This window comes from Falco cherrug, chromosome 7, assembly GCF_023634085.1.
Source record: "Falco cherrug isolate bFalChe1 chromosome 7, bFalChe1.pri, whole genome shotgun sequence".
NCBI classification, from domain to species: Eukaryota; Metazoa; Chordata; class Aves; order Falconiformes; family Falconidae; genus Falco; species Falco cherrug.
The window spans coordinates 57290316-57578673 of NC_073703.1; the positions used below are offsets into that span (position 1 = coordinate 57290316).

The window sequence follows — 288358 nt, forward strand, 5'->3', positions numbered from 1 at the left end:
CTGCATTAATAAGCTTAAGAGGAACTTGAATTACAATAGAAGAAGATGAGTTACAGTAAAATATTCTGCACTGTACCTTGAGTTTTGTTTTGAGATCCCTGCCTGCAGCCAACTCAGATGATGTGGTTTAGAAGACTCCCTTTTGTCATTAAAACTAATTAGGCAATTCTCTATTTAGACAAATTTAATACTGTTACTAATGAATGAAGATCATAGTATCTGGCATGCAGCTGCTGCTAAGAATATCTTATTCAGTCAGCATTTATACTCTCCTTAAGTTCTACTGCTATCCAGTGTTGTGTATGAATGTATTTTCCCAAAAGTAACTATTAATAGTGATTTAGATATAGGGCAAGGAAATAGTACTCAGTATGGAGATCTGCTTTGCAATGGCTGTAGAAAGTCACTGAGTTATTCACGTGCGGAGCTTTGCAGTTAGTATTTGTCTGACGCATGTCTCCCAAGAAGGACATGTAAGCATTAATGACTTTCCATAGCTTCTTCCTGGTGAATGACAGTTCAGAACTGATATATATCCAGCCCGCATGGATGAGTGGAGAAGGGTTTTTGTGAATAAACAGATGTACTGTCTTCTGTGGGATTTTAAGTTTGATCATTCTAGGGAAATGGACAAGAAATATTAATTCGTCAGATAAGCAGTTGCCCACCATAGGCAAAAAATAGTGGAACCAACCTCTGAATTTCTTATTTTCACTTAATCAGAAGAGTCTCAAGAAAACAAATGTTATTTAGACTATTTTGAAACAGCTTACCTGAAAAAACAGTGGAAGTGCCATCTCTTATTCACAACACTTTGAAATTTGCCAAACACCGTAACTGGATATCTGAGAAGAGAAAAAAATCTCAGATCCCCCTAACACGTTAGCAGAGACATTCTCTTTCACAAAAATGTGGCAGAGATAAAATGACTTGCCTAGTTCTTAAGAATTTGCCACTTGAGTATTTGGATAAAGAAATACTTAAAAAACATTTCAGTAGGCTACAAATAGGTGTTAAAATATCACCACTTTAATGAATAATAAATATTAATACTTTACCAATGATTTAAAGATCATATCACAGTCATTACAGGGCAAGTCTTTGATCTGTAAGGCATTACTGCATATAATATGTGAATAAAAGCATTGTATTTTAGATACTTTCATTCAGGCTTATACTGGCTTCTCTAGGTATCAATATATTGCATCTCATGGATGTATTGTATACCTCAAAATTATAGATGGATGAACTAAGGGCAGGGGAGAAGAGGGTAACATTTTCAAAAGTAGTGGCCAAATGTGATCTTCTATAACAATAATTATTCTCCTAACCAAAAATGTATTTGGTGTTTAGATTTTATTTTATATTAAAAGTAAAATTTTCAAAATAATGTACTTGGCTCAAGACACCATATTTGATTTTTAGATACAATTAACTAAAGATCATATGTGTTTTTGAACTGCAATGAAATTTTAACTTCCATGTAATTTTTCAAATGTAAATTAAATTTTAAAAAAGCATAAAGTATTTTTGAAATTTTAACCATAGGTGCACTAATTTGAAAATATCACCCCAAGTGATTTTTCAGGACTCATAGCACCACTATAACAGAATTTAACTATCAGCTATTTTCATTTTCAGTAACATGTTCCTAGCTTTATATGAAAAGTCACAGCGCAGAGGATATAGGTGACTATTATTGTCTTTTATCAGGTAGCACATACTCTAACTTCTCCCTCTTCATAGAATCAATAATTGTAAAATTCTTACCAGCAGTTTGAACAGCAATGAACTCTTAAGTGACTGCAGCAAACAACTGAATAAATCTTGCTAACTCATACTCTAAAAGCCATTAATAGCTAGAATACTAAAGAATGCACTAGTACCGTTAGTATAGTCATTAGAACTGAAGTGTCCAAACCTCTCAAATTTTTATGTTTGTTTAGATAGTAATGAACAGATGAACCTCACAGATGGAATTAGATTGGTTGTCACATCACGTAGAATGTTGCTGCAGCCCATTTTAAAAGGAAAAAGAAAAAAAAAATCCAGTCCCTCCTATTGCTTAGATTTATCAACTCTTCATTTAATGAACAAAGATACCTATGCATTAGGCCCGAATTGGGTGACTTATAGTTATTCCTTGTGTTGTAGGAGAAAAAAATGTCTGTCAGCATCGTTAGGCATGAAATTTTGTCTCAAGACTGTGAATCATTCAGGGCTTTGTTGCTTGACCTTGCTTTTCTGCCTGTTTGCATGTCTGAAACTGTGCATTGATCTTAGGGAGGTTATTTCAGCTGAAGTGAGCTTGCTAGGCTCCTCATTGAGCAAGGCTGTTAGGCAAGACAGCCGCATGACATTTGGTTTAATTTGTTGACACTAAAAATCCCTGAGTTCAGCTCTGATGGAAGACAGATCGTGTAATGCCCCGGTGAAGGACTTGCATTCTTCGTGTAGAGGCTTCAGACAGTGAACAGTGGGCTCATATTAAATTAGCAAGAAGTCAGAGGGCTTTGTTAGTCCTTGTGTTAATGGAAATCTGAATTTTAAGTTGTGGGTTAATATTTTTTTACATGCGCTGTAAGTAGCTGAAAAAATACTTAAATTTTAAGGTTTTATTTCATTATTCAAAACAGAGATTGCAGTCAGTTGCACATCTGAAAAAAGTGTTTATCACGCTTGTCTGCCCAAAAGGCATTGAACAATCTTTGGATTTATTTTTGCATTCCTAGCAGTTATAGAAGCAATAAAGAAATTAGAGCAGTACTTACTAGACATGAATGCAATATTTCTGTCAGCTTTTCTTATTTAGGAAAGAGTAAATAAGGCTTACAGTTTCTGATTATTTTTTTCATTATTAGAGTTCCTAAAAATCATCCTCTTCTTTCAATTAAAGGATGAATTCCTCCATCTCTGTTACAAGAAGGGTATATTTCCAACAAAAAATAAGGCTTGTTGTTGTATTCAGTATGCTGCTTATGTATCAGTTGCATGAAAATATAGAAATACATTCCAGAAAAAATCCCTCCTACTATAGAATTTTTTTCTTCTTAACTTTATCTGTACACATTTTTACTGAAATTTGGGAATTTCATCCACAGTCTGAGAGTTCCTCTATTTCTTTTTACATGTTTAAAAAAACTAATGCTGTTCAATGTGACAGAAGTCCAACACTATGAGATCTGGTTTATACACTTACTGAGACTTACATATTAATTAACAAGTAATAAATTGATTTCTGAGGAACTTCTGGAGCACACTCACCTAGTGCCCATGGAAAAATCTAATAGAATGCCAATGGGATTACAAATCTTAAAAAGATGGCTGCAGCAAACAAGCAGGTCAGAGAAGTAAATGAAGGAGATAAATTAGTCATGAAAGTACTAGAATTGTGAATTCCTGGTCAAGTAAGAGCAGTAACAGCAGATCTCTGCCTTTTTAGGCTCCATTGTCTGGTTTTCTGCTGAGTGTCCTGTAGCAGAAGGGAATTTGAGGAGTTAAGAGGAATTAAAAAATTACACTTTAACAGTGTGAATTTGAAACATGCGTGTTAACCTGTAGACACTTGCTAAGAATGAGAACATCAGTGCATTATTTCATGACTTTTACAGTTAGTGTTGTCTTAACTATACTGTGTTAAGGGTTTATTTATATTTTTTTTTGAGTTACATAATTTTTCATCAGTATCTTGCTGGTCCATACTAAAAAAAAAAAACAACATAAAAATATTGTGTGTCAAAGATCCACCAATCCTTTGGGTGATTGTACTCTTGCAGCCATATTTGTGTAGAGGAGAGATCCCTGAAAACCACCCACCTTCTGCCTGTGCTCTGACAGCCACCCTAATGCAATCAGCCAAGACAGAGCTCATGCGTGCAGGAAAGAGCTGCAGGCTCTGCCCCAGTGTTGGCTGAGGCTGGCTCCTTGGAGGCCAGTATGTGCCCTTACCTCAAGTGGCTGAGTGTAAAAGAGAGAAGCTTGAAAATACAAAGAAAGAGGTGTGAAAAGACTAAACAATCCTTCCTTTCACACCCCACCCCCAAAGAAAAGAAAGCAATGATGAAAATTAATTAAAATAATAAAGAAAAAGGAAAGACTTGAAGGGAGAAAGGGTTTAGTCTGTTCTGCATGGCTTAACGTCAAGAGCCTGGAGAAAACATGGTGCAGGAGTGGAAGCCCAATTCCATGGTCAGAATTCAGGTCAAACTGCCAGTGTTCCTAAATGTTTTCCTGAGGAATCACAGGGTCTGAATTAATCTGCACTGGGCTTCTACATGTGGAATATTGGCCGATTGCCATTGAAAATCCTGTCTGGTTTGTTAGCTGACTGGGAGGTGCTCAGAGGTTATAAATAGACCATCACTGCAACTTGCTAAGATAGCTTCTGAAGGAAATGAGAAGGATGACTTAGTGTTCAGTGTCCCATATTTCTTCTGTTATTTTGCACGTATGTCTTTTTAATCCAGGTAAATAAACCCATGAGGCAACTCAGAGTTACTCATAGCTACTCACTTTACAAAGAAGTACTGTCTTTGCTGTGAATCTGTCACCCGCTTGTTTCACTCATTTCTCCTTAATATTTTTAGAGTGATATGCTTATTAAAATGAAATCCACTGAATATATGGAAATACTTCATGACAAGCTTAAATAACATAGATTTCGTGAACTTTACCTGCCTTTGCAGTACATAGAGTCTAGAGGAGCAGAACATGCTTTGTTGTAGGGCAGCAGCTGAAGGAGAAACAGAAATAGGACTGAATGATTCAAGCCACAGCTGAAAGAGTTTCCATTAACACCACTGTGTTGATTTGACAGCTATGGTCTGAAAACAAATAGCAAGTGATAACTTCGGTGATGCTCAAAACTGATAACTTTTTCCATAAAATATAATTGTTGTCTTTGATCCTAAAATATTGCACAAGCAGGATGATCTGCTAATACCCTCTGCAGAATATGTTGCCTGTAGGATTTTGTCACACAGACACTTAAATTTTAAACAATTTAAGACTGAGAAATGTGTTTTGTTAATGAACAAAAATGACTTTGCCTGTCATTGTGCAGATAGTTACGTGACATGGCGCTATGGTGGGAAAAAGCGGGTTATATCTGTGATCGAAAAGCTACACAGAGTTTTGGATTTGTGGTTTCATTAGGCATGTGGTCGAAAAGGCTCGTTAGAAAATGTACTTTACCCACTGCCTTGTCACAGCCTTCCTCTGATCTCCAGGTTTGAAATCATCTCCTGGAGTGAAGTTTGTAATTCACTGGGCTTAAGTTACACACTTTGACATGAATTACACTGTTCACTGAACTGGAGTAACTTCATAAATAATCCTCATTCCCTGGGGAGTCCAGTCTATTCATCACTCCCCTCGATGTTCTCTCCCATGCAGATTAGCACACACAGGGTAGAAAAGGAGCTGCAACCAGTAAACGACGTTAGCTCTTTGTAAAAGGTGGTAACAGTGCCATTTTTTATAATACAGACTGTAGAAGTCAAGCTAAATTATACATTACAGACATTTTACCCGTTCTGCAGTGTCTGTGTTGAAGGCCATTATCTTCTGTCCTTTGGGAACTGCAAGGAACTAGAGACATGGAAGTTTAGAAGAAAGAAGAAGAAAAAAGAACTAAACTTTTTTTGCCTAGAAGCAAATTGTAGTTTATTATTCAGCTCAGCTCCGCTGTGTTCCACTTTCAAAGTTTCACTAGTTGTTTCGCTAAAAAAGCAAATGATAGCATGAAAAAGAAAGATTCCTTTAAAGTAGTATTTCTTCTGGGGGACAGGTAAGGTCTCTGGAATTTTGACTAGCATTAAAGAAGATGAATTTGCCAAAATAGGTTAGGCAACTTTTGCTCAGCTTTTCTTTCATTTTTAACTACAAATTAACTTCGTTCACCAAAGCTTCTAGACATTTATGTTGACAAACACTAGTTATGTCTAAACCAGGAGGCAACTTATTTTGGACGTATATTTCAACACGAGCTAAGTTAAGATCACTCTCTATAAGAGCCTACATGTATGGTTTTTTTTCCATATATAGAGAGTTTGGGGACATTGACGTCCTCCCCTAGACACTTCAGGTAGATGTCTTAGCTTTTTTCCCTCCTTCCAAGGGTCATTCATGACGTTTCATTGACAAATAACACTCTCTCCCCATAACGCTGGCTCTCATATGACTTGAACCAGACTTTTAGCAGTCTGAACCATCAGCTCATGTACAATGAACACCCACTTGCTGAAATGCCATCTGTGTGCTGGACCTTACTGTGACTGCACACACTTTAGCAGGATAAGCACTAGGAAAAAACCAAGCTTTGTTGCGTCTGATACAATTAGTGTATAAAGGCAAAGAAACAGCTGAATATTAAGCGTAAGAATTCCAGGCAGCTGAGAGAAGCAGAAAATATGATTATCCTCTTGTAATTAAGAATTTTTTTAAAAAGTGTTATAGAGGAGTTTTCTGTCCATTCATAACACCATTTTTCCAGTCTCAGATCAGGGAATTTCAGAAGATAACTGTGTCAGGTGAAAAGGCTGTATTTTTTTGTTTCAGTGAGTAAAGTCACATACTACTGTGTGTGAATAGTTATTACTGGCTTTTCTTGACTGCACTGTAATTGAAAAGGAAACATACAAGTAAACCAAGCCACTGTATTTTTTGGTATGGACTAGAAGAAGAGTTTGCATGTTTGAGAGGCTTTCTTCTGATCCTTTCACACCTGTATTTCTTTACGTTCAAAGAGCAACATCTCAACTGAAGAAATTGCTTCTTGCTTAGAACTTCTTTTTGTCTAGCAAGTAATAGAGATACTTCTGGTGTTAAAAAAAAAACAAACAAACAAAAAACCAAACCACAACAACAACAAAAACCCACAAAGAAATGTTCTGCAATAAACATCCAGTAAACCACATCTTTCCTGAAAATGCAGTCCCTTCTTTAGTAGGCAGTTTGCATGTAGGACTTTTTGGAAGAATATCTCAGAATTTCAAATATGGATCATTCCGTTAAACCAAGCTTCTTCCATGAAGACAAGTTTTTTGTAACTTTGTAGGGAATCACAGAATGGTTGGGGTTAGAAGGGGTGTCCCGAGTTCATCTAGTCCAACCCCCTGCTAAAGCAGGTTCACCGAGAGCAGGTTGCAGAGTCACATTCAGGTGGGTTTTGAATGTCCCCAGAGCAGGAGACCCCACAGCCTCTCTGGGCAGCCTGTCCCAGGGCTCTGTCACCCTCATAGTAAAGAAGTTTTTCCTCACATTCAGATGCAAGTTCCTATGTTGCAGTTTGTGCCTGTTGCCCCTTGTCTTGTCGCTGGGCACCACTGAAAAAAGTCTGGTCCCATCTTCTTGACACCCACCCCTAAGATATTTATGTGCATTGATAAGATCCCCTCTCAGTCTTCTCTTCTCCAGGCTGTACAGGCCCAGCTCTCCCAGCCTTTCCTCATCAGGGAGATGCTCCTGTCCTCTCATAATTTTTGCAGCCTCCACTGGACCCTCCCCAGCAGTTCCCTGTCCCTCTTGAACTGGGAGCCCAGCACTGGGCCCAGCACTCCAGATGCACCTCCCCAGGGCAGAGCAGAGGGGCAGGATCACCTCCCTCGACCTGCTGGCCACACTGCCCCTAATGCCCCCCAGGGTCCCACTGGCCTTCTTGGCCACCAGGCCACACTGCTGGGTCGTGGGCAACTTGCTGCCCACCAGAACTCCCAGGTCCTTCCCCGCAGAGCTGCCCCCCAGCAGGTCCCCCCCAGCCTGTACTGGTGCACGGGGCTGTCCCTCCCCAGGGGCAGGACCCTGCACTGGCCTTTGTTGAACTCCATCAGGTTCCCCTCTGCCCAACTCTCCAGCCTGTCCCGGTCTCACTGAATGGCAGTGCAGCCTGCTGGGGTATCAGCCACTCTGTCCCTTCATCCAGTCCACTGGTGAATAAGTTGAACAGGACTGGACCCAGCACTGACCCCTGGGGCACACTGCTGGCTACAGGCCTCCAGCTGGACTCTGTGCTGCTGATCACAACCCTCTGAGCTCTGCCATCAGCCAGCTCTCAATCCAACTCACTGCCAACTCACCTAACCCACACTTCCTGAGCTTATGTATGCAGATGTATGAAGGCAGTGTCAAGAGGCTTCCTGAAGTCAAGGTAGACAACACCCACTGCTCTTCCCTTGTCTACCCAGCCAGTCATGCCATCACAGAAGGCTATCAGGTTGGTCAGGTATGATTTTCCCTTGGTGAACCCATGTTGACTACTCCTGATAACCTTCTTTTCCTTCACATGCTTAGAGATCACATCCAGGATGAGCTGTTCCATCACCTTTCTGGGGGTGGAGGTGAGGCTGACTGACCTGTAGTTTCCTGGGTTCTCCTTCTTGACCTTTTTGAAGACTGGAGTGACATTGGCTTTCCTCTAAATTTTTTACAAATTGTAAAAATTCTGTGATGTAAATGTTAGATATTTTAACTTGTAATTATGCGTAAAATAAAACAACGACAATAAAAGCCTAAGCATAACTAACATTTACAACTGAACAGAATCTATGAGGGTAACTTTTGCCACTTCACACTCCAGTGAAATAATACCTTGATAAAATGGTTCACTGGAAACAGATGCTAGCTGTTGGGATAAAATGCCTGTAGCAAGTTTAAGCAACTTCAAATCTATCTCATCTATGCCCATGCCTGACAGCAGAAGTAGAAAGGCCTTCATAGTCTCTCTGTTGCTTACAATAACACAGGTAACATACGTTTTCTGATTAACTTTTGGTGTGGTAGAAGCTGCTGCAAACTGATAATCTGCTATGTATTGCAGACAAGGGAAGGGGCATTTGAGAAAAAAACCCTAGTGAAATATGGCAAATTTATTGTCTCTGGCAGAACTTACTATAGGGTCTGTCTGAACAACAAATTGAAGAAAAACACATATTGGCATTTCCATTTCTTAAGACCTGTGTTCAGATCTTAAATTTCTGTCAGAAGTTATAAGGATTAAGTATCATCAGAAAAAAGGAGTTAACCTGGCAACATAATCAGTGGCTTACATAGGAAAACAAGAGATGAAAATCAGATCTGTGTCAGATTCCTCAAGGTAACAAAGCTTCTGCTTGACTAAAAACAATGTCTTACTTGCCCTTCTCTCTTTTTATGGAATATAAAATTTTAAGAAAAAACAATACCAGTACGTGCATTCTAAAAGCAGAACAGAGAAACACCTTAGCACTGGAAATTAAAACCTGTCTTCCTTTCACCTGTACCCTAAATGTTTTTGAAAGTTAGCAGAGATTAATAAAAAAAATCATGAACAAATCTGAAACAGGCTTAGTCTTCTATCAAGTAAAAATTTCATGTATATTGTCAGTTATTCAACCTTCTCAATTCACTTGGATTCACCTCTGTTTTGCTGCAGCAGCTGTAAATAAGATGGGTCCAGCTCAATTGGAGGCTGGCTCTTTGAATCTTAGTTTTTGCTGGTGTCTTCAAAACACCAGCTGTTATATATTTCTTTAAAGAATTAATACATTTTGAATGTGCCAAGAAAGACATTATATAATGTCTTGCCAGAGACCTTGACTGTGACTCTAGTCTAGGAAGTCATCCCTAAGCACAGCCCACTTCTCAGGAGGCCAAATATTTTACTCTGGTACCTCTAGCAAGAAACCCACTGAGAATTGTATTTCAATTAAATGTAACTGCACAAAAAGCTTAATGTATTTTGAACTGATCTAAACCACACCATGAATTTTCCCTCTGTATGAGTCTAGCAAAACTACGCCTAGAATTGTGTTCAGCCCTGAGCCTTATCAGTATTCCACAATATCCTACAATACGAAAGGACAAACTTCCTTTGATGCAAACTTTGCCACCTATTAAATACACCCAGAGTGTACGCATCTAGGCAAACTCCTGACCTCTTGAAATTAAATTGTCCTCTTCCAGTGCATCAGATTTAAAATGATTTTACAAATTGGGATAAGCTCAATTTATCCTAGTTTTTCAGATTAAATATTATTAAAATCCTCCCTTTTTTGAGTCACCTTTCCAAAGCTTTTCTGTCTCAATGTCCTTGAGAGTATTATCAACATTTGTTTAGCTTTGAGACATTAGGAAACATTAGGAAACATTGAAGAATCACTATTTTTTTTTTTTTTTTAAATGAGCCCTGTCATACTTTGATGTTTCCTGATTTATTTCTTTATTATTTGTTTTTAGTGCCATATATTGTGTTGGTACACCTTTGAATGGATTATTATGGAATAAATTCCTCACCCAGAGATAACTTTTAATCATATATCTGCTTTACATTAAATTCATTGGTTTGGATTTAAATTCACAAATTTGTAAAATTTATAATGCTTAATCTAATTCAAAATACAGTTTCATTTGCAAATATTGTTTACTTTTCCATTATTTTGACAATACTGAAATGAGTTCTGTTTTCTCACTGACACAAAAAAGAATGCTGGGATTGCTCTCCACATCCTATTTGCAAACTATTTTTCAGTGCAAGTATCTTGTCATTTCAGGACTGGCAAAGGAATACTGAAGCTGTTTGCAAAATTTCAGGAAAAAACTGAAACAACTAGACAAAAGCCAGTTTAGGGAACTATATATTATGTGCATGTATAGATGCAGCCATCTTTTCTTACTACTTTTAAGCTCAGAATTTTATTATAAAAAGTGAGATTTTGAAACAGTTACCTAAGAGAAATGAACATCACTTCAAAATGGTAGTCTAAATCATTCAGATTATCTAAAAGCAAATAAACCATTTCATTACAGTGAAAGCTGATCGCCCTATCTAAGAGTGAATGGAAAAATTTTGGGATAGAATACAGAAAATGTACAGGTTTGGGGGTTTTATTTTTCTTTTGCCTGGTTTTGTTTGTTTATATAAAGTGCCACATAGAATTTATTGCACCACCAACAAACAATTTTTTGGAAAAGAATGTTGCACTGATATTTCTTAAACCCTGATGTACCTTAAATTACTCCATACAGGAGCTTTTAAAGAAACAACTTCAGTCTGCATGATATTTTCCCAAAGAAGGCTGAAATGAAATAAGTAGTATAACAGAAATCTTATCAGTTACAGAACATTATATAGAAGTCTTAATTTCCTGCTGTCAGATGTATTTTACCTCTAAGGGCAGGTGAAAGACCTGTAAGAAAGATGGTACATGTACCATATGTGAATTTATGGAAGGACTCTTCTCCTCTCCCTGGTATTTGATTTCTATTTTCTGTATTTGCTGATGATATAGGATATCTTTTCTTGAATGCTCATCAACATGCATGAGAGAACCTCTTGAACCATAAAAATATTTCACACTACATTCCAAAAGTTTATATGATTCAAAAGCTTAAGTAATTACCTGGAAGTCAAGTCCTTGAAATTAATTGTTTTTTATTTGCCATGCTTTAAGTTTTTATATGAAAATAATAATTCCTGAACATAAACCCTTTTTTTTTTAATAAGAGTTTTATAACAAAAGTTATATTCGCTGTCAAAGAATGTTATCAGATAATTTTTAACAATAGCTAGACTAAAAATTTCACATAAGTTAGAAATCACATGTTAAAGTCCAGCCCTATGAAAATCTAAATTGTTTTAATGTAACCACAGACTAACCATTTATTTCTGAGGTCATTATTCTTTCTTAGCTGTTTCTAAACTCTTTTTCAAGCCAGGGCCATCACAGGTACCTTTAGTTACACTATATGATCCATAAAAATCTTTGGAAAGGCTTTGCAGCACCACACAGATGACAGACATCTGAAGTCTTTCAGTAAACACTAAGGTTAAATGTTTTTATAAATTAATTATTATGTTCAAGCTAACAAGTAATTTGTTTTCTGTTTTGCATAATTCAAAGCTTTTGTATGTTGGTGAACTCAGAGGGTCAGAGAGACACATGATTTAAAAAGCTTACTTAAACTGGAAAAAAATCTAGTAAATGTTAGAAAAGGACATGTTTAATCGCTGTATGATTTCCTCTGTATGTATGTGCATGTGCATATGCACAGGCACCCAAGCATATATGTCATGTTAACATGGACTCTAGTAGGTCTTACTTGCCAGTTTCTTCAGTTAACTTCTGAAATTAAGCTTCAGAAAAAGACTTTGCTCAGACAAATTTTTTTCCCACACATCAGACAATCCTCAGAAAATCTTAACATTTTTTCTGAGATTGAAATGTTTTACATTTTTACAAAATAATGTCAGAATAAGTAATCGATAATTTCAGAAAGATGACCAAATCAATATACCAACTCTCTTTTATGCTGGAGTCATTATGGGCTCACAGATATGTTCTGAATGACTCTTAGTAAAATAGTCTTAGAATGCTGCATTGTACAACGGACACCTGAAACAATGAAGTATTTTTTTACTAGCAGAGCTATCTACAGTTGGAAAGCAAACACTTGCCATTTAGAATATGTTTTCCAGTCTTCTTTGGAGAATGTTTGAGGCTGATATACTGAAAGGATTTTTTTGATTTATTCAGAAATTCAGTTTTCCGTATAGTTATGGCTTAGTCTCTTTCCTATTGAACAGGTTAGGTTTGACTCCTGTCAAAGGAGGTTTGGTCAAAATCTCCACCAGTTGGTACGACCAGGGTTTCTTTTCCTTCCAACTCAAAATCAGTCATTTTTTCTCTTTTATCATTATACTGAAAAGCAAAACAAGTGAAAGAATGTATAGCTATTTTGTTTAGAAGTGTGTTCCACAAATTTGTGAGTTGGTGCCATTGTGTTAATGCAGATAAGAGCAATACAGTAATAGAGAGACATGCAGAGAGATTACATTTGTTCAATCTCACATTAAGTTTTGCCTTTCAAGAAAGGACAAGTATGTTCTCTTTGATGAACAAATAGGCTAAAAATAAATCAAGAGATATGTAATTGATTTTGTTCATTTACTTAACGTATTTTTTTTTATCCTTAATTATTTCTGATAATTTTGCAATTTAATCTAGGAAATGGTCTCTAATAAGATTGAAATCTTTGCACAAGAGCAGTCTGTTCAGTTTTTACTGAGAGGTGAGATAGTACCTTCTGTGTCTAAAACTGATCAAATGTCCATAACAGCAATATTACCTGCATAAATGAATGCCAGTGAAGCATAGGTTAGGCCGTTCCAGAAACAGAATTACTTTTGCCTTCTCCTGTTGTGTCAATGAAAATGACATCACCAATGTTGTTAACTAGTTTTCTGCATAAGATGTCTCAAACTTTTCAGTTCAGTCAATGAGTTCAACCAAACAGACTGCTTATACCTCTAAAGTCTTCACACTGTCTCTGCCGGGATTCTTCCTGTGTCTCATGCTTCCCTTTTTCACCATATTCTTTCTCTCTCTGTCCTTTAGATTCCTGTTCTTGGCTCCTTTGATATCCTTTTCTGCTACATCTGAGCCCCAGTTTCCAAGTTTTCACTTTTGGCTAGATCTGTTTTCTTAATGTAATGTTTTACCCTCTTATATAACCTTCCTTGAAGTGAAAAAATGATATAGTAATTGCCTTTTAAACATGAATGAAGCAGTATCAACCACCGTGCTGTCCAAAGCAGAGAAATGAATTGATCTCGGGAAATTAAATATTGATATTATTCTCTCAGGGCCAGCACAAAATTAGACAATTTTGCAAACTTTGCATAGCACTCTGAGAGCTGGTATGAAAAGATATTAAAGTGTAAGTGGGACAAGTGGCTAAAACCCAGGAGTCTGTAGCTGCCATGCCAGTATTATAAGCTATGAATTCTTGTGAATGTTCCTGCAAATGTGCTTGCACAACTCCACAGAATGTAAAATGGTAAAGAGCAGAGGGTCTTCTGCACTGTCTTTACTCAGTCAGATATACATACAACTTGATTCCATTTGAGTATGTGTAATTGTACCTGCATGAAGCAAATGTAGAACTGCATGGGAACATTGAAGTTGGTCCTTGACTTGGGTCAAACCAAAGGAGGTCCCTTCATCAGCTGCATAAATAGCTAAAGGCTACGAAATTCTGAGTCAGTCATCAGTCAGAGAAAGTACTTCTATGAACTGTTTTGTTTTCTTATACACTATATGGCTGAATATTAATTTTAATACCAGAAATATTTCTGTACTTGTGAGTTCTGAAGTAATAAAAAGCTAGAAAATCCCCAAAATTATTTTAAAGGTACTCTTCCATTTATTGGCTATGATTTAAGGTAGGCACTAGATTTATTTCAAAAAATGAAAAGCCTCTTACTTTAGTGGCTTTTTAGGTGAAAAATCTGTGGCCATATTGCCTATTATGAATTTGAAGAATACTTAAATATACATCTCTACAGAAAGTAAAATTTCATCCGTTCTGTGTGTGCGTGTGTGGGCACAGGCACACACAGAAAAGGACAGGTCATCAAGCTCTTACAGTCTAGACACTCTTATTTGTATTAGGAAGGGACACGTTGAAAAGTAGGCCATAAGCTGATCATTCAAGGTCATAGATTTGAAACAGCCTTTGCAGTGGTGCGTGACGCTCAGCAAGACTGCTTTCCCTAACCTTTGCCTTGTATAAAATTCAGAAGCATGCTTTATACTCACACTAGTGAAAATATCTTGTCCTTATTTCCAAAACAGGGCTGATGTAGAGAACAGCACTGCAATTTATGTCTACCTAAGAAAGATTCTTTGCTTTCTTAAGATAGTATGAACCCATTTAATCAGCTCACTAATTTAGCATCAATGTTCACAATATGAGAACAGAAAAGTTCTCTCCTGTTCTTCTATAATCTTACTTTCTTACACTTCTCTGTGAGCAAAAACTCGTTTGCATACTAGTATGAAAAAGAAAATAGAAGAGAATGTAAGTTCATGTAACTCTAAATTTAGTTCTATAATCATAAAGAAATGCACTCTGATGTAAAAGCATCATCTTTTATACACATTTTTTATTTTGTTTAAATTGTATTTTTATGAAGTTTAAATTGCTGCATTAAAAATTGCTCAACATCAAGTAATCTAAAAGAGAAAAAAACCCCAAACAAACCAGAAACTAAAGCTGTAAATATATTTTAGACCTCATTTTCCTCCACTTAAATCTGTGAAACATTAACCTTCTGAACTTTACTTTAACCTCATATAACTCTTTTTCAACAGTATTTTTGTATTATCAATTCTGTATTACCTTTCTGTGTTAACTTTTTGTATTCTGTTCAAGCTGATCTCTGACATTTCATTACTAACTATACTGATTCTTTGAAATATAAAAAAGACTTCAGCAAATCATCATTTTATGAAATGCTGTATTTATTGGTCCTACTACTAGTCAGCTACTAGTTCTTGAGCCTTTTATTGTTATTTATTTTAAAAGGGATATTCTGATAACTTACGCATATGTACTGAAGCATTATGTGCAACTTAAATTGCAATACAGCTTTTTGTTCTCTGTACTTTTCAGTTCTTAAATCTTTCTCCTTCCCAGACTCTCAATATTTTTTTCATTTTTAAAAGCCTTCTGTTTATTGCTTTCACTAATCTTTAGATCTCTGCTTAACCTCGTTGCCCGCTATTGCCCTTTTCTACATTTAGATTTAACCAGCATGTCAGTTACAGTCTCTCCAGAAGGTTTCTTGTAAAGAAAAAAATAAAAGGGGGGGGGGGGGGGGAAGAAAAGATAGACATTTTTATGGTACTCGTGGTATCACAGCTTTCCTAAAGTTCTGTGTCCTGAAAAATCTATACTCTTCCAGTTTCTATAGGAAATGTCAATAGAAGTAGAAAAAAAATCAGGAAATGAAGACATTTTTACTTCTGAAAAATATCCTTCCCTTTGAAATAAACTCCTTACGCCTACATGCTTATCACTTCTGATACAGTTTGGAGAGCAAGGCAAGTCACACTGGCAAATGGGTCTAAGCCTGACACACAAAGACTGAGGTACCTGAAAGAATTCTGAGGGTATAGAAGAAAATATAAATGAATCTTTAAGTTTTAGACTGGAACTTATTATGCCTATTTTCTGAGTGTCACTCATTGCTAGAGTTACATTTTTTTGGTAATTCTAAAGTGTTATACTCTCAGCAGTCTTCCATGCTTTCAGTATGCTCATCTTTGCTGTTATTACACACTTAGGTCCAGGGTTTCATTTTTGGTATTAACTAAAACCAAGCAGAAAGTCATTGCGGGGGTTTTGTTCACTTATTAAACTTTGAGTCTATAACAAATACGGAAATCAGCATTCTAGGGTGTCTCTTGGATATCATCCATATAAACATTAACTTGTATGGCACATTTTCCAGACACAGCCAAGCCTTTTTGAATTTGTCTGGACATTTTTCTAAGATATCACTGCTGGATCTTCTAGTGGTGGCTCAAACTTATCCACCTTCAGTTCTGCAAAAGTGAACTTTAAAGCCTGGAGTTGTAAACTCTTTCTGTCCTAGTTCAATCATTTCTGCCACTTGGAGCACAATGCATAATCTTAAAATTGTGACTTCCTTTCTTTAGCCACCTCCTTTACCTTGCTAGTAGGTATGACATGCCCACATCCTTAATTAACTATCAATAATTTACTCATTTTTGGTAGCCTGAATGTTTTTTAACTACCACAAAGGAACAACATTTTGTATTGATGATGCTGGAAGAGGTGCTGGAGTTTATTAGTCAATAGTACTAGTTTTGTATGCAAGAAGGAATATGATTCTCAGCTGTCTGACTGTGGAAACTTCTCAAACAGCCAAATCAGTGTAGCTCAATGGAAAAAAGAAGTGGAAATTTACATTTGGAAGAGGAGGACATGGGCCAGTTCACTGGGAGCCAGAGGTAGTCTTCTTCCAAATGCAGAAAGAGTACTATGAGCAGATGGTGCTATAGCTGCATTTGAGTAATAAAACATGGCGTTGCATAACCCATCTTTAGTCTTATGCTTTAAACAACCATTTCCACTACCCTTGTGAATCATCCCACTTGAAAGTCTCTTGAGCCCCTATATTTCATCAGTGTTTTTCTGGCCTGCTTCCCTCAGCCTGCCTCATCTTTTAATTTGCTCGGTGCACTTACTGGAGTTCTTTTGTCAGACAAAGAAAAAATCCTTCAGAGGGATTAGTAATAAGTCTTAAGGTTGTGTCAAGCAAGCTTATGGTAAAAGGATTTCTTAAACATACCATGTGTTAGTGAAAGTGATTGGCTAAAAAGGTGTGCACTTTCTACCTGCTGCCTGTTTCTCTGCTTCCTGCAAGTCCCCAGCCAGTAAGCAGAGTTGCTGGTCTGGCGTCCACAAAGCCAGCAGGCAAAGTTTTCAGAAGCACAAATTCTTAGTGATAGGTTCTAATACATTGCAAGGTACAAAAATATTAGAAATATGAGAAAGAGTTTCCCCTCCCATCTTTCCCTGCCACGGTGTGTACTCTTAAAAATGTGAAAGCTGCAGCTAAGGAAGGTGAGTGCTATTTTGGGATGCTGCTCTTGAGCAGCTTTATCCCACTTGAAGTACCGTGGTCCTGCAGGTGCCATTGTGGCAGTCCTTGTTCGCATCACCTGCACACTTGTTTATTTCTAATCTGTGCTTATAACTCTAAGGCACACTAAAGCTAGTTTATGTACCACAGAAACAATCACATATTCATTTACAAATGCATTATATTTGCAACTGACTCCCCAGATTTTTGAAAACACTGAATAATAATGAAAAAGGGGTTTCAATGAAACAGCAAAAATCCAAAGACTGAAAATTAAGATTCAGTTTTTGACGCATAATGGGTCTCCCAGAACACAGTTACTCTGCTTTTTGGCTTGAGAGTGTTCACATGTTTAGCACAAAGTACACATCATGGTAAATATCATATCCTTGGATAATTCCTATGTGTCAGCAAGCCATTCTAGGCAGGGTGCCCATATCTGACTTCTGAAAGGGAAGAATATGTGTTTACAACTGCCAGTCACTCTGACTGAAGGAAGGGACAGGCTGAATGCAGCAGGGTTGTGATTGCTAGCAGCTTGAATAAACAAACTGATGTTTCTCCTCTCCTCCTCTCTCTTTACACTGCTAAGGAAAAGCCATGAACATTTTCCAGCTGTGACAATTTACTATTTTAAGACACAATGTCTGTTTTGCCCTCTTTATTCAACCAAGATGACTTTCTGGACAATGAGAAGTTTAGAAGATTTAGAACACCTCACCTAGTAAGTCAGATAAATACAAGCAATAAACAGAGCAAGGGGGAGAAAAAAAAGGTTTTATTTCTTACATCAAACTGTTGTATTTTCCTCTATTTAAATAACTGCAATTCAGTTGTCCAGCAAGGATTTTATCATTAGAAAAAAAATATGCTTTTAAAATATAGGGTCATAATTAAAGGAGAGGCACATCCTCAACACAAATATAGATGTTCCTTCCCAGTGCTGCCATACGTGGTTATCAGGTAAGACTGGGCCCCAGTTCTGCTTATCCATGTGTAACCAGGGCCTTAAGCTTCCAAGTCCCCTTTAAAACATTTAAACTACTTAAACCAGAACTTCAAGGGAGACACAGAGCAACAGTCAGCAGAGAACTGTGTAAAACTTGTCAGAGATAAAAGTAACTTCTACAGATGCCTGAAAAATGATAAAGTTGTGAACAAAGCTGGCCACAGAGATGGGAAGAGGATGGAAGAGGGAGAAGAACAAGGTTGAAGTTTTGAAACACAAACCAGAGAGGTAAGAAAAACCATCACAAGAGAGCAGCAAACCTGTGCCAGTCCATCCAGACCTATTCTGTTTGGAAATAATAACTAAGAATTCTGAAATGGAGAGGAAGAAAGCAAGCTATGACCTCTTGGTTTGGGTATCTGCTGGGCATATGGTGGACTTAGATTAATTTCACAGTTTAGATCAAGCAGTGTCCTAATGCCTTGACTTTTTAAGGTATCTCTTGGGTTTGTTTGATCATTTTACATCTGAGAAGGTCCCCATTGAGCCTTTCAGTTTTCTATAATGCAACTTTTATTTCCTATGATTTTTTTTTTTGTTGTACAATTCATCATCTGGAGTAGATATAAACCTAGATGAAGAGGAGATGTGTAAGTAAAAAACACAGTCCTGGAAAGGACCTTTATTCAGCTTTAAAGGGACCACAACAAACCTTGTACTATTATTTTTGCAGTTGCTAAAAGAATTGGTCCAAATGGCTGGAGATGAACTGTGGCAGCAACTGTGGCAGAAACGTAAGCAGGTTCCTGTTGTTATTCACAGGTCTGAATTGCATTTAACCGAAGTTTAATTTCATTGTCTGTGAAGGACTCCTTGCTTTCAGAAGAGTTGTTTCGCAAAAAGGCAGAATTCTGAAAAAGATGATTGATACTAGTTATATTCACTGTCATGATACTATGGTTGATTCTGGCAGAGGAATCCCATTCTAAGTCCCAAAATAAACATGAATTTGGATCTAGAGCCAGTTTAAAGTCACAGCCTCAGCTATGCCTAGTGAGAACAGCTGAACCATAGGAGATGCCAATTAGGGTAAACATTTTTCTCTCTTGTGAGACTAAAAATAAAAATTTGAACGTGTCCTTGTGGTCAAATGATTTATATATATTGAGAAATGCGTTACTTTAATTGTTGAGAAATGGAAGGATTTTGTGAGGGGATAGAAAGCACTATCTAAAAGTCCTTAATGTACAGGCTGATAAGGATTGCTTCCTAGGTAGAAATAGTAGCTTTCATTCACGACAGTAAATGCTGCCACTGCAGTATCTCAGGTGAAAATTTTTCTAGAATGCTTCAGTTCTGGTGAAAAGCCAGGAGTTTCTTGGCTTTTTGCTTTGAGTGCAGAAATGCTTCCACAGTTCTCTTACCCTGCAAGAGGCTTCACTCAGATGAAATAACAGAAAATGTTAACTTACAAATCAGACTGTCACAGCTGCAGTTGTTTTTTAAAAACATGTCAGAGATGAACAACTTGATCTAATTCAGAAAGAGTCAAAGACTGCAGAAACATTTGGCTGCTACTAGTTTAAAATAGCACCACCATAAAATGTCATGTACATGTTAGTCTTCTAAGTATATATTTCTTGTTGTTGACTTAATTGCACTGAAAATGAGCTTGAATTCTTTCTACCCATATCTAAATAAATGACAAATCTCCCTATGTTACTTTATAATTTTTTTTAAGTATACACCTGTAAATCTTAAATAGATATATTAGATCCAGGTAATGGCTATTTCAACTGGTTTTCTATTTTTAGTGAGCTTCATAGAGTATGCCTAACTATGCAGAAGCTAGCTGCATTGACTCCTGTGATACAGAACAGGCAAAAAGCAGCTAGGAGGTACTTAAGGATCTATCCCTGTAAATCTAGTTGCTTACTTGCCTGACTAGTTTTCTATGATTGTCTCTCTTAAACACAGAAAAATGTTGAAGACTTTTTATTTGCACCTATATGATACTATTTGCTACTTGTGCATGAAATTTCCGTAATAAACTTACAGTCCCCACACTTAGTGCTGCTGTTCTGAGCCTCATGAAAATAAGAACTTAGTTTAGAGAGAGGGATGTAGCTGAAGGCAGAAATAATCAGAAATGCAGTGCTTTGATTTGATGGCAAACTGCACACAGTCTTGCTTTGAGAACTGGGTTATTCTGAACACCCCAAGATAAAATAAAGGAATTATGAAAAGTTGGACAAGCAGGTAAAGTGAAGTGAAAAAATGACATATCCCCTACTTTACCTTCAACACACTTATAACTCCCAGCATGCTAAGAGAAACAGGAATAAGTACATCCATGCCAAATAAACAATCCCAGGTGTCAGCACTAATGATCTTCTCTAGTTACTTCAAGGCATCCCAGTTATTCACAGTAACAGAGGCAATGGGAGATGTCCAAAGCATCTCTGAGTACTGCCATGTCACAACTCTCCCGAGAACTTCAATTCCCTCATTAAGGCAATGTCATTACCATGACCTGCTCACAGGCTTGATTGAAATTTCTCTAACAATGCATAGTGCTGCAGACAGGATCATGTTATCCAGGCCCACCACAGTTTTTTTCCAGGGCTTTAGCTGAGAAAGTAGATTTGAAGGCAAGCAGGAATCTGAAAGAATGCCTAAAGAAAATTAAAGTCTATGAACTATACCATGATTATTGTTATACAAAATTAACTTTATGAGATAACATAAAGAAGAGCAGCAACAGAAGCTGCTGAAGGTGCAGTGCATCTCATCATTCGCTGGATTTGTACGGAACCAGTGCTGCTGGGCTTTCTCATGCATATAGATAGCTTCTGGAACTAATACGAGGCCATCCATGGTTTTTCACTTATTATTAAAGGGCATGAATTCTTCCGTAGGGCAAAGCTAGTGCATTACTCCGACTCCTACACAAATTGTCCCAGGATCCTAATTTGATGTACTACGGTGGAAAGTGATTAGGGTCAGAGGACTTAAGCTGTATTCTAACACATATTAGATTTAAATAATCCATTCTCATCTCTTCTGGCTCCTATCCAGTTTATTTTAACATGTTTTGCTGAGTGAGTTGGTTTGTAAGGTTTAACCAAGTTTTAACAGTATCTAGTGACATTTACTAGCAAGTAGACAAATCCAGGCTCCAAAGTGCATCAGTGTGCAATTTTTGGAAGATTTCACAGGAGACTGAATTTCTTATAGGAAACTAAGGAACAGCCCAGGTACCTCAGGCTTTCAAACTACACTTGTGGGCCATTGTAGCTCCCTGTAGAAGCTAGAAAAGTATCTTGAATTCACTGTGCACCAGCTATCAATGACAACCAGTGCTAAGTGAGAAATGTGCAAAAGACTTATTAAACCTCCCCACCCACCCAACATGAGTAGTGCAGTTTGTGGTTTTCTTTGGATTTTTAACAGTAATCTGACAAGATTTTTCAGGGCCTCTTGCAGCCTCCCCGGAAAATATGAGGGGACAATTTTGCTTCTCTTTCTCTCTCCCTCCTTTTTCTATCCATACACTGTCCAGCTATTTGAAAACAGTGTATAAATCTAATCTGAGGGAAAATTTTCCATATGTTAATAAGATTAGTAGAAAATAATCTAGGAAATGTATGGACAGACCACATGGACATAATATGTTTTAAATTATCATCTTAATGAATTAAACTTCAAGCACGTGTGAAAATACTGTCACCATATATTTAAATTTGAACTCTGGAAATAATAGATTCTATTTTCCGCCTTTATTTTTCAGAATTCTTCATTCCTGTGACAACAGCCAGTTATAATGCAAATTCCCCACTCCACCCCACCCCCATATCCTAGGCCATTTCACTCAAATGAGCCTTCAAACCACTGAAAATCCTTGCTCAGAGCTTAAGACAATGAAACAGAAACTTGAGCGTCATTTCATGGGTTTGGTCCTTGACACAGAAGATGGCCTCTGGGTTGGACACTGTATCACCTCCACCTACAACAAATAGTTTTACTGAATGTCACTCCAGAGTCCATGGAGAACATGTGCACACATTTTTTCTTAACTAGGTAGAATTAATAACCTTGGAAGAAGGTGAAAGTTTTCTTTATCCTAATGGAAAATGAAATGTACATGTACAAAATGCAATAGAATTTGTGTATCAGCAGAGAAGCTCCAGACCAGATAACAGCTTGAAGAAGTGACTGGGCACATACTGGTGAAAGGCAAATCAGACTGGAGTAATGCATTTTCAGGGAGCTGAGTTGGCTGCTAAGGTCAGCATCATAAAAAGAGGCCAGGGAAAGGCGTATTTTGTGTTGTTTTAAATACCTCTTCTACTAGTTGTGGCATTAGGTAAGAAACTAGCAAAATGCAAGCTTTTTTACTGTAAGCATTGAAAACTTAAACAAAGGAGTTCTAGACTCAGGTGTTCTGAATAACTCTTTATTTGTTCCACATAGCATGCAATAAATCAAGTTTAAAGATATTCAGATCCATGTACATGTTAACCCAAATGACTAGGAATCAACACCCTTCTTAAACTATTAACTTCTCAGAAACATCTAGGTTCACCACTGTTCTCAGTACATAAGCTATTATCTTGAAAGATCAAGATAAGAAATGCAAGACTTTTCCTGTAATACTAAGAAGGCCATTTGGGGAGGGGTGGGGGTGGGTGGGTGGAAAGGGAGATAAGTTATCTTAAGAAGGGAAACCAGTGAGTACAGACCTCTCAAGCAATGAGTTGATCCTTTAGGCTGGGATATAATATCAAACTGCACTGGGACAACAGGGGATTCATGAGATTATGCCTCTCTGCATCTGTAAATGAATAGATATTAAAAAAATATGGTTACTGCTTTTAAAATATGATTCAGCAAAGAAAAAGAGCAGTGTGGTGAGATAAAAAGATGATTTATCCCATGGCCAGTGTGCTTGAAAGTGACCAGAGAAAGTAATCTAATCAGACTTTATTAAACTGATTCTGCAGTACATCCTCGATGCCTGGAAGCATTGTCTGAGCTGGTCTGCAGTCTAATCCTACTTTAGGAGGCTTGCCAACTATTTAGCCTTTTTGAAGTAGAAACACAGACACATACAGTTTAATTATTGCAAACTGTTTTAATTAGAAAAATGTGAACTTTTGATGGTGCCTGACTTCTGAGAGAGGCTACATACATGACAGCAGTATTTAAAGAACTCTGAATAAGCACATCCGTTTTATTCAGAGCAAGCTATAGCAGATAGTGTAGGCTCACAAACCAGCCTAAAGAGCTGCTGCCAGCTTATATAATCTCTGAGCACTCATCCAAGGCAGCCCTGAAGGCAAGCACAGAGGGGAGAATTGCTAAGGGGTTGGCTTTGCCTCAGCCATTTCCCCCATTGCGTGACAGCCACTGCCCCGTAAGTTGGCAGTATTAACGGTGGCAGTTTCAGACCCATACTAAAAAGGAAGTTACATTTGTAGGGACTGAGAGCTCCCCATAAATGGCCAAAAAACCCACAAAAAATAAGGGCAGACTTTTCAGTCCTTGCTTGTACATGCAGATGTTTAAGTTTGCTCTCCTCATCCTTTGTTAGCCTGGTTGAATCTCAGTAAGTTCCCACATCTTGTGGTAAAAAGGTAACATAGACTCCTTTCTTTTCCCCACACAGCTGAGGGAGTGCAAAAAAAAGAGCTTATCATGTTAAATGAAGACCTGAAGTCATTACCTTTCATGCACATTAATTAATTCCAGGAAGTACTGCATTCCCTTAGTGTACTGATTTTTGCTGGGATAGAGTTGATTTTCTTTGTAGCAGCTGGTATGGTGCTATGGTTTCAATCTGTGATGAAAACAGTGTTGATAACACCACAGTGGTTTAGCTATTGCTGAACAGTGCTTGCACAGTGTCAAGGTCGCCTGTTTCTCATGCTCACCCTGCCAGCAATTAGGCTGGGGGTGCACGAGAAGGTGGAAGGGGACAGCCAGGACAGCTGAACCCAACTGACCAAAGGAGTATTCCATGCCATACGACACTGTGCTCGGTAGTAAAAAGCTGGGAAAGGAGAAAGGGAGGGACATTCAAAGTCATGGCATTTGTCTTCCCAAGTAACTGTCAGGCATGATGAAGCCTTGCTTTCTTGGACATGGCTACACAACTGCCTACCGGTGGAATGTAGTGAATGAATTCCTTACTTTGCCTTGTCTGTGTGCACAACTTTTGCTTTCTTTATTAAATGTCTTTATCTAAACAGGCAAGTTTTTTCATGTTTACCCTTCCAATTCCCACCCCCATCCCACTGGGGTGAGTGAGCAAGTGGCTGTGTGGGGCTGGGCTGCCTACCAGGGTTAAGCCACAACACCTGGGATTAGTATCTTTCACTATTCTACTGAGGATGGTGCAGCTGTGCCCTGTGCTGTCTTCCCTGACACAAGAACAATATAGCACTTTTAAAGTTAAAAATCTGAGAAAATTCCAACTTCCCAATCACACTCTTCAAAAAATTGCTCTCTGGTTTGTATTTTGCCTGCAGCAATGCCATTGTGCAATATTGTAAGTTCTATTTCATTAATAATTTCTGTACTCTTTAATCTACTACCATCAGACATTATCCCTCCTGCTGCCTCCCTCAGGAGCATGTTTTCTCACCCTGCACTCTGCAAGACCATCTTCTCTCTCCTTTTGTATTTCCATCTTGATGAATGCTTCTTCAGAAAATCTCAAATCTACCTATATATCTTCCTTTCACTCCTGGTGAAGCTTGCGATTTTCCTTTGATGTGTGTCCGTGTCTTAAATTGCTGACTTTGTTTTCTATCCATCTACATCCATCTTCTGTTTGTTCATGACCTTTTGCCCTTCAAGAAACAAGTTGGTCATTCTTGTAGTACTGCAAATTCTATCAGGATGCAGATATTGGATTCTCATTGCCTTTCTTTCTTGTCTCAGTCAGACAGGCCTTGTTAGATATGTGTTTGTGGAAACACGCAAGTCTTGAGTTTTCAGGGCACATAAAGTGTAGAGTTCTATGGAAGGAAGGAGAGTAACAAGTCTCTTTCATCAAATGCATAACACTTTACACAAGAGATACTACCAGATCTTCTGCATGTTGCTTATGAGTTTACCATGAGGTTTCTAGTAAGGCTGTACAGCAGTGCAAAAGAGCCAGTGCATAAATACAAAAATTGACAATATTCAGTATAACTGGAGGGATTGGGATCAGCAGCAAAATGTGTGTTCATTGTTTCCCCATGCCAGATTGAAGTGCTGTGTACCAGAAAGGTTCTACATGATAAGAGGTGAAAATCAGAGAAAGATGTAAATGTAGGATTAACTCCATAGCATTAGCATCGGTAACTCAGGTGCCTCAAACAATAATAAAGACTTTCTATAAATATTTAGCTTTCCTGGCTTTTCATTCCCAATTCCACTTGTCATTGTTTCTCTGTTATTTCTCTTCATACCTATCAGAAAGAGTTTCCAGAATTTTCCCTCTCCTTTTGTGATGGTGTCTTAAATGCTGACATTCCCCTTACTCTGACCTTCTAAGACACACACCAATCTCTCCACTTCTTGTCGTACATATCCAAATCAACCACTTTTCTAGTACTATTAGTATTCCACTTCCCATTCTAGCTTACTCCCCTAGTTTATCATTGTCCACTGCTCACCTATCTCTTCGTGTTGGAGGCTTCTTCTATATTCAAGTTGTGCTTACAAAAACCCTCTTTTATCTAACTGGTTCTTTCTACTACTCCAGGGGAAAAAAGTGCCTTTTGTTAGTGAAAATCCTGTTTTTAATCACAGTGGTTTAGCTTAAGGATAAATGGGGATGGGATACTTCCACATGAACCTTGTGGGGCATGTGAAAAGAGCACATGCCTGTGCTCAGAGAATGGGAATCCTACATTGAATCAGCTGGTCTTAATAATGCCCATCTGTCTTAGTAGTGGCAATACTTGTCATGTTCACAGAACAGTGCAGCACTATAGTTCCTCTCAGCCCTCTTGCTCAGGCATGAAATGGGTTGGAAACATTGTTCACTGGAGTTCTAGAAGTTGCAGTGTCCTAGAAGAGTCATTGACAAAAACTAATGAGGATGAGAACATGATGCATACTTCCCAGTAAATCTGTGCTTGAAGAAATGCTGGTCTGGGCCTCTACAATTCTTCCTTGGATCTAATTCTGTTAAAAATAATCTGGCCAATACTAATGGGCTTCCACCACGGTCCATGATGTTTATCATTTCATTTATGTCTATTTGGTTGTGGAGAGCTTTGTGGAACTGTTTCACTCCATGTGCCAGCAAAACATATGGATTAGACTAGCTTGATCATGAATGAAAGATCACTAAAGAAAAAAGGAAAATAAGCAAATAATTTCAAGTTCCCAAAATTTATAGTAATTATTGGTTATATTATATGCCTTTAAAAAGTAAAGTATTAAAAGGCAGGTTTAGAACAGTGATCACTGGAGATTACATGTCAGGTGTTATCTGCTCTCTGACCTTTCAAACTGCAAGCCACACAAACCTCCTACTTCTAACCTGTTCCTTTAAAATCCTTAGGTTTTGTATGTGGCCTTGCATTTGGAAGGCTGCCTAAGGAGAGATGCCTAAAGGAAAAGAGAGAACCCAGACAGCTACAAAAGTATCTTGCATTCTTTTCACAGCATAAAATGTATGGCCTTGATGGCAAACCTCCTGCTTTGAACACTGGAGCTGTATGTAGTAGAGGAGACCACATCTCGATTGCCCTGGTGTGATCTTTTGTAAGATGCAGACAATGCCATGCTGTGATATTTACAGCATTGTGCCCTGTGCTTAGTGGCAGATCTGCTAGCAACAGCAAATCTATTCCTGGCCTTAGTGAGTGGAATTCTGCCCACTCACTCTTTCCTCTCTGCATTGTCTTCCTCTTGTCATGTATGTTACATTTAGACCTTTGATGTTAAGTAGAGCCCAGCAAAAAACCAACTTTGAATCTGAGTGCTTTCAGATTTCCGAGTATGGTGTGGATTTGAATTCCCAGATTAGAAGTAACCCTTTTGATTTTAGTATTGAGTTGTGTCCAGAACCATATGGGACCTAATTTCTAGCTGTATTCACATGCAGCCAGGAACTCACAGCCAATCTGGAGAAACCTGGGACAAGCTGACAGAAATAATAGTATTACAGGCAGAATAATTTACACCAAAGAGGATAGAAACCTCATAACTTTGATCATGTTGGTCCTACAAGTTTTTATAAAGTTGCAGAAAAACTGACACTAATTCTACTTTTTTCTATAGTAACCAATTTAATCTGCTAAAAATTAAGTGTACTTACTAAACCAGTCACTTATGCTCCCTCTGATGAAGAGAAATGGGAGGACAATTCTGCTAGTCTCGAGCAACTAATTTTTTGAAGGGGAATGAATGACTCACTGGAGGCTCCTTTCTCTCTCCATGAACTGCAGACAATTACTTTAGCCTAGACATACGATATTTATATGTCTCAATGTTTTTATAGAACACAAAGTTCTCAGTCTTTATGTAATTTTTATATGCAAAACCCATGGAGTAGGGTACAGTTACGAACCCCACTTTACAACAATCCCAAGTGCCATGTTTTTTGCTTGATTTTTCCCTACCAGGAGAAGTTAAGGCAAAGATCAAGTTTAGATGGTTTTTTTCATTGTTTCTTTAAAAGGCATTAAAAAAAATGTATCTGCAAAATCTGTGACTAGATGACTGAACAGTCCTAATTCATAATGAAAAGAACTTGTTAAGCTATTTTCATAGCACTGTTTATACAAAGACAAAAATGCTGTCTTTTAAAAAAACCAGTGCTTTAAGTCGGGATGTATGTAAATTAAAACTACCACTTTCTTTGTACAAGTGGAAGAGAGTAATTTAAACTAATTTGAAGAGGTAAAAATAGAACCCATTATTCTCACTCCTATAGCCAGGATTTTATCATATTATCATTCTTCTCCCTCTCCAAATCAGTAAATTAACTAACACTAATCATCACCAAAGCAGCAATGCCTTTACTTCATGTGTAGCACTTGCTAAAGGTGAATTTGGGCTTCCCCTGTCGAGAAGAAAGACTGATCCGACACAGCACGTTAATTGTTGGGAGGAGCTGGGCACCTTCTTTCCCAGCAGCTTCCCCAAAACACCAGCATAAAAAACACCTCTAAAATGTCTGTAGCAGCAATCGGTATCCCCACTAGGACTTCAGCGCATCTGAAGAAACTGAAGTGCATAACCAGTAGTCTGCTCGGCAGTCAGCTTTTAGCTATGGGGCTCTTCAGTTACCACATTCCCCCCTTCCACAAGGCATGAGGATACAACACATTTGTGGCAGAGTAATGTGAGAGCTCTCTCCCTCTGCAGCACATGGATGGCTGAGCCCATCATCACTCACACAGGAGCATACACAGCTGGGGAAAACCAAGCCTGGACATTTCAGTCCTTGGATGCATCATGGAATAAGAAATTCTTAAGTTATACAGTTCTTTTGAGGACCAGGAAACTTTTTTACTTGGGACATTTAAATCCTAGGATGTGCGGTCTATGAACTGCTGTCAGAAGGCTGGCTAGTCAATGCTTGTGTCCAGTTTCTGATGTAGAAGTGGGAAGCAAACATATGTATTTGTCAAAATCCTAGAAATGTCAATAACATCCATGTAATATCAAACATTTGTATAGGTGTTTCTGCAGTTGGACCCAGGGTAGAGATGCAGTTTGTTTTTGCGTATTGGTTGAATGCATCAAAACCCCAAATCCTCTGGACTAATATGAAAACTTAGAAACCATTGCTTCCTTCTTTGCTTTCACTGACCACAGACTGAACTTTAACTTTTTATAGTGTTCTGCTTTGTGCTTCAGTTTATAGTGTCCTAGTCTCCCTGCCACACCGCGATGCTTGTCAAGATACACTCAGCACAGTCTACCTCACTATGCCAGTCTTTACACAACTGTTAGCCTTCATCTAAAACATGTGCCCCAAAACACCAGAGATCCCTCCTCCTTAACACACATTTCTTTCAGGATGACAAGGTTTTTGAATGATCTGCTCTCCAAAATGTTCGTACCATACATCTTTTTACAGCATTTAATCTAGAAGTGCAGCAGGCTTGGTATGGTACTTTTCTAGAAAGTACACAAGAACAGAGCATTTAATGAAACACTTTGAATAACCTTCAAGTGATCTTATCCAGGAATTAATGACTGTATCCACATGGAGTTCTGATGGTTTTGAAAACACAGGTTGCCAGTGTTGTGTTTTATGCTTTCAAATGCCAAGACTGAATCTCAGCTTATTGGAGAATCTTGACAGATCAGAGAAAGCACAGTGAAAATTGTGTGTTATGTTTCAAGTGTCCATTGGATTTTGTGGTTATTAATGAGTATTTATCAGTCACGAACTGCAGACAGTGAAGCGGATTATACTCTACATTCTGTTTACCACTTCATACTTGTGTTTCAAAACAGCTGAAACAGATTCCACCTATACAGAACTTTCTGCCTTGCACATTTTGTGTATGTGCATGCATTGGATACCATCTTGCTTCCTGGTATCAGCAGCTGCTATCATATTTTTTTATGAGCTGTCAGAAAAAATAATTTTTTAGAAGCACTGATAATTTAAATATCAGTATCTGAAGGTGTTAATTCTTCTGTTCTCACACCTGCTACATATGTGAGTGTCAAATTAACTTTCATTAAGTTATTTCAAAATTTCTGTTAAAAATAATGCTGGTACAAATCTGGCAAGGTGAAACAAGCAAGGCACAAAGGTTATGAAAATTATTATTTTCTTATGCAAAAACTAGCGACCTTTTGACTGGAAAAGTACATATGATATATGTATGTATGTATACAATTTGCCTGTCTTCTCAACATTATGATATGCCAGAAGGTGTTTATAATTCAAATCAATAACATACCCCTCTCCTCTGACTAATCGTGTCACGTAAGATTGCACACCGTTATGTACACAACAGTGCAGTGCACGGAGAGTCCCGTGTCGCCGTTTGGCTGCACTTCCGTGGCCGGGTGACCGGCTGCTTCTGCAGCTCCAGTCCCCTGCCATCCAGACTGTGGAAAACATCGGACTACACTGCAGCTCTTTTCCTCCCTGAACATTTACATTTCATTTCAAAGGGAAGAAGGGTGTGTGAGGGCATGGTGCACATATGGGTACCATTCTGTTATGGAGTCATATAGCTGAGATGCAAGCAGTGATCTGTTTGTGAACACAGTGAAGAATACAACTTATCTGAAGAATTCTTAAGAATGAGCTCAAGTCAGACCTTTCTAAACACTCTTGAGCCACCATCAGGCATCTTAATAGTGTGTGATGGCCTGGTCTTACCTACAGACTTGCAGACTTGACTGACTAATGAACGATCCCTTAGATAACAAGAATTTACCTACAGGCTTCGTAGGATTCCTATATTTAGCCATAAACAACAGCAGTAAAGGAACATACTGTATTTTCCTTCTGCTCCAGTTAGTGTTAAGTGTTATAAAAATTAACAGATACAGACTGTTATATTCCTTTCACCAAAATCTTTGTGGAATGTGACATCGCCATGTGCCTTGTAACTGGTGAGACATTTTTTTCCCCATGTACTTTGTTTCTAAATAAAGCAACAACAATTTTGCCCTCCTTTTGTCTCTAGTTTCTAATGCTGTGATATTAATAAGGAGTGACATGTCTAAAGCCTTTATTTATACTGGTGGAGAATATTTTTGCAAGATATATAGTGTAGTGTTCCAAGATGAGGACATTTTTAAGGTGATTTTATGGTGTAAGGCAGGAGAAGATTTTCCTTACAAAAAGTCTTTAGTCAAACCAGTAGATCATTATAGTGAATTAAGAGAGATAAATTATTTTTCTGGACATATCAAGCAATTTAATTCACACAACTGCCCTCTACTAAAAGTGTTATGGTGAAATCTGCCTGATCTATGCACTATTTACTTTGGCCAGCCCATAGGATTAGGTTCAGGCTCAAAGCAGGAATAAGAGGAACGGAAATGTTTTCGGTCTGATAGCAACAGCTGTTACAGCGTAATAGAGTTCAGTGCTACTGACCCACCTTCTTCATCTTGCCCTTCCTCGGGATTCTTTTCAATCTGAAGGTCAGTAAATTCCTTAAGTATTTAGTAAAGATTTTCTGAGGCCTCTCATGCACATTAGGGGCTGCTGTTTGTTCCTGGGGGTGACACAAGACCATCGTGAGCTTTAGACTCTTCCTCCACCCACAGTTTGTGACAGATTCCTATTTCTTTTCTCTGTAAAACAGGTTACTTTTTAGCACCTCCCTCACTAGCTTTGACACCAAGTGATTTCTAGCAGCAGATTTCCAGTGTTGCTTTCCTCCAATCTTATCAAGTGACAAGATGCACAGCCAGTGTGGTGCAAGAAAAGGAACAGTTAGGTAAAGTTAGTGGACAGCAAATCCACTAACTATCTACACAGTTGATGAGTCTGGTTTGATTTTCTGTCCTCTATGCTAGAAGAAGCAAAACAAATACATTTTGGAGTGAAAAAAGAAAACAGAGTTACATCCCTTTCGAAAACCTGCTGTAAGTTAATACAGTCTTAAGAATTAGGCTATGTACTTAGTAATTAACAAACACTGTTGTCCAAAAGAATAGTGAAAATAAGACAGGCCCTGCACATAGGGGATCTTCTACTTTACACTTTCCAGAGGCATTCCTCAAGGACACAACTTGCACCCTCAGTAACTACCCTTTGGATTTAAAAATGGAGGCATGTAATCTCCATCTCATTTCTAATCATAAGCTTTTAGACCATGTCAAAAAGCGTATCATTGTCCACTGCAGAATGGAGACCAGCATTACAAATACTGACACGGGTGACTTCCCTTTCCATATTCAGTTTTCTTTTATTCTTTTCAGCTTTCCAAATTTTTTTTGAAAAATTGAACTCATGCTCATTTTTCCAGATAAGATGGTTAAGAAGATATATTACTAATGGCACAATAGCTTCATGCATTTACTCCTAAGATCTATGCTTGTTAATAATCAGAAAGTTCTTTATTAGGTCCACTTTGGAAAATGCATCAGTGTCTTACTATATTATGTCCTTCAGAAGTTTACATACTTAAACGATTAGGCTTAATATTACATATGGCTTGTTGCTGACCAGAAACACTTGTAAGCTGCTGACTTGCTATCCTGGATTGTTATTTTTCCTTATAAATGTGAGATTGTCAGTGCTGTTTAAAAACATGTGGTCTTACAAAGAGGTTAAAGGCTATGGAGCAATGGGGACTTTCCCCACAACAGCTGAACAACAGAGTGTGAAACGTACCTAATGTGCTATTCTGCTTTTCACATTTCCTAGTCTGGGTCTGTAGGACAAGTGGGAGTGTTCTACTGCATGATCTCATACGTGAATCCATCCCTAATTCTTTAATATAACAAATTCTCTTTCCTGAAATTAAAATTTCTTCTGTAAGTTGAAAGTGCCTTCTCTGTATGAAATAGCCTGTGCGTTTATTACAAGTTTTTCTTTCCTAGCTGGAATATTGAATTGGCACAGAAAAATTTGGCATTAGAGCACGTGCAGATCTTGGCGCTTTTGTTGTTTTTTTTCTAAAAGCACTTTTCCTGCCTAGTAAACATCTGAATTCTAATGTTTAGAAGTACACAGAGCATTTTTTTTTTAGCCACATTACACAGAAGGATCATTTGGCATGTGTTGTCTGTTAGATTGGCTTGGAAGAAATGAGTGACAAATGATTCCATGTTTGCTTGTGCTGAAGTCACCACATTTTCCAAAATACTCTTTGCAAATATTTCATGGCATGCATAGCAAATGCAGCACTGTTCCTGAAAAAAAAATAAATCAGATTTTCACAGAATCACAGAAAAAAATATTTTTCAGGGGTTTTTGAGAGTGGAAATCAGACATACAGTTATGACTGAGCAGCCTTGAGCTGATTTTTTTCATCCATTTGTTTACTTCAGCTATTCAGGATTTTCTACAGTGCCATATTGACACAGAAGGAAAGGATATACATTGTCAAACCTCTTGACTCAAAATAAGTGAAAGAATCATGCCTCTTTCCACAAGTTGAATTCATGAAGATGGTGGTATAGAGCCTTTTCCAAAATATGAAACCCCACAATGTATTTTCAATTAATTCTGTGGCACAAGAAGTATAATGTCTGACCGGGGAACCTGGCAAATGTTCCTCACAGGACAAGTTCTGTAGGGCAAAGGCAATATAATCATAAGACAACACTCACCTCCTTTATAATTGCCTAACAGCTCACTCCTTGTCCTAAATAATAAGCTAAAACTTTCCAAAGATGTTAAGTATGTTCCTTCAGACACATTTAGATATTGATTTTTAAGATATGGCTCTACCCACTGTCTGACACATGAAGAGGTTTCATTTGGGCAACAGAATTGTTAGTCACTTCTGAAAATCCTGGCCCTCCCCATGGTCAGACAGCTGCACAAGATGCTGGGATGCCATTTCCAGCAGAGCTAGTTGGCATCTTCTAATGCTGTAGCAGGAAGATTTATCTGGGATTTTAAGGTGTCAGGAATGAATCCAGATCTAGGTTTACCATCATGTAGTATATAATAAGAAACAAAGGGGTAGAAAATAAGTATAAATGTTTACTGTATTTCTTATTTATAAAAAAAAAAATAAAAAAAAAATCTGAAAACAAAAAGCCAGGACTCATGGGATGCTCTTTTTTGTCTATTATTAGGGTATATAAAGAAACTTGGATATTTTTTTTTTCCTCAGAGGATTTTCTCATTATAAACTTTAGGAATGAGGAGTCTTTTACTCCCCCTTTTTATAGACAGTTGAATGATATAACATTGTATACAGGGAAAATTCTGAGCATCAAATGAAGTTTTCAGTTACTAACAAACGTCTAATACATATTTTAGAATAGCTTTTTAGCAACAATCAAACCAATACTTGAAGCAGCTTTACTAAATATAACTTTTCTCAGCTTTGTCTCTCTTTTTTCTTTTACTACTCTTCCTATTAGCCCTGATTTTTTCTGGTATTGGAAGGACCTGAATTTGTAACATACATTTCTATAATACCAGAACCATGCATTATTTTCAAATTTGAAAATACAAGAGTGTAATGATGATGTTACCTCCTGATAGTAAATATTTTTTAAAATATTTGTATAGGGTCATTATTCTACATGAAAAGGTTTAGAGAATATTAGTGATAGGAAACAAAATGAAATTTCAGTGCAGCAAGAGGAACTCAGAAAAGCAATAAAGCTGGCGAAGGGTCTAGAAAACAAGTCTTATGAGAAGCTGCTGAGGGAACTAGGGTTCTTTAGCCTGGAGAAAAGAAGGCTCAGGGGGGACCTTAGTGCTGTCTACAACTACCTGAAGGGAGGTTGTAGGCAGGTGGGTGTCAATGTCTTCTTCCAAGTAACAAGCAATAGATAGGATAAGAGGAAAAAGCCTCAGGTTGCTCCAAGGGAGGTTTAGTTTGGATATTAGGAAAAACTTTTTCACCCAAAGGGTTGTCAAGCATTGGAACAGGCTGCCCAGGGAAATGGATGAGTAGCCATCCCTGGAGGTATTTAAAATAAGTGTTTATGTGTTGATTAGGGACATGGTTTAGTGGTGGACTTGATTGTGCTAGATTAACAGTTGGACTTGATGATCTTAATGATCTTTTCCAACCTAAATGATTCTAGGATTCTACAGTATTTTTGTTCTCAAAATAGTAATTACTCTCTTTGCAAATGTGGTCACCCAAAACTTAGGCAGATTATTTTTTGCTAGGAAACAATTTGTTGGATACATTTTCTGGTAGTTTTTATCTAATTCCTGTTTTGTATGGCAAATCAACTCTAATTTATCTGATTACCTTCTAATTTAATTTTCTGCATCCATCAGTTTACATGATAAAGGAAAAAACCACCCATTACAGCACCTTAGCATTTATATTAATTGATACCATTAATTAATTGATACCAACTCCTGCAGATGTTAACCCCACAACTGAAAAATCTCAGGGGAGAATCTTTGACGCTTTTCACTGACTTTAAGAACAGCTCAAACATTATTTTTCTCTGCAAGCACCCTGTACACTGAAAATAAAATGGCACATGGGAGATGAATTTTAATTGAAATTGCACAGTTTTATGTGTGATGTTCAGATATCTGAAAGCTGATGGAAGAATCCTTAAATGGCAGATTGAAACAGAATAATAAGTATAATGTGGTAAGGCAGAGGGCAAAGGGTCAAGTCAGGACTCTATCTTTGTTGAAACCTTTTGGCTTTACTGCAGAGCTGGAAAACAGTCTAGAATACAGACCCTGAATTTCAATTACTGATGCTATGTCAGGGCAGCAAAAGAATGTACTTGTGTTGTTTGGGATTTAGATCAAAATAATGCAGTTCAGCCCTTTGTGCATTTGATGACATTTCTGTTTAATCAACTTCAGCGTTTTCCCACAAGTAATATGGAAGTATTTTTGCAGCAAAATGCAAAAGTAAAAACATTTTAAAAATTTGCTGTGGACTCCATTAGCTAAATTTTTTTGACCAATTGCAACTCAAGATTACAGTGCTTCTATATGCAATTATCTTCTCCCATAAAGCAAAGACATCATTTATCACACGAGATGTGAAACTTATTACTATAACCTTGGGTTTTGACAGCAATGTCTGAGTGACGTTCAAGATAGCTTTGCCTGGGCAAATATTAAAAGAATAGAATAATCAAAAGAAGGATATCTGTTTCATTTGTTTAATCTCTCAGGACAAATTCTCAAAACCCAAATATTTAATCTGTAGCTTGATCTGTGTATTGACATTCTAACACCATAGTCAACTCTTTAATATGCACCAATACATGCATTAATTTAGTCAACTAGACTGCTCAGTTAGCCCACCATTCACGTTGCAGGTACACACACTTGAAGATAGCTTAGCACAGCCTGATTTGGTCTGGCAAGGTTGCTGAAAAGAAAGACAGTGTGAATGCAGTGATTTTGTTTCAATAACTAGAAGTAGCCACGTTCTTATCACACAGATCTCCATACTAGGTGTGACTGAATACAAGTTGACTTTATGTAGACACAGCCAAGAAAGTGTACATCACAGCACTTCAGGTTCTGGTTGAATTGTTGTGTGACGTGCAGCACAGTAAGCAGATGGCCATATCACTACTAGAATCTTGCTTCCATGAGCTCCTATTCTTCTGCCTCCAAGACAATAAACCTCCTTGGAAAGGGGTATAACGCAGCATTGACCATAGACACTGAGCTGTACACCAGGGAGCAGTAGCTGAGATCTTTCCTTAACCCATGTTTTTCATTTTCTTCTTATTCTATTCCTGCCAAACAGGGAACAGACTGCAGGGCTGTCCTCTTGTGATAGTGATGCTGGAGACTTACTACATCAGCCTAGCTGGCAACACATGGAAGATCCATTCCTTCTCCATCCCTTCTCCTACACACTGAGTGCTCTGCCCTTTCCTAGGGCACAGGCCAGCAGCACAGTGGCTAGTTCCTTAATTCCAACAGAGAGAAATCCACGTGGTGGAAACATGCAGCTGCCCTTCCAGAGCCTCTCCCATCTTCTACCACATTTGTTTTGGTGATGGCCAACCATTTAATAGCTTTGTCTGCTAAGTTCTATCCTTGCTAAACCCAGTTTCATGACATTTTCCATGCCTTCAGACTTTCCTTCAAAAATCTGCCTAGAACAGAAGCCTTGAACATGATGGAGGATGGGCCTGTAGCTGCCTAAATTTCCTTATGCTTGGCAGCATTTATCAGTGTTGTGGTCATTCCCCTCATCTCCTCCCAACCTTTATATTTTATATTCTTTTTTTGGTAATATTCAGAATGTCAGTACAGACACTTTGTATTTTCAAGTTTCCACATCATACCTGGCCCTGTGGCTGGTATTCACTAATCTGCAAAAGCTCTAGTTCCAAAACACATGCCGGATCTTAGGCTCTGGGCTACTGAAGCCCAAACCTGTCATGAACATGACGTATATAGCTACCAGAGGCAGCAGGTTCTGAATATTCAGTAACGCTAGAGCAGTATGTTACATGGGCTCGTGCTGCAAACATTATTTATAGTTCACTTGTGAGTCAATTGTTTGCAGCATTTGCTGGAGGTAAGTAAGGTTTTCAACCTTTAAAAATAGATGTTAACGATAGACATAAATATTATCTTACATGTGTATGTGTGAGTACCTACTACAGAGCTACAGCTAGCCACCCCAAGAGAAGCAAACAGCTGCATCAGCATGGTACTGATGAGCTGAGCCCGTTTCAAACGTAGGGTTGTACATGGAGCTGTATTTCTTTTCAAAGTTCTGCACCATTTCACCACTGAACACAGGTGGGCCAGGCTATGGGGGACTGGCTTGCAGTTACTTACCGTCATGCAGCGCTCTCCAGCCATCCAGCCATATACTGACCATGGCACCAAAGTCAGGTATCTCACAGGGGTTAAGACACAGTGGGAAGGAAAGCTCATCTTTGCCTGCACAGCCCTCTGCACTTGTGTTTGGGAAGCCATGCCAGAGGCTGGAAGGAAGCAAGAAGATGTTTTTCCTCCTTGTCTCACCTGGGCTTCTGAAATGTGTGCAGTAAGTACTCTTCATATATCAAGTAATTTCTGTAGGCCACAGATTTTTTTTGCTGCAAAGATGAGGGTTTGACAGTCTTACCAAAGATAGCAAAAATAATACCAAGTTGACTAAGTGGTTTGAAAATGGATTCATAAAGAATAATGCACAAAGATATCTTTATATGTATGTCTGTGTAATGCTTGAAAACATTTTTTTCCAATATTCTGTGAAGCAGTTTAAAGAAAATTTCTTGAAATGCTTCCATGCTTTGTGGAGATGTGTAACTTCCAGGCCTCAGAGCATCACCAGGATTTCATTCGCAGCAAGCCCTGCCAACCCTGAAGCAAGTGGGGCACGTCACCACTTTGTTCTTGTTTTTCAGCTCTGGCCAGGTAATGAAAAAAATTTCTTTCATCATTTGATTTAACATAAGGCATAAAAATATATTTTAATAATGTATGAGGTTTACATTACAAAAAAGCTATCACAAAGGAATCCTAAGGTGTCCTAAATTAGATCTGACCTCTAGAAATTCTTTCTAGACACCTAACTCACCCCAGTGTGCTTATTCATTTCTGTGGGTATTTCATGTTACTAAGACATTTTTAAGGGTTATTTCTACATGAGGACACATTTTTGGATGAAGATAGAAATGTCTAAACTGGTTCTTTTTGTCACACTAGGTTATCATCACAAAAGCACTTGAGGGAGAATAAATTCTAAATAACACAGTCTAGGTTTGGGCTAAAATCAACATGCTCCTAATCAAAATCTCCAAACTGAGACTAATTATACATGAATGGGATCATCCCTGATTTGCAGAACCAAAATCTGACCCAGATTGTGAAAAAACAACACTAGTTTTACTCAGCTGGACATTAGATGGATTAAAAACCTGAAAATATTCTCAGATTTCGGGGGGGGGGCTGTGTGTGGAATTTGGAGTTATCTTAATTTTTGCTTTCTAATTGTTGCAACAGAAACTGAAATGATTTGCTTCAGCAACCACTCTCTCCCCAAGTCCGTTTACTTTGGGAGAACACTGGAATGCTGTAAGTGTCAGTATGGATAACACCTTCACATGTATGCTGCTCGCTGACCTCAAACTACATGAATAAAAGGCCAAGAGAAACCATGGTGGAATAAGATGCAGTGTTTTAGTAAGGAATACATGTTTTATATTTTTTGGCATTGTGCCACTCTGTTCAGAATTAAGGGATGGATTATTGTGGATTTGTTTTCTTTCAGGAATTAGGGCTGGCCCTGGCTTAGCTTCAGTACTGCAGAGGTATTAACTGCAATGCATTTCTGTCTTACAGCTTCATCCCATTTAGCCATTGTGACTTTGGAGTGACTTCCAAAACAATCCAATCAGAATGAGTTGGCAGATTAATGTTAACTTTCATGTCAGGACTGAAGGCAATGCAAAATGAAAATGCTAAAAGAAGAGGCATTGCACCAGCCATACTGTAGCTAAAAATAAAACTGAACTGTCTCATGTGAGCTAATGAGCCTTTGTTTAATCTACAAATGGGTAAAGCATTAGTAAACTGCCTTTCTGTATATTAAATACTCTAAAAATTTAAATAAATTTGATGCTATAGCCTCTGGCAAGTGTACTAGATCATATCCAAGGGCTGCCCTTTATTCATCTAAAATTTTGGATTACCACAAAAGTTTCCATCTTCCTTAGACTTGGCAGCCACTGAGTTTGTGATAGATTTTATACTGCAGTTCCTCAGGAATAGTACTGGCAAGATTAGAAGAAAATTCACTGTTTCACCTTTTGTTTTGGCAAAGATTCAAATTGTGTCTTTCTCCTTGCAACAAATCAGTATGGAGTAAGCTGATGCATTTTAGGGATCAGAGGACAAAGGGGGAGTTTGGAACAGTATAAATGAACCACACACCCCCACACATCCCACCCCAATTTGAATATTTATTCTAATCCTAACATCAAAGATAAATGACAGTGCAGGTCTTTGACAGGACTGTATTACAACTAAGAACCTGTGTTGCCATGTGTGACTCAAGCTTCTACTCTAACACATTCCCTTCCATCTGATGACAATTTTCATTCAGTCTAAAAATACTTCTCACCTGCATGGTTCTTGTTGTGGGGATGAATACATACATGACATTTGAATGCTGTGTATGATTAGGCCTACTTTTGGATTTCCAGTTTAGTAATTTCTGTTCTCCAGGAATGCAAAAGATGCAACATGTGGTACTCTTGGATTTCTGGTTGAACACCTTTTACTGACTCTCATTTGTCACTGGCTTAAATGATACATGGCAAACAGAAAGTCTGAAACATGTTTTTCAGCCATAGTCTGTGCCTTTGGAGAACCATTTCTTCAGTAAAACTTGTAAATCTTAGACAAAAATAGTCAGATCTCAGTGATACAGTTGTACCCACAAAACATTATCTATCTACACTGCTTAGTCAGGATGTCCTTAACATCAACACAACACAGTAACATTACAGTACCAGTCAGCACTATCCCAGTTTTTAGCTTCTCAGATCAGTAAGCAAAGCTGGTGAGGTCCTGGTCATAATCAAACAAAGCTAAGTTTGCTGTTCTTCTTTCAACATAGAAGATATTTTGTTTTCACCAGGATATTTTTCATGTTTTATTGTTACCCATTTTCTTACATATTACAACACAATTTAAAAAACCGACAGTTTTCCTGTCTTTCTCTGTACAGATCTAATAACCCCTTGCTTTAATATGTAAATACACTTCTCTCAGTACTGTATTTGTTCCAAGATGCAAATATCTTCTGTTATTCACAATAGAATAGAAGGCTTGATATATAACTTTCTATGCCCACTCATTTTGCCTCATAATTTGGGACGTGCATACCGGGAAAAAAACTAACAATAAAAATAGCAGGCAATGGTTCTTTGGACAAATTATTGCTCTGATAATTTCTCATACTCACATAAGCTGACACAGATGCTTTCTTAAAAATATACTGATACATTAGTTAGCAAACAGTAAAACAACAGTTAGTAAATAAACTAATATTATTTCTCAAGGATCTAACAGCTGTATTAAACATAGAACAACCCTATAACAGGGACACTAGAAAACAGAAAGAGACCTCCCTATACTTACCATATGCAATTATTCTAATGAAAACATTTTAGGCTAATAATACTGTCAACAAAATATCTTCTGCAAAGTTACTGACATTTTCTAGAAGGTCAAAACCTGAGAAGAATTAAATACAGAAGTGATAGAACTCAGACCAGCTAAATTTTAAGGAAAAAAGTCACTACATGCAGTTCATTAAAAATAAACTATCAAATGCCTTTGCCCCACTTCCACTCTTGGCTGCTTTGCTTCTTTCTTTTTTGCAGAGTGGACCTGTTTACTCTGGAGGTGGTTGCTATTAGCTATGGATTCACATGGGATGTCAAGGTGGTAGATAGCTCCTCCTGCAGCATTGAGGTTGATGCCAGCAGAGCTCAGGCAGGCACAGCGATGCAGCTCTTATATAACAACCCGGGGTTAAAAGCTGGGTTCCCTCCTATTTCCAGCAGCATACAGCTTGCATTTCTTGTTCTGAAGTGTCATATAGTACTAGATATCAAACTTGACACTGCTGAAGGACTGAATAATAGCCACTTATTTACCGAGGAACCTCAAACCTACTTAATCTTTAGATAATTTAAACTGGACAAAGCAATTCCATCTTTGGAACATTTCTCTGGCATTTTTTTAAAATGCTTTTTCTTTTTCTCTGAATTTCACAGGCTATGTACAATGGTGATATTTGTAGTGAAAAGTTACCTTCTTCAAATGCCATGCTTCATAGTATGTGTTCACAACTCAGATATCAGAATTATCGCCAGCAGTCACTGAAGTTTTACTTGTCTAACGGAAACCACTTACTGAAAGACTTTTGTTTCCTCACCATAAAATACAGAACAATGTACAGGACATTCCCCAGAAGTCTAATACAATTTTGTAATGAGGAGTAGCAAATTCCCTACAGAAATCATTTGCTTGCCTTCAAGGTTTTTAATAGAGCATTGCTGCTTATACTAATCTCTTTCTCATCCTTTTGAATTTAATAACATCTTATTATTAAACTGAACTAGAACAAGAATGAACCCTGAATGAAACTGTAAACACATTCATAACCTACAGTATATTATTTCTGTGAACATTATGTTTTGTTCAAATTAAATTACCTTTTGCTAAAAATGATTCTATTGTTTGGCAGATCAGTTTATGCTGTAAACAAAGAGCTTGTAGCATGTTGCTAAAATTATGTAAGGAAAATACAGAAAATAAAAACATCAATTTTGCTAGTGGTAGTAATGTATGTTACAGGTTCTTCCTATAGCTATAATTTCTTCAAGAAAATTAAAGTGTTTCACAAGATTAACTCCCACATGCTCACAAAACCCTGTTGTATTCTGACCAGGACTAAACAGAGTAATGTATGGTTTCATCCTGAAGACATCCGAGCTAGCTCCAGGTTTTCTGATGTATGGTCTTTCAGCACAATGCACAGCTATAGCTAACACAGAGCTGTTAATTAACATTTGAAAATAATACAGCTGTGGCACTTCAGTTCTGCATCCAGGCTAATAGGTCTAGTTAAGCTATAAACCAGCTTGCTTAACTCAGTTACTGCATGGCACTAAAGGCAGCTACATTACTTGCCGATTTGGAGTTGAGTTGCAAATCTCTCCCATGACACAGTATGGAAATGTTTAAATCATTCTGTCTTCTTCAGGATGAAATCAACAAGAAAATGACCTGTCAAATCATAGATGAAAACAAACCTGTCAAATTCTGCAGCAAGAGCATTAAAACATCTCTCGTAAGATCTTTCTATTAATTATTTTATCTCGAATTATGTTTTGTCTATTCTATCTCACTGGAAACTGCAAAGCAATATGAAAGCGCTAGTTCAGTTTATGTATACCGAAAGGTTGGTAGACCTATTTAAAAAGAAAAAAAAACCCAAACTCCAGTTTAATTTCTGGTCTAAAAGTAAGCATATAAATTCTGAAAAATAATACACATAAGAAATTATAGAGTGATTAAAACATTAAAGATATAATGAAAAAGTTTAGCTATTCTTTTTATTATGAGAACATATTAGAGTTTTAAAAAATAAGAGTACGGCATTTTTTAAACATTACAAACTTCTAAATCAAAGAGTTATTCTAAAATGACATTTTCCTCCCCCCCCCCCCCCCCCCCCCCCCCAATATTGGTCGGCTAAATCGGCTTGTAATAATTACACTTGAAAATGCATTCATCATTTGCTGTTATGGCCCAGTGTTAGTCAAATATTTTATCTGGCTTTCATTTGTTAGTGATCCAATTCATGTTCACCCACTTTAAGTGCACAACTTGAGAATCTGCAACAGGAATGATTATTTTTCTTAACTGTTTGTCCTTGCAGCTACAGAAATAAACTATACATTTTCCCCTGAAATACATTTAAAACTAGAAAATATGCAGATTCCCATTAGAACTCTAAGGTTAATAGATAGAGCTGTCTTTATTTTCTATTTTCAGGTGCTATTGTGTATAAAATTCTGTGAAGTAACTTTTTTAGATCATTAGCATGTTGGAATCTCAGATAAGGTTAATCCTTGATTTGATATTTTTACGGAGATTGTATAGTAAGTGGAGTTCACTTTTTAACTGGATGCCAATTGTCCTGACAATCCTGACAAAAGCTGATTTTCCAGACTAGAACCATTTTCTGTATGGCATGTTAAGTCCAGCAGAATATTTTTTTAATTCACTATTTATGGTGACTTGTAACAAACTCCTTTCATCTTCTATTAGCTTTCTCCATCCTCTTACAACTATAATTTTTTGAGTGCTGCCAGGTGTGCTTGGGATGTTGAAAGCAAATGAAAGACAATACTTGTCTGAAGGAGCTTACAGCTGAGGCTATGGGTTTAGCTGTTCTGCACCTGCTCAGTTTCTCTTTGTGACAAGTCCAAAGAACTGTGATCCTGAACCCCATCTGATTCTTTATAATTTACAGCAGCAAGAATTTTGTATTGAATTGAAACTGTAAAGGAGCAAACCTCATATCTGTTGCAGGGACTGGAGTTACTGGAGTGAGACAGCAATATAAGACTGAGAGTAGGCAGTACTGAGAGTTCAGACACATGGCACACGAAGCAGCCAGAACTTAAATTTCCAAGTGGGATTAGCTTTAGTAATGCTGATTGGTAGGTACTTGTTCTGTAGTGAACTTGTCAGCCCAGATTTAGGAATTCCTTGCACATGGAAAGCACCAGGTTCCTAAGAATATGACCCATAGCAGGCTCTAGGAGAGTAAAAAGTCACCCAAGCCAGTCTGTAAGAAAGACCACTGAGGAAAAAGAAAAAGCTGCTGAACAGCAATGTTGCTAAGGTAGTCAGAAGATTTAGGATTTACGTTATTAATCCTAGCTTCTGATGGCCTTTCTCTGAGAAAACAGGCAGAAATTATGTTTCTTTTTTATACCACATCCCAGTGAAAAGATTCAGGTTCTTACCTACTTTGTGTGTCTGATTTGAAGAGGCATTTGAAACCAGATATCCCACCTCCCCCAAAAATGAACTAGAAGTGAATTATTCAGAAATAACCTAACAACCCTTCCTCTGGCAATAGGACATCTGAAATCTGATTTGATTGTTGGCATATAAGGGTGTCTGTGAGATCAGTCAAGCCAAGCAGCAGAATGCCTAATTTGAGAATCTGCCATGCTCACATTCACAGCTGCTCGGCATCTTCAGGATATGCACAGGATATCGTTATCCAGCATCAGAAATCTGGGCACCTAGAAGAATTCATTGGTGGAGTATTTCAGTGCTGAGATAATTTCAGTGCCTTTCAGGTTAAGTAGCAGCTAAGCAGGGCTTTCTGAGGGTCTCACAGCTGGATTTAGAGAACTAAAGTGGCAGTCTAAATTTAGAGAGCTAAAGTGCTATCTAAATTCCTTTGCAAAGCTATGTGGGAGAGGTAGGGAGCTAATCTATTGGGGGTGGATAGCTATTTCCAAAGGCTTGGACCTAAGGAAAGCATGCAACTACTACAACACTGAGATTTCGGTAGTTGCTTATGTTCCTTGCTGGCTTGGGACTATGATGAGCTAATCATGTGAAACGATTATGGTTTTTGTACAGAAATACAGGGAAGCATTCACCGCCAGTCCAAGGTCTCTGCTTAGCTGCTCTGAAACTCCTCCACACTTAACGGGGTGCTCGGAACTAAAGGTATTTGAACTTAGATACCTTAAGTAGGTGTTGCCTATGTAGCCTGAAATAGATCACAAATGGGAGATCTGGTTACAGTCAGTTTAGTTTCTATACATCAACTTCTGCTTCCCAGTGTCTCCTTCCTGTCCTTTAAAGGTATGTAGTAAACTAATATGTAATCTGCTACCTATATAAAATATAGTACCTTTCTTTTTGTGCTTTCTCTTAAGTACTGCCTGCACACAAGTTGACATTAGCTCTGTATTTATCTGCTAAAATCTGCTTCAGAATTATTCTGCAAAGAAAACAAAAATGACAATTATTATTATCCAAAAGTATCCCATTTTTTCTGTGACTAAAATATTTTCCTTTTGAGAACTTGTGTTTTAATTATGTTTTAATCCTGAGAGAATAGTCATCAATACATTACAGTTAGCTAGTAATTATGCAAATTACTTATAATGGAAATATTCCCAGAAGTTCAGGTACAATATAATCTATCAAAAAAAATCTAATATTACTAGGTAGATAGCAATACAGCTACCAAAGCCAAAAAGGACTGTCATGGTTTAACCCCAGAGGGCAACTAAGTATCATGCAGCTGCTTGCTCACCTCCCTCTCAACCCCCACCCCCTGGTGGGTTGGGGAGGAGAATCAGAAACAGGTAAAACTCATAGACTGAGTTAAGAACAATTTAATAATTGAAATAAAGTAAATAATAATAATAACAACAAGAATAACAATTGTAATGAAAAGGAGGGAGACACAGAGAGGAATAAAACCCAAGGGGAAAAACCACAAGTGATGCACAAAGCAATTGCTCACCACATGCTGATGGATGCCCAGCCAGTCTCCAAGCAACAATTTGTGGCCTATTACTAGGTAGATAGTAATATATTATTAATAAATAGTAATATATTTTTGATGAAGAGATAAACAGGATAAAATAGCTACTATTTTTGACAATATATACTGATTTGTAGAAACTTATACTATTTCTGTTAGGACTAGGACTTCAAGTTAATGGTACTATTTTGCTGCATTTTCTACTAATCTGATGTGGCGATATAGTTATTGTCAACTCTTTGAACACTTGGTTTGCAAAGAGGAGGGACTTCTTGTAAAAGGAAATTATAATCTTTTACACAGCAGACATGGATAGCTAGGAGATGACTGTGTGGGTACATGTATGGTATGTAGAGCTCACCTCAAAGGCCTCTTCAGACAAGGAGAGACATCTGTGGATTCTTTGCATACAGGCAGAATTGCTCAGAAGAGGTGGAGGCTGCCATCCAGCTTGCTGGTTTCTATTTTCCCCCTCCAGATATAGTATAAATGTGATTACCTTTTAACAACTTCTTATATGCGCATATGCTTATGGTATGTAATTGAAAAACAGCTTTGCAGAAAAGGACCTGGGGGTTCTGGTGAATACCAAGTTGAACATGGGCCAGCAATGTGCCCTTGCAGCAAAGAAAGCCAATGGTGTCCTGGGTAGGAGAGGTGTTGCCAGCAGGTTGAAGGAGGTGATCCCCTCTACTCAGCACTGGTGAGCCCACTTCTGGAGAACTGTGTCCTGTGCTGGGCCCCCCAGTACAAGAGAGAGATGGACATACTGGAGAAGGTCCAATGAAAGGCTACTAAGATGGCCAAGGGACAGGAGTACTTCTCCTATGAGGAGAGTCTAAGTCAGTTGGGACAGTTCACCCCGGAGAAGAGAAGGTGCAGGGAAATCTTATCGATATATATAAATACTTGAAAGAAGGGTATAAACAAGAGGGAACCAGGCTCATTTCAGTGGTGCCCAGTGACAGGACAAGAGGCAATAGGCACAAACTGAAACACAGGAGGGTCTACCTGAGCACAGGTTCCACAGGGAAGCTGTGGTATCTCCAATCTTGGAGTAATTCAAAAACTGTCTGAACATGGTCCTGAGCAACCAGCCCTAGGTGGTCCTGCTTGAGCCATTTTTAAATTTTGTAATACCATTTTTTTGTGAACTCACAACACAACTGGAAACTTAATTTTCATGAAGTATAACGTAAGTTGTACTGCACTTACTCTGCACAGATAGTTCTTGTAGGTACTTGGGTTTAATAAACTGAATTTCTTTATCACAAGATTCTGTATGAACATCTGAAACACAGTACAGAGGGCCATTTTTATGAAGGCTAAAAAGAAATGTGCTTCTAGTGTTTTATCAGGATTTCAAAATATTCTGAAAAATTGATTGCGTGTTTAATTCCTATTTTTGTTGCAGTTACACTATAATTTAACCTTCTAAAAACTGTTTTGACCTCCATATATTTGATATAAGCCTAACCTAACCCTTTGTCTTTTGAGATACATACCAAGGGTATTGCTAAATGTGTCAAAAAAGAATAGTAATTAGTGAGAACTGTAATAAAGTTTGTGATGAGAACATCCATCCTTTAGGTCTGATCCAAATCTACTTACAAAATAACACTTAGATTAGAATGAGGGGTTTTCAAAGTTCTTCTGTGTAAATGGCATAGAAATACATCATGTTGTACTTCGTCATGTAAATGTTAGCAAAGTAGTGTTCTTCTATATACTGCTGGATCAAATGATCAATGTTATAAGATGAAAGGCTAAGAATGGATATGGACTATTGTCTTGAAAATTCATATAATGACTAGCCAGCCACATGAAGAATTATTCTTAACAGTCAGATAATTTTTCTTCTCTAAATGAGAATTGTTTTCTCCCTTCCCCCGCCCCCCCCCCCCCCCCCTCAATTTGGTAGCAATATAGGTGCTACAACTCCCTTGCAGGAAAAGGTACAGAAATATCAGAAACAGTATTTCTCCCCTTCACGCATACTTGCAGTATCTAATAGTACTGTGGTAGTAATTTCCTCAAAAGTGGTTCATTACCAGCAGTTAACAACCCCTTCTGGCAATTAACTAATTACCTTGCCTTTGACTATGGTGAAAGGAAATGGCTATCAAGGGCATTGTTTGCTCAATTAACCAAAAGCAATAGACACATGCTTAGTAATAATTGCAGAAGGAAATCCCTCCAAAATGCACTGATCTCATTCAATTTTTCACAGGAGCTGTGCAGTCTGAAACAACAAATATAAGAAATTCAGAAGAATTAACGTGCAATTTTATTTTTTTTTCCCAAGCAAGTATCAGAAATAGAGTATTCTTCTGTAAAATGCAAGTTCCTTTGCTCAGCCAAGGTTCATGGTATTCTCAGAGCACAAACTAAAGCCGCCATGAGCAGCTCTGGCCAGGAAGGTCTCTAGTATCCTGCAAGCTGGATGTAGCCCAGGGGATGATTCTGCTTGGCCAGCTGCCTTTTCCTCAGAAGAGCTGCCACAGCTTCCTCCACGTGGGCGGGGAGATGGATGGATGGGGATGTATGCCTCCTACAGAGGGCCCAGCAACACCTCCATATGGCCCATGCAGAAAAGTCAAGGCAAAGCTGCTATCTTTCCTCAGTGGAAAGATTGGGCTGTATCCCTGTCAACAGTCCCTTTAGGCTTCAGCTACTCTAATCTGCACAAGATTTGTAACAAAAAAACATCAATTTACCAATTTATAAACAGTTGCTGAGTAAAAGTTCTTCAGTGAAAAATGGCATATTATGAAATAATTTTTTAAATAAAAAAAATTACTTTTATTGAAAAAACATCTGACAATACATTTTAGAATGTTGAACCAGTTAAGTAATAGGAATCATGAGTGATACAAAATTAATGACAAGCCTTACCTTTTTCCCCACCTTCTTAATGCTTCCTGGTTCTTTCTGTTGTACCACCAGGACCTGAGCTGACTTCTCATTTTTGTCTTATGATCAAAATACAACTGCAAAGTGGGGTGCTTTTTTTCCCCATTTCATTTCCCTACAGATAATAATAATTGATTCACTTGTAAATGATTCGCAACTCTGCAATAACATCGCCACTGGGTTTTCATTCCCCTCTGTTAGCAGGAATGGAAAAAAGCAACAGCTCCATCTTCCCTGACCACTCCCACTCCCACTCCCAGCCATGAACTACTGATATTTTCTGGCTAGGAACAAAAGCACATTTTAGAAACCTGGAGATATGATAACTGCCAAGATTTCTTTTCATATTAGAAATAATAAAACCATAAATATATTAGAAATTCAGAATTCTGGGACCTTGCATTATAATAACAATTATAAAGCATCTGAGAAAAAAAGCCAAATTTATTTTCTTCCTCAGACAGTAACATTTGTGGCCATTCCATATAAAACACATTTTCCTCAGTAATCTGTCCCTAAACTCTGCTACAGCACTTCTTTTCCTTACCATTCATGTAAACAAATCAATCCAGCAGTCCCCTACCTGCAGTTTCTAAACTCTTTTGTGTTTCCATTGTTTTCTCTGATCCCTCTTAGCCCTGGATGAAGAGGATTTACTTTTCCTTATCAGCGTGTAAGGCTATTTTGAGATCTTTGTTGAAGGAAATACAAGGCATAAAACGCATGAAGGTGAAGATATCTTACACAATTAATTTGACTAAAGCCTTTTGACTAAAAAGTAAGATCTTTACCTGTATCTAATGATGCAATGACACTTTGATTTCATAGAAAACTTTCACTTAATTTTAATCATAGAATCATTTAGGTTAGAAAAGATCTTTAAGATCATCAAGTCCAACCGTTATCCTAGCACTGCCAAGTCCACCACTAAACCATGTCCGTAAGTGCCACAACAAAATGCCTTTTAAATCTCTCAAAGGATGGTGACTCAACCACTTTCTTGGGCAGCCTGTTCCAATGCTTGACAACCCTTTTGGTGAAGAAATTTTTCCTAACAACCAGCCTAAACCTCCCCTGCACAACATGATGCTGTTTCCTCTTGTCCTATCACTTGTTACCTGGGAGAAGAGACTGACACCCACCACGCTACAACCCCCTTTCAGGCAATTGTAGAGAGCAATAAGGTCCCCCCTGAGCCTCCTCTTCTCCAGGCTAAAAAACCCCAGTTCCCTCGGTTGCTCCTCATAAGCCTTGTGTTCGAGAACCTTCACCAGTTTTACTGGTGCTCCAGCACCTCAATGTCTTTCTTGTAGTGAGGGGCCCAACACTGAACACAGGATTCAAGGCGCAGCCTCGCCAGTGACAAGAACAGGGTGGGCAATCACTTCTCTAGTCCTGCTGGCCATGCTATTTCTGATACAAGCCAGGATGTTGTTGGCCTTCTTGGCCACCTGGGCACACTGCTGGCTCATGTTCAGCTGGCCATCAGCCAGCACCCCCAGGGCCTTTTCTGCTGGGGAAGGTTTCCAGCCACTGTTCCCAAGCCTGTAGCGTTGTTTAGGGTTGTTGTGACCAAGTCCTTGTTGAACCTCACACAATCGGCCTTGGCCCATTGACGCAGCCTGCCCAGATCCCTCTGCAGAGCCTTCCTGCCCTCAAGCAGATCAACACTCCTGCCCAGCTTGGTGTTGTCTTCAAACATAGTGAGGGTGCACTCGATCCCCTCATCCAGATAGTTGATGAAGACATTAAGCAGAATTGGCCCAATTATCAAGTGATCAAGTCTTAAATAAGGTTTATAGTAATGTTATCTTCTACACAGAACTGCCTATTCTAATGTGCTTAAATCTGTGGTCAATGGTTATGTCGCTGAGTGACTCAATTTACTTAAATAAGTTTCATATTTATTAAGTACATGCAGCCAAGGTACTTTTGTAAAAAGTATAATGTGAACCTGAACATAATTTCTCCTACCTACATAAGGACAGGCAAATACTGCACACTACTAAGATAACCATGAAGACTGTACAACATCCCTGTTCTCTCATTCCTCTTTTCAGATGTCCTGATTTAATATGGAACTACAGACAATATGCTTAGCATAGCAATTGATACATTAGATGTTATCAGTAGAACTACGAACCTGTCACTGTAATAATTCATATGTTGCTTCTGACATAACAGTAAATTTAGCATATTTTATAACCAGTCTTCATGAATTGCTAACCTATTAAACAGGTTAATGTTGACCCAAACAGCTCCAATAAATAACACAGTAAAGAACCATTTAATTACTTTGTACAATATTTCAGAATAAGCAAATCCCATGCCTGAAAGACCACTCTTGCTCCTTGGTTTAATTCTAGGTGATTAAAAGCAGATGGAAATGAGTGCACATATGTCTTAATATCCTGTGGCCTCACCATCCTGTGGCTTTTTTTTTTCTCTCTTTATTCTTTGATAACATCTATCACTTATTGTAACCTTATTGTATTAAAACAAGTTTAAGTGACCAGAAAGTTTCTAGATTCCATGATTAATTAATAACAAATTGAAAAATACAGTTTTCTATTTTATTGATAGAGTGCCCCAGACTTCTGCAGGAAATGAAAATGTTTATGTGTTATCCAAAGGAGGGGACAATTGCCCAGATAATTAGAAATGACAACAATGAAAACCTGTTTTTATGAATTAGATTATATTTGTGGATAAAACAGAAAATGTTTGTGGTAAAGTTTACCATCTAGATGCTGTTGCCTGTCCTGTCTTAAAGGTGTTTTTTTTTTTTAAATTCATTTCAAATTAACAGATGATGAAATCACAATAAAATAGTGTTCAGTGCTGTACGGTGTCTATGGGCTAACGTGAATGAAGGACAGGACAAATTGATACATTCCTTGCAAAATTCTCAAACTACATATACAAGTATTAAACTTAGATATTTCTACTGAAAATTGTATACATATGAAAACCAAAGTTCAAAATAATGAAAAAAAATCACATCACAATGAAAACATTTTAAAATAAATTATTTAGCTAAATGAATGTAGTTATAGATTCAGTGGAGCAAAGATGTACATAATTTGCATAAAATAAGCCCTCTTCAGAGAATCCAAACAGCTGATTATTGACTGAATCGAATTCTTGTATAATTGACAACAACAAAGAAAGAAATTCTCTGTCTATACCCTTCTCTGTAATGCTTTGTTGTCGGGAAAGACTTTTTATCTGCACTCTCCCCATACTCTGAATGGAGGATCACCAGTTTAGCGTAAAGACAGATGCAGTACCACATCATGCCTAAAGTAATATGTCACTTACACAGCAGATGGAGCCCAGTAACTCAGACTAGTTTGGGAAAATGAATACAAAAGAAGTATTTTAGCATGAAAGGAGAACAACTCAGCACAACAGCAGGCATTTTTATTGTTCCCAGTATATTCTCAGCAAGCTTACTTCTTATTGAAGAAAAAAGCCCACTATGATAACAGTTTCTCGCTGGCCCGCTGCAGTGAAGCAGACATGCACCACTTAAAGATGTTCAGCAATATCACTGCAACTACCCTTAGAAAGGGAACATTGATGATTAATGTTTTAAAAATAGCTTTTTCCATTTTAAGGCAAATAATTTATTTGCTCATTCACCTGCAGAGTGCTGTTAGGTTTACCTTCCTTGTAGGTTTCCCTGAAACATGTGATGGAGATTTTCAAAAGCATTTTGTTGGTGGCCTACCTGCCTTTCTGCTGCAGTGAAGGGTAAAAGTCCCCTTGATTTTCTGTGGAAGCAAAGAACTGTAAAGTCTAGTTGTAGTTTCTTCTTACCATAGGTTTTCTGGCATCACTGTAACATTTTTAATGTTTTTAAAATAGCTACTTTTTTACCAGTAGTAAACACATATTCAAACAAAATGGTCTGTATATCATTCTTATTGCTATCTCCATGTACAGAAGCTATAACCTTAAACATAACAGAACAAGTTATTAATTATAATTCATTTAAAAAAATCAGCATCATTAACTAGGATAAACCCTTCTTTTTGAGTTTCTATAAAGCTGGATTAGTAAGGTTGTTAGAACGAACAGAGGAAACATCTATGCCATTTTGCAGGACACTTCAGAATGGTAACATCCAGGCTGCACAGAAAATGGCTGATTTCCACTATAAACAGAGAAGGCATCAGCATTGCATAATAGCTCCAGGGCTGGTTTCAGCTGCATTATGTCACATAGGGATGAATGTGAGAATTGCAAGGTGATCTGGGGTGAAAAGCACAGTATGTTTCCTAAACTAGAAACAGACAAAACCTATTAATGCATCCTAATAACACTTACTTTCAAAAGAATTTGGAAAATCAACTTATCTCCTTAGAAGCCTTCATAAATCTTTTAACACCTCCGCACAAGAATATCTATGTCCTTAGCACAGAAGATTTTGTCTGGATTACAAATTACTACTCAAGATACATATTTTTCAGTCTAAATCTGCAGCAGCCTTGGTGCTCGCCCCTGTACATAGACGAAAGGCATCCTTTGACACTCAGCGCTAGCAATGTTTGTCAGTTCCATGGCTCTGGCTTGAGGCTCTCAGATAGTCATGAGACAATCTGAGGGAGTAGCCAGAGGTTTGAAGTTAACAAAAAGTGACTGAATTTATATCTAGGACCATGTTAAATAAGGTTAGGTCAACTGGTTTAAGTAAGCACACTACAGAGTGTGCTTGGTTTTAGGTAAGTATTTTTCATAGAAAAGCTTTGATTAATGGCTCATTGTATCGCTCATTTTGCCCCTTAAAGAGAAGTGTTTGTAAGAAGTCATTCAGAGTTACCATTTGATATAAATTTTTATGTATTTACCTTGTCCTAGAAGAGTTATTTTGTAGATGGAGGAGGAAGCTTAATGTGCACACTGGCACACTCTACAGTGTTATTTAACCACAGAGAGAAAAAATACAGAAGCGCGAAATAACTGGCAAATTATTTGAATAATTGTGTTTGAGAAGCCATAGTCTGTGTACAGAGGCTTACAGATAGAAAGCTGAAATTATTTAAATATTTTTTTTAACAGATTGTACCAGTGAACATTAGATTGGGAAAAAGGCAGGGCCTCTAATGCAGGAATACTGTATTACTTTTAAGTGGCCTAACAAAAGAGTTTGCAAGAAAATGTCATTTTCTTTTATTGTCAAGCTACTAGAAAAGATCTGTCTTCTCAGAGGCGGATAATATCAACTGTGTGACAGACTGGGATATTATTTGTGAAAAAGAACTTTGAATGATAGCTGCTTGATACTGAATGGAAGACTGGAAAAGAAAGAACAGGTGTTGTCTCAAGATCAGTGTAGCTGGATTCCAGGTACAAGTACCGAAGTGCCAATTCTGTCTGTTTTGTGCTTGGGCTTCTTTTGATGAATATGTAGAAAGTATTTCATATGAATGTTTTTGAATGCAGATTGCAGTGTGAATGTTTTGTATGCAGCATCGCATACCATGACCCTTCTCAGTAACGATTAGCTGTAAGTAAACATTTCTGGAGCAGCTAATTCTGACAAGAATCACCATATCTTCATGCTCCTGCAACAAAGAATCACATAGACAGAAGAAAACCTAGGTGCGAGCTGTCAGTCAAGTATCATAGGCTGCTACACCATGTGGTCAGTCATGCAATGAATGGGAGACTCAAGAACAACCCTGTCCACTGTGCCCTTTATAGTTTTATGAATGCATAGGATGGATGTTCATCTTGTGCTACTTTATCAGCAGGACTTCTTAATTTTACCACACAGTTAACACAAAAAATGTGCCTACACAGGATCTTTTTGATATTTCTTTTTTTTTTTTTTTCCTTTATGCTTGACATTTTTTCTGCCTTGATCATCTGCACATTCATTACATGAACAAGTCAGTGTAGGAAGGCAGATTTTTTCCTACATTGCCTAAAGTTTTCTTAAAATAATCTGTTTTTAACTTTTCTATACTGAAACATTTCTGTACTTTTTCCAAACTAAAGTACATTACAGCACCTAAACTTTTCCTCTGCTTCATTTTCTTCTACCTCTTGGGTTTTTTTTCTCAAATGGTGCTGTGTAAATCATTAACAGACAATTTCTGACATAATCAGAATTCTAAATGAGCATCATCTACTTAACATTTTGCTATGGCATAATATATGACTAAATGTGTTAGCGTCTGATACTGAAAAAACATGGCCTAAATATAGCTGTAAGTTAATGAGAAGAAAAAAAATCAGGGGAGAAAAAAAATTGAGCCTTCCAGTTTAATGCAAAAAATATTTATAGGTTCTTGAAGTAAACTGGTATGAGAAAAGTAATTTATTATGAGACATTACTGAGCTAAAAATATGCTTAATGTTTAACGCTAAAGTATCAGAGAAATAAAACTGACACTGGATGAAACTATCTCTGAGATTTCTTCCCATGAACTTCCCATTAAATTGCTAAACCTCATACGTTAGAATTTATTCTCTTGTATATGAGAGATAGCAAACACTCTTGTGACCAGTGATACATTTTTGCATATTTGTCTGCTCAACACAGACATGACTGGTAAAAAATGCTTGCCAAGCTTTGAACATGGTACATACGATTCACTAATCTTTTATTTTTACACATCAGTTATTTAACAATAGCAGCTGGTGATACTAAAGAGAATAACATTCCATTATAGTAGGTACTGTGACTGTTAGGAGGTGTCCAAATATCTTACCTTCAAAATAGGTGATGGATTAGTGCAACACACTTAACACAAACTATATTCAGGACAATACTCGGAAGATGTATGTAAGTGGACAATTTCTAGTGCAAAATGAGAGAAGCATGAATGAAAAGCCTTGTGGAAATCCTAAATGCTTCTGCTGAAAAAATTACATGCACTGAAAAGTGAAACAACACATGGGCCTTTGAATAGATGTTACTTTACTTATCGTCCTTCACCAATGAGGTATAAATGATTTTCAAATTTGATAATATAACTGCTAAAGTAAAATGGACGGGAAATTATAAAAGACACAGCATCTCATTCATGAAGGAAAACCCTGTACAAGGAGTAATAGTCTAGTATGGAGATTAATTGATTGTTTATTGCTTTGGAAATATTATTTGTTCTACACGCATTTATCATATGGGGCTATAAACTCTTCAGAAGGGATAGGCAAGGAAGGAGAGGTGGTGGGGTATCCCTGTATGTCAGGGAGAGTTTTGATTGACTAGAGCTGAATGATGGTGATGACAGGGTTGAGTGTTTATGGGTGAGGATCAGGGGGAAAGGCCAGCATGGCAGATATCATGGTGGGAGCCTCTTATAGACCACCCAACTGAGATGAAGAGGCAGAAGAAATATTCTATCAGCAGCTGGAAGAAGTCTCACAATTGCTAGCCCTTGTTCTCATAGAGGACTTAGCAGATGCCTGCTGGAAATACAACACAGCAGAGAGGAAACAGTCTAGGAGGTTCCTGGAGCACACGGAAGATAACTCACTGACACAGCTGGTTGGTGAGCCAGCCAGGAAAGGTGCTCTGCTGGACCGTGTCTTTTGTGAAAAGAGAAGGACTTGTGGGTGGTGTGATGGTTGGAGGCCGTCTGGGGCATACAAATCATGAAACGATAGTTTTCCATTCCCAGAGAAGTAAGGAGGGGGGTTGGCAGAACTGCTACCTTGGATTTCTGGAGGGCAGACTATGTCCTGTTTAGCAGCCTGGTTGATAACATCCCTCGGTAGGCAGTCCTGAAGGGCCAGGGGCTCCAGGAAGGCTGGGCATTCCTCAGGAAGGAAATTCTAAAGGTGCAGGAGCAGACTGTCCCCGTGTGCCAGAAGACGAGTTGGTGGGGAAGAAGGCTGGGCTGGCTGAACAGAGCTTCAGCTGGGACTCCGGGGAAAAAAGGAGAGTTTATGACTTTTGGAAGAATGGGAAGGCAACTCAGGAGGACTACAAGGATGGCATGAGGTTATGCAAGGAGAGAGTTGGAAGGGCCAACACCCAACTAGAACTTCATCTGGCTACTGCCGTAAGAGACAATGAAAGATGTTTCTATAAATACCTTGTAACAAAGGAGGGCTAAGGAGAATCTCCATCCTTTGTTGGATGCCGGGGGAAACATACTGATGAAGGCTGAGGAAAAGGCTCAGGTACTTAATGCTTCTTTGCCTCAGTCTTTAATAGTAAGACGGTAAAAAGTAAGACCAGTTATTCTGGGGGTACCCAGCCCCTTGAGCTGAAAGACAGCGGCAGGGAGCAGAATGAAGACCCCATAACACAATGGGAAATGGTCAGTGACGTGCTGCACCACCAAGACACACACAGGACCATGGAGCCAGGAGGGATGCACCCAGGGGTACTGAGGGAGCTGGCAAAGTCCTCACTGAGCTGTTCTCAATCATGTATCAGCAGTCCTGGCTCAGCAGGGAGGTCCTGACTGACTGGAGGTCAGCAAATGTGACAGCAGATGACAAGGGGGGCGGGGAGGATCTGGGGAGCTTCAGGCCTGTCAGCCTGACCTCGGTGCCGGGGAAGGTTACGGGGCAGATCAGCCTGAGTGTGTAGGACAACCCAGGGATCAGGCCCAGACAGCATGGGTTTATGAAAGGCAGGCATTGCTTGCCTAACCTGATCTCCTGTGACAAGATGACCTGCATAGTGGATGAGGGAAAGATGTTAGTAAATCCTTTCACACCCATTTCCCACAGCATTCTCCTGGAAACACTGGCTGCTCGTGGCTTGGACGTGTGTAATCTGTGCTGGGTAAAAAGCTGGCTGGATGGTGGATGGAGTTACACCCAGCTGGTGGCCGGTCACAAGTGGTGTTCCCCAGGGCTCAGTATTGGGGCCAGTTCTGTTTAATACATTTACCAGCGATCTGGATGAGGGGATCAAGTGCACCCTCAGTAAGTTTGGAGATGACACTAAGCTGGTGGGGAATGTTGATCTGCTTGAGGGCAGGAAGGCTCTGCAGAGGGATCTGGGCAGGCAGCATCAGTAGGCCAAGGCTGATTGTATGAGACTTAGGAAGGCTAAGCACTGGGTCCTGCACTTGGGTCACAACAGCCCCACACAGCGCTGCAGGCTGGGGGGAGCAGTGGCTGGAAACCTGCCTGGCTGAAAAGAACCTGGGGATATTGGTCCACAGTTGGCTGAACATGAGCCAACAGTGTGCCCAGGTGGCCAAGAAGGCCAACAGCACCCTGGCTTGTATCAGAAATAGCATGGCCAGCAGGACTAGGGAAGTGATTATCCCCCTGTTCTTTTCACTGGTGAGGCTGAGCCTTGAATCTTGTGTTCAGTGTTGGGCCCCTCACTACAAGAAAGACATTGAGGTGCTGGAGCGTGTCCAGAGACGGGCAACGAAGCCGGTGAAGGGTCTAGAGCGCAAGCCTTATGACGAGCAGCTGAGGGAACTGAGGTTGTTAAGCCTGGAGAAGAGGAGGCTCAGGGGGGACCTTATTGCTCTCTGCAACTACCTGAGAGGGGGTTGTAGCAAGAGGGGTGTCAGTCTCTTCTTCCAAATAGCAAGTGATAGGACAAGAGGCAACAGCATCAAATTGTGCCAGGGGAGGTTCAGGCTGGTTGTTAGGAAAAATTTCTTCACCAAAAGGGTTGTCAAGCATTGGAACAGGCTGCCCAAGAAAGTGGTTGAGTCACCATCCTTTGAGGTATTTAAAAGTCATGCAGATGTGGCAGTCTAGGGACATGGTTTAGTGGTGGACTTAGCAGTGCTAGGTTGATGGTTGGGCTCATTGATCTTAATGATCTTTTCCCATTGAAATAATTCTGTGATTCTATGATTAAAAGGTATGAAGAAAATCCTCAACAAAATCCATGAATTTCATTTATACTGAAGGTAAACTATTTTATGGTAATTGTTTTTCAATTAAATATTCCACACTGAGCCTGCAAAAAGTGATGTGTAATGAAACTCTCATTTTTAATAAGAAATTTATAATTGATCAAGGGTTACTAAAAAATGTTATACAAAATGCTGCTATAAAATTTGTAATACTGTAACCAGATTGTGGAGCATGGTGCAGGGAATCCAATGCAATGATCAAACAGAAGAACAAAATAAACTGATGGGGATTTTCAAAAGGAAAAAAAAAAAAGTACCTTTTTTGACTACTTTCCTAAAGAAATAGATGCACCACGTCCAACAGGTTTATGGATTTATGGAATTTACACCATACAGTTGTGAGCAGTTAAGCATCTAACAGTTTGGAGCACTATTAAAAATATAAATAGTATCTCAGAAATTATATAGTACAGTTACGTATGAGGAAGTGTTCAGATGTACAAAATATCAGCCACAACCACGGTATGATGAAATATCCTCTTTTTCAATGATACACACTGTTGTCAGAAAACAAGGCTGGAAGGAATATTTTTCAGAAAAGCTGTGTCTTGGTTTAACCCCAGCTGCCAACCAAACACCACACAGCTGCTCACTCCTCCCACATTGGGATGGGGGAGAGAATCAGAAGAGTAAAAACCAGAAATCTCGTGGGTTGAGATAAAGACAGCTTAACAAGTAAAGCAAAAGCCGCGCACACAAGCAAAGCAGAGGAAAATTCATTCACCACTTCCCATCACAGGCAGGTGCTCAGCCATCCCCAGGAAAGCTGGGCTCCAGCACACAAAACAGTTACTTGGGCAGACAAACACCAAAACTCCAAATGTCTCACTTTCCTCCTTCTTCCTCCAGCTTTATATGCCGGGCATGACATCACGTGGCCTGGGATACCCCTCTGGTCAGTTGGGGCCAGCTGTCCCGGCTGTGCCCCCTCCCAGCTCCTTGTGCCCTCCAGCCCCTCGCTGGTGCGGTGGGGTGAGGAGCAGAAAAGACCTTGGCTCTGTGTGAGCCCTGCTATTATCAACACTGGTTCCAGCACCAGTCCAAACCATAGCCCCATACTAGCTACCATGCAGAAAATTAACTCCACACCAGCGAAAACCAGCACAAGGTGATATCCAGGTTAGACTAACAGGGTAGAGAAAGGATCATATGCATGGGAAAGCCAGGGCTGAGATACTGAACAACAGGCAGAAGATAAAAGAAACAAAGCAGATATTAAGCAGTAACATTCCTTACCATAGACCCATTTCTGCATCATCTGTGAAATTGTTACCAGATGCCCTGTAGCAATTTGTCCTTGCCAAAGGATTATGGTGCCTGTGAGACTGTCAGGACACTGGGGCTTGCAACATCAAGTATGGAATACATTACACCTAGCCATAGCTTTCTGAAATTAGTTAGTTTAAACCAATCAACAGAATACCCATTGGATCATAAATATCTCAGGAGGCTAAAAGCAGCAGTCTTTCTCTGACTATAAAGCAAGATAGGCAACAGCTTGTCTACTGTACTCTGTTGAAAGTGAATGCATTTAATCCCCCCAGATAAATGTTGTCATTCACATGTGGAGGATAAGTTATGGGAATCAGTCTTGAAAAATCTAAAATCCTTATGCATGACTACCTTATGGCCAATCTGAACCTACCAAAGTAGCCGAGACGGCCACAAGAACACTCAATAGCAAATCACAATTGAAAAAGTTGCTTTGTAGATGTAGAAAAGGAACCCAGAAGAGAAAGTAATACCAGCTGTGACTAGGTACAGAAAATGAGGTCTGTCAATACCTTCTGCGCACTTTTAGAGCTTATCCAGCAAGATCTTCGTATGGAGAATCCTGCTAAAATATGTGCTATGCCTATGGTTGGGACAATACAGAAGCCAACTTTTGCTAAACAAAAAATAATGCGATTCGCCAATCTGAAGGGTGAATTGCTTCTTTAATGAAACAAAGGTAAGTAAAGCATTGAGAAATGTCCCAGAGAGTGGGAATGACCCAGCAAAGCAGAGCAGTTTTATAATTTAAACCACTTATAATGATCCTTCCTTGGTGAGAAGAGAAGGCTTTGCTTTCTGTAGTAATTTCCTATTGATGCATAACAAATAGCATAAAGGCAGAGTTCTGCATGGGGTGGGTCCCTCCTAGAACCTTGAGTGTTCTCTGCAGGCTAAGGGAAATGCTTAGGGGATAATATGGAAAGACAGGGATATGTCTTGAACCCACATATCTTAGTTTATCCAAATGCAGCAAAGGGATCAAGCTTGCATCTGTTCAAGTTAGATGATATACTAACACTTCATGGAAACGTAGGAAAAAAGTGCTGGGAAGAACTCACAGCTAGTCTCTGTCTCTACCATGGGCCAGCCATGCCAGACCCTATTAAAAGGCAATCTCAATACACCAAGAGAAAAAGCCGTAAGTCTCACAAATCACCTGGAATGCTAGTTTATATCTGCTGTAGTTACCAGGCAACCACCACACTCTTCCAGTTACTAAACATTTTCTGACTGGAGTTGACCTTACTTTTATGCTATGGTTACCCCTACAGCCTTCCCCAAAATAACAAAGTTCTGTCAATCTGCCAGAAACAAAATGCTGTCATTACACTGAAATTTTGCAGCCCATTAGTCCATAATATGAACTACTGCCTTTAGGTAACCCAAAGGGATGAGCTGGTAAAGCAACAGATTTATTTCAGTTAGAAGCAGGGTTTTTGTTTTTCAGCACATGTGCATTTCTTTTTTTTTTCATTTTTTTAAGACAAATATTCATACCAATTCTAAGCATGTAGACCTGGGGACCTATTCTGCCCTGCAGCCTTAGCCAGAATCTCAGTTAAACTGAATAGGAACGCAGCCTACTTTTAAGAATGCAGTATGTGGCTTATGTGGCTTTACAGCAACAAAACGTGTGTCTGTAATTACTGTTTGTCAGTGTCAATATACAGATCAGTAAGAGTGCAGAATTGATGGTCAAGGAATTCCATGTCAGTTTAATCATGTTAGCTTTTAATTTTTTTAGAGTTTTTTGTTTATATTGCAAAAAAAGGCATGAAAAAAACTTTTACAAAAGTAGGCGGGTATCATTCCTACTTTGCAACCAGGAGAGATAAAAAAGAGAGATGTTAAAGGTTCCTAAAGACTAAGTATTCAACCTAAATTCCTGTGCTACTTCATGCTCCTAATTCAATGGCATCTGAAATTCTTAGAGGAACCATCCGGAAAGAAACTGTATAGTAATCAGGGAGCTACTAGTGTACCCTTTAGCTCACCTAACTTTACCTAGCTTAAATGGATGCATCCAGTTCAAGGCGCATTCTTTCTACTGACAATGAAAAGAGCTCCCAGGGAATGTTCATCCCATTTGAATGATGTATTTATGTCTGTATTGACAAGAGTTAGATGCAATCCAGATGAGTACGTTAAAACAGATACCTAACTCCCTGACAGCTGAGGTTCAGTGAGATGATTTATTCAGTTATAGGTAATCAAAGTGCCATGCAGATGGACTTTAAGGTCACATTACAATTACGTGCAACAAAGGCAGAACTCCTCTGGTCTCAAATTATCCAGCTTTGTGATTTATCCACTGAAAAATACCCTTTCTGTAGATGCTTTTAATGTGTTGGAGAGAGATATTTTTTTCTAGCACTTAAACAAAGATATTTGTTAGATAAGTAACTCACTGTTTCTTTCCAGCTAGATTTCATTTATGTTCTGCAAGCTCAACATCTTAACCTGGAAAGTGCTACAATTGTGTTATAACAATATGACTCATACTTAACCTACTTAAAAAAAAAAATAGCACAAGGCTTGCCAAAAAAATTTATAATATAACAGTGCTAAATATACAAAAGTTATAAGGACCTCCAAGAAAGAACACAGTGATTCAGGATCCCTCTTGGCAAAATTCCGATTTACTTTATATACTACTCAAAAAGAAACAAGCCTTAAGGGAGATATAAGCATAATTTTCTCCTACTTTACAGCCTATTTGGGCTTTATACAAGTAATATTTTATATTGAATGTAATGTAACAACACATACATTTCTTTTTCCAAGATAGTGATGTTCACACTACTGCCAGTGAAGTCGATAACAAAATTATTTCAGTGATGTATTATACTAACTTTATTTGCTCATCAATTGTTAAAAAATCAATGTGAAATAGTATCTTGAAAGTGATTTGTATATGCTTTATAAAAAATTCCTGCTGCATATCTCCTTTTCCTATATCAAAAGGAATTATTTCCTGTTGAAGTTTTCAGGGAATCAAGTTTATTATGTCGTACAGTCTGCATGTAGAAAATGCTGATTCATGTGGTAACTTGGTAAGAAGATGTCTAATACTTCAGCTGCATTGTTCCTAAACCCTAAGCTGAGGCCGCACCTGGAAATGATGTCTAAGGTAGCACAAAACAAGGAGTTTAACAAATGCCTTGACCCTGAACAGTTGCCCAAAGGAGACACTGGCTGCTCTTCATACTTGTTTTCATCTCTATGCTACTATTATTCCTAAATACCAGAATAATTGTTTGTGGAACTGCATAGTGAATGTACAGAGCAACTACAGACTGCAATAACCATACAATTATCTATGTATTGTGCTGAACTAGTTTTAACCCAGGTCAGTTCCCCCTTCCCAGTTTTAAAGCCATAGTCTTATTAATGTGGCATAGGACATAAGGGTGGGGAAGGGAGATAAAATGGGATGGAGAGGCACAGAAACAGGAATGAACAGCTGGGACCGCTCCCATATTTAACTATGCTGTTTTATGTGGATTTAATCTGTGTGAAAAGATCATCTCAGGCACCTGAACTGTAGAATTGTAAAACGGTTAATACGGGTATGTTTAGTGCTGTTGGTTAATTTTCCTTCAAGCTAACTGATATTTAAATAGTTTTACAATAATCTGGTAAAAGCAATATGAACAGCCAGTAAGTAAACAATCTTATGCAAATCTTATGCATATGTTTAAGATTAGCAGCTCTAGAAAAGACCTGCAGGGTTTTAACTGACCAAATCACATGGATATTTTGTTTAAATGGCACCTGCTGTTTTGAGTATCTGAATGTTTTCAATGAAGATACCAGCAGAGCAAGCAATGATGCATCTAGCGAGACTGTGCACTCGAAGATGAATGGTATCTGGAAGTAGGACAACAGTAGAATGTAAGCAGATATGCTGGAGGATGTAATGCCAGTGGCTGGAAGCTATTAGGATAGCAATGCTGCAGGTTTTATGAATGACTGTCAGGAGCCAATTGTATAAAATAAACCTTACATAAGCCACATAGAAGCTTGGGAATAGACTTGTAAAATGTTTTATGCTCCCTCCTTTAGGATCATATGGCAGATCTAGGTCTAGATCTGAATCTAGATAGGATTGAACTTGATAGAACAGTACAGAATCTCCCTGAATTAATTTCTAACCTTAGAAGAGCATATTTTTCAGAGATAAAAAGAAATATATTTATTAATATAATTATGGAGAATTCATCTTGACATGTCATTTCTGTAGCTAGTTATTCACACTTCTAAAAATGCAAATAAACCTACTGTGAAATTACACACTTTTTAGGCTAGTCTGAGAACACTTTCTGTACCATCTAGCTGTTTAGACACTATGATCAGATCATTCCCTAACGTTTTTTGGAGTGAAGAGATATTTCCTATAACTTTTTCCTAATAGGAATGTTTTTCTACTCTTTTTATTCCATAGTTATGGTGAATGCCAGCTTTAGGCATCAGGAAAGTAGGTATGGCAGACATCTGATGTCAGCAAAACGCCTCCAAGATGGACACTTGAGGCTTTGGCTGCTTACTTTGCTTCTGCAGGAAGAAACAAGAGACAAATTTCTTGAATAGTGAAACTTTAAGAGTCGAAATCTCCATTTTCCATCCAAAATCTCTATCCTAAATGCAACAGAAATCTGCCTAAGCAAAAATTTCAATGACCATAGATGTCAAAATATTTTCCTAATAATATTAACACTAATAAAAAGCATTCCATCCAAGAATTATAAATCGCGTTACTAGCAATCACACCCAATTTTCAGCCATACAGGAACTAAGTAGTCATTTGCCTAAAATCAAAGTACTATTCGGAAACAGATCTGGAAGTAGAAACAAACCTTCTCTTTGAATGTTCATCAGAGAAGGCATCAAGTGTGTTCTGTGGTTTAATATATCTGTTTAAAGCACAAGTGAAGTTTTAAAAGGTTGATCTGTCATTTAAATATTAAAATCACGATTCAGTATGAGTTCACACAAATGATGGCAACTAAAACCTGAGATGCCTCAGATAAAAAAATGCATGAAGGTTTAAAATGAACTGTTTAACCATCATCTAAATGGCAAGCATTTTTTAAATTATTTTTTAATCAAGATCTTCACTCATGCAAGCTGCTGCACTGACATCAGCTATCAAAATATCGGTAAATTAGAAGGTTGACGCTGCTTTATGATGGTTGTATGACATTGCTGGGAGTGTGTGCATATGACTGAATTGATTCAGCACCCAGCAATTGCCTTCCAAGGCCCATTCAAACTGTAGATGTTCCTCACTTTGAGACGGTGCTACTCTTACTCTGTTTTGAGCAGTCTATCATCTCAGCTATTGATTTAATTTACTCCAGTGGTTTTATCCTGCTTAACTACAGTAATTCCAAACCTGCTTACTCCCACATATCTTTCTCCCATCCCTAATAAATTTTGCTGAATGCATGTGCTGAATATTTGTGCTGCTTTTTGTTTTTCATCAAAATCCTAAAACTGCTACTCACACATCTATAATATCAGCAGTAAAGAAGGACTCAGTGAACACCCCATAAATTCTAGACTTACCCCCAGGATACCAATGGTAAGAGGCAACATATCTGCTCTTGCACCAACTCCCACTGCTCGGCTGCTGAGCTACTAACTGCTGGTGTCAGATTTTGCTTCCTGGATCTTCCTGTGTCATCTCCTCTGTCCCAACCACGGCTGGGAATGGGGGGATGCATAGAACTAGGATGGCTGTCCCATATAACTAGATTAGAGTTTGTAGGCTTTTATATTTTTAAGTTTTCTTCAAGCACCTATGGCAGCTATTTTGCATATACTTCTCATTAGTAAGAACTGAGGAGAGAACTTTTTTGTTTTGATAATAAAGTCACAATCACAAGACAAATGAAATTTTCAGGTTAGAGAAGGCTGTGGTGTATATAAGAGATCATACATGAGTGATGTTGGAAAGAAACGACTAGGAAGGTGTTCTGCATTGGAAAGGGTAATTAGGGAGAGTTCAAAATGAGCTTGCTCATCAAGACCATTTGCATACCGTTATATAATCAGTGTTATGAGGTCTTGGACATCAAAACAATCTGTTTACTCTTATCAGAATTTTAGCTAAACCATAGTATCAAGATGCAGAAATCCTTTTGCATCATTCATTACAGAGTTAATAGGTGGTAATCTGGGAAGCAGTAATTTTAAATTGGTTTCAGTTCTGGAAACTATCTAGAAATAAAAAAGAGATGATTTTTGGTCTAGCTGATTGTGTGATAATGATCAGGAAGAGAATGCACATATGGACAGATACTTGACAAATTATCCATAATAATCTAAGAGTTGAATAGTTTTATATGATAGCAAAGAAAAAATGCATATTTTTCTTCTCAGCTGATGAAGAACACCTAAGACCAGATGTAGGACAGACAGCTCAGAGAGGGGAGTAACAAGTGTGAAGATAGCAGCCTGAGACATGCTTTCCTTACTCTTTAAATTTTCTAATGATTTTCAGTAAGATGCCATAAAGCAAGGGCTTTGGAGGGGCCAAAGGCCACTCAGGCATTTTTAACACTTGAGATAAACAAGACTACATTATGCCCTCAGGAGAAAGCAACGATTCTAGAATTGTTATCAGGCTAATCAAAATAACATATTTGTCCTAAACATAGCTGGCACATTATTGCCAGCAGGATGAAAATTTATGAAACATGCTTGTATCCTCTGGAAAAGAAAAAAAAAAAAAGAAAGAAAAAAAATCACAGATATGACTGGTGGTACAAGTAGAAGAGCAAGCTGGATGTTTTGTTTGGGTAAGAGGTTTTGTTTGTGCAGACCTTTTTAAGTATGTCACACATGGCTGAATCTTGGTAGCCCTATCCAGGCTTAGAATTTTAACCCTCGCTCAGAGGTCACCTCCCATGGGACAGTATCCTGCAGCTATCAGCCACTTTGTAATGAGAATACTGGTAGCAAATCCAAGTATTCCAAACATTTCAGTAGGCTGGGAGTTTAATGTGGACCTTCACTTTCTGGATTCATCGTTTTTGAATTTAAGAGCTGTTTTTATCATCATCATAACCTCTGGTGAAGTGAAAATCTGTTCAGCTAAATTTTCTGTCTCTCTTGGTGGTTGACTTTCTAAAAAGGCAGTGATTTGTAAAAGAACCCCACTTTGTGAGACCACAAGCAGAAAACCCTGAGAAAATGGGGAACTTTATAGTTTCTGGCAAAGAGAGCTGGCTCAGGCTTCGGCCATAGGATGTTCATCTTGGACGTTGGCCTAATGCTAAAATACCAGTATATATATTAAGCTACTGTATATTCTAAAGCTAGAGAGAAAATCAGCTTTCAGTCCCTACATGCAAAATACCACAGGAAATCTTCAGACACCCTAAAATCACTTTGAAAAAGTTTGACTCCTAAAAATATATGTGGTCTGCCAATATTAAAATACGGCTGCTGCAGGGGCTCTCTCCCACACGCTACTCATCAGGTCTTACTTACAGCTCCTGTTGTGTGCATGGACTCTAAATAGCCACCGGCAGGCAAACAGGTAGCCGATACCCGTTGGGATGCACAGCTGCATCAGAAGCTGCAGTCAAGAAAAGTCTGGCCAAAATACAAGCATTTCCCTGGAAACTTTTCTACTTATCTGAAGTTATACCTCTGATCAAACCAAGGGGATTTCAGTGGATCACTTTGCTGATTTCTGTTGAACGCGAGTCAGCAGTGCGCTCTTGTGGCAACACGGCTAACTGTGTGCCAGACACAGAGAGGGACCACAACCAAGGGGACCAGGGAAGTGGCTGCTCCCTGATGCTTGCCTGGTACCCAGGAGGCCACTTCTGTTGTACCCAGTCCAGGCTGAGACCTCAGAAGAAAAGATATAAGCAAAGGGCAAAAAGATACTTGGAGGGCCACTGAGATGATAAGAGATGCTGCAATGCATGCTTTTTGACAGGAGCTGAAGGAACTGGATTTTCTTCAGGGAAATGGCTGAGAGGAGCAGCTGCAGTCTTCCTAAAGGGGGGTTGTAGATATTCTGCTACCGAAACCAAACCTGGTTTTTGGGTTATTAGGAAAAGAATTGGTACTTCCTTTCTGTGTTTCCCCAAATTTTGGAAGTATAAACAAATACAAACATTTTGCGCATATATATATATATATAATAATAATAATAGAGGATTGCCTTCTTCATACTCTTCAGACTTAGTAAGTAGCACTGCTAATGAATCAACAGCAGTCAGGCACCAAAGGTGGAAGGCCCTTTCTAAATGGCTGACACTTGCCCATTTATCTTACATTCCTGATCAGATGTGACAGATTCGGAATGTTTGGACAAACCTATTTGCATCAGTAGTCACCTCAAAGTCTGGGGAGTATGACCAGTGCTGCACTGCCATTAATGACAGATCTGGAGTTAAGGAACAGGAATAGCTCTGTCTGATGACTTAAATGTCTATACATTGGTTTTATGTCTGCTCATACAGTTTTATTGTTCTGGCCCTCTAGCTGCTGTGTGTAGGACCATTTCAGTTTTGCCTTTCGTTACTAACAGTCTCTGAATTACTGTTGATACAATTCTTCACAGTTTTCAGCTGACAACTTTTTCTCTGCTTAGGCAAATACATCTTCTTTGTCTATACGTTTAAACTCCAACTTATTATCACCTACATTTAATGAAAATGCCAAGCCATACATTTATAAAGCAGAGAATTGAAATTCTGGTCTCCTGGTGTGACTTACATGTCTACAGCACTATAATTCAATGGCAAAGGTGCAGCTTCCATATATTTCATCTAGATGAGGGCTATGAGTGCATTTATCTCCTGCAAATGTCCTCTCACTTCATTTTTTCACTATGCTTTCTCATCCCTAAGACACAATATCTAAATTTGAACCTAGCTATATCTGCTAGGAAAATATCATCCAGTGGTGTGGCTTATTTTCCACAGTAAAACTCTACTGTTCCTGATGGAAGGAGTTGACTGTCTTGTCTTAAATTAGACAGCAAGGCCTTCCAGCTAAGGACTGTCTTGTGCTACCTATTTGTACATCACTAAGTGAAATACAGTTATGTTCCATGACTTCAATATGCCTAATTGATTCCATATACAAACTACATGATGCAGTTGCTTAAGTTGGGGATTGCTGAGATATTGTGAGGAAATGCACCTGGCTTTAATCCTCAGTCAATATAATCCACCAAAAAAGCACTTCTTATGGCAACATCATGTAAATGTATTGGGGTGAGGCTACAAATAATGGTACTAGGTGAACCACTTCATCACTTTCCTATAGCACAGAGAAGGTCTTCCGTTAAACGTCAACCTTGATTGAGTCTGATGGAGAGCAGCAAGCAAACAGCCTGATCTTATGAAGTCTTTTAGAACACAATAAATTTGTTATTTTATTACCTTCTCTACCACATTTGTCATGAAAAAATAATCAAGTTCTAGTTGATCTTTGTCTCCAACAAATCTTGATCAAAAGCTGAACCTGCAGGACTTTTAATGTCTCATGTACTCTATGAATTATAGTGCTACACTTTATTACTTTGGCCTTTTCAATATTCAGCAATTTACCTGACGGATCACTTTTTCTTTCCTTTGTTTATAGCTTCACTGACTTCCCTGGTCATCATCCAAAGTAACCATATAAAAATAGAATTTGCATAGGAAAAAATAAACAAAACTTTCAAAATGAAAAGTAAATCAGAAATGTAAGTGTATAATTTCTTCTCAGGTAGTCTCCAGCAAATTCTGGATGTCATGTGTTAGAAGGTCTCGTGGACCCTAACAATAAGCAGTGAAATGTAAACTTCAAAAATTAATTAAACAGCTAGAAATTTATCTTCAACTGAATATTGCCACCACACGCAAATCTCATCTCTGTCTTAATAGATGATGACAATGAACTGTGGGCCGTCTTGAGCACTATGCACAAGTGTAACCCCTTTCTTTAAATGTAATCATGATCTGAGTTAAAACTGATCGATGTGAAAAGAACACATATGACAATAAAACTCACCACTTTGTAGTATGATTGCTGCATCATATGAGCACGTAAAGTGTCATTCAAATGTCTAGCTCTTCTGTACTTGCACACAATTGCCTACAAGGGCAGGAAAAAGTCCACTGGGGTTATTTTCTCAAAAACACTCACTACAAAACTCATAGAATAGTTCAGCTTAGACCGGTGCAAAACCCAAGAGAATCAGGCCCCCAGGAGACTTGCTGCCTTACACAATTCAGTGCTGTGCAGGAGCCAGCGCCGGCTGACTTGATCGGGGAAAATTCAATTCTAGGTAAGCCACACTAACTATGCAGTAATGATATATATTAAGCAATTTTACAAACTTGGTTCCTTTATCAAAATATATGAAGATATTAAAGAAATTAGCTCTCAGAAATTTACAATGAGAAATAGAAGGCTATTGATCTGATATGCTAAACTGAACTGGCATTGTGATGACCGAGCCGTCTGAAGTGTGTACTCTTATGCAGCACACAGAAGAAAGAACAGTACAGTTCGAGTTAGTAGAGTGAAAGGCCATATGGAGAAGATGCAAAATAATACTTTAAAACATCCTTGCTATCTCCTGAAGCAGTATTGTTTGTTTGGTGGTTTCCCCCCAGATCTTTGTTTTCTGAGGCATATAACAATACATGTGGCACCATCTAGTGGACTCATAAAACTTTACTCAGATTGCGAGACCATCTTTACATATAATCACAGTTTTTAGGGATGTCTGAGTTAGGTATGGAATTCCTAAGTAGTGAAACTTTGATTTTTTTTAGTCAAATCTGGCACGAAGGTATCATCACTGATGAAAAGTCAGAGCAATCTTTCAGAAGCTTTTAAATAAGACCATAATATAAGAATCTATCATGATTTCAAATTCTGATACTCTAGTCTCGATATCTGAACAAAGGTGAATTCGACCAAAATGCAACGTTTGTCTTTGAAGCGAAATCCCAAATCCAAATAAATGGCAAAGCCAAAAAAATTACTTTCCAGATTCTTATTTGATGTTGAACTCTTTGATTTCTGCTGCAGTGTACGCTGACTGTCTAACAAAATGTATTACAGAGGACATTTTATGTGCTATTGGTTTCTGGGTTATAGCTCTTCCCCTACTTCTCTTCAGACCTCCCACCTTTGGAAATGAGATTAATAATTTAGGGTGGGACTAGCTTTCTTTAAAAAAGGAAGTGGTCTTTTGAGATCTTCCCCAAACAGATAGATCTGTAGATCTGTCCTCAGTCACTCAGTTCTTCGCGTACTTCTAAAAATCATTAAGTTATATTGCTGCATTTCCTATGTCAGCCTTTCCACAGTCTCACCTCTCTTCTCAGGTAGGAAGTGCAGTACTATACAATAATGCTGTGGTTTACTATCTTCATACAAATATATATTTAACACAAGCTAGATTACTGTTTTTCCTACAAAACACTGCACTTTTTTAGGACTGATAAGATTGCCTTTCTGTATTATGCAGAACAAGATGCACAAAAGCAAGAATGCGTTTGTACAGTAGGTGAGGTTACAATAAATTCTTCAAGCTATGTAATGAAGATCTGCCATAGATCATTGTCATTGCAAAATCCCCCCTTTTAACTGGCTTCATGGATGAAACATTGTTTTCTGCTGTAGGTTGCATTAAGTCTGTGAACCTTTTCAAAATCTTTAGAAAGAAAATGTGCTATTGCTCACTATTCTATCACTTTTCTGGTCCATTTGTGGCGTTTAAGAGAAGGTACTTAAAAGAATGAGGTTATGCCTAATCCTAAACAATTATCAACCCCTCCAAAGTCTTCAAATCTATGAAAAGTCTGCAAGCAGAATTTTTTAAAAGCTGTATAGCGACTATATAACTCCCAGAAACTCTACTAGAATGGTGAAAAGCAACCTGCATAAGAAGGAACCTTATAGAAGCTTGGTTTTGGAAGGGTAGTTCATGCTAACCGACACAGTGATAGATTAAGATTAAAATTCCTTTCAGTAACAAAAATATCGATTGCTTATACCTGTGAGGAGTTAAGCAAAGTTCCCTCTGTGTTTCTGCTGCATGTGTACATGGCCTTGTGCAGACAGTCCCAGTCTCACGCGCTGCCTGTACTTTGGAGCAAGTTACCTTCAGGTTAGAAATGGTTAATCTCTCAGAAAAGCCAATCAAGTTTGTGTGATGTGCCACACTCACATTGCTGTACTGCTGCTGGCTGGCTTGGAGATTGCTAATTTGGAGATATCTTTACTTTGTCCCATGCTGTGGAGATGATACATCTCCTTAACTGAGTGGAGTGCAGTATGTGGATTCAACAGTCACACTTGAAATAGCAGGGTTTTACAATCTTTGTTTTTTTGATAAAAAAGGAGTAATTTCTTTCTGCCTTCTCTCAGGTTTACAGTCTGTTATAATTTACAGTTGTCTCCAAATGGAATCACCCTACAATTATTTTTCTTTAGAATTCCTATGTTATGAAGATATTATGAAACGGCACTCTGGCCAGATAACTCCTTTCTTATTGATTTATAAATATTTCTAAATTTGATCTCTTATTAAGATAACTTTCTCATCACTAAATAGCAATATGATGTTTCCATGGCACAGTAATAAATAAAAAGAAAAATAATTGTATGGAAAATCTTTCTCAAAAATTAGCCACCTAGTAGTGAGTCAATCCTTATTTAAAGCACCTTGAACCTAAAAATCTGATGCTGGGATTGTTTCTACATCAGATTCAACTTAGGAAAGGCCATAGTAATGAAAGTTGACACACAGCAACGATCTGATTCAGAAACATCTAGAAATTCCCTGGATAGGAGCAGATAAATTTCAGTGGTCTGCGAACACCACAGATGGTCATGCAGATGGGTTGGAAACAGGCATCTCTCTGCCAGCAACAAATACTCATGACTTTACCAAAGAGCCAATTGCAAAGAAAGTTGAAACAAATCCAGATGTGGCAAAACGTATGAAGCACAGGTCTTGGAAGTCTTTATGAAAAAACAGTTTTAGAAGGATATGAACATAAAATCTCCCCATGTGAAACAACAGGAGTGAAAATCAGACCACAGCGCAAAGACTGTTAAGCAATTGAACTTTCCGAATGAAAGCCAGTGTAATTCTTGCACGTATTCAGTCCTACTAGAATTCTCCTTACTCCTCTGGAGAAAGTGCCAAGAATCCTTACTAGAAACTGTTTACTAAGCTACTCGATATGATACTTACAAATCCTGATAACAATTCATGATGGTTCCCTACATGAATTCTGCTTAAGCATTTAAAAATCAGCTGTGAAAACATCATGTAAAGATAGTGGTCAATGAATTTACAGAAACACGTAGTTTTCTCAGTTGTTAGACTGTGAGTCTGGGGGCTGCATGCACAAGGCTCATATGAGTACCGGATGGTGACCACTGCAGTGCTTAGCTTCTTTTTGTCTGTCCTGCTGCTTAGTGCAATTCACAATGATCTTATGATTGAGAGAGAAGGGTGGGGAGAGAGATAGAAGGAGACTACTAGGGACTAGCCAGTGTGAAATGCCAAAAGGAAAAAAAGTAGGCCATGTTCTCTAAAGTTAGTTATTTCTCCAATTCAATATTCACAGCCATGAACCCCCTTTATGGATGTCATTGCCATAGCAACATATCCTTTCATCCTCGCCAAAAATGGATGAAAAGGAAAAAAAAAAAAAAGGAAATTGTTCTTCTGCCTTTTTTTTCCTGAAGAGTCAGTAGTTAAAATAGTTAGAATATAGGTCATCAGCATGAAAATATCTCTAAAAGCAGCCAGTGCAATCTGGGCGTTCAGACCAGGCAACTATTAGCAACTCCTTTCAGCTATCAGTTATGCTGACACTACAGGCAGGGCAAGCAGGAGAAAGTCAATTTAGACAGCAGCTGAGCAGGTCCCTGCTGGATGCAAACTGCAATTGAATACTGGACTTTGACAACCAAGGGGCATGCAGTTATCTAATGCCACCATCTCTTAATGCTAAACAGTAGAGTCTTCTCCCACCAAATGGGAACAGTGGAATTTACCAACATGAGTGGGATTAAATCCAAGAAGCATGACTTTGTGTGCAAAAACTTCAGTAAAGACCAGAAAAAGTTGATTTGTTACCATAGCTGTCATCCTCCAGTGACTCTCCCTTACAAACAGAACATCCACTGAATTCTCCGTGGTATCAAGACTTTCTGTGGCAGGTAAATGTTTGCTTTTCCTACCTTTTCATTACAAAAGCAACATTTCATATTGTGTTCTCAGTGAAAAATGTACGTTGTCGCCAATAGAAAGATTGATATTTATTAACTCATAAACATATTGCATTTTCCCATCTACTGAAAAGAGGAAATAACTACTGTTAACAGAAGTTAGCTGTCTTTATACAGGTATAAACTAATGTACAAATGAAAGCTCCTACATTTACCACTTATTTTGCATGTGTTGGTGTGATACTCCTTAAAAAAATAACACCAATATTCTGACGTTGGACATTTAGCCTGGTGGGAGCATTGATTCCAGTCTTAGCTAATCTTACAGTCATTCAGTTGAGGTCTAATAGATACCCCCCCTTACCTAGAATTCAGGTTGCTTCTGTATGTCTCTGGACTCAAAATAGAAGATGTCTACTCTATGGTAAGTAGGAGTTTGGGCACCTGAAGGGTGAGAACTTGTTATGAGAGACAGCATACTGTCAGCTTCCCTGTGCATGAGCAGTATCAGTTTTATGAGCCATCAACAGATGCAGTAGTGAGCTCTAGGACAGAGCAGAAGAAAGTTAGGCAGGTGTAGGTCATATATGGCTCATATAAACTAGGAAAGAGGAGAAACTGGCTTCTCATAGCTGACACCGTCTTCATTAAGAAGGTAACACCAAACAGCTCAGCCTCCTTGGACAGGGTGCACCCTGCCTATGAATGCATTTGTTCTTCGCTCAGTTTTACCAAGGGGTAGAAGCTTACTTGCTACAAGAGAAGCCAGACTGAGAAAGTGCCTGCAGAGGCAGACAGGCATCCCAGCAGAGAGAGGGAGCTTTTTTTCCTTTGTCCTCTATGCCAAGCAGATGGCTGACCTCTTTGACTTTGAAAGGGAAAGGAACATGAGAACTTCATGCTTCTGTAGTTAGCATCAGTCTCACTCAGGACTGTAAATATCTAACGAGAGACAAGGCTGTCTCCTAGCTGTAAGCTCTGCTGCCTGTGTCCAGACATGAATTTTTCCAAGCTAGATTCTGAAAGACCCAAATAATGTACTGTAGACAGTGTATATTTTTAGCAAAGAAGAAAAAGAACAAGAACTGTCATTAATTTATGTCTTTAAGGTATGTATAACAGAGCTTTGAAAATGCCCAAGAATATTCAGAGGCCTTTCTAACATCATTTCTAGATTAAAAAAAAGGGAAAAAAACCCTATATTTAACAGCTAGTTCCTGTTTTTATCAGCAAGAGACAGTATTTACAACCTAGTTATACAAAACATTTTCAGAAATTATCTTCTGTTTAATTAATACTCAGAACTGTGTTCAATCATTTTCATTTTCACATGTAGGCTACATATGCAGCTGGATTATGCTTGCAAAAAAGTAACTTCCCTCCTGAAGACTTGAACATAAAAGTTCAAAATTAGGACTTTAAAAATCATACTCTCCTTTCTCAAAAATACCAATTTAGTATTATTTTTAGTTACCTCTAAGTACATCACATTTTTTTCTTTTGTGATGTGGTATACCAAATTCTTCATTCCTTCAATACTTACCAGAAATACCAGGACAGCAGGTATAATGAAAATCCAACCAGTAAGAAGTAGCTAAACGTGACTATTGTAAAAGAGTAGGAAACAGAAATTATTTCTCAGCTCACATTAAAGTTTTTAATTAACAAATGGCAAAATATAAGCAAACCGATGCCTTGAGATAATGCTTCTGAGAAAAGCTTTGTCTTACAAAACATTTCTTTGCTCCAAATGTATTTTCATCTAAAGCAGACATGTAAAAGCCTTTCACCAACTAATAGGAAAAAAGCCTAGTTTCTTTGCACAGATATATATTAATGTATCTTCACCTCCATTATCTGATAACTGGTCATTTAAATTGTGAGGGTTGTGGTAGAAGCTAAGATATAAATGGTACTACAAAAGCTGTTGCAAAACTGCAAAAGAAATTCTAATTGCACTAACAATGAGACATCAGCATTTTCTCAAGACAAGGTTTTGTTTAATTAGATTTTTTTCTTTTTGTTGCTGAAGTGAAACATATGAGTCCCTGCTTAGATTTTTTTAAAAAAGTTTTTTCTCGTTCGCAAGTTCTCTCTGCATCTACCATCCCCATACACACTTATAGCACAGGCTAAGTATTGATCTTTGCCCATTTGCCCATCCTGAAGAGACAGCTGAAGTTGCTACAAGTAACTGCCAGTTCAGTCCAGTTTCAACCAGTATGGCCAAAGCGCTCTTTTCTTCTGGGATTGACTCTAAGTTAGCAAAGTTTAGTTGTTGTTATTCTTACCTGAAATAGCTGTCAACTTCTTCTCATTCATTTGTCTACATTATACAGGTTACGTTTGAGTCAATATAAGGTTAACCAACTATTCCCTTACATTCCTGTCTATTCAAACACTGTTTTGTCTTGTCATAGTAATTAGATCTTAAATTTCTTCAAAGAGGCTCAGCTTTAACCTAGCTTTCAAAAAACAACCAGATACTCTCTGTCATTTCCTTGCAATTTCAATGCTTTACCCAGCTTCAATGGAATTTGACATATAAAATCACAGAGTGGTTTGGGTTGAAAGAGACCTTTAAAGATCATCTAGTCCAACCTCCCTGCCATGCGAAGGGACACATTCCACTACATGAGTTTGGTCAAAGCAACCACAAGTCACACACAGGTGAGTGATCTAGTGACTGCTGGGTTTTTTAGTAAAGATTTTAATGGATGGCAAAGCTTTGCAATCTTGATGTCATTTTGGGGAAGTAATCTAAATTTTTTGAGAACATTAACAGTCTTGTGAAAATAGACTAGACTGTTTACTACCTTTCATCTCTTTCATGTGCATCCAGGTGAAAGTTCTCTTTCATCTTCTCCATCTCCTCCTGTCTGTACACTTCACATCTTAAAAAGGAGCTTTCATATTCTCTAGGGAAAAAAAAACCAACAGCTCTTGCAGCAGAACATGACAGACTGTATCTACTATATCCATTCAGTATTAAGCATAAAAGCCTCAACCCAGTAGCTAGATCCCATCAAGTGCTAATTAAATATAAACATTAAATAAACAGATAATGAATTGATGGATGATATCAGGAAACCCTGTCGATGGTGTTGAGAACATCTATTAACAACTAGGAACTCAATTCAGTTTTTTTAGTATGGCATATGTGCTGCAATTTACAGACTATTCTACTTTCAGTGCTTAAACAGTCAGCTAAACTTTCACACATAAGTAATGCTATTTCTGGGATTAGCAACTTTACAATAAAATTGAAAAATGGCTGTCTTAGAGGGGGAATTGTTGTGAGTGAAGGTCTATTTGCACATGCATGTCGTGCTGATACCTGAGACATATTGGATTAAAATCTGTCAAACTGATTTGAAGCCGTGTTTATATCAGTAAAAGTGGGAAGGTATGAGGATCACTAGCAATAAGCAAATGAAGGGGCAGAATGACCAAACCCACCGCTGTTCAGGAGTTATGGTCCTAAATGCTGTGTGATTGCTGTGGGTTCATCCCAGCAGGCAGCTCAGCCCCACACAGCTGCTTGCTCACTCCTTCCCAGGGGGAGGGGGAGAAAATCGCAAGGGTGAAAGTGGGAAAACTTGTTCATTGCGATCAAGACAGTTTAAGAGGGAAAGCAAAAGTTGGGCATGCAAGCAGAGCAAAATAAGAGTTCATTCACCACTTCCCATCGGCAGGCTGGTGCTCAGCCATCTCCAGGAAAGCTGGGCACCATCGTGTGTAACAGTTACTTGGGAAGACAAACGCCATCACTCTGAACATCCCCTGCTTACTCCTCCTTTCCCCCATGTTTTATTGTTGAGCATGATGTTGTGTGATGTGGAATGTCCCTCTGGTCAGTTGGGGCCAGCTGTCCCAGCTGTGTCCCCTCCCCACTTCTCGTGCCCCCCCAGCCCCTTGCTGGTGGGATGGGGTGAGGAGCAGAAGAGATCCTGATGCTGTGCAAGTGCTGCTCAGCAATAGCTAAAGCATCCCTGCGTTATCAACACTATTTTCATCACAAACCAGAAACTCAGTTCCATCCTATGAAGAATATTAACTCTCCTAGTCAAAACCACTACAGCGGTACAGAAATCAATATAATGAATTTGTCGTGGGCAGATTCCAGGTTTCAGAGCAGTCAGTCAAAATTAATGAGGATAAAACAACAAACACCTGCTTGGACTTTCTGACCCAACATAGCATGACTGCCTGAGAGAAGGGAGGTGAAAGGAGGAGTGGTCCTTCTCTAGCTCCATGCTGGTATGTTTCCAGACCTCCTTTGTCAACCACCAGGAGGATGAGGGAAAACCAGGGCCAGGGAGCGGGATAAGTTCTCTCGTTGTTGAGACTGAGAAGATAGTTTATCTCAGCACACCAGGCAGTGCCGGCGGGAGCTGGTCTGCTACTACTGTGATTTTCATGTCTCTGCTGCTGCCTCAGGCAACTGCCTATTTGGTCTAGAACTATGGCTGCCCCCTGCCTCGGCAGATATGCTCCGTACAGGTCATATGCCAGGTTTAGAAATATAATTTAGGAGCTGTCTCATTCTTAATAATATTTTGGAGTTATAATACAAGTTTGAAAACATGAATTATTTCAAATGATTATCAAACTAAAAAAGTTAGTGTGTTTACAGAATATAGAATACAACTAACAGTGGATACCACAAAAAGAAGAGTGCTCGTAGGGGGTGATTTTCTGTTAAGGGGCACTGAGGTGCCCATCTGCCATAATACTAAATACAAATACTGTCGTAGTGGGTTGTAGACCTCTTATACCCAGGAATTCTTCATGTTATTAGCTCTCTGAGCTTCACTGCTGCTTCTTTTTGTACATCTGGACCAAGGCAACAGGTCATTGATTTAATGATCTGTAAACACCCAACGTAACGTGGCAGCTAGAGTAGGCTTTAATAAAAGCTACTTTTTTGGAACCTAGCATAACTGAAATGTGCACCTACCACAACATTACTAATAGAATAAGTAGCTTAGAAAGCAGGCAGTAAATAGACTCTGTAATTGGAAACACCATATGTGCTGTGGGAAGAAAATGTGATTTTAACAACTACTTCAGTCTTATTGAATAGATATCACTCCACAGGCCAGATACTATCTTTGCAGATCAAATGCAGTCATAGATCAGTAGATGATGCCAAGTTTTACCCAGAAAAGTTTCATGAGAGCGCCAAATTCTAATGTTTGCAACGGCTCTGATTCTCAAGAATAGTCAGTATGATTTACACACAAGAGAAGGTTTAACACTGCCATATTTTCTTTTGCAGAGCTGAGCCAAATGTTGTACATAAAGACAATATTTGTGTAATAATGTAACTTACTAAAAATAGCTACAATAGTGTCAGCTTTGGTTTCACTATTTTATAGTAGCATAACGGAGCTGCTGATTAATTCAAGCAAATACACAAGTTTTGAGGGTTTTGGTTGCTTTTTTTTTTTTTTTAATGAAGATACTAGAGCATCTTTTATTATATTCAGTATTTCATCCCCAGTGGTTTCCAGCTCTACTGGAGATATATCAACTTCGATGTCAGAATTTGACACTAACTTCAGAGATTTATATTATTACCCCTGGGCTTACGATCTTTATTTTGTTTCACATTGGCTCTCCCCCAAGCACAGCTTGAAATGGATTAAAATTAAATAGCATTACTTGTGACAAATCTCCTGCTAAACATGTAAAAGAGCAGTACCCTGGAGATGTCTGAGTTTATTTCTAATAACAAAATCATGGCTAAAGTGGCTTTGGAAAATAACATTCACTGATTTAAATCTTTTGGACAGAATTGTATTAATGGACTTAATTTACCACCAATCCCTCTTGATGAATGCTAATGATATTACATTGGAATAAACCAGGGGCTGGGGGATGTTGCATGAACTTTCACAGTTCATTTTGCTAAGACACTGGTGAAGTTCAACTTGTAAAATATTAGGTACCTAAAAAAGATCTTTACATTAGAAAGCTGTTGTCTCGCTCGGGTTCTTTTAAAGACAGTAGAAACCAAGACTTCTGCTCTGAATTATCTTCTGGAGGATCCAGAGCCTTTTTTTTGCTACAGGCACACTGTGGGACAGGTGGAGGCCAGTCCCTTAGCTTTTAGATTCCCTCTCCACGGATTCCAGACATGGCTCTGTCACACATTTTAACCTGAGCTAGAGAATCCTCCCGCTGGTTTCACATAACCTCTGGTTCCTGTTCAGGGATGGTGATCTCACAAGCACCCTGACAAACACCTGTTTTCCACCTTTTTTAATACATTTCTTTTGTACTTGGCAGGTTCATGAAATGGATGCAGCCCCTTGCAGCCAAAAAAGCTTCTCCACCAGTTGAATTTGCTCTAAAGTGTGATGGCATTGGCTAGCAAAGATGGTAAACGTTTGGAAGACCACCGTTGTCAGTGGTATGCACTGTTGCCTTAATGACATTTTTCCCAAGAGGTGGAAAGGAAGGAATGAATTGTATGTTAATTTCACAGGACTTGTGCTGTTATAGATGCAGAATATTAGCGTAACAGTGAAATCATCCAGAGCTATTAAATCACTTATAAGGCTGTAAAAACAGAGCCCCTTGTTAATTGTCATTGCTAAGTTTCTGATGACTATTTATAGTATGTACTACATAGTATACAATGTGTAGGAGAAAGTTTTCCTCTGTGTATTCTGAACAATTACTGTTTATATAGGAATTTTTTTCTTTCCCCTCCAAATCACCATTTATTCTATTGGCAAGGAAGATTTTCTTTAAAGTAGAATTATTATTATTATGTAAGAAATCTATACTGTCATGTTTCTGAAAGCTCCGATACATTACCTAGTACTTTCATAGGGATGTGGTACATGACTGATGGTAGAATACCTGTATTACTGTTTTTTCCATTCTCATAAAGGTAAAAGGGCCAAACATTGCTAGAAGGGAACTATGATTTATTTTTAAATTCCCACATAGTTTTCTAATTTAAATCCAAAGGAAGTGTAACATTTCTTTCAGAAGCACTAAAGCCCCAGTGTCCTTTCCAGAAGTTACTGTTACAGTGGGGATATAACAATAAAAAAGATGTAGGTATCTAAGATGGCTGCCTAAATGCTTACTGCCAAACCTGACATACTAAATGGAGATGCAGAAATTTTCACGTCCTCTTATTTCTGCCACAGGGCTTGTCTCAGTTATAGTAATCCTTGCCAAACATTAATAACTGCAGCTATAACTCTCATTTAATGTATTATGGCATTCACTAGTGAGATGTATAGTTCATTTCATTTGTGGTACTTGAAGTAGTTCGCATTCCTGAGAATCATCTGTCCAATAAATGTGAAAGAAAAGGACACTCTCTTACCCAGAGCTTAATGGTCAGCTAATGCGCTGGGATGTGAAAATTCCAGCTTATTTTTTTTTTTTTCTTTTGCTTGGGGACACTTGATTCCACATTTACTTACAAGTAGAAAAGTGACTTTTCTGCCCAGCTAAAAAAAAAACCAAACCAAACATCTAAATGAATACAGTCTCTCTTGGTTGAAGAATTTCCATTTTTTTACAAAAACGAATATCACTGACACAGAATTGAAACCCAGCTATGAAACTGATACCAGTCTGCTGGAGCTCTAAGGTTACTAGAGCCTCATTCTAGCTCTTTCTCCACAGATAACGAAAAGGGATCAAAAATGCAAAATTTTCATGCTATCATAGAACATAAATTAGAGGTTTTGACAATTTAAACAGAGAAATGCAAGATGACTAGGAGAGCAATTTAAAAAACATCCAGACTTGATCCCAGACAGCTCACTGGTTTGCCAGGTGCCAGGAAACTCCATACGGTCCTTGCCAGTCCCAGAGGGAGTTCCTCCTGCCTCAGCTCTGTCCAGTCTGCTCCCTGCTCCTTCCAGTAGCAGTAAGACCTCTTGGCCTTTACTTCTCAAGGTTGGAAAAACCTAGTTCCTGTCACCTGCCCATCACATGCTCCAGCTCCCACCACCTTGGTACCAACCTGCTGTACCGGCTCCAGCATATCTGTATCTGTATTTGTCCTGGGAAGCCCCAAACTGGACACAGCACTTCTGCTGCAATCTCATCGTGTCAAACGGAAGCAAAGGAACACTTCCCCAGACCTGCTGGCTACACTCATGCCTGATAGGCAAGGTGTTTCTGCAGTGTTAGATTGTTGACTGGTGTTCACCTTGCCATCTTTCAGGACCCCAGGTTCTTCTCTGCAAAGCTGCGTACCAGCTGGCCGTCCTTCAGCCACCACTGCTGCATGGCTGATTCACTCCCCACAGGAGTTTGCATTTGTCTGCTGAACTTCATGAGTTTTCTGCCAGCTCATTTCTTCATTCTCTCGATAGACCTCTGAATGGCCCTACCCACCATTCTATCACAGCTGTCCATTGGTTTGGTATTACCTACAAAGAAGACTGTATTATTTTATGTCTTCATTTTAGGAGGAATTTTAGGAAGAAATTCATTCTGGATAAAAATAGGAAATATCAAAAGCGATCAAGAGGCATTCTAAGAACTTGTGTTTATTACATATTCGTTCTGTCCCTCATGCTCTGGGGAATGTATTGGTACCAACATCAGACCTGCGTTTGGGAGACTGTAAATGGGCTTCTCGCTTTGAGATTATAACAAAGCTACTGATGCACAAGAGGGCAGTGTGCCACAGGAAAATACAGCCTTGCCGTTATAACCTACACTGCTGCTGTTGCTGGCATGAAAATCATTTGGGGCTGATACATCAGCTCAGTTATTTTAAATCTAGTCATTGAGCCAATTTAATGAGCCCAGGGAACTGAGCAAATTAAACATGTTTTCCCACGTTTTTCCAGCCTTTACATTCTTATTGACTATACAGGCTTTGTATATACTATTTCATACTAATGCATATAGGGCATTCTGCCAGGATTGACAGTATTACAACATTGCTGCAAGCTGCAACCAGAGTGTGATAATGGCAGCAACTGACTCGGCAGCGAGGGCTGGCTCCGGTACTTCAAGGTCACCTTCCAGTAGCAGCAGACAACTTCCAAAAGCTGGTGTTTCACCACCCTAAGGAATCAGGAATTAAGTTTTTTCTCCTGTGTAATTTCAGAAGACGTAAGAAAGATTTGTGATGAATATTCAGATAGAGTATTTTAACTTACCTGACCATGACATAAATTTGCATTGTGCCTGCAATGCAATACGACAACTTAATTTAGGCTTTGCTACATTTTTAAGCCTCCTAAGACACCAAACCATGCAATTATCACCATGTAGTCTATGCAGTGTTCTGGTTTACATACTGTGAACACCTCTGTGGTATGGCAACGACATTTTAATAAGTCTACTTTTATGATATAAAAGAGATAAGACTCACAATGAGCGTGTTTGTGTTGCAGGTCTGGAGAGCGATATTCAAATGCTGTCAGGGTTCATTATTTTAAAGCCCCTTGTAAACAGTTTTGCCGCAGCATAAACCAGCGAAGTACATCACCGTTCCCCATCACTCTGGAAGTCTATTCTACTGAGGCCAGTGGCTGGGATATTACAGGTCAACATACAGGTGCATTAAAACAAGAGTGAGAGAAAGCCTGTATAGTATCTTCCCCAAATGTCTGGCTCACACCAGTATATGCAGTGTACACAGAACTTACACCTGACTTAAAAATAACGGAATATGTGTACAAAGTGAATGAGCAGCCAGTGCTTTATATTAGAAAACTTTTAAAGGAACCAATACTATAGAAGTGCAGAGTATTGACATCCTGGGGAAAAAATCACAAAGAATACCCTATGGAATGTCACAAATTTACTTGTAAAGTACCTTTTTCCCCAAGCTTCTCACTTCATTGCATGTGGAATCCTGAGAAAAATAATGCTTTTACTGTTGTGCAAGCCATTTGTTATTTTGTACTCTTCTGTTCAAGGTTTCTCTTGGCAAGAGAATATTGTCCCCAGACTTTCAGTAGAGAGAAGTGCAAGAAGGAAAGGCAAGGAAAAGCAAAGTTCATATGTGTTCTGCTGTGTCTCAGCCATTTGAGACTATAATCCCTCTTTCAAAAACAGACTGGAGGCAGTACAGCCACCAGACATCCTCAGTAACCTCGGTAAAGGTATCTTGTGGAACACCAATTTGAAAATATGTTAGAAAACATATTTGAAAATATGTTCTTCAGCAGGAACAATCATTAGCATTACAATCTTCCTTGACATACAGTCCTTTCCAGAGGCTAAATCCTTCACACTGGTAATTTTGTTACATGCAGTCGCTCAAATATTGTTCATTTGATATCACAGCATCCTGCAAAACAAAGAATAAACCATCCACCAAACGGACATGCTTAAAATGAGAATTAGCTTGCATTCTTAGGTACCAAGAACCTGAAAAGCTATGCTCTTAAATTTCCTACTTCATTCCCAGGGGTGGGAAATTTCTAACCTGGGCTGAAAAAACATTTAAGCTATATGAATGGAATCAGTCTCTGAATGCTTAGAAATATAGCTCAACCATTAGATGAAACACAACCCAAGTAATGCTGAGGCATTTTAAATTAAACATAATATTTTCATTCCTATGTGCTTCTAATTAATTAATTGCATGCTGTTGATTTGCAAACATTTCCAAACTTGGTTATATTAATTAATTTTTTTCTAGGATATTAATTTGACCAAGAGGTAGTTAGAACTCTTACTCTAATCACATTATCTACCATACAATACATACAGTTTTGTCAAAAATGAAAAAATCATATGTCAATGTACAATTAATTCCATCTAGCCCCTAAAGTATATTCTGTTATTCCCATTGCCCTGCACAGGTGAAAGGAATAATTGCTTTTTCTGATTTTGTCTCCTAACAATGCGAATAGCATAGGCTTTGCATAGGATAAAAAGCATTTTGGTGGCATCCACAAAATGTCCATGTAAAACTCAGTCTTGTGGTTAGAAGGGTCCAATAAATTATCTGGGTGATTATTGCTGTCCATACATCCTTCTCCTGAGTCCAGGAAAACTTTCCAGTTTGAAAACTAGATGGGATATATCAGAAGAGATGCTCAGACACTAGGAATGGGACTAAACAAAAATGTACACCTTTATTCAACATCATATATTCATAATTAGGTGCGATTCCTGCGCCTAGCATATGAGCACAGACAAATACTTTGTCACAGGAACTTATCACTGAGAAGGATAATTTGCTATAAAAAAAAAATAATCAGGTAACTGAAAGCTGATTAAATGAATGGAAATTGTGTATGCCCCATGATTTCAGCCAGGAACACATTGAATGAAGAAAGAATTGTGGCTAAGGAGGAAGACCATAATTCATGTATGTTTTGTTTTACCTTGTATTTATATACATATTTTATTTTTATTGTTGGCTTTATTTTAAAAGATGCAGTAATGTGCTTTCAGGAGAAGAAAAAGACAATTAAATCTTCTGAATATTCATACTGAAAACAAAATGAAAAACTGGGCAGAGGATGGCTCATGAATTTCAAAAAGAGCTCATGAATTTGCAAATGTGCCTGCTTAGTGCAGATAGTAGCGACACCTCCTCAGACATCACGCTCTATAATGCACTTTGACATGGTTGCTTGAGAGGTAGTAAATGAACTGCAGTCCTTGTCCGGTATGTTTGATCAAAAGGGAACAGTCACAATTGTGCCAGGCTTAATTCACAAAAAAAGGCATGGAGGAAATTAATGCAAGTGTATCCAGTCTCTAAAAGGATTCCATGAACCCATCTAGGACAGCAGCCTTTGCACAGCAAATAACCCAGAGGCTGGAAACCAATTTAAGAGAATAGGAAGCATCTATCGTTTGCACCAGCTGGGCTGCAGTGTGCTAGTGCAAGAAAATCTTCAATTTGAACAGCTATTAGCAGGATGTCAAAGTAGACTTTATTTCAGAATTTTCAGGACTTATGACTGTATTTTATAATAAAAAGTACAGTTAGAAGTTGACTCTTTCTTCATACAGAAAAAAGATTAATAGCCCTATTCAGCTAGCCTTTTGCTTTACTCATTATATTTGGATTAAGTATTAAAAAGACAGAGCAGTATCTCAAGAGTTTCTGAGCTATAGCTCCAAAGCAGAACAGAAAAATCTCTGATGTGTCTCCCACCAACTTCAGCGAGAGGCAAAATCTGCCTTTCCTATTATAATGTTGGACTTCTAAGGTCACCACTTTTTCTTTTTTATTTCTGAGCTCTGATTTCTTTTAAAACACACTTTTATTTCTTTTTAAAACAGGTTATCAAGACTGAAAACCAAGTTATTAAATGTTTTCAGAATGCTGAGACCAAAACAATATAGTTACATGTAAACATAAATAAATCTAAAAGAATTAGAATTATTCTGAATATTCTTTTATTTAACTTTGGCTACTGTGAGAACTTCTGGAATTACTTATAAAAGCAAAATTAACACAAAACATACCATTTTTAATGCTTATTGTCACAGACCTATCTTAGTCGGTCTGCTAACTAATAAAACAATAACGATACAAGTATTAGCTTGTACACAGAAATGCTTTGTAGGTCCTACAAGCTGATCTACACAAAAGTCACAGAAGTTGCACATGTATACATGTGTTTTTCAGAATCCAGCTGTGTGGTCCAGGTCTGACAACACCAATTTCCCTTACAACACGTAATAGAATTCTATTAATTTGAAGAAGAAAATAGCGTTGTGAATTCTTGCAATAACACTATTGGTTTCAAGATATTTCATGCATGTCTTCAAATTCCGGTTGCCGGAGACCTGTGATTATGAAAGGCTTTGGGCTTTCTTTGAGAAACATGCTTATCTTAACACCACCCATGGTTGAAGAAAAGCTTGTATCTATGGTCTGATTGTATGCTGACAGCTCACAACCAGCGAAAAAAAAGAAATCAAATATTTTTAACACCTTGACAATTTTAAGCTAAACTTTCAAATTATTGTCTTTAATTTAATTTCAGACACTTGGTATCATTAAGCAGTGTGGTAACCAGAAACCCTTAATCTTATTAATAGTACAATGAAAAAAATAGAGATAATATTTTAACTCCTCTTTTCCCACAATACTCTGTTATTCTTAAATGGAGTGATAGTTCGGTTACCTGTCTTATGGGCTGGTACTGGGGGTTCATCATATCCATCTTCAGCAGCTCAGTCACTTATTCTGCCCTGCCACATGGGATATTCAGTACCTTCTAGAAATCTAAACAACAAAATGAAACAAAAAAAGAGTAAGAAGGAAAAAAAAAAAAAAAAAAGGAAGAAAAGAAGAATGTATCTCCTGAGAAGAACTAACTTCTTGTCACTCATGGGGATGAAGATTAAAATTCTTTATACTTTTTGCTATGCGTCCTGTTTTTGGCTGGGATAGTGTTATTTTTCCTCTCAGTAGCTGGTACAGTGCTGTGTATTGGATTTGGTGTGAGAATAATGTTGATAGCGCACTGGTGTTTTAGTTGTTGCTAAGTAATGCCTACCCTAAAATTAAGGACTTTTCAGTTCCCCGTGCCCTGCCAGTGAGCCGGTGCACCAGAAGCCGGGAGGGAGCAGACCCAGGGCAGGTGACCCAAACCAGCCGAAGGGATATTCCATACCATGGAGTATCATGCTTAGTATATAAACTGGGGGAAGAAGAAGGAAGAGGGGTGATCAGAGTTACGGCATTTGTCTTCCCAAGTAACCGTTACGTGTGCTGGAGCCCGGCTCTCCTGGGGATGGCTGAGCACCTGCCTGCGATGGGAAGTGGTGAATGAATTCCTTCGTTTGTTTTGCTTGTGTGCACGGCTTTTGCGTTCCCAACTAAATTGTCATCTCAACCTAATAGTTTGCTCACTTTTACCATTCTGATTCTCTCCCCATCACACTGGTGGGGAGTGAGTGAACAGCCGTGTGGAGCTTAGTTGCCAGCCGGGGTTAAATCACAACACTATGAAACTGTCAGAACCCACATATTACCGCAAGAAGGATTTCCTTGCAGATCATTGGTATTCTGTACTTTTCATAATGCACTTTTACTATTTGGCATTTAATTTCAGGTAAGGAAGCAATAACGCAGCAATTTTATTTTTGTTTTCAACTCAGTGTTTAGGCTGCCAGTCCGTACGTTGTATGTGATCCATCATACAAACAGTACTCTGAGCAGTGACTGATGAGCTTAGCTACAAGTTCTCTGCAGTGTTTATCCATGTATGAAGTTCAAGTCCTTCACAAACAGTTAGTATTGATTTTCACAATACTTACTATGGTGTAAAATATTTTTTCCCACTTTAGAGGTAGACTAAAAAAAAAATAAAATTAGTAGTTTTATGTTCACAAATTGGAACATTTGTTGGAGCTGGACTTCTGAGCAGCCAAACGTTTTCTAACACCTGCTGTTGTTGAAGCACAGCTGTATCTGTACGTACTTGGAAAAATGCTACTCAGGGCATCAGAAAGGAAAACATCAGATGAAATACAGACAGAATCCCACTCCACAAGGAAACATTTACCTGCCTGAGGCTAACAGCCATCTCCTCTCATTCTCTAGCCACTATATCTAAAAGGCCAAAAAGATGAAAGTAAGTTTCACAGAGCTCTTATCTCTGCAATTAATCTATGGAACTAAGCCAGAACTCTGTGAAAAAAAAAAAAGATATAATGGCAAATTACTGAACCATAAACCTAAGAAAGTCAGTTTCAAGTTGATAGTACACAAACAGACTAGCCCTTCCTAACTCTCAAATGTCTGATCTTGCATATGTACCTATGTTTGCTATATGCATTATCTACATATTTACATCAAACTGGCAGATCCATGAAAGTATCTCAAACTTAAAAATACAGACACAAAGTTTTTAACATAATTACCATTCTTTTACTGGTATAAACATCTTTTATATAGTTCAAGGTAGATTATGAAGAATATCAAATCCAATTAAAATTGCAAAGAGAATTTCAACAAAAAGATATGACCGTGGATTACGATCAAGCCTGTTGAAGATGACAGTCTTGCTTTTACAAAATGCACTCTGGGATCCCAAATGAACAAAAGTGGTCAGAATCTAGCTTGACCCTCCTTACTAAATGCTACATATCTCACCATTGATATATAGGATTACAGTGAATTTATAAATTAATTATTATTAATTAATTATTAGTTAATAAGAATTAAATAATTTAATGGGAAAATCATAACAGAAACTGAGCAAGATAAATTGTCATATTGATTATGCACAACATTTTAACTGTATCTTAAGGGGATGTATTCCTTCGTTTCTGTCAGAATTTGCTTCCTGGTATATGACATATGAATTGTAATGTTATATAATATACAACTATAGAGTTTTCTTCTGGTTCTGCACACTCAGACAGTCGACTAGGAGGATGAAGTTTGGTTAATCAAGGTATCTTAAGCCAGATGCTCCCTTCATGTACATTAGTGCAAACAAAGTCACTCCATCACTAAAGATGATATGGAAGTGCTTTTAATGCTGAACATATTTAAATAAAAAACGTGCACTTAGTCTTATAAATACAGAGGTGATCTATGCCTTCCCATTTGAATTAGCACCTTCTCCTGAAAAGCAGGATCTGCTTTCTGAAAACAGCAGGTTACCACTGATAAGTAAAAATCCAGAATCCATGAACTCACTAAGTACTATTTGACAAAAATCACCCAGCATCAGCTACCGAGCTGTATCAGGTAGAAATGTAACCCCTTAAGCATATATCCAAAAATAGCTTTAAAGTGTTACCCTGTTAAATTTGAACCCCATTGGTAGAAGGAACATTTTTTTACTCTTGTTTCTCTCTGATACATTCTAAGGGAAAGAGGAAAAACAGATTTCAGCAAATGTACCCACTGTTCCAATCACTTGCAAAACAGCAGGAGTTATTTTAATGGATGTGATTTAAAGTAGACCTTTACCAAGCATGACCTTCTATTTAAAACTGTAAAATATAATGAGGTTAAAATACATCTAAGTAAAATGCAGAAAATAAAACCACAGAGTTCAAACATTTCACCTTAAGAATAATTGTTTAGTGCAATGTTTTATCAGGCAACTAATAAAGTTTCACTGGGTAAGTGAAAAAAAAAAATCACAATCAATAAATCACGCATTTCTGAACACTTTTTTTTTTTTTTTAAATAAAGCTAACAGCAATTGGATAAATGTTTTGAGTTTAATCTTTTAACATTCACTAACACCTCCTTACTTCCAATCATGGGAGTTAAAGAAATGGTGTATTTGATCACTGGTTAGAGCCACATGTGTCATTGCAGTATTGATTTGTTTTAAACAGAAATATAACTGGAGGTATACATTGGATCATCAACTAGATTTAAAACTTGATGGAAAACACTGTAGGAAGTAAATGTACAAGATTTAGATTGATGGCTGTAGGAGTAAATTAAAATAATCAACAATTAGTAAAAATTATATATGTGAATTAAGAGGTCTGAACAATATTTTAAAAAAGGAAATACTCCTGGTATTGATTAGAATGTAAATAAGTAATTTTAAATTACCATTTCACACACTTCACAGAAACTACGGTATAAATGCCTCAAATGCCTGTAAAACTTGCAGTTTCTTTTGTATATTTACTTTAAAAAGTGACTAGGGATGATTGTAGGGTATCAGACGTTTAGAAAGAAGTTAGCTGCTTTGGCTAAAGAGCAGATACAGGATAAGCAATAGTGCTGGAAGATTTTCTGATCTGTCCTGTGCTTCAGCTCCTGAAGGTCTGTCAAGGATATCAAGATCCTCACCTTACCTGAGTTAGTTGAAACAATGTGATCTCATACTGACAGGATAACATATGACTGGGAGTGGGACTGCTCCTGGACAAGGTGCTGAGATATTCCTTACCATCGCTGGCTTCTGAAAAACTTGGTATCAGAAAAAGCGATGGGCCAAACCGGCTAGCTCACCGCTTTCAGCCAACTAGGCAACACTGGGCACTGATTCACACAAATCACATGTGAAACTTCTAATTCAAAGCAGAGTCCTAGAGCTATGGGATGTATTCCATTGCACATAAAGGTACTTAATATAAATGTATAAGCTTCAGTCTTATCTCTGTTGCTGTTGGTATTTGGAGGTAGAATCCAAAATACTAATTTATCAAAACCTTCTCTATGCGGTGTAGAACAAAACAGTCAAATATTTCCTTTCTGGGAATTTTTACATTTGACATTTTTACATACATACACATCACGTGTGGACAAAATAAGAATGGAAACCAGAGAAAAATAACATAGTAACGCTGCTGGCCATGAAGTCATATCCATGGAATTTTTGGTTTCTGTGTAGCTATGTGATGCTACTGGTCTTGTACTTTTGTGACATGGCTGTTCAGTTACACTTGCAAAGATCTTCACAAGTTAATTTTTGATTAGAAGCAACTGTGAACTTCAGACCCTATTTACAATGTTCAGTGACATAGTCCAAGATTTTTCAGAAGTGTGACAAGCCAGTCAGTTTTACTTTTTTTTCCTCATCTTTGATCTTTATACTTTTCATTCCTCCCAATTTCCAAGGACTCTTAGAATTTCTCCACAGAGAGAGAGATGTGTTTCAGAGTAACCTCAATAGATTTTTCTACTGTGCCATGTACTGAACTGACACTTTAAAGCAGTCCTCAAGGAAAGGTCACTTGCAATCTAATTCCTGATGTAATGAGTACATTTGGGGAGCTAGTACAAGGATAATGATGATGTGAAATCCAGTTTGATTGAGTCTATTTAAGTGAACAGCTAATAGAAAAGAGATCAGAAGTCACAGTATCATTAATGATATGGATGAAAAGGATATTGAGGTTACCTGCCCCAAGAGAAGTTAAATCATAGATCAATCATTTCTGGTTTTCAGAACTCTCAGCGATGCCCATTCAACCATACTTACACCATTAAGAAATATTTTCTATTGTCTAACTTAATTCTGCTTTCCTGCAATTGTAATACCATTGCTTCTTAAGCTATCTATTATGAAACACTTTAATCCTCTTTAATCCTTTGCTCTTCATATTATCTTTTCATATATTTGAAAGTCATCATCATGTACTCTCTGTTTCTCTTTGCTACATTAGACAACTTGAATGTGTTCAGACTTTCCCCATTACTTAAACTTCGCAAATCTTTTTGTTACCTTGCAGTTTCAGGCTACTCTCACGCCAGACCTCTCTCTGTGGAAGAGTCAACACTGAAATTTGTTACTTGCCCATAAGAGAAGTAGTAAAACCGATTTGGGACTTTGTGTATAACATTTTCTTGTCTGGAAAGGCAAAACATAGAAAAAAGCAATCATAGGAACTTTACAGTTTGCTTTGAAGTGAAAGGGAAATGATGGATAGGAGAGTGCTGGGGAAAGAAGGATGTCAAAACTGTATTAATCAAAAGAGATGGGAACAAGGATAAGGTAGCAGCACACTTTCATTGATGGTTTGAATGTTGCATACATTTGGGTGTAAGAAACTGACCCAGAAATACTGAATTGTTGGCAGAGAGGAAGTTGGTCAACTAAGATATTAGAAAATGGAACAAGTCAAGCAGGTCAAAAAGTAGCCATAAGAACTAGTTTGAGAGAAAAAGGTATCTATCTGAACAAATTTGTCACTTTGTGCAGGAAAAGTCTATTTTTGTTCAAATGCAAGAAATACTCCAAATGTTTTTTATTTCGGATTTGTTGTCATGGTGAGGCTTTAGCTACGGTGCTTTCCAAAAAGGTTTTCTTCTGCTGGTCAAATATTTATGGCAGTTTTTTTAAAGCATAAAGCTCAGCTTTGCTTCATTAAAAAAACATTCATGGCAAGCTCAAGAAAAAAACATTTGGTGAAGAAATGGTGGCTGTTTGGATGAGCATTAGAAAGGTGTTATTTTGAAGAGTTGGTATGCTTCCAGTATCTTGAGCAAAATTTACTGTTCAGTGTCCCAGGTTCTTCCATAGGGCTACTATCAAAAATGGAAAAATACAAACAACCTCAACTAGCCACTCTGTTCTTTTTGGCTTCCTGGAAAACCTGCACACATATGACCACTTCTTGGACCAAGACAATAGTTACCGCAGCACTATTCCTGCCTCCTCCGTACATTCACCAAGCTGCTGTGCTTTGTGTTTGCTGACATAGAAGAATAACCTTACCCAACAGTACATCTCCAGGCAGTAATTGGCTTCTAAAAACAGAACAAATTACAGAGGTTTCCTGCTGCTTTGCTGTGCTTTAACAGGTGACAGCACAAAGTTAGCCTCCTGAAAAGCACTGTAAAAGGGGTAAGAGTTTTAAAAAAATAGCGCAGGCCATGAGTGTGATTGTCTACACTAACATAGTGCTGGGGTTTCTGCAATCACACTATGAAGATGATGCCAAGGGATAAATAGCGCTGCAATGAGCCCATGCAGCATTTTCCAGTTTGCAGCTTGGTTACTTTACTCAGATGTGTTTTCTGCAGCATACAACTTAGATTCATTTCTAAAAAGCCAGTGAAACAATGTAAAGATTTATGTGAAGGACTTCAGTTCCAGTACACACATTTCCTGGAATCACAACTGAAATACAAAGATCTCTAAACATGAGGCATGTATCAGCTAGTGTAGAACACGCTTCAAGACATCAGAGAAGTAAGGAGACTTTATTTTATTTTTTGCTTATCAACAAAGAAGGGTCCCCACTTTTACTTTCCTACATTGTTACCTGTAGTCTTTTCTAGTTGTCTCTTCCCAACTGAACAGCATCCTCCAAGCTTCACTTTTGAGCCTGTGTGATGTAGATACCCATCTGAGGATACCTACATTTCTCTTGTAGACACCAATGCTAAAGCTATCCAGTATTTACTAGTCACATGCAGTAAAAGGACCACAAGTAGTTCTTTCCTGGCATCACCAAGAGTTCTTTAATGAATTCTTTCAGCTTTAAAATGATGCCAGATGTCCTCAAGGAGGAGAAGCACTAGAATAGAAGAAAGATAACATTCTTACCTGCAGATCTTTCTTTCTCTTGTGACTAGTGTAGTGATCTAGCATAGAAAAATTATCCGAATATTCTTACAGGTCTATATGGACAGCACAGGACAGGAAAAAATACCAAACAACAAAACAACAGACAACATCTTTTCTTCCCTTAAAGCAAGTTGGGGAGCTATAGTTGAGAATGAGACCTAAGCTGGAGTCACTTTTGGCTCAGAGTCATGATGTGCTGCTGAGTGTTAGACACTGCTCCCTTGCAAAGGACAGGAAGAAAACCTATGGTAGGTTTCTCCTCATAACACCATGTATTCTGTAGTCCACAACATCAAAAGCAACAATAATTAGCACTGATGTAAAACCAGCATCTAATATTGCCACCTAAATAGATTTAAGTGACCGGCATGCTTAAATTTATATATAACAAGAAGAGCCATCACAACCTAAGGACACAGTAAGCCGATGTTGAGGTCTTGCTTGCCAATATCCTGTCTTTTGCTCACAACTAGGTCTCAGTAATCACAGAAACAGTGCCTGAATTTTTTTCTATTGTTTGCTATGTTAGCATTTGCTGGAAGTTAAACACTACTACCATATCAAAATGATAAAAAAAATCTCAGAACCTCTCTGAACTTCCAATGTCAAAATAGAAATTCTGAGCATACCAGCCCCAACATTTTGAAACCTTTAGATGTCTAAGATACAATCAAATCATATTGTAAGCACAAAAATAGCTCAAGGAATTCCGGCTAAATTCTTGTGTTTGTCCTTCTCTATGAATCTTGCATTATTTCAAGAATAGCAAGTCTAGCAAAACATACAATAAATGGATAGAAATGGTAATAAATTTATCTTGGTCTGGTTTTGACTAGAGCAGAGTTCTTACTTTTTATTTTTCCTTTCTTATATCTCTTGGTAGGGTGCTATAAGCACCTGTTATCTTCGAAGTTACAGACCCAGATTAGAACATACCACCATATCTGAGAGGAGTTCGCTTTTTTTTTTCTTTTTTCTTTTTTCTTCCATATAGAAGCCTCAGGTGTCCAACCATTACCATGGTCTGTTGTCTCGTGATGCATGTAACAACACTTATACCATGATGCTTTCTAAAGGACAGTGCAGACAATCCTCTTCAAGGTTTTCTTCCTTAGTCTAACGTACAGAACCAAGATACTTCGAAGATATTTTCAGGATGCAGGTAACTAAACCACTTCCAATCACTTATTATTGCTCTTTCTCAACAACCACATTGTCATGGCACATAAAGGTTGGCTGATAACTGTGAAGTTAAGTATCTCTGTATATATTCTAGTTTTCTTTTGTGAGATATTCAGGTGATCATTGAGCTCAATAAATGCTACACACTTGCCTTGAGTGTTTTTTCTGTTACGTTATTCAAGTTCTGCCTTTATATTAACAACACCTTCTAAATAACATCTTTGTGTTGTTGGTGGTTTTTTAACCAATTTCACTCCCAAATACAATCTTGAAATTTGTGGTTTTGAATCCAAGAGTTTTTTTTTTTATTTTGAGATTTGTTATAGTGAACATTCTTCCAAGAGACAATATTCTCCTCTTTGCCACTTTGAGTAGGTCAGGTGCCTGGTTCACCAGAAGTGCAATACTGTCAAATCAAGTTCATTATAACTTTGTTGATCCTTTGCTTTGTATTCCTATATTATTTCTAGCAACATATTCCTACATTATTTCTAGGATTTCTCAGAAAAAGTTAAAATTCAAAGTTTTAAAACTCAGTTGGTTTTTTTCCCTCTTTTCTTTTTCTCTTTTTTTTTTTTTTTTTTTTTCTTATGGCCAGGCATAATGAACACTCCTTTGTGTAACTTTGCTTAGCATGTATCTATAGAAACTTAGGTATTCCTAAAGCTAGAGAAAATATCAATGCAATAACTTGGCTAATTAAAGAACATACTTCACATAGCAGCTCGGACTGGCTTCTCAGCTGAAGGTCAGAGCTATCCGCTCCTTAAACTGCATTCGGCACATCCTGATCAATCTGTCAGAGCTCCTGTGTGCGCCCTTCAGTGCTGAACAGAAGCAGAATTTAACAGAGAGCAGGCAATCGATAGTAGTTGTGTACTGTAGCAAGGTGAGAAGACACATCATTTGTGAAGGATGTTTAGGGAAAAACAGTAAATTATCTCCTATATAGCCTGACCAGCTACCTCAGTATAAAGAACAATTAATACAACATTGCAGTTCAGGAATATATCTGAAAGAGGAAATTAAATTCTCATGAAGAAACTATTTTATTTTAACTACCCTTTTTTTATTATTATTAGCAATGCATTAACTGTATTGTAGTTAAACTGTAAGATGATTTATTCAAAAGCATTTAAGGATTTTAGAGCTTTTTTCAATTAATCTTTATATCACTATGATAGGAAAAAAAATTACTAGAGTACATCAATAGCACAGCTCACTGTTTGAGATCTAATCAAGAAAAGCTGCACATACCTCATGTTTCTTGATAAAAAACAGAAACCATTGTAATAGAGAAAAAAACCCACCAAGAACAGTCCTAGTATAACCTGGAGAATGTTATCAGAACTGTGGAAAACAATCCCTGTTAGACGGAGGAGATGGCAGAACATAAGCTAAAACATAAGTGATAATATAAAGAATTTTATTTGAAGCAGAACAACCATGAAATAAAAGGTGATAAGTTACAATAACAAAATTAGCTGGTAGGGCCATTAAAATTGAATCCTGTTTTAATTTTCCTCCTTTTTTACTACAAGTGACTTTCCTAATAGTTTGCACATTAAATATGGGACTCAGGAGAGAAACTGTTTTTTCAGAAATGTATAATGGGTAATACAACTGTTTAATATAGTTTTTGTGATTTTTAAAAGGCCCAGATAATTATCACTGCTAGCACAGTGTAGCTGTTTATCAGTTTTAATTGCTTCAAGCGACAACTGTAATGCTCTAAGAACTATATGTCCAAATTCACCTATATACTGATAAAGAAAAAATAAAAAAGGATACTTAATCTGTATTACTTTTGCTTTTTGACCCGGATGATTGATGAGGACACTGGTTTCCTTCCGAGCAAACAGTTGTGCTTGAATTCATGACAGAAAAGCTCTATGAAGAAAAATGCAATGACACTTTTTTTCCTTTTCTGCAAATTCAGTATAATTACAATACTACTAAAAATATATTTCAAAGACTATAGTATCACGACCTCTACCCCACAGCACCAGATATAATTGGTGCTGTGCAGGAACAAGAATTTTTTGACAAAGTCCTCTTTGCTCTTCTTCAAGTCACCATTTCTCAGACTAACTTAACTACTTAATTACTGATATTTACAGCTAAAAACGTCTAGAAACTCTTTCCCCTGATAAATTAAAAAAAACAAACAAACAAAAAAACCCACAACAAAGCTAGACTAATATGGTTGGAAAACTACAGAAGGAAAAAATGCACCCATTCAAACTGACATCATCACTCTCTTCTAAGTAGGGGAAAAAAATACATTTTCTACCACCAGTTGTGGTAGCGTGTTCTTTACGTCTTGAGTCAGGGAACTGTGAAACCTGAACGAATGGTTCAGTGCATTATAGTTAAGGATTTATTATCAAGTAGACAAATACCCTACTGTTTCAGAAATAAGGTTCTAAGAAAATTTTACAATTTTACAATTTTCTTTTTATAGTTGTCTAGTTCAGGTAGCCTCATCTTTCATCTTACTGAGATACAAATAAAAAACTGGGGTATGGGATACAAAACTGGTCAGAAAATGGAGGATTTTTATTTGAGAAACAAGTCACATTGTAAAGCCATATTATAAATTAAAAATATGATGTATTGGGGTAGGTTTTGGGTGTTGCATGTGTAAATGCAATAGAATTTCTACATATTCATTTTGTGCACCTGTGAATTGTTTTCATTTCCATACAAAGCCATGAACAGGTACTAGCTGGGTGTGAATAGGACTTGAACAAGTTCGTAGCCAATTCCAAACTCCAGGGACAGTGCTTGAGAGATAAATGTTTACATAAACCCCAGTTATTTTCATAGAAAACTGTGAATACACGACCAAGGAGATGGGGATAAAAACCTTTCTAAACCAAAACTAACTCCCACTACAAAGGCTCCCTCTTGCCAATATCATTGCAGCATTGTTTTGTTTGCAAATCAACAAAGATGTAATTAATTGTAAACTGAAACTTCCTCCAGTGACTGCAGGGATTAATGATCATGAAAAACTGACCCAGTGCATTGCGGCCCAAAGCTACATTGGTGAACAAATTGAATTTTTAATTCCCCTGGTTTTAAGTTGATATTAGAATTTTGGTTTTAAGAACCATTACAGTTAGGAAAGTATGTTTCTTCATGTGTCTTCCTCAGATGCTCCAGAAAGCCTGGGAAGTCCCCTTTTTTCCTCTTACAACAAATACACTGAGGTAATCCCTCATCTTTCAAATCTTAATTCTAGATGCAGAAAGACCTATTATTTTATTCCTTCTTCCATTCCTTGCCCACAACTGGTAAACCATTCTATGGTGCTCACAGAAGTAACCTATTTCTCAGCTCCTACTTCCTGTAATTCACACTTTGAGACATAAAGAATATTAGCTTTTCAACCTTTTCAAAGGAGCTCTAAATGACTCAATTTATCATGTTGGGCAGGGGAGTCGATCTCTTTGGTCTGTCAAAACTAAAGGAAAATGTGCCGTGCCACACATCCCACCTTCTATTTTTTCCCCAGTCATCACAAAAGGGTTTCAAAGTGTGTGGCTCACTTCCATCCTACATGGCCAGGTTTTGTTCTTTCAAAGGGAAACAAAGGGAAAGCAAAAGAGGAGAATGGAAACTTGTTAATCTAACACAAGGCATATATTCAAGCTAATGTTTCACTCTAGAAACTGAAATCTTAGAACCAGAGATGGCCAAGGTATCCTTGACCATAAGTAAATTTTTACTATCAGTCTAAAAACACCTACAACAATAATAAACTTCACCAGGGAATCTGTACTGTATTTGTAATTTACATTTAAGAGGTCAAATTTATAAATTGAAAGTTAGTTTCTATATCGTTGAATGTAACGTGCAGCATTACGTAAAGGACGACCACAAAATTCTACGTGCTTTGGCAAAACAGTTCTTCAAAGCAGACTTAGTGTGGAATTCACCACTTATGTCTTAATGATTAAGACATGCACAGAAGATTGACAATATATGCCTAATACACAGAGGACAGCAGCAAAAAAGCAATTAAGCACATACTGTAATAAATGAAAATATTTCTTTCAAAAACAGTGTAACTGCTGAACGTGCATCTCTGCAGCAGAAGTGGCAATGAGATTAGAATACTCTTTTCAAAGAGTTTGAAAATACTTGAAAAATTGTAAATGTTTGTTGACAAGGAAGACAACTTATACTAATTTTGACACATGTATGCTTGATGGCGTATGTTGTTACACAATAACAAATATTGGGATGATAAGTTAGTACCATGCAAAAGAGTAAGACTCTTATCTTAATGCAAGTAAAAAACCATAGAAAACTACACACACAATTTGTTAATACTGCAAAGTTTTTCCCTTTCCCTGATACTTCATAAAGGAAATAATCAGTTTCTTTAGCAATTCTCACATGAAAGAATTTTATCCTAGCATGCAGCTGGCTAAAAAAAACTTTCAACCTCTGATAAATTATAAACTTCTAAAACATCTCTCCCACGCTTCTTTCAATACCAGTAAGTGAAGGATTAATTTTTTTTATGTACACAACAGTTCATACAGCACATTAAAAGACACTGTGGCAGCATGCTCTACCTTTTCAAGAGATACAAAATCTGTTCTGAATCTCCTCTAGGATCCCATTGCCTACACAATAGACTCAAGGTGCATCATCCTTATCATTCAAATTATTCACCATGACAGAATTAATAAGAATTGTAAGAAATTGTATTTTCCTCTTAACTTTTATAAATAGACTAATTAAGTCAGTAAGTGCCATTTGACAGTAGAAATGGTTTCTCCTTGCATTATTATTTTTTCTTTTTCAGTTCATCAAAATTCCTGCACAGAGTGTTGTTCACGTTATGCTTCAAAACCTTCCCAAGAGGGTCTTGAAAATTCTACAGAAATACTGGGCTTACATGGACAAATGGAGTCTACTGCAGCAAAAACAGCTAAGTATTTATTTTGATTATATTTTGTATGTTAGCGTCTAGAAAGAATACACATAACTCAGGAGATCCGTTATCTGCACTTACAGAGAAGAGAAATGATGTATTGTGAGGAAATTCAGAAAAGGGAGACAAAGAATGATAATAAAAACTACTTAAATTGCAATAACTAAAATAACAAGCATTAAGTTATGGCTATGTGACTTCTGCCGTGCAGTGTCAAGCAAGCTTAACTCACTAGTCAAGCTATAAAAACTGGTCATGCGGATTCCTGTAGGCTTTCCATTTGCAAAATAAACCATGCTTGCTTAAAACACAAAGGTTGGGTATCCACAAAAGTAGTTTAAACAAGTTTAATTGGCTAACCCTGAACCCAGTTAGCTGTCAGAATGTGACTGAGGAACTCATTAAACCCTGTATCGGAATTGCTTCTGATAGTGTGCCTGTAACAGTTTTCCAGGGACCAGCTACAGCTGGTAGGATGAAATCTATTGGACTTGCATCTTCCTACTGCAAGATGTTCTTCTGTTTCATTTGAACATACGATTACGTTATTGAGTAGTTATGCCCTGGGTATGCCTGGCAGATAAGTATTTTCATATACTAATGTGATTTTGCTAACTTGCTCCATTATGTGCTTTTAATAATTCACATATGTTCTGTTCTTCATGAAAAGACAGTGTACTTGCATGTGGGTTTTTTTTTTTTTTGTTTTGTTTTAGACATATTATTTCAAATCTTTGAAGGTTTTCCTGGACACTGTTCTGGTTTTTATACGTCCCATTCAGAAATGCCTTAATGCACTGTACTGAAACTCATGAAAACCTCAGAGATGAAGGAGTCTATGGTTATACAAATAAGCCCACATGTTGGTTTAAACAAAACCACCCTTTACTATCACCACTTCCTAGAAACCCTCTAGCTCTGTGTTCTCTAGGGATTCCAGCCAGCCCTTCTCTTCATTCCCTGCAATTAAAAAAAATAAGATCCCTTATTACTACCATTCCCTCAGCCTTTCCATCATGGTTTTACATTGACTTTATTAGCAAGAAAAATTCTGAAGCTATTTTATTTGGAGAGATCTCTAGATTCCCCTGACACAAGTAGCTGCACTTGCAGTCTGACTTGGGGATTCAGTGTGTCTGGCAAAATGATACTCCGTTGCATTCCAATCCTTGGAATGTCAACAGTATGACAGATTTTAATACAATTTCTAGTAAGATAGGTATTAATATTTACAGAGATAAAGAATTTGATTGGAACTTGGTACAGCTAGAATGGTTTGACAAGTCATTGTAGTTCATAGCGTGTGCTGTCAGCCACTAATCCTGCTATGATCCATTTCAGATAGAAACTATGCTGTAAAATAAAAAAAAAAGAAATAAAAGCTTCGTGTCATTTTAATAGTCATATTTATATATGCAATATAGAAATATCATATTTAATAGAAGCAAATCTCTGAACTGAAAAATTCCTGATTTGAAGACAGCAGATACTGAAATATCTCGCTACAGGACAAGGAATATTAGCAGAGCTGGTGAAATATTAATTACCAACACTGCAAAGATTTTTTTTTTTTTTTTTTTTTTTATGGAAGGGATGGCCAAAGAATCATAGAACGATTTAGGTTCGAACGGAACTTAAAGATCATCCAGTTCCAGCCCCTTGCCATGGGCAGGGACACCTTCCACCAGACCAGGTTGCTCAGAGCCCCATCCAGCCTGGCCTGGAACACTGCCAGGGATGGGGCATCCACAGCTGCTCTGGGCAACCTGTGCCATAGCCTCATCATGCTCACAGAAAACAATTTTTCCTAATATCTAATCTAAATCTACCCTCTTTCAGTTTAAAGCCATTACCCCTTGACCTGTCACTACATGCCCTTGTAAAAAGTCCCTCTCCAGCTTTCTTGTAGGCCCCCTTTAGGTACTGGGAGGCTGCTCCAAGGTCTCCCTGGAGCCTTCTCTTCTTCAGGATGAACCACCCCAGCTCTCTCAGCCTGTCTTCATAAGAGGTGCTCAAGCTTTATGCTCATCTTCATGGCCCTCCTCCGGACTCACTCCAACAGGTCCATGTCCTTCTTATGTTGGGGGTCCCAGGGCTGAACGCAGTACTACAGGTGGGGTCTTATGAGAGCAGAGGGGGAGAATCACCTTCCTCAACCTGCTGGTCACAAAGAACAGTTTCTTTTATTTTTTGACCAATTAGAATGAAAATTAGGACATCTGTTTACCTTTCATTTGGCTTAAACTTAAGCCTTCTGACATTACATTAGCATGATTAGGAATGGAAAAGTTGCTTACAGCATAGGGCATGAAACTTTAAAATGGTTGAGTTAAAGTTGTTACAAGCATACTTTAAAATAAAACCCTATGCTGTTCATTAGAGACAGCTGAAATATTTGATGTTAAAACCGAAGTCCATTTACCTTGCTATTTATAAATTATTCTCTATTCATAATCTTGTGAAATTTCACACGACCTGAATGCCTTGCTTATTTCTTGCATAATAACCACAAATCACATGCTTTTCACAGGCTATCACTTCTCCCCTGAAGCGCCAGGTTCTCTTGCCCTTTGAGGGTCAGAGTGGTCTGACCTATCCTCATTTCTTCACTGTGACTCCTTGGTCTCTCCGTGCCTCCTGGGCTCACTGCATGACTTCTCTACTGGGTGTCACCCATGAGTAGTGGTTAAGCCTTATTTCTAAAACATACTCCTCATCCTATTCCGTGTTGTTCTTTTCAATTCAAATGACAATCCCAATGCTTGATTCCTGAATTCCAAAAGCAGGGACAGGAAAGGCTCTGAACAGCTCTTTAATTTCATTCAGCTGAGTTAAGAAAACAGCTCAGCTTAGGCTGCCTGAAATGCTGTTTGCAGTATGAATTCCTATAGCCAATACCATTGCAGAATACAAGCATTTCTGATGCTTTATTAGGATTTATCTTCTTTTCCTTGAATTACTTATTCCATGCTTTTAGGAGGGAGGGTTTGTGTGTTTCAAAACGACAGTTTAATGAAAGCTGACACCAAGGCACCCTGTGTGGCTCTGACACAGAGATGCTTTGTTCCTTACACTAAACCAAAGAATGTCAGAAAACTGAGCAAAAGGCAACAGACTTTTTCCTCACAGTTGCTGAAGCCTGTGACAAAAGCCATGCATACACAGCATTCTCCCAAATACCTTAAACTGCATCCTTTCATTGCATTGATACAAATGCATTCAGCCTGAAAGCTGACAGCTTCTTGCACAGTGCTTGTAAAATCCAAGTAGAAAAGCAATGAGATTTTATTGCTGCCTTTGCCCAGCTTTCTCTGGTGTCCCTCTTCTCTAGAAGCATTTTGCAAGAACAGATTAGGCTTCGCAGGCAGTGTACACCATGAAAGATATTATATTGCTAGAGCAGGAAGGAAAAAAAGAGTCTTTGACAGAAGCCTACTTTTGTTTCTGATGCTTTTAACAAAACAAGAAATTAAAAATATTTCCATTGCAATCCTGACATTTTCTACTAGGAATAGAGAGATCGGGGTTTTATATTCTTAGATCTCTGTTCTATTCCTGCCCATTAATTTACTGTAAATGACTTCTGTGCCTTAGTTTATAGCTGTATGAAAGAAATTTGGTACTTAATTTTGAAATCCTGTTACAGAAGGGTGAAAAATACTACATTCAAGATAAATACCTTGTATTATTACAGCTTCAGCAGAGACTTTGGAGAAAAACCTTTAGCAAGATTAAGGAAGAAACACCCAGGTTGGTGATCTAGCACTCTGAATTTCTGACTATGAAATCTTGTTCTAAATCTTTTCAGATATGCTCAACACCTTCACCAGAACTTTGCCCTTGCGATGTGAAGTATCCTTATTTTACATGCAGTGCATGTCTACATCTTCATCTACAAACAGTAACAAACTGCAGTCAATAAATAACAGAACAGAACACGAGCTGTTCAAACCCCAAATGGCAAGGGCTAAACATCGTAGTTCATGTCAGCCTTAAAAATGCCAAGAGTTTAGCTGTGGAGACATCTTTTAGGATGAGGGACTTGTGAGTAGTAAGAGAAAAACATAATGCTGAATATGGAAAGACTGTGCAAAAGGGGGAATTCGTAAAGACAGTCAGGGCAGTAAGGGAAGCCATAAATAACCTTGCACATTAACTGCGCCCAGCACCGCGGGATGGGTTCTGTGAAGCATACCCAGCCAATGAATATGAACACATAACCTCTTCCTTCCCACTACTTTTCCTCTTTCAATGCCATTGCAGAGATTGCCATACAGAATAAAGAAAAAAGTAGGTGTTAGATTAAAATCCTAAGTTCAGGTAATTAGCAATAGGTAATGATGCTTTCCTCATGAGCGGATGCCAAGAGTTATGAAACCTTGCCTGGCAGACAAATGGTACCTTTCCCAGCTGTCTGTCTTACAAATGATCCGATACGTACTGCTATTATTTCGGTCAGACACTGGCACCTCTGCAATTGTTCACGGCCTCAGTGAAGAATACCGCCTGTCCTGCAGTTGGAGTGCTCAGACTGTTAACAGACCTGTGTTCGGCTTGTCTGAAACGCTGAACTACTGCACATGGGGAAGCACCAGAAAAGCACAGGTAAAGAAAAAACCCAAGGGTACTCACGTTTCTCTAAAAGCAGGTTTTAAAGCCCTCGGGACTGTCCTGAATAAATTTTGCTAGAACTTACTGCTAAAATAGCAGATTATTCTCTACCCACTTGTGAGAAAACACACTAGTGGTGCTTTGATAGTTTCTTGTCTTAGTAGCTAGTATGGGGCTGTGTTTTGGATTTGTGCTGGAAACAGTGTTGATAACACAGGGATGTTTTTGATATTGCTGAGCAGCGCTCACACAGAGCCAGGGGCTCTTCTGCTCCTCACCCCACCGCACCAGCGAGGGGCTGGGGGGGCACAAGGAGCTGGGAGGGGGCACAGCCAGGACAGCTGGCCCCAACTGACCAGAGGGGTATCCCAGGCCACGTGATGTCATGCCCGGCATATAAAGCTGGGAGGAGAAAGAAGGGGGGTGGGCGTTTGGAGTGATGGCATTTTTCTTCCCATGTACCATTATGTTTGATGGAGCCCGGCTCTCCTGGGGATGGCTGAGCACCTGCCTGCCGGTGGGAAGTGGTGAGTGAATTCCTGTTTTGCTTTGCTTACATGCACAGCTTTTGCTTTCCCTATTAAACTATCTTTATCTCAACCCACGAGTTGTCTCATCTTTTCGGATTCCCTGCCCGTACTACCTGGGGGGAGCAAGCGAGCAGCCATGTGGAGCTTCGCTGCCGGCCAGTGTTAAACCTTAACAACTGGGAAGCCCTCCGCCACTGCTGTCCTCTGCCCTGGGAGCTGCACCATCACAGGGCTGTCTTGCTGGTTATTTCATCCTCATCTGACTTGCTTACGGGGCGACCCAGACATCTCTAACCCTTCCCTCACCTTGCACATCCTCACCCTCAGGATTTATATAGCTGCTGTTGATTTGCAGCGTGAACAGTGCTTATGCTTCCCTATACCTAAAGACCAATACTGGGATGCTTCCGACTGAGCTAAACTCTTTTGCAAGCCTCAAAGGAACGTAGCAATCTATTACTACAGCTAAATGCCACTTATCAGATTGCCAACTCTATCTGCAATACTAAGGATCTCACAGCTGTCACAAATGTTTCCAGATATTGTATTTAATAAATCTGGTAAAGGTTTTGGAAAGAAGGATTCTCATTAAAATCTTTATACTTCCCACAAGGAAATGTACTTTTTGTAGAAATCCTTATTTTTTTGATTATGCTAGTCCAAAGAAAGCTTTACTGTAGCTTTTCTTTCTGGAATGGGAGAAACCCCCAACTCACCCATTTGGCTGCAAACCAGCATGTTGATTCATGTTGCATATGTTGAAGACTTCCTTTTTGATGTGAAACACTATCAACATTTTCTGGTACATTTTTGCCACATTTCCTTTCCGTTTCATCCAGAAGAGAATACTTAAGACAGAGTAAAACTCTTTGTCCTCCCACCTTTAGCAGCAACAGAATTTCAACACAATACAGGCTCGAACTTTAGCTCCTCAGCAAAAGTTATCACCATTGTAGCTACCAGAGACCCGTGAAACTGTTTAAAGTAAGTCAGAATTTTATTAGATGCCTATTTTCTACACTTTCAAATCCATCAGACTTCGCTAGCTAACAAGCTTTTATACCCTTTCACACCCTGAATACCTGGCCTTAACACTGCAGATCTGCCATACTAGTATGCCTCCATGTAACATTGTCCTTACAGAGTTGCTCAGTCATTGTGAAAATAAACAGTAAATTACTTTTTGTGCCTGTAATCCCCAGTCAATCCCTGTCAAGTCTAGCTGCCATCATATTAATTATCTATTAAAAAAATTTACCACAATTTGCATTGCATGTGGTGACAGTAGACAGAAAGGTAACAACAAGTCAAATAATAAATAAAAATGTGTAATTGAAACATATACATACCATACAGTGCTTCCAGACGATGTATAAAACAAGTTGAAATGATGTGTCTTGAAGTAGATAGAGATTTCAGAATCACTAGAAAAATTAGTGTTTACGTAAGTTCATGTCCTTACCCCACTTGCAGCTGGCCACTTCCATGAGAAACTAATTTTGAAAAAAAAAAATAAAGCAAATTTTAATCTGAGACATTGCAATCCTCAGCAAGTACTGGACAGGTCTAACGATCTGCTCACCACATGAAGCAGTGCATATCTTCATTGAAATTGTGACTTGCAGCTAAGGGTGACAGGCGTCTTAGTTTTTCTCAGTCAAATATTATGCCTTCAGGAGTATGGCAGCAACAATATTCTCCAACACACTCAACGTATTAGCATATCTTTTACTTAGAAACCCTAACGTATTGCATCAGTAAACATTCATACTTGAGCCTCTTCTATGACTCAAAGATAACAAACAAAACCCCATCATCTTTATCATAAATTATACACAGCAGCAGATTATGCTGATGATTTATGACAATCGTAAGATCAAGCAAAAAATGCTACCATGGGGAAACTGATCTAAGAACATGAACAAAACATTTTCTTTTTCCTGTTTTTACAGGATAAATGTACAATAAGTTTGGTAGTTTTTTCTGTGGTTATGAGTAAACTACAGCAAAATGCTGCTCTGATCAAGTTTGTTGCTGATCCACCAAAAATCTGTTTCTTTTACTAAAAGTTTGGGCATTGGGCACGTATAGGATACAGCATTGGACGGATGACATGCATTCTAGCAAAATTCACCTTGTGACTAAAGGAATTTAACTAGTTGACAGCGTTTGTCAACAGGACATTTTTGAGATTAGGATCTTAGGGACCATGTTTAAGCCTGAAAAAGAGATGGTGGCAGTCAGTGCATATTTGCTAAGATTTTTCTGCAAGCAGCCCTCATGCAAATGTATGGGACTGCTTCCCTGTGTGTAGAAGAATTTTACCTTTATAGTTTTGCTACCACAGGGAATTAAAATTGCTTTTGTTTTGATAAAAATTATCAATAAAATTAGACTGTCAAAAGAAAACAGTAACAATTTCAGAATAAGCATTTCATAGCAAATTGAAAACAAATTAACAGTTTTTTAACCTGTACAACCTTTAGGTAGGATGCTAACTTGAATCTGTGTTACCCGTTGTCTGGAATCTGCTTTGACATGAAATCCTTCAACCGAGTTCCCATTACTTTAATTACAGTATTCCACCTAGAGAAAGTTTTCATCAGTAGAGTGGAAATGAATTTTTATTCAGTTTTGCTAGAGTGAAGCACAATTCTGCTAGAGTTAAATATAAAAATGTTATTTGAAAATAATTTGCATTTTGAACAGACGAATAATCAAAAGACAGTTTTCTTTTCATCACAGTTAAAGTATTTAATGACAAAATCAGGGTTTCCAGTAATGACTCAATAGAGCAGGTCCCACTTTTTTTTTCCCCAGCATGGCATGAAATAATTTCTACATCTTTGAGAACTTCCAAGGAATTGATTACAAGAGATACCAGCAAGTATTACAATTCTGACGTATCATAGCAAAACCTATCTACCTTTTAGATCACTTTTTAGAGAGCACATTTTTGTTAATATTTCACATAATGCACAACTTTTGCTAGACACAAAAGTAGCCTTTTAAGACAGAGTTTGCAGTACAGTAAAGTCTAACAATACATTGTTATTCTTTGCAGAACTTTAAAAAGATAAAGAAACTATTGATGTTGTTACAATTTACAAATACATTCTTTCATAGGAAACATTAACCTGAATTATAGTGTATGTTATGTACATAACTATCTAATACCACTAGGTTGTATACGCTACAAGCGAAGTTCCAGAAGGAAATTGCAATGCTGTAAGATTTACCTTTGGATAGACATTTATACACCTCTGGGTTGTTTTTTTTTTCCTAAAAACTACCAAATCTTGTAGTTTAATGCACAGCAAGAACAAAGTAAACACACAGACAAATCGCTTTTCCTTCATTTAATAACACTAGGCTACTTAGGATTCCCATAGTAAATGGCTTTTGATGGTTGGATAAAAGTCCTGAGTTATGATACATAAGACAAAACAATTAACTGGAGGATATATAAAAAAATATGCCGAAAACCTGTCAGTGGGACTAAAGTAATGTTTTATAACAGTTCAGCTCACAAAAGGTCTGGAACTTAGCAGTGCAACTGTGACCTTGTCCTGCCCAGCTGATATTCCTGTAAACACTTGAAAACCTATGCCTTTTTATGTGAATTTAGACAACTAATTCTTTTCAGGTTTATCTGATCTGGGTCTTACACATTTATTCTACATTACTGACAAGCTTAGAAGACCAACTAGATGGCAGCAGTTCAAAACCTATGCCTTCTTTCTCTCAAGAGAAAGGCTTGTGAGGTTAGCAGCAGAATATATAGTTAAAAAACTAAGGGTGGAAAAGATGATGACAAAAAAGAGCTAAGTGCTCAAAAATGTACTCCCTGACCGATTTCTAATGCAGCCGATTTTAAAAAGATAGCGTAGCGTTTTTTCTCTAGCAGAAGTTTAATTTCTAATGAGGGGCTGTTTTTGTGGTTAATTTTCAGAAATACCCATAGTTATAATGATAGCACTCAAAGCTACTGACATTTCCAGGGCAAGCATTAATTGTCTGTAGTGCAAGAGTGCTGAGAACTCATGTTGTTAATGAGCCTGTTCTGATTTATAACACATGTGGCCAAATTCCTTTTCAATTGATGGTGCTGGGTGTAGTCACTGTTACAAGTTGATGCTAAATAAATCTAAATGATAGTAGGGTACTACACAGATGACATATTTACCCCTTCTTGCAATTCCCAGTGTGAAATTAAATAAAAAGCTTCATACAAAACAGTTCAAATGACAGGAAAAAAAGATTTAAAGTTTGAATGCAATCAGTTAACTAGTCGGTGTCTTTAGTTCTGTGAGAATGTTTTCCTAAAGCCAAGCATCTTTGTACAAAATGGGTATTTTCAAGAGATTTTCAGTTACTCCAGCTTGCAGTAACAAAAATATTCTCAATTACTACAGAAGATTTTATCTCTCTTACAAGCAGTGCTCTGAGAATTTTAAAGTGTCTTTAATAATGCAAAAATCTTATTCTACATTGAAAATGAAAACTACAGTACATTCATATAATGCCAGCTTCCTGACCGTCTGTTAAGATGAGGACAAAAATGAAGAGCAGGCATCATCAGAGGATGAAGGTTGAAACTTCTGCTAGGATTTCTGTTTCTAGCTTACCATTAAAAAAAAAAACAAAACAGTGCAGCATCTTTTTTCTTTTTTTCTTCATTCTAGAAGCATATCAGAACATCTTAAAAAATGTTAAGAGAACAGTTGTGAAGGAAAAGGGTAACCTACTTTAGCAAAAGAATACAATGCATATATTGCATATAGTGAATACAGAATGAAGTAGGGAGTCACCCTTCCAGTGATAATATATATTGAAAACTGAGACCCAAACTAGAACTTAAAATTCTAATGTACCAAGACATGCTTTTTGAAAGCCACTATACTAAAAATCAGACAACTAGCTAACACAAAAGTCATTCCAATCAGGCAAATATTTGAAGTGTTCCCAAAAATTCTTACTGTAGAATTTATGAAAACCAAATGCCTTGGAAAACAGTGCATTCTCATTTTCCCAGGCCTCTGCATTCTCATTCATATAGGCCTTTCACCACGCAATCACAGGTTAAAAAGAAAATGAAATGTTATTTCATACCAGATTGCCAAATTCTAGATTGTATTTGAGGCATAGCTATGGGTTTGTAGATGTAAACATTACTTTTTTTCCTCAATTTTGAAACCTCAAGCATACATTCTGTAGGTTTCATTATACTATTCAAATAATCAGTCCAGAGGGGAAAACAGAATATGCAAAATGCAAATATGAATGCAATTCAGATATGTGCTTCTGAATGCTGGTGATGGCATATGAAAACTTCCTACACTGGGTAGAAGAAACAAGTTTTTCTGTTTCCCAGGACAAATCAGTCTATTCTCCCCTATAGATACAACCCCAGGTGTTTAATTCCAACATTCACATTCCGCTGATGCTACATAAAATGAAGAAAAGTGTACCCTTTCTTTGGATGTTATTTCCACACATACGTCCACAACCAGTTAAATATTTTTCTGTACAACTGGGGAAGAATACTACTATTTTAATCCTGATCAGCTTGTCATTTGGTCCAGTTCCCCTGCTTGCTTTCACTCCTGTAACAACTGAAGTACAGGTAGAAAGTACTGCAGGACTGTGTAGCAGTATTACAAAAGAGGAACAAAAGTAAGTCAAAAAGGTAGAAATGCAACACTTTTTCCTGCACAGAAACTGAAATAATGCATCTCCACTGAACTTGAAGGAAAAAGCACACAGAAGTCTGGATCTCCTGTAAAAGTTGCTGAATGTAGCCTTTTCAGTTTCTCTTGGGAAGATTTCAACTTTGAGCAGTATCTCAGCATTTGTGCTTCATGGCAAGCTGAAAAAGAAAGAAAAAAAAATGAATTAAAAAGTCATCACATGTAATGATAGCTATATGAAGCTTTATGTGGTTAGTCTGGATCAGAAGAGTTAGTAGACCATTCTCTAAAAGATGCCTGAAATCCGTAACTTCTCTGCACAGAGATATGTAGTTGCTCCTTTGCTGTGACGGATAGGCAAAGTCTCCCTTTGCTGTGCTGAGGCAGCAGGATTTATCTGCTTTCACAGCTCTCTTTCCCACTGTTCCATTATTTTGCTATCTGTGAGGAGGACTAGAGCAAGATGCTAGAAACAAAGACATGCTTAAACCCAGTAATTTCAGCCTAGTGATTTGGATTGTTAAATACAATCAGAAATTATAGACAAGTAATTTAAAACACCTGTTCAGCAGCTCTGCCACTACATAATGATGAAAAATTAAGGACTGATTGCCTTTCTACCTCTGTGATTACTGATAATTTCAATTTCAAATAATCCCAAAGTGGACTTGAAAGTGGGAATGAGAGGGAGAAGAAAGAGCTAAAGTGAGTTAAATCCTGCATAAAAAGAGCAGACAAACTGACTTTGGCAAACCAAGAGGACAACCTGGGTTTAGGGTGTGTCTAATAAACTGGTATCTGTAGATAATCGCACACTAAAAAAGCAGAGATAAGCGAACGCTCTAGGCAGTTACCTAGAAACCACAACTCGTAGGGGAACTTAACATTTCCTCATTTTCTGCCAGTGAAATGCTAACCAATAAATGACTCAAATTTAATTGACCTAAGCCTTTGATACACAAGGACCTGGTCATACACCTTTTTAAGAAAATTATTATTTGTAGAGATATACTGCAAAGCCATCTCAGCGTGAAAGAACTCCAACCAACACTTCCTCCCCTCAAACAAGATTTGTTTTTCAGAAAAAAAACACTGGGGAAGCTTTCCAGCCACTGCTCCCCCAGCCTGCAGCGCTGTGTGGGGCTGTTGTGACCCAAGTGCAGGACCCAGTGCTTAGCCTTCCCAAGACTCACACAATTGGCCTCGGCCCATCAATGTGGCCTGCCCAGATCCCTCTGCAGAGCCTTCCTGCCCTCAAGCAGATCAACACTCCTGCCCAACTTGGTGTCATCTGCAAACTTACTGAGGGTGCACTCGATCCCCTCGTACAGATCATTGGTAAATGTATTAAACAGAGCTGGCCCCAATACTGAGCCCTGGGGAACACCACTTGTGACCGGCCACCAATGGATGTAACTCCATTCCCCACCATTCCTTGAGCTCAGCCATCCAGCCAGCTTTTCACCCACCAAAGAGTACACCTGTCCAAGCCACGAGCAGCCAATGTTTCCAGGAGAATGCTGTGGGAGATGATGTGAAAAGTTTTACTAACGTCCATGTAGACAATAACCACAGCCTTTCTCTCATCCCCTAGGGAGGTCACCTTGTCATAGAAGGAGACCAGGTTAGGAGCAAGACCTGCCTTTCATAAACCCATGCTGTCTGGGCCTGATACCTGGGTTGTCCTGCATGTGCCCCGTGATGGCACTCGGGATGATCTGCCCCGTAACCTTCCCCGGCACCGAGGTCAGGCTGACAGGCCTGAAGCTCCCCAGATCCTCCCCGCCCTCCTTGTCATCTGCTGTCACATTTGCTGACCTCCAGTCAGTCAGGACCTCCCTGCTGAGCCAGGACTGCTGATACATGATTGAGAACAGCTCAGTGAGGACTTTGCCAGCTCCCTCAGTACCCCTGGGTGCATCCCTCCTGGCTCCATGGTCCTGTGTGTGTCTTAGTGGTGCAGCACGTCACTGACCAGTTCCCATTGTGTTATGGGGTCTTCATTCTGCTCCCTGCCGCTGTCTTTCAGCTCAAGGGGCTGGGTACCCCCGGAATAACTGGTCTTACTTTTTACTGTCTAACTATTAAAGACTGAGGGAAAGAAGCATTAAGTACCTGAGCCTTTTCCTCAGCCTTCATCAGTATGTTTCCCCCGGCATCCAATAAAGGATGGAGATTCTCCTTAGCCCTCCTTTGTTACAAGGTATTTATAGAAACATCTTTCATTGTCTTGTCTCTTATGGCAGTAGCCAGATGAAGTTCTAGTTGGGTGTTGGCCCTTCCAACTCTCTCCTTGCATAACCTCATGCCATCCTTGTAGTCCTCCTGAGTTGCCTTCCCATTCTTCCAAAAGTCATAAACTCTCCTTTTTTCCCCGGAGTCCCAGCTGAAGCTCTGTTCAGCCAGCCCAGCCTTCTTCCCCACCAACTCGTCTTCTGGCACACAGGGACAGTCTGCTCCTGCACCTTTAGAATTTCCTTCCTGAGGAATGCCCAGCCTTCCTGGAGCCCCTGGCCCTTCAGGACTGCCTACCGAGGGATGTTACCAACCAGGCTGCTAAACAGGACATAGTCTGCCCTCCAGAAATCCAAGGTAGCAGTTCTGCCAACCCCCCTCTTTAAAAGCTCTTCACTGTTACTGTTTTGCTAGAAAGTAACAATTTTGCCATTTAAGCAACACTCAGGTAGACCTTGCTTTACTGGTTTCATGGGATTAATATGCTTGCTTTTGTGTACAAACATCTAAGGTCTGAGTAGCAGGTGCCCCTCAAAGACCTACCCAGAGGAACATTTAACAATGAACAACATTGTACTTCCTAAATGCTCCACAAAACCCCAACAAGATGCTCTTTCAAAGCAAAGCATGCCACCACAAAATAACAGTCTCTGTAACCTAATACATTCCTGGGCGGCTGCCCTATGCATTTTTGGGAGATAACTGTTGAGAAACAGGAGGACTACTGCACCTTTAAGACACAATTCAAGATGTGGGACACCAATCCAAATAAAATTGCAAGAAAACAAGTGTTGTAGTCCGCATTTTACTGTTATCTTTATGATCATTAAGATGACAAGTACTAATCTGCAGTCCTCTAAGAACTAAACTACAGTTTGTTTTCTTCCAATACAAAGATGTGATTTTCTTGTTAAAAAGACATACCCCAAGTATTTATTACAAATCCTTAACTATCATCCACTGAAAGGCAGTTGGTAATAGGGATAGCTTCAATAGCACATGGCCTCACACTCACCTGAGGAAGACTGGTAATCTGTAGAACTGGAGTGGCAGAAAGATTTCATAAATCTCAGCCCAGCACATAGCCCAAATGGAAATCATCCTTTCCTATTCTGCACCACTTAAGACACTTCCTGCAGAAACTGTTCTTACTGCCACAGAGACACGTAAACTGAAATGACTATGTACAAAATCCCAATTGAGAATTTTCCCACACCTTTTATTTGATAAAAACAAAAATAAATCCTTCTATTGTGGATGTTTTTATCTTACCCACCATTCCTGCTATGTTACCCTAGAGTTTTTCTTTTGGATTATTATATCAGGACTTTGTAAAGCTTTTGTTCTAAATATGGTACAGCACAGTCTATCAAAGATGGCATTTTTCTTATAATACTGCATCTTCTAATCCTGAGAATTTTAAAATAAGACTTTCCAAATAGAATCTGTTGAAAAGATTTGTTTCTGTTCACAGCATGACTTCATCTGTGGAACTTCTGTTCTGCACATGTGGACGACGAAAGGGCAAGACACACTAACGAAACCTATTCAAATCTTAATCGAGATTCATAGCAGCCCAATTATCAGAGGCATTTTTCATTTTTTAACTCCCTACCAAGCAGCACTCTGTGGTTTACTCTAAAGCAGCAAACCTTTTGCCCCCTACCCTAGCAGCAGTGGTAGCTGCTGTTTATGGTTGGTTATCTAAGTTGGCACAGTTATCACTAGGGGTGGTGTGGGTGGTGTATTAGGTCAAAGAACCCAAGAGCAGGCTTGTACCATACTCAGGCCACTAAGCTGAACCATACTAATCTAAATGAACAACAAAGTAAAGGATTATCCCAGTAAATATTAAAGTTGTTCTGTGACATTTTAAAGACTAAAGACAGAGGTTTGTATAAAACCACAAAGTATCAATCTAGGATTTCTAGTGTTAATACATTAGCCAGGAATTTTTTTGGCATAAGCATGATAAAGACTAATAAGTGCGCTAAGCAGCAAAACTAACAAACTCGCATGCAGAACATGAGCAACCATTTTAGAAAACGTCTACCTTTTTTTTTTTTTTTTTTAAAGAATATTTCTGCTGTGGATGTGTTAGCCTTCAAACTGAATGCTGTGGATGCCTAGAACGTCTGTCACAGCAGTGACAATCAGCACCATTACACACATGCAGAAGTAACAGGCATAGTATGATCAATACCTTCCAGGAAATGTCCACACATTCCTGAAATGGAACAGTTCCTCAAGGTCCCCATAAATGACATTTCCAGACAAAAAGACATGTCTTCAGAAACAGTCACAGACCTATGACAGCTTATCAAAGGGGACTAACAACAATTTCACTATACTGCTGCACAAAGTATAAGGAACAGTATCAAACAGTGGGAAGATAGATTTGAAGTATGCTTCAGGAAGGTAGCTTTAATTCAAATGGAAATGCAGCAAACCTCACATCTATGCGCAGATGTTATAAATCGGAAATCTGTCAGGTGAGGAACAGTATCAAGGAAAACAGCAAGCTGTTTGTAAATGGTGACTGACTGCAATTCTTTCTAGAGCTTCCTCCTCTCAAAACAAAGGAATGTGTGACTTTAACCTACTGAGAGCCTGAACCCACCAAAGCCTTACCTTGTGTGCAGTTTCTGCAAACTGCTGAGCGCTGTTTTTCAACTCCTCCGTTTTTTCTTCTGCTCGACCTAGCCTTTCACCACGCTCATTCAAAGCCTGACTTGCCTTCTGTACTGCACTTGTCACACTGTCTGCTGCTGAATGGAGTATACTGTTACCTGCAATATCAAAAGAAACTATTAGAATGCCCACATACATATATATTTACACCTGGTATAAAATACAATTATTTTATTTTATAATCTTCTAGAGCCGATGTGTTATGTGCTGGTTTACCATGTAGTTCCATTTTGGTTAACGGGCCAAGTTACCTTTTTCTCACACAAACTGTATTATTAGCAAATTATAAACAAGTACCATATGGCAATGTACTACTTGGGGAACATAAGGAAGCAGTGGACATAACTTAGCTATGCAGTACTGTTTAAGCTTCACGCTCATACAGCATTTCAGAAAGCTGTTCTACTAAATCAGTTAAATTGTTCACAAGCGCACACAGCTTCTTCACAGCACTCAAATTAATATAGATTAACTGGCTTCAGAAGTTACGCTGTTTCCCTAGAGAATAAATGATTGACACTGCAGGACACATCTGCATGAATTCACCATTTTTTTCCATATTATAATTATTGCAACAATATTTCTTTTACAAATGCACCCCAAACACTATTGCTACAGTTATTTTATGCTGCTCTGGTCTATCTCCCTTCTCCATGCGGTGCACCAGCTGTATTTCATGTGACAGCATACTCTATTTAAACCTCAGTATTTAAAGTCCCAGCATGGCTCAGTATCTTCTAAATCTTTCACTTTACCATCCAAGTCAACTTATCAGTTTCTCCGTTTCTTCTCTGGCACACAATGTAGTAGTTTCTTCAAGTGTTCAACAGAACTGCATTCCTCCTCTACATTTATCCCTTTTAAATGCTCACTCTTTTCAGTACTCCTTTCTCTAGTGCTTCTGAACAGAAGCGATTATGCTCCTTCTGGAATGAACTGCTGATGAGTTGTGTAATATGAACCACAGTACAAACTGAAATCTCTTCAGATAAATTAACACATTGTCAGTATGAATTGGTACACACTAAAACACGTGTGGGACAAAAAGAAATTTTGGTATCTCCTTTAACCTTTTCAGCAAAAGGACTAGTACAAATTCAGCTTTTCACAATGCAGTAGTCCCTTGGTATCTTCCACAAGGTTTAAAACTTCATCTACCTTACAGGGAATTTGTTGTCCAGATATATACAAAGGCACTGTAAGAGCAAGAAAACCAACAGAGATAGAGCACTAACCTCCAGGCATGCTGTTGCTGCCTGTTTTCTGAACTGCCCCAATTACTGTAATCACACAGAGCCTTTTTTCACAGCATTAAAGCCAATATGTAACATTTTAAAATTAATTACGCTGTTTAAGGTACAAAACTAGTTCAACGCAGGAGGCCGAACCAAGTATTACAGTGTATCTCCTGTTGTAACAAAGTCTGCTGTTCTTACAGACAAAGAAAGACAAGTGAAAATAAACACAAACCTACTGTTTTTGTCCTTAATCTGAAAAGCACATCTACTTCAAAAATATTGCCAGGTTAAAAAATAAAAGGCAAACATTAATTTGAAGGGTTATTTTGCTAGTAGTTTCATATGGAAAAAGAGGAACAAAAGACCCACTCAGACTTATTTTAGAGATAGTACTTTCCTTAGAAACAGCAAACAAACAATGAAGAGTGGAACTGAAGGTTGCCCCAGGTGGCCTCCAGAACAACAGCACAAGCTGCGCATGCAGGAACTCTGGAGATAAGAAATTGCCTTAAAATTTTATTAAAACAAAACACAACTAGTATCAAACTATGGAGCTGAGGGAGGGACCCAAGAACCTACACACGATGACTCACATACCATGAGTCAATATGAGAAGTATCAAAGAGCAACCTGGCCTCCTGTATACCAATGCTGTTAAATTTTTCACATCAGTAATTAAAAATAATGGATGTATAGGATGTGGAATAGCTACAGGTTTGGTTTTTTTTCTATTGTTGCATGGAACAAATAGGCTGCACTTAGAAAAGGAAAATAACGATTGGCATTAATATTCAAGAGATGATTATTTGCAAATACTGTGAGCTAGAATTTACAAAGACAGAAATAAAACTTGAAAAAACATTGTCTCTCTTCAGACACTGACGAGTACAATATTAAACCCAAACAACTTTATTGTACACTTCCTTACTTCAAGATTTTTCAGTCAATTGTTATTTTGTTCATAATTTGCTCATTTAAAGCCAGTTCTTAGGAATTTATTTTGGCTTCTGTTCAGGTAGCTTTTCCAACACACACATGCACTGGGCAACACTGGACTGGAAATAGTTTCCCTTTTTTGGTGGTGTGATCTAAAGGCTTTATTTAACCTCTTGCATAGATCAGTGCTAGTTTTCTAGGATAAGATTTTTAAAAGCTGTCAACACTGTATTAAGTCTGTTGCTGCTTTATAAGATCACAAAGCTTCTGCTGAATTCAACAGAGGCAGGGTACCTGGATAGCTTCATAAAACTAAGCATCTTCTGAAGTCTTAAAACGTGCTGGGGAGTAGAAGTTAACATGTTGCTGACTTTCTGTCAATGGCAACAGGAAACTGAAGAATGAAAATATTCTGCATTTTCTATATCCCTGAAAACATCAGGGTTTGTGAGAAAAGATTGATATCTTTCTCCACATTGTTTTCAGCAGAGAAGAACAAAATTGGAAGTTTGGCCCAAAAGTAATTATTTTTCTCTCTAGCTGATACAATGCTGTGTTCTCTCCAAGTAAGATCTGTAAGATCTGCTGTATTTTTCTATGGGCAGTGACTTGCAGAAGCCAGTGTTCTGAGAGTGTTTTGGAGAACTACTTTTGGATAATCTTTTCCAATGGAATGTCAGTAAAACAATTAAAAAATCCACCCTAATCTATGAGCAACACAGAATCCCATGTGTCAGTAGTTTACTGAATTTCATCAGTGTATTTCTAGAGCATGTGTAGGTGGTTGCTGGTATGACTGACTATGCCTCGTCCCCATATTAGTATCACTGCAAGAATAGCAACACTTGTACTGGAGGTATTAAAGAATCATTTCTGTGAACAATCACCTACAACGTGCAAAACATTTAAGCTGTTCTTCAGGAGGGAACTACTGTGAATCAAGCTCTCCAGAGAAGTTTGTTCTGTGACTGAGAAAGAAAACCTGCCTGAACTGTACCCACTTTGGTGTGAACTTATGCCAGTGAGTTGCACTGAGCCACTGAAGAAAAACCTAAAGAAACATGACTGTTAACATCTCTTTCCTGGAGTCTGGAAAGACTGTTTTCATCTTTGCCTATTTTCGCCAAAGATGAGACAACTGCTGTTAACCACTTTTTAAAATTTTTTTTCCCCTCTATGAAGAGTCTGAAGGATTTCAGGACTTCTCATCTACGAGGTTAGAGACACAAGTTTCTCAATGGAAGACTTTCAACAGCTTTTCACATATATCTTCTCAGGAAAGAGATTCTGTAACACTTACAAGATGAGAAAATCACGACCAAAATATGGGTATGGATCAGCTACTGTTCTGAGTTTGATTTAGTAAGAAAGAACTCACATTGTTCCCAAGATACTCAACTTCAAGAGCCTGCAGTCTCAAATTTTGCATGGCTAGTATTCATTGTGAGCAGAGAGAAAAAGCATTGCTGCTTTTTCTAAGGTATATGGAGATCCATTTTTAGAGCACACATATCTTTTGTAGCTCTGTAGAACATACCCCAGCAGTTAAGACTACAGACTTTTCTCTTCCAAGTAAACATGAAGGGATAATAGAAAAGTTTACATACTCTGTCATTTTATTAAACAGCTTTTTCTGAAGTCTCTATTAAGGGCAAGCACACAGCTTTTCGCTATCTAACAGTATGTGCAGACTCACTAAGTGGAGCAAATATTAGCAGATAACATGGGGGAAATGTGTATTTATACCGAGCTTAATATAAAGTACTAGGTTAATATTACTTTCTAGTACCAACAAAACACATACATTTAGGCCAACTTCAAGTCTGAAACTAAAAAAATCAAGCTTAATTCAGTGGGTTTCTTTAGTCTAATTTTACTATATATAAAAGCACAGAAACATACTCCTGATTTATTTTCAGTTACTCAAACAAGTGGCTCAATAAGGTCACTTCTAATACAGCTTTTAAATTCTGTAATACTTTTTGTCTTATGGTCTGAAGCTGTCTACCCAGAGGAAAGGAAAATGCAAATTTCCAAATCAATCAATAGCTACACAGCTTGGTAATCCAATTTTCTACGCAAATTACACATTTGGTTTTGAATTTGCTGTAGTGAAATACAAACTGTTGGAATTAAGCTCCCCCCCCCCCAAAAAAAAATAATTAGTGACCTGTCTAATTATACATAACTTTATTGGGGTCCCAAAGCGCCAAAATAGCAGAAGGTCATCGACCCCTGGGTGAATGCTTTATACCAGTGACCCCAGCAGTGTTTCTTTCTTATGGACATAAAAACTGAAGAAATACACTTTGCAGGAAGCACCGCAACTCTCTTTCAGACTAATTTTTAAATTTTTGTCTTATGATTACAAGCTGTATCAGAGGGTCTTGCAGCCCATGAAATCAGGTGACATTGCTTTAGGCCTTTATCATGCAAAAGAGAAAACTACATCCTTAAACCACCATATGCAGTACCTGAAAGATGTAGAGATACTACCCATTAATCAGCATAGGAACTGCTCTATTTGTTGAAGAAACTAACTGGCCTCTAGAGACACAATTATTTAGTTTGCATGATTTGTTTTATCACACATTCACAAAAGGTTCACCACATTCTCTATTAGCTATATCAAATGTATTTTAGTTCATTGCAGGGATTTATCTGTACCTTAGTGATAAGACTCTACAGTGACTGATTCTTAAATGCAAGCATTCACTCTTTAATTACATATGCATTAATACAGCATTTATCTACGAACTTCTGAAAAGGAAATAAATGCAATTAGTTATGATAATTAAGAAGTTCCATCTATGACATAAAAACTTTTTTTTTCATTGAAAGAAAACAGGTATTTATAGTTCCCACTGAATTGCATAAAACCGGACCTGTGTCACTGAATAAACATTAAAAGCATAATGACAATCAGTTCAAGCTCATTTACAAGACCACCTCATCACAACACAATTATTCTATATGCCTACACATACTATTTACACTCAGATGTACTGGTGCCACTAAAAGTTCAACATAAGTTTGGAAACACTGATTGTAAACACAAAGAATGACTTCTTTCTCCTTCATTATTTTGTGTTTTGTTAACTGTCTGTGCACTCATCACTTAATCAAAATCATTGAACAATTAAAATATCAATACAAAATTATAGGACTCTAGGGAGAAGAGAAAGGTGCTGAACAATATAGAATGAACATATCCTTATGACAGAAGGAAGCATCACAGAGATGCTTTTTGTAAGCACGAAAGTGGTCTGAAGAAGGGAAGAGGCTACAGAGTATAGCACCATCTCTCTTTCCCAGTTACTTCAAAACACTTCCTGAAAATGCAGTTTAAATTGACAAAAGTCAAATACTAAAAAATGAAAAACATACACTAAGAGGGGAAGAGATTTTGGTTTCCTGACAAAGAATGGTGAAAGAGAACTTAAGACTGTATTTCTAATTATAGCTAGAAATTAAGATTACTTTCCAGTTTACTTCATCAGTTTACCTCATCACTCCTCAAAAATGGAGGTGACAAAGGCAGAATGTAACTTCAAGGGGGAATCTTTAAAAATAAATAATCTTTTTAATTAACGATGATCCTTTTGACTTTTGTAACAGACCAGATTTAAATTCTTTTAAGTTATAGCAGTTTTCTAACCCCTCATACCAATGATTATTAGATTCTATGTACACACATACAATTTGATTAAATTATAAATAAAGTTACAACACCTCTCCCTCCAGTTTGCTAATATTTTGATCTTGTGTTCGCAGGTTCCAAATCTTACCAGCAAGTCACCTAAGCATAGCAAATATGCTCAAGATAAATAGTAATTTCAGCTCAAGTACTTCTGTGATTTTTAAAGATAATACGTCTATTTTTAAATGAACTTCAGAAATATAATAAAGTTACATTTTTCCCTTAAAGAACCACAGTTAATTCCTTAGGTCTCTCTTAGCACCTCATCCTCTCATCCAGGCTGTTAAATGGCATGGACTTTGGTGCTGACTTAAAATGAGTACCAATAATAACTGGCTACCATTTGGACTTGGACCTGCTGACCATTACCCCTGATGTCCACCCACCTTGCTGTCCACCTATCTAGTTTGTGTTTCCCCAGCTTTACTATGATGATGCTAGAGGAGTCAGTGTTGAATGCCTTGTTGAAGTCAAGGAAAAGGACATCTGCTGCTCTCCTTTCATCCACCAAGCCAGTCACTTTATCACAGAAGACAAGCTGGTCGGGAACAATTTGCTTTTAACAAGTCTCTGGTGCCAGCTCTCCTTGCCCTCTGTGTGTCTAGAAAAACTTTTCACAAGGATTTGCCCAATAGTCTCAGAAAGGTAAAAAATGTATTTCAACTAGCAACTGAAGTTTTCATCACAGAATAATTACCTGGTTCAAAAAATTACTAAATAACAAAGCTTCTGTATGGATGCAAATAGAACTCAGACTCATGAAAACCTCATTTAACCTTCAGTCCTACACATAATATAGCTATTCATGCTAGATGTTGTCTTAGTTGTCAATCAAATTCCAGACTCAATAAAACTTAGGACAGTCATTTGCATGTCTCAACATAGAAGTGGTTTGGGATTTTTTAGGGGGGGGGGGGGGGATTTTTTATTTATTTTATTTAGGTTTTTTTGGTGGGGTTTTTTTTGTTATTTTGTTTTTGAATTGTCAATCATTTTTTATCTGCCTCCATCTTGGTTTTGCTAAAAGGTTTTTAAAAACACCTACCCATAACCACTGCACAACAAAGATCCACAGTATTTCCTTGATACTAAACTCATTTACTACTTCTTTAAAAAGAGTTAATAGTCTAGAGAAAAAAATAAATCAAATCTACCAGTACAGCAGCTCATATCAGTCACAGTGAGACTTTTACCTAATGTCCTTTTCTGTCTGTGAGTGAAAGGCTAATATTTTAGCATTCTGTTTCTGGCAGGTTATCTCTCTGGCAGAGATAATGTTTGTTATCCTAAATCTGAAGGCACTGTGACTCAAACAGAAGGAAATTGAGGGGGATGAAACCCTCTAGTGTGGGTTGCTGCACAGGAATTTGTACTTGTTTCAGCTAATTATCTCCACCCGCAGTGCTGAGCAACATCTTGTGAGTACCCAGGCTCTGCAGTCTGCAATGAACACCCCTGATGTAAGGCTTCCCTAAACCTCCCCTAGATCTACTAGAGTACGAGCAGTTCCACTGCAAAACTTCTCTCCACATTCAAGTATGAGACCTTGATTATGTGGGGATTTGCCCCACAGGAACACTGAAGTGTTTCTGAGCAAAGCAGAAAATGGGTGATTCCTACAGCATTACTTCGGACTCACAACAGCTAGAACAAGTAACAGAAGGTCTCAATCCCAAGTTACAGTTACTATTGTTTGCCAACAGTAACACAACTTATGCCCGTATTATTATTTAATTTTACTTCCACTTTATCCAATCTAGTTACAGGTAGGAGCTGTACTGAAGCCAGCTGTTTTGGTCTCCTTCAGAGAACCATACTTTAACCTACTTAAATGCTGTAAACCTTCCCTTTAGGATGTGTATTCCTCTTCCCAAAAGCATTGGAACTGGTAATTTTGTTTGGCAAATAATGAATTAAGGTGATCACTGCTATCAAAGACAAAATAGTAGGCTAAGTAGATTGTGGTCTGATCTGTTTTCAATGTTCATTACATTCCAAGAAAACTCCTGAAGATGCTGTTTAACAAGATTTGATGGACGTTTAAGAAAATTACAAAAATCAACAGATGTTTTCAAAAAAGTCTTAGAGTAAGGTAAATATATAGTGATACTTATCTAATATATTTTCCAAGCCTCCAACTATTTGTAGCTTTGGGGATCTTATGAGACAAAGTATCTTCGCATGTATCATCTTGACTGAATTCTTTTCATAAACTTCTCTATGAAAAGAGGTGATGCGACTTTTAGCTGGCCAAATGATATTACCTCCAAACACACCAAATAAACAGCGATCATCCAGATGCATGTAACTCTCCTATTTCAACATAACCCAACTAGAACCACACAAACAAGAAAATCAAGTAGTACGAAACACAGCAGACCGTTAACAGATCAAAACCTGAAAGCTGCACACAAACAGAATGACTTCTGCAGACCACAAGGAATAAAATTTAATTAAATGGAGAAGATGAGGTCTTAAAAAAACAAAACAAAAAATCCCACCAACTTAACTTAAAAGTTCAAAAGTTCAATATTTTTATTGCTAACAAGCAAGGTGTATCCGCATCTCTCAATGTGGACTGCAAAATATTAGATTTAGAAAGAGCTGTGTTACAAAAAACCAACCCTTTTCACAGTTCTGTAAGGGACTATAAAAATCCCTTCCACAGACAGTTGAGTAGGATAAGCTTTCTTGCCACAGTTGGAAGAAAATGAAAGTATTATCACTGATGCTAGTACCCTGTTATTTTAAATAGTGACAGCAAACAACACAGGGGCCATTTAGAATAAAAAAAAAAAAATAATTGATGAGATCTCTTGACGATGAGAATACCTCTTGATCTACTGAGATTCTGTTCTGTTTTACTCAGTACTCCATAGCAATGGCATCAAGTAAATTACTGATACTTTTGAGTAGTTAAACTAATATAAATGCTTTTATATGCACAGATTATTTTTATTGACTGAAAAGATAAGTGTCCTTCCAGATACTAAAAGAAAGCTATTGCATAGATGATATGTGAAATAGTATGCTATCTAAAGCTTTACAAGTATTACTCTGTTGGGTCACCTAAGTAAGACCAGATTCAAAGGTGGAAAAAAAGGATCAAAGAAGATTTTCTCCACAGAAAATCTGGCAAAGACCAAAAACAGGAAGAAAAACTTTGCATATAAGGAGTGCTTCTTAAGAATGCCTGCACTAGGCATGAAGAGACTGTTCTGATCAAATTACTGACTCAAATTTCAAACAGTAAAATTAAAAAATAATTTAACATATCTTTGCTTCAATTTATTGTAGGCATCTGTCTCTTATCCTTACTTCGCTCAAAAAATTGTTAATCTGGGGTGAGGGGTACATGCAGATTATGCTGTTACTTTTACTACATTTATAGCAAGTATCTTCTTACAGGTAAATGCTGACAAATTAAAATCAGTATTAAATAACATTTAATGATGACAGTTAATATTAGGGCTCATATAATGATAAATAGTTACAGTCTAGATTATTAACTGAGTATATCAAATACAGGCCAAATACACAGAAATTCACACCTTTGGGGAAAAAACTTCCTATCTAAACATCCAAGCTGGAAAAGACTTTTTATGTAATAACTTCAAAAAAATTACAGGTCTAGAACCAGTAATTTTCTTAGGGATTATAAAATCAATAAAGTCTAAAAATCTTACTGAGCAGTGATATTTGCCCATTATTGACAATTACGAGTTAAAGGGGTGTACTCTGGAAAAGTACTGGATTCCTACAAGATCTCAAGCAATGCCACTATTATAGCCAACCTCTCAAGAAGCAGAATGTGCAATGAAAACGAAGAACAGCAGCTATGCATGACGACAAGCTTCTGTTTGAGAATGAGATGCCAAATTTAAACATTTATCTTAAATGCACTTCCACTGGGGCCACAAGTGGAGAGCTGTGAAAGTTGTGAATGCTAAAGAAGCTTGCAAGCTTTGCTGCTTTTTATCAGCTAACTGGTAAAGTAACTGGAAATGGAATAACATCCATGTGGATTTTTATTGATGTCATCCTACAAAAGAAAAGCATGGGGGTTTTAGTTGAAACCTTTCAGCCATCTATACCAGTAGGCAAAATCCTGTACTTCCTATGTTTCTTCATGACCACAAGCTGAAATATCCAATCAAGTTATATTCAAAATAAGAATATTTTTCTGTAAGGACTATTCAGAAAGAGGAAACATATTTCATATAGGACAAAAAGACAGTGACTACTATAAAAAAAATTATATTTAGTATGGAAAAAAAAATATCTATTTGAATAAAAGCCTGTGGTGGGTTGACCCTGGCTGGCAGGTAACCTCCAACCCAGATATCTGCTTACTCCCACCCAATGGGATGGGGGAAGAGAATCAGAAGAGCAAAAGCAAGAAAATTCATAGTTTAAGTAGTGAAGGAGCATGTGGGGGGGGCAGAGACAACACAAAACAGATGATGCAAATACAGTCACTCACCACCAGCTGCCCAAAGCCCAGCCGGTCCCTGAGCAATGGATACCTTGGGAAAAGTGCCCCCTGCTACCTGCCCAGTTGTTACTGCTGAGCATGCTGTTACATGGCATGGAGTATCCTTGGTCAGTTTGGGTCAGCTTCCCTGGCTGTGTCCCCTCCCCCAGCCTACTCACAGGGGGCTGGCAGAACAAGAAACCAAAAAAGGCCTTGACACTGTGTAAGCACTGCTCACCTATAACACTAGTGTGTTCTCAACACAGTTTTGGTCACAAATCTAAAATGCAGCACTATACTGGCTGCAATGAACAAAATGAGCTCCGTCCCAGCCTAAACCAACACAACGCCTAATTAATCTTTTTCCTGTCAAGACAATCTAAAGGGTTCTGAAAACTCTGTGTTTACCGCAAACTCAATCTGTGTATTTACAAAAAGGTCATTTAAGTAACAAATTCAAAAAATCACCAACTTCTTTTACCACATAGGCTGAAATAAGGTTGTAGTTCATGAGTGAGAATGAAGAAGACTGAGTGAGAACTGGTCAAGGTGAGGATGGAGTCAGTCAAGAGCAATGGTTTGAATGCATCAAACGAAAACACAGTGTCTGGCTTGAGACTCACCGGCGGTGCAAGAGCAGCTGCCCTCAGGTAGAACATGGTCTTTTAACCCAGGAGCTATGCATTTAAGGGTAATCTTTTAGCAACATCCCAGTCAGCCAGGACTGGTATGACAATGTCTATGTCTGCATGTTTTCTCTGCTAATTGCGCACGTTTCTCCCACCTGTTTCAATCAACCATTTTCAATAATAAAAATCAGCTTGAATGTAGCCTTTATATGTTCAGTTACTCTTGCAGAGAGCACTCTGCAAAAGCCACTTCCTTCTCCACTCTCCCAATTATACTTAGCTACTGAAAACAACACTTCAGAAAGAAGAAAGTGACTACAGAAGCTCCAGTTCTTTACCTGGCATTTGTTCAGATGACATTTCAACTGCCTAGGAAAGGGATTTTTTTTCGCAAGGAAAAAGGGAAAAAGGAATTTGCAAGCTTCTCTAATCTGAAAGTTTCCCCTAGGCTGTCAAGACTCAAGTGACTCCCACATATTAGTCACATTCAGCAATCTGGATAATTTAGCAATTCGCTAATTCAGCAGTTAGGAGAAAGAATTATGTCATAAAAAGAAACCCAACAGTTGTTCATTACTGTGACAAAGCACTGAAGACATGAAAGCAAATCTCCTTCTCCACTGAAATTGTCATGGAAGCTGTTCTCGAGGAACAACTGTGTCCAGAATGACCCACCAGAAATGCCACAACAGTAATAAAGGACTAAGGCAACTCTATAGTTCCCTTATAGTAATAAAGGACTAAGTAGGTATTTCAAAACCAAAATATTTAGGCTGATAAAGTTCCAGCTGATGATGGCACTTCACACTTCCATAAGCTGCCTCTCCTTACTAAGTGTATTTGTTCAGTTAAAACCATCATTACCAGAGAGTCACAGTTCCTAGACTACCATTAGCCCAAGGCTTTCCATCACTGCTGTGACCTAACAGATGATCATAAAGGGTGACAGGACAAATGGAAGGTGTTCTCGTCTTTCATCCCTCTCACCTCCCTGCCAAGTGACAGTTAACACATCCTTTCACGTGTATCGGTGCTGTATTGACAGCCTCCTTCAGGAGCTCTTTTGAATAAAAGAGGAAACTACTGCTAAAGAGAAGAAAACAGATAAAAGGTTTCTGACCTCTCTTAAACAGCTATGCAAAAGCCTTATTAAACAGCCTAAGTTATTAAGTAAAAGATTACAGTAACCATATTTCTGTGACTGTAACCCTGTAAGACAATTCCCTCTTACAACTTAATGAATTCCCATATCAAAGGAATGGAATGCTCTCTAGATAATTTAAATATTTAAATTATCAGCCAAAAAGGATGACTAAGTGATGTGAAAGACAGAACAGTGATAGAAAGTACTTTCTTTACTGGATTCATTAATTTAATTTAATTTTGAAATACTTGAACTTGAACTTAAATCTGAACATCAATTTCTCAACTTATCTTTCAAGGAAAATATACTTCACAGCTTAAATTTGAGCCTTAAAATTTAGAAGTCTCCTAGCTCAGCCTAGACAGGAGGATTTGTTTACTTTCAAAGAAGGTGAAAGTCCATGGAAAACACTTCTGTAGGTCTTTGCACCTGAATCTGCAAAGTTTATGACCTTTCAAAGAACCATTAGTTACCAAAGTCTGGTAGCTGAGTGGTACATATTCTGCACTTAATTTAGCTTTTACCAATCATGCAACATTAAGAATCACTGTACTCTCAAGCCACAGATCAATGTTCCATCTTTGCAAAAATCTGATTCCACCCAGGAAAGTAACACAGGTTTCAGAATAAGAAGTGATCTGAAATTAAGACTGATTACACTAGTTTCCCTTGTTTTGATGTGGGGTAGGCAATTTCTTCTGACACAAATGAATCTTTCAATACCCATTAATGCCAAGTGGCCAAGAAGGGCTATGAATAGAAAAATGCAGGAAAATATTGCATATTATTTTCAAGCAGAAAGACTTTTAGATTAAAAAAATCCATCTAATTTCACATTTTGTCCAAAGCACATAAGACAGAAAAAAACAAACCAAACCAGAGGATTACTCTTTAACCCTTTAGAAATTTCTTAAAATGACCCCATACTTCTCAGTCTTCCTGATTTGCAACACCTGAAAAAAAGCCTGTAACATTAATTCTAGTAATTTGGAATATTCTATACTTTAAAAACATTTTCTAATATAACCCATTGGTTAATTCATTGCTTTTGAATCAGTTATTTACATCTGCATACCATTTCTCTTAACATATCTGTAACCTGGTACTTTTAAGGCCAAAACAAGCCAAGTTTAACATATCTCAGTTCTCACATGAGGAAACAGCATATTTTCTTCCTGCTACTAGTTAAGTAATACCTATAGCCTGAGAGTTAAACAGATGCTTTCAAGTTATTTCTAACAATAACAAAACAATAACTTGTGAATCATAATGTTGTAGTTTTAAAAAGGTACAAAGGTCCTACTGATGATAAAGAATGTAGGAGGCAAAATGATAGGCTTAACTGTTCAGCTGTCAGTCTAGAGCATAATATCCCACTCCTTGTTTTAGCCCTGGGTTTAACCTAGTTACTGAAAAGAAAGACAAAAAAGAAAGCTACATACTCCTTCTGGATTGACTGACTGAATGAAGAATGTGTCTAGATTTCAGATTCCTGCAATGACTGCCAACTACGTAGCCATTCCATGCCCAGACTACTAGCTAATCCAGGGTCTTGCAAGTAATATTGTCACAGCTGCACAAGCTCAGAAGAGGCTACAAAGTCTACCTGAGGACCTGAGTAAACACTCTGATTTCAAGACTGTTATAACTAGACTACTGACAGTACTCTACTAACCAGTATAATTAGGCTCAAGTTGTATGCATGGGCTTTTTTATCACTGCTTTGTAGATATGTTCTAAATGAGACATTGATGGAATAAAGTTTCTTCACTTTTGCAAACCTATCAAGCATGAACTATGCAAAACAATCGCAGTATCCAGATGCTCAAAAGCTAAATAACTTAAAGCTGAAGTGCACAGTGAATGAAGAAGAGTCTGCTATGGTTCCTGAAGGGGGATAAAGGAAGTCTGAAAGATACTACTGACTTTAATTTGGCAGGAGCAGAAGGATATGATACTAAAAACCTGTCCAGGTCAGGATAGCAATGACTTTTCTAACTGCAAGCTTAAATGAACACTTGAGAGAACCTTACCTTCTGTACTTTCCTGTCCAAATCCATAACTGCCTTTAATGAATCAGTTCAGCACTAGCCCTTTAGAGGGGGGAAAGAGGGGAGAAGGAAAGAGGAGAAAGAGTATTGTTTATATAGGTGTGCAAACTGAGGATGTGTACTGGTAAGCAGAAACAGCAACCAGCCAAGGTACTATTATATTTTGTCAATTATAAATAAAAGCAAAGAGAGGAAAAAATAATTTAATGTTTCATCTTGTTAGTGGAGAGAGAACAGAAAATATTACATAGATCCATCAACTATGTATTACTTCAATAAAGAAAAATTTCTAACAATGTCTTTACAGAATTTGTTTGTAGCCTGATAGCAGCACAGGATCTACCACAATCAGCTAGTATAACTGGTCTTTCAGTAGCCTGGGTCAGCTTCTAACCTTCAGTAATGGGAAAGGTAAGTGCTTTTAGTGATTGTTATTTCAGAATTGATTCCACCTCTGGGAATCAAAACAGTGGCATCCATACCAAGACTCTTCTCTCAAAATGTTCTACAGCTGCACAGATGTAATGCAATGCATTATAGTCTACAGTGAGTGAAGGTGACGATCCAATCTGTTTTGCATTTTATGAGTGAATTTAAATACTGTGAAGAGAAAGACAGAAAATCAATAAATTATGTACTTAGAAAACTACCATCATGCCACAGCAGGCATTCTGAAACAATCCTTTTGTAACTAATTCTGAACAGCCAAAAAGCCAGCTTTGGTCTAAGACATCATCAAGACTACATACAGTGTTCTATTTCTTAATGTTTTATATTAAACAATAATGCTAATTCATTAAAAGGAATCATAAAAAATATGTCATTGCAACAAAATATTATGGGTTTTTTTTAAAATAGCTTGAGTAGCCTGAAAGACATTATCCTATTTATCTGCTACCTAGATTAATAGTCTATGACTTTGTATTTTAAATTTACCCATTCCAGGTTAGAAATCTAAACAGTTTAGAAACCTGGGTTAGGAGGAAATTTTCATATATAAGTTCATTTGGAGAATAGGTGAAAGATGCTAGACACCCAGTAACTAGCTTTTTATTCTAAGCCAAAGAAGAACAGGGACTGGTACTCTATTCAAATTTGGACAATGGATATATATAATTAAGCTAGGATGGAATGGCTGTTAAAAACAGGGGGTGGAAAACAGAATCAGACAGAACTAGAATGGGCTGTTTTGTTCAACAGCATTGCCATCAGACTTTTAAAAAAACCCAACTCTTATGTACACAGAATTGAAATAGAGGAAAGAGATGTAACCATAGAGGAACATTGTTCAGCAATAAAATACTTAATATTTCTTTGTTGTAGATCATGTTTTGCTGGACACAAAATTAACTATGTATTAACAAATAAAGAAGCTATTTTAGTTTTTTTATTCCTTTATTCCTCTAGTCAGCCTCCTGAATCTGGAAGTTCTACTCCAGGTGACCTGGAAAAGATTGTTCTATTACTATGTGGAACAAAGGGATCACGTTCCAACATCTCAGCTGCCGAATAACTTTTTTTTTATCCTCCTTCCCCTCAATTCCCAGGAAGTCTAGAGATACAGAATGTAGTTTAACTGGCGTCATTTGCCTCATCTTCACATAGTTTTAATATGGACTTCTTCAGCATTGAAATATTATTTTCCAATTCATTTTTTGGAAGCCCTGAAACTGGGAAGGTCAGCCATTTTCAAAGGTAGTTTGAACTACAAGAACTTAAGTCAGAGGGAAAAGAATCCCGATTTTTTTTCCCCCAAATACCAGGTTTACAAGAAGGCAAAAACCAAACAAGAAAACAATACCCCTCCCCCAACACACAAACAAATGAACAACAAAATACGCAGCTGATATACCACAGATATTACAAATTAAAATGCAGCTATCAAATTAACATTGCATCTGAAAAATCAGAAAGAAAAAAATAAATGTTAATAAATAGAGGACTATCCAAACAAGGTCTTCTATGCATTCTTATGTCAATATGGGAACTGCGAAAGATGAAGATGCTAAAATCCTTCAGAAAAGAAATGACCTATGCTACCAAATTAGAGAGAGCCATTGCTGTGAAACCATACAATGAGGATATATATACACTGAACTGTTCCTATCTGTATCAACACAAGTACAGCAGACTGAAAACGTAAACACAATGAATTCCTGCTAATTATGGAGGACTACACTGTACTAAATTTAGAATTATTTTTAGAATGGAAACAATGCTGGACAACAAGTACCCTATTTACCTCATTCAGATATATGGTAATGTCATTGCCTCCCATATTTGAAAGGGACTGTTTCTGGAAAATATGGCATACGGGATTTTAACCAGAATATCAAGAAGTGATTCTAGAGACAGATCAGGTCCTATTCTTTCTGATGGAAATTGGCATCAAAATTCAAAAAGATAAAAAGATACTCTGAAAAAAAAAAAGTATCAATTCTTAAGCACCAGATGGTTCTGAGCAAGGCATTTCAAATGAGATAGTGGCTGGTTTACAAAAAAGATGAGGTCAAATGGTTAGAGGATTGTCATTTTAAGAAAAACTTATTTAATGCTTCATTTGAGTTTTCTTGTCTCAAGAAACCTAAGAATTTATGCAAAATTCATTGTCAAGGACTTAAGAGGCTCACAAATATTAAGAAATGGATTTGGATTCACCCAAAAATGAGTCCCATAAAGGTATATTGAGTAGTTTATGTTCAGTTCTTACCATCAGTGCACCTCTTGCATTCACTTTCCAGAATAGGAAAAATGGCTGCATTAAATGAAGTAACAATGAACTAAAGAAGCAATATAAGAAATACTGGGTTGCAGGAACAGAAAAGGAAGATTTTTTGAAACAGCTGAGCATTCAGGTGGCGCAGTTTTCCCTTTTAAAGATTTCATGCAGCCACCAACAAAGCTGCTGTTTTTCTTTTAATAAATAACAACAGAAGCAACTCTTTTCCGTTTCTAATAGTTTTGAAGTCACTATGAACACAGACAATATCCTTTCCATACAGCTAGATAAAAGAAAAAAAAAAATTGTTACAGATGGAGAAACTGGCTGGTCTCGCATGGTTACACACAAAGGAGACCAGAAGCCAGCTTTCACTGATCAGTAAATGCGCAGCAGCATCAAAACAGAACCCAGCATCCAGCTCATTTTAAGCAAGTACTGATGAATTCTAAAATGCAAAAACATACACAGAAAAAACCAAACATGTTTCATCTACAAAAAATATATCTATATAATTATAAATATACTATGTATAAGTCAGACTTGTACTTTCAAAATCCATTGAAAACACTAAACTAATGAAACTATGCAAGGTGAAACAGTGAAAGACCTCAGTAAAACAAATCAGGGTCAAACTTCCAGTGAATAGCTTTGCCACTATTATCACAAATTACATTAAAGATGAATTCCACTTCTGGCGTAAAAAGCATCTCAAAGAAGGCCCTGAGGTGGGCTTATAGGACTGACAAACTGAGTATGTAATAACTCAGGTGGGCTAAGACCAATCAATCAATAAAGAAGAAAAACATTTAACTTTTCCTCAGCTTACTTATCAGCTATTTTCTTTAAGGAAGCACAGCAAATATTAGCTACCTGCAGCGAGCATTTTGAAGATGTTGCAAACTTATTATCTTCAACGTCATCATTAGTTTATGAGTCTAGGCAGTTGCATTCCATCTGAAATGTAGTAACTTTCTCTATAACTGGAAGATGTGATTTCTAGTCTTCACTGCAATGCAACACAGGACTCGCCAGCTTTTTCTTCTCAAAGGTAGCACTGTGACACTGTGCTTTCTCCTGGAATCAGATTCATGGCATGACTGATGTGTGCAGAAACTAACTTCTCTAGAAAGTTTATTTTTACAGGCTGTTCACTTTCTTCCACTAAAGCACTTTTTCAAGCAGAACTCCAATGCACCAAAACTGACAGTGCAGTAACTTGCAAACCATAACAAACAATACATTCAGTTTAAACACAATTTCCTATGAAGATATTTACCAAAGCACAGACAGTGAAACAAAATACACACAAGCATATGGCTCAAAGGTGCTGGAAGGCACTACATATAGGATAGCAGTTCAGTAGAACTATATTATAAACCAATTGTATTTTATTTATAGGGGAGAGAAGTAAATAGAACTGCCACGGTGGATCAGACTAGTGGTCTGTCGAGCTGTATGCATTACCGTCTTCTCAGGGATGTAATACTGCAATAGGCAAACTGGAGTAACTATACAAGTTGTCTCCCAAGCCTCAGTAATTACTAGTTTGCTTGATGATCAGAACAAGAGAATAATAGATTACTTCCAATCCCTGCTTATTAAAAAAAGTCATGATTATATTTGTATCTTTTGATAGCTAATCTTTTAAATATTTTTTACATAGGCAGCACATTAAAGCAAGGATTTTCCATAAACTAAGTGTTCTTATTTTCTTTCTAGCTTTGATCTTTTTGTCTTGGTCTGGTTTTAGTGATAATAAATGTTCCACTAAAAAGAAAAGATATTATCTACCATTTTTCAAGCCAATTACATTTACACACTTCGATTTCTTCTAGTGTTCAACATCACCATATAGTTTTGACATCCCTGCCTTCCTGCCTCCAAAATATACTACTGACGTTTAAACTTCAGTCAAAATTACAGAAATCAGAAATTAATAATCAAAGTCTGGAGAATACATAGCACAAAGATTAAGAGCCAAATTGCCAGGTCACAGATGTCTTTCAAAAAACCTTTATCTTCCCTATTTCAAGTGTACTTCTCTTGTTGATGTTTTTAAATCCTGGCATTGATGCAAGGATGGGATGTTATTGCATATTGCAGATTGGCTATAAGTTAAGGAAATACCCAATTAGGATCAATTTTGTATTACCACAACCTCTACCCTCTTCCAAACTGAGAAATGTATTCAAACTTGAGAACTTTAAACACTACACTTGATACATTTATAAAAATCAATACTAATCAAAGTTAGTAATATTTTCAATACTAATATTTATACTTAAAGTGTAACCAATCAGGAACCTTCAAAATCTGCAATTACTATGTATAGTGCAGAACTCAATTCTGGCTCTGCAAAGAACAAAATCTTATAATTTGATATAAAAAAATTCCCCATTTTTCTGACAAACATTAATGTTCTGCATCTTTAAGATAACATCTCACTTAGACCTTCATTCTTTGGAAACGGGAAAAAAAAAATATTGCTTAATTTTTTCTATATTATCTTGTCTCAGAGTTACACAGATCAAAAAGGGAACAACCTTTCTAACAAATGTCCCTTCTCATTTTATGTACCCCTACAAATTTTACAAGAACATAATGTAATTTTTTTGCCCAAGATTCTCGTTTTAGAAAATTAGAGTTCTGATTAAATGCAGTATTTCTGTGGAACAAGCACTCAACTATTCCTATCCATTCTGATCTCAACACTGCTTTTATGCTTAAGACAACTAAAATCCACTGAGTTAAATAAAAAAAGGAAAGCAGAGTTAATCTTGACATGAATATGCAGGGCATAAAAGCAAGCACATGAAGTGGTCTTTGGCAGCAGAAAATATATTTTTTTTGTGTTTCTGTTTCTAGACTGACATGGCCTTTTTTTTCTCTAAAGCAAACAAATGAGTATTTGGTATAAATTGGCAAGAAATGTCTTAATCAAATACCAAAAAAATTTGTTGTCTGTACATGAACACTGCTAAGATTCATCTGATCGGTAATTTCAAAACAGCAAACCACTGCCAAAATAACATGGAGATACTTTTTTTTTTTTTTTTGGTCAAATTCATTTGCATCAGAATTAATTTACAAGTGAAAGTCTGCAAGAATAATATGTTCATTTACACACTTTTTTCAATGGCTATCAAGTAAGAATTGAAACCAACAACTACTTGACAGGAGAGAGGGGAGCAACCATCTGTCTTCCCATCCTAATTCCTAATGGGAAGTTTTCATTCACCTCCTTTAGTCAGTCATTAATATTTTACAGTATGGTAAACACCACTATATGCTTACCAGGTCTCAAATGTAATAAGCTGAGTCAATGTGTATGAAAAGTGTATGAAAAAAGAAGTACTCATTACTATTCTCACACTGGCAATATATTCTTGGAGGACAAAAATAATGATCCATTAATAACTCCTGCCAGCTGTTGCAAAGAAAAGGTTATAGAGGCAAAGATGCCATTACTTTGTGCTTCTAAGAATATTTTAATTATTTCAGCAGAATGACTGTTAAAACCATATGTTAAAGCATATAAATAGGACAAAGCTTAAAAAACAACAAAAAAATAACAAGATCATCTTCCTTCAAACTGAGGTCTTACTCTTTTCCAAGGATTATGCATTTCTAATATGTATCTAAAGGTGGCAGCAACTGTTTGTTCTTATAGGCCCAGAACTGATCTTTGAAGAACTTAAAATGCTGTATCACAGCATTCTACCCAGAAGAGTCAAATTAATCCTCAGTGTCAGCCTAACGTTATGACAAGAACCAGGTTGTTCTAATAAACATAACCTGTAGATGACAAAATTTCTGCACACCACTCATCTCCAACTTTGTTTTTTACATCAGTGACATAAAAGCAGTATGACCCGATTCACTTGGCCACTGAACAACAATTAACATAACACAAACCCACTCCAAATTAGACATATTCAAATACCAGAACTCGTATGTTAGAAGGACACAAAAGTGGAAAATATTTCCTACCTCAGACTAAAAATCCTCTACCCCTAAATGCCTGCCTTTTCTTTCCTCTCAAAATAACATTCAGAATGCATGTAAGCTATGGGGAGTGCTCTAAGTTGTAAAGAAAAGACAGACCTGAAATATTTATTACAAGATACCAGTGGGAAGAATCTTACTACGGTCTCCCTAAATTTTAATTTGTTCTTTGTTCTCATAATTAGCACCCACACCTTTAATCAGTTCTCATTATGGCTGTAATGCTAATCAAGCTACAGAAAACAGTCTACCTATTCAGCTCTACAGACTATATGCTTACATGATACTCAAATGAAAATAAAGCAAAAAATGGTGTGGGTCAAGAAGAAGCAGGGGCAGGGCTCTGGACCATAGGGGGAAGTGTGTGTGGCAGGGAGAAGGTGAAGGAGGATGGCAATGAAGAGGGTCTGCATTCCACAGGAACACCCATATTTATTTACAGCTAAGCTCCTAAGCACTTCCTGCAGAAACAGGAGCAGCATGAATTTCACTTTCTTCACTCTTACCCCTTGGGAAGGAATGAGGCTCAATAAGACAAGTAAGCTTGTAAACAAGCCCTTCAAGTTCTTTTACCTTCAGTTCCACTTAGGAAGAAGTATTCTTTGGTGGCATTATTTTATTTTTGAAAATATGCATTAGCTACAAGATACGCATGACATACATGATGTACATCATCACATACGTAAGTATGTGACTGTATGCATACATATATTCTAGTAATCTATTTAAAAAAATAATTGTAGGGTATTCGAAGTTAAACTAACATTTAAAAATAATATTACTTTTAACACAACCCAGAAAGTTCAAAATAATATAACTTAAAACATGAATGCTACCTTGGTAGAGCAGATGGAGTGACATGGTCCATTTGAAATTTGACTGCACTAGGGTTTAAGGATGATTTGAATACACCACTTTGGTTAATGAGCAAAACACCCCAACAAAACAGTAAAACAAAAAACCCAAGCTGCAAATTCTGAACCAAATTTAATTAATTTCAAGCTATATCCTCATGTATGTGTTCTTTGGTTTGCTCAGCTACAGTAGGACCTTAATTTTTCCAGTCAGGATGAATTTGAGATTGACACCATATTTCACTGTATTTGCCACAGCGCCCCCCTCTGATACTTCAGGTTTCAGACTAAACTGGATTTTACCCACAGCAGGCCCGCCCTGGGCTTCTAATGAGGGCCAGCAGGACTGCGGGTGTCTCCCCAGTGTCCGCGCCTGCTAACCACCAGCTGGCAGAACAGCTTCTACAGTCCATGAATGGTGCTGCTTCTGGCCAATTACTGACTCCTTTTGCCTCAAAATAACAGACTAACCAACATAAGCCAGTGACTGAACTAACTTCACCGTATCACGTATTACCAAGGAGACCTGCCTTTAATTGAGGGCAACAAGAAGCTGGAGGGCTTTTTATAAGGGCATGTAGTGACAGGTCAAGGGGCAATGGCTTTAAACTGAAAGAGGGTAGATTTAGATTAGATATTAGGAAAAATTGTTTTCTGTGAGCATGATGAGGCTATGGCACAGGTTGCCCAGAGCAGCTGTAGATGCCCCATCCCTGGCAGTGTTCCAGGCCAGGTTGGATGTGGCTCTGAGCAACCTGGTCTGGTGGAAGCCTGTGGCAGGGGTGGTTGGAAACAGATGTTCTTTAAGCCCCCTTTCAACTCAAACCACTCTGTGATTCTATGACATTTCAAAGCTTTTATGACAGTTGTTGGAAGAAGCACGGGTCCACTAGATAAACACATTTAAAATAATGCAAAAGCTTTTGAAGATGACTGAAGGATTAGTGAAACGTGTTCCCCCGTATACTAGACTATTAGGAAAAATGCTAAACAATACTGCAGAAAAAATTTACATAGTTCTGAAAAATTTAGTTTGAAAGGCTAATGTAACCTATTTTTTCATACTTAATTATCTATATTATTAAGACATACCAGCATGAGCGCTAGAACAATGCTTTGTGAATTGAATAAGAATTTAACTGCATGAACACACCAATAAATCTTGCAATTACAGTGTAGCGGCAGAAAACTTAGCATTGCATTAAGAATACCAATCTGAATATGCAAAGGAACAGCAGACATTTAAACAGACTACTGCACCTTACATATTACAAGGCAATTACCAATAATATGTCTGCATTGCCTTTTATAATTATTGATACTGGTTATTTGCTAAATGAGGACTTTTTTTTATTATTTTTGGTAGACTTGCTTAGTGAGGCTGCAACACAGAAGGTCACTGGAATTTTGGGTGAACTATTACTTAGTTTACAGCTAGTATAGTTTCTGTCAATTTAGACTTATCCACAGGGGGTCCGTAAACCAGCGTGAGGAAAAAGTTGACAGTGTGAAGAACAGCAGAAGCATTGCATTCATGAGGAGATTTATTAGTCCTTGGCCCTGTACCACATCACTGAGGCCATGTCTGTGCACAGTCAGAATGACAGGCAAGGAATATGGAAATAGGCACCATCTGGTACCTGAGGTTGGCTGAATAGGCCAATCTTAGTACAAAAGTTGTAACGCAGAGGATGCAGGTATGCTTCATGGGACATGGTAGAGTCTAGTGTGTGTTAAAAAAACAATAGCAGAAGTCAAGCAGAACTTAAAGAACCTCACTGGCAATTCCTTCCCCCCCCCCCACTGTGATGATGCTCATTTAGGGTAAATACTTGGGTCAGTTGAATCAGGAACTCAATTCTGGACAACTCAAACTTATGCAAATAAAATAGTTTCAGAGGCTGAAACGTACGGTGGTTTATTAATACTGACTTATTAGCAAGAATGACAGAAGTGAGAATCATTAGCAAAGAAATAACAAAAGGGCTTGATATGAGATTTCTTCCATATGAAATGCAAAAAATAGTAGAGGATATCTTCTCCTATCAGTGCAGAAACCGCTCCCTCACCACATCAAAAAGAAAACAGAAGGCATCTGGAAAAGGAAAGGGAAAAGTGGAAAGTGAAAAAACAAAGAGGAAGTTTACAAGAAATTTTATGCTTTTTTTTTTAGTATGAGCAGACACTAAAAGAAAAGTATGATTGATGAACAGTTCTGACTTGTAACCACAAAGTTAGTGGTAACCTCAGTATCAGTAGCTAAAATGTAAGCACCAAGCTAGAGATTATTTTCCCCTTCCTCAAGTTTACCTTTGGTGTTTTAGAGGAAAAAGATGCAAGACAAAGTAACAGCCAGAAAAAAAAGAACATATAAAGGTGGCTGCACAAAATGTAGTTCTGTCAATAGCATACAGAAACATATTCTAGATGTATGAGAGGTGAATTACCAGAAAGAAATGAATAAGGCTCTCCATATTTATAGTTGATGTTTATTAGGGGGAAGAAATAACAACTAAACAAAACCCCTAGTCAGCTTGTACTTCTCTTCTAGAGACTGGAGTCTCACTGAGAAAGAGAAAACTAATCTTTTTTTTTTTTAGCTGTGAAGAACAAGGGAGATGTAAGAGTTTCTAAAAGTTTTCTGGTTTAGAGCAAACAAAAAGACTACATTTTCAGAAATTTCAGTCTAAGGGAGCAGATAAACTAGTTTATTTTCCTTAACAATACTTCATGAAACATGTGAAATTCCTCCACAAAAAGACAGTTTTTGTGGCTGTGAAAGTGGATGATAAACGCTAGTTTCACATGTTGACCACACTTTTTTTGACCTAACTGGATGGTTTTTAGTCTATCCTGGAAATTCACCTTGAGATACATGACTTACAAAAACGTAACAAAGCTTTGAACTAACAGATTTCTGTAAAGGTCAAAGTAAATTCCAAAAAAACCATTGAAGTTTACTAATAGGCACTTTTTCAGACGTGAGGAAATGGTAATATAAAACAGGCTCTCAGCAGGAAATATTTCATGCCACTCAAACTTTTCTAGATGGATAAAAGTAGAGATACAAATCAAAATCAAGGTTGCTAAGGAGGAGAATGACTTCTTAGTAGGTGGGTAGGGGATGCTGCCTCTAGAACAGAAGACTAGGGAAGCAAAGATAGTGGAAGAACGTGAAGTGGCGCTTGATGGAGAAATGCTGAAGCCTAGAAGTTTATTACTGTGAAATCAACATATTAAACCCCATGATTTCAAGAAGTAATTAGGCTGCCAGCTCATTTGAATACAGAATAACTCATGTACAAATCATCTCACGTCCAACTGCACAAAGTACTCCACCTTCGATTGACTTACCTCCCATAATTTTAGACTGGCAGTTGATAAATTCTGGCTTCTTGTCTGTAAGGTATCGTTGGCAAGTGTGATGTAGAACCTGAAAGAATGTGCATTTTTCTGAAGCTGTGCTTGCTACCCATTGGTCAAAAGCATTTTCAAATAGTAAATCAAATTCTGGGGAATCCTAGAAGGAAAAAAAAAACCACACTACTATTACCGCACGTTTATAAATGATTGGAGAAAGATACAGAGCTATTATTTTCAGAAAGATATGTTGGAAAAAGCAGAATGTCCATGCAACCCAAGACTATCCTGGGATTATTTTCCTTTGCACATTTTTAGATGGAAAAAAAACCAACCACCAAAAAAACCAAACCAAGCAGGAGGTTTTTTTCTTGCAGGTATTTTTAATGAGGAATATTCAGCTATGACAAAAATTCCTGAAAACAAAAATACTTAAGATCAAAAAATTAAAAGTTGGAATCTCATAAGAAATCATTGCTATCTACAGATACATATTTACTTGTGTCTTCTACAAGTGGCAAGGATTTGCACCTCTCAGCACAAAATCTACTTTCACATTATATTATAGAAGATGCAGTTCTGCTCTCAATGCTCAACTGAAGAAAAAACCAAACAGCAAGTCCCAGTTATTGTAATGTATCATCATAAAGTTTTGCATGTCTCAGAGTAACATGAACAAAAGAGCATTCCCAGAACAAATAAACTCCCATCTGTATCCCATGCTTCAACTGGCAAAATGAATGGATTTTATGCATGTATTGCTAAGTATTTAGCAATATTTGCTAAACACCATTTTGTAATCTAGTAAATGCTTGTATGAATTGATACCACTAGGAATTCACATGAAGACAATTCTGAAAGGAACATATCTAAGCTTAAGAACTTCACAGGACTTTCAGTTGGAGAGTATCACCAGTATGTTATTTATATAGCTGCATAGCAGATGCTGGGAAAGGGCCTAAAGTTCATATCGCTTACCTATCTGTCATTGCTCTCATTTTCATTGTCCCTTTACCCAGAGAAAATATAATTCCATCCCTTGCATTTCAAAAGGCAAGTGTCAAAGGGCTTCTTTTTTGTACGAAAGACTGTAGTGGGTAGCAAGAGATTTTGGTGGACCATTATTAAGATGCTTAGGTGGCTGATCAGAGCATAGCTCTGAACAAACCAAGGGGGTTAGTCACATATTTTGCTGTAAAATGAACACAGTAAAACACTTTGTGATCACACAATATGAGCCACATTCCTACCTTCTAATTCTGCTGTTTTACTACTGAAGGTTTGTATTCATAAGCTTATTACATTTTAGTACGACTTTGCCTTGAGACAGCTCAAGGCAGGCTGTATATTCCACATTAAAGGAATAAATCCAGAACTGTTTAGGTGTGTGGGGGTGTTGCTTTTTTTTGTTTGTTTGTTTAAATCATCATTTACATGCCATTGGCAACTAAACCATACCACCATCCTTTGTAGAAAGATAAGAAATGCAGAAGGATCTGAGGATTGTCCTAGAAAAAAAATGCAAAGTTCATAATATTTCAGAAACTCAAACCTCAGTAACCTCTCCTGTCCTTGCTTCCACTTGCTGCTCTATCTTATAACACAGCTGCATGCCAAAATGGACCCCAAGAGGCTTATAGCTGAAGACAAGGCAAACAAGGCTCTTGTTTTTCTCCTTACAAAGGAGGGAGAGTAGGAAAAAAAGTAGGGGAAGACAGGAAGAAAAAACCCCACATGACTACAAGCTTTGGCCTCCTCCATCTCTCCTATTAAAAATCTATTTGACATATTCCATTGAGTTATTTCTTTTTTGAGAATCTGCACTTAAACCTGTATCTTATTTTTCCAGATGCCTTTTGAATAGTAAAAGAATGCCCGATTCCCAAATCAATTACAAAAATAAGCTCAATTTTAATTTTCTAGAGCTGTTCAGACTCACCCGATTAGGGTCTATACCGTTGACCTGGCGAAGCTGCTCCAGCATCCACTGCGTTCTCCTGACAAAAGACGTAGAGCCTTCAAATTGCTTCACTTTTGTAATAGATGCTTGCGCTGGTTTCTTGTTTGTCACTGAACATATAAAAGAAGAAAAACATATAACTGAAACAGGCTTAATGTTTCAGGAATGTGCTGTTTAGTTTACTGTAGCAGTAGCTGCTTTGCTGGTGTATTTTATACAATGTTCCACTAAGTCACTGTCACTGACATACATGTCACCGATTCCAACAGTAGAACACATTAGTCTTCCTGGATAACGTACTGAAATGCACATTTCTTATTGTCAGAATGATGGTACGATGCCAAATAAGCATTATACAACTTAAAATTAAGATATATTTTAGCCATTATCAGCTTAAGTTGCCAACACTGTGTAAAAAACAGAACTAAAACAAAGGTCTTTCCAACTGCATTTTTACACTTACCTTACTGTTCTCTTTTTCCCATGCTAATTAGCTGAGGTTTCTCATTCCCAGCCTCTTACTCATTTCTTCTTATCATTTTAGACAAGACAAAAAAACCACACACCCCATCTCCATGTAAGTATAAGTCCACTTATGTACCTTTTATTAATTAAAAACAAACAAAAAACCAAACACGAAACTAAAAACCCCAAACTGTTACTTTAGACTGACTTTCATGTTGGTGATTGATTGAAAAAAATACAGGTTTCTCCGGTCTTCTCTCAACATGTCACATGTAGATCACATTTGTATAACCACCAGCATCTATGACATTCAATTCCCAATTTCTAGTTTCCAGCCAACAGACTTAAGTATATGCACTTACCGCACTAAGAAAGTAAACGCACTAAATGAGACAACAGTATGAAAAATATAAAAATTAAGGAATTAAAGTTTGCTCGGTGCCTCCCCCCAAAAATACTAGGTACCACAAAGAAAGATCATAAATCTTTGATGATTTTACTTGTTATAAACAAAATATATGTTAAAACCCACAAACTAAGATATGCAAGACTGCTCTGCTTTTCAAAGTAAACCCTCAATATAAACCACTCCAATTAGTGTACCCTTAACTCAGCATCAGATTTTCAAAGAGTACTTAAACATTAAAGCTAACTTTTCACCAGCAGGAAAACTGGCTTCCTGTATTAGACTCTTTCTCTAAACAAACAGATTTTCTTTTCATCAGTATAACTTTTAACCTCCATTAAAGTTCTGTAAGCAGTTTTAGACACTTTCTATTGTACTTTGCATTTCATTTATCTGCTGCTGTATGTTGTCACTCCCAAACACATTTCCACTTTGTGCGAAGAAATATTTTGTAGAATTCATTGTACTGCACTATCTACCAAAGCTAGTACAGTATTTATTTCTCTCCTTGAACTTTTTATTTCCAAAAATCCTTCTATCTATATGGTCCTCCAGAAAGAGTATTCCTGGAAAAGACACTTTCCTCTGCTTTTAGATACTGGCAATTAAAGGCAGCTTTTAAAATAATCAAGACTTGAATAATAAGATTGCTTATTTTTGTGCACGCCCTTTATCTTTACCCAAATAATTAGGAAAACTAACAGGCTTCTCATTCTGAAGATACATGCTGCATGCACTTCTGCCCTCAGGGGCACAGTTATACAAGATAATGGTGGAACATATAATTCCGTAAAGTTAAAAAGTCAATATTGATAATTCTGATCCTAAGAAACACTTAGGATCAAAATTTACCAATGCACAGACCACTGTCTTGATGATAAATGTACTTTGGGATAGATCAGCCAGTGCAGATTAATATGAAAAGTTCTTTTCACTGTCTCAGATTTACACTTTATCAGTTCAGTGTGTGTCTGTGCACATGGAAGTCCAAGTGCCCTTAGAAGAACCTAATCTGATAAACAAAAAATTCATTTCCAAGGAAATTTTAGTAGGTAAAAAAATAAAATTAAAAAATCATTCCACATGGCAGATATTTGTTTTTAAAAGTTACTTTGGAACAGAAAGCATAGTTGGACTCAATATATTGACCAGACTATGGATAAGTACATAATAAACATATTGCCAGAAGTCTCTTAATCAGCAGCTGATGCACTGAGAAGCAAATTGGACAGTATGTGATTCAGAATCGCATGTCAAATAGTACAGAACAGAGAAAATCAATGTAGTATCAGAAAGGCAGCAGCAAAATAATATTAGAACAACTACTGAAATGCAATGACTAGGTATTACTAAGAAGTGAGAATATATAAGAGATTCATTGATTGCTCAATGGCCTATGCACCCAAGCCTAACGATAAGCAGAAGTGTCAGTCATCCTATCTATGCTTTTTCATATATATATATATATATATATATATATATATACACACACACACACTTATATTCTACAGAAGAGATTATAAGGTTCTTGGGTATCTCAGCTATCTTAGGTAGAAATTCAGTCCCAAGTTAGCTGACGAGATCCTCTTAGAAAACACGCTGGTCTCCCTTTAGGTCTCACACTCATAATTACTGCACACAGCCAAACAGACCAAACTGTATTTCACCTTTTAAATCTTGGTATTGCAGGAAAAAGCTAGCATTTCTAGAACATTCAAAACCAACCAGCTACCCACAAACCCACCAAAGATGCTTTAGAACCTTCAGTTCAGTCCATGACAGCTTGACAGTCATTACAACTCTGCGAAACCCGTTGGCAGCTGGGAATACCATCCTCACTAGCTGCTCATTATGTTGCTTTACAAACTAGAGCACTTCCACAAAAGCCACTGAGTGGGTGTTACCTTGCAAACATGTACAAAGTCTTCTCTTAAACCTGAAAAAAACTGGAAGCAATCGCATGCTCCAAGCCACATTCCCTCTCTGACAACGCTGACAACAAATGCATTCGCTAAAATCTTCCACAATCATAATATATCATAATAAAATAAAAGACAATATTTAAGTTATACTTCAATTTTACTCGGATTTTTTTGTTTGCTTTGCTTCTTTTATTGTTTAACAGAACTTAACATTATGTTTTCAAAATATGAAGCTGTAGCAGTGTGGACAAAGCACACTTACTTGGAACCTGTAAGTAGATGGTAGGTGATAGGTCCATATGGTATTTCTGTGTGTCATGAGATGCAAATAAATAACCTTTTTTGGTTTTGGTTTTGGTTTTTTTTTTAAAGAACATAGTTATTGGTAAAGTAAGAAAGAATATGTGAGAAGTCAGCTACAGCAATTTATGATGGAAGAGATTGTGAGGGCTTTTTCATATTTCTATTTGTTCTCCTGGGGTTTTTTTGTCTGTTTAGGGTTTGTTTTTAGTTTGCCTTTTTTTAAAAAAAAAACCACTATATTAACATACAATCAAAAGTCACCAAGTCAGAAACAGCACTCTGTCTTCTGTGATTGAAGACATTATTAACCATTCTGCATCATAAATAAAATTAAGTTTCAAAGAAGTTGTTAAAGCTTGAAAGGCACACATTTAAGTGAAATACTGTTTCAAAAGGAGATCAGAGAATACAAGGCTGAAATAGTCAGATCAGAATTAGCTTTAAAGAATGCTGTGACAGAGTCAAGGTGGTCACTGTTCTCATCATTTGGAATACATGGAAACAAAGATATTCATATTCCAGACTAGAATCCAGTACCACGTGAGTGTCTAGCATCTTAAGCAGCAGTTCAATACAGCTCTTCACACAGAAAGCTAAGGAAGACTGAATTCCCAGTCCAACTTCATCTCATCTGCAGTCCAGAATGTGTCGTCTTTACTTTTTCAGTCTCCTAAAGTATCTTTACTTGAATAGAAAAGATAGAAAAATGAAAAATGGCCAATTCCCTAAATATCTACCCCAAAACACCCGGCCTTGAGAAACTGTCTGAAAGCCCTAAACCACTGGACTATAATTTTTTATTTATGTTATCACATTTGAAATGCATATTTAAAAAACAGTGTCAGTCCCTGAAGTCTTGACTCTGTGTATCTGTATTTGTTTTGGATGTTCTTTAAATTTGGAACTGGTATTAAGTATTTAATAACTTAAACTCTAGGCAATTAGGAATCTTATGACAAATGGTTTGATTGCCTCACAAAATTTCTAGTCATATCACGTTATATTTCTAAGTATCGAATGACTGAAAGGAAGAAATTAAAAAATATGAAGTCTTGAAAGCAGGCAGTGACTGCTGCAACTGTTCACATTATAACAAACCCCTTTTTTATCTGGGCACTGTGCAGATTAATAAATTAAGCAGCCTTAACTTTCACTGCGGTTGTGTCACTAGCTCTTGAGGGAAAAAAAGTGTGGTAGTGCTAAGTAAGATCACTCAGAAAATTACTTTCATCTATGAAATTATTTCATTTGTGAAAGTGACAGACAGACACACTCCTGATTGGGCCTGCAGGAGTCTGCTGAAGGCATTGGCTATCTGTGTGGTTCAAAACTATTCATCACTTTAATGTTAGACCAGCATCGCTTATCTGTATGCCAAATCTTGTACAGTGGATACTCATCCCCCAACTCACAAATAACCAATGATGCCAAGTTTGTCAAACTGGCTGTTAATATTTAATGAAGGAAAAAATCTTTAGAATGCACTCAAGACAGCCTAAAGACTTTTTAAAAAAGGTATCTTTGATGAAGAAAAAGTTGAACTCAATACCATGGCAGTGTGATGTGATTTCATGGTCACTGTATCTAGAATATTATCCTACCTTCCTGTGGAAATGTTGCTCTAAAGAAAAACTCTTCACAGTGAGACTAAGTCTAAAAAAACCCAGGAGTTTACTAAACAGCTTTTGATTCAGTCAGAATAAAACCAGCAAATCTTTGATACTGATTTTATTAGAAATGAAGTTATGTATTAGTATTTGTGGTAGAAATGCATTGTTTTTCCAAGCCGGTTCTTAAGGGACAAAAACAGGTTATAAACACACTTTGACAGAGCTAATTACTCCTCTATACTTTCCAGTTCACCAAAGAAACAACTATTTCTTAAACTTGCAAAAAGCTCATGACTAAAATTCTGACAGTCCTGTACACAATCCCAGTAAGCTATGGCTACCAGATTGGCTGACGATCTGCAATCTCTGATTGTTGAAAAAAACAGTGACTTTTTTTTTTTGTTCCTTTGTCCAGTTGCTACTCAATTCTGCAACACCTGAGTACTCAGAGGACAAAGCATGAGTAACCTGTGGAAAGGCCTCAGAAGTCTGAGGAAGCCCAAGACAGGTTTCTTTCTTGCAAATGTCATAAAGTACAAAGGCTCAAAGAAAAGACAACATCAACAAGGCATCTAGAAAGACTGACCCTCATTTGTTATTCTCACCTACAGGATTCCAAAGCAAAAGTAAAGAAGATTTTTCTCTATTCCTCTAACGTGAAGGGTTCTTCCTTCTGTCACAACAACTTTACAATTATTTTCCCCACACACTTCAAAATCTTTTCTTCCCAGAGTGAGGAAATCAGGACTAGGCAGGGGAAAGGCCACTAAGTGTCACATCCACCAACCCTCACAATAGTAGAAACTTGTATTATTGCTGTTCTGTGATTCTGGAAGGTAGTTTGAACTACTACAGTTCAGGCCACACGGTGGTCCTATAAGAAAACTATGGTCCTGGCAAGCAACTTCCAGAATTTCCCAAAACAACTTTTCAACAATCAGACAAATGAAGCGGAGCATTAAGTAAGATGGAGCAAATGGGTACACTCTGACTTACTTAGGTACTAAAGAATAAGGACCAGATACATGAAAGTGTCTTAGAATACTATCTGGATTTCAGGAAAACTGTTTCCAGTCTGCTTCACATAATGGTTGTGAGCTTTTCTATCAACTCTAGCCTTAAGTTTGAATACCAAAACTTGTAGTATTTAATGGGTTTTTTTACAGAAGTTTTAATTAAACACTGATTTAATGAGGAGTCTAAATTAATTCCAGAAATTAAGTGTAGAATTTTGAGCCTTCCCACTGCGGCTGTCCAACTATTGCCTCCTGCAACCTTCGTACCTGTCACGGTTCTTAGACCTCAGCTATCTATAATACAAAGAGATGCTTTGAGAAGACAGTGCTAGTAAGAACTCAGACTTACATTGCCACCTCCAGGATTAATTTTAGATACAGACAAAAAAAAAAAAAAGAATATGTTTGCAGTAGAAGACAGCTAGCCTCACTGCAAAGAAACAAAAGCAGCTGAAACTGGGGCAGGTTTAAATTCCCACTTGCTGCTCGATGCTTGTCAGGTGTCAAAAAGTCTGATAGGTTGAGGTTTGACTTTTCAGAATTGCATTTCCTACTTTTGGCCATATTTCCTCTTTCCTTCCTTTGACAACGCTGCTTTCTCACCATCTGGGATCCAAGAAGCTGAAAGCAGGGACAAGCTGCACAGTTCCCACCTTCTCAATTTGCCAAATAGGACAAGAGGATGTCAGTGGCCCTAAATACACAAGAATTTAAACAACGATAAATCCTTCTGTTTTTTTAGGCACAGCATAATATTTTGACATCAAATTGGAAAATGTGAAGAAAAAAAAGAAGCTTTCAGGTACAGAGGCAAACTACTCATAGATCTAAACATGTACAGTTTTTCCCAGAGCCATTCCCAATAGTTCAAATAACAATTTGCATCACCTGTCTCCTTAAATCAGCATCTACTGCATCACTGTCCATAAGTTGCCAGCCTCACTCTCACTGCTTTCCAGATAATTGAGATTCATATTTCATAGATTTTATGGACTATTCATATATTGTTCAAAATATAGTTTTGTTTAAGCAGTATTTTTTCTTTCTACATGTAAGATATCTTCATCTGCTGAACAGTATATAAAAAATCCAATACTACAAAAATAAGTTACCCTGGAAATTCAGATTAAGGTATGTGGTACCTTCCCAAGATGAAACACAAGACAAAGTATTTTTCTGGTGTCTTCAAATAACCCACCCCCCAAAAGAAAAAGAAAACCCCAACCAATCCCAAAACACCTTTGGTTTGCAATGACAAAATTTTTGTCATGTGTAAGACACCATGAAGTGCTACATGCCTGAAGTGGGAGCCTGTATGTTCTCCAAACATACCACTGACTGCATTAGTAACAAACTGTTTCTTACAGAGTGCCTTGCCTTTCAGTGTTGCACCTAGTCTTCCATTATACTTACTTTTAACAGACCCATGTAAATACATGTACTTAAAAACAGTTTTTATGCCTATTCAAACACTTCAAGTCCCCATCATACCATACACATTACAGTCCTTACAGTTTCCTGACAGACTAATCCTTCATTCCTAGCAAATTTTTAAACCTAGAAAGACAGATGTATTGCAGTTATAAATTAATAGCTTGCTTGAATTATTCTTCATGTACTACAGCAATATAGTTTAAAGTATTGATACCAGAACAACTGCTTCTCATATTGGCACAGTCGTATAGACAAATGCAGTTAATGGGAAGGAATGCCAGACTTCATTTTATAGCCAAAGTTTCTGCTTAACTGTAAATATTTGGAACGTAATCTTATTAAACACATATTCACTCCTAGAGTGACGACTAAACTTCCAGGTTTTGTTCTAATTGCTTTTTACTATTCCATATTGCAAAGCAGCCAACTTTCAAACTTTTCCCACCTTTTTCCCCGCATACAGTCAGCTCAAATTTGAGTTGTGTATATGTTTTTCATTAAAACCTAGTTTGAAGGACAGGATAGTGCTTTGACAGATCTACCATGGCACTGTTACTCAAAAGGAAGACAAAAGGAATTCCAGTCAGGTGCAAGGGAAGAGGGAGTCCTGACAACTCAGGGATCAGTCTTCATCAGGGACCTCTCAGCCAGCACAGAGCTCCTGGTGATCCTGGCCTAACACATTTCACATTACTAGTTCATCTTGTCCTGGGATGGTAGAGCTCCACCTTTTAACTGGAAGGTATTTGGTGACCAAGAATTTCAGCCCAGCATAGCATGTGCCCTTCTGTATTAGTCTGGATCATCCACAGCTCCAATCTTCTTTGCTCTCTTTTCCTTAAAAAGGCGGCAGCATCCTGCACAGACTGCTGACCAGGATACTTTAAATAGCCTTTTAAGCATTTACACACACTTCAGAAAATAGCACTTCAATCTAGTTTAGAAACCAAAGCTCAAGATACAGAACACAGTGAATATTTGTGTGAATATTTGTGTGGGTGACTTGAGATACTCCTCTTATCACGTTCTGGTCACTTCAGCACCTGCAACTATGGAGAACCAGTTAAAGTCAATACCGCAAAAGTATTTCTAAACTTAATAAGTGGAATTTGGCATAATTCCTGTACAAGTTAACAGATGTGCATCCGCATGCAGAGAGTACACTAGGAATTACCTCACCAGCCTGAAAACAATGTTTGAACTTCACAGCAAGTGTCCTGAGGGGCAGGAAGAGGCTCTGGAAAATTAAAGTTTGAATTCATTACTCAGTAACTCACACAAAAAGTACGGTGTTAAAAAAATAGTTCTCCATGTCTAAGTTTGCTTAGATAACTTGACAGGCTTCAAGTTCTGGAACAAACTGGCCAATGACTTTTAACATCCTACAGTCTAAGAGGACCCTGCTGTAACAGGGTAGAGTGTTTACTGGAGCTTTTAAAGTGACTTATAAAACTGTACTGCTTTCTAGATTTTCTACTGAATCAATGACCTAAAGTATAGTAGACAAGACTACTACTAAAAAAAATGCTTTGTGCAGAGCAGATGCAAGAAAGTACTCTCACATCTGTTCAATAAAGAACCCCTAGCTTTTGCTACACAGCCACCTAAGTTAGAACAGCAGTGGGCAAATTATTCCATATTCTTATGACTCAAACTTTCAGATGGACAGAATTCTTAAAAACCTTCATGTACATATGTGGCATGGTAACATCCAAGTCTCAATATAAACAACTAAAAAAGGCTGGTAGACTTTGACCACTTCAGATTAGGAAGAAATTAAAAAAAACAAACACACAAACCAAAATAAAACAAAAAAAACCAGAAACATCTGTGGGGAAGTACAGGGGGTGACTAAAGGAGAGACAAAGCAGGAAGAAAAACAAGTGAGCCAACAGCTGCAATCCCAAATTATCATCATACATTATTTTAAAGTTATTTAAATCCCATTCATTCAACAACAACAACCAGTATCCAGACCTATGAAGTACTCAACCTGCAGTACATAACCCACAACACATTTATTCAGCAGAAGCCACATATCCAGCTTTTCTTGCATCTTATCACTGGAATTGCAATAATTACTATGAAGGGACATTTCCACATGCTGACTTTTTTTTGCTGCCTGAATTATTTTCTGCAGACAAATAAAATGAAATACAGCAAGCAATGCACACATTTCAGGTAGCACTTAGCCTGAGATGTAAAAGCAGAAAAAAACTATCTTTAAAGTATGTGTATTCTGATTATTTTGAATTTGATTTAAGTTCATACAAGTAAGACTACCAATATTACTATTACTCTGGGAGACTGGCCATGCTATGGGTGTCTTACACAAATACAAAAGATATTTTACATGTCAACAGGTTCCATCTCTATCATGTGCATATAGTAGTAGTAGAGAGTATTTTTTGTATTTAGTGTGTATATATATATGTATATGAACAAACAGATTTTTGAAATGCAATCTTACCCCCTCCAATCTTTTAGCTGCTCAAAAAAGTGTGACTATAACAACTTAACTTTAGATGCCAATTTTCATAAATGTACCTATTAAGCACTATCAGTTTAGAGGTAAGACCAAAAACGTCCATGGGTCAGAATTCTGTGCGGTATTTTATGGACAGTTGAGCAGACAACATCTTTTTCATACTTCGAATGCCCATCGTGCTTCTGAAAATCAGTTCTCTGCGCATCTGCAACTGTTTTCAGTGCCTCCCCTTGCACACCAGTTCAGTGGTTCTCTTTTTCAATGGCATCAACCCACAAGAATTCCTGACAGAACCCACAAAACAAACACGCTTTCATACCTTCACAAATCTTCCCTACGGCTTCTATTACCTGAAGAGACACAGTACGGTCAGTCTCTTGCCAAGATGTTCACTACTATTTCCGTGCACTGTTCAACAACAGCATTTCAGAGTCAGAAGTTACCTCCACTGTGCTGGTTTTGACAGGGATAGTGTTAATTTTCTTCACAGCAGCTAGTATGGGGCTGTGTTTTGGATTTGTGCTGGAAACAGTGTTGATAACACAGGGATGTTTTTGTTATTGCTGAGCAGCGCTCACACAGAGCCAGGGGCTCTTCTGCTCCTCACCCCACTGCACCAGTGAGGGGCTGGGGGGGCACAAGGAGCTGGGATGGGGCACAGCCGGGACAGCTGGCCCCAACTGACCAGAGGGGTATCCCAGGCCACGTGATGTCATGCCTAGCATATAAAACTGCGGGGAGAAGGAGGAAAGTGAGACATTCGGAGTGATGGTGTTTGTCTTCCCAAGTAACCATTACGTGTGATGGAGCCTGGCTCTCCTGGGGATGGCCGAGCACCTGAATGAATTCCTTGCTTTGCTTTGCTTGCATGTGTGGCTTTTGCTTTCCCTATTAAATTGTCTTAATCTCAGCTCAGGAGTTGTCTCACTCTTCTGATTCTCTCTCCCATCTCGCAGCAAGGGGGAATGAGCGAGCAGCTGTGTGGGGCTTAGTTGCCAGCCAGGCAACTAAAACCATGACGTCCACTTACTTGTATCCCATTCAGTTTGTAAAGCACTTTGAGACCATGAGATGGAAGGCAACATGTGAGAAATATTTACAGTTCTGAAATCTTTAAGCATGTGAATAGTGATTTGAAAACCAAAGTGAAACTGAGGCTCTAAAAAGGCTAATTTAAAAAGTTGTAAAAAAAAAATAAATCCATGTTACAGAAATAAGTGCCTTGCTGAACTGGGACCCAACACTTAGTTTGTGTATTTACCATCCATCCTTTTCCACTATGCTTTATTCTCCTGCTCCATTTTAAATTTGTACAATGATGGCATTTCTCAAACTGCCTTTTTTTCGTTCAACTATTGATTTATTGCAGCTACCTACTGAGCTTGTTTCACACCATGAACAAGATGCAGGTAATTAAACTGTCTAGAAACTATAGTATATGTGCACTTTGCTACTTTTACTACACCAATGCTTACTTACAGACTGTCACATTGAAAGGCCCTACCCACAGTAAAGAAAGAACAAACAGCCAAAGAACACCAGATGAGTGAGAGTGACAAACACTGCACAATTGGTTACAACAAAAAAACCGGAAAAAGAAACAGGAAGAAAGAAAACCACAGTAGACCATTTAAAGCCACAAACAGTTGTATTTTGGTTCCCTTTCTCTTTAGGCAGCAAAAATAGGATAAGAAGTCTAATTCAATTCTCGTTTCCCTGACTCCCCTGCTGCACACTCCAAAATTATCAGTATGATCCTGAACTCACTGATGGTACATGCATTAAGGTGGTGTGATTTTTGCGGGAAAGAAATCATTAGCTGTTCAGAGCCTACATGAGTAGGTCAGTGAATCTGATGATACCATTATCTTCTGTTGTCACACCAAAAGGTTGCAAAGAAGAACGAAGTAAAAGATTATTTGCGGTATGAACTGAGGAAAGGCAGCCTTCTACTACTGATACGGAAATCAACAACCCACCCACCCTACCCCCCAACAAACTCTAGAACTCTTGTGTATTTGTTAATACACAATCTATATTAAACAGATATTCAAGACCAATTTGAAATGGTTACTTCATAACATTACTGAAATTAACAGCAAAGTGAATGTGTACTCCATGTTTTGAAGAAATAATTTTCAGAACTCCTGAATTACAGCACAGCACCATTGCATCTGAATGTATTTCAATTGGACCATTTGAATAGCTTGCATTTTTTATTTTTTTACTATTTTTCAAACACAGCCAGTATTAGCTGCTGATTAATTGGGTCAGTATCATCAGAACAACAAAACCAATGAAGTACATACCCAATATTTTTTCTGCAACTGTGTAAAAATACATAATCTCTCAAGTTTTGAACAGACACTCAAATCTGATTATCTTAGGCTCACAGATTTTATTACCTATGTTATGAACAGCTACTCATTTTTCTTAATACTTGGACCCTAGGTATGTTCACAGATCAAACATACCTCGTAAGAATATATCCCTCATTAGACTTTGTAAAAGCATGTTTGAACTGCAAGCAAAGTTTTCATTCTATATTCTACATGACAAATTTCACACCTGCAGTGGACTAGATCTTATTTGGAGGTGCTCTGTGCAGACAGTGTTCAGTTACTGTACATAGTATCTCAAGTCACCTGACATAGGAAATACGACATACAGTTCCTTTATTAACATGAAAGATTTCACTGTAAGGGACTGAAGCAGAAACTGAGAAGTAAATACCAAGGATAAGTCCACCATTTTCAACCATGAAGCTTTTCTAGCTTCTAAGGAAGAAAAAAAGCCAGAAACTGGTAAAAACTTTTTGTAGTAAGACATCTAACAGGTTTAACCGTAGAAGAGAAAGGAAAGCATATGCAGTTAGCAAAGAATTTTAACAGTTTTTATTTTACAAACTTAATCACTCTACTTAAATGAGGCCACAGCAATCAAGGAATGACATACACTGCCTTGAACAGTAATTTTAAGAGGTACTCCACCAAAGAAAGGTCCAACAGGGAACAGATTCAGAGAATTGTGCACAGGTAGGTCTCACTTACATAAACAATTAGGGGACAGCTGAAGGACTTCCCCAAAAGCTTCCATAACCCAGAATATAGCCTATATATAACTAGCACAAGCTTATGGCATAGATCACCTCTACAAATTGAAATTCCCTAACTCATGTCTTCAAAACTTTATATAAAAGACTTACTTGGAGCCTGTTCACTTCTCACATGGAGAAGTGATTTGTGTGTACATACACAATTCAGTACTTTGCAAATATATTTTGAAAAGGTGAATTCTCAGACTGCTCAACTGGACAAAAGCTGAATACCTAAAATCATAGATACAAGACATCATGGTAAAATGTATTATATGAAAATATCCAGTATGTTGTCAGAAAAGCTAAAAGCTGCTGTGGCTGATGCAAGGCTTTCTGCAGCTTTCTTCCATGAACTCTTAGCAAGTCAGTTACAACGTACATTTTTGAAGTGTCCATATCTGTGCCTCCCCATAACCAATTATAAAAAACCTCAGATAAACTGTTTGCAGTTCTCTTCATCAAGGATTTTACTCATTTCAGAGATTTTCAGCAGGTTCATTGAAACCACTAGATGTAAAGTGATTAGGTGTAGATTTAATCTAGTAGATCCAATCTATGCTATTTAATATGGTGTAGTATAATAAATGGATGGTGACCGAAGTGGTATTCAGTCAATCTGCTATTTCCATTTCCTAAACTCTTCACTGAAATAGGTAATTTCCAGGCAGAAGTACACAACTAAGAAGATATCAAAGGATACAGTTTACCTTCTTATTTACCATGCAACATTTGGGTACACCTAACTGAACTACCTTCTTTATCACATTTGTGTGTGGGCATGCATACAAAGGTAAAACTAAACATCTCTAGCATATCCACCAGCTTTTTTTTCCCCCTAGCTCTTTCTACAGTTTGCATTCTTTTCCATTTGAGAAAGACCCAATGATTTGTGTATTTTACAATGCATAGCTCCTTATGCTACAGGATTAATTACTGCTATTTCATGGGCATGCTTCTTACAGAAATACATGCCAGGTTGTCCTTACAGGCCCCAAACTTTCTGCCCAGTAACGTGGAAGACTATGCTCTTTTTATTTGTGAAGCAATTAAATGAAATTTGGCTTCAGATTTAATCTCTTAGCTGTGAAACTATGAAAATCTAACTTGAATGCACCCCTGGCTATTACTTCACACATGAAATTTCAAACCACAGAAAAACCTGGAAACAGGTTTAAGTTACATTTGATGACTCAGGCTTAATGAGGAAAAATAGATACCCTAAAGACATAGAAATGTCTCAAAAAAACCCCCTAGAAATAGCTCTTAAACATCTTAAATAGAAAATGGTACCTTAAAAAACCCCTTTTAATAGTTTACTATGCTAATGTAGCATTAATTTTTAATTTGCAGTAACATTTTACTGATTATAGTAGCTTTTCCTTTGCGAAAACTTATCCTTTGAAAATTATTCCGAAAAATAATCTATACTGCCAATGTTATAAAAGGAGATTTCTTTCTGAGTTTATTTTAGAGCATCCAATATGAGCAACTCAGCCTTATTACTTTGCACACTATAGATCCTGATAGCAAGAGGCCTTTGCAACTGACCTTATTTTTCTGCTGTACTGTACACATTGTACTACACTATTATGAGCTACAACATCCCTTTCATTACATTCCATAAACCCAAACGAAACCAACTGTTAATATTCCACACCATACACCCAAAAAAGAAACTTATTACCACCTTAGAGACATGTTATTAGTTATAATGAAAAAACCCCATGTTTCCAGTAATTGCATTGATCACTAGCATTGTCTTTACTGAACATTAAGACCATAATTTTCTTTACATTTTAATCACACAGGATTGTTAGAATCCATGTAATGTGAGTATGTTTCACAGTAATATTTTCACATTCTACATCTGACATGATTCACTGTTTGCTCCTCAGCAGATTAACAGTTTGCCAATAGTTGTTCATTTGGAATGTAGCTTATGTTTGACCTGCCTGAGGAGACAACAGTTTCCAAAGAAAAACGTAATATAGGAAATAGCCCACTGGCAAATACTTTTATATAAAATAGTCATATACTTTTGTTATTTTACATACTATAGTTACTATGTTGCTTCCCTTTCTGCAAAAAATATATAGAAAAACAAACCCCCAAAACCCAAACCAACCAAACAAAAAGACCAAACAGCAAACACCTAACCAAATAACAACCCACAATTATTTCCTCTTTAGTCTAGCTTGCAATGGAAATACTTTTCAGGTTAACAGACACTCCCTAAAGCCTTTTAAGCACTGTGACATTACCAGCATGGATACAGAGCAGAGAAGGAAAACTGACAGACCCTAAAGGCCATGAAATGAATTTTTGAAACATTAAGTGATATGTAAAGAGAACAAACCTGAAGTTGTAGCTGAAATGTGAAGCCAACAGAAGCAAGGGATTTCAATTTGGAAACATTCTGAAGTTTGATTTTGGGTCTCAGGTCAATACTGATGTGTTATTTAACAAGTCTGTATATACTGCGCAAATTTTGTCCATCATCTGTAAGCTCCAACAGTAGAAGGTACTACAGACATGTTCCAATTTCCCTCTACCAAGTACTAACTACCATCAAGTCACAAAGCCTCCAAAAAACAAGACAAAAGAACTCCAAAACAGATTAAAATATACGGATCCCCAAAAGCAAACATCTCATTAACACCATTAAGTTAAATAAAAATACAAAGAACGGATTAAAAATGAAGCCAGAACTTTCAAAAAGTTAGTTTTATACTATACATTAGTGGTCACTATTCAATTTAAGAGAAATAGGAAACACCCAAGTGCTATAGCATGCACTTCTTTCAATTGCAAAAGACAATTTTATATAGTTAGCAGATTTTACTGATACATCATTTTTTTCTGAAAGATTAAAAACAGTGACTTTCTCCCTCCTCCAGTAAGATGCAATCATAGAAGTTCTTCTCCTCTTTCACAGGACAACAAATAAGCCACTATTTTCAACACGTCCAATGTATAAACTAAAATACAAGACCTTGGGTTTTTTAGAGGTTGGATGAAGGAACTGGGAGATAATTAGTTAAGACTACACCTCAAGATCTGCAAAAGAAGACATTACCATCCATATTTTATGAACTGAGTTGGCCTTTTGAAGGGTTATTAATCATCCCTACACAGGGCCGGCCAACTGAGCTAATGACTCAGGTCCTCTCAGTAAAGCTCTATGGACAGGGAATGCCTACTAATGCCTGGTTTGAAACAGATCAGCAGATTAGCATTTGAATATTATCTCATTTAAGCTTGGTCTGCTGTGGCACACTTCATGGACAAACAGAAAAATACAAACCCTCTTCTCAAAAAAGTATAAAACACACCAAACTTGTAACATTTCTAGCCCATGCACCTGCTTTGCAAAACACCACAAAACCCCAACAAACCAGAAAATCAGAAATAAACCCATGTCTGTTAAAAGCACTACTGCTTTTTTTTTTTTTTTTTTTTAACCATCTGAACAACAGAATTTTATCTGTCCAAGTAGATAACTATGAATTACTTGGCTGGAAGCGTGTTTTGCATGACTGATTTGGATCAATTTCCTATCAGAAGACAGCCAGTGAAAAATATAAATTAATTAACAGTACACAAAGGATAAGGTAAAGGAAACACACACAGAGGAAAGAGTATTTTCTTTAAAGCATTATCCACAGTGTTCCTCAACACAGTACACTACAGGGAAAGCCAATTATTTTCTTTTGCAATTTGTGTGCATGAGTAACAGTTACAATTATTGCCAAATTAAAATCAGTTGTAAGGAAAAAAAAATTCTCTCTCAGATTTCTTCTACCTTGAAAGAGTAAAGCTACAGATATTTTGAAGCAGATAAATGCAACAGCTTGAAAGACCCTGAAAGAGAACACCCCCCGCAAAAAAACCCAAACAAAAACCACACAAAAAAACCCTCTCCATCAAAAACCTAAACATAAAGAACAGGCACAACACGCAAAGAAAGTACAGATCACAAATCAAGAATCTTAAATATTTAAAGTACTTCCACTATCTAGTGAAAGTTCTACAACTAGGACACTCAGTAGTTTGAACCGGCGCCAGCAGGTGTGCCCCCTTAGCTTACAGTCATGCTGTGACTCGTGGTGCAAGAGCTATAATGAAGTGGAGCTACCTGCTGTCCTGGTGGGTGGTCATACAGAAGGTATTACTAGTACTGCTACCAAATTAAACAAAAATTATTCCCACAAACAGTCACATATAAGGAGAGGGAAAACTATAATGCTACACAGTGCAAAAAAGCCCTTAATCCACAATAGTTTCTGGAGAACAAATAATTCCCAAACCCAGGAGAAATACAGGAAGACCACTTTAAAATGGGGAGGAGGGGGAGCTAAGAAAAATCTCCGCCACCATCCCAATCTGCATTTCACTGCATGTCTCCTTATACAACAACAGTGTCTGAACTTAAAGAGAACTGATACTACAAGCACCACGGTAACACCCCGTAGATTTGTTCCTACTGTTGCCACTATGTATTCACTGCACAATGCAATAAGAGGGTTTTATTTTAAAATGGCTGATTTGCTCATTACATCTCCTCGTACTTAATTCTTCTGGCTGATTTTTAGCTTCTCCTTGGTATGACATCAGGCACAGACCAGCATACGATCACGCAAATTTGGCATCTGGCAGGAATTAAGATGTGAAAAACATGCGAATTCCAGCAAGTTTTCTAAAAGTATGTATTTGGAGTTACAATCTCTAAACACAACCACCTCTAAAGAGATGCACAACCTGCAAACTAAAACTGACAGTGCAGATTTCTCATCTCATGACTGATTTCTTCGGTCCTTTGCAGAGCACTGGAGTGGATAAAAGTGTGGATAACTTAGAGCACGGTACGTGTTTTACAAGAAACTCTCCAGAAACATGCATTTGGTTTCTTACAGTCAGACACTAGAAGAATGAGACAAGACCAGATGAAAACAGTTATTCTGACTTCTTTAAAATGGAATCCCTAAATGATACTACTTGCTTCTTGTATCTACAGTAACGTAGCAAGAAAGCTCAGCATGCTTGCTGCAGAAGTCATGAGAAAATGTGTAATTTGTGTGTACTCCCATACATCTATTCCAACACTTAACCTAAAGCAAAACATTAGGTCCATCCACTCTGTACTGAGGTACAGTAACACACCAAGTAAAGCCACGTCCAACTGACAGTTACAGAACAAATACATAACAGCCATAATTGAAAAGCAAAGAAAAATTCAAATATCAACTTTAATAAGTAAGACTCTACTGTGGAATTTCCTCAATGAGGGAGATTTATCTGGGAAGTTAAAAATCAAACACAATTTCCCTCACAGCATGACACTGTTACAATCTCACCACACTTCACTTAGTTTTGGAAAATATAATCAAAAACTTATGATCAAGCACTGATACTTTTGGTAATACTTAGCAGAAGCAAGGCTAAAATCAGTTTAGTTTAATCTTGATAGCAGCTTCCCCTCTTTCTCTAAACGTATTGCATTTACTAGCATACTAGTTCTTATGTAATGTACTTCCCATTAAAAGCAAAGTTAATTCAGGACTAACAGGTACTTCCAAATCCAAATCTTCAGGGGAAAAAAAAAATTAAAAAAATCTGATACCTGTGACAGCCTTAGGAAACACCCAGTACACTTAAAGATTTAACCTAACTTAGTATTTTCTTTTTCCTCCAAGGAAGTTCTTTTGCTTGTCCCAATTCCATTACAAAGCTTTAAAGATCCTGTTGTACACAGTACTGAGATTCCCAAAACATTTATTTCATAACATGCTGGAATTACTTCATCTAAACACCCTGAAGTTCCTCCACTGCCACATACTCATTTATACAATTCAGAATCACAGAATTAAAACAGACCTCTGAAGGTCATCTAGTCAAACCCCTGCTCAAACACTGATGTTCAGTGAGGTTGCTTAACTGCAAAACATAGTAAAACTAAGTGCATAACTTTGCTTTACCATAGTGATTTTTTATTTTTTATTTCCTCTTTTTCCCTTTCAACTGAATGGGATTTGCCTGATTGTGACTTGCTGCCTTTGCCATCCAGTTTTCTACTGCACACATCTAAGAAGAACCTAGTTCTACCTTCTCTAGAACCGTAGAACATTTAGGGTGGAAGGCTGCAATTATCCCTCTCAGCCCTGTCTTCTCTTTTATCTTTTCTAAATAAAACCAGCATCCTCAGTCTCTCCTCCTGTCATATGCTACCGTTTCCTAAATACCTTAGCTGACTTGTGCTAGACTCTGAAGTTTAACAGTATGTGCCTTACACTAAGGTGCTGAAAACAGGTTTCCAGATGCAGTCCCATATGCCCAGCAGAGGAGAATAATCACTTCTGCTGATCTGCAGGCTATGCTCCTGCTAATGGAGCTCAACATGCAGTCCATCTTCACGGCTGCATGGGCTGTCCACTGAGCCCTGTTCAGCCTGTGTGTTTCCCATCAGGCTGCTCCCGACTCAAGCAGCGAGCTCCCAGCCCCAGCAGTGGATTATTCCAGCCCAGGTGCAGGATTTCATATTTGTCTTAGTTGAACATCATGAAGTTCTTGTTGCCCCATTCCCCCACTTAGGAGTCAGCTTACTAAAAAGTCCTCCCCACCTCCCTTGCATATCAATTACTCCCCTTCAAACTGGTATCACTCACAAACCAGAGGGAAGCACAGCCCATCCTGTTGTCCTGGTCATAGACAAGGACACGAACGATGATTGGCTCCAGGATCAGCCTCTGCACCATGCCACCAGTAGCTGGCCAGTTAGAACTACTGAGAAGACACAGAACCACACCTCTGAGCCCTACAGTCCTCCCAGCTCTTCCCCTCACCTCGCAGTCCATCTCTCCAATCCAAATTACCCTCTCTGCCTGCAAGGACAGAAAGCCAGAGCATTGAAAGCTGTGCATCTTCTACACGACTTCTACATGGCTACATTCCCATACGGTAACTGAGTGATACTAGATTTACTTCAGGATTTATGAATGCCATTACAAGCATCAATACATTGATTTACTGTTATAGTGCAAAACACTGAGCTATAGATCTTCTATCTTTTGATGTCAGTTTTATATAATACATAATTGTTACTATTACCAATATTCTACTTTAGCATTACTTAATTATTGAAGGCTCAGAGCCTAGCACTTAAAATCTGATCAATTATATAATGCCAAACATAGCATCTAAGGGCCTAGCACCGCGCAGATTTGCAAATGAAATTTCATTTGCAAATTTCAATTTAAGTAATGTTTACATAAGCTTATAGTGAAAGCTTGGATGGACTCTAAATATACCCAGAAATCAGAGTTATTTCTGAGTAATAGGTATGTATTATCCAACTTAACTGCTCTCTTACTTGGTGTCAGCATTTTCTTCTGATCAAATTCTATATTCTTAACGTTTGTTGCAGTCATTTTTAGTGTGCTGACTACTCTGCAAAAACTGCAAGCACTTTAAAGTGAGGGGATGAAGTAGAAGAAAAAAAACCCACAATATTTCTACCAAATTACCTATTCCTCCACTTTTTAATTTTTTTTCTTTAAATTTGAATTTGTATTTAAATTAATATCAAGAAGCAGAAGAACCGACTCTCTGAACACCAGGACTAACAACTGGAATGTCAACATATAGCCAATCCCTATTCTACAGAACTTATTCCTATGTAAGCACATTTATTTTCTTATTTTTATTTGCCTTTATTTGCATTTTTTTGGCTTGGTTATAACTTATTGGAGTTTCTTTCTTATTCTCTGCTTTACATACCCCTAAACCAGAAAATTCACATCCTGAAAGGAAAGCTCCTATGTCTAATCTGATATTGGATGTAGAGTGGAAGATTTTCTTGATTTTCCTGCTGATACACTGTATTAATATATTCTATTATTCTAAGCCTCATTGCTTGTAAATTTGCTGTTAATAGCTTATTCCCACTGTGTAGTTTAGAGCTTAAAATCACCATGAGCATTGGCTTGTCTGCTGTCTAGTCTATGAAGGCTATCCTGTAATTACCCTGGTAAGAGTCATCTATAAATACTCATTGATAAAACCAGTTAAATGGTGCAGTAAAGAAAAATATATCTGCTGTCCTTACTGTAAATTGCATAGTTTAAATTATAAATGTGTTTCTAAATGGCTTGAAATTACACTGAAATTTGTTATTTCACAATAAAATTCACAGAATGGCCTTGAACTTTAACTACAGTAATGGTAGTAAAAACTCCACAGCTTTTTTCAGTTTCCTAAAGCCTATGCAAAGCAAAATTCTTTCAAAGCTTGCTGAAAGTCTTTTCAATATATTAAACTCTTACAGCAGTAGCTAGAGACACCAAAATTAGCCTTGTTCTCCTCAAAAGAGGAGTTTGCCTTTTTAAAATAGTCCAATATAAAATTATTTTATAAAAGAAAGAAATGTGCAGTTGCATTTCTTAAATTATTAATAGCTGTAGACAAATCAAAAAAGTGGGACTGTGTCCCGAATGATGCATTCACAAAGCAAATCAGTATCACTGCACCACATGTATGTACTTGCACTCAGCTTTGGCAATGCAGAACAGTAAATTCTGAACACTGATCACACCTCACTAAGATAGTCCCTGAAGTATTTCTGTTTATGCTACATAAATTAAGAATATATTTTAGAAGATACTTACAGATTTTACCACATGCTATGCTTCTCTGTTGCAAATCTCTGTATTTGAGACATACTTGCAAGGGTACGAATGTATAATTACTCTCTCAGGTTTTTTTTACTCTTCCAACAGCCTACAAATACCCTTTTCAACAGCATCAAAGTAAATTGTCACTACTTCCTTCACCTCCTATTAGTAACACTACGTATTTATTAAATAAAATCAAAATACTGAGAAATTATAAGTTTTTGGTATATCACTATCCATCTATTAAAAGCAAAAGTGACTTTACCAAAAGATACCCAATTTTACTGAGAACTTTATCACTTAGTGAAGACAAAAAGACATGAAGCCCCTCTCCATGAACTGTGCTATATTATGAACTCTGCCCAGTTGGTCAACAGGCTGTCAGGGGGGTATAAAACCCAGTCCAACCTCAATTTAAACACATGGACTTTAAAGTCCACTCATCAGCTGATGCAAATCAATACAAATCCTTTGATGGCAGTCTAGATTAAGGACTTAAGATCAGATGTTTTACAGGTTTGATGAGCAAGAGGACAAAGTTCTGCCAAAGCAAGAAGAAAAGAAGCTTCAGTATCACTAGCAGCTCCAGCTGGTGGTTTCCTTTATTTATTAAGAATTCTCATATTCTAAAAAAAAAAAAAAAACAAACCCAAAAAACCCCAAACACCAAAACCCAACAAACCTGGAGAACACTGTACCAAGACACTTAGGAAATAAATGTAAGCATTCCAAGCACAAAACATTTTCTCTAAGAATCTATTTGTAGGGGTTTTTTAATGCTTAAAATACCACTTAGAGAATTGAACCAGGATTTATTTCAGAGAATAGCTACTTCATATGAAAACCACAGAATGGCTTTTTCTAATCAGTAGATTTTAGACTATTCTCCCCCTTACCGCAACTATTTCTATTTAGATGGGAGTTTTGTTTGGTTGGTTTCTTGTGGGATTTTTGTTTTTGTGGGGTTTTTTTGTTTGTTTTGTTTTCATTTTTAGCCAGGATACATGTTTTCTAAATAAATGCATCTTATATCTTCTTGAAACACATCATCTCCTATATTCTCAGTATAACAATTTTAAGTTCTTACGGAATATAGACAATTAAAAAAAATATTTGTACTTTTCTCCCACTATGGTTAAAGAATTTATTAGGCCTTCTCAAACTCAACTGGAGGCTTCTTTTCTCTGTGCAACTGTATTAAGACCACTCTCATCTAGATTAAAAAAACACACCACCTTTGTTTTGGCTAATACTCTTGTATAATAGCTTTTTATCATGCAGAGACAATTTTACAGACTCAAGAGTGCTTTTTCAAGCTTGGAAGCCAGCTATACCAGTGCATCTTTTCTGGACAAGGCATTATTAGTACCACATCAATGAATTAGTGTAACTTCACTCAAAAAGTTTTTTAGAAGCAAAGCCAGAAATACTAAGCCCACTAAATGAAATAAAAGGTTTGTAAAGACTGCTATCATTAATTTTAAAAGGAATCACTGACCATTTTAACAAAATATATTATCTGCTAGTAAAAGGGAAAGAAATACAAAATGGAGAAAAGATTAAATAACCATCATCTGACAAAGACTTTACCTTAAATAGTTCTTTATTACAACATGGTTAAATTCCAACTCACAAGAGTAATACTATTTTCCTAATTACACATACTTTATTATAATGCATTTCTATATTCCATATTATATAACTTATTTTACTTAAGATATTTACAACGTAATTATGATGCCCACGTATGTGCTCAGTAGTACCATACTGGAGGTGTACTTCCATCTCTTACAAGATAAAGTAAGCCTAGAAACAACCCATAGTAACGTAAGAAGAATAATCAAAGATTGAGCAGGGAAATTTTGCAGTAAGAAAATAAAAGTATCATTTGTAATCTAGAAAAAGAGAGCTAAATGTTAGGAAATGCAAAGGCAGAGGAGTCGTCTTCAGGAACTTCAAGGATGGCATGAACATGATTATAGGGAATAACGATTCAGTTTTTCTCACAATTTCTTCAAGGCATCAAATTAAGTCAATCAAAAAAGGAAACACATAAAACTCAAAATGAAAACATCTATTATTATAAAACACGAGAAAACCAAGATGAGTTTAAACATTGCTTAGACAAGCTTCCAAAAAAGGATCATAAAAAAGATTAAGTATAAAGTTCCAACATCAAGTTCAGTAAGTCTAAGATTTAGGAAGCACCTAGAAAATATATCAGCAACTATACTGACATGTGTTCACCCTTCTCTTATCTTTGCTCTCCAAGCACCATTAGCCAGTATCAAAGAAATTTAGGCTAGATGGATCCTCCTCAGTATCACTGTACAGGCAAACCAGTGACAGACTTAACTCTTCCTTAGAGACAAGCACTGCCTAAGCTACTCAAAACTCACTATAGAATACAAACCAAACCTGTTGAAAAATATGTTTCTTTGAAAGTTAGCAAATGCTTGGTTGACTTTCAGTGAAAACAAACAAAATACCATGAGAATTATTTCTCAGCTGCTTTTGCGTGAAGGCCTTAAAGGACTCAAAATGGCTAAAGCAAGATGCTGACCAGTGAAAAGAACACTGTAGAAGTCTAAAGCACACTAGTATAAACAAGTGAAAGTCTCTTTCATTTTGAATCAAAGGTTATTTATTTTATTGGGCTCAGCTCCACACAGTTTCAGGAAGTGGGGCTGGGAAATTCAGGATGGCAGCCCTTATATCACTGTTTCTCAGTGCTTAACTGAACCACACATTTATATTACATGCCACTACTGTCTGCAGAGTTCAGACTTCTAACGCTTCTCTTTCCTATCAGAGCCCTGCAACAACGGTATGACAACCTTCTTAACTCAAGATAAAAGGAGAATGTGACAAGAAACTGGCACAATCTGTTTTCCCTTAACAGTACTCTTCCACAACATTTCACAGCCAGCCATCCCCAGCCATCAAGAGATAAACTCTATCAGAGGTCCATGTCCCTGACTAACATTTGAAGGGGAAAACTGTTCCAAGCCACTGTCTTATTATGCATGTGGCCTAAGGCTAGTATTTTTTGTTAGTTTGTATAAATTGAGGAAGATTTCAACTATGCAGTGTTGAACTGTGTCCTGCTTCAGTAATAAGTAACTGCTTTGACTCGCTCAACCTGAAAGAACTCACTGCACTGTACTAAGACCCATTTTTTTATTGTGCTTTACAATTTATGGCTGGTTCTCTAACGCCAGGAGTCAATTTTTGTACAAAAAAAGCTCTAACCAATGAATCACTTAAATGCTTTGTTTCCTTCAGATAAACATTTTGAGGAGACAGAAGTAATTCAAAGCAAGTCAAACATGTCACATCTATAGCTAGCTTCTATCTCTGTCCTCCTCTACCCACCAAGGAAGTACGGTACGCTTCCATACCTTTTCCTTCTAGAAAAGTCAGACATATTATTTATTAAATTCTTTTGAAATGAAAAAAGTTAGACATAATTGTTGCTAAAGAATTTCCATGAAGAAAAAAATGTCACTATTTTTCCACAGAAGCAGTAAAAAAAAATTAATATTTTTAATTTTTACAGATCAGTGCTTGCAAACACAAACCCTATTCAAACAACCTTTATTTTACATAACAGAACTTTTTTGATTAAATAAATTTAAATTTCAGAACAGTATTACAAGCTGGAAACAGAACTGAAATATAAAAATTGTTTGAAGTGAAAATGCAAAACTCTAGGTACTTAAAGAAGTTCTCTGAGCATTTAAGTTCAGTTTTCCATTTCATATTTTAAAAAAGACAAAAAAACCCCACCATGCAGGGTTTGCTTTACATCATAATCACTTTCACAGCTTTGAAAAATTTACGATAACAGTATATTGTCAACAGCTTACCAGAATTCTTGAAGGTCTGACCCTGCCTCCCACTGAAACTAAGCTGGAAAATCAGTTGAAAATCTCAGAGTTCCAAGCCTTTGTAAAAAATGAAAATGGAAAGGAGTGGTAATAAAGCTATTTCAGTAAGCTGCTTCAGAGTGAAATTTAAGAGAAAAAAACATCACAGGTATCTCCTAGGAGCACAACTTTTAAAAATTTACCAGTATTCAATCACTTAATTAAATAAGTACACATTAAAAATAGCAGTTTGACAGAGCAACGGGAGGATGGGGGGGATGGACACACAGGGGGATGGGCCTGAGAGAGGGAGAAAGCCACCCTACAGGCTAATTCTCTTAATAAGAAATGTTTCATTGTTTCACAGATGTCCATTTCCATTACTTTCCCCATCTAGTAATTATTCCTAGTTAGTGACCTGTTGCAGATACTGCCATTTCAGTTTATGTTCTCTCTGAACAGCATTCTGCATCTAGGCCAGCTCCTTTACTAAAACCAAAGTTATTTTACTTCCCCTCTGAAATATATAAATGAAAGCCCAAGAAATAGGACCCCTTGCTTTAAGGTGTTTAATGCCCCCTTCCATTTTTTTTCATACAACCATCTGAGAAATCAAAACAGTTAATATGACAATTTTGCATTAAAACTACTGCAGCATTCCTGTTGTTCTCCCCTGCCTGGCACTTTTTCTGTCACCAGCTTTTCAAGAAGCAAAAACTTCTCTTTCAAAACTCAGTCCCTGTTCACGAAATGATAAATGGGACATCAGGATATCTAGGAACAACTGGGCAATCATCTGACCTGCCTAACTACTGCCAACAGCTTTTCGTAACATTTGCTGCCAAAGTCTCCCACGGCACTGGTGAGAGGCAATCACTGAACCCTCCTGCTCTTCTTCCAAACCTGAGAATAGTGAAACGGTTTGCTCTTGAACTAGAATCTTAAATCCACAAGATTACCTATGAACCTAAAGAAGTTTCTGCCAGCTAGAGAGAGCTATCTACAAGCAGTATGTTATTACATCAGCTGGTTTAACAGTCCTTAAGCAGACACATCTGCACCCCAGTTCAGGGTTCCACAGACTTTCACAGCTGTAAGGAATATGCCATTTAAAACTAAAAGCAACTAGCACTACCCTAGAAAATTTATACTGCACAGGGACAGGTATTCAAGCACTTAGTTTTTTTGACACTGCTGTAAGTGCAGGGATGTATCCCTATCAGCATGTCAGGACAGAAACTGATGGAAATGAGGCCTTCAAAAGGCTCTTCAGAAGTCATTTTAGCCTTGTCAGAGATTTACTGAATGTGGTATAATTGCAAAGACTGCAAACAAATGAAGTTGAATGTGATCCGGAATAGCTATAGAAATAACACCACCAGGGAAAGCAAAGGCATTCAGACTGAAAGCATGCAAGGACTAAAATTACAGGGGAAGGGAGCCGAGCAGCCCTATTCCATTTGAAGGGTTTTATCTTAACGGCTCACTCTCCCTAGTCAAACTCAATAGCATAAAGCATAACGACAAGCACAGTACTGATAACAGACTGGTTAAAGAAGCATCCCAAGAGTTTACAAATGCTCAAAGATTACTTCACAATACCACGGGAATAGCCAGGCCTCTCAGTTTTAATTATATTTTAAAGGGACATCTGATTCAGCAGTATTTTGTGTGCCGAGTTAAACCAGACTATTCCCAGATTAACAGGTATTAAATATTACCAGCAAGACTGTAAGACAATAACTAGGATCAGATTATTTTCAAGCAAATAATTGAACCACATCAATTTTTCTTAAAAAGAGCTGAAATGCACCATCAACCAAGTGATGTTTCATAGCTACGTCACCCACACACATTAGGCATTCTGCCCCCTAAAAAGGGCAGAAACTTTTCCACCCTTCTATGTTTGTCAAATTATCCAGACATAAGAGACATAATTGCATTTTAAGCAGACCATGCAGAAAAGTCATCCATGCAGTAGTAACAGTCCTTCAAGCTACCCACCTTTTTTTTCTACCCATGGAGCATACACACATTAGCATCACACTTACATAAAAACCCAGGAAAAAGAATGTTACCTGATACTATACTTTTGCTTATGAAGGAAGCAGTTCTTTACTTACAGCCTACCATGAGCTATTCACAAGGATTAGAATGTGACAGGAAAAATAATAATGCCATACATTCTCCTCAACTCACCTGATACTGACAACCAGAAACAGCATTTCTGCTGAGAAAGATGAGGATGGAGATATTATACAGCTAGTTCTTCAATAAATGTAATATTAAAGTAGTTAATTCACTGCAATAAATATAAAACTGAAGATTTGAGACCATCTACTATGTTGATACATACTAAGACATCAATCAATGGCAAATAAACAACAATAGTCCAAGGAACTAAATCACAATTCACATAAATCTGGTAGGGATAAATGCCTGTAAGACAGGTATCATCTTTACAATGGGACATACCAGCCGCATTTGAGAGGCTTGGGTGACTGAGCTGGAACACTTGTGTTTTGAGCTGCCATTCTGTGGCTGAGAATGCTGAGCAGCTTGCTAACATCTCCTTTATGGAATGGTCTGCTGTGCCCCTTAGCTTCTTCTGACACATATCCTAGTATATATGACCAATCAATCAAGGGGAGTTTATGCAGACTACTGTTGTAGTCTTTGAGAAAAGCAACAATAAGCATTAAGGTAACACTAAAAGCTACGGCTTAGGAAAACCCTTGCACAATACCTCAGCCTTGTGAATTTCACTCTGTTCCTGTTTTGATTATTTACACACAATATTTTTATTTTTATTTTAATAAATGTGTAACTTGTTCATGAAGACCTCACAAAGCTCAAATACAGCTTTGCATAAATGCATGGAATGGGTTTGTTCAGGATTTGTACCAGCACCAAACAAGAGCTGCAGTGCAAAGACTTATGGGTAGAACCTTGGTACCTCTATGGCTTAAATCAGGTACTGCTGCCAGCTACCTCCTCCCATTGCCTTGGCTTTCATTATGTCCCATGCTGTGGCTTTCATAGTCACAGAAAGAACCAAACTGCAAAGTAGCAGGCTGAAAAAGAACACAGGAAAAGAAAAATATTTTTCAGTTGAATCAGTTCCTGACCTGGGTCAGTATACAACTGCAGAAACCACAGCACCATTGCAGAGGGAGAGAATGGCCCTAAACAGCCACCAGAATATTAAGAGTGAAGACTTATGCTGAAAGATTTGCTTTGAAGATTCCTTTCAGATCTGTGGGGTTTGGATTTTTGTGGGTTTTTGTTTGTTTGTTGGGGTCTTTCGTGTTTTGTTTTTGGGGTTGTGTGTGTGTTGCGGGGTTTTGTTTGTCTTTTGTTTGTTTTTTTGTTAGTTTTGTTTTGATTTGGGATGTTTGCATCCTGACACAACTCCCAGTACATTATTGAGGTAATTCCTTGTTTTCCGTGATCTGGACTGTATCCGTCCCCCATTACACTGGATAAGAGCTGATCTGACTAAATACCAATTCAAACTCGATTTGCTGGGCAGTATTCTGTGACCTATGCTACAGGAGAGGTGAGACTAGACAGATTAAGGATTGGGTTTCTTCTAATCCTATGTTTTGTAAACTCAGTTCAAGGCATGGCCTTCCTGATGATTTAATGTTTGGTTCAAACTATTTCAAGAAAGAAAAAGTAATACCAACCGCAATTCTGCAGCTTGAGAAAACAGCCATGAAACCGTCAAAGATTAAACCACAGCAATCCATTTGCATGAAGGAAACAGACCCTACTGACTACTTGAAAAGAGTTTCTTGATTTATGTTTCTTATTATACATTTCAAACTAGTATATTTAACTAGAATTGTATCTTACAGCATTTGTTTCAGTATTTCACCCAATGACTTTATCTGAAATTACAACAGCATAAAACACGAGATTGAAAGAGGGGACTATTCATTTCAGCAAATAGCAGAGTTTGGAGCTATTGTCAAGCACATTTCCTACAAGAACCCGATTCCTTTATAAATGCAATTGCTGAATAGCCCTTACTGCCTTAGGACCCTATCTACTTTCCAATTCACCCACCGATATAACAACAGTGTGCTATCACTAAAATAAACAGCATATGATTTTTGTTTGGGTGTAACATCCAAGCTATCTTTTACTGCTATGTTAGCGAGAAACTACTCTCCTTAACAAAAAAGCACTGACAATACAGCATTAAAGCACCCCTTCCAATAGCAGCACTGTCAGTTATGACTTGGTCATAACTGTTACAAACAATGACAAAATGAAATAGATAATTAAAGCCTTATAACCATCAGAACAATAAGTACCACTGGATATATTACTAAACTCTTCCAAATCATTACAATTAGAAAAGTGTAAACAGTTCAGTGGTGTGGCTAGTCCTCTGGTTCATTTAGGGTTATTGCTGTTCAGACAGGGAAGGGAAACCAAAGCTTTATGAAGTCACCTAAGATACAGTGTTTCACATATGCAGAAAGAGGATCCACTAGATGCATATGATAAAAAAATGGGGTAAGAAAATAAAGTGTTCTGATCTGGAAAATCACATTAAAACATCAGTAATCCGGCCCAATTTGCACTTGGTCCCCAAATCCCAATACATAATATATGAGTACAGTAAGCTTTTAAAAAATTCTAAGTAAGTATCTGTCATCTATTGCAGATCAATTATTTTAACATTATCAAACAAGGCTATTATTTCAGCATTTCATTTCAAAAACATGCCAATTTCCAGAAAGCTGAAAATAAAAGAAACTTAAGAAACAGATATGCCCTATGTTCAGATTTCCTCAGACACATCCTCTCTTTCCCATCTGGAAGTCTTCCATAAACATAAACTGAAGATTTTGAATACTTGCATGAGGTTTTCCACATAATCTGTTGTTCAGGTGAGACTACAAGACCGAACAACATACCAGGAGCCTGAAAGGCACCTGTACACTGTGTACACTGACTGTGCACTTAAGTTCAATCTAACACATTTCAGGACTTGCAATGTGTGCACTTTCATACGTATTTGTCTGACAATCCCATGTAGAAACACAGGAATTCTGCTTAAGATTGCATGAAGTCCTTTTCAGTACCACAAAAACCTCACTCAAGTACTTCTTCAGTGAGAAAGGGAAAGAGCTCTCACAGTTGCACATACTTCTCTCAATGGAGCAAACAAACATGGATTCAAACGCCCATGGCCTGGAATGACAGCTAGGTCAAGCACCTGGAACAGAAACAAACCGATCCTTGGCTGAGTTACTTTCCCCCCGCCCTGCTGTTAATAAGCACTGGAGAAAAATCAACCATCTCAGTATCTACTTAAAAGTTCCTCTAATTCCTTAGCTTTCCACATATGCAGTGCAGACCAATTCTTGTGCTGAAGAGTTGTCAGAAAGGGTCATATCTTGTGAGATTAGAGAATGCACAGTATTATAGATAGGGTTTTGCAGGGGTATAGGGCCGGGTGTAGGGCCTTTTGTTTGTAACATTTTCCATGAACAAACAAGAAATCCTAATAGCCAGTACCAAAGATACTTTGATTTTTTAAATAGATGATTTTCAAATCATAATTTCATACTGTACCTGCAACAATTGTCCTCAGATTAATATCACTCTGAGGGTTTTCTTTTGCCAATACAGTATACAAATCTGCTAGCTTTAATAGGAATCCCAGCCTTTTACCAATTTGTTCCACCATCCTATGAAGCTCAGCCTTAAGTTTAATTTTAAAAATTACACAGCAAATTCATAGTGGATTCTTGGTATATTAACAATGCTGAACTTCAAAACTGAACCTAGCATACTGCACAATTGCAGTTGTACAGCCCAGACTGCAGTTAAGTTCTCCTGCCACTGTTATTTAACCTATTTGTATTTATCCTTCTATAAAGAAGTAATAATGAAAAGGATTTAATAATATAAGAAGCAGCTGCGTCTTGAAAGCTTACAGAAATGTTACCAGCAGAGAGCCTGTGGAATACAGAATACAAATGAGACACAGCCAAGAGCGATTATTGTGTGGATGACCCTGTACAGTTAAAAAATACAGCAATATATGAGTAAGAAACCATTGTTTTTAAATACTGCATTATGATAAACAATACTAATCTGTAGGCTGAAGTTACAGATTACATAAAAGATCTTGCTGATGAATGATTTACCATTATGGGCCCGCAGATATTGTTATCACAGATGGTGGTTCTGGCTAACAGGATTTAAGGCTTGGCATTTGCTTTTTTTCGGTGTTTATATACGATCTACAACCGGAAGTAAATAGTTCTAAAATTATAGTCAAATATGAATCAGAATAGTAGGACCTTACAGGATAACCACTTTCCAGTCTTCAAAGGAAAATTTTCCAGACAGGATGTCAAATTACACTGAATAACCAAGTATTTGGGGGCAGTAGTGGTCCGGTATTCTGGGGACTAGAAATTACTGCTGGGAAAGCGCAAACTTCTATTCTCCTGGAGTGCATCAAAACATTTATAGGAATTATACACCAGAAGGCTGTCTTTCCATTCAGTGAGACCGGGACAGGCTGGAGAGTTGGGCAGAGGGGAACCTGATGGAGTTCAACAAAGGCCAGTGCAGGGTCCTGCCCCTGGGGAGGGACAGCCCCGTGCACCAGTACGGGCTGGGGGGGACCTGCTGGGGGGCAGCTCTGTGGAGAAGGACCTGGGAGCTCTGGTGGGCAGCAAGTTGCCCACGACCCAGCAGTGTGGCCTGGTGGCCAAGGCGGCCAGTGGGACCCTGGGGGGCATTAGGGGCAGCATGGCCAGCAGGTCAAGGGAGGTGATCCTGCCCCTCTGCTCTGCCCTGGGGAGGCCACATCTGGAGTGCTGGGCTCCCAGTTCAAGAGGGACAGGGAGGGAGTGTCCAGCAGAGGGCTATGAAGATGCTGAGGGGACTGGAGCATTTCCCTGATGAGGGAAGGCTGAGAGAGCTGGGCCTGTGTAGCCTGGAGAAGACTGAGAGGGGATCTTATCAATAGCTACAAATACCTTGAGGGCAAGTGCAAGGAGGACAGGGCCAGGCTCTTTTCGGTGGTGCCCAGTGACAGGACAAGGGGCGATGGGCACAAACTGCCACACAGGAACTTCCACCTGAATGTGAGGAAAAACTTCTTTACTTTGAGGGTGACAGAGAGCTGGAACTGGCTGGCCAGAGAGGCTGTGGGGTCTCCTGCTCTGGGGACATTCAAAACCCGCCTGAATGTGACTCTGCAACCTGCTCTAGGTGAACCTGCTTTAGCAGGGGGTTGTATTAGATGATCTCCAGAGGTCTGTTCCAACTCCTCACCATTCTGTGGGGTCAAAGTTCCCTATAACAGTAAGTACAAATGTCCTTTCTAAAAAAATGCCCACCTAAGTTTGTGATCATCCCTTTTAGCACTCCTGTGGAACATTAATACCAAGTTCAAACATAATCCAACAGAAGGTCAGGCACAACAGACACCTAACGAACTGTGAAAGAACTTCAGTAACATTCTGAACAAATGCAGACACTGTATATAAGATATAAAATAACACTTTATTGCATTGGATATGGCAGTATTCACCTAATTTTATAGATCAGCTGTACTGTCAAGCAGGATACACTGGCTACAGATAGAACCACAGCTCTTTTCTCTCTCTGCCTTCTCTTTCCCGGGTTATACTTCCTGACACCTCACCAAATCCCTTGGGCAATGCATCTCAAACACTAACACACTGAACCTGGAAGACAACTACATTAAAATTCTTTAGAAGTTATCAACACCATTTTCAACTGTACATGAAGAACTTACTGGTACAACACAGAAGATAGGGGGAAGACTACAAAGTCACTTTAAAGCATTCTCTGCATTTCATAGCAAAAAAAAAATAATCCTACAGGTGCACAGGTGGAAAGGCATAGCACATTACATCACCCAGCATCTGCTTTCAAAGTACACCCAATTTTTTACAGATGTCCATAAGAATCACCTTTTACTGTTCAAATATGACAACTTCTTCCAGATGCTAGATCCGACCAACACAGGGTTTGCATGTTCTGACACACATCAGTTCAGTAAACCAACCTCCCTTCAGCTGCCTCAGTCTGCTTGTTCAATTCATTACAGTCAACACCAAAGAGGATGCAAGCTAATTCAAAACTTCAATTGTTTTTATTTTTCATACTGTGTTATAGTGATGAAGGAAGTCCTGCAGAGCCTCATGGTATTTGAAATACCCAGAAGTAGTATCTTGAAATCTTGCTTAATCACATTTTGGATGTTCTGCAGCCATCATCATTTCCAGTGAATGATTTTCTTTGCTCACATTTTAATCTACGCATGCTACACCCTTAATCCAGGTTCAATTTCAATAAAGTATGAATACCATTAGCTAAAATACACGTTCCCCAGAGGTTCTGAGCTTCACTCTCCTGTAGCTGATGATACCACACAAAGATCTGGCCACAGAGTGGATGTGAGCAGAGCAGTTGCACAACCGCACCCTTATGATGGAGGTTGCACACCATACTGTGCACAGCTTGCACAGTACAGCATCAGTTGTCCCCTGAGACTCCCTGTCATCTGTAGCTCATGAAGATTCTGCTTCTATTTGCTTTAAAAAAAAATGAAACAAAGCACTTGCCAACGTTTCAGGTAATAAGGAAACAGCATTCCTTGTGGAAACGTAATCCGGCAATCAGCTACATTATGATTCAAAGGTTCTTCTAATATATCTTTTGGTACTCACTATCCACTAAGATAAAACTAATTTCTATACAAGCTGCAGCCACATCAGTGTCAAAGAATGAACCAGAAAAGCAAGAATTCTTAGTTTTATACTAGAAAGATTAGATGTGGGCAGTCTACCCCTTTTCTTTACAGTACTAGATACCCCCTGTGCAAGCTTATAGTCACTTAGCAACTTGGTGGTAATCACCTTTGTTTCGAGTATATCGATAACTAGATGATGAAACTATTGGTTGAGTAAAAATAACATTTTAAAATAAAGGACATGTCAGTCAAGTTATTCCTATTCTAGGAAATTCTATGTGTACTCTGAGTCAGATTGCTTTGACAGATAAAGCACATAGTCAAGACACAGTTTGACAAGTTGCATGTGCATATATTATATTAAGTTTCCAGAATTTATTGAATATCAATTCCATCCAGTTCTTGAGATATTTTTATTATATTCAAAATGAAACAAAATCAATCCTTTAAAAGCATTTCTATACTTAGGAAAAATAATTTTAAAATCAGCCCTCAAAGTGAAGCATTCCCGTCACAATTTAAGAGAAATTGTCTGCTTAGGCAGCACTTTAAGGCCTAAGGAATTTGCGTTTCTTTTATTCTATTTTCTATATACACACAGATGTTTGAGAAACTGTGTTATCAACATGCCACACTATCAGAGATAAAGCATTTTATGTAAACGAAAAAATGAAGTCACCATATTACTTACTTTTTATCCGTACTCTTTTGCAAGAAATGCTGTGAGACAGGTTATAACAAAGACAGAAATGAGGTCTAAAGCTAATTTGAAAACATGTGAGAATGATGTTTTGAAAGAGAGATCAACTTTTATTCCTCTCTCCTGTAACGTTCACTAAAGCCTCAAGACATGGACAATGTAATATATTATTCATACATGGTAGTCTTTATGGAGAACACTACATAAGAGGGGAAGAAGCTGTAAATTCTCCTTCTGTTGAGATTAATGTGCAAAAGAGAATGAAGCATGAACAGCGTTAAAGCCAAAAAGCTCTCCTAGAGAGAAGTAACATGCTTCAACAGGTGAAAAGGAAGCCAGAGCAGAACCAGACATAGAAGTTTACAGCTGAATCCCATGCAGCTGTTCCCAGTGATCTATCCCCACAAATGACCACTCCTTCGGAGCCAGAAATACAGATGTACAAGGCTGCTCTAATACTCATTGTTTCTTTGCTATTTTATGTGCTTCTTAAGTTTTCAAATTGTTTTAAAACCAGGCTCTGGGCAAAAAACCAACACAAACCATTTTTCAGGAACCATTTCTCTGCCCTTCTGCTATGTGACCCCCTGTACCGAGCTGGCAACTGCTTTAATCAAATACTGCACAAACCAGCAGAATGACACCTTTTGATCTCCCAATAGACAGACACTAGCAAATCATGGATTTCACAAAACCCAACACAAACAGCAAACATCCAGTTAGGCTGGAGGCAAAGCGTGCAGGGAGAATAAGAAATAGGCATTATGCACTGCAAATGATTCCTCCTGAGCAGGGAACACAGCCAAGTGATAGGACATCAGTTTTTTACGGAAATGGCATAGCGGAAGCCTGGGTTTACATCTGGAGCAGGATTCTAGAAACAAAAGCGAAGAGAAAAACAAAAACCCCACAAACGGTACAACAGAGCAGATGAGGCACTGAGAAATAAAGAGCTTGACTGTAAGATGGAAAAGTCAGAAGAGTGAAATGCTTAAAAAGAGCAAGAAGGTAAAAGGCATGTGATAATCGCATGATAAACAGACAATCAGCAACATTACTAGTCAGCATTAGGAATGTAAAAAGTTGGCATAAGCAATGGCTGACAAAGGAATAGTGTTGGGTTTTATTTGTTTTTAAAAAAAGCGTAGATTCTTGCGTAGAGCTGGACAGCTGGAAGGTGAGTTAAGCAGAAATAGCGGCAAGTTGACAATGGCTTGTTACTAGTAAGTATTCACATTCAGAAAGGAAGTGTGCAAAATAAAAACAAGAATTAATCTGAAGTGAAAGAACTGTGTTTAGTGACTGAAATTTCTCCAAGAAGGTGTTGTAGCCTAAGAGAACCACAATCAGTTGACAGAGAACAGCTGATATGGCAGGAAGCAATACCAATAGCTGCAGAAAAGATCCAATTAATTAACCATAAACAAAAAGGAATATTTTAAAAGTAGAATAAACGGAGACCTTGCCAAAGTAAAAATCCCACAAATAAAACTAAAAGCTGTCCACAACAGGCTTGTTTTAAAATAGGGTCTACTTACAGAAAAAGGGCATTTCGAACATTTTTTCCAGCCTTTCAAGGCATTTCAGATAAGCTAAAATGGGAAAGACAACATGAAACAAAGCTGATTCCCCTAAATCACGTAGATTTTTTGAAGACAGAAAGCAAAGAGAAAATGGAAAGAATTAATGTTTGAACAGGTCCACAGTAAGCAAAGAGGTAAGAACAGTCTTTATGAAATCCATTAAGAAAGAGACCAAGACTAAGCTGAAACAGTCTGAAACCAGAGGTATGGGGTAAATACAATAGGAAAAAGCAGAGCTGTAGAAAGTCACAAATACAAGTAACTCTTACAAGATTTTCTCCACCTCATTAAATTTAGAGTCCAAAGCAATAGTATACCTCTCATTACTCAAGTCTTTGAGACTGTGCTATCTATCTAAATGAATAGCTAATACAATTCTTAACAATTCTACTGTTTAGACTGCTGCTCTGAATAACTATAGCAGGCTGCCTGAATGACACTGCTGTCCCACTACACACTTTTTTTAAAATACATTATTGAATGAATAAAATTTGGACCAAATGATCTTCCAAGGCCCCTTCTAACCTGGGCTGCTCTGCTATTCTATCATTAGTGTAACATAAAGACTGAAGTATGTCTAAACAAAGAGACATTTTTGTTCATATTTAAAGTTAGAGCCTTTAATGAAATCTGTGTTATATCTCACCATCTGGATCACAAAAGACCCATTACCACTGGAACTTAATGACAAAGTGCTCTAGTCCTCACAGTTTCTCGGTATGAATTGAAACACCTATCTTGCAAAATGCCAACATCATGCTCCGATACAACATTAGAGTCAAGAGAAGTCTGTAGTTCTACCAGTTTGTGTAGTTGCACATACTGATGCTTTCCATTCTGCTCTTCCCCTCCTGACCCTTCCCCCTGGCCAAGAAAAAAAAAAGCGCTATTTAACATTAGCACAAGAATGTTTTATCAGGCTACATCAGTTTCTAGCTAGGAAACAGATAAGCCTCACCTCTGGCTAAAAATTACACATATTATTTCATATAATCTGCTATGAACACAGATCAATACTTCAAACAAGTTGACACATCCAAAGGCAAACTTGCCTTTTTTTTTTTTTTTTTTGAGGGGAAGGACAGGACGTAACAGGAAAATTTTTAAAATTTGAATTTACAATAAAATAATGAAAAATCATTTGGGAGTCCAGCTGAATAAAACATGGATACTTTATGGCTTTATCAGTCAACACACACAGAGGTCTATCAGTTTAGAATCTTTAAATGCCACAATAGAAACCAGCCCTTTTATCAATTCCTGACAAATTTTGAAACAACTTTTCAAGTGGCTCCCGATTTTATGTTCTCCATAATTGGGCCTGATTTTTGTTCTTTTGTTTCCCAACTACTTTCCACTATAGAATGAACACTGGGTAAACAACTGGCATTTCCTCAGATGGTACAGCTGAAGAATGTTTGAGTATATTTGCATGGCAAATTTATGTGGGCCAAACTGAAGCAAGCTATTCTTAAAAGAAACCATGATATCTGAATACAAGAATAAAACAGAACACAAATTATTCAAGTTTCTTTAAAAAAAGTTCTCTACCTAGCTCTTGATTGTTTTCTTTTTATTAAATTTAACAAATTTCAGCTGCCAAAAATATTATCAGATATTGTTTTAGACAACTTTAGATATTCTCAGACAACTGAACAATCAAGATTTCTTCAGGAATCTGCCATTAATGCAGATGAAGGAACTTAATGACTAGAGGTTAATAGCTTCTGTTTATTTAAGCTTTCTATTTCCACCTCACTCAGAAAAAGCATACTTTGTGTAAATGCTTTAAATGCTTTGTGTAAATGCTTCTTTTGCTAAAGGTAAGAGAATATTCTTTTAAAATTTTTATTCTCTTCCAAGTCATTGATCCAATCACAGAAAACTGCTCTTGCCATTACTACTGTGTCCCACAAACAGTGGCAAGAGGCAGAAGATTTAAGAAAACTAACACAGCAGGGGCTGGTATTGTATTATCTGTGAAAAGTATTTACTAGTTATTTCATTCAGCAAGAAGTTTATGTTGCAGCTTCCCTTCCAGCTGAGCCTGTCCTGTGAAGACATGTCTGAGGAGACAATACAGAAGTACAATCTGACACCTAAAGCGATTTTCCAATAGCCATCTAGATATAGGGGATAAAATTGCCTAAGAAACTTCACTGCCTGATGCACATGTTCCACAATATTATAAAGCTATTCAGACACTCCCCCCCTAAAAACTGCACCTAAATGTAGGGTTTATTTCCAAAACACTCATGTCAGAATTTGAGCTGCAGTATTGTTTTAACTCCATCAACCCCTGAGGCTACTGAAAGTTACTCGTCTGCTGCCGGGGCTCTAACGAACACAGCAGAGCAGCTGACAGGGTGTGCCAGACTGTTTCTATGAAGTTGTTCCAGCTAAACAGTTACTAGAGATTGTTTTAACTTGGACAAACGGGTAGACTCCTCCCTGAAACAAGGCCAACAAAACTTTGCATAGTTTATGTTCTCTCAGCCTCCCCACCCTTCATATGTTGTTTTTTCCTTCTTGTTAGGATATGCATAATCAGACTATAAAAACCAGGTTATGTAAAAATCTTAATGTAAGTAGGCTGGAGGAAAAACACTTCCTGCTGTGAATGCAGAACAATTGTTTGAAGTAGCATATATATATATACACACATACACACATGAGACCATGAGCTTGTTTTATTGCTACAGTCTGAAACATTCAGATATCATACCAAAGAGGAAGAACTGCACAGAATTAGTTCAAAATTCCCTCCCTACTGTATTTTATGGTGGCATGTTACTTGATTGATACGTGATCATCTTTGGCAGCAGCCTGGACTAACTGGGGGATACAGGCAAATCACAGCAGAAGATCAGGCATCAGTTCTGATCTCCTCTTTTTCTACTTAACTTGCTTTAAAAAGATTATTTATAGATGAAAGTTACAAACAGAAAATATTTAGAGATCAAAGACTGCATTATTCATCCTTTTCTTTGTCAAGGCAACAATAAAACCTACCTAATGACAGAGAAGCTTGATCCAACATTCTAATCTGCTTAGCAATTCCTTTGTTAAGTACTTCTTACATGCTGCTCTGCACTGAATTGTAGACTGTACTATTTGATGCTACAGTCTTCAAAGGTCAGAAGTATGATAAAAACTTACAGGTTTTGACTCCTATGGCTTGCAGTACTATAAAAGGATATGATTTTAATCTGATGTTTATCTACAAAAAGAATCTGCAATACACCAACCACTGGTCAGGCAGAAAGAGAACTTCTGGTTTTCTTCACAAGCGGATACAACTACTAAGAGCAGAGCTACACAGCAATTGACAGAAATGTTTTCTGAAGTGCCATGGCAAGGGAACACTCCAGAATTTTTCTGCCCAGTATGATTCAAGTTCAAGAATCAGAATGCAGTGAGTCAGTGTATTATAAATACCATTCTTCGGTACCACTGAAGACTAAGAAAACTTTCAAAATGAATCCTACCTCAAAGCAAAACATACCAGTTTTAACTGTTACGGTACAATAAGAACAGTTTCCATGAAAGCCAGCAATTAGAGGATACTCATGCAAGTCTTACGTACACAGTTGCTTTAGTTCTGTAGTTCAACTTGAAGGAACAGTAACCATGCAATATTGTTTAGTATATCCTTACTTCTAGCTCTGCATTTTTATCACATATGAGATGGCACCAAGCCCTGCCAAAAGCCTCACTTGGACAAAGAATGAACAAACTGCTTCCAAAGACAGCACACCATTCAAACATTTTTAACTGGCATTAAACTTGATGCAAGCATCTGCCATGTTCTGGGCAAAACACTGCAGTGAAACATACCGTACTCGCTGAAGGAAGCTACTGCCAGCTCTTGAGGAATAGGAACCTACACAGCACAAGTAACTCCAACAAATGGATAAAGCACTACAGAGCCACTGTCCTAGTCTGAACATGGAGGGGGGATAGGGAATCTGCAACCTAACTACTTTGAGTAAGCCTGCACAGTCATTTTTGATACCTCCATGGAAAAGGCTACATATGCCAACTAAAACCAACTTTATCAACCTTCTTTTATGATTAATAGGGCAACATAGAGCTCCCAGTGTACAACTGCCAAAATCCAACTTTGCAACAAACTTGTTTTATGCATGAAGACTTATGGCATCAATACAGGCTTCATATTTATGAATATTAAACCTATCCCTTTTAATTACTGAAAAATTACATATGGCTAAATAAATAGATCTGATGCCTCACTTTTCCCATCAAGTTTTTTCTATAGTTTTGTTTTGCTCATATTTTTCCTTTCTTATTTTTCCAAGATAATCTAATTTGGGATTTTGGACATCTTTCCAAGGAGTCCATGTGTGTTTGAGGTGGAGGGAAAAGCAATTCCAAAAGCTCAATTCTGAACAAAATGTCAAGGCAACATTAATAACACAAGTTCCCTGGATCTTGTAATATAAAACTGAAAGTGATGCACAACAGTTAGCTGTCAACCTTTATCAATCTGCTACAATTCTAGTCTAAGGAAGAAAAAAAAAAAAAAGGCACTGAACAGCAGACACTTAACTGCACACCTTCAGCTTGCGATTTAGAAACTATTTCCTGCATGCAAATTGCATCAAGTAGCGTGTTGGGAGGATGCACAGGAGCACACATACATTCTTTCTCCACTTTAAGAACCCCACCACCACCACCCTAATCTTAGACTAGACAGCTTTCAAATATGCCATTCTGTAGCTTTGTTATAATAAGATTCTCTCCTACACAAAATTCTTGTGAAAAAGGACCGGTTACACTAAGTTTAACAACTCAGGAGGGATCAGAGCATCAATTTACATTAAGGCTATTCTGAATACAATCAATAAATGTAGCTTACCTGCCAAAAAAGATCTTAATTTCCCCTCTATGTCAATAAATACAAAAACATCAATAATGAAGAACAGAAAGATAATCTGGCTCCCACCCCAAAGCCACCATTTTTTTCATTTCTGTGATTTGATCACTGGTGAAGATTTTCAGAGACCCTTAACATAACGTCAGTTTTAAACTCCTTTTTTACAATGCAATTTGGCATTTATTATCATTAAAAGCAAGTGATATTTGGATTCTAAAACTTCTTTTGGGAACCATGAGGTTAAAATATCATACCTAACAAAGACAAAACATGTCCTGATAAAGAAGGCAAAAAAAAGACTTAAAAACTGTATTCAATATCACAATCACTTATTATAAGTAGATGAAGGCAATTATATTTTGACATTTTAATGCGAGTACTGCACCCAAAATACCAACATCGTGGCAAAATCACTGAGAGAAGCATTACCCTTGCCTGTGCTGCCAGTCTTCCAAGCCACGACATGAGACACATCTGAGCACAGTCAGCTACTATCAAACAGCATTACTGGAAACAACTGCTTCCACAGTTTCTACAAGCCCTGAGGCTAGCAGCTAAGAGTTGATGGAAACTTCATACATATGTATACATTCCATATATGTTTATTCAGATACACACAGTACACTACATGAATGTGACCATGCTAGCAACAGTTCAAAAAATACCAGTGCTCTCCTTTACCCAACTGAATGGTCAGTTCAGAACGGTGAGTATAGGCCATTGAGCACACAGCAAGAGGAGCTGGACAGTTATTTACCTTACAGGCACCTGAATGATTAAAACTTCACCTGAAAGTCATTACCAAGATGAGATAGTGAGGGTTACAAACTTCACCCTTGGAAGAAGTGGAAGGAAGAGAAGCTTGTTTGGGTTTTAGCCTGTTCTGGCTTATAAAAAAGGAAAAAAAAAAAAGGATATCCATTTTCACCACAAAACACAATAAAAAAAAATTATGTTGTTATTGTTGATTAAAACAAAACAGAAAAACAAAACCCAGCTAACACCTGAATCCAGAGCAACACACATGCATGGTTAGAGGCTCACAGTAGAGAGGACAAGGTCTGAAACAGGTCTTGGACTTTTATTTATTTATTATTTCCCTCAGAACAGAAAACATCAAGGTTGTCATGGGCCTTAGTTCACTCCACAGGAAGGCTAATGGTAATATTATGCCTCTGCATACATAAACTTCTATTTCCTTTTTTTAAAAAAAATAATAAAATTTAATTAATTTTTAAAGTTTTAACCAAAAGCTTTTGATGATTTTTTAGGTAGCTATTTCAAACAGGTAAGTAAAGTCTGAGCAAATGCCTGAGTAAGTATCAGCAAATCCCTCCAAACTTCTGTGATGGTTAATCAAGGTTAAAAGAAACCCTAGTAAATACAAAGCAAGGATGCTGAAGAAGAGACTGATTTGCTTCAGTCCTATTGCTTTTAGAAAGGATTTTGACTTGACTCAGACTTGACTTCTGAAGCAATGCTAATAAGGAGAAATATGGCCTTTCATGGATGGATACATTATCATTCTTGCATATTTGATGATGTAAACACATTTTCCAATTGAGAATTTATGTTATGCAGAAATTGCCTTTATACTACTCCTTACAGTCAGTAAGTATGGGGAATTTTTTTGCATAGCGTTTAGTGAAATCTTTGAATATGGTATCATTACTGGAAACAAATTTGCTAAGCAACAAATAGGAGTGCCACCCTAAAACACACTCTGTGGTAAACAAAATAATCGGCCACATATACGATCCCAAGAAGGCATTATCTTATTCAGAAGTAGAACAGATAAGCAATGGAATGATCAAATATTTTTTTTTCTACATCAACAGAACAAAGCAAAGAAGAAAGTTCACCGAGTCTATTCCACCCTCCAGACACCGAAAGTTTCTAGGCAAAAACATACGTATTGATAAGGACACAGTTCTTGACCCTTTTCAATGTTTGCCACAGCCTCCTGACTCTCTTAGGAATCCTCACACATGCCTTTAAATTTCACTGAAGAGCTTATGGCTTTCAGAAGGTTTCCTGGAAAGCTTCTTCAGCGAATGAAGTATTTCCCCAGATGAGAAAAGCTACTTTTTCAAGACTGAACCATGGCTAGGACTAAAACTGACTATTTAAATGTCTTCTACAAGCTCCACAGTATTATACAGATGGTGTGTTGTACACACTCAGAAAACACTTTCCCAGATTTTTCAATCTAAAAGTACAAACAAAAAAATGGAAATCTGGAAATAAGATACAGCATATATGAAACTGCATATAATGGCTGACAACACTTGTGTATATTTATTTTATGATGGTAAAACAATTACTGTATTAAGACCAAATTTTTAAAAAAGAAGATTTAGTACAATTACAGTTTAGACAGGTATAAGCCAAACACACTTATCTAGCATATCAAAACGTATTCAGCAGTAAAATGGGGGGGTGGAATAATCTGTAGCTTATTCATCAAAAAATAGTAACAGTACCTATTTTTTCTGCTGTTGTAAAGCTACTCTGAAAAAATTAATGACCACGACCATGTAATAATGTATTAAAAAAACAAAAAACAGTCTATGAAGTAAACTCAAGTGATCTCTCAAGCACGATCTTATCCTAAAGACAAAATCAGTCACCTTTCATGCCATTCCTGACACACTTCCACAGCTTTGTCCCAAAGGTCTCCAATGATAACTATGTAACTTCTCATTGCTAGCTATGCCAATGACTTACTATTCTGTTACATGCACAAAAAAAAAGTCCTCATAACATCTTCATCCCCATACTTTTATTTTTTTATTTTTTTTTTTTCAACAACAATGTTAGTCTTAATGATTTCATACAAGTAAAAGTCAACTGAAGTTGTTCATGTTTCTCATGGCCAGAGATTCTTGCTTGCATATTTGCACCAGCTCAGCTGCACAAGCAATGGTAAAAAGCTTCAGTGAGCTGCTATGGTCAGCTCACTACAGACACATGAACATCAGCGGAGGCACTAGGAAGGCAGTCAGAGGCACCAGTCCACAGAAGTCCAGGAATAAACAGGAAGAATTTGCCATTGAACTGGAACCTAACCACACGTGTGTGGAAGCCACAAAATGTTATATCAATTTAACTCCACCCACACTAGCTAGTTGTGTGACTTTGACTTAGTCAGCATGAATACAAATTTTGCACAAAATTTGTGTAGGTTAGATCTGAGTAACTGGAAGCAAAAGCAGCCAGACTCTGCACAAAGAGAAGGTTTTAGAGGGATCAGTAACCAAAGAAAATCTTCAACGTGTCTGTACTTCGACGTTAAAAAAAGCCAATAAAGAAGGAACCATACATTTACTCTCTACATTTTCTGCATTGCAGAGTCCTGTCTGTTGAATTCTGGAATAGTTTCTCCATTGGCCATCACAAAGTTATCAGGCATTTTCAGATAAAATGCAAAAGCATTAGGCGGGGAATTGGTGATGGCACCCACAGTTTTTATACTGATGGTTTGTATTCAAGGCATTCACCTCAGACATCGGAATACTTCACTTTCATCTCCTCTGAGGGGTGGAATATGAGTCTACATTAAAGACACCATCTGCAACAGGCAGCCCATGCATTAAGTACAGGTACCAGTAATATCTCCCCCGATCCCTGATTGAACGTACCTATCTATGCCCAGATGTTCAGCCTGCTGTGCCAATCTGGGTCCATGGGGCTAGGGAAAGCACTGCAACTGGCCTGTGGTTGTCTTCTGCATGCTCTGACCTGGGCAGCCATTTGAAGACTGGAACACCATTCGGTATGCATGTTCTTCTGGGCTGACTGAATCTCTCAAGTCAATCATGTTCTATTTTGCATAAACAATTAAACCTTCAATGGAAAGTGTGACATCTAAGTGGGTCAGAATCAAAGTGGTTGCCCTGTATCTGACCACAAACAAGTATCATTCTTACTACTTAATACAACATTTAAACAGAGGGGAAATGCCCCTCTCCCCCCAGCCCCCAAATACGCAGCAATACCTCAACCCTATTGGAAGATTACAGCATTTTCCTAGAATGTCAGTGGAAACAGAAGTTTACTTTGGTTTCTTGTGTTCTAAGAAGGAACCATCCTCTGCACTAGAAGCTCCTGAAAATTAGATGTTTTCTTCAACAAGAGAATACAGAAAATAAACTGGGAGATTGTCACTTCAGTACAGTAGCAAGACTCAAACGAAAAAATGAGAATACATTAGGAGAAAACTGAATTCTTTTGATATGAAGTTCTTTCTCACTACTTTCCAATTTTCAAGTCTGCTACCATGCTGAACACTCAATTGCACTTAATCTGCCCTTGAACTCCCCATAAAACTATGGCCAATTTCTGGCAGCCATGTCAAGTGACCTTCAAAGGAGCAAGAAATATGGGTCATTCCTGGGTAATACTGTATTCCATGAGCAGCCAGTATGGGAGGGACAACATACTCATATTTTGATAAAAATTTCACAGCACCATGGGCTCTACAGGCAAAACACAGAATACAAAAGCTTACGTTGGATGTGTAACTGAGTTGTGTCATTCGGTATCTGCTGAAGGAAATGTGCTGTAATAGCACAAACAAGGATAGACACAGAACTATTTAAGCTAATAAGCCAAGCCTCTGTCTCTCTGTACACTTAGAAACAGAAGTAAAAAAAAGAGAAACACCCACGAAGAAAACCCAAAAAACCTACTGTGGTAACTGCAAATAGCTTTCTAAGCAATTTACTCCCTGTCTTTTTCAGAAGTCTGTGGCATGGTCAATAAGGCTAAATTGAAAAGGAGGAAGAAAACCCCAACACGCTCTCCCCCTGCACATACATCTCATTTTTGTATATTATTTCTTCTGATTTCTTTGCATTTCCTTTTGGCTTTTCTAGCACCATTCTTGATAGATTGTGCTATTGAAAAGCCACCTCCGCCCCCCAACCCCAAAAAAAACCCCAAACAACAAAAAAACTCACCTCAAACTGACAATATGTTAACTTTCATCTGGAGGTGGCAAAGAAAGAACACTATTAAAGTTGTAACCATGGGGAGAAAAAAGTTCTACACCCAGTTTTAAAGAACTTCAGCTTCACAGTCAAATCCCAAGCTTTTCAGTTGAAGGAGTAGAAAGTGGTACAGCTCAGCTGAGAGCACCATGACACATAGGAATTCAGGTTCAAAAGGAACCATCTGTTTCATTCAGTTCACTGCCACTGCAATAGATTTTTAGTCCTGAAAGGTCAACACCACATCCATATGTACAAACTGGAACACTGCCAATCCGCTATAACAAATTAAAACCCATTTTAAATATTAGAAGTTACTTTAAAAATGTAATGATGGAGTGTCAAAGAAAATAACACATACAGAACTGTGCACAAGCAAGTAGGAGAGATCACCAATGTCCTATATTTCTGAAGTGACCTTTTAAGTATTTTTTACTTAATTCTGAATTCTAAATAAGGCTAAGAACTATTTTAAACAATTGTTTCAATTATATAAGACAATGGTGACAAAATTAAAACTTAGATCTGATCCAATAACTGTCACTAGGTCTGCTAGTGTGGAGGAGGTGAGAAATATCCACTTTCAGCTCTGAATTTCTTGTCTTATTCTCTGTGTTAAATCCTCATCTACATTTAGAAAAAAAAAATAAATCCCAGTTTTTATCTTCTCTGTTCTGCCTACAGCCACCCCACCTCTGTGTTTCCCATCTGTCTACTCCTTTCTTGCTGTTCTTCAACTAAAGAACTCCCAAAAGATCTCTCTAGGTTCTGCTTGCCAGTCTGACTTGGCCCACTACTACAGTGGGCTAGAAGATGGCAGGTAACGCAGCTGCTAGGTTTCTACCAGTATGGCAAGCAGCCTTGCTACAGCTTTCTTATTTCAACCTGTCTCCAATTTCGGATGACAGGCTTTAGGTACACCTTTTTGGAGAATTAATGAGTATTTCCTTCCAACCAATTCACTATTCAGTATTTTCAAATAAAAAAATATCCAGTACATATTTCAAATACAAATTTTAAGGAAGAATCTTGCTTATTCTCCCATCTTGCTCTGTTCAATATTTGATTTTTTTCATGCTTCACTATCCCACCTCTGAGGCCTAAGGGCATTCTCCCTGCTTATCATCTCTCTCCATGCTTATAAAGATGCAGATAGACAACCATTATGATATAGTTTATTTTCAATTTGAAACAGAAAGGAACACATTTAACTCTGATTATAACAACTCATGCAATTTGTCAGTTACAAACCAAGCAGTAAATAAAAGTAGCTATCACAATGCCTGCTGTTCCATTTTCTATACAGTATCCTGAACACAACTAGACAGGATATTTTATATTCCCAAATATTTATAAATCCCTTAGCAAGTCAGTTTCTATGTGTATTCTTTCAGCTGACAAATTCAGTTCTAAACAGTAAATTATCAAATTCCTTTTAGTGAAGGCCAAACTGAATTAGTCCAAGGAAACTAAGAATGCAAAAATATTCCAGTCACTATGTTTACCTAATACGCAGCTGAAGTACTGAGGCCTGAGCCACAGGCCCTGAGCCAAAGGTAACCTCTAAATAAACCTGCCAACCAAACATTATTTATATTTAGTATCTGATCATTAGCAAAATATACATGATCATTAGCGAACAATGTATGATCATCAGTGAAAGATGTGGCTTAGATAAAATATAATAATTAGTGATGATAAGGTGCATCCTTCCTTGGTTACAGACAGGTGGTCAAGGCCGTGAAACCAGATACATGGCCTTGTTTGGAAACTGGTAGTCAAAACCCAGTAGATAAAGGAAACTCCCTTGGTTCCTCTCTGAGCCCTGGCCAGGCTCTGGTGAGACCTGAAACCAGAGGTTTCTACATTTGAAATTTTTTTTATGATTATTATTATTATGTGCTTGTTTATTCAACAGTATAAAAACTGGACCCTCCTGCAGCAACTTTGGAGACCTCCCCTACAAGGGGACACCCCGCATAGGCCCTCCCAGTTGCCAGGACAGGCTCTCCAAATCCTTGCTGCAGCCGGGGCTCCCCAGCGACTGCAGATCTGGATGATGGTAAAGTATTAAGGCAATTTGTGATGTATCTTTCTTACTACAGCTGACCTTTAAGTAGTAATGATTAGGTACATTACCTTGCTTATCTGTTTTATTGCTCGAATCAGGGTATCCTAAACTAATCCTTTTGTATGTGCATATTGCCTTATTTTCTGTATTAATTTGAAACAAACAGTAAATTATGATTATTTTCTTTATTGGTGTCTGTGTGCTATCTATCGACCTCATCAATCGGCAAAATAATAGCAAACCTGGGAAAAATGGGTCAAGAGTCAAAGGCTGATAAAGGTGTTTCCAAGATAGATGATGCAACAGTCAGCATTAAAGCGTACGTCACTTGAAATGGAAACTAAAATCCAGAGCTTGCCACCATTGTGTCTCATTCATTGTACCAAATCACAGAAAAATGGAAGGTCACCAAGTATATTCTGTTATCCCAAGATATAGTTCTTCTTAGACTGTTTGGGGACACTGCTAAGCTGCCATCACCACATTAATTTATCCTTACTAAAGGACAACCTTTTCTTAATTTGAAACACAACTTCTTGCTGCAACTAAGACCATTACTGTTTCACAGCCCTCAGGAACAGCAAAACCCACAGTTTATCCTTGTCACAATTGCTTTTAACCACAGTGGCAGAAACAGTTGTTCCCTGCCTGCCTCTAAGTTTTGTGCCATTGATTATTCCTGACTGAATAACTAATCGCACTTGACCCTACTGAATTGCATCATTTTTCTGATCACTGTTTGGAACTCTAATATTGCCCTCAAACACAGTCAGTCAGGCAGTCTTCTGCTTAGTCACTTCATTGTCTACTGAAATTAGCAATCATACTACATATTCCATAATATAAGCTATAAATGTCTATAAAGCAACTGGTCTCAAATCCCTGCAAAACCACACTAATAGTGAGCCACACATGAGGACTTTCCAAATACAATCATGTACATTTTCAGTGCCCTCCATACAGTAATTTTATTTAGATCCTGAATGCTTCTCTTCGTCATCAGTGAGAAACTCTGCTGAAGTCAGAACATCTGTTGTTTCTTCTCTACTCATAACATGCTTTCCTGCTGCAGAAAGACATTAGATGCATCTAAGATCACTCATTCTCTTAAAATCCATGCTGTCTGCTGCACATCAACGTGGGGGAGTTGAAGGAGGGCTAAGTTCCCGAGAATGGCAATTAAAATAAAATAAAATCCATCTCTTGAATTGAGTTAGCCTATAGAAGATTATAAGCACACATCACACCTCTAACCTTACCTCATTAATATGGGTATCAAACACCTGGGTATTCCAAAACTGCATGCACAGCCCTAGAACAGGATTGCTTTTTAACATGACGACTTGGAAAAAACCAAAAAGTTGGACTGACATTTGAAAAATTTGATGGCCAAAGGAAGAAGAGTTTAGCTTTGTTTCAAAAGGTTAGTTATCTGAACATTTATTTAAGAAATGTGAGACCTAGATTCAGTTTCCTCTGCAGTCCAAGAGGATTGAAACTTACAATCCTTTCATCGCAAAAGAGTATCCCAACTACAAGTCTAGGGAACAGCCTAGGTGAACCAATTTTTAAATCCTTCCTTGAAGCTCTGTATATCAGCAAATGACAAGCAGATCACTCTGCTGGAAATGAGTCTTCAGGTTTGTCTCACTGTCCTCAGTATGTGTCTGCATATACTCTGCAGCTTATATTTGAACATAAATTTTTGTACATATGCATGCAAATAACACTTCATTCAACAACATTCAATAAATGTGAATTTTGTGTGCAGGTGTATGATGGCTTATACCAGTAGTAGTCACTGGGTTTTACTCCTTATGTTTTTGAAGTTTTAACAGTTTTCAGTGGAGAAAAATTTTAAGGAGTTCATGAAACACTTCTTCCATTCAGTCAAAAAATAAATGCTGTCTTCTGATTCATAAAGCACTTCTTCCTCTGACCACTTAAGTTGTACCTCCAGTAAGACGCACGGCCTCAAAAGGGAGCAACTGATAGGCCTAAAAACCTAAGTTACTAGATCTCCCCAGAACACCAAAGATACTCACACACACTCAGTTGGCAGACATAGAACAAGAAGGGATACCCTCCTTTCTAGGGAGCTACCTAGAAGAAGGTCTAGAAACCTAAAGCTGCACTGACTGCCTACCTCCGTGCAACTGAATACCACTCTAAGTCTGAAAACAGGTATAAACTACAGGCAAATCAGAATGACAAATGTTAAATTAAGGTAAATTTCACTACAATAACCAGAAAGTATTCAAATCATTAAAAAAACAGCCAAAAATATGTAATACCATGATTAACCACAAGTTACCCAATCAATGGGTTTCATTTTTATACTTAAACATAATAATTGGACCTTCACTTTTATTAGAAAGGGTAAAAATACAAAGCAAACTATTGTACAGCTACTTTGTACCCTGTTCCTGAAATCCAGACTCTCATGAGTGCTGGTTTTCACCTTGGAGAAACTCAAATTTTTTCTTAACACATTAACAACAAAAAGTTAATTTCTCCCTGTTCCCCCCGACCTCTCACAAAATGTGTCTCTATACATCTTCTTCAATCCATGTACTTCCATCTTCATCCCATTTAAGGTTCAGTTCAGTTAAAATATTCTGGCTGAAAGCTGCACATCTAAGTACCCAGCTGGTAACACACAGAGGTAGATATGGAAAGCGGAAAACGCCTTTTTTTCAAACAAAAAACCCCATTTTTTTCAAACAAAAATTTTCAGGGCATTAAAATGAAATACTATGTAAAGTTCATCCTTCCAAAAAAGATCTTTACCTCAATAAGCAAGTACTGTTACCAAATATTCTATTTGTTTGTATTCTGCAGCTATGCTGTGAGAGAACACCTTGTTTTTTTTCAAACAATGAAATAACCTGTTCAATTTATTACAAGGTGTAAATATTAATGGTGTTGAGTGTGTGCTTTCCTCAAGATTAAAAGATACAAGCACTATAATTCTTTGGTTACATTAGTCAGATTCAAGTCACCCAGCTCCTCATGGCTACAGTTTACATCTAATCAGTTAATGATAAACCTAAACAGATAACGATGTCAAAATCGCTAATCTTACCTGACAAGCAGATGTATGTTAAATATTCACCCTGACCCCCAGTAGCTAGGAAGGGAATCTTTTTTTTTGTTCTTCTTTTCACTTGGACGGCTCCCAGCATCCTTTCATCGTGTGGGGCAAAAATTTCTTTGTTGATTGCAGATTTGGCATTCATTGTAGATCACCGATATAGCAGACTGCTGCTCTCTAAAAATAAAATTACAAATAAAAAAATATTAGAAACTCCTAAGTTATGTGAAAATCCAGTTAACATGGGCATTAGCAGCTCCAACCTTCAAAAAAAGTTTTTAATGACTCAAATAACTTAGAAGATAATTTCATGCACTTAGAGGCAGAATTTTCGAAGAATCTAAGAGTCTTCACACTGAAGCTGTTCATGCTTCCCAAATGCTCTCAGACTAGCTTAGCTTCTTTTGGGCAGAAGCTGTGCACACTAGCACTTCAGAACGATGCAAAATCTCCTCAGAGACACACCCTGTAACTTCATGCTGCATAAAAGCTTCATTAATTCCGTCTCTGGGAAGTGAAGGGAAACTCATCTGTCCTACGTAACAGGAAAAGCATTGCAAGGGCATACAGAAGGAACACTGTAGTCGTGCCGGCAGAAAACAAGTGGTGTTCAACAGAAGACACTGAAAGCTTCAGACTATGTACAACTGTTCTTGCAGAAGCACTGCTCTTCGTAACAGTACTTGCCTAAGCAGCTCCTGTACCTCTTGCAGATTACCACCTCATCCTCCCAACTCCTCTGTAACTGCTAACTGGGCAACTGCACAGGAGACAGTGTCAGAGAAACCATCTGGGTTAATGCAGACCAAACCACACCTCCCCTTTTCTGCTAAGTAATTTGACCCAGGTCCGTTCTTCAATATGCTTCAGAATAAAACAGAACAGTCACCTTTGGGGAAATATTTGGAGAGAAAAAACATATTGTAAAGAACAGGGAGGGCAAAAGAGAGAAGCTGCTTATTTAGGCATGTCCAGCAAAAGGAAGGTCGATCTGACCAGGGCTTACAGAGCAGCCTAATTAAAGAAGGGAAAGCTGAGTTACACAGGGGACATTAACAAGCTCTTTATGCAGACAGCACCACAGTTTTAGCTCCAATTAGTTCTGCACTGAAATCTGTTAATAAGTACATAGGTCCCACTGATAAAGAGACTGTCGAATGTCCTTTTTAATTGTTCAAATATGATGACACTCCAATACACATATATTAAATGCCACTTCTCCAATTATTAAGACTTTCAAGCCCACAGATCTTTTTTGAGATCCTTAGCTTTCTTAGTATGAGTAACATCATTGTCAGGTCTCATTCCTGAAGCCAGAAATTCTGCCTGTATGATCATTTGATATTTGCCACAATTTAACTACTAGAAAACATATATAAATTCCAGTCAAATTAGATTATGAAGCCAAAAGTCACAGATCCATTATTTTTAGTGTGCATACTGCTAGCTAAGTAACTGTCTTAACAGTTTCAACCTCAACATTTTGTTGGCACTTATTTATAAAATTCCCTTATCTTAAAAAAAGAAAGAAAGAAAGAAAAAAAAAAAAAAAAGAAAAAGAGCTGTATTCATGGAGGCGTGAGAGAGAGCACAACTTAGTCCAAATCAAATTCACCACCTACTCATTTTCGGGTGCAAACAGAAACTTTTGCCAAAATAATCTGTACTAGTATACCTCAGTTAACCAATACAGAGGTATGCAAATCCTGACAAGTTTTAGCATTAAGTCATTTTTCACGCATCTTTACAAGAATCAACTGCATTTAAAAAATGGCCCCATCAAAAGAAAAATCAAGACCAATTTCAAACAATGAATGTGCAGCACCTGAAAAGATGTGATTTCATAAGTCCTACTAATCTGCTAATTACTTCAAAAAGGTTGTTTTCACATTCATTATACCACAATCTTCTCCTCTTCTGTATTAAAAATATTTGCAGTATATCTTACAACAGCATGTAAGCTATTGGTACATTACAACCACTTTTTGGTTTGACTTTATTTGCTCATTTTTAATTCAAGGCTACTGTCAATGACTATGGGTTTATTCACACAAACCTCCTCCTGACTAACTTACAGACTGGTAATTTTTGCAAAAATAATTCAGCCCCAGACATTCACATGCAAAGAATTTTCAATAAATAGCTTATTGGAAAAACACACAAATGCTGTCAGGTAAAAATATACACAAAGTTAATCCAACTGAAAAAGCATTCTCCAGCTTGCAACAATCTGATGCTGTTAATTCTGGAACTGAGGAGTTGAATAGATGTTCTCAGAAATTTCCTTAAGATTCACACACTGAAAAATAAAGCGTGATTTCAAAGATACACTCAGTGGCGTGAGCTTCCGGGATTAAGAGAGGATGTAAATTTTCCTTACCTATAGTTGACTGTAACAGAAAATGTTATTGTGTATAGCTTCAAAACTTCCATACAGTACTTCAAGACTTACTGTAAGGATATTACAAGCACTAAGTCTCACTGTACCTTGCTGCATTTGATAAAACGGCTGAACAGGAAGCAAACGAAACAAAGAGAGACACCATCCAAATCCTGATTCATAGATCTCCCAAATCCTTTTGCTTCATACGTGCACTGCAAGTTGCAGCATGAAACTAGAATGACTACCACATACACAGTAACCCAAAATAAAGACATGTATTTAATTAACATATCTCTTTATGTATACACACACCTCTCTCAATACAAGTGCTTTTATGCACAATCAACACAGAAATCCAGCTTTAAATAAAGGCTAGCTCAATACAGAAGACATAACACGGAACAATCAAATACTGCATCTATCGCTGCATGCTGTTGTTTTGTGATTAAGATGGTTTTATATATATGCACCAGAAGTTGTACAGAGAGACACAGTAGACACCAAACATTGTAAATGGAACGCCCAAATAAAGCATGCACTCACTGCCTAGGAAGCTGTGACCCTTCTGTTCCCCATAGTTCACAATAGGTTCACAACAGCCTCAGATGCCAGAATAAAGTAATTCACCTAATGCAGCTTACTTGATGACTGCTGAATCTAATGTGGAAACTGACACTACCACAAACGCCAATTTATTTATAAAATAAAACAACTAACTGTGCCTGTGTGCAGACAGACTTCTGAGATTGAGCTGTCAGTATAGTCTAGAAAAAGTTGTTTTTCATAGGTCAAAAAATCAGCAGATTTAAATAAGCAGCCTTCACCGTATTTACTGGTGGATCTATGCAAAAGCCCTTTGCTTAAGTAAAACATTCCAGTGCTCCTCTTTTGAAAAAGCAGACATAATACAATCTTTTTGTTAGTTTTACTAAAAAAAAAAAATTAATATGGAACACTTGCTCAAGGAACATGAGTAAGTCTCAATTTTTTTCTATTCTTCCAAAAACTCACCTATTCTCATTAAAAAAAAAAAAAAGAAAAAAGGAAAAAAAAGATGCTGGCTGTACATGCACAACTTCATGTAGTAATGCTTGTTCTTGGCGTACATTCCAGGACAAATTCAAACCATCAGCAGTTTCCATTCCTGGCCCATGTGGACTCACACACTCCAATGCAAACAGCTTCCTCCATGCTCAAATACAAAATGCTTTAAAAGAAGAAACTTTTATTGGAGGATCTCCGAGCACTGAGACAATGCATTACTGTTCACGTTTACCCTCTGAGGCAAGGCAGATTTAAATGTTTCAGCAAATGTAAGAGTCTTTAAAGAGAGCCCACATTTCCTGCCTCACATGCTTTCTTTGTTTCACATATTTAATTCCACTTAAATTATTATAATGACACTTTTGGCTGAACAAAGAAAATTCCATTTTCCTACTGCAGTTTTTCACTCTAGACATCACAGCACTATGAAAGAGGATGTGAGCATTCTCACTGTGCCCCCAGTGCCCAAGAGAAACACCCCAGGGGGAGGATTCCTGTGTGGATTAGAACCAGTGGCTGCAATGCACTATCCATTTCCATGTCCTCAAATCTTTCTCTACTGCAATTCTTCTCCATGATACCTCTATAATTAAAAACACCTCCTAGGAACAGCTGACCATTCCTCCATAAGTGTGTGAGAGGACAGCAATTAAAGGTACTTTCTAAAAAAAAAAAAAAAAAAAAAAAAAAGAAATAAAATTAAATAGGCCCAAAATCCTTAAGCTGGTGCCTTCACAGATCCCACATGTTCAAGTAACAAAAAACTTGGACCATTTTCTGGTCAGCTGGAATTGCAGACTGTTTTTGGGCAGACAACCAGCAAGCATCTAACTCATCTTTACATCCAGATGTTTTTGGAAAAAAGGAGATTTACAGTATCTTTTTTGAGGTATTAGCATATAGAAGGAACTGGGGAAACTAACTCTCAGCATGCACAATTTTAATAGTGGTAAGTTATCAAAGAGAAATGAAATAAGAGGCAAGAAAAGGAAAAGTAAGAAATGTTAAAAAAAATAAATAAAAACTTCAGTATGTTAAGTCTTGCTGTTTTCAAGGATCTTTAGCTTAATCACAACAGGGATGGGCTCACAGGACAGGCAAAGCACTGAAATGCTGCCTGCAACGTGAAATCATCTGAGCAACCAACTGCTGTTGGGCTGCACTGGTAGCTGTAGCAAATAAAGCTACCATCCTGCCAGAGGACATGTACTTAAAGAAATCATTGCAAGACACCATTATTAAAAGCCCAGCTTCTGCTATCATGATAATTGTCTCCTATTCACTTGCTGGAAGTGTTGAGACTACATATTTGATCATTACCATTCATCAAAAATCTGTATCTGTCACCATTTCAAACAAATAGCTAGTACAGCTTTGGAGAAGCAAAAAATAATTTATAAATCCTTAAAGAACAAGTATTGGAACATACAATTCCTAAAGTTGCTTTGCAATAGATTTATTATACTAAAAGAGTAACACCAAGCTCTGCAAACAAGGATTAAACCGGTAGATCAACCTTAGTCTAAAAGAACTGAGGTACAATCTTTAAAAGGCTTGAACATAACAATATGATCAGCATATAACTTCTGTCATCTTTCTATCTGCAAATCTAACTCTGCTTGATAGATTTTTATTTAAATTAGGACAATAGCAGCAGCCACTGCACAGGCCAGAAAAAATCTACTACAACCTACTAATGTGTTCACAACTTTTCAAAGTATTTACTTTCTGGGGAAAGGAGAAAAAAAAAGAAAATCACTTTCCAGAGTTCTTTGTAGGCAGTCACATTTCCAATTCATTTTTGTCAAATAAGCTTTCAGTGTAACTGATTCATCTCAATAAAATATTAATTATAAAATATGAAAATTACAGTTAAAGTGCATTTGTAGAAATTTAAAATATAATCAATTTTACTTACATATGTAACTACAAAGTAAACCGCCTGCCCAGTGAAGTTGAACTAAACATAAGCAGACTTTGGAGATCTAAGTGGTTGGGTTAAACAGAGGCATAGCAAAAAGGCAGTTTGGAAGTTAAGCTCTGATAGATTGCAATGTGATTTTTGCACTAAATCAGAACCTGCTGCGTATAGGAATACACACTAATATCATGCAATGTTATTAACTGTAGTACATCCTACATAACTAACACAGTAAGTCATGGCAACTACTCTGGCAAGACATCACACAGGAATCTGATTTTGCCTCATTGGCACGAATAACCACAGATGCTCAGTAAGGACAAACTCTGCAAGTACCAAGTACTGATCACTAAAAAACCCAGATGTTAAATGGATTAATAATTCAGTGGACAGGTTGTCAGAGATGTAAGATATTAGTACAGTATTACCTGAAGGTATTTTAAAGAAAAAAGAAAACCAAAAACCAACCCAAACCAAACCAGTTTCAGCTAGCACACAGTACTCTTGCCACTGGCTTACTCCAACTAGGATACCTCAGTATGCTCTTAAAATCATGTTTTCCAAATCCTCACAGTTCCATTTTCATTCCTCCTCATGTAACTGCTATTGCTACAAACTGCAAATCTCTGCATATTACAGTCATCTATTAAATGGAATATTCCAAAAGAGAAGGAGGGAACAGAGTTGGGTGTCTCAGGCTAAGTATTTTGCATTTTCTGAACTGTAACCGGCAACAACCACATCTGGGAAGAAAAAAAAAAAAAGAAAAAAAAAAAGGAAGGAAGGAAATTATAATTATTTTCCTTTTTATTACTTTAATGCTAGGAAAGAGTACAAAAGCAGAGTAATACAATGGGATAAGACATAACAATAAGGTATTAAAGCATTCTATATTTCATCCATCAAAGATGAATGAACTTTCCCTAGTAAGTATAAATATTTTATTCAATCACTCCAAATTCATGAGCAAAACAAGTTACTGGCAAAACGCATAATTCTTTTAAGAATGGAATATATCAGGTTCTTGGGATATCAGAATTTCTGTAGGGGCAGAAAGACCTCTGTGAAGTATTACACCAACAGTTTACTTGAGGGAAAACAAGAACTGTGTAAAAGTAGTAAACCATTTGTTGGCAGTGTCCTGATATTTTCTAGCAGTTAAATAATTTTCTTTCTGGCAAAAAACACAAGCTCAACGCGTTTCTGACATGCCGCGTACTTCTTTCCAGGAATCCTCCAACAGTTACAAGCATCATCCACTTCAAAATGGGTGAGCCCAGTAAAGCTTGTAAAACTGTGGAGTCTTGAAAACTGAAGTAATTACAAAAAACTGGTCTGCTCCAGTGTTTTGTTCAAAGGGTGTTAACCTCAAGAATTATTAAAAATGCTATCCATGGCTTTAATCCCCCTGCTGCGATTGATTGCTTAGCTCTGCAATCGTGATAGAATTCAGGAAAAGAAAGAAAGAAAAAAACAAACAAACCAAAAAAAACAACACTGCAAAGAGAACTTGCATGTTTGAGAACTTTTCCCCCCCCCCCCCCCCCCCCAAAATGAATGTTTTGTTGTTTAGTCTCACAGAAATGTGAGAAAAGCCAGAAGGGAAACTACTGGCTTCTTCCTCTCCCTTGATGTTTTCATAGTAATTTGCAATCAGTGATCAGTGGTAGAAGTATTCTATTTTAGCAACCAGAAAATTTCCATTAAACATGGAGCTGGTGGGGAGAAATTATTTTGTCAAGTAATAGCCTGTTGGGAACGAGATATTCTTCCTTTAAAGTAAAAAAAAAAACCAAAGATGACAACTGCTTCCCCCTCTGCATGCTTTCAGGGTCCAAGTACTGAATTCTTGAGGATGTGAAAGCTCATCAGGTTTATGAATCTGGACAAAACAGTAATTTTTAGATTCAGACCTCTTACCGATAAGTATGGTATTAATGATTGTATGGGATACCTGTAGAACACACAGTAACGTTTTACAGTTCTACAATGAACTCTGAGATCAAGAGTGTGAGAGAGTGATGAAAGAAGGGAACCTAGATAGCTAAAACAAAATGATCCTTCTCTAGTTCTTTCTATTAAGTGTTTTTACATTTTCACAAAAGGGAAATAGTGGAACACCCATCTCTTAATATTTTCACTTCCAACTGTTACGTATGTTTTGCATGCCTGAACTGAAACGATATAACATGGAGATTTGAGAAGTTGGGCCAAATAGTGACATCTGAATTTGTGTAAGAAGCATCCAATCCAAGGAGGCGCGGCAGGACAGAACGATGCAACACAAAACCTCTGCAACATTCATTCATAAATTTGGGGGTAATTCTATGCTTCTTGCACACATAACTTACATTTATAACCCTTAGGTATCTATCCTTTTCATATGTCAAAGTAGGAGGGCTTTTTAAAAAAAAACCAAAAAAACAACAAAACATCCAGTGTACATTAGACTGCCAGACGATACCAGCTCAAATCAATGTATCAGAAATCCTTCCAATCTTAATCTCAACCACAACTTTACTGTTAATAGTTTATGTTGTCTCTAAACAGTGGGCACAGCCAAAGAACCTGAAATAACATTGTCTCTCAATATATCTTCACAGGCTTACACAGAGACAATTACAGCACCAAAAGTACACCAAATTTAGAAATACACATTTTCAAATGAACTAAGAATTGCAATGTCCCCCAAGAAAACTCTGTAAGTATACCTTACATTAGACCAAGTGATCTCTTTGCTATAGGCTTTTCAGTCCATATATTTTGTGGACATAGAAGAACAATACAAGCCAAAAGACTTATAAAGGCATCAGTAGCATTATCTCCTGACCCATAACTCCCGAAAACCACCCACCTACAAAATAAGCTACATTAAAAGGAAAAGATTAATTTAATAATATTAATGGTCCACATCAAACTTCACTTTACCTTTTACTTTACTTTTTATTTCTTAGTCAGTACATAAATAAACATGGCTTCAGAACCTGATGCTTGTCCATTCATTAGACTAAACCAATATAACAATTTACTTCAAACATATTCATTTCATAGTGGCTAGTAAGATTTAGAAAGAAGCTTGAGAACTTACACAGGTAGCCTAAATTCACATTTACAATTTCTACCACCTAAGGATATGCATGCTTAAGATGATCTATAATACATATAATGACAGAAGAATTTATCTAATGACTTGTCAAGACAACATACTCAAGAACTTTTAATCAAATGACATTAAGGCTCATTTTCTGTGCCTGGTTCATATAAATCAAAAAAGTACTTTGGTAACATTAAATGAATAATAAAGAAAAACCTCACTACATCTGCTTTAGATTTGCAATCTAGACAGTAACCAGCAGTTACCCTGCTCACAGAAGAAAAGATACAGGTGAAACAAATGTATGTTTGTCAAAACAGTATGGGTACAATCAAAAACCTTACAGAAGCAAGCAAACCCAGCTTCCAGTGAAGGGAGACATTGAGAACATTCGTTGAAATACCAGTAAAAATTTAAGCAAGTACATTAACTCCAAGTGCAAGAGGCCCTTGATTTAGAAGCTCTTCGCAGGTGGCATAGTTATAAAATATTTTGCCACAAGAGACATTAAGTTCTTCACGTTCCAGATGAAAAGATCAAACTTGTTTCTTCAACCCATATAACATCTCCTAGCAGGACAGCAGACAGAACCCACAGTCTACCAGAAGAAGAAATAAACTGAGTATGACCTATAAAAAAGGGGAGGGGCAAAGCACTATGATGACATCAGAAGAATAATAAATAAATTGCAGTGGGAATATGTAGCTCCTCATTTTGTTGACCTACCACGGCTCTCCCCTCACACACTGAGGAAGTCATTTCATCACAAAAGGCAGATTGGTCAAGCATGATTTACCATCTTCGCTCTTCCTACTCACCTTCTTGTCCTTCATGTGCCTGGAAACAGCTTCCACTGACAAAACACAAGACCTGCTATGACTTCCAACAACAAAAAGGAGGCAGAGGGGGAATACAGGGCAGGTGTTCTATCTTTCACATCACTTCATTGCCTTCACACCATTTCTCAGCTGTGATCCTCTGCATGCTCTTCCAGCACCTCACTGGTGACTTAGGTTCTTTAGATGCTGATGTTTGACTGCTGTACCAAGCACAGATTGTGGGCAGAGACACTCAGCCCAAACAACGGAAAAAGGGTGGCAAACATACCAGTTAAGAATGCTGGATCTTTAAAACTTACCCAGTGGAGATGAGCAAGATCAGAACTACTTGCTGCAGCCCTGCAGATATGGTCAAATACATACATGGGAGGTAAGCATAACAGACTTTTGTCTGTACTTTTTAATTGCATTTTAAAATGAGAAGACTTTCCACAAAACACTTCTGGGACTCTACTTCTGTCAGACACAGATACAGTATGTTGCAATTCCTGCAATTGGCATTTATCCTCAGAGTTTATTCTGTGAGAAAGAGGTGAAACAGGTAATGGTGGTGACAGCTCAGGGAGTAAGTCTCTGTACAGTTATTACATATTTTTTTTCCATAAATAGTAATGTGCCATTTCCATGCAACAGTGGCTCCAAAGTAGAGAACTTCACTGAGGGTTATCCCCATTCAGTGACTTCTCAGTGAAAAAGTAAACCCACTGCTTCAAGGCTACTGACTTCAAATGGTTTCTACCCCAAAATGTCTCTTTCAGGGATAAGAGAGAGGTGTCCCCACCTCCTTGCTTTCCATCCAAGAATGAGTCTCTTTTTTTCGTCTCCTTCGAACTGACCCCTAGGATAAGACAATGTGAAGAGGTACAAGTGCGATTATACATGTTTAAGAGTCAGGAAAAGATGACGACTCCTAAGGACTTGAGCAAAACACACCAGTTGCAAAAGATCGCAGCCCAGCCAGGAACAATAGATGCTTCATTCTCCTGCGGCAACAGATACGAAACAAGGTTGTGGAACAAGGTGGCACCATCCCTGACTGGGTTTCAGATATCTGAAAGGATACGTGGCAAAAAGCTGTTGCCTCTCCAACAATGAAGTTAACTTACAAAATGTCAAACCTCGACTTTCAGAGCCTAAGAATTATGTTAGTTTTTAAAACTGCAGTGTCCAAATATAAACAAGCTATTGCTTCAGGAACTAAATTGCTTGTTTCTTTTACTAAAGAATCCTAGGTGCTAGTGCAGGCCAGGCCTCCACTCAGAAGCACTGAAGGTGCTCCACAAAGGTCATATTATGGAGTGCAGTTTGGGTGTGGAGAAGTCACTACAGCTATCACAGGATCTGGCTAGACAAGGGGCTGACTCAAACATGTGTGGGACAGGAGGTCAGAGAATGTCTGAAGAGAGATGTATGAGAGGAGGATGGAGAATGTCTGACCTGGCAGGAGATGAGAGAACAGCTGGGTATTGTGAAGGAAAGTAAGGAAGATAAACATGGTTATCTAGTAGCAAAAAGGTGTCTGCACGCTTGTAGTGATACATAGCTATGTAGCTGCATGAATGGTTTCTGCCCTGAGCCCGGTGGTACATACAGCTGGAATTTGTATCCGGGCTCAGAGATATAAATACAAGCTTCTCTGTACAATGACATGTCTCTGGTTGAACCACAGCCTGAGTCTGTGCCTTTGTACGCCACAGACATGGGAAGTGGTTCAGTGGTAAGACATTCGTGCCCTAATGGTCTTGCCAAGTGCAAAAGTAATTTCTTCATGCTTTAAGAGTCTTAGGATAAACCTTCTTCCTCAATTTATGTGCAGCTCTAAGTCATATTAACATAAATAAGAGAAACTTTGAAAATCAGAACTCCCACAGAAAAGCAGACCCTAAAGAGGAAATAAAGACCATGGGAGGCCCTATGACTAATAGCTGGAATATAGGATCCCACTGCTTAATGAGATTGCCAGTTAGAGAGTATGAATGTGGGAATATATGCAAGAAACCCAGAGATCGGGCTGCTGACCACCATGGTAACAAAAGACCTCAGGAAGTGTGTGGGATCCAGCAGCTGAGGTACAAAACAAATTAAGGTTCTTTTAAAGGGACTGAAACTGTATCAAGTTTCCATATAAATCAAATATTTCTATTAAGTGTCAGAAAGGAAAGCTCAAGTGGAAGATGATGATGCTAACCCAACCGCATACATTTCTGCCAGCAAAATAGTTACCGTTCTCACCTTGTGAGCTACAGCACCAAATCTGGAGAATATGGTTACATGATATCCTTGCTAGACAGTATTTCAAAACCTACTACATCTACAGTAGTTAGAAAGAATGAAGTATTGAAAGTCACCTCAATTTCTTCTAAGAAAGTCCTAACTCAACTAAAACTCACAAATAAAACCTCAGAAAAAAAGCAAGTGCAGAAGAGAACAGCTTAATTTTCAACAACCATTTTCCATCTACTAGTGCCAAAATACTGCTTTTCAAGTAGCTTGTGTTTAAAATCTGATTCTCTTTGAAACGTTTCTGTGCTACTTTTTGCCAGCCACTCAGAGTTTTTCCCTCAATGACAGTATTTACTCATAAATAAATTTGGGCCAAAACTGAACTGGCAACAACATACTGTTCCTCACCACTCTTGCCATATGCTTCATTCCCTCTCAATGCACTTCATTACTTTTAAAAGTATAGAAAATTTTCTCCAAGTCCCTTAAACCCGTTTAATGGGGAAGAAAAGGAAACTGCTCTCCTAGAAGAGAGCAAAAGGCCATGTGCAAGCCTAAAAAGAAGGTAAGTTTTCATGACTTCACAACGTATTTTTTCTTTTCGGAAAACACAGTGAAAACCCTTAAGAATTCTGGTGATCTCATTGCGCTGAGACCAGCACAGTTCCCAAACCCATGACTCATTCCGATACCAGCAAAAAAATTGCTGGGGAGACAGATGTTTTGTTTATGACTACTTAATTCCTTCAGCATGTCTTGCTCAAAAAATGGCAGACTTCACTTTGTATCCAGCAGATAAAGCATGACAGTCATACTCCTGCCTTACTCTTTTCTAAATACTATTGTGATAAAACTGAAACAGCAGTGGATGCTGCTGACACTTGAACAACTTATTTAGGAAAACAAAAAAACTGTCTTGCCAATAAAGATTTAACTTCCCAGTTATAATCTGTAAAAATGTATAACCTCTAAATATTCAGGTTTCTGGCTTTAAAGTTTACTTCCATGGGTCTTATGCAGAGAAAAAAAAAAATATTACTATTTGTTTTCTGTAACATAAAAGTAAACCAAGGCCCAAGTACAGTTTATTAACAGATAATGAAATTGAAATAAATAACTTTCAGCATTGTTTAGTTTGACATCAAACCTCAAAACAATTAAGCATTTTCATTCACATAGTTTTGTTAGTTAACTGTTTTTTTGAAGTCTTTCTCACTACACGCTTGAGTGACATCAGTGGAGTTACAGTAACTTAAGAGAAGTAACCGGTACATGATGCTTGCCTCTTCCCTTTGTATCCATTTTCATCTACCCCTAAAACACACAGAATCCCAGTATCAAACAGTTCAACAGATACCTTTATTATGATGCACACTTGTGTTCTCTCCCACCCTGTGTCATCTCTGTATCCTCCTTTGCACATGGCTCATTGTTTTCTAACACAGTACTTCCTTCTTCCTATCCGGTTTCTTTTGCAATGCTGCTCTTAAGGTGTATCTAATTTGCATCCCAGTGAGGAAAACCAGCACTTCAAAACGTTAATGGAAGCTACATACCCAAACCTTAGTAAAATCCATGGAACGGGAAACCTTGTCAGACTGGTCAGACACACTGTCAGAAACTCCTTACTTCAAATTATTTTATTTATGCTCAAATATACTACATTTCTCTTGCATTTAAGGGGATCTCTGGTGTTCATGCAATACTGCAGAAGAAATATCTTTCTCACAGCATTCATGCCAAATACAAGAAGAGACATGCACCCATGCAGCTGAAATGTTAACAATCTGGAAAAAAACCCTATGGCAATTAACCAACAAATGTACACCTTTACTCACCTGAGCTACAGATGTAGCCCAAACTAAGACTAATAACTCTCAGAAACAGATGTAACTTGAGCTGGTGATGCAAGAGTTTAGCACTACTGTATGATGAATATAATTAGTTCCTTAGTACATTGTCTGCTTGTTTTGATATGAAAAATAAAAACCCCCACACCCATAATCACCACCTCCCTACCATCCTTGTTATGTACTTTCACAACAAAGCAATCAACATGCAACTGTTAAATTCAGGTCTATTAAGGGCATCGTCAGCTATCTGACAAAGATAGAAAGTACAGTTATAACAAGTTCAACCCACCAACACATCCCCTAGCTGGTTACTGCCTGATAACTAGAGAACCGCTAGGTTTAGAGAAGTGACTCTGTCCCATTCCCATTGCATTCTTCCCAGTAGGTTTGAGATTAATCTGGTTTCAGAGCAATGAAAAACAGTATTAGAATTATCCCCCCTTTTTGTCTACCTTAAATAATGTAAATCACCAAGCAAATTTCTCCCAAATGGAACAGGTGGCTCTGGTATATCAGTGAAAATACTCTCACAAAACCATTTGCTTTAATTAGCGCCCATAACAATATATATAAGAAAAATAAACAAAATTAGTAGTGCTATATATTATCTACACCCAACAGCAAAAAACAGGTCTTATTATGCCACAAAGTAAAATTAGCATGGAAAAAACTCTCAGACTTTTTGTTCTTGCTGTAAACCATATGATCTTTGGCACATCAATTAGATGAACAACGTTCTTCACATACTAATTCTTACTTAACATAAAGGAAAAAGAAAATACATGAATGGAGATGGGAATAGTGGAAGGAATCATCTCTTCTCAGCCACAGTTTAAATGCAGACTACAATTCTGCAAGAAGACATCTGCAAACAAGCAATGACAAGCTATTATTTTCATAATATTCGATCTGACCAAAAAAGAAAATTGTATGTTGAAAGTATCAGCAGGGTTACAGGAATAGAAATATTAAAATTGTACAGCACCTCTCTCTGCAACAGAGAACAAATTTACAAGAAGCATTTCAAAGAAATGGATAGTCAAGTTTTTAAAAAGCTACGGTTTATGGTGTCAAAAAAGCTTGCAAATGTTCACAATCTTTTGTGCTAGAAAATATCCTCAGTCCAGCCTTCTCCACACTGGACAACCACCACTGCTTCTGCTATGTTTTACTCTTTTGTTGCTGAAAATCCTCATATTGAAACAGACACTTTAAGCAATTATGTTAGGTATTTTAATTTTGCAGCTAAAGCCTTGCACAGGTTTTGCCAGGACCCTGACAGGCCTTACTGGCCCTGCCTCGTGCCCCTAGGCCTCCCCCCACCCTGCCCATGGCCCAGGACCCCATGTCAGCCCCCGGGGCCATCAGCCTCAGTAGGGCCAGTCTCCAGCCCCCCACAGACCCTCACAGAGCCAGGCCCACCTGTGGGCCCACAGCCCAGCCTGGCCTCAGCCTGTTCCTACAGCCCTGCCTGGCCATGGTTCCCCTCAGCAGGCCGGGTCCTCTCCTCCACCTGCCCATGAGCTGATGGCCTGGCCTGGCCTCGCCTCATCCCCAGGGACATGCCCAATGCCCTGGGCTGGGGCTGCCCCCCGGCCATGGCTGCAAGCCCCAGCGGAGCCCCCACCGCTCCCAATGCCCCAGCCACAGGCAGCCACCAGCCAACAGGGCACCAGGGAAGGTTTAACCAACTCAAGAAACAAGAGTGACTCAGAACCACCAGCGGCTGTTTCCACAAAGAACATCAACAGCCTGAGTAAACATACTAAGCAGCCAGCAGGATCCAAAGCCTGTACCGGCTCAAGTTTTTTGCTATCACACAGTTATTCCAAGTCTCATTGTGACAGGGAAAGGGAAGAACAAAGGAATCGAGCAAAGGAAGTTGATTTCTACTTGCTTTCTTAAGGTTTGAAATAAACGGACTGCAGATCACAAAACACACTGCTGTGGAAGCTACCAGTGAAGGACAGCCAACCTGCAAGAGCAAAGAAGCAAAAGGATAGAAACAGTCAGGACCACCAAACGGTTGCTTGCACAGAGTAACATCTCCAATTAAGCAGCAGTAGCCAGCCTGAACTCTGCCTGTATCAAAGCAAAAGTAATTACGTAACAGCCTGCCCAGCACAGCAGTGGGAAGGAAGACAGAACACATCTAAAAGCTGTACCACTGAATCAAAAACTTTGTGCTTATTTGTGGTTAGCAAAGGCAGCAAGTACTTCAGAGCTGCAGATGGAGATCTTCAGATGGAGAGCTGTGAAACTTCTGCAAAATGACAGCAGCAGCCTGATTTGACTTTGACCTAGAAAGGTTGCACCATGTCCCTTAGTCACCATGCTCCTGCAGGCAAGCCTCAGTGCACAGAGCCAAAGTGAGTAATGACATTCTTAGAAGCCCCAGCATCGCAAGAACATACTAAGTCCTGACAAACCCTGAGCTGAGATTTAGTGGGAAAGAAAAATGGTATGCGCAATTCTAGTCTAACACAAACCAATTTTTAATGTGGTCTGTGACATTGGCAAGAAATCCAAATTAGATAGGAGGCAAAGGCCCTTGGCAGAGCCTTGCCAGTTCTCCCACTCTAAATCAAGATTATGAGCTAACCACTTTAACAGCAGCACAGTAATTAGAGAGCCCAACACATCAGACCGGTGTCAATAAAAATTCCTTCTTACTCAAACACAATAGTTCATACATAATAGAAGTAACTGCTCAGACTGCAACTGATCCTTATCAATGTTTGTCAGCATCCTGGAGGCATAATCCCATTCCAGTGAGAAGATAAAAACGAGCAGACCAGAAAGGAGAATTCTATATTAAATGGTCTTGCTCCACAGTTCCATATGGTACCCATATGGTCAGCAATGAGCAGTCTTCTGAATATCAGGGAGACTCTGGTCCATAAACATGAAGAAATTAAAAGAGAGATCAATCCTTAAAATTGTATGTCTGAACAGAAAGAAAAAAAAAAGTTCAAATAGCATTGTCATTGTACAGGTGAAACTGAAATCAACATTTTCAATCAGATTTTTGAGCAATTTGTGCCATTGTTCAGAAAGCTAAAACTTTCACAGATCACTAGTATATGTAATTATCAATAAGATACTGACTACAAACCTTAATAGCTTGCTTAATTCTACCTCTCAAAATGCTGGCTATATATAAGCGACTGCAACTTCTCCCTGAACAGTTATTAGAAATTTTGAGGTCATATTTCGTAATAATCCATGGTGAATGTCGAAGTTTTCATTATGTCCATAGGTTTTAACCACTTTTAGTCAGTCAATGTAATGAAATGGAGAGCCTAACTACCCATTGTAAGCAAGCACTGTTATACTCATTGACAAAACAAATGCTGCTGCTTCTCAGCCTTCTCTGTTGCATAAGGAGTCAAAGTTTTGAGATTTGAAACAGAAAATAGCAATAAAATGTAAATAAACAAGCAACTTTGCCAGGCCAACTACCAGTGAAGAATTACTGATAGTAGGGGAACACCAAAATAACAAACCAACTTATTTCTGGGGACAGGAGTAGAAAGTGGGGTAGATTTTGTTCTGGAAGAAGTTCAATTCATATTGAAACTTGAAGAACAAACCTGGAAAGATCCTGTCCCTCCTGGGGACAGCTTCAGCACACATTTACAACTGGTGCTTCTCTAAGCAGTTTGTAAACCATCCCAAGGTAGCCTCCTTCTAGAGGTATTTTTGCCCCCAGGAGATGAAACCAGGAAACATTCCTACATCAGTATAAACCAGATGAAACTCATGACTTCATGCATACAAGATAAAACAAACAAAGGGAACAAGCTATTCCTTAGCTTGTTTTAACATCCTTTAATCGTACTTACTACTGTCATTTACACCACTCAAGCCTCCACTGCTTCTGTGTAATAGTTTAAAGTCACAAACACTGCCGAAGTACATAAGTATCTTGAAAAGCACAGTAAAACTAGTAATATGTCTTTTTTTTAAGACACTACTTTTCATGTATTTATGTAAAAAAATAATTTGAACAGCATTACAAATATAGATCTCATAAACCCAAATTTAAAGCAGAAAAAAATTAAGATATCTCTAGTTAGTACTTGATAATCTTTTAATCTAGTATTTGACAGATCAAAACACTAGACATCTGTCCCTCCAAAAGACAACCATTTACTTATACTAGCTTCAGAACATACAGCTCATGTTTGACAGATACACACGTCCTGTTTGCACCACACTTAATTACATTGCTTCACCAAGCATTCCTCTATTACATGAGCATTCTGGATTACATCCCGGGTTCATGCCCATGCTTGTGACACATTAACATGAGGTAATTGCAGTGCTTATGCACAGGACAAAGGCACACACAGACTCACAGGTCACATGCATCCATGCTAGAATAGCTCAGCACTTCAGGAGCAAGCAGTAGATGGTACGCTGTACCAACTATAAATGGTGGTGCTGAGAAGTGTTACAAGATAGACTCCTTTCCAGCTGCAAAAGAGATCTCACAAACCCATTAAAAGCAGTACAAGGGGATTCATGCAACCTACAAGCAACTGGACAAAATTTGTGTCTATTTAGAAGTGGATTTGAAAACAGTCATTTATACTAAAGTTGCCACTTTTACTTAACTAAAAATCCACAGAGAGCCATCAAGCACCAAAAAGGAGAAGGATACCAGAGACATTGATAGAGCATACTCATAAAGAGAGGTTAGGTGAAGCACTACATGAATCCGGTCACTCTCTAGTGACAGCTGAAATCATATTAAAAACCTAAGACTCCAACTCGTATTAAATTTTCCTTATGGTTGTTAATTTCTTCAAACAAAATTACATGCATTCCTAGAGTTACAAAGTTTCTGCCCCAAGACTGAACAGTATTTCTGGGATGATGACACATGCTTACTACGCACTTCCAGAAGAGACACAGCTACGTAATATTTCATGTAATTTCCTTTCAGTTTCCCATGAATTACTGAACATGTGAATTTTTTTACCTTGAAGAACAGCAAAGGAAATTTTTAAAAGCAACCTTATATTGTATGAAAAAGCAAGGTGCCAATTACCACCTTTTAGTGCAATCACACAAAACAGAAAGGTCATCTGTGGGCAGAGAGCACATGTCTTCCTTTAATACAAAGAAGCAAAAGATATTATAAGCTTCACTGGCATACGGTAACATTTTAGGCTAAGAAGTAGTTTAATAACACAAAGCACTCCAAATCAAACAAACAAAAAAGATAAAAATGAAAAGGTTAATCTTTATGTAATTAGTGGCAATTACGTTCCAAGCATATAAACAGATGCAAACTGAAAACATACTGAAATAAAACACTAGATTTGGAAGTTCACATTCATAGTACCTTTCTTCTGTCCCATGTAAGTTTCCCTCTTTCCATTTTTCTTCTGAGGCAGCATTTCTACATATGATAACAGAGGGGTTATATGGTTTGTCCCTAGTATACTCACACTATTAAACCAGCAAGAAAACGAAAAAAAGGGAAAAAAGAAAACCCATATGCAAAGGTCACACTTCCAAGCTGTTTTCACTTGGGCATAGTGACAGTATCCATAGGGGAAGATTCCCTTTCTCCTCCTGCTCTATTTCAATATGGCCTTACTTTGATTACATTCATAAACTTGTTTTGCCAAATTGGAAATATCTAGCAACACTGCTGTGGCCACTGGTGGAAAATGGTAGGCAAATGGACTTTCTTTGGTTGCTCTGAGGCTAGGATATGGAAAAGTAACACAGAAAAGGATCCTTTCTGTTTCCAGAAGATGATGTAAAGTATCTGTGCTACCAATGAAGTCTAGAATTCAGAGTAGGTCACTGAAATAATCTGCATTAGGCAACCAGCACTGGCATTATTCAAGCTTCAGTATAACATCAATGCTCTTCTTTTAAAACTTAAACAATCATGAGCTCAAATCACTAAACAGGATTGATGCCTAATGACTTGTAGATTAAAAAAAAAAATAAAACAAAAAAAACCCACTTGCAATGAAGCATTTGGTTGCCTTAAGAGACTGCGTTTTTAGAGAACCATTCCTGGCAGTCTCTGTTGCACACACTAACAGAAGATTACGGAAACCTTTTATGAGAGGAACCACCACCACCCGCATCACCGTCAGACAAGGGGCGGGAATCACGTGATTGACTATCAATACAGTCATGACTCTAGTATTTGCCAGGAACCGTCTCTTAGAAGTTACTTCAATGTTTCTTTTTATTATGCAGTTTGAGAAAAAAAGTTTGTCTCTATGCTAAATCAGTACCAACATCCTTTATCTTTTAACATTATGATGATAATCCAGACACAACAGAAATACTGCTTTTTTCACCACAGTACTGCATTCTGTTCATCACCTCTACTACAAGTCAGTTGAGCTGTAACTCCTGTCCTTTGCTTACTGTTTGGATACACTTTGAAGGAAAGTTCTCAGCAATTCAAATCCCCAAATTTCATTCCACAACCTCAATACACAGAAGAAACAGTGATCTTACTTCATATAGGAGATTAAATCATTTATCAAATTCCCTAATATATGGATCTTCAGTATGTAACTTTTTTTTTTTGGTGGAAGGGGGCAGCAGTATGCAGTTGGCATAGAAGAAAAGGATTTAGGAGCAAAGCATTGGGTCTCAGTGCCAGAACCTTGGAACATTACCCACTCCGATCCACACAAGTCTGCATTTATTGGCTTTTTGGGTGTGCTCCCTGAAGGAGCAGAAGTTAGAGAAAAGTGACCAACTGCAACTTCAGTTCCAAAATAAATGCTTAAACTAACCAGATCTTTGAGCCCATTTCTTCCAATTCAAATATATTAGCAGACTACATTTTTGAATACTTCATAAAACAAGAACCATAAAAGCATTCTGTTTGAAGAACAGTGTTTTGATGAGAGTGCAATTCAGGACAGTTTAAATAAAATGCCCCCATTGCTATTACCCAACAACACACTTTTAACAAGAATGTTAATTACCTTATTTCCCTTACCTTTATTTAAAGAGAGGGGGCGGGGGAAACCTACAACACTGCAATCACACATGATTGAAGCTGGTGGTACAATCGTAGTATAACTTCAAAATACAAATGGAAAGGGAGAACAAAGGCCCCATGTGAAATAAACACCCACAACCTCTTCAAGTTACTTGAGCCTAATAAAAAAAATTTACAAGGTTCTGCCTCTTCCTGGGCTTTTAAAGCAACACTGCACAGTTTAGTTGAAATCAACAGACTATTCTGGCTACTACTGCTGTCCTCAGTGATAAGGAGATCAGATAAATTTCATCTTCCCTTCAAGCCCGTGTAATTTGGCTTTCATTCTCTTATTTGTCAATACCCCAAACAGATTAAGAGTAGACTCAGACTGTTGAAATGTAACTCAAAATTTAGAACAGTCCAGTTGTTTTGTGCAAGATACACTTTGTATATGTTACATTGACAAGTTTAGGCTATGATCAGAAAAGTACACAGCCATTCTTTGAGCATGAACACTCTGCAACAATTAGGCTTTGAAGAAACTGTTAATAAGGATACTTTGAGGACACATTGCCAACTTGGCAAGAAGACTCAAGGTTCATGTATCCTTAACTGAACTACCCTCATTGTAATGCAGAAGAATCAGACCCATAGGTCAAAAAAACCCTTGCCCAGGTGAAGACCCCTCCCCTGAGCATGCATGATCATAGAAATAGTTGTGTAACTGTATTATAACTGTATGTAAATTACTAACCAATCAGTGTAAAGAGGATAGATTTGAAAAATTACTAACTCTGTATAGATGTATCATGGAAAGTCACATTTGATTGGGCTTACTTTGTGGAATACTACCTTGCCTCTAGCTCCATGCGAACCTGAAATAAATAAGTAACGTCTCCCTGAGCATGTGAAGATTGACATATTGCATACCAGGCCATGAATCTGCTTTTCAGACAACAAGATTCAGAATAGACTTCAGCCCTACTCCTTGGCTATACTCCGTCAGCAGATTACTGGATCTTTTCATACAGTCCTCTCAAACCCAGTCAGCATGGACTGTGAAGCTCTCACAGGAAGGTTGCCCGACTCTCTCCTCCCTTGTACTGCAAGGACAATACCAGCTGTGTTTCACATACAGAGAGAACGAACTAGGTCCTTCAACCACCAACAGGCTTTCTCTGTCAGGAAGACTCACTCTTCTCAGGATTTTATTTCCCAGTAGTAAAGAAGCCAGCTCACACAGCTGTGTTCAAAGAGGAACTGTGTTGCCTGTATACCAGCACATTTGGTGCCTTATGTTTACTTCAACACCTGTGAGCTTGCCTGAAATATGGGTCAAATGTTTGCAGAGCATTCAAATGTGTGTGGTATTCCAGCTTTTGCAAATATGTTAACTGCTTCAAGGTATTTGACACCCAGTCAGCCCAAGGTACAAACACCTGAAGAAGGCACATGTGGAAACTGAAATTGCTGCTCACCTAACTGCCACAAGTTCCTGCTCTTCTACTCAAAAAGCAGGTGGCCTGGTTAAATAAGCTATGTAAATCAGATTCAAGATCAAACTCAAATGCTTACTGTCCTTTAGTAGTCTTTGCTGCTACACAATAGAATTATTTACTGCTCTGATGCCTTTTCACAACTGCAGTAAGAACAATTCAGATCTAGTATTTCCTCATATGCAGCTTTAGAGCAGTCTTCACTAGAAACACAATTCTCTCCTCTGTTCATTTCTGAAAGGAAAGAAAAATGGCTTAACTCAGGGGTTTAGAGCCCTGTTACTATACAGTGGGAAGGGCAGAGCCCTGTGAGAATGTACGCTGAAGTCAAAAGGAAAGTATTTTTAAACAATTTTTCATCAACTAGAAGCCTGCCCTAAAATTGTTACAATCTTATTCAGATTACTGTTGCTAATATTCTTTTGTGATCAGACTCTTCAATGCAATGTGCATGGCATTCCACACCTTGTTTAACATCAAGAATTTTGCTAGTAGCTTAACGCTTTTTTCTTAAAGTCTCCTTTTAGTATTAAACGTTCATACCAATCATGCTGTAACCTGAGTAGGCATCCTGCTGCAACTACAGTGTTTTTCACCACTGTATCCAAGTGAAATTTGGCAAAAGGAGGGGACAGGATATAAGAGAAAGGCAATCCAAGTGTGCAACACCAGGATGAGGAGAAGGAAAGAAGAGAAGGAAATCAAGGAAGTCCTATTATTTTTCCTATGAAGACAAGTGTGCAACAGGGACAGGACACACTCAAAATAAAGGAGAAAATTCTTCCTCCAAGAGGAACAAAATCCCTAAGTGTCATGCATTCAACGGAGAGCCAGGATCCTGTTCTACACCTAAGTATCTTTAGTTAATGATGCTCTGTGCCTGTTACATTCAATAACTGGAGAAATCCCTGAGAGAGATCTTCGAGACAGGTAGTAAAAGCATCATCGATAATTCTTTATATTTAACAGCTCTTCCAGCAGCTCTCATATTATGCAAGGAGGATTCTGCCATATATTAGTAGTAATGTCTATGATAAAATGCAATACATTAAACAGTATAAACAAAAGACAAAAGCAAAGAAATTCAAACAAACAAAAAATTATCCATACACCATAAAGATCATAAGGCACATATTTGCTTTGCAAATAACATTTTCACACCTAGTCTGGTAAGGGTCAGTTATTATGCTACCATCAGTGCATTAACTTTCTGATATTTGAATATGGCAAGTTTTAGTCTTTAAAGCAGACCACCTGGCTTACAGAATTCTTCCATGTTCATCAGCACCTCAGGTCAAAGCCAGACCTACATTCCTCACTGCAGTTTAACAACTGATTCCCAAGCCATAGCAAAAACACCCTAGAAACTTAAAAGGTCTGAACTAAAGCCTTGGCAGACATGAGAAATGTTAAATTTTTTTTAATTATTTTTTTAAGGAGAGTGTCTATATGCAATGCAGATACACAGTATGTATTTGAGGAGTGATGCTGAGCGAAAATATAAACTAAGAGACTAAATCCAGCATAAAAGGTACAGTGAGGCCACTGATGAATCTCAACACATACATACAGGCAAAGAAGTTTCAAACAAAGAGAACTACTGAATATCAGGCCCATTTAAGTTTGATGACATAGCAGGTACATGCACATATCTATGTATGCTTTCTTCTGGTCATTCTCCGCTATGGTAGCTGAACCTAGTTTTCCACAAGTTCAGATGTTTTCATCAAGATTCCAATAGCACTGAAAGCTTTTTAAAAATTGGGATACTATCAGGGTTGCTGTACTTAAAAAATCTTTATTATTCCCATTTATATGTTAGAAAGGTTTCAAAGCATAAAAACAGGAGTCAACTAAATTTTCAAAGTTAATGTCCCAAAATGCTCTGTAGAGGGGAAAAAAAAAAAAAAAAAAAAAAATCAGCTTAGGGTTTTTTTTTCTTAAGAACAAAACAAAGGGGGGAAAACCCACTAAATAAATGAACACCCACATGCAACAAACGAAACAAACCAGAAAACCCAACCAACCAACCAGAAACCCTACATGTTACTCCATTTGCCTGAAGAAACAAGTGTTTCATTTGCAAAGTATACCTGTCTCAATGGCTACTGAATCTATTACTATTTGAGAAGTAAATTTTATACAGGAAGTATTGCAAGAACAGACAGGCAACTCTGGTAAAATCAGCATCTATAAGGCAAGAGCCATGAGCGCAGGCACATAGCATCATACAAACACTGTTCTCAACTTCTTAATAGGCTTTAATTTCATTTGTACAAGGATACCAATTTGTCAAAAGGTACATCGTTATGAGAGCTGCTTCTAAATCCACATGAGAGATTCTGCAATTGAGGACAGAGTTAAGAGCATTCTGTGCTTTTAGTTACTATGCCTAGAGATCTAGAGATGCTTCATTCTTTCTTCAAAGAGCAATCTTTTATATGGCCATCTGCACAGCAAGTGAAGAAAGCGAGGCATGTTTTTCAAATAAGGATGATATCAGAAAAATGTGGGTATAGCCCTAATAACCAGATGCATACTTTGAATCTTTGCAACTCATTATTTTTAGTTGCTCACTCAGCTTGACATCATTTATATACTTGAGAGAGACTATATGTTTACTGTAGGAAAGAATAATTGCACAGGAACTCCAAAGAGAACTGAAAGATTTCCATCTGGAATCAAGCAAGGATCTACTGTTGAAAAGCCTTCCAAAAATCTCGAAATGTTTTTTTGCCTCAGTTGTCCATTCAGTCCAAAGATTAAAAAAAAGTATTTATTCTATCAACACAGCAGACCAGCCAATAAATCATCTACTAAGATTTATGTTATCAACACAAAAACGCAACAGTGCTCTGAGCACTTTCATTCTCAGGTCTTCTGTGCACTGGCAACAAAATGAAACTCTTCAAACAGACCGCTGGTTTTATTCAGCTTCATACCCTAAACATGAGAGGATTTCTACAGATACCTGAATTTAAGACAATTCATATTTGAATTAAGTCCACACTTCTTCCAGCTTTTCGTTTCAGGATTTGCTGAAACAAGTTATCCAGCTCTGCTGATTTAAAAGTGTTTACTCCTAACAGCTATTATTTACTCAACGTGGGTGAAATATTTCACATTCTCCTGTCAGAGAGTAATAACTTATCTGGAAAGACTCAAAACGTAACAGTGGCATTTGGAGAACACTTACCTTTTATCCCTTGTCATCAGTAACTTCATTGTTTCATTTAAAAATATGCAACTCTCACAAGAACACTAGAAGAAATTTAGTGAAAGGGAAGAAAAGTGCGGAAAGTAGAAAAAAACAGAAGCTTGAAGGGAAACATCTCTACCCAAAGGATACCTTGTTTTCAAGATAAGCTGGAAAAGTCTGATTATTTAGATAAGAACACAAAACGAGGAAAGGGGAAAACTAACCTGTCAATGGAGGAAATAAATCTCTAGTCAATTTTTTTTGTCCAAAGATGCAGAAGTTAATGTTTAAGGAGAGGCATGACAGGGAAATACACACCTAAGCCCCTTAAGAAGTCCCAGGGGACTGCTAAATGAGGTTTGAAAGAGAGCAGCCTGATGATTAAAGACACATACAAAGGAATACAAGATGAGAAATGCTGAAAAAATAGACAATTATAAAGACAAAAAATACAGAGTGAGATTAGACAGAGCAACACACAGCTGAGACCAGGTCACGGGAATAATGGGACATGTCTGAGGACAGCTGAACCAGTGCTACTGGTTCATTAATCAGATAAACACCTCCAAGAGCTTCCGCACCTCGGGGTCAAGAAGGCTACTCATTGCACCCCTCTGTGTTTCAGTAGTACCGAAGTCTCACTTGCTCCCATGTCAGAAATGTTTGTGAGGGACTGCTGGACTTTCCATAAGTCCTGTAATACCTCTTTTCCATTTTCAGAAGAGTTTATTCAGAATAGCTTACTGCAATACACTGTATCACAGTTTCAGTGCCACTTTTCTGGTCCCTACTACTCCACCCCAGGATAGCTCAATGAATGAAATAAAAAGGATTTTTCTCTTAGTGCTAGCAAAATTATGCATTTACCCCGCTTTCCGAAGAGCAAGGGTCCCTCTAAAAGCCATAATAAACAGTCACCTCTGTATCATACCACCCTTTTGGAAGGGGCAGAGGAATGCTGAAATAAGGCAAAAATGAATATGAGCACCCATGTCAAAGCTGGGCACTTCCTGAAATTCAGACAAGCCTATGTTGTAAGGACATGAAATAAATGCACATAGTGGAGGGAGCATACAGAAAACTAACCCTGCTTCGTCACCAGCAGGAAGTGAGCAAATGCACTTGTGGAACTGGCCACCAAACCAGGTCCCTGCAAAACACTCATACACTTCACGGGTGGCTTTTATTGCTCCACCTGTGAAATTTCATTTCCTTCTGGTGGAGAGACAGGGTACGTGCACAAACATGAGACTACAGAGCAAGACAATAATAGATGCACAAAAAAAATGTCCACATACATCGTTGCCTATTTTACTCTAGAAACCTAAGTAACTGGTTTGTTATAAACTGGAAAGGGGAAGAAGTTTGTGTTACCAACTGGCCAAGACTCTCCATGGCGTAATATCCATAAATTCAAATACTAAGGGACCTCATATGCACACCAAATCAATGTCAAGTCTTTTACTGAATTGCTTAAAAGATAAAAATAAAGGCCGAGACACTGGCAATCCATAAAAATGAAAATAGAAAGATGCATTATTATCACAATTTTACCACTGAACTATAACATGACCTGAAACAACTCATTTAAGGTCATTTATATCGGCAGCAAATGAGGGCTCACCCCACCTAGAGCTCAGCATCTGGTAAGCACTTGTGGAACCTCAGGTGTTAGGTGCTGCTGAACACCGGGTCAGTGATACAGGGTTGCACAGCTGCATTCCTCAGCCCAGTCTTCTCTGAGATGGGGCTGTAAGGAAGCTTCACTTAGCACTCAAAGTGGTACCTGGGTTACTGGCAAAGACAACCCATTCCTGCACTTTTCCCATTAACTAAATGGAATACAAAGAACAAATCCCAAACTGTACACAGTCAGCTTTTAAATTAATACAACACTATTTTCACACACAAAAAATAGTCAATATTTAAAGTTACTCCAAGGTTTCAGATAAATAATTTGAAGACATCAGCTATTAGTGATTGAAACTAGCACCTAATCACAAGCTATTTCAGCATCTTGACTATACACTGCTTCACAAGCTTCCACAGGGATTAAACATGACATAAACAAGTGTCCAGTACCACTGCAGAATTCCCAGTTTTATTTACCCAAACATCCAGAAAACTAGAGTCAGCTCCCCAATAAACCAGTGGTGGGGAAGAGGAATTAGTTGCAAACATATTCTTACCAACCCCTCAGCCGCAATGCAGAAGCACTGTTACTGTGCTCTAGGAACAACAGAATCAAGCCTCACCTCAGCCCCAGACCTGCACACTCACATACGTAAGTAGCCGTTCCTGTAAGAAGAATGAATTTGAAGATTTATACACAACTATAAGTAGAATTGGACCCACAGATATCTGGAACCATGATAAAGGACTTCATATCATTAGCACTGATTCTCCCACTCCAAAACATTACTGTCTCTTTCACAAGAGTAACCACCAAAAAAATAAAAAAGCAGGTTTATTTTACTGTCAAATAGGCATGTGTGTGTACACACACATTATATATAGTATAAATACACACACTTTTTTCTTTTATTAAAAAAGTAAATAGAATCAAGACATTTCTTAGATGACAGGTTATCTTTGAAGTTTTCTTGAAAGAAAATTAAAAGCTATCAGAATCTGAAATACTTTAGCAACTGAACAGAACCTGAAACTAGTAGTCTTTGATGTAATTCTTCTGAGAACCTGAAGATGCCCTATACATAGCTCAGATCTACTAGACTCCTTAATCAAGGTATAGGCATATTGGTTTCTTACTCCTTTAAGGGCTGGTGTATTAATATTCTGTCAGATAAGGGCTTTGAATTAAAATAGCACATTAGATATGCAGGTTTTACTCTTAAGATGTTAAATGTCCTATCTGAGATCACATCAAGGTATTAAAAGTAAGTTACAGATCTCAACTTCGTCCTGAGAAATTTCACAGATAATGAATTCTCTTACCCTTACAAAGTCTTCTCAAGAGGCACCCCTATGCAACTGATCCCCTGGGCTGGAGTCAAGAACCATCCACTGTTGAGTATTACCTTGGCAAGTTGGGGCATACAGGAATGGTGGTGTGCTAAGATGTGTAAACGGGATGTAACTCAACAGACATAGCTAGCAACACCTGATGTGGTACAGTCACAAAATTGCATTGCCTTATTCCCAGCTCACATAACTATTTCTGTTCAGGCATCTTAATACTGCTTAGCGAAGTAATGCCATCACTATTTTGTGAAACACTACAATGCTCCAATTCATGCCCTCAGGGCTTCAAACTCCTTCCACTGAGTAGACAGGAACGCAGACACCTGAGGTCAGGGGATAATCAGGTGCCTGAAGTAGACAGCATCAGCTCACAAGGGTCAATGCAAGGCCTCACATAAAAGACTCTACTTTGAAGCCCAGACTGAACCACAAAAGCAATTTGTGTCTAACTGCAGGTTAATTAACAGATTTGTAAGATGCAACCAATCACCATAAGAAAAATCCTTAATCTGAGATTTTGACATTTCAGGAATTGATTATATACTGTAACTAGAGTTTTGGCATCTGAGAAGCATATGTCATCTAGTCCCATAGTTACATATTAAAGTGATGTCTGAAACCTACCTAAATACATAGGAGATAGAAAAGTAAAGCAACTCCATGGGGCAAAGCACACCTAGCTGTGCTGTTCCAAGTCCCAATGAAGTCAACTATAGCCTTTTCTCAAATTAAGTCAGAATCTTCAAAAAACACACTTCAATCATGAATTTCTGTATGCATACATTTCAGGCCCTGGTAAACTGAAAGTGATCTGAATAGCCTACCTCAAAGCAACCATAACATAGCCAAACTAGTTTGTCATCCAGAATTTTTTTTAAAAACATGTAAATACTCATTCTTGGTTGCATTTTTCAAATACAGATCATGCTACATGACCAGCGATGTGGGAGGTACCCAGCACTTCATATGCCATTGAATCATTCTCTGCCTGACAATCACTTCTGAACAGCTGCAAATGCATACAGGCTACAGTAAAACTGATGTTTTAAAAATGTAAATGAACAATTGACACATGATTTCAATTCTCTTAAGCTGGAGTTTTACTAACAGTTAAGAATAATCCTTCCCCAAACAACATACTGGAAGTGTGTTTATATTGAAACTGAATTTATTTTTGTCTTGATCTGTAGAGAAGTTGTTTGAGCACAATTTAAGATGGCTCAGAAAAGGCCCCCATTTAAGACGGCTCACAAACATTAAGTTGGGAACATTTCAGGTCTAGTAACCAAGAATTTCATTCCATCTGTGAATGCCTCTCTGACCTCACTCAGCCGACTGCTTACAAAACAAAGGGAAAAGAACAAAACAAAACTTTCTATGTTTGGTATTCACTCTTAACTAGTGAACATTTAAGTTTCCAAACAGCAATTTCCTTTCTACATCTCCTAAAATAAACAAAAAAGCTTCCTAAAGAGAAAGGTGTGACAGAACTGAAAAAAGGGACCTCCGCAGGTCCCATCCAACCTCAGCTGTTCTGTAATTCTGCGATCTTCTGGGGGTTTTGTATTTTAAAGTCAGATTGCTTTGTTCAGGCAATCACTTTGGTGTAGATACAGATTTTAAAAATGACAAAATTAAGCTATGAATTCTGAGTTTCAACACCTACCTTTAAATCTGTCCTTAAGAGACCAAGGGCAGCTGAATAAAAGTTCTTCTGTTGGTCTTTCCCCGCGCAAAGATGCCAGACACTTTTTGCCTCTTTGAATCTCATAACTTGCATCCAGTGAAGTAAAGTGGCAAAGGCCAGAGCTACAGAGCCCATCTGCAGTGGCTGCCTATCAGCTAGGAACTGACAGCCACCAGGAAGCCAGTAAGAAGTCCCTTTGCATTGCCAGGCACCAGTGGAGCCCATCTCTGAGCATCCATCCCTTCCCGGGTGCATGCTGCCTGAAAGACGAAGGCCCCAACATGGACGTCTACAGAGCAACCAGGTGTACACCATTAGAGGGTAGAGCAGATTACTAACCTACAGTGAATGAATTCCCACTCCACAAAACTAATTGCAAGTGTTTCTATTGAAGTCACAAAGGTGCTAACAGACTAGTCACTAACCTCTGGGCATATCAAACATTTGGACACTTTTTATTACAGTGTCAGGACCCTGCCAGGCCAGCTCATGAAAATAAATAACAGAAACTCACTTTAACAGAGTAATACTACTCTGTCAATAACTGGTCACAATCTTTCTTCCTATATATGACTAACAATAATGACCTGAGCACTGTGTCTCTTTAAACAAAGACAGAAAGTTGATCTGCTCAGATAATGACCCACAAAGGCAAACAATGCAAGAGGAAGCTTGTGAACATCCTAGAACTTCTACTAATTTACCAAGAGGGAGTTTCCAAGTGTGGATCACCTATGTCCAAGTGTTTGCTTTTCCCCTCCTCTAAAACACAGTAGCAAGTGGAAAGGTAGAAACAGAATTAAAACACACAACAATTTTGCACTTCAACAATCCTGAAAAAAACTGCAAACTTAGGGAATTACTGTTTTGTTTCTGTAAGCAAGTAATTGCAAAAATACAAAAAAAGTGTCTTCTAGAACAGCCTACAAGCATAGCACAGAATTGTCTGTGAAAAGCAGACCCAAAACCAAAATGTATAAGTAACAAATACGTTGGCTAGCACAGTTTGAAAGAAAAAATTATAAGTATTTACTAGATCTTTTTTGCAGGTAAATTGCAGGCAAGCACCGAGTTTTATAAAAGTTACATTTCTGATTTTACCTTATGGTTGATGCTTCACACAAAAGGAATTGTTTCCACAGCAGCAAGATTTTATTAATGATTTAACCAGGTTTATTTTGGATCAGTTTAACTGGAACAGGTTAACTTCTTACACTGAAATCTAATCCAAAACAAGTTTATTATTTATTACTGATACAGGTTTAACTGAACTGGTTTATGCAGAGACAAGACAAACTGAACCTACCCACAAACCTGTTTTGCAAAGGCTCCATCCAAAGCATTTGATACTTTTATCTATATATAATACATGCACATAATATATACACATATATAATTTGGGGGGGTCCCTTATTATTAACAGATCTGGTTGTAATTGTACCACATGAATTTCATGCTACTTGGGAACTTCACAGATACAAAAATAACATGCAACCTGTAAGAAAAAATAAAGAAGGGAAAACATCTACAGTTACTACAAAACATAGTTGGGGGGGGGGGGGGGGGCTGGTGGCGGGACAGGTCTCCTGGAGCTGGTACTGCTAGAACCAAGTTTAAAAGGCAAGAAAGAAAAAGTTTAGGCTCCTGGTTTATTAAAGAAATCAAAATGTTACAGATCAGAAATGCCTAGATTTCTTCCTTTGGGGCTACTGTCACTGCATTACCACTACACATAAAAGTCAGAAGCTCACAATGTTCAATACACACACACACACAAACCTAGGTCTTCCAAGCATCAGAAATGCAATACAAATGCTATCTTGTAAAGAACACAACCCGTCCTTCCAGGAACATTACGGTCCAAACTGCTCCCTGACCTACAGCACGGTTGGAAAACCTTTCCCATCATTACCTGACAAAGAGAAATTATGAAAGGGAAAGTAGAAACACATAATATTATTAAGCTAACCTACAGTCATGCAATTCCATTTGCAAAGGAATTAGTATCATTTACACTTATGACAAAGAAGCCCAACAGCATCATCTGTATCAAGACCTCAGGTGCAGAGGATGTCTGCCTAAGCTTAAGATGGAAAAAACACAACTTAATGTTCAACTATGAGCTCTAAAGAGCCACAATTAACGACTCATGCCAAAAGTTAACTGGGCCTCCAGTAAATGCATACTGGGGAAAGAGAATGGACTACCAGAAAAAGATATTTTTGAGATGGAGGGGAGGGTAGTGGCAATTTTGAAAGAGTTTGAATACAATCATTTTGTAAAATGGTCTGGTCTTTTTTCTCCCCCCAATTACCCAGTGAGTACATTTCACAAATTTCTGATATATATAGCCTCAGAAATGCATTTGTTTCCTGAGAAACCACCTTTTATTTCTCTGAGAGCAGCTTACTTGGGGGAGGGGGGCGCACCAGCAGTAAGAGGCAATGTCCTTCACCCCACCCCACTAAAACCAGAGTTCCCCCCCTTCACATTACAATTCTAAATGTTCAATGACATCATTTGGGCAGGAAAACCAACAGTCCCTTCTCTTGTTAAGATATTTCTTGTTTTGAATTTTGTTACTGTTTTGCTCTCCTTCTATCCAAGTTTAAGAAATTTGTCTGGGACACACAAAAAAAACCCAAAACACCAAGAACTGCTTTAGTTATTCCCTATTAAAGATTTGTATAACCAAGGAATACTACATGAAAAGCAACCAGAAACAGTCAGGTTATGTTTATTAGCACTGGTAAGATACTAGTTTTACTCTAGTTTCTGTGTCCTGACTCGGGACAAGAAACGGTCAAACCAAAAGCCTAAATTTAAACACATTTTTATACAGTTAACACAGCACTGCTTGCTGCAGTCATGTGCAAAAGTGTATTAATGAATTCACCAGTGTATCTGGCTACAATACAAATTAATGCCAAGGCTTTTTAGTTCATCCGTTTCTCAAATCCCCAACATCACTAGACACTGCCAATCAAGGACTAAGCAAATTAAGTGTTCTCTTGAAGGACTTGATTTGTCTCTGTACACATATTCGCTAAAGCATTCCTGTTTGGTTAAAAACAGAAGGAATCAATTTGTCTTACCATCACGTTATCCAAACACAAGCTTCCAAAACTGATTAAAACACTTTCGTACAACCTTGGCAATGTTAACTTCCCAGCCGTGCACTGGAAAGCAACATTAAGTTACAAAGGAAGAAAATAAAGAACAAACAAATGCACTATTATTTAGACAGCATATCTCCCCCCAAAACAGATCAACAGCTATTATTTTCCAGAGTCAGCATTTCACATAATTTTATTCATAACAAAAATAGAAGTCATCTTATCCCATATAGTTTTAAAAACTGGGTTTTTTTAAAAGATATTTTTAAGTTCTCTAAAATGTACTCTTTAATCTACCAACAATACAAACACAAGAAGTATCTACTGACAAACACATCTTATTTAAGAAGTGAACTTCCAGTACAAGTACCCTGAAGTAGTGTATAATGAAAAGATATTCAACTAGGAGGGGAAAAGAAATAAACAACAAGACAAAACAAACAAAAAAATAACCACAAAAAAAACCACCACACACCCCCCAAACCCTTCATACTGAGTATTTTATAAATAACTTATTTTTTGTATTATCCTCACTGTTTCTACATGCACAGAGGAGGGAGGTGATGTGAATATACACCTGAAAGAAAAAATAAAAAATACAAAATACTCCTCCTTGAGCCTACTGTAGCACATGTTATTGTGTTATCATCACAGTTCCCTGACTCTAGATGTTCAGATCCGGACCACATCCAGAGGGACACTCACTTAGAAGGTAAATGAAACGGAGATGAGAAATCATGTGCAAGTTAAAAGCAGCCTCAGTCCCCACAGCAAACACTCTTGCTCAGGGCTAAAACACTCCTTACTTTCCATAGCACAGTCCTTCACAGACCTTTTCCCACCTGGAAATTCCTTCACCTGGGGAAGCTATCACAAAATGGTGATTGGACAAAATTCCAGAATGGTGCTTTCACTCCACTCTAAAAACACCACAGTATTTTTTTCTATTTTCATTGATTTATCTTAGCACATCATTAAAGGTGCCATCCAAATTTTAAGACATATTTTCAAAGATCAAGAATATACACAAGGGAGATCAGCATGGCATGACTACACCGTAACTGCATTCCCCCAGGCAGAAAGACCCTAAAACATCTCACTGGAAGAGAGACCCTTTTCAAGTAATTTATCAAGCAAACTACCATCAGCCCCATGGGGGATCATTCTTCCTAGGGAAAAGCAACTGTAAAATTATATTTCATGGAACAGAGGAATCCCAAATCACTGTCATCATTATTCACACTCATAAACTACAAGTATTTCTTTTGTGTTCATTACTTAAAAACTCCAAATGCGGTGTTTTTTGAAGGCCTCATTAAAACAGCTAACTGTGCTTACAGAAAAATTCAGGACTTAAAGGGAGCTTGGAAACTACAGACGTGCAAAAGAAACCTATGACTTGCTAACTCCATGCACCACCAGCAAGGTCCAACTTCCCTGCCCTCTGCTTGTTCATCTCATAGAAGAGACGGCAGGTCAGAGACCACCTTTACAGTTAGATCCTGCAGCTCTGCTTAGATGTCATAATCAAAAGAGAATCAAGATACCATATTGCCACCTTCCAGTATTTCAGGATGGAAAAGGTCCTGCCCGCCTCAGTAACGTTAAGCACAAAGCAATGCCAGATGAGCCCGACCACATCAGCAACTCCTAAAGCTCCTAAGAGAGGTGTCATGGGCCCGAGGCGCCCGTTCAAGCAGTGAAAAGCAGTAACACTAGTTCAGACTCACAAAAGGAAAACAGCTAAGCTAAAGATATCCTAACAGGCAGCTTATATTTAGAGGAAGATAGGGGGATTTGCAGAGTGATGTAATTCCTAAAACACGAACTCCTCTGTTTGACAGAAGGCAAAATGAGATGAAAAGAGAATAACACATTTCTCTAAGTAATGGTAAATATTTCCTTGAACTTCAGGCTTCGGCAGCATCAGAGCAACACAGGAGGGTGAAGAAGGCAGATGTAAGTTTTACTTTTCCTTTAGCAAGCTAGTTGGAACAGAAGGCAGGGATGCAGCGGTGGCCGACTCACTGAACTGTCAAGGTTATTCCTAAAACACTGTGCTGGAAGGAGACCAGCAGACCCGCTTAACGTTTGCCGGCCGCTTCTGTGCTGCCCCTCACCACACGGGCAGCCTCCCCCCGGGGGAACGGCGGGGGAGCACCGAGCGCTGCCGGCCTGCACCCGCGGCTCCGGGCAGCCCGCAGGCTTTCGGCCGGTGGCAGAGCGAAGCCTCCCGCTGCGGGGGTGCCTGCAGGGCCGGCCCCCGCCCCGCCGCCCCGCTCCGACGGCGGGGGACGGAGTGCTGCGCTGCCAGACGCGCCGCTCGCCTCAGCCCCGCCGCCCGGCGGCCGCCGCTCCCCTGCGGCCGGAGCTCCGCGGGCTCCGGCAGCGGCCACCCCCGCCCCGCAGCGCCGCCCGCGAGCAGCCGCCTCCCCTCGAGGGCGCAGCCCCGGCTGCCTCGGACCGGCGCTCCCGGCGCCGGGGTGCAGGCGGGGAAACGCCACCGTGGAGTTCATCGTTAACTCGCTGCCCCGCTTCCTCAGAGAGCTCCTCCCGCGGGCGCCGCGGCAGCCGGCAGCCCCAACGGGGCGGGCGCGGCGCCACCACCGAGGGAGCCGGTGGGCACGGACCCCCCCCAGCCCCCCAGCGACCGCGACCCGCAGCACAGGGTGCCGTGCCGCCCCACTCCTACCTTCCCGCCGGCCTGGCCCGGCTCCTCTCCTCGCCGCAGCGGTGCGCGGCGCCCCGCGCGGAGTGCCGTGCCGTGCCGTGCCGTACCGTGCCGTGCCGTGCCCCGCGGCGGCAGCCGCCGCGCTGCCAGCGCCGAGGCGTGAGGGCGGCCCCACGTGCGCTGGCTGCGCCAATCGGGGCCGCCCGCGGGCCGCCCCCCGCCCCCACCCCGGCACCGTCCCGGGGCGCCCGCGAAGCGGCGGCGGGCCGGGCGCCCGCGGGAGCGGCGGCAGGAAGCTGGTGTGGGAGGCGGCGGACGGGAGCGCGGCGGGACGGGGGTTTGGGATCGCTGGAGGGGAGGGAACAAAGAAACCCCAAGCGCTGCCGGCCGCGGGCTGGGCGCCGCTTCCGCGCCCGCGGGGCCGCCGCGCAGCCGGAGTGGCCGGGGGAGCGCACCGGGGGAGCGGCCGGGCGGGCCCCGCGGGGCTGGGTTCCGCCGCGCCGCGGGAACGGGCGCTGGGCGGGCCGAGGTGCCCGGCGCCGGGGTGAGGAGAGTTTAGCCGGGCAAACCGCCAACACGAACGTATAAATCACCCTTCGCGCTGCCCGGGGAGCTGCGCAGCGCGGGCTGTGCCGAGGGGTCAGACCCCGCTCCCGGCGGGCCGCCGGAGCCCGAAGGGGGAGCAGCAGCTGGTGGGTCAGGTGCGGGGCGGCCGCCCGGGCCCCAGGGAGTTTCCCAAGGGGCATTGCTCTCTGCTGAAGCACCGCGCATCAGCAGCGTGTCCCCGGGCTGTCAGCCTGGGCGAGGCTGGGAACGAGCCCTGCTCCCGCACTTTGCACCTCGGGTGCCGGTGAGGTGCCCGCGATCCGCGTTGCTGGAATTGCTGCCTCCGCTGTGGCGATACCGGGAGTGTAATGCTTGAAAACAATAAGCTGGTTCCTAACAAAACAAACATTCCTAACATAGCCAAATATTTATGTACTTTATTTTACAATGTTTAATTTGTAACACTGCGTTTTTGTAGGATTGTCGGTGTGAATCGTTCTTGCAGTTTCCGTTGGTTAACGAACATGTAAGCAGGTTGTTTGCTCAGTCTGCATGTGTTTTGATCCCATCATTTAATCTAATGGTTATTGATGTTACACAGTGGCGGCTGTTCACTACCGCCTCAGTTTTTCAGTTCATGACACTCCACCTCATTGCTGCACGTTTAGATCTCTTAAAAATGCTCTGAAATCCGTTCAATGACTCATATTAATTTCAATATGTTTTGCATGGGTGTCGTGGAAACAGGCCAATCTACTTTGGTTGTAGGCAACTGCCTCCCACAAATGCCTTACTGCCTCTATATAAAGAAGTTCATCCTCCAGTGGCCTTCAGTTTTCCCTGTATATTGAAAATAAATTTCCAAAAGATGGGTTTCTTTTTTGTGGGAGTCTGGTTACCCATGTCTCCAGCATCCATGGACTTCTGACCAGATGCACAGCCATGAAAAGAAAATGGGGAAAGCAGGCCACAGTTCATAGAATCATATCATAGAAGGTTTAGGTTGGAAGGGACCTTAAAGACCATCTAGTTCCAACCCCCCTGCCATGGGTAGGGACACCTTCCACTAGACCAGGCTGCTCAAACTCCCAACCAGCCTGGCCTTGAACACTTCCAGGGGTGAGGCATCCACAGCTTCTCTGGGCAACCTCTTTCAGCATCTCACCACGCTCATAGTAAAGAATTTTTTCCTAATATCTAATCTAAATCTATCCACCTTCAGCTTAAAGCCAATACCCCTTGTCCTATCACTACATGCCCTTTAAAAAGTCCCTTTCCAGCTTTCTTGCAGGCCCCCTTTAGGTACTGGAAGGCTGCTCTATGGTCTCCCTGAAGCCTTTTCCATGCTGAACAACCCCAATGCTCTCAGCCTGTCTTCACAGCAGAGGTGCTCCAGCTCTCTGATCATCTCCATGGCCCATGTCCTTCTTATGCTGGGGGCCTAGAGCTGAACACAGTACTGCAGGTGGGTTCTTATGAGAGCAGTAGTCTCTCACACTTCTTCTGATGCAGCCCAGGATTCGGTTGGCTTTCTGGGCAGCAAGAGCACATTTCTGGGCCATGTTGAGCTTCTTGCCAACCAACACCCCCAAGTCCTTCTCCTCAGGGCTGCTTTCAATCTAGTCTCTGCCCAGCCTGTATTGATACTGTGAGTTGCCCCAGCCCAGGTGCAGGATCTTTCACTTGGCCTTGTTGAAGTTCATGAGGTTTGTATGAGTCGACCTCTCAAGCCTGTCAAAGTTCCTCTCAATGGCATCCCTTCCCTCCAGGATGTCGACAGCACCACACAGCTTTGCGTCATCAGCAAATTTGCTGAGGGTGCGCTTGATCTAACTGTCCATGTTGCCGACAAAGATGTTGAACACAAAGGTCCCAGTACAGACCCCTGAAGAAACGAAGTTCCAGTTCTAAAAGGCAAAGTTGGAAACAAGGTTACTTTTTTTGTGATGAATTTCAGTGATGAGACCTTGAAAGCATTCATCACTACCTTTTTTAGAAAGATAAACTTGGGAACTTCCAGATATGTGATCCATTTTTATCTGCTACTTAAATGCCAAGTCTTTTAAAATGTCATTTTCTAAATTCTTTGCAACCATACAGACTAGAAACACCGAAGCTGAAGTGGTCATTTAATTGCCTGATTCTAGAAACCAAGAAGAAAAAAGCTGAATATGCATTTGGAAACACTAAAAAATGACACTTCAGCACTTCAGCCTTTTATCCCTTTTTCTTCTTTTAGTACTAGTGTATTTTGGTGGGGGTTCTTTTTTTGTTGTTGTTTTGGGGGGGGGGGGGGTGTCCTCCTTTTTTCCCCCTGTAGGTTCTCTGTAGGCAATATATTTCAGATAAGAGCAGAACCTGAAGTACAGCTTTTATTTTTGTAGCTACTCAGACTTTTCCAACGTGTCTCATGTTTGCTTCCATCGTCTTTTGAATGGATAGTATTTCATTTTGGTGAGTTGATTGTTGCTGCTAAAAATGCAAAATTATATTAATGGACTTTTGTTAAAACTTAAACATATAGCCTGTCATTCACAGTGACTTGTACTGTTTTTGTAAAGCATCTTCTTCAGTGTCCTTGGGCTTATCAGGCTGAGTGACATGCTTGTGCTCAGCCATTGTTCTCCTCCTATGACTGGATACATTTATTAGATTTAGCACACCAAAACTGTCCAGCAGACTACAGCCTCCATACCAAACAGGTCTAGGCAAGCAAGTGGGTTTACACATGTAAGTGGCCCTAAAACAACACAAAAAAGATCAGTCAGTCAACCATGTTAAATTATTTGAGTGCCTAAGGGTTCTGACAAGTAATACTTGATGGATTTAAATGAATAAATTTGAAAGAATAATGCCCACAGTGGTATGCCAGACTCCTTCACAGAGCTTACCAGGACATGTGTTTGTGTCTCTTCTACCCCAATCCATAGTCTGTTACCTCTGTGCAAAGTAACCTCACCTCTGACCTGAACATTTCTTGCAGCAATGTCAGGTCAGGAGGTAGAGCTTAAACCTGGGAAGCGATACTGTCTTAAACCATTTTAACTAATTCTGACAAAGCACGGCTCTGAGAGCCATACTGTTCACAGGGCTGAGATCCAGGAAACAAACTCTGAGCTTGCCTGTATGTTCTGTAATCCTGTGGGATCAGGAGGGATGTTCAGATTTGGAAAGGTTCACTTTCCATCAGTTCCACAAGAAGAGAGGTGAAATAGAGATACTGATGGTTATCTAGGTCTAAGACTCATCTGAGTATTCAAAAGCAAAACTTAGCCTTTGCTGCAGGAGCACATGAGACTGTGGAAATGGCTTTTGTGCAAGAGACTTAAAATTACATTTCAGGTAATAAACTGCTTCTGACAAATATGACCTCAGAATTTAGGCTAAAGAAATGTCATGCAGGCCTGGAGAGTGGGAAATCTAACTATTATAGCTATGCAGCTGAACCACTGGAGTGCCCAGGAATGTCACTGATAAGCAGCTTGATAAAGAACTAATGAGCGAGGATGTCTGCAGTCCCATTGCAGTGCTAATTATGCAGGACACGTGAAGTATTATATGGGAAATAACGTTAAAACATAATATTTAAAGCTATGTAGCATAAACTGAATGTATGAGGCTGCTAATGACAAGTGCTGGTGTTCAGGCTTAGTGAATAGCTAAAGTCATTAATCAATTAAATGCATTAAATGCTTTACAGATGCAAGACAGAGGTAATAACTCATAAGAAAGTGCATGATGCAATGTATTGGTGAACTATAGAAAAAAAGGGAGCTGTATCCTGGACTTTGAGATTTCTCAGGCTGCAGTGCTATGGGAGACAGAATTGTGTTCTGCTGCCACCTGCATATGGTGCTCCTCTTGCTAATTGTTCAAGCCCTCAGATCAGGAAATGCCTCATGGCAAATCCAGGTCTCTGATTACAAGTAATTGGGTGAGTCAGGGGACTCGGTGGATGGCAGGGGCAGGCTCTATGGCAGCCCGTGTTCCTGTCGCCTAGTGGGAAGGCAGCCAGCCTCAAAGAGTGCAGAGGTGGGGAGCTGAGGAGAGCTGACAGTAGGAGGGGTAGAACCTTGTTCAATGTAGGTAAAAGTAGAAACTAGTCATCTGTCATGAACAGCATGTATACCGCAAAACAATGGCATATCTGCAATGTGTCATCTGAAGGACCATAAGTCTGTGGGTTTTTTTGCTTCAGAATGAAATAAGCAGTATTGCTTTTTCTAATGATGAAAGAATGCATCCATATGTAAGAAAGTAAATGGACAGAATTGCATTCATATTTTTTTAAAAGGTACAAATAATTTTTTAACATAAAGGTATACTTCCCGTTGCCCTTGCCGAGTCATATTTTCTTCTGGAAGTACTCAGTATTAGCAAGTGCCGCTTAACAAATAGCAATTTGGTACAATCTGGTCCACAGAATTAACATGATTTACTAATGTTTGCAAGAAAAGTAGTATGTGTCTACGCACTGCAAAACTGGTAAGTCTGTATTAATACATACAGGCTTCTTGGTGATAATAAGATCATTTAACAAATTGCTCCCACCCCTTTGTTACCCAAGGAGGGAGCGTTCGGGAGTTCTACACTTTTTCAGCAGTAGAAAGTATAGGCAGGACACAAAGGAGGCGTTCCTTCTCTCCAAACTTTTGGACTCTGATTTTCCTGCAGAGCAATGAACCTCCTGAATACCTTCTTGAAAGTATTCCTTTCATGAGGCTGAAAGAACAACCAAAAGATTGAGGCTGGGAAGCAAATGAGACTGAACAAACAACTCTTTATAGAAATAAACAGCCTGGGTAAGGGATATTCCACACGCATGATCTATAGGACATGTAAATCAAAGCAAGTATTTCATTGAGGGACTCTCATCTGACAGAACCATAGAACAACAGCATGAAGTTTCAATACTTCAAAATATCAGTAAAAGGCCAGTATGTGGAAGATGCTGTTCTACACAATTGTTTTATTTTTCTTTAAGACAGACATAACGAAGTACCACAAAACATTGAATATTTCATCATCATTTTTCTGTTCACTGTTCCTTCACTGATATGATCTTTATTCATTTCCTGTTTACATTAAAAATAATATCCCTAACTGCAAACTCAGGTCTCCTCTAAGTCTCATCTCCAATTGAAAATTAAAATGCTTAATTAAGTATAATCACTGTCCAAAAGAAATATCCCTTAATTCAAATATAATTAAGATAACATCAAGCTATGTATGTGTATTTTTGTCTATGTGTGGAAAATGCAAATCCCAAATTACCGGGATGTATTAGAACTGTCCATCTTCCTAAAAAGAAGCTGCTGGACCTTGTCACAGAACATGTACGGACCAGTTTAAAAATAGCCCCGTAACGTGAAGAATTGTCTTCCATGACCAGTGGTATCTCAAAAAGCTTTCAGACACGCAGCAAGGCAGTGGCGAGCACAAGTGAGTCTCAGAGGTCTTGGAAATGTTTGTGACATTTTCCTACATTTTTTGAAAAGATGCACTTTTAAGAAAAGACATGCAGTGAGTTAGGCAGCAGTGGGAGCTTGATTAGTGGGGTGCTTATAGGGCTTGGAAGACCCTAGCATTTTATTAGATCTGGGTGGCTTAGTCACTAATTACAGGTTTCTCTTAAACAGCAGATAAAATCTATGCATAATGTTTATGATTACCAGGGGAGTGACATCACATGCTGCCTGGCCTAACAAAGTGTATGACTTGACCACAGAAATTCTGGTGTGAATTGTAATGTGGTATGGGGAACGGAACATAAAATTATATATCATTTCCACGGCGTGCCTTGCTATTTATCATCACTAAATGGTTAGTATCATAGCCATGTGGAGACTAGTGTTAAAGATCATGGGGCTGATTATGAAATTCAAGGGCTTTAGAAGGGTTAGAAACATGCTTTCATAAAGATTAGAAACATGCTTTCATAACAGTTAATTTAAAATTCTTTACAACTGAGAACTTTTTTGATTTGGAGTCAAGAGTACTTAGAAAGTTTATAGCAATTTGAAAAACGCCCTTCATGGTAAAGTGGAGGAAAAGCAGACAGTACTAGATAATTTACTGTGATGCCTTTACAAAGCCCTCATGTAATCTTTTATCGGTTCTGTAGTATTCTTTCCTAAATCATGTCCCAGATTAGATAATACAAATATGTTCCTTTCTTAGAAATAAGTTTCTTTTCCTATTCAGCTTGCAGCTGTGAATGAAAAAAAAAAGAAAAATCTGATTGTTTGGGGAAAAGTTTTGTTCTCCTAGAAAACCATTCAATTTATTTTTCATTGTTGCAGTGATTATAGACCCCAATTTTGTTTAGGGTGTAAACTATTATGTGGGTTTATATTTGAAATTATAAAATGTACATGAAATGTATTTTCCTCAAATTAAATATTATATTTGAAACAGCTTGATAATAATGAGGAGTGTGTTTAAAGACTATATAGATAGATAACTGAAGGTGCACTATGTGCTGGAGCAAGCATTGAAAACAGATTTTTTGAAAACTAGAAATTTTATCAATATTATGATGTTGGCTTCACAATTGTTTATGAAGATGCAAAGTTTTCAAAAGGTTCTCAATCTGACTTCTATTTTTGCATATGAAAATGACAAAATTAAGGTCAAACAACCTTGTCTTTCAGTTGGCTGTGAAAGATAGCTGAATGCTGTCACTTATGTGTGCAATTCACAGAATCACAGAATCACACAGAATCACAGAATGATTAGGGTTGGAAGGAAACTTTGGAGAACACCTGGCCCAACCCCCTCCTAGTAGGTTCACCAGTTGTCTGGATTCATGACTAATTACAAGTGCACACATATGTACATACATATACACACTCTCTAAATTCCAATTTTCTAAAAAAGAAGTTAGCCAGTGTCTTACATTCAATTTGAAGAAAAGAGTAATCCTGTGAGAGTCAAGGCTGTGAACAGAAATCCTTACAGAAAATTGGCCATTCAATAGAATCCATATTTGATAACCCATTGTAACTGAATTATTTCATGTCTGATTACAACTCCAAAATAGGACAGTACCTTGTACTTCCTAAAGCTGAGAGAGTAAGTTTTACTGATTTAAGTGGAGCTCTGGATAACAGCTGTGGATAATGTGTGTTCTGGAGTAGTGACGGGCACTTTTGAAGATGAAAAGAGTGCTTTTAGTAGAAATCTACAGGTAATGACAGTTTAAATGCAATATTCTAAACCAATAAATAGAAATATTCCAATTTTTCATAATTAACGTATAATACTCTATGAAGTATATTCTGACTTTTCAAGTGAAGAAGTGAAGCCCAGAGATAGCAAAAGCTGCATCTTCAAAAGTAATCTCAAAACTTTTTGTTGTTTCAGACTTGAAGAACCATTTAAAATGCCCAGAAAAATATACATGATAAAGAAATGTAAAATTAGAAGTAATTCTAAAAGTGTGACCATGATTGCACAACAGACGGTAGGTTTGGAACAGGAGAATGGTCTGTAACTTTGTGCTTTTTTTTAGAGGGGCTTCTTTTCTTAACAGGTTTTACTGATGTAACTATAATAATTTTGTCTCAACTACAGTATTGTTTGTAAATAAAACTGGAAAGAAATTCTTGGTGATGAGAATGATGATACACAGGGAGAGGTTGCTCAGAGGGGCAGCAGAATAGCCATCCCTGGGAAGGACAGATCTGTCTTTGAAGTTAGCCACGCTTTGAGTTTGGACAAAATGACCTCCAAAGGTCCCAACCTAATTAAATTTTCTTGTGATTCCACAGCTGAGTTAGATTCAGTTGTCATCCTGAAGAGCTGGGAGGACGCTCTGTCTGAAGCCAGCACAGACATTCAAAACCTGCCTGAGAAGTTTTTATCCTGACATGGCAAAGGGGGGTAGATGGGGAGGTGTACCACGTCTGTGGCAAGCTCTACAAAGCTCTCCTCTGTCCTCGGGGTGGTCAGATGTCTGGCAAGACAGAGAATGTTTCTTATGTTTCTTGTAACCTCCCAAATAAAAATCTTCAAGGAACCACTACTGTACTTTCTTTTCTAACTAATTTGTGTATAGCTGACTCTTCAAAGTGGGAATAAGGAGTAAGAAAAACTGCAAAAAGGTGTTTTATTGTAAAAACCTCTGCTTATAAGAACTCATATAAGCAGTACGCAATGATAAGGCATGCTTTTGAAGTACAAATTGAATTATAAAAAAATTTCACTCACCAACGTTGCTGCTTATATATTTTTATTTTATAAGAATCATCAAATAAAACCATAAAAAATCTGTATCTGCAGAGCAGTTGATTCAGCATTGGTCAGAAATTGGAAGAACATAAATCTTAGAGAAGCTTCAAGATCTTGCCAAACTTTGTTCTCTGGAACTCACATTTATTGTTCTAATGATTGTTTACCTCTGTTTCTGCAAGCAGTCTTGAGAAAAATACAAGAAGGCAGATACAAAAACTTGTTCTAGAAATGTGAAGCATTGCTCCTTAAATTGTTTTAATATTTTTTCCTAATATTAATTTATAATAACATTAAAATAGATCTGTCAATTTTTTTCTTTTTTATTTTTCTGCCACTGACCATCTGTCTGCCTTTTCTGAGGACACATCAAATTGAAAATAATTTCAAATTTCTTTGTATCATAGACTTAATATCTGAAATAGTGTTAAATTCAGGGCTGGATTTGAGTCTGCTTCTAGTAAAATCAGCCACAGGCTCTGTTAGGGCATTTACACTGATAAGGCTCTCTGGTTGCCAATGCTAGAGGTTGTAATGAAATTATATTAGACACAACTTATATGAACAGGTTGCTTGGAGAGGAATGTATGTATGTGGGAGAACCTACTTTTTTAGAATAGTAAGGATTATTAGGTAGAAGTCCAGTTACGACCTGAAAGCTTTAAGATACGTTGCCTACATAAATGACAATAGATTAAATGTTGTCTTCAGAGGCAAAAAGAACCAAATCAGTGGTCTTAAGAAATAAATCAATAAGTTATTTAATGAACATTTATTTTTTGTAATGTTTACATGTATTTATAGCCTACATATGCATATGCATATGTGTGTTTCTTGGAGATACTGTTCAACGTTATCACCTTACTGAAACAGTCACAGTCCTCAACGACTCAGTGCAAGTGCCCTGAGACTTTCTGCGATAGAGGCGAAACAGCCTTGTGCAGTGAGGCTTAAATAATCCTAAACTGTGTATTTACTCATGGCACGTGCTATCCATTGCCCACCAGCACTGCCAGGAGCAATAGGTCTCCCAATCCTTACTTCAGAGTGAAAAGCCTTGGAGTCCAGTCAGCTCCAGCACTGTGGACATCTCAAACTTTAAAAAAGGTTTCACTACATACAGCAAAGGACAACAACAAGCATGCATGCTTCATAACTTTTCAATTTCATTTTGTATTTAAGAAAATCAGTTTTCAATCCATGCATGGCATAGTAGCCAGCCTCTTCAATAATTTAAAAAAACAGTTGGGTGAAATGACTGTGTATTCTGACAATGATTTAAATGCCCAATGGACAATTTTGCATTCATGATTAGGTGATTAATGGCACCATTCCCTGGGGGAGCTAGTCAAACCAGGTTTGTCAAAATAAACAGCTATGCACACACACACGCACAGAAAGATAAAGCAATAGATGTTCAGTTTGTTTATTTCTTTCAAAACTGGAGTTTAATCAATACTGTGGGTTTTGACCTGAAATCACTTACCAAATTATACAGTTGATAGCACCATCAGGTTTCTTTAAATATGAAAAATGCTGATTCAATAGCTGTAGTCAATATACAAAGACATAATAAATTGGGGGTGTGTGTGTAAGTTAATGTATTTACAATAAAGCATTGGAAGCATTTGAGCATATGTAATGGAATGGTGTATTAAAAATTTATATTGGTCAGGATTTAAAAAAGAATGAGTGACTTTTCCTTCATGTTAGAAAATTAATTTCACTGCACACCTATATATGCCCAGTAGTGTTAACTTCCCAAGAGGGATTATAAACTTCCCAGGTACTTGAAGTTTGCTTTTCTGAATACTAAGGAATTAATTTTAAAGTGTGGTTCATTCTGAAAAGCTTTCATTCTCTGTATAATAGCAACAGTAGTCAAACTAACTTCCTTTCATGCCATTATTAATGTTCCTTATAAACATTCCTAAGGATAAATTAGGCAGACCCTCTGCAATTTAAGCGTTGTTTTCATTAGGCTTTATTCTTAACACTTCTGATAATGATCTAAAATTAAAAAATGGATTGGTTTCTCTTAGCTACATTTTACTTTGCAAACTAAGGGAAGAAAAAACATTGTCTATGAAAAAGAAAATGAAATATGAAAACCAACCAACCTCTTGAATAAAATTTGTTCCCAAAGTACATTCAGTACTGTAAGTAAAAGAGTCTTCTTCTGTGACGTATTTAAACTAACAATACACAAAATATTAGAGTTGCCTTCTGTTGCTAATCTAAGAGAAATAATGATGAATATAGCTTATGAGTAAAATCCAGAATTTGTTTCCAACAAAATGACTCCCACCTGCCCAAATACAAACCCCAGATCTAGTAGCATATCTCTAACTTGGTTGGCACTGCATTCTGCTAACTATTCTATTTTTGAGGCTTATGCTATAGTACAGGGTAACTGAGAAAATAAAAATTTCTGTACAAAAAGAGAGCATGTTAGAAGATATTGTACATAGAATTAATTTCTATTCCTTTGCTAGACCATTTAGTTGTCATCTGGCACATTGTCATCAAGTCTTTTGTTTCACTACCATGCTATTTTTAACCTGCATCTCTCTGGCAAACAGGATAAATTCCCTCCTTTATAAGCACTTTAGTGTTCAGATAAGCAGTACTAAAATCAGCTTTTGTTGACACCACCTTGTCTGAGTGAAAAAAGTTTTGGATATTTATTGTATTTGCTTCTTTTGTGTCTAAAGGTAAACATGATTTGTTTGGGTTTTTTCTCCTTAAGTTAGGGAAAAAAGAAAGAAAATATCTACGTTATGCCAATTCTGTCTCTGAAGACTAGATTTCCTATAAGGGGAAGCAGAAGAAAGTAGTCAGGCCAAAAATTCCAAATATTAAAAAGACAGCCGAGGAATTGAAAATCATGACATGATACGCTCTTGTTGATATACAAATGCTGGGTTTAAAAGTTAGTGTTCCGTGAGTGAGAATATTACTGCAGCTGACTTGTATTTTTCCATTGCATGATCAATGTTAATGATAAAGATTCTGCAGGGTGTGCTGCCCTTGCTCTGAAATGTGCACTTTGACTGCGCTGTGTTCTTGTAGCTGCTTAATTTCAATGAGGTTACTTCTCTTTTCATCTGTTAACCTTTCTAAAATTTTCAATTCATTTTCCTTTCAATAAAGTAAATGTTTTTGTTGTGTACCAGAAAAAAAAAATCTTAGACTGGAAAACCAATTTTTTGTTCAGCTGAAGTTTTTCATACACATACAGGATTTAATAAAAAACCCAAACACTCCCCTACTGCTTACAGCCTGTAGACCAAATCCAAAATACTTTTTTTTTTTTTTTTTTTTTTCAGCTGGCATCTTATATCTGGACCATCTTTAGTACTCTTCTGTGCAACAGTGCCAATGCAAGTACTTACGATGGTAAAGCCTTCTGCCCAAGATGACAGAGAGTACACTGCAAGAATACATAGTATGATATACAGATAACCACACTGTGTCCTTTAGGAGGTTAAGGCAGTTTAAATGAAGTTAACTGAAAACTTCATAGATTTCTGTATATTTTTCAGAACACGATTGATTTCAAAATACTCAGTGATCTGTGATGTTGTTCTCAGGTGTTAACAATGAGAACTCTGAGTCAGGGAATTATAGCTAGAATGAGTGTTTAACATAACAAAAAGCTAAGTTAAATTAGGGAAAAGCTTTCAGGAGAAAAAATGTCCTGTTTGTACCTAAGGCCTTGCATCACTCTTCATTCAAAGGGGATCCGTATGCCCTCAGATCACTAAGTAGTGCAGATTTGAGTAGGACCAGGTATGAAGAGAGAGCACATACGATGGCATTTACATCTGTGTGTTCTGTGGAGATGGACCTGCTATTCCAGATCGCCAGGTGTTTTTCCTCTGCTTATCTGCATGGCACATCGAGTAGGCTGTTGGCAGCTGGTTCCTAGGCTCTCCCGTTTCTGAGCTCAGCCCTGCAAAAAAGCTCCCAATAAGGATCCTCATCACTACCAGGACACCATTACCTTTCAGCCCAGTCATTTCCAGAGTGATTCTTCATAGCCTTTCTGGTCTGCAACCTGATGGCAGACAGACATTAGAAATGGAGCTGTGCAGCCACCGAAGGGTTCCTGCTCTCCCAGCCCCCAGGGTGGCAGGCAGGGAGTAGAGCTGGCTGGTCCATCTGACTGCAGAAGTCTGTCTCACAAACACCCTCGCGCCTACACCGGCTTGCACCGGGACCCCAAGGAAGACACTGTAGGGTGGCCACCAGCGAAGGGACAGCTTCCAGATGGCAGAGTCGGTGCCCACACACTCAGGTCTGCGCTGAGTTCCCCTGTTAGCTGCTGGAGTAGGCAACTGGCATTTCTGGCAGCCAGTAGGCCTGCTGTTGTCTGTCATTTGACAAAATAGTTCAGGAGGTGGCGCTCACTAGTTTGAAGGCTCCTGCCTATCATCCCCATGAGCGGTGGATACAGAAGAGCTCATCCCTTACATACTTTTGCCTCAGTAAAATCTTGGTTAAGCACCCGTATCTGTTCTTCTTAATTCTCAATTCTTCACCCATCAGCACCAAGAAAAGGGGAATCGCTCAGAAACTAACAACTTACTCGGACAATAGTTGGCCTAACACACATGTTCTGGTGTTTGCTATGTCTTCCAAGTTTCTTGAGCAGCTCCTTATCCTGACAGCCCGAAGCAAAGCAACATTAAAATCACTCAATATATATAGGGTTTTCAATTTTCGTGATGTTAGTTAAGAGAAATCACAGAATTTTCATATGACCATATAAACAAGCACAATTTTTTATTTAATGCTTATTCAGATTTCAGTGATAAGAAAGGAGATTTTCAATACATAAGGATTGGTTAAAAAAAAGCAAGCTGTCTGTCACAACAGCTCTGGGACTGTAATTAGATTTTGCAAAACCTACAACTGATCAATGAAGAAAATTGTTGTTCAGTTTGGTTTCAGTTTCCAAAGAGCTTATATTGAACTGGTATATGAGCTGTTAAATATTAGAACAAGTATGTTCCCTAAGTTAAAATTATTGAAGTCTTTTATATAATGGTATTGATGCAGATGCCAGTGCTTTTGAATAATCAGTAGAAGAAATAAGAAAAAAAACCACAACCCACCGCACTATTGATTTTTATGTAATTTTTATTTACAGGATTTTGCGGGCAAGATGTAGTGACAGAGGACAATAGGTATATTTCCTAAAAAATGTACTGCCACTTTGTAGTGTGCACAAAATATTTTAAAAAATCAGTAAGGTGAAGACTGTGATATCAAGGTAGGTACTTACTTTTAGGTAAAAATTCCACACAAGGAACACATGATATTGAACAACAGTGAAAATTACTCCCAAAATTATGTGTTTAGTAATGTCATTGCAGGGGGGGAAATATTCAAAATATAAACAAAGCAGTCATGTTTTTAACAGTTGGGAATTGACATTTTGTGTTATGACAAGTCAGCTAGGAAGAAAAATTGTGTAGATTGCATAAATATTATTATATAATGTGATTTTTATTTTAACAAGCATATCAAAATCATGTTCAAAATTATGCTTCTGCTTATTAAGAAGCCACATTGACAGCATTTGATCTCCTGTGAGGAAGAATTAATTCCATTAGAACCCAGTTTTGCTCACTGGGCTGAGAAAATACTTGTTGACTTTAAATTATATATGAAAACCCCTTCTCAAATGTTAAAATTATGATTTTGTTAATGTGCATGCAACAGAACTAGTGTGTTTCGCTTTGTTTCAGAAATGTATAAACTGCAAATAAAATGCAGTTGCTTTAAAATCACACTGTGTTTACAATAAAGAACATAACTTTCCCAAACAAATGAAGGATGGGACAGGAAATCAGACTCTCAATATTCAGTGGTAGACTAGTGTGTCAATAAAATATTTTACATGAATTTAAAATCATGGAATGAAAAGCTAAAATTCCATACTCAGATAAATGAAGAGCCTTTTAAATCAGAACTGGTTTTTTAAATGTATTCACCGGCTATTGTGTCAGGCACAAAAGTAATTTCTCTATGCGGTCATACTTCAAAGGCATTTCTTGCATTGCCTTAGATGATGATGGGGGACTGTGGGGCTGTAGTTTTATTCCCAGTGAGAAAGATCAGATGCTTGTCTTCTAGGTAGCCGAACTCCACACTGCAGAATGAGGTTTCTGGCTAGCTATTCCTCTAGAGAAGAAGAAAAGGCTAAGAAATGTAAGCAAAAGGAAAGAGGAAAGGTCTGTATTTTCTTTTCTTGGTCCAAGACCATCTGCTAATCTGTTGTGTCTTTCCTAGCAAAAGAGAACAGTGAGCTCTGCACAAGCTCCTTGCTGACTCTTGCCATCTTGGAAACTAGCATGGACATCTTCGGTGTCCATACCTGCCACAGAGGTGCTTTGCACGCTTCTTTTCCTTAGGCAGACTGAGGCATCACAGGTATGACTTACTACCTGGGAATTTTTCAATTGTTATATATTTTTCCAGTCTTCCATGCTACCCAGAGTTGCTTCTGCATATTAAATCACTCTCCATGTGGCAGGAGTTCCACTGCGGGCCAGCAGCATGGAGAAGCCATGAGAGAGATTTCTGAAGTAGGGCTCCTCAACATGTCCCCACCACATCATGCTACTTTTGGAGAAAAATATAGGTGAATTTTTCCCCTGGGGAATTTGCTGGCAAATTTGGAGATGTGTCTTGGCCATTCTGGAAGCGGGACAGAGAAAAGAGACATTTGGAGAAAAACGTGAAAAGGCATGTGGGATTGACAAGGGGACAGAGAAACAAAACCAAGTTCTCTAGAGCGTGTTCTGGCACCAGCATATACAACTTCTTCATCAAACATTGGAGTCCTTGGATGGCATTTTCTATCTGCAGTCTCTGCATACAGCAGATTGCTGCTCTGTACAGTTCAGGTTTTGGTGAAAGCTGGGAAGTATGGTGGTGATCAAGGCATCTGTGGGGATTGCCTTAGAAATTTTTATATGCCAGATATTCCCATATAGGTGCATGATGCAGGCATTCATAGGCCAAGTAAAAAAGAGCAGTGCATATCAATCAGTTGCTGGATACCTGAAACACAGGTTTTGCCTCAGACAGGAGAGGGTGGTTTTTCATCCTGCTCCTGTGTGGCTATTTTGGTGCGTGTAAGGGTAGCTGGGACCAAAATGGAAAGAGCGGGGAGGGTCACGAGGAGGTAATGAGGCTTTGGGGGTACTTCTGCAGAAAGCAGGTATTGCTGTTGGATGGGTGCTACTGACACCAGGGAAACAGGCTGATAAGCACATTGGGACCTCTGATAGTGTGGTAGAGTAAGACATGGCTGTTGAGGAAGACAGCAAAGTTACCACTAATTTGACTAAAATAAATTTATTTCCTCTTAATGTTCCAGACTAACAACGCATGGACATGATTCTGCAAAGCAGTCTCTTCACCACTCTCCCAAGCTGGGTGTTTGCAGAACGGCAGGGATGGAGAGCCTGTTCACAGCGATTGTCTCCGCTTCAGCAAGGAGAACCACAATTCCTCACAGACACTCTGCTACGGTGCTATAATTATCCCTCAGTACTTGATGACTAATTCGAAACTGAGCACTCTTACAGGCTGCCCAAGTAATATTTTAAATATATTTTTAGAATACACGTTTTTTTGGTTGCAAAAAAAATAATAATTAAATTCTGGCAGTTCTTACTACCTACCTCTAATACAAACTCTGGATGCTAATGCAGTGGCACTTGTTTCTAGTTTATGAAAAATGCTTTATCTTGGCTATATAGGCTGCAATTTCTACAATCAGTAAGGGCACTTTGCATTTTAGTCGTATATTAATCTGAAAAATTCAGAAGCATGTTGCTAATACATCTCTACCTAGAGCCTCTGTGAGAATAAATAGCATAGCTGTTACCTAAAGAGCTTAAATTGAGTCATAAAGATGCAAAATGTGGAGAGAAATTAGAATTCTTTAAGTCAGCCGGTAAGCAATCCTTTTCCTTTTGCACACTTTGCAGATACTGAGTTGTGAAACACTAGCTTAAAAGGTATTTTTCTTTATAAATCCAGCTGAAGTAAAAGTAACATCTTGTAACAAAAACCTGAAGAATTTATGGTGTACAACACAGAATAGCAGTCACAAATATCCTTCCACAATTTCTGAAAACATCAGTGTAACACTTTCCCGCAGCATAGACAGTGCCTTTATATTTTTTTTTTCCCCCAAAGGATATCTAGGGGTTTGATATTCCTCTGTGAATACTAAGGAGCCAGAGTTCTTCCTGAATACAGGCTGCAGGTGTACAGCCTTTAGCAGTTCACACTCCACTGAGAGCAAAATCATGGATCTGGTATTCCTTGAAAGCACCTGCTCTTCTGTGAACCTGCAGCAGGCCTTCTGAGGTCCGAAGAAATTTATATCTGGATTTTGAAGCCTTGCCAAGAGCCCATTTCAGACTATAGAAATAGCTTTTTATGTATCAGTTTTTCTGGTGCTTTGACATCATTTGATAGATTCACAGCTTCTGGGACCCTTCTTTTAGGGAAAAATACAGTCATCTTGATTCAGTCTCTAATATAAAGGCTTAAGGGTAAAGCACAGTAAGTAAAAAAAAACCAACCAAACAAACACAAATCTTTTTCATATATTGAAAAATAATAGATGTTAATTTTTGGAAGATGGTTCCACTGATAGCTATTAAACATAATTTTTTTCTTTTAAACCTCCAGCTTAACTGATCTGCCACAATCCAGAAGGGGAAGGATTGTATAAATACCCTGATTCTCGTACTCCTATGCATGCACTATCAGCCACTGCAAGGATTAGACAGACTTTAGCACTGACCCTATGTAACATTTCTTATATTTGAATTTTCAGCTCCTGCATAAAAAGTGAAACACACAATAAGAAAAGATAAATCTAATAAGTTTTTTTCCACATGAATGGTATACAAAACTGGAAAAATGATGAAAAAATTGAAAAGGAAAATAGATTTTTTTTATTTTTTCTAATTCCATTTTAATGGTGTAATACAAAAGCAACAGGCTTACAGTGTGTTTTCTTTCTTAATATTTTGAAACAATTTTGTAAAAGCATATATTCTTGTGCAGGATTAGTGTGTTTAGTTTCAAGACAATCTTATTTCATTTCCTTCTGATCAAATTAAAATATTTTTTGTATGCCACTTCTTATGAAGGTCAGGGTCTGGATCATAAGTGATATGAAATAATTTCTTTTTATTTACTTGTTCACAGTTACTTGTACTGTGAATCTTCAAATGTCATAAAGTACTGAAGAGCTCAACACAGTGACATACAGCTATTTTTTTTTTACCTATTTAATGCTCTGGAGAAGCTTACAAGCCAGCTAAAGGCTGTATCATGACACACTGTAATCTGCAAGTATATATATTTGTGCATATAGTAAATATATCTGTGCATATAGTATATATATATCTATATACAGTGTATATTATATTTATAGATACAGTGTGCATATATGTGTATATAAATATATAGGCAAATTCAGAGATGGGAACACAACAGACTGCCTAGAAAATTAAAGTAAATTAAAATTAAATCCAGGTATATTCAAACAAATGGAAATACCTCAGCATGGTCAGGGATTTCATTTCAATTGTTCCCAAACAGGACTAAAAGGAACCATGCATGTAGCCTAGTTCATCTTCCTACAGTGATAGCCAGCCAGGCAGCAAAATTTTAGTTCAGAGCTCTGCGACTGCTCCACAAACCTGCTCCAAAAAAAATCCCATATGCTTCCATACACCTCATCTTTACCTGCTGCTGCCAATAGTGCTGCATAGCTGCTTAGCTTGAACTGCAGAGAGCAATCAGATATATCCCCATATGCATTCACAAACTGTTAAAGGAAATTCAGTTTTCAGTCTTATATATTTCTTTATCACACAATCAATTATTTTTCCTGTGCTCTTGCCTTACCTTTTGCTTTTCAAATACATTTAGGAAATAAGAAACTCAGTGCCTTGTAGTATAAAGCTTAGCTTCTTAGCTTTCAGCCTGTCTTCCTTTCCATCGTCTCCAGTATCTGCAAATGTGCAAAATAGAAAGCATGATCTATATAAACTAACTGCTGTATTTAAGTCTGGTGCATTTCAGGTTTGTGGTACAGTCAGGTGTGAAGCAAGCAAGCAGATAAGTATTGACCTGAAGCTAGAGAGCTACCTAGTTAGACATCTGTGCAGTGCAGTTTAATACCCATATCTGGAAAGTCACAGCCTCATGCTTGCAAACAGAAAAAAAACCCACTCCAGCATACTAAAAGTTATGTGAAGTCTTAAAAATTTATGTGAAGCAAAGTAAAATGTGTGTTCAGTATGGCCCTTGTACAGTTATTTGATACCTGAAGACAGTTAGATGATTGAATTTTAAAAACAAGCCAGCAAGCTGTATCTGTAGGATTCATATCTCTATAGCGGAGAAGCATTCCATACACAGAGGATACAGGAGAATGAGGTTCAAATGAAACACCTAATAGCACAAGTCTTTATGCAAAGTAATCTATTCATGGTCAAGGTTCTCAGCTGGCATTCATCTAATGTATTTCCAATTACAGGTTATCTGGGTGTTAGTTACAACTATTTTTGCATTATTAACCCCTCAAATGCTGTTATACTCAGAAAAGATATAATATACAACCCTGGTTTGTCCAATATTCATTTTCTTAAGACAGATTTTTGTCATTTCACAAGTAGGAAAAATTTTCTTTCCCACTTATTTCTCTTCCCCACCTGTCAGATTTACAAACTCCATCTGGAATCTGAAAAAAGCAAGCTGTTCATTCCTTCCACTCCCATTTCTAATGAGGACTCTGCAGGCAGAGCTAAGCTGACAATTTGGATGATGTAGAAGAAAAGCTGCAGTCCAGCTCATTCTTCCATTTACTGTATTGATACTGTAACACAGGAGCAGAAAAAAAAAAAGTCTTTGGCATTAAAGTAAATATATGTGACTCCACAGCATTCAAGGATGTAGAATCAGAGCGATAGGACATCACTCTTTACAGTGTTACTTTCCTGACCATAACCTCTGCAGGCTGGTTTATTAGTGGATCTCATTTTATCAGATTTTCAAGATGCCTACAGGTAATGAACCAGCATGTATTTCTTTATCTGTGTGAAGAAGAAAATGTACAGCTTCAACAACACAAGACTGCTTTAGGAGACCAGAATGTCTTCCAGGAAAAATACCCTTCTTCATGTGTCCATTAGCATTGTTGGAACATTTATCTGACTATTGAGCTCTACCGTAAGTAGCAATACTACATTCAGTATTCAACTGTGAGAAAAAGATCTGATTTATGAAATCACAAAATAAATCGGAAAGAAAAGATGGCTGTCATCCTAAATGACAAGCTCATAGCAGCTAGGCTCTTTTGGGAAACTGCCAAACATCAGTTACCTCCCACATACATGACTGCAGTTCTAACATTAAAAAACAGACATTAAAATCATGTAAATATAACCAACTTTGTGAGCTACAACAAGTACTAACAGTTTCACTTTCATTCATTTAAAAGCATATTGGAAAAATAAATCCAATCTGCACTGACATCTGTTATTTTAAAGTTTTTCATTTAATGCATTACAGCTAGCAAGTGGATTATTTTTCCTTTCTGAAAACTACTGAAAACTGTAAATATTCTTTTACTCATTAGAGAAAACAATAGCAAAATAGATTACAGAGGTGAGATAAGAGGTAATTAGGAGATAGTCTCTTTACTGTGTTTGGTCTGTATTTGTGGGCAGAATGAATGTAATGGACCATATCACAAATGTCTGACCACGACAAAGACCACAATAATAATAATAAAAAGATATTAATAATGAAATTCTATAGCCTATATTTCCATAATGTGAACAGAAGTGATTTTACATACTATGAGTCCAGAGAAAAAAGTAAGAGACATAACTGGAATTGTAATAGGGTATTACTTGACTTATATCAGTAAGTAATAACCAAAGCATTAACACACGTTTTATTTTTCCATTTCTTTGTCATACGTATTAATGGATGTGGAAGGAATTTATACAACATCATTAAGTGACAGCTGTGCTCTGTCCCTGTACACCACACCAACATTTAAATTCAACAGGGGGAACAGTGCCACCTTCTGAACCCCCATGCTCTCTTTCAGAGCCTGTGTCTCCTCTCATATTGGGTGTTTTCTTAAAAAAGAAAAAAAAAAAAAGAAAAAAAAAAGGAATGTCATTCTTTTTCATGGTCTGCCATCTAAATTACTAGATTTGGGTGTAAAATGGAAGATTTTCTACTTCAAGTTGCTAAATATAAACATTCCTAATAAAAATTATTCATACAGAGAACAAGGTTTTTCCGCCTTAGGAAAATGGGCAAAAAACACCAAACAAACAAAAAACCCCAGGTAAAATAGAAAAAATTTAATTCTCAACATATTCTTTTCCAGTACTGGAAGATTTTTTCATTATCTATTTTTTTATTCCTCTTTCTTCTGGGGAACACTTCTGTATATGTGTATATTGACAACCTTGCATGCTTTTTTTTTATTTATTAAAAAAACCCTACAAAAATATTGGCTGTAAAGTTTGATTTTTAAGCCTATTTTGTTTACAGGAGAGGAGAGACCTGAAACAGAAAATTTGGAAGCTTTGGCTAGTGTCTAAAACTGCTGCTTTATATGTTTAACTTTGTCAATAATACATAATGTATGCATCACAGGTATGTGAACTGGCAAGACTCCTATTGCATGTTATCTGCTAGTATTGTATGAAATTCCTGTAACAGTGGATATAAACATCTTTCAGTTATACAAATTTCAGTATTATCTTCCATGAACAAGGATTAATATATTAGCCAACTTCTAATAATCATTAACTAGTAATCTAGTAATTAATCAGTTGTAAATTGCTGATACCTGCTGTTACTTCTCTGAAGATTTCTTCCATAGCATATAGCCTATTACACAGAAAAAATAATTCCTAAAAAGGACATTTTAAGAACTTATTTGCCATTAGTTTCAGTAGAAGTGCTACTCCCTTTTTTGGTCCCATGGCAATTAACACTTGTGGAAGGCAACAATAGACTAATACACTAAATCATGTTCTAAAGCCAGCCTCCTTGGGGGATCAAACTTGGTTTATTCAGACAAGAAATTATTTGAATATTCCGTATAATTTAAAAGGTTTAGTTCATCAGTTGAACAGCTTCGTCATACTACAAATTACTTTTTTCAGCTCACATCTTATTAGGACAGGGGATAGCAAAAGACAAAAAGCAGAAGAAACAACTATCTGTGAACTATCATATTAGATATTTATTATAAATTATTATTATTTATTTAATCATTTAGATTCTATTGTCCAAGGAAATAGCTTTACTTCATAAAGATTTAAATAAAAATCCAATTTGCTACAGAAATTAATAATATTAATTCATAAATATTTATACTTCCATTCCAAGAGACATTATAAATTTAAATGTAGTCTGCACAATATTAAAAATAGTTTCATAACTAATCTTCCTTTCCTGTATATACAGAAATGCCCTGCTTCAAGTGTAATATAAATCTCATTCAAAATTCTTAATTTTAAAATAGCTTTCCTATACAGGTTTTTTTTATTATTATTAAAAAAAGTCAAGCCTTATTTTCTCTAGTTGCAGCTCATCTATCAATGTAAATTCAACCCAAATTTATCTGTATTTAGCAAAATCCTTGGACAAATGCTTAGAATTCAGCAAAGCTTAAAATATGCACAATTGTTCCATTCTGGCCCTACTTTTTTTTTCTTTAATCAGAAAAATTTTAGTTTTAGTTACTTCAGGGAATGCTGTAATTTCATTTAGTTTTGCCTAACTGCTAAGGGAACAAGTTTTCATTGTTCTCAACCAAAAATAAATGCCAGTTTTGATATAAAATTTCAAAACAATTGTGGGTTTTGGTTTTTTTTTGTTTGTTTGGGGTTTGTTTTTTTTTTTTTTTTTTTGTGAAAGCAGGGTGAATTAGCAAAGGGCCATATACTCAGCTTGCTCTCCTTCCTATGCATTCAACCACCTTTTCATCTGATCAAGTCAGATGCAGGACAGGCACTGCTGGCAAGACGTGCGGTAAAGACTGGCTCTCAAGGGGCTGGCTGGGTGGCTGCAGGATACAATCCACTAGGAGGAATGGGAAGAACTGTGTTAGTTCAGCCTGGAGAAGAGAAAGCCTCCAGGGAGACCGTACTGCTGCCTACAAATCCCTGATGGGAGTATGGAGAGAAGATATAGTCAGGCTCTTCTTGGAGGTACATAGCAATGGGATAAGAGGTGACATGCACAGAGTGGAACAAGGAGAACTCCAATCAGATATGAAGAAACCTTTCTACCAAGAGGAGCAGGTGGGTCCCAGAGGCTGTGGACTCCCAAGCCTTCAAGGTGTTCAGGGCTTGACTGCACTTGGCTTGGGGAAACTTGGTAAAGTTAGACCTGCTCTGAGCAGGGGGTTGGGATAGATGCTAACGGAAGTGCTTTTCAACCTAAATTATTCTGTGATTCAATGTGAGAAATGGCCAAATGACAGCAGTCAGAACAGGGTGAAGGGGTGCTTCCCTGGCTGGCAAGGAAACATCTGGATGATCAGGTCAGTTGTTCTGGTACCAGAGAGTCACTGCCTATTCCAGCAGCTACCCACTGCTCATAGTAAGTATAAGCATTTATAAGCCCTGGAAGAACTAAAATATGTATGAATCAGACACTTTTATGAAGTTATAATTATTTCTTTCTAATAAAATGCGATCAATGAGAAATTATCAAGGTTTTAATTTTTCACAATATGAAAGACAACTCCTGTGATAGACTGGAATATTTTTTTTTTTGCAAGCTTTAGATACTTGTACCTGTTGTTTGTTTTTTGGGTTTTTTTTGGGGTGTGTGTGTGTTTGTTTTTTTTAATTGCAAACACCAAATTGTCTGTATCCTATGTTGAAAATTACTCCGGCTCTGCTTTACCACAGTATATCCCAGCACTTTTATTCTTTATTTAAGCTTCAAACCAGTAAAATCTATGCTGCAGATGATATGGCTGCCTGTAAGACCAGCAGATATTTAATCTCCAGGAGTCCTGGGGAGCCAGGCTACAGCTGTCCTTGTATAGATGTTAACGGAGAACAGCAAAGGACACAAAAAACACTATGTACTTGCAGACCTTCATACTATGCAGACTCAGTCTCAGGCATTATAGACTTGAAAGACGAGTGTTAAAACATTGTGCTCTACTGCCAGAGAGCAGATACCATTCTTTCTCTCAGCTTCATACATTACCAGAGAACAAGCTGTACAGGGAGGAGCACGCTGCTCATTATAAAGGACTATGCTAGGTTATTTTCCTCTTAATATGTGCATGGCCATTATTTTATATGGGGAGGCCTTGTACTTAGTTCAGTTAGAAGATATTTTGATTTTTAGCCTAAGCCTGAAAGATGTTGAAAAGAGGCTCCAACAGTATGGAAGCACTGTTTAATATTTTGAAGTATTTTGAAAATAGTTTCATTTCTGTCAAAACACACTCTAAAAGCACAGCTTCTTTAAACAGCAGAATAGTATGTCCTGTGTGACTTCTTAAGAACAGGAAACTGAAACTAAGTTTTTATTTGAAATCCCCTTTTAAAATCTCCTGAAGAGCCACAGCTATTCTATAAGTAGGAAAACCAGACTTAAAGCAGCACTTCAGCTCCAGGAAGCCCCACAGCAAATGGCAGCATTCTTCATGTAGCAGAATGAACTGTAATGTGCTTAGCCTCGGCTGACCCACATCCCAGTACAGGAGGCCTAAGATAACACTTCACTTACTGCTTTTCTCTGTATGATCAGGTCCCTAACCTGGGACCACAGAGGCCCCACAGAATCAAACTGTCTTATAATTATGTGTGGCAGAGGGCAAAAGACTGCAGAGGAGACCTGACATGCTCCATTGCGTATTTTTCCCACTTTTCCAAAAATAAATGTGATGATATTTGGAGAACTGTGATGTGTACCAAATGTTCATATGCCATTTTCTGGCCTGTGAAGTTCTACTCTGTACCTTGTTTTCCAGCCCACACAGCAGCAAGGATCCCAAACCAGTTTTAGTGTGGAATGAAGTATCCAGTTACCAGTTCTGTTTTCATGTAGAAAAGACAAGATCCAGCTATGGTGAAGCTCAACAGTATCTTTCTGCCTCTTCAATGCCACAGAAAATCTAAGCAGATATTTGTAATAGGTTATGTTTTATTGTGATCAGTTACTGGCACATAAGAATCAAGATACACTTGGTTTCATTTCTTCATACAAAGTTTTAGTCAATAAAGGAGACTATCAACAGTATGAAATTGTTGTCTGAAGAGAAAATATTTCCCTTCCTAAAGGAAATTCTATGCCACACTAAAGTAGCAGAGGAAAAAAAAATGAAAGTTTCAGTTAAATACTTTTATAGATTGTGCATTGGGCTGTAGGAATTGTATTTTGCTGTTGGAGCTGGCACTGACAGAAGAATCTCCTACAGAAACCATTATAATGAAAGAACAGAGGAAAAGGAAAACACAAGCTATTTCTCCCTAGACAGAAACAGCGACCTGCATTTGGCAGCTACACAGAGTGCAAGTTGGCCTTCTGATACGCGTTTCTGCCTTCTTCAACTGCCACAAATAAGTCAAGCCAAAAAATTGACATAGATGGTTTCCTGGTCTACATTCTAGGAGATGTTACTAGAGAACAAACATCAGTTTTCATTTCATACATTTCTGTGGAAGAAGTTTCACTGTAGCTCATTACTCACAACACTGGATGCTGAATGGATATACAAGGTAAATAAATGTCATGACCAACAGGATGCCTGGGTTTGTCAGCTGACCAGGGCTGGGTAACCTGCATATAGCTGAGGAGGTTAAAAGAAGATCTTAAATACTAAAGTTTCACTAAATAGGTGAAAAATGGTACAATTCAGGCTAAAGTGCAAGAGAGAAACATGTAATATAGCAGAAAAAAAATCTAACAGTGAGACAGAAATAGGTTTATTGTAGCTTATCCTTTCTGATCCTTACTGGATGCCTGTCTGTTTTACTTGCTGAGAGAATCCTGCTACAAATAAATACTCCTGATAAAAAACTAACCTGACAATTATTCTCGAAAATATGTGAACCAGCAGAATAAGCTCATATCACAGTCTGAATCTGGCGCTTCTCAGATGGGAATTCCTCAGCATCCGTTTCGGCAGCTACGGGTCCCCGCTTCCCCCTACAGAAGCCCTGCTCGCTCCTCACCTGTGTGCTGCCCGCTCGCAAGGCTCAGTTGTGTCAGAAAATTGTTCATGTGTCAAAGCAGTGAATCAGATGCAGGATCTGCTCTGACAGAAAATGATACCTGCCTTCCATTTTCATCTGCTCAGCTCTCTGACCCAGTTCACCATATAAACACAGACAATCATTTGTGCTGCTATAAGGGATGGGAGGAACAAAGGCAGGAGCATGTCTTTAGTGGTGACCAGGAATGCTTTCTCCAGTATCTGTGCCAGTTTATGCTTACTGAAAGTGCCAGATCAACAACCTAGCTGACTAATAAGTTTGATCTAAAATTAGTGCTTTGACTTCGTGCTTATTTTCAGGGATATTTTGGTCAAAAGACTTACAAGTTATAAAAGTTATCAAATTGATTAAATATTCCTGATATACTGTAACTAAATGTACAGCATATATTTTAATATACAGTTGAATTCAGAGAAAATACATGACCTATAATTTGCCCTATTTTCCAATAGCAACCAATTTCTTCCTACTTCTAGGGCTTTTGTTCTCTTCTTTGAAAAAAAATATATCTTACTTTTCTACCTGATGTTACCTGCTGAACCTCCTCAGAGAATAACCGTTCCAGAGATACATCTCTTGCTCATCTTTTCAAGCATTCACCCTTCTCAATTACTGCTGTCAGCACCATTATTTCACCTGAAGCTGTGGATGGCTATTTAAGTTTCAGAAGTGCTCTTTTCTGTGTAACACGTCTTAATTCAGGCAAAGTCATAACTTGTCCCTCAAAAAAAACAAGAAAAAAAAAGGCAGAACAACAGCTGTACTGTGGAAGCTTGAATCTAGTATTGCCAATCTCAAAGCTTTCTAAATTTACTCGGCTTACAAATTAGTTTTGTTTTCTCATGGGGTTTTATCTTTCTTTTTTTATTTAACTTTTATGGGGTTGAGCTCTGAAGTTTTTCACTGAAGTAACGAGAACAATAATCCTAGTTTTTAAGCCATCAAACCTGAGGTTCCAAGTTAACATAGATGCTAAGTCCTAGAGAGTTTTAAAAACCCCAAAGCCTGCTAGATAATGTAGGTGTCAAGGTAAATCACAAAGCTATAATTTTACTAATATGTTTCTATCATTGTATCTGGAAAAACACTATAAAAGTGCTGGTAACCAGCACAATGAACATGGAATTTCAGATATCATCTGGTCTGTAGCTTAACAGTTCTGCTCTCTCAGTAACTCTATTTACAGTGCTGCAAACAGTGTCCATTTACTGCAAGTTACAGTTATACACTTGAATTTCAAAGTTCACTTTAATTTCTGAAACTCCTTAAAGTTTGATCAAGTGTGGAAATATACCATCCTGGAATGGGGAAAAATAAAAGTATTCCTAAGATGAAGGTCATGTAATAGGGAACAAATCACTGGAAGATATGTAAGAAACACAAGATGAGTTATTAGCATAACAGAAGGAGGATTCTTTCATTGAACTGAGCTGCTTTAAATTTTCCACAGCTCATATTCAAGAGTGAAAGAGTAAAGTTGAACATGGGAAAGTGTGAGGAAAGGTGTTGTTTTAATATTTGTGTTTGTTTCTTGCTACCTAGATCTGTTTTAGTGGACAATAAATTAATAAATAAATTATTTTCCCCCAAGTCGGTCATTGATAAGTGATGTCCCTGTCTTTATCTTAAATCACAATCTTTCTTACACTATTTTTCTCCCCTGGTCCTACTCAGTAGGGACAGCGAACGAGCAGCTAAGTGGAAGTCTGACCCTTAGCCAAGACCCACCACAGTAAACCCAATTAAACATACAGTTTTCAACTTTTCTAACAATTCTGCTTGTGCAGACCATCTGGCTCATCACAATTCCTTAAAAAACTTTTGAACAAATGTATCAGAGCATTAGAAATAAAACTCCAGGTTGTTGCACAGCTTCATTACAATTTTCCCTGGAGTATTTATTGGCATACTAAACATGTTGATTAATAAACTGCAGTTACAACTAGAAATAAAGATCCAAAGATTGATATAATAAATTTTTCCTCACTGTATCCTTCCTTAGAGAATTTCTGTTGTAGAGACAATGGAGAGCTAGGTTTATGCATTGAGCTAATGCTGATTGATATATGGTGAGAATCCACATGCAATATTACTGCACATACTTTTAATGCATTTCTCCTGCATACACAAATAAACGTTTTACTTTAGAGAAATATGTTCAGGGCTGTGCAGAAACTGCTTGAAGAGGAAGCTGAGTGAAAGAAGGCTTATATTCTGCTTTGGTTTCTGAGCACAGACAATTCTTAAGAAAGAATTTTTCTGTGGATATTGAACATTGAAGCTGATTTGAGATATCAGAGGAAAATGATTGTTTATTTACTGCTTGATCACATAGGTTGAAAGTCTGGTTTGTTCATGTAAACAAAATAAGGTTGTACTTGGAATCAGTTATCAGTTAAAAGGTCCTGCCTTTTAAAAAAGCAATTTATTATATACAGATATCTATGACCAGTAACGGAAGAACTGAGTTTTGTTTTAGAATGAGAAGTGAAGAAGAGAAATGGTATTTAAATTTATAGAGAAAATTCATTTATCTAGAAATAGAAGTAGTTGGATTTCTCTTTCTTTTTTACTTGGCACAGGAAAGCATATTACATAAGGTAGCACTAGGTATATCTGTTGCATGACACTGGCCAAGTCACCCTGCCTGTCTGTGCTCAACTACGTAGTGGGATAAAAGGCATTTTGACATTTATTTCCAAAAACACTTATATGAACTAGTTGCTGTTATTAAAAACTTACACAATTTAATTTTCACATAAAAGGTATTAGTGACAGGTGATACTGAAATTAAAGAGCTATCTTGTTCTTGAACAAAATTCCTGTTTATTTACATTATTTAAACAAGGCAAGGGAGATACCTAGAAAAATCAATACATCAAGGAAAACTTTTCTTCAGCATGATGGAAATTATACTGAGTGATCAATTCTCCTTATCCAAGTCTCCTACTTAGGGTGAGATATCTGACTGTTTAATTGTCCAGAGCAATTACCTAACAATGAACCAATAAATTAGCTGGTGAGTAAAAAGATCAAAGGAAAACCAGATGCAGCGCTTAAAACCAGATGCAGCGCTTAGAGATTTGCAACAGCAATTCCAGGCACTGGGATACCTTATGCACACATTGCAGTGGGGTCCTTCAGCTATTAATTATGGGCTCTGGGGACAGTTCCGTTCAGCCCTTCACCTTTACAGCTACTGCTTCACACAAACTGGATACAGGGGGGAATTAGTGACAGGACACAAGGCCTGGAAGCTGCTGATCACATTTTACACACATAATTACAGCTGAAGTGTAATCACAAGCTAGCACACATGAGGGAAATTGCTACATGAGAATCTGGTGACACAGCTGTAGCAGCTCCAAGTAATAGAAAGCATTAAGATGATAAAGGTTTCACCAAAGTCCAAAGACTTCTTTAGGTCCTCTAAAATATTTATCCTGCTGCTTAGATCATCTTGATTTAATTAATGCTATTGGTTCTTAGACCTTATGAAAATGAGAAACTCACAGAATTCTGCATGAACTGTGTAAGTATACAGGTATCCTTCTCTGGGGCCCAGCTGCAGCACTTTAAATTTTAAAATATTGCTGCATTCTTGTCTGTTAAAAGTAGATGTAAAGGCTAATGCCAAACTGGGTGGTTCCTTGATGTGAGTTCTAACTGTAGTTTCAGTAACTGATTAGGAAACAGCTCAAGGAAGTTAGAGTAATTTAAAATGTAACTTAAATTATTCTTGTCCACAGGGTAGGTCTCTAAAAGAAACAATTTAATCTGTACCAGTTAGTCCTGCTTATTTACCTAGAAGAGACTTATGCTTCATTTCCTGCAGGTCTGGTTCAGTAATATGCTGGAAATAGTCTGGTATGAGAAATACCACTCCTTTGGTGATTACTTTTGAAGAAAGTCTTACTGTGGAAAATCTATTCTGTCAGATAAAAAAAACATCTCCACTCTGGGTGACTTTTCTTGGTAGCAGAGACATGTTATTATCCAATAAAAATATTTTTTAATATTTAGCAATATAAAGCAATGCACAGAAAAGTCATTATGTTCCACAATTTTAAATGCTTGTTGAAGTAAGAGACTAATGTTCTCAACCTCTAATATTAACAGCTTCTGCAATCAAGTGAAGGAAATCCATTTGTGATCGTTAGTTCCACTAATCACTGTTAATATTTGGGGAATGCTGAATGTGTTTAAAATACGAGATGCATACTGAAGTTATTGATACTATTTTTCAAATGGAAATTAGGAAGCCTGTATAATTGTGCTCCTGGGCAATGTCCAAAAGCGGCTTTTAGATAAAACTCTACTTGAAATGTCCAAGGAATGGAAAGAAAATCTGTTGTCCAAATTGCTACTTACAATTGCTACTGCTGAGCATGGGACTTTTGCTAATGCTGCAGCTTCTCAATACAAGATCTTCAGAAAGAGATCAAGTCTATATTTTTCTGACTAAGAATAGTGTGAAGTTATGCTTTGTGTTTCCAGTTGATTGCCTCTCTCATTTTTCCAAAATGTAATATTCACAGATGCCTTTCAAATCCTTGAGAAACATTGCAAAGAAATCTGCAACTGTAACCACATTTGCAATTCCTTAAATTAGACTCTTTTCTCCCACCCTTCTCTAGTTCCCTTTGTCCTCAGAAATCCTTTCTTCTGATATAAATGAAAATAACATATTTATTTCCAAAGCACTAAGTTGATTTAATCAGATAGCGATCTGGTCCTTAAACATGTATGACTGAGAACTTGACAAGCAATCAGGTCACGCTGAGGACAGTAGATTTCCAAAGTGAGGACTGTCATTGTGGCAGGTTTACATACATTGCCAGCAAAATAGGGCGGTGGCTTCTCTCTGGGGTTTCTAAGAAGTAAATAATAAGCCAATGCTCAGAATGTATCTAAGGTGACATTTAAAAGTTTAACTGTTTAACCATCCAAGCTCCTATCATACATGTAATTGTCCACAGACGCCAAGGATAAGTTTTTCACTACAAAACACTTCAGAATAAAAGAAAAAAATGCCTCTACTTACCTTGGAGCTGAGAAAGACTCACAGCAAAGCAAAAACCTTGTGGCTCTTATATACAGCTGACTCACAGAAATTTTTCTCCACTTATTTACACCAAATTATAACTCCAGACACCTGCAAAATCACCAGTCCCTCATATTTTCCTCACTGTCCCTCACCCTGAAGTTTACTTGTCATTATTTTTTATCTAACAGAATGGCTTTTTTTTTTTTCAACTCTTGTGTAAAACTTTAGCAAAGCGATCCTGTTAATTATTTGAAATTAGGTCTAGCAATTATCAAGAAGTTTAAGGAGTTCAAAGCTTTTACTACTCTGATTTTACTGAGGAATAATGGTACACCTACGAAACTGAATTGGATATTTAAGCACTTGCAGGATGCAATGCTGATTTTAAGGAGGAGTGTTACACAGACCTTTTAAATAACAAAAATATATGAAGCTACAAATCTTTCTACTGCAAATTTACATGGAACAGGTACAAGTAGTTCTCTTAGCCTTAGAACCAAATATAATTTGCAGAATATACTTTCCAGAGTATAGAAATACAGAAAATCAAATTTTCAGGATATGGCCATTCTGGAAACAAAGATTGACCAGGTTTTGAGTCAACCTTGGCTTATATTTCAGTGAGTTAGACTTTTGAAAATTGAAAAGAAGCAAGTTTTTTCTTGAAGCATGTTCAAGTTAAGGTAGTACAAATACTGCATAAGTGTTTGAACGAACATGATATGCCTACTAGCTTGAAAAAAACATTCAGACAGCTGATAAATATTACCTACTTCTGTTTTCTTTATCCTCCCTTAGTGTTTTGCTCACATGAGTACAAAGTGCCTTCTCAGAAACAGTAAGATTGCTGCCTGGTACGAACATTAACTGTGGAGAAGAAACATCCAGTGAATCCACATGTGTAAAGGTTTAAATTGAAACAGATGTTTAACAACATTTGTAGCATTAGTGCTTTCATAAGGTCTGACTGTCCACATGTTCCTGTTATGCTTGACAATGTGCTGCCATGTTACCAAAAAACCCAAAACCCAAAAAAACCCAGAAGTGTTTTTCATGTCAGATGTGGTAAGATTGCAGTTTATAGGCACGCTGCAGTGCCTGCCCAAGGTCTGCAAAAATTGTGGGCTTTGTTTCTGAATTATTTAAGGATATACATTCTTTTGGTCATATTTAAAAATAGTAATGACATTGAATGAATGATCTCCAGAACTATGAATTTACACCTCTGATCTTAAAAGTGTTTGCACATACTTTTATATTTAGGAGGAGGGAGACATATTTTACCCTATATAACACTGGTGCAAGAAAATTTAAGTGGTGTGGAGAATCATGTGTGCCTTTGAATTGTAATAAATTTCACTGTAGTGATTGCAGAATGGTAAGGTATTTTCTGTTAATTGGAACAGAAAAATATATGGCACGTTGCTGACATTTTCTGATACACCCCTTCACATGGCATGTGACATAAATTATAGTCTGGATTATTAGCTGGGATTCTGATAAGTTTTCTCATTGCTTTATTTCAGGTTTTCTTATTACAAAACAATTGAAACTCAAATCAATTGTACGAGTTCACAACTAAGAAAGTTTGTCAGAACCCAAAAGTTGACCAAAATGGACTCTTGCATTGTCTTAAAAAAACTCTAGGAATGTAAGGATTAAAATCCTCACTAACCTGCAGAGATGTTCTTTCATACTTAATGGGAATACATAATCAAATAAATGAATTTAAATTACATAAGAAAATACAATTTTATAATAAAGCTTAAGATTAATTTTTTTACAAATTCATCTTTTCTTGAGCCTGAACTTTCCCCCTTTCAAATAGGTTGCAAAACATATTCTTTGACTTCAGTGAAAATAAAAAATTGTAATTACTATTTAATATTTAGATAAAATTTTGAATCTCTTGGGCCTCAATAGCTGGGAAATCACACTTTCCTGATTCAGATTCTTCCTGATAAACAGAGGATTTGGCAGGCAAATTCCCTACCATTCTGAAGCGGAAAAGTCTTGCTCATGGATCAGAACAGTAGCTTGAACACTGGTCTAGATTTTGCATATGAAAAGATATACATTAGGTGTAGGGGTAGAAAGCTTGTCCAAAACTGCTACTCCTTCATTATTAGAATGAAAGTTGAGAAATTACTTAATTGTGTATTGTTTTGCTGATCAGTTAGAGAAATTAATTCTTTCAAAAGCAATTAAATACTTGCAAATATAGGGAGATAGTGTCAGTTCAGGGTGATTAAGTCTCATCATTACATGAAAGCCCAGTATCACTTTCCCAGGTGGTACCTAGTTAAGATACAGCTTGATGTTGTTTGAAGTCTCCTGAAGCGTAAAGAAATAAAGTAGTAGCAAATAATAAAATAGCATTAAAGGTACATACTCTTGCAGTGGCACACAGCAGAAATTACAATTCACTGAACAGCTTCAAGGAAGTAATTATTAGCATATCAGCAGCAAAACCACTACTCAGTTTGAGAATAGTTTCTTAATCCCAATGGCTATCTTGTGTTCTTGGAAAAAACAGCGCAAGAGGAACATGTGCAGATGGAGAGTAATACAAGTATATGTAAAAAAAGAACATTTCCCAAATGTTCTGCCCTTGACTTTGGCTTTCTCATGACCCACTCTTTAGTCAGCACATCAATTATCAGTCCCATCAGTGTCACCTATTTCATGTGAAGTTTCCTACAGAGACGAGCAAATAGAATTTCAGACTCATTAATACGATAGCATTTTACTTAAAGAAGGATTAATCTGCTATGGGATTCTGTGTTTTGTTCAGTCTGTTTCTGCGGCTGTTAGATGAAGTGTTGCTTCAGTCCTCGCTCAGGTTCAGAGAAAAGGGCGCTCTGTCTGGCTGCTCATTCAGCCTAGCTGACAAGCCTGGAAGTGTATGTTTGACCTTAGTGTTCTTGTTTGCTCACATTAACAGATCATCTTTACAGTGAAGACACAGGTTTTCTTACTTAATTGTTGATAATCATCCAATGTCCTCCCACAGTTTCCTCCCACCATTTGACTAGAACAGGAAAGCTCTCTCACCGCGGTGTCTTACCTTGATGCATTGGGAATCCCCATCAAAGTTTCCCCAGACAGCTTTCTGATCACATTTACAGAAAGGCAAGTAAGATACTACAGCAAATTAACAACTGGTATAAATAGGTATTTATACTGCTATAAATAGGCTGAATTCTGAACAGTACAGCAGTCTGCTTACTTAACTTGTCATAAGGATAGCAATGTTGCTGTGCCTGTGATGATGCAAGTTAAGACTGTTAAGTCAGACAAGGGATGTGGAAAAGGTAATTAGTCTGTAATGCATAATTTTGGAAAACAAAAATAGTTTGGGGAAGACAAGCCCTCTTTAGGGAGTTTTGCAGGGACCTGTAGGAGGTTTATGCATCCAGAAATGTCTGGTGTTTCCCATTTTTGATAGCTGATTTGATAAAATATATTCTTCTCTTTACAGACTCAGGCTCTTTAAAGGGTATAGATCCTGTACTCCTTGTGACAGCAGTATTATTACCACAGTTCATCACTGGTGGCTCTACAGCTTTTTTTTTGCTGATGGTGAGCTCAACAGAAAATTTTGTGGCAGATGCATGTATTCATATTTGTGTGTATTATGCAACAGGGGTTTAAGAGAAGAATATACAAAACAAGAACAGTACGGGTTATTCATCATCAAAGTAAACAGTAACAAGATAATATATAGCTGCTATCAATTAGAAAACAAAACAAAGCAAACACCACTAGCCATTATTTTGTGAAGGACCTTTTAACAATCTCCTGCAGATCTTGTTTCATGCTCAGTCTGAGCATGAAAACACCACATGTTGTTTTCCACATGTTTAGGAAGACCCAGCAAAATCCCCTCTGAGGGGTACTGAGCAAGTGCATGTGTGTGCAGTAACCCTGTAAGGAATTGAAGAGTCAGTTTAAAAAACAGGAATCACACTTGTTACATAATATGTTATTACCTGCTACTTCCATTGCGTTGTATTCACTGCTGGTCACTGAGCTCACAAGGAAAGATTAAGGGAGTTCCAGTGTGGATGGCCTCCACTCTCCAGAGCAGGAGGTGCCCCTGCCATGAGGGCAGGTGCCTGTGTTCACAGTAAAGCAAAACAAATGTTGGTGAGCAACATCTTCACCGTGAAGCTGGTGAGGCACTGGCACAGGTTGCCCAGAGCAGCTGTGGATGCCTCATCCCTGGAAGTGCTCAAGGCCAGGCTGGATGGGGCTCTGAACAACCTGGTCTAGTGGAAGGTGTCCCTGCCCATGGCAGGGGGCTTGGAACTGGATGATCTTTAAGTTCCCTTCCAACCCAAACCATTCTGTGATTCTATGACTCTATGATGTGCTGTGCAGAACAACGGGACACTCCTGGACTCCTGTGAACCTGGTTCCCCTGAGATTACATGGGTTTGGGTCACTCAACCCCCTTGCCCAAAAGATCTAAGAGTATTGAGCTATCATGATGAATTTATGGTACTTCATGGGAAAATAATTCTGTGGTGCTGTAGAAAGATTAAACAGAGGTATGGAAAGAAAAGCAGTTTTATTTTCACCAGTAATAGCAAGAGATGTACTGCTATCATGTATTTTATGAATTGAGAAGGTCCAGTTGTCTTCATATGAAATGTTACTTTTAGAGTGACTACTGTTCCTTTCAAAGAATTAAAGTGAAGACTCTATAAAGGACCTCAAAGAATCCCTGGAAAGAACAGATAAGATGCAATCAACCTTTATTTCAGCTCAATTGTTTTCTGCTTCAAAGGCTTATGGATAGATGTATGCAGAAGTATTAGAGACATTAGAAGTATACAAGGACCAACAGGCAAGATATTTATTTGATTCAGTATCACATAAGTAGTGATCACTTTCTGTGAGTGAGAAAGGGCAGTGTTTTGCACTTCCATATTCAGGAATGGGAGATTGATTGGTCTTTACATTCTCAGGATAATGAAATTTATTATTCCCTCCCTCAATTTTATACTGGCAGTGGCACTTCATTAGGAGTTATTGTGGTCCAGAAATCAGAAGGATAATTTCAAAAGAAGCAGGAATAAACTCAAGGCTGAAATTCCCAAACCTGCATGTTAAGTCAGATAGTCAGCGTGGGTATGGAGAAGTGATTAAATAAGGTGTTTTTTTAAAAAATAAGGAAACCTAGTGATATAATTTTAGGCTCCTGGTTCAGTTTTATTGACTTTATTTTCTTTGTAAATGAAATAGGGAAAAAAAATCACTGTATAACAAATCAGTTCCAGAAAAGAAAGTCAAGAAAACTCTAGACAAGAATGCTTCCCTCACAGCAGGGTCTGCATTGGCGGCCACTAGAGTTTAGCTCCTTTGACTAAAGGGCTGGCTGTCTCTTGTTATTTTTCTGCTGCTGTTGCTGTTTCTCAAATTAGGCTGACAGCTCAGTTTCCACAGTCTACATCTTTCCATGCTGAGAAGCTCGGTAAAATGGTCCAAAATTGTACTGCCCGTGCAATGGGTCAATAGTTATCTGTAAGTATTTGGTCTTAAAAACAGGAACAAAATGGAATGTCAGTTCTATTTCCACACTCCAGAAAAGTCACTGATGACAAGTAAACAGAAAGACAAACACAGAAGACTCTACAAAAATCTGTAAAAATAATTTTTGCCATTTAATCACCTTTAATAACAAAGCAAGACTTCTGGCAGTAACTAAAAAAAAAAAAGACCTTAAAACACTTTAATGAACTGCTCTCTGCTTTCCCCTTTGAAACGCTGCTCTGTGGCTTGGAGATCCCTAACAAGAGGGAAAGGTACATCATTCCCTGTGATTTCTACTATCGTCTCTGAAAGAATCAACCTAGGAACTGTGTTACCATGAGCATCGATCTGCTGTTCTCATTTTCAAAGACAGGCTCTCATTGATATTTCTGTAGCCAGTGTACAGCACTCAGAGTACCACATAAATTGGTAGCCTGTAAATAGCTCATAGACACTTTTCAAAACTTGACAACTATTAGCCAGCTTAAAGTAACGCCCATCATGCTGACATGGCAATTGTCATTCTCACTCTTGCTGTTCCCATTTGCCTCATCTTATACTCAAGATTGAAAACACGATCTGGAAGGAACCACTGTTGATTACATAGTTGTGCAGTACCTGGCACACTCTGTATTGACATGATGATGTGATGATGACACCAAGTGATTTGTCCTCTACGTTGGTTATGAGGTGATGAATTCTCAGATATTGGTCTTTCTTAAAACCCCTACAGATGCTGTCTTAAGACCTCCATCATATCCTAGATAGTATGTAACCTAAGTGCTACATTAACACTTGCTGAATGCCTTACAGCTGGTTGATGGCAACCACAGCGTTGCTTTAAACAAGCAATCATTCTGGACTGTTCTCTCAGGTACCTGCTGGACAAGCAGGGGATACCACTATGGTCTTTTAAAGCATTTGTTCTGTTCTCCCCTGTCACCTAGCTAACTCAAGTTCATTTCAGTCTTGCTTGGACCACCTTTGCTGCACAAAACCCAACATTAATTTCCAGATATTTTGAATCAGTGTAATCTGAAAGTAATTCGGCTGAGGCCTGATGGTTGAAGTTGTGCTGACATTGGCCCTCTACTTCCCTCTTCTGTTTAAATATGGGAATCTCAGTTTGTTGAGTTTCAGGTGGATTTCTTTTTCCATTTTTCCAGTTTATTCTTCCAATGAACAAGTTTGCAGAATGCTGTGTGTCTTATTTGCTCTCAGAGGTGATATTGAATAAAATGTGGTGTGTAACATTATTCAGGTGGATGTGATGTTACTTTTCAGTGGGACAAGAATTTCAAGATGAGAGTTCAACATGAGCTACAACGAAGTATTCCTCTTAGCAGATAACTTATGAAGCTATGATTTTGTTCTGCTCTGCACTGCTGAAAAGTAAACACAAAAAATATGGGCTCAAATTTCTGTCTTGGATATTCAAATAATGCATAAAGTTCTCCTTATTCTATGCTTATTAATTTAAGCTTGCATTTGAACTGAAGGGGTAATTATGGAAGGATAGGCTCTTGGGCGTGACTACAGAATAAAGCAGCTGGCTCCTGGGATTTTCAGAGCTGCAGCTGGTTCCCTGGTTTGGGGAATCCACTTTTTTTATTCCCAGCATTGTTCCTTTCCATATAGCCACACACAACAGGCGTGCAGATACACTTTCCCCCCTGCCCCACCCCAAAAAGAAACAGAAGCTTTTTTCAGGAGAAAAAAACACCATCTATTTGGTTATAGTAAAACAAAATCCAAAGATGCTGCCAGAATGAGTTTATAACTTGATATTATGTGACAACTGAGTTTCATGTATGGGTTGACTACTAGTAAGTATAATGTCAGGTCAGATGATGATACAATGCCACAGAGTGAAGGTCATGAGTTATTAATGTTATTTCTATTGTAACTTCTTTGCTTCATGTTAATTCTACCTATGATGAAGTCCAACCATTTTTGTTCACTGAGCAAAAATTACATAAATGTTGAACAATATAGTCGCAGTGGATTTCAAACTGGCTAAACAGAATAATTTTGATAAATGTACTAGTATGTTCACAAAAGCAGTTATTTCCACCTGGAAGATTTAGATATTGTTAACTGAACAGTTTACAATGGAAAAATTGAAAAATCTTTATATGAAGTATTTTAACCAGCTGCATTACAGAACTTGTGTCAAAGCCTATAAACTGATTTCCTATACAATTTTGTACATCTTAGCGATCAAAACATTTTATAATCACCTTCCAGTTTTGCTGTTGATTACCAGCTGAACTCCAGTACTATTAAGAATGTTCAGCTATTTCTGTCATCTTTAGGATTAATTAGTTGTCAGGAATGATGACAGTGGTTTCATTGCTTACTTGCTTAGTGCATAGCCTGAAAAGCATAGAGAAAGGGTAAGAACACAGTAATTGCGAGTAACAGCTCCCCAGAAAATTCTCCGGCATTTCTCCGTTTTACAGCTAAGACATTTCAAAGTCAGAAGCAGATCCTTTATATTTAGTAGTCATTAAAATTATTTTTTCTTCCATGAATGCAGCCTTTGGCTTTGTTGCCTTTTGTAAACTTTTAGCATCTCCAGTTGCTTGTGGCAACTTAATTACATATTGTATGAAGAACCACTTCCTTTCATTTGCTTGGAGTGTTCCCATAGTTGCCCTTTAAAGACCCCTGGTGCACTCTTTTTGTAAATGTCATATACCTTCTTAAATTGGCAGTAAGCAATACGTTGATAAAGGAAGGGGAATTAGGAATTTTCCCTGGTTACATACAAAATCAAAACTGACCCAGGTTGTCAAAGTAAGGGACTCCCAGGCTATTAGTTGGGATCTGTAAAAACAAATTAGTCTTTACATCTTGAACAAAAAGTTCTCCTTCAGACCTGCTTAAATGGACTCGAAATTTACTTTGATAATCAATGAAGTGATACCTCTGAAAACTCTTATCAGTGAAGACAGAGGCTAAACAGGCAGAGAGACTAACAAGAAGGGTCCAAACAAGTCCATGTTGCCAACATCTTTTCATATTGCAGGCCAGCACTAGCAGAATGTGCTAGTCCCTGCTCAACAAGTGTAAAAATCTCTTCCTGTTTCAGAAAACTTAATGGAAATGAAAAATTCGTATGGAGCACCAGGGATTTATGGAGCAGGGGAAAGATCAGGGAACATTTTTTCTTTAGAGGAACAAAGAGTGAGCTGTGAGAAAACAATATAAAATTACAAAATCCTCACAAACTATTTTGGACATTGTTGTCTATAATATATAGATAACCTAGAAACTAGCAGCAGTATTAGCTTTAAGGGGCTGAGACAGTGTCTTTGCTAAACTTCATGTATCAGTCATGCCTGATAAGTAAATGCAACAAGTTCACTCATTTAGAAATTCCATCTTTTTAATCTCTTACCTTCTTTTACAGTCTTGTGCATTTCTTTCCTCTCCCATTGTTTCTGTGCTATATATGGTTCATCACAATTCTTTCATTCTTTCCTTTTCATTTTCCCTTCTTTGTACTTAATGATGCATTTTTTTCCCTTGTCCTTTTCAGCATTCATCTTTGACTCATACTTACATTTCCTTTTGTTCTTTTTACTTTCTTTTCCTCCCAGCCAGTTGCTGTTACCAGTTTCACCTCTCTAATAATTAACATATATATAGTGCTTTATAATATTGAAAATATCTATCTTCTTGCCTGGAAGAGTAGAAAAATTCAATCAATCCACAGAAATAACACAGGTCAGAACTGCATGCACTGGAGATTTGTGCTGCCAATCCAGTCATTACTGATTTCTTTTCCATATCTGCAGAGATGTCCTTCTTTGTAGCCAGAGATTTTACCAGCTTTTGAGAACAGTACCTGACTGATAGGCAGACAGCTGCCTAAGAGCTGAGAGGAGACTTGTCCTGAGTCCTGTTAATGGCAACTGAGTGGCCCAATATTCTTCATTGTCCTGGATTTTCCTCATATTTTGAAGAAACCAGCCAGACAACAACCTGATATGGGTGGCTACAGAAATTCAAGACCTATGAGAAGTCTCTGAATCTGGAAAAACATTCATCATGATTGGTCTGTTAGACCTACAGTCAGTTTTCATTAGCAAGGGCATTACATAGGTAAAGAACACTCACTGGGCTCTTACAAAAACAAAAATAAAAGAAGAAAAGAAAATGATGATGCGAATCTGTAGTCCTTTGTTTCCTAAAGAAACACTTTACTGATCTATAGCAATTTCTGGATCAAAGTAAACTTCTTTAATGCTTTAATAGATGCTGAAAAGTGTTTGGCACCTTCCTTAGCAATACTTAGTATTGCAGTGGAGAAAGTCTTCAGGCAAATACAATCCTTTTTATGAAAATTAAAGATTAAAATATTCAGTAAAAAGCATGTTTTAGTCAGTATGAGTTTTAAGTGTTTATGGTGTAATGTGTTTGCACTGCAGTGTAGCTATATACATCAGTAATTTCCAGTATCTCTGGCCCAGGGGGATGCTAGAAAATTTTGTTAATGCAGGCAGTGTTTTCTGAAGAAGTCTTGGGGTGCACACTTTTACCCTAATTTCTTTTTGTTTTAAACAGAGAAAAATGTGAGTTTTCAGAGCTGCTTTAGGATAACATGGGTAACACCTTTGATGGGGAACAGGAAACTAAATTAGGAAGTTTGCATGGAAGTTTCTACATTTGATCAAATGACTCTCTACATAAAATGTCTGCACCACTGGGAAGCAGTAGGCCTTTGTATTTGACATCATATCATCTTACCTGTCATTTTATTGTCAGTTTTTAAGTGTTATCTGTACAACGCTTCACTGTCAACTTACAACTGATTAGCTCAAATAATTTAATATCAACAGCAAAAAATATCACTTCACTATTTCCAAATACTTTGTGAATATGTTGAGCTACACAGAAGACATTGTTCCTTTGAACTCCTGAGGCAATTCCTCAGAGTACAAGAACTTAAACATAACTTCTACAGCTGATGTAACTGAAATTGTCAGGGCAGCTTGCTATCTGAGGGCTTTGGTCACAAGGACAGTCTTTCAGATTTTGAAGGATCTATACTACCCTTTACACAAGGGTAATTATATTTAAAAAGCATAAGTCTTTCCCTACAGTCAGTGCTTAAATGAATAATAAATGTCACGTTAATCTTCACAAACTAGTTCCTCAGATGTAACATTAAGAAACAGTCCTTGAAGTATACCTTTGGGGAAGGCTATCTGAGTTTCTATTCATAGATAGGCAGTTATTAATAATGCACATGCTGCCGTGTATTATTCAACGTTTCATAAATGGCATTACAGCTTTTAGGCTATTTTGCCATTGTAAAGGATAGTAGTAAACCATTTGCTTTCACTCTGAAACCTCTCATATAAAATGTTTCCTTTTTAATTTAGGTCAGATCGACTAACCTTTAAATTTCAAGAAACATGGCTGTAATTAACAATTGTGGTTAAAGTATTATTGAAGAAGTTATCAGACAATTCATCATCTCCTGTCAGCTGTGATTCATCCAGGTGTGTAAGTGTGAAGATAGCTTATCTGCATTTGGACTAGTGTCCGAAATTAATGGTGAAACAACAAAACTATCTTTATGTGTTCGTCAACGGACAAGACCCAAACCCCAAACATACTGGAATTCTGTAACACCTTTATGCACCATGGTGTAGCTTTGAGATAAGTACATGCTGACAGATCTGTAGAATTACCATGGGGTAAACTGGCACTGAATTTTCATTTCAGTGGATTGAGTGCTAATGAGTTAAAGGTGAAAGAACTGCAGCAATCGCTTCAAGGAAAACGCCACCTACACTGCCGCAACTCATCTCATTGTACATTGCTGTATAAACTCCAAGACTTTCATTTACCCCTTCATAGTTTCCCCTGAAGACTGCTCGGGCCCTGTGTGACTGAAGTCGAGTTCCCAACTTATGAAGATGTTAAAAAAATGCAAAAATCAGCTTTTGCTTAAAATGTCCCAATGCAATTGAGGGTGTCTACAGAGACCCCAGGCCAGGTGCTAAAGAAATGGATCCCACAGGTTTTCCCAAAACTGGATCTACAGAGATGACTCAAAGCACCTTGATGCCAAGGAAGCAAGCCATGATGCCAGATATTGGGTTTCTGCAGAAAGTATCTACTTAACTCATTGAAAGTTCACTGCCTGAGAAAAAAAAGGATTCCTGCAGTTATTTTTATGAATATAGATTTTTGTAAAATGCACTGTAATTAACATGCTTGAAATGAACATTGAGATAGTCTTAGCATTCAATTCCTACTTTTAAAATCTACACTTCTCAAATTAAGATTGTGAGAATAGAAACACATAACACAGGTCTTTTAAGAATCTGGTAGCAGTGCTAGTGATTGGCAGAAAGATCAGATGACAACCATTGCCAAAGGTAATGATTTCATGTGTTTATCAAGTCCATATACATTAGATTGTATGTCTGTGAACTGAGAAGAATGAGAAGACATTTAACATTAATAGATATTGGCATTTTGTTCAATCTCTGTAGTGTGCCTAAAATAACTGTTTCTTAAGGATTAGTGATTTAATGATCACTTTGTATTTTTGTTTGTAGTCAGGATTCAGTTCCAGTTATCTGATGTGCAGTCTTAAGCAACACAAAGTATTCAACTGTTATGTTAGGAAAAAAAAAAAGGTTTATATTATTTGTATACAGTAAGAGACTTTTCTCTTTACATTGCAGAACCAGAAGTTTGGTCTGTGATCTAGCTCTCAATTTTTAATTACACAGTAAAAAAAAAAAAAATCAGCTTATTTAGCTCAAAGGCAAGGTCAAGGTGACTTAATTAGTTTATAATTACTTTGAAAGTAGAAAGTATCTAGTCTTATAAAGCTTTTTTGTACTGGTTGGAAACATTTACAGATCTAATGGCTGAAAGTTAAATTCCTGAAAGCTGAACTAGAAAGAAAATTAGAATTATTAACAGAACACAATTGACAAGGCTGCTGTAAAAGGTGTATAATTTGAACTCAATCACCAGTCTACCTCTTCCTAAAATAGAAGCTTCAACTTAAAAAGAACTGTTGAGCAAGGTGGAGAAGTCACTGGGGTAAAATTTGATAGCCTGTATTTTTCAGATCAGATTAAGTAATTAAAAGTACCCTTTATGCCTTTAAAAGCTATTGAATACTCAAATCTTTCAATTTAAGCAAAGATAAAAATCGTGAAAGAGAACAATGAGACAAAGTTGCAAGGAGAAATCCAAAATAATACAGTATAGTTAGGCAATTTATATCTTTGTAGTTGTTATTCTTTAACGTAATGCAGAGGTATGAACATGAAAATAATAATGGAGAATGCGTTCGAATTATTTAGAAGTGGAAGGAAATGTAGGACCCTAGGTGGGAAGATACTCAGCTGGCAGAAATAAGCAGCTTAGATTTGGAAAAAACTATAAGGGCAGTAACAGGATGGTCTGTAGAAAGCTGTGTGTTAGAAAGGGTGGTACAGTCAGGGCTTGTCTTAACAGACAACTCAATGGCTATATGATGTAAGACATATGGCTATGTTCATAAGAATATAGGCAGGCTCATCTGCAAGCAGGAATTCTTTTGCTGACCTCACTTAATTACTGACATCCATGCTTCCAACAGCTTGTCTTGCTCTAGCAATTTAACAGCAGGATAATTTTGCCTTGTGAAGCTTAACCCTGACCTTCTAAGAAGTGAAAGAAAAGTTTTCCTTGCTATTGTTTTATCAGAGCTCTAAAAGGCAGACCTAGTAATAGTTCTTACCTCAGAGACCCATCCTGGGGCCTAATAAGTTTTTGTAAAACACACAGAAAGAGGTAAATTCAAAATCCTATCTTTCAATTCACAGCTAGCTTGCGACTATGGATTTTGTTCTCACAATGTGACAGCACATAAAACAGTGTAGCAAAATGGAATTTTTCCTAGTACTCCTAGTTTAAACCAAAAAAGTGCCAAAGGGCAGCAAGGGAGATTTTAGTCTCACACAGTCTGTTTTTCAAGAGATGGAATCACAAATATCAAGCTTGAGTTGTCTTCTAACATGGTGCCTATTTGGAAGTAGTGAATGTATGTCACACTTAAAATCAATTTAGCAACGTAAAAAACATCAGCACTTATAAGACTGTTCAGATATGAACACAAATCTTATCTCCAGCTGTAGGGTTTTTATCTTTATTCCCTCCAAATATAGGAACATTCTAATGCATATTTAAAAATTTCTTATATCTACCATGACAGAATGCCGTGAAAACCTTTTGTGCTTTCCTATGCTCCTTTATATTCTAATTTAGATGAGGAAGAACTTTTATATAATAACGTCAGTCAAAACCACTATTTATATAATAATATAAATATACTATTTATATAATAGTACCAGTCAAAATGGGTCTGGTAAGAGTGGGATAAATCGTATGTATATGCACAGGGAAATTATGGCAGGAGGTTTAAGGGAGAGAAACCACAAATTCTCTTCAATATTTCTCATCTAGTCTTTCACAAGCCAAGGAAGATGACTTTGTTCACTTCTGTCCTCCAGGAATGCTGCTAGAGCTTGCTTCCAGAGCTGTTGTAGTCACATATAGGGAATGCCCCAACACTCTTATGGACCTGGCTCTGGGCACTGCCCTACACTCCTACCAGAGCAGCTTCCATGGACCTTCATGGGCAGTGCAGGAAAATCTTATTTCTGCATCCAAGCACATGTGAATTGTTTTAAATTATTCATTATAAATAAAATTATTCATGTAAATAATGATACTCACAGACATGTGTCGTCTTATAATCCAGTGCATCCTGCAGATCACAATCATGCCTGCTTTTTTGATTAGGAAGATAGTGGATGTAATTTGCTTCAGCAGCTTCACTCTGTTCCTTTTTGCTCTCATTAACAGCACAGTCCTTTGTTAATGTTCGCTTGTTCTGTAGTTACACAGGTAACTGCACTACACATTCTGGCTGATTGTAGCGTGGATCAAAAACACTCAGTGTAAACACTGAATTCCAGTTCATTCCAGACATCAAATTTTAATGAAGGCTACAAAATGCAACAAACACATATCTCATGTAAGAGGAGAAAGGTGCAATTGGTACTTCTGCCACCTTTTTTTTTTTCAAAACAGAGCTTGTTTTATAAAACTTGACTGTTTCAAGTCATTTGGGAACACTTATAAAGGAAAGTGTTATAAAACATGAGATATAATGACATTGGGAGGACAGCAGCATTATTTGTTTCTTGAATGCAGATTTTTTTGAGTGATTTCACAAATCACTGAGATTTTTATTATGTAGCTAACAATTGTTTCTAAATTCTCATTTGAATTGAAATTTGAGAAAACATGGAAAACAGTTATCTTCATGTTATTATGTCAACTTAAGTACTTCACTTTTCTGAAGCCTCAGAATATTACCAAGATCCTTGTGAGATTGTCTTTTTCCCCTGTAATTCGTAGTACATTAAACTTGAGAAAGATGACTGCTTAAGGGAATTAGCTGTTATAAATTACTGGTGTAAGGAATTAATACAGAGCTGGATTTTAATTTCCTGACTTCATAAATTGCCTTCAACAGGACTACTCATAATGAAAAATATTCAGTATCAGGAAGGCTATCACAATGAACTCCTAAGTGCTCTGCTTGTGCAGTATATTCTATATATGTACAGTGGGTGCATTGTGATTTTTGTGCTATGGACAAGAGATTAAAAATCCAGGTAATACAGTGTTCTCTGCAGAGTGGCACTATTTTTAGCTCTGAGCAAACAGAACGTGTTGTGCTACCCTGAAAAAACTACCTTTCTGTGTTAAATTGTAGTGTAAACTCAACAATTTCTGTAAGACAAGCTACTTAAAAATGCTGATTTTTTCTCACCAGGTGCTCACTATAGAACAGTAAGAGAAGTTGAACCAGCCTTTTGCTAGTTTGAAAAAGATTGTATTAGCTTTTTTGCTTTTCCAGTCAAACATTTTAACAAATGACCTGACTTTTTAAAAATAATCTAAAGTACATCCACACACTTTGGACACATATTAAAGTTTTGTAATAGGCTATGAATGTAATTTATTTTTGAATGAAATTTTGATGGAGTTGATTAATTCTTCAGACAACTAGAGTAATTTCTTCTTCAGTGTTCTACTCACAAGGGCAAAATAACCAATGGTTGGTATGCCTACATCCTGTGACTTTAATAATCTGTAAGGCATTGCAGATATTGCAGTTCAGCAAATTATCTGCTTTTATGATGTTGTCCTTCAATAGCTGAAGAAATATTCTGACTTCTGAATTACTGAGATTTTGAAAGATGACCAATAGTTTTTATTGCTTGTTCTTTCTGACGGGCACTGTCCTGTCAAACTCCTCTTGGTCTGAGCTGTTTCTTCACCCTTATTCTATGCATACAGCAAAATAAGGTGTAATGTTTTGTCAAAATCTTCAAAAACAATAGTAATATCAGATCATTTAAACCTGTACAGCTACATTAGTAATAGCACAGAGGATAAGCTCTGGCCAATGCATTGAAAGATAAGGGAATATTTAACTTATTTTGAGCATATATAGAGAAGCTCTTTGTGCTTAGAACGGATTTACAGGTCCAAAGTTGCTTAGCATGGACTACTCTTCTGTCTTTTAACACTGACCTTCCTGGATTTGAAATCATTACCTTCACTTGTTCCTTTACAGTATCTCCCACACCTGATCTCCCAGTCAACAAAGTTCTTACCTGTATGACTAGCAAAATGCATTTGAAGTTTCAGTGATTGGAACGACATGTCAATTGACTTAGCTGTGTATCAGGTGAAATAAATGCAGAAAGCCAGCAGTGGAAATGTTTAGTAGATTATTTGACCTGTATTTAAAGGTAGACACATACTTAAACTTTTGTTGAATTGAACCTGATGGTTATATCAGCCTTAAGGGAAATTAAAGGGAGATTGTTCCATGTGAAATAGCTTGATTTTCTGTAGTGTGGCAGTTTCGATTCAATAGTCTGGGAATAAAATGAAAAGTCCGCAATTCAAAAGCTGTGCAAGTTAAAAGAAGTTTGATATTGTTCCTATTTTGCAAAAGAGTATCTGTAAAAGTGATATTTTGAAAATTAAGTATCCATTGTTCCCCCGGATAGATGCTCAGGAAACTTCCTTTTCCAGCATTTTAGACATTCTTCTGTATTCCTACTTCTATCATTGGCTTTGGCTTTTCAGCAGATGCTCCATCTTGCCCTGTGTATTGGTCCTGACTGGAAGACCATTGCATATTGAGAAGTTAGTGATCCACAGAAAAGTTACCCTGGGAATGTCCAGGCCTGTGCTGTGCTGCACATCCAGCACGTCCGTCAGGACTGTGGTGCGGCACAAATCCCCTGGCGGCAGCAGGACCTCAGCCAGCTCGCACCGGGTGCTGGTGACACTGCCTGCATGGCCTTGCCTTTATCTGAAAGTGCAGCAAGGAGTTCTCATGTGAACATCACTTCTGTTTGATTGTAGAGATGATAGATTGAGTCATTTCCTTGTAAGAAAATCCAACAATAGCACAAATGACCAGAAGAAGAGAATCTCTTCTATGGACAGGGTCTGCATTGCAAGCTGCACATGGGTTTCAAGCAGCTAAGGGGGTGTAAGATTATCTGTGCTATTCTCTTATGATTGTAGCTCTGACAAATGGCATTTAAAATGATATCTTACAGAATCTGAGTGCGTTGTTTATGGGTACAGTCGTGGACCAGCACCTGTTGCAGAATACCCTGTAAGACAATAATTCTATTTGCTCTTTTTCCCAAATTACCTTGGAGGATTAAACAAGAAACAATTATTTTAAAGATAAACATAGTTAGAGTCTACCAACTTTCAAGAAATCACTTAAGGGGAAAGTTAGGAGAGAGATTAAAAATCTTATCAAAAAAGTGCTTACTTCTAAAAAGTAGTAAGACAGTAAGGAAAAAAGAGATCCCAGACGACTCCTATAGAAATACTAATTGATTCAAGCCTCAAGACACATGAGTTACTCAAATGTGTAAGGTGTATCTCCACAAATGCAAGGAGAAAGCTATGTGATAAGACCTGGCTGTATTTCATGTCTTCCTGCGTAAGTACTGTGAAATACCAAGGAATCTCCAGGGTTTGGGCTGTTCTTGTAAGAAGCTAACTCAGCCAGCAGAGATTCTTACAGCCTACTGTAACTTTTCTAGTCAAGGAAACTGTGACAAATGCCACAGGAAGGGACAGCCTGGGCTTCCACACTTGTACCAGTTACATGAAGGACTAGAAATCAGTTCCTTCTCCAGCTGGCAATAAAGTAATGACATGCCTATTCCCCATGGGGTTCTGCTGTGAACTTGTAATACTGTGCTGAGGCCAATACTTGTCCTCCCCTGCCCCCAGGTAATTCTTAAAGGTTGTCTTTTCTTATTAACAGACTGTCTAGGGGGTTTTGTTCACTTGTTCACTTAGTACATTTGAGGGAAAAAATAAGTAGAGAACATCTTTAAATCAAATGTGGTTATTGTGCATAGCTGGCAACCTTTTAATAACATGCTAAGTGGATTTTCCATCCATATTTACACTCTTCTAGTGTCAAAAAAGGACAAAGCAGGCACAGCTGATGTTATTTTTAGATCTGGAGCGGCCTTACAGAGTATACTATAGAGCCGAGACTACCACAAACTGCAGAATAATTACAGTCAAGCTCATGAAATTTTAACACAGAAGTGGCTGCATTATTTAGAACATTAATGTGGTTTCAGGAAAAAAGTAATTACTGGTTATCTATTGCCAGAGACATCATTTGCTGTCTAACTCCAGGGGTGCTGTTTGTGTAGGAATTAATGCAAATAGTTTCAAATATTTTAAGCAAGTCTACAGTAAATATTTTTTTTGTGTGGTTCAACTGCCTTTGGTTGAAGAAACTGGACTGACGCCAAACAGAATACATGTAATTTCTCCCTAATTATGGTGAATCATATTTCTTTCAGTTTTCTAGAGTGATTTACATTGCAGTATTTTCCCCATTATAAGAAATTCCTCCACAACTCTGTTAACATGCCAAGCTGAGGAAAATCTTGGGCTGTTCAATACATGAGGCTGTATTAGCAAAAAGAAATAATTATTAATTGATAACTACTCCTACTTGCAAGTTTTGGCCACTTGAAGGATGAAGAAAATGTGCCCTTCCTCATATTTTTATGTGTTACCACAACATCCAAAGCACAGGAAGAGATTTAAAAGTTTGGAAGATACAAAGTTAATCCATGTGCTCCGTACTGCGGTGCGGGGTGAGAAAGGGAGAAAGAGACGATGCAGGGTTCTCTCTTTAACTCAAGAAGAAACATTCAACAACAAATGGTGTAATAAACCAACTGTTTTAATAAGAATGCAAATACAGATAGCGAGTAAATCTTACCTTGCTGGGAAACCTGTGTTCATGTAGCATCAGATGGATCCTGGATGGCTTTCCTGCAACAGGCTGTACAGAACCTCTCCACGAAGAGAGGCTCCTCCTTTTTGGTCATTTAAGCTGTTATACCATTTCCACGCAAGAAACCAATTCTATTCATAAAGGATATTTGCATGAGGACCTCTTACTGCACTTCTAAGTAAAAACAAGGCCATTTAAAAATAAAAACAAGGCCATGCATGCTCATGTCCCCTGCTTACGTTCAAATTATATCAGGAAGTTAACAGTTAAACTGGTAAAAATATGAAGTCACTGCTTTACTTATGTCTTTGCTTGAACTGGCAGCTAAGACCACAAAGGAACCCCACCAGGTATGTGGCAGTGAGCACGCTTCCCAGGGAACTACCAAGGGCACCCAGGGAACAGCCACTGGACCAGGCTTTTGCAGTATGAAACTCGAAGCCATTGCATCACTGCTAGCTTCAGCTTGAACATCACAAAATGAACTTCTGTATTTTTAGTAAATATGTGTCTAGATGTGTGCCCTACCCAGCTAGAAGTACTGTACTGCAATTTCTGTTCCATATTCTAGAAAGCAGATTGTGATCTAGACGTTTCTTATCTTTCTTTTCTTACATTTTTTTTCTTCATTAACAGTATCTATAATCTAATTAAAATAATGTAGAATTATGATGTCACAAAAATAAACAAAACCCACACAATGCTGGTGAGAGCTGGCTGAAAACGTTACATTGGAAAGGTTTTCATTAGAAATTGCTGATTTATTAAACAGTAACATCTTAAGGGAACATGTCAGTTCAGATAAAGTCAGAAGTATATTAAGCTGATTGTCTGTTGGTAACTTGTTTTGATTTCTGGTTAGTTCTAATGTCAATAACAACCTTTCATAAATTATGCATTATTTTATTTTTATAGTGGCCTGAGCTCATTTCACTATTGCAGGTGGCTTTTCTTAACATCAGACAGCATATACTAAATGTGGGTAGTGAAACTGTTTAGAGGATTTCTATTTTCCCACTGATTATTCCAGAAGTGTCCTACCATTTTTTTTTTTAATTTCCCATTGAAAGGAATACTTCTTTTCTTAATACTATTTCAACTGTTATTGGTCCCCATTAAATAGATCTATAAACTCACATTAATGAAACTGTGAAAAAGCTCTGCTCTTCAGTAAAGATAACTTTTTAATAGGTTTTGATTTTTTGGCATCAATTTTTCTTTAAATTTGACAGCAAAAATTTTTGACTGAAAGTTACCTCCCACTCTGGTTTCTGATGCTAAGTTTTAGAGATCTAAACAAGAACCGTAATGTTCTTGAGCCAAAACATTAGTTAACATTGAAAATTCTCTATGCAGCCAGAATCCAGTGTTTGTCCTCTCTTGTTTTTTAAAAAGTTTACTGCTGGCAGGTAAAACATACATTACAGATGGTATGAAGTTGTAGAGAATATAAACAAGAAAAGAGAAAAAGTGGAGCAGAAAGACAAGAGGTTTGAAATGTGTTATTCAGCTTGGTTTAATGTATGCCCTGTAAAGCAATCTGTGTTATGTAAAGCTGCTATACAATTTAGCAGTTAATAGTTCTATACAGTTCTGCAGTGTTTAAACGTACAGTTACTTACTAAATGGAGGTAGAAATAGTGAGACCAAAGTTCATCACTGACTATTAAAGAGATTACAGCATTAAATTGTTGCATAAGTAATAGACTCATAAAATTTTAAACTGGCCTATAATGATTTAGACCAGCTACATATTCAAAGCAGAACTGATTAAGCTCCTGCCAAGCGTTACTTGCATCACCCATTTCATTGTGCTGACACACCAGTTTTTACATCTGCATGGGGAAAGATCAGGGAACTTTTCTGTTTGGAAAAAAAAACTGGTAAGGAAAAAAATAATAGAAAATTTTCCTTTTGTTTACCCTGAGGAGTTACAAATGGTTCCAGGAAAACAGAGGAAATCAGGATTTATTAAACCAGCTTTTCTGTAAAAATGCCCCCACACTTCTGCAACCTTATAGCAGAAATATTCTGTCATAGGATTTGACTGCAACACAACTCTTCACTTCTGACCTTGTATTGTTAACTCATATTATTATTACCTGTCTTGTGAGTCTTAAAACACCCCTGTATTCATTTAACAGACTCTCAAATTTCCTTTATTTAAAAAAAATATTTTCTCAGTTCTCATGGCTTTAGAAAAGTTAAGCTTAACTGAACAATATGGGATCCTATGAGAAACACTGAAAAACAGAAGACCAAAAACTCCTTGAAAATTGACTTGGTATTTCTGGACATTTAGAGCTGGCAATACTGCTGATGCTCATGTGTGGGTGAACAGCTAGGTCAGAGCTATTTTATGGACTGGCTACTATGACAGCTTTATACCACCTGGAGAGTTTCTTTCTGCCAACTGCTCATTGACGACACAACTTGACAGTAACAAAGGACTAAAGTCTCATTCCTCATTGTTGGCCATTTTAACCAGAAAATTGCCACATCATCTTCACTGAATTGAAAAATCCTCTGTGACATACCCTAAAAAAAGATTTATTTATTTATTTTTTTAAAAAGCAGAATGCTAATGAAATGCAAGGACATCTGTAATCTATCAAGCTTTTTTTTGTCTTTATGTTGCATGAAGAAAGCAATAGGTAACACAATTATTTTGGAACTTGAGCCTTCTGTGAACTCTAAAGAAGAAATGACTACATTGATGCTAATTCCGATAACCAGGCTTAAAGACTTCATGTCAGTTACTAATGAATTTATCAAAGTGAAACTTCTGACAATCCTTGAAGTTTAATTGTGTTACTGACTGCGTATGAACAACAGTATTATGAAGATTTTGGTTGAAATCTGTAGTAAAATGTACTATCAGTCTTCATCCTTGTGTTTTATATTTCAGTTTTGTCCTAAATAAGTTTTGAAAACTGTAAAAGGTGAAACCTGGTATCTGCTTTAAAGGTGAGTCAATGAGATTTTTGGAACCCAGATAACTGGTGCTCTAACAGACCAGAGGTGGAGCAGAATCTTAGAAACATATTTCCTGAAGGCATTGGAAATCAGGTGATATCACAACACTTTTGAACAAAGAAGGCTGGTAGGGCAGACAAATGAATCTTGACATAGGAAAGAATGAAAAAGGAAAGGGTTTTGAAGAAGAAAAAGAAAAATCTTTTGATATCTTAGATGAGATTGAGGGTCAAGGGCTGTAGAAAAGATCCTCTCTGTACTTTGTGTGACATGGTCTTATGTTGAGCTGATGATCAGGTGTTTTGCAGTCATAAAAGACTGACAGTCTCTTAGAAAACACTCAAGAATTTGTACATATATTATTGTTGGCTTCACCTACATCTGTATCGTGTACTTGTAAGAAAGAACACTCCAACCATACTTTCATATTACGATTTTGGCCTCCACTTGTAGAACTTTAAAATATTGGCTATCTAGACTAGCACTCAATTAAGTAAACACGTGCAGACTTGAGAATGGCTAGGTGAGTCTGATGTGCAAACCAAAGGCCCTATACCTGCTTGACATGGATAGCTCACAGCCAACAGTGTTAGAAAGGATCTTCTGGCATCATAGGCCAAGAAAGTCAGAGCACAGCGGAGGCTGGGCTTTGTGAAAGGCAGGAAAGCTGAGAGCAGATGAAGTCCATTGGATGGAACTGAAATACTACAATGATTGACTACCTAAAAATGAGTCTTTGGGAGCGCTTTGACAAAGTTCTAGACAACTTTTCACCGAATAGCTTATTTTTATCCCTGTCATTTTATCTTTGTGAAAGAATTGCATTTTTTTTCTACACTTCTGCTTAGTAATACTAACATTTTATCTTCTTCTGTAAAGTTCTGGAACTATAGACTAAAAATTGTTTGTATGGGGTAAAACATACTCTGTATTTAAATCAAAAGCAAGTTTACATGTGTTTTGACTTTTAATGAAAAATATGTTCCAGAAAATTAAAAACTGTGTATGAAATTGTTGTATGATGTGGTAGACACTTTCAATAATTTCTGTAAGTACTATTTTCCTACAGCTCCAAGCTGTAATATTCTCCTCTGTCAAAGAAAATAACCATTTGTCAGGTAGAAAATAATATTTTATGTCAAATTCACGTTTACAGAATTAAAAAAAGTTTTATTCATCCAAGTTGCTATATAAAGGATTATTTCTGATCACATCTCATGACCTTCTGGGACCTTTGGAAGACTTTCTTTCCTAGGCAATTGAAAATGAGATTTGCTGTAAAAGGATTGGCAAAATGAAGAAGCAGGAAGGGATTCTGTGACATGTTATCTCAAATGAGTGCTTTCAGGAGGTAGTGAGTAATGCACAAGACACCTACCCATATGCTGTGTGCACATTTCTAAATAAAATACTGGAGGTTACATTGTTTTTCTGCAGATTAAATCTATTTTTCACTTACGGCATGCTGCTCCATAAATGATTTTGCCCGGTAGCATTGCTGGTTAATCTATTATTGTCACCCTTGACTCCATTGGAAAGATTTTTGTTTATCAACACCATTTGCTGTTCAAGTGATAGGAAAACATCTGACAAAATGTGTCTTATTGAAGGTTTATGAATAAAAGAGTACTGAATGACTGAGATCTATTAAGCACATTATAGAAAACTGTAGCAGACTATAAAACATCTAAGTATAAAAGTAGAAAGTTTTACAAATATTAAAAGCCATGGGTATTGACTGATAATATACTAATAATTCCAAGTATGTTACACAGACTGGCTCATTCAGTGGCATTTGCAGTGTCTTTAGATGACACCGCACTCTGCTAAGTTAGTGTACATTTCAACCTTCTTCAAGAAACGTGTATACATATATAGAACACTGTTTGGTTCTTTAACTCTACAGTGTACATCTATCACAAGGAATTAGTTTAGAATATACATCAGGCTTCAGCTTGTTTTAAACCTTAGCAATAGTCTGAAAAAGACTCGGACACCCCTGGCTATGCTGCTTTGGCTGGCAGCTGGAACAAAAGTCTAATTAAATAAATTTCAGCTGTAGACTAGGAGAGTAAATACATCTGAATACAGTTTTCATTACTGTATTTAGAAATGCAATTTGAGCACTAATAATGGTTGACATGGTTATGACACAGATTTCCATTAATGATAATTTTAGGGCATTGTTTTTGTTGAATTAATATTAATAAACCATTACTTATGCTTGCAGAGAACATTAAGTATCAAATAGTTGCTTTTGGTATTATTATTGTTCTGCTGCAATGATTTACAATTAAAAATCAAATGTCCCACCTGCCCTCCCCCTATGTATGGTTCCCAGTATCTATACTTATCTAAATAAAAGAGAGTTAACCTTAGCAATGATGCTTAAATAAAGCTGTGGTTTCCAGACTCACTATGGTGGCGTGTCTTGTTGTTATACATTATATTATATATATGTGGAGTTATACAGGGAAAAAGCTGTGAATCAGGAAGCTCATTGTAGAATGGTTACATGAGTGTCTTCTTCCATGACAAAAAGAAGAGAGAAACATGATCGGTCAAATTTGTACCTTTTCTCTGACTGTTCTTAGGCTTGCTCTGAATTCCACAAAGTTGGTTATTAGTTATTATGTGGTTGACTTTGTAGAATTATTTAAATATATGCTAGCCACAAATTGAGTAATAAGCTCTCTACAGTTATGAAGATATGCAATAAACTTTTATATAACATATTAGTGCTCTAAATCTTGTGTGTGAAGACAGACACTTTGGTAGGTTACTGGTGTTTGGAGAAGCACTGCGTGTTTTGACTTTGAAACTTGTCTATAAAAAATATACAATCTACTTCATCCCTTTCCTAGTAGATCAAAAACTGTAACACCATGATATAGTCCAAATCTTTTCCTCACTACATTTCACTTAAAATGACAACATGGTTAGACCTCAGATATTTAGGAAGTTTAAAAATCTAGTAATTCTGTAGAACATAGAATAGATTCAGGCAGCACCCTCCTTCCTCTTGAAGAAATTCCAAAAGACCCTGAGAAAGTTACAGGTACTTCACTTATGGAAAAGAATAAGAAAAATAATTTGATTATAGAGATCCAAGAATGTAATACCAAAGAGAACAGTATAAAACAAGGCTGTGGTATGGAAAATCAGGTTGTGGTATAAACATGAGAAAAAAAATATTCTGGCACCTATCTTGGAAAAAAGTATTTAATAATTTTTTAAAAATGCATCTAAGTACCTAGATAGATTGGAAAAAAATATTTAACTTTAAATATTGACTTTCCTGGACATTCTAAATAAAGCAAAAGAGCTTTGATGAGTCCTGTTAGAAAAGGCTTAGATTTAAATTTAATTGAAAAATAGCAGTGTTTCAGCTTGTACAAGCTTCATAGAATTAATATTTCAATTAATGCTTTGTTTATAAGCACAAATGCCCCACAGAAAAAAAATCCCAAACTTTTCTGATGAAACAGGTAAAAACCTGAGGAACTACAGTCTAGAATTCAAATTCTTTCACAGAACACTGAAGGAGAACATCTCACTCCATCTTTAGGAGGAATAACAGTTTCTTTAGTAAGATTAAACAGGTGATGCAAGTACTTGAGGATTTCAGGATTCAGAAATAATTTTTTAGCTTGAGGAGAAAATCTGACCTCATTCTTTTCCCATGATATTTTAATTGGGACTTTTCAGAGGACTGGGGCTCTAAGGGGGAAAATTTAACATACGTAGAGTATAGAAAGTTCTTCCAAATTTTGGCTGCTGTTATTGTATCATAATGCTATACTTCAAAATTCCTGATTGTTACAAAAAGTCGAGGAGGAGAATTTCAGTCTGATGTAGTAATATAAAAGTGTTCTTTTGCTATGAATGTAATTAATAGATTGCTTTGTCACAAATAGTAAAGGCAATTATCTCAAACAAGTAACAGAAAGAAATGAACGTAAACTTTTGCATTTCTTTCATGTAAAGCATGTTGAATTAAATTATGCTGATGAAAGACTGAAAAAAAAAACCCAAAGAAGATTTAAAAGGACAGAAATAAATTGATGAAATGCTTCTAGGCATGCTTTCTACCAAAATCTGTATTGATCATTGTTGATGTCTGTGAGATTTTACTCTGATGGGATCTAAAGGACATTACCTGACTTGGGAGTAGAATGCCAGGTTACCTCATCATGCTTTAGTTAGTCTAGCTTGACACACTTAAAAGCTATAAAAAAATGACAATGTAACAGTATATTTCCATTGTTTGGACTAGATATTGCAGCTAACAAACTTATGTATTTTCCCCAGAAATGTGTCCTATTCATATAATGAAAGTGCTAAAATGAAGGTATTTTGTTTCTTTGTATATTTTGGGTTTGATTTTTTTTTTTTGTTTTGCTTCATATCAGTTTACTAAGTGAAAAAAAAAAAAAAGAAAAAGAGTATTGGAAGAGAGATTGTGTTTCTTTTCAACCAAGCTTTTAATTCTCAATATCAAGTATTTCACTAAAATGGTTCTGAAATCGATGTTATCTCTAAATAAGCCCGATCTGGAGTTTTGTGTTTTTGAAGAGTCATTTTGTAAAATACACACATTCCTTTCCACTGGAGGAAATACATATTCTTAATAGTCAGCATATATTTTCTCAGTAGTCTTAATACTTAGTATTCAGTCTCTTTTCTGCTGAAATGAGATTCTATGTATTTTTGCATTCAGTGTTTATTGGATTTGACCAGTTTATCACTGTCTTCTCATTTTAGTGCAAACAGCTTTCAGCTGCATACTGGCCATGCAGAGATTATCAGTCTATTGAGTAGCAAGCATTAGGAGCAACCATTAAAGTAATTTAAGAAGTGGAAAAGTCTGCAGAATTTTCATCGATCCATTATTATTTCTGGCAAAACTTATTTTAAAAAAGATGTAATCTTTGTAATAAGTCTACTGCAAAGGATATCTAGAAACCCCTCTAGGAAACTTTTGCTCCAGAGAAAAGAAAACCTCTACTTGAAAATTATATTCTTTGAATAGGTGTTTTGTTATTTTACATTACTATTTTCCTGGTTTTTTTATGACATCTTAGTTGCAAATGCCTATAGTAAATATCATGTCACATTATACCTTATGATAGATCATGTGATAACAACATAAAAGAAGTTAAATATTGCAGTTTC

At 37.8% G+C, this 288358-nt stretch overlaps 1 protein-coding gene across 3 annotated transcripts; it reads right to left on the minus strand.

The window, feature by feature from the left end:
• Positions 1-108300: 108300 nt before the first annotated feature.
• Positions 108301-230246, minus strand: STXBP6 (syntaxin binding protein 6). Of its 3 annotated transcripts, none has more exons than XM_055716900.1 (6): positions 230137-230246; positions 194623-194808; positions 143241-143371; positions 141296-141461; positions 116129-116286; positions 108301-111441 (listed from the first exon to the last, which is right to left on the minus strand). In XM_055716900.1, the coding sequence occupies exons 2-6, from the start codon at positions 194774-194776 to the stop codon at positions 111418-111420; spliced, it is 633 nt and encodes a 210-aa protein (XP_055572875.1). In that variant the 5' UTR covers positions 194777-194808; positions 230137-230246; the 3' UTR covers positions 108301-111417. The 3 variants fall into 3 exon arrangements, with proteins under 3 accessions (XP_055572875.1, XP_055572876.1, XP_055572877.1); XM_055716901.1 differs by lacking the exon at positions 230137-230246 and adding an exon at positions 168538-168615 and having other exon boundaries at positions 194623-194721; XM_055716902.1 differs by lacking the exons at positions 194623-194808; positions 230137-230246 and adding an exon at positions 171494-171517.
• Between the last annotated feature and the right edge of the window lie 58112 nt (positions 230247-288358).

Bases quoted from the DNA above. Each gene is read 5' to 3' on its own strand.
- STXBP6 (XM_055716900.1), bottom strand. From the start codon at position 194,776: ATGAATGCCAAATCTGCAATCAACAAAGAAATTTTTGCCCCACACGAT. The intron at 143,372-194,622 runs GTAAGATTAGCG...TTATATGTTCAG, and splicing joins AACATACATCTGCTTGTCAG to TGACAAACAAGAAACCAGCG. The intron at 111,442-116,128 runs GTAAGGCTTTGG...TTTCTTTTTCAG, and splicing joins TTGCAGAAACTGCACACAAG to CTTGCCATGAAGCACAAATG.